The 288,358-nt window shown below is 36.1% G+C and overlaps 2 protein-coding genes and 1 pseudogene across 14 annotated transcripts; 2 read left to right on the top strand and 1 right to left on the bottom strand.

The window, feature by feature from the left end:
- The first annotated feature begins 15,020 nt into the window (after positions 1–15,020).
- ERBIN (erbb2 interacting protein) lies at positions 15,021–194,497 on the top strand. 8 transcript variants are annotated; one of them, XM_072605104.1, is made up of 28 exons: positions 15,021–15,159; positions 56,718–56,849; positions 94,127–94,183; positions 99,124–99,321; positions 102,459–102,576; positions 113,150–113,228; positions 120,292–120,381; positions 126,713–126,769; positions 134,273–134,336; positions 136,784–136,858; positions 139,261–139,405; positions 141,249–141,321; positions 149,251–149,380; positions 149,847–149,962; positions 151,388–151,457; positions 157,872–157,971; positions 159,726–159,847; positions 160,604–160,777; positions 162,254–162,436; positions 163,679–163,793; positions 167,540–167,720; positions 169,591–171,160; positions 179,621–179,764; positions 181,883–182,005; positions 186,406–186,615; positions 187,843–187,935; positions 192,507–192,581; positions 193,718–194,497. In XM_072605104.1, exons 4-28 carry the CDS (start codon positions 99,133–99,135, stop codon positions 193,823–193,825), a joined length of 4,404 nt encoding a protein of 1,467 aa, XP_072461205.1. In that variant the 5' UTR covers positions 15,021–15,159; positions 56,718–56,849; positions 94,127–94,183; positions 99,124–99,132; the 3' UTR covers positions 193,826–194,497. The 8 variants fall into 8 exon arrangements, with proteins under 8 accessions (XP_072461205.1, XP_072461208.1, XP_072461206.1 ...); XM_072605107.1 differs by lacking the exon at positions 186,406–186,615; XM_072605105.1 differs by lacking the exon at positions 181,883–182,005.
- LOC140502543 (zinc finger CCHC domain-containing protein 9-like) lies at positions 42,874–43,418 on the bottom strand (annotated as a pseudogene).
- Positions 194,498–230,494: 35,997 nt separating the features above from the next.
- On the top strand, positions 230,495–277,439 carry SREK1 (splicing regulatory glutamic acid and lysine rich protein 1). 6 transcript variants are annotated; one of them, XM_072605116.1, is made up of 13 exons: positions 230,565–230,916; positions 239,620–239,753; positions 245,078–245,201; positions 245,487–245,602; positions 251,937–252,101; positions 252,248–252,426; positions 255,921–256,051; positions 256,906–257,020; positions 262,233–262,352; positions 263,531–263,857; positions 272,479–272,574; positions 275,377–275,518; positions 276,764–277,439. In XM_072605116.1, the coding sequence occupies exons 4-13, from the start codon at positions 245,540–245,542 to the stop codon at positions 276,914–276,916; spliced, it is 1,491 nt and encodes a 496-aa protein (XP_072461217.1). In that variant the 5' UTR covers positions 230,565–230,916; positions 239,620–239,753; positions 245,078–245,201; positions 245,487–245,539; the 3' UTR covers positions 276,917–277,439. The 6 variants fall into 6 exon arrangements, with proteins under 6 accessions (XP_072461213.1, XP_072461216.1, XP_072461217.1 ...); XM_072605117.1 differs by lacking the exon at positions 230,565–230,916 and adding an exon at positions 231,005–231,139; XM_072605112.1 differs by lacking the exon at positions 245,078–245,201 and having other exon boundaries at positions 230,495–230,916.
- The last annotated feature ends 10,919 nt before the right edge of the window (positions 277,440–288,358 follow it).

Genomic DNA, 288,358 nt, shown 5'->3' on the forward strand with positions numbered 1-288,358 from the left:
ATTATTACTATAAAAATGTATCACAAGAATGCAAAAGGGTCTTTATCATACAGGGAAGCATGATGATAAAATTTATGTGCAGTGCCCCTGGAACTGGACATGTGGTAAAAGGAATGGATTAAAGAAAGAATAGCAACTATCTGAAAAGAAACGTAAGCTCTAAGGAAAATATGAAAAGGACGTTGTAAATGAAAATAAAGGGAGACAAAAAATTTGTGAGAGAGGAAAGAAAAGCTGGGTATAATCTGACATGTATCCTAGAACATATTTCAAAGGGTTTAAGAGATAGGAAAGGGGCACCATGAACTAAAATTCTATGGGGGAGGTCAATTCATGAGAGCTGGGAAGGGGTTCTGAAGACACGAAGAGAAATAATTTTGATGAAGAGAAAAAAGAGGGAATTTACTAACAATTCATATGATTGCAAGAGAATGTATTATTATTACTGGTGATAATAATAATAATAGATAACATTTACATATTCCGGGCAATGTGCTAAGTGCTTTAAAATTGTTATTTCATTTCAGACTCAAAATAGCTCTAGGAGGTAGATGCTGTTATTATTTCTATTTTACATATGAGGAAACTGAGGCAAACAGAATTGAGATGATTTTCCTAGGTTCATTCAGATTGTAAGTGTCTGAAGCCAAATTTGAACTCAGATCTTCCTGACTCTAAGTCCAGTGTTCTATCCACTTTGACACCTAGCTGCCCCCATCTTATTTCAACCAACTTAGATTTCAAAAACATATGCAAAGAAAGTGAAAGCAGAGCTAGGTAGTGATGGACAAATATGAAAATGTGACATGGTTTTGTAATAATAGTTTCATGATCCATAAATGAATGAGCTGAGACTAGCAAAGAATGCTAATGAATAACCAAACAAGAAGAAAAGAAAAAGAATCAGAGAATGAGTAGCACTGCTACTCAGAGTGGATGTAATGTTGGGAAGAAACAATGGAGTCAAAGTTCACCTCTCTTTTTGTTCGTCTTTCCTCTGCCAAGGTGAATAATTTAAAAAAATTTATTCATTTTGTTAAATATTTACTAATCACATGTAAAAAATCTTAAGAATAACTTTAAAAAAAATTTGAGTTCAAAATTCTTTCCACCTTTCTCCACCTCACCTTAAGAAAACAAACAATTTAATATCAACTATACATATGAAGTCATATAAAACATATTTTCATATTAGTCATACTGTAAAAGAAAACAGGCAAAAAGAAAAATAAAGTTGTAAAAGTACATCTCAATCTGCATTCGGAATTCAACAGTTCTCTCTCTGGAGGTGGATACCATTTTTTATCATGCAAGGCAAGTAATTTTTTATCTGTATAGTACAGACAGAGTTAATGGAGAGCTGAAACACAAAACAGTTTGGCAGATAGGAAATGAGCACCTACCTGCTTTTAAAGAGTTCAAGTCACTTTACTCAGATAAACTTCATTTTGGGGAACTTAAAGAACTCACGTGTGGGTTTGCTGAGCCACATTCCATGATATTTGAAAGATCAAGGGAACAGTAGACACACAGGCAGGACAGAAGGCTACTTATCCTTCTTTAAAAAAAAAGTGTGAAATCTGCAGACTATGGGACAGTGAGCTTGATTTTGATGCCTGACAAAATTCTAGAATGTGTTTGTATTGCATATCGGTTCTGGGGCTATAAACCCTTAGTGCACTGGCAGGTTGGGTTCCTAGAAAGTGGCTACATTCTCCTGTTAGGTCTCCAGGGGTAATCTAGAGGGACTGAGACTGTTTTCTAATACTGTCACTCACAAGCCCTTATCCAGTATGTTCCCCAGTATCCCTCACCAGTTAATATTTTCCCCATTAGCAGTTTGCCAGTTAAGATCAATTAGCTTTTACGAAGAGATATTTTTTGGAAAGATACAGCAAGAAATGAAGTACCTTTAAACAGATACCTTTAAGACCAAGTACTCTCTTCTACTACTTTGGTCCCTGGGGAGAGTGGACTGAAACTTATAGGGGTGACTATCAGTATTCTCCCCATCTACTTCACTTCTGAATGTGTGGCAGTTATTGGACTAATTCCTTGGCTTTCAGGGGTGGCATCTCAGCTGTGATAATTCAACAGCATAGACTTGGTCAAAAATATCGCTTCTCAGATCTAGTTCCTTAGATGCTGTCGCTATCAGAAGACTCTTCTATGGACTTAGTTGCTGCATGTCTGATAGCTCTTTTGATAATTCAAATGCTCACAAGGCTGTAATCTGGTCCATTTAGTCTCTAGAACTTGTTGACCTGTCATCAGGAAAAAATAAACATGACAGAGATTAAAAACAGAAACAAACACCAGCCCCATATCTTCATAGTTAATAGAGCTGGTGAGAGAGAGAGAGAGAGAGAGAGAGAGAGAGAGAGAGAGAGAGAGAGAGAGAGAGAGAGAGAGAGAGAGAGAGTGTGAGACCTTTCCCCTACCCAGAGCTCCATAGCAGTTCTTTATTTTCACCTGACAGCTTCCAGAGAAGAGAGATTCCTATTTGAGTCTTTTGTATGCTTACTAGGTTCTGCTTCAGCAGTCAGTTAAAAGGCTTTTTTGTCTTCCAGCAGTAAGCACAGGAAACAATCAGGATACTTGTACATCCTCTGAGTTGGAGAAAGGGTCTCTCCAATATATATCCCTGTGGCAGGCTCACCAGGTAAAGCATATTGTTCATGTTCTCAGAACTGCGCCCTCGTTGGCCAGTCCCCCAGTATATACTATTAAAGGTAAGGACTATCTAGAAAAGGGAGTGTTGATCATAAAAGGCCAGTTAGGCTTCACCTGATCAAGCCAGACTAAGAATGTTCCAGTTTTTACAGGTTTAATAGATAGGCAGATTAGTCCAAGGAATGATATAGTTTACCTAGATTTTAGCAAAGCATTTGACAGAATCTTTCATGCTATTCCTTTGGATAAGATGGAGAATTGAGGGCTTAAAAATAGTATTGTTGAATTGTTTCAGAGTATTTGGACTGAAAGTCAATAATGTTTGCGAGTCATCAATATAGCTCAATATCACAGGGAGGATTCTAGTGGAGTGCTCTGGGATCTGTCCTTGGACTTGTGCTATTTAACATTCTTAGTAGATTTGGATAAAGGTACAGGTGGCAATGTTTATCAAATTTGTAAATAACCCATATCTGAGAGGAGTGTGTAAAATGGTGGTTCACAGAGTCAGTCTAGACTATTAGGCTGAATCTAATAAGATACAATGTAATAGAAATAAATAAATTTATAGGAATAAATAAAGTTCAAAATATCAACTTCACAAATAACATATGAAGGAAGTTTGGCCAGACAGCCATTTTGTCTGGAAAAAATTGGGGGATTTAGTGGACTTCAAGTTTAATATGATAATATCAGAGAATGAGTAGCACTGCTACTCAGAGTGGATGTAATGTTGGGAAGAAACAATGGAGTCAAAGTTCACCTCTCTTTTTGCTCGTCTTTCTTCTGCCAAGGTGAATAATTTAAAAAAATTTATTCATTTTGTTAAATATTGTGATATGTGATATGAACCACAGAAGTTTAAAAAAGCTTAAGTAATTTTAGACAGCATTAAGAGAGGCCTGGTGGTCAATGTTGGGGAATGTGTTACTCTTTCATACTCTACACTGGTTATCTCACATCTGTGACAACATTTTCAGTTCTGTGTTTATTGATAAGCTGGAGAGTATCCAAAGAGAGAGCAACCAGTATGGTGAAAGAGCCTTATAAAGATTGTTGGAAACAACTGATGATGTTCAGCCTTTAGAAGAGAAAAATGGGAGTGGGGGGAGGGGTGCATGACAACTGTCTTTAAACATCTGAGGGGCTGTCATATGGAAGATAGATTCAACTTGTTCCATTTGACCTTAGAGGGCAGAACTGGGAGTGAGGGGTGGAAGTTGTACAAAGGCAGATTTTGATCTAAAGACGAAAAATTTTTTTCTAACAATTAGAAATATTCAAAAGTGGAATGGGTTATCCTAGGAATTAGTGCATTCTGCAAGCAGTCCTCAGTTCAAGTGGATTCTCATTCAGATTTTGATTGGACTCGATGACCTTTCAGATTCTGTGCTTCTTTCACTCTGAAATTTGTACTTTTCTTTCTGACCTTTTTCCCAAGCTAGACTCACACATTTATGTGCCGGTAGTACATTTTTACCTGAATCTCCTACTAGCATTTCAAATTCAACTTGTCTCAAACATGTTTATTGCTTTTCCCCCAAGTCCTAATACTATTTCTGGTCTACTTCTGTCAGTGGTACCACCATTCACCCAATCTGTCATTTTTCAAAATATTGGTGTAATTTTTATCATATAATTAATTAATTAATTTTTACTTTTCAATATTCACTTTCACAAGATTTTGAGTTTTAAATGTTCTCCCTCTCCTTCTCTTCCCCCTTCCCCATGCAATCTGATATAGGCTTTACTTATAGGTTTATAATAAATATATTTGCACATTATGATGTCATGAAGAATTAGAAGTAATGGGAGGAACCATGAGAAAGAAGAAGCAAAACAAAATAACAAACGAAAAGGAGAGCAAATAGTATAGTTCCATCTGCATTAAGACTCCAAAGTTCTTTCTCTGGATGTGGATAGCATTTTCCATTGTGAGTCTTTTGGAGTTGTCTTAGATCCTTGCATTGCTGAAAAGAGCTAGCTCTATTAAAGTCAGTCACCACACAGTGTGGCTGTTAACTGAGTACAATGTTCTCCTGGTTCTGCTGGTTCTCTGGTTCACTCAGCATCAGTTCATATAAGTCTTTCCAGGTTTTTCTGAAGTCTGCCTGCTCATCATTTCTTATAGCAAAATAGAATTCCATTACATTCTTATACCACAACTTGTTCAGTTATTCTCTAACTGATATACATTCCCTCAACTTCCATTTCTTTGCCACCACAAAAAAAAAAACAAACCCCAACCTATAAATATTTTTACACATGTGGGTCCTTTTCCTGTTTTTATGATTTCTTTGGGATACAGACCTAGAAGTGCTATTGCTGGGTCAAAGGGTGTGCACAGTTGTATAACCTTTTGGATGAAGTTCCAAATTGCTCTCCAGAATGGTTGGATCAGTTCACAACTCCACGAACAATGAATGTGTTCCAATTTTCCCACATCTTCTCCAACATTTATCATTTTCCAGTTTTTGTCATGTTAACCAATCTGATAGATGTGATATGGTATCTCAGAGTTGTTTTGATTTGCATTTCTCTAATCAATAGTGATTTAGAGCATTTTTTCATATTCAGTAGATAGCTTTAATTTCTTCCTCTGAAAACTGCCTGTTCATATCCTTTGAACATTTATCAATTAGGGAATGACTTGTATTCTCATAAATTTAACTCAGTTCTCTATATATTTTAGAAATGAAGTCTTTATCAGAGACACTAGTTGTAAAAATTGTTTCCCAGCTTTCTGTTTCCTTTCTCATTTTGGTTGGATTGACTTTGTGCAGAAACTTTTCAATTTAATGTAATCAAAATTACCCATTTTGCATTTCATAATGTTATCTATCTCTTGTTTGGTCATAAATTCTTCCCTTCTCTATAGATCTGACAGGTAAACTACTCCTTGCTCTCCTAGTTTGCTTACTGAATCAGCCTTTATATCTAAATCATATATGCACTTTAACTTTATCTTGGTATAGGGTATGAAATGTTGGTCTATGCCTAGTTTCTGTCATACTGTGTTGGGGTTGGAAGCTCAATTCCATGTGGACAGTCTCGGGCGGGTAAAGGTGGGAACTTCTAAATCTTAGAGTTCTCACGAGACCCCCCAGGAAACGGCTGGGAATCGAGGTGAACCGAGCTATCTCGTGTATTTCCACCTCTTCCCGTGAGAAACGTGATGGGAGAGAGCTCTCCCCGCCCTCGAGATTGTCCCGGATCTGGGCACACTATTGTTATCTAACAGCACGGTATTCAGATGCAAACTATGCTGCTGGAGAGTTTAAGTAGGATCAGGAAAGCCTGAAAGCTCTCTTGGGCGGAGGGGCGCGGAGCAGACAGGACAACAAGGCTCCGCTTTTCCTCTCTCTTCTCTCCCCTCCCCCTCTCTCCCCACTTATACTTCTACTTCCAATCTCTTATTGTAAGATCTTTGCCTCCTTGGGAGATCCTTCTCTTTCCCTCCTAAGGAAGAATTCCCCTGCACTTGTAACTAGACCCTGAAATAAAGCTCAACCCTTGTTCGACTCTGGAACGTCCTTTCTCTCATACGAGCATCCGGTTTGGCCAACTGAAGACCTCGGGATAGAGGTAAGAAGACTCGGGTAGCCCTCAGGCCTCTAGGTCTGGCAATACTGTTTTCCAGTTTTCCCAGCAGTTTTTGTTAAATAGTGAGATCTAATCCTAGAAGCTGGAGTCTTTGGATTTTTCAAATAGTAGATTACTATGATCATCACCTATTGTGTCTTGCATCTTCTTGCCTAACCTTTTCCACTCATCCACCACTCTATTTCTTATCCAGTATCAAATAGTTTTTATGATTGCTGGTTTATAAGACATTTTAAGATCTGGTACAGCTAGGCCACCTTCCTTTGTATTTCCATTCATTAATTCTCTTGATATTCTGGACCTTTTCTTCTTCCAGAAGAATTTTGTTATTGTTTTTTCTACCTCTATAAAATAATTTTTTGGTTGTTTGACTGGTATGGTACTGAAGAAGTAAATTAATTTAGGCAGAATTGTCATTTTTATTTTATTAGCTCAGTTTACCCATTAGCAACTGATACTTTTCCAATTATTTACATCTGACTTTATTTGTGTGAAGTGTTTTGTAATTGTGTTCATATGAACTATATAGTTCCTGGGTTTGTTTTGGCAGACTCTCAAATATTTTATAATGTCTACAGTAACTTTGAATGGAATTTCTCTTTCTATCTCTTGCTGTTGGGCTTTGTTAGTAATATATAGAAATACCAATGATTTATATGGGTTTATTTTATATACTGCAAGTCTGCTAAATTTGTTTATTATTTCAAGTAACTTTTTACTTGATTCTCTAGGATTCTCTAAGTTTACCATAATATTACCTGCAAAGAGTGATAGCTTTGTTTCTTCTCTGCGCATTCTAATTTCTTCAATTTCTTTTTCTTCTCTTATTGGTAAAACTAACATTTCTAGTATAATATTGAATAACAGTGGAGATAATAGACAACCTTGTTTCCATTCATGCTGTTTTTGACTCTTCTCTCTCTTCTCTTATATGGTCATAAATGATTCTGCCTTTACACTGTCTCTAGTGTACACCTTCTTTTCCCTATTCACATTCTTGTTACCTTTATACAATCCTTCTCACCAACTGCATGGATTATTGTCACAGTCTCTTAAAAAGTCTTTAATTTTCTCCTTTCCTCCTCCTCCCCCAATCTATGCATCATATTTTTACCAGGGTAATATTCTTAATGAACAGATCTGTTCACATCATTCCTTTTTCTTTTCTGTTTTCTTTTTTCTAGGCTAAACATACCTAGCTCCTTCAACTGATCCTTATATGACATGGACTCAAGGACTATGCCCATTCTAGTTGCTTTTTGGTATATGATCTCCATTCAGGTAGCCAATGTCCATGCTAAAACATGGTACCTTAACTAGACACTATTTCAGATGTGGTCTGATCAATGGAGTATAGACCAATGCTTCTTTAACTGTGGGTCACAACCCCATATGGGCAACAGTAAAAGGTTTCTGAATGTACAACAACCAAAAATTAATGAAAAATCAAACTCATAATGAATCTGAGGTGTTTCTGACAGCATCTGTGCTGTTACAGAGCAACTTCAGCTGCAGCCTTAGTTCTGAGCACAGGACATTCCACACTTTGTACTGTGAATGCCCTCAGGCCACGAAATGGCAACAAAAGCTGCCAAAAGGGATTTCAAATAGAAAAAGTTTAAGAAACCCTGGTGTAGACGATCACTTTCTTATTCCTGGAAGTCATGCTTCTCTTAATCATCCCATGAGATTTTTTCACTGCCAAAATCATACTGTTGACTCTTTTTGAGCTTGCATTCCATTAAAACTCCCAGATCTTTTTCAAACATTACTTTATTAGGGATTATTATGATTCAGTCAATCATTATAATACATCTGTATAGTATCAATTTTTATAGTATTTGGATTTCTAGTTAGAGGATTGAGTTTTAGTTCTTCTGGTCGTAATGTAAAAGTGAAATACATTGTAGTTTAAAGTCTTGGAGAAACACAAAATAACCCAGTATCTCTAAAATATGATCATGTAAGGTTGAGATCTGATTTATTATTTTGCTGTTCCTATGAGTTAGAAACAAGTAGCTAATCTTAGTAATTAATAAGTAAGATAAATCAAATATTTTTAATTCATTATATTTATAACTTTGCTATCAGGCTGTAAAATTCCCACTTGTGATATGTGTTCATTTTCTTGAAAGTGTGTAGACTCTAAATTTCAATCAATATAAAGTTCTATCAGAATTGATGTCTTTTAATGTAGGGTGAGACTAATAAGGCAATATAACAACTGACCAAGAAATTGAAGGCTTTAGGTAAATGGATCTTATCTCTCAACTTCTAAAGGTCAGTCTAGTTTGGGAATTATTCTTGGAATGTAGAAAAGAGCAAACCCTGATCAAAATTGCAAAGTAAGTGCAATGTGTCTTTGGTATCCCTCAGCCTTCTCTTTTTACACTCCTGGCAGATACTTAATACCATATTCCTAGGGCCTAGAATCATCTCTGAATCTGTTTCTTTATCTGTTAGTGGCATTGTGAGGAGGTAGCTCTCAATAAAACTTATTTTTAGGGAAGGATCTGACAAGTTAATTCAAGTTAAAAAGTATAATATAACTGATAAGACTTCTCCAAGGCTATTTGCATTTTTGTTGTTGTTCAGTCATTTCAGTCCCGTCCAATTCTTCATGACCTCACTTGGGGTTTTCTTGAGAAAGATACTGGAGTGGTTTGCCATTTTACAGATGAGGAAACTGAGGCAAAAGGGCTAAATTACTTGCCTAGGGTCACACAGCTAATAAGTATCTAAGGTTGGATTTTAAAAGAAGACAAAAAAATTAAATAATGAAGTAAAATTTTAGGTATCACCTAGCATAGATCTAACAGGTGGGAGAGGTATTGGAGGGGCATATTAATTTTTTTAGTCTCTGAAATTATGTTGTGCAGGAAGACACTTGGGCAAGCCCTAAATATAGTTCCAAAAATGAAGAGGCTCATGATGGATAGGGAAGGAGAAGGGTTTTGGCCTGGATGATTTAGCTGGATCTCTTCATTCAGACTAGTAAAGGGTTTTTCACATTTGGGTTGATTCATTCATTCAACAAGCATTTAATACGAATCTATTATGTATCAGATATAGTTCTAGGTGCTGGGTGGGGTTGACAAGATGAAATTGAAAGTTCCTGCCATTAAGGAACTTGTGTGTGTGTGTGTGTGTGTGTGTATGCGTATGTGCGTATAGGAGGGTGTTAAGAGGGGGGGAAGTAAACAACAAGCAGACATAAAAGAAAATTTCAAAGTAAACACAAAGTAATTTCAGGGTAGAAGTCTCTAGCAAGAGGGATGGGAATGGGAAAAGATCAGAATTGACCTTATATAGGAGGTAGCATTTGAGGTGAATCTTGAAAGAAGCTGGGAATACTGAACTGGAGGAATGTATTATAGATAAGAAGGACAGCTTGTGCAAATACAGGAGATGGAATGTCTCCTTCCAGGGAATCATAAATGGGCAAGTTCAGTTGGGACCAAGCAGTCTGGAAAACAAAAACCCTTCCCACCTTCTCTCTGTTCTTCCCTTGGGAAAGTTTAGAATCCAGATAAGGAAGATTCCCTTTCCTCAGGCATTTATGTCACCACCTCCCCACTGTTTTCTGGAAGTTGTGGATTTACGTAAGTCTTCATATCTCTCAAGAAAACAGTCAGTTGTTACTCCAGTACCAATATCTCTAGGATCTGTTCCTTTGTGGAGTTCTCTGGCCTCAGTCACTGATGACATAGAGTTGACTCAGAGCCTCATGGGGCCCTGACATTTCTGGGTACTGAAACAATTTGGAGCAGAAATCCTCTAAGTCAAGTGTCTTTCCTCCAAGGGTGTTTTCTTGATCCCTAGGCAATCCAATTTCTTTTCCTTTAAAATTTAAAAATTTTTTTAATTAACAAAAATCTTCCTTTTCTTCCTGACTCCAACCTACTGAAGAAAACAAAATCCTTCTAACTAATCTGCAAAACAATTCCTTCATTGGCCAGCTTCCCAAAATGTGTTTTAATCTGCTTACTGAGTATATCATCACATCCACTTTTAAGAACTTGTCCTTTTCATGCAAAATGAGAATTGAGACACTCAAGGAAATGGACTTCATCTCTACAGGTGTCATTACTCTGGGGATTAAATCTCCATCCCCAGCAGGAAGTCAGTTCTTTCTACCTCAGGTTAAGGCACTGCACTCCACTTTGTGGTAAAGGACACTGGAGTCAAAATACTTGGTTTTTAAGTTCCAGTCTTCCCACTTATGGGCTTCTGAGTTCTTGAACATGTTGATTTTCCTCTCTAGACTTGTTTCAAGAATTGCAACCACAGGACCCTCATACTTTCCATAGGTGCAGCCACAGGAACATTCTGAAAGGTGGTACTACTGGGTGTAAGATAAATGAGATTTTTAGGTCTACTTAATCCAAAGTTTAGAGATTCTAAATCAGGTTGTTCTCCTTTGGAAAGATTAAAGCCTTTGAAATGGGGATGATGTAGAGTAGAACAGGATCCCATATGAACCATTATAATTCTAATCACAATTATTAAGTATGGGTCAGAATTTCATCAGCCTTTAGAGATCCAGGATGAGCTAAAGCTTAATTAAGTAAATATTTACCATCCCAGGAAATATTTTAACCATCAAGGTGGACTTGGAGAATCAGGACAGTTTTAGGTTCAAATCTTGGGTCTCAAACATGCATGATTTTGGGTATGCCATTTTATCTGAATTTGTTTTCCCATATGTAAAGAGGGGATAATATTTACACTACTTTGTAGGGGTGAAGAGAGGAATGCCTTTTGCAAACCTTAAAGCACTTCATAAATATTATTATGCAGCCTTTATATTATGTCTCTTGACATAATCATGATATACTTGGGAACCTAGCCTTGGGTTAATGGTATGCATCAGCTGCTTCCTGGACTTGAAAGCTTCTCTTTAAAAAAAGATACAGATGGTGGAATACTACTGTGCTATTGGAAATAATGAGCAGGATGGTTTCAGAAAAACCTTCGAAGCTCTTAACTCATGCAAAGTGAAGTAAGCAGAACCAGAAGATTTACACAGTAACAGCAATACTATAAGGAGGATCAACAGTGAAAGACAACTTATACTGATCAAGATAATGATCAAACAGCAAAGGACCCATGATGAAAAGCACTATCCACCCCCAGAGAGACAATGTACTCTGGATGTAGATTGAAGCACAATTCTTTTTACTATTTTAATTTTTTTTAAATTTTGTTTGTGTTTCCTTTTTGCAACATGGCTCATATGAAAATGTGTATTCATCCTTCATTGTAGAAGAAGACCATGCCATCAGAGAAATAATGACATGACTTGCACTTGACTTTTTTTTTTTTGAGTGAGGGAGGGCTGTGCAGGTCACCAGCCTCATTTCTGCTCCAGAGCCATATGAATCCAGTGACCAGTTATTCATCAGGATGACTGGAGATGACCCAGGATGAAGCAATTGGGGGTTAAGTGACTTGCCCAAGGTCACACAGCTAGTGAGTGTCAAGCCTCTAAGGTGAGATTTGACTCCTGCACTAGAGAACCATCTAGCTGCCCCTCATATGGAAATATGTTTTGAATAACCTATAATCACGTATAATCAAAATTAAATTGCTTGCTTTCTCAAGGAGGGGGAAGGATTAGGAGGAAGAGTGAGAATTTGGAACTTAAAATTAAAAAAACTGTTAAATCTTTTTTACATGTAACTGGAAGACATTTAATGAAATAAAAATAAATTTAAAAAGAGATACCAGTTCTAGTTCCTGGTATGCTATAATAATTCACATTAATGTAACAGCTTTCAAAATGTTTTTCTTAATATCCCTTATAAAGCAAGTAGTGCAAATGTTACTATCTCCATTTTATAGAAGCAGAAGCTGAAATTCAGGACTTGTCCATGGTCACATGGATAGTAAATGCCAGAGAAACATGTAAAACCTGGATCTCTGACTTGCAAGGTCGATGTTCCCTATGTGACCTTAAATGATAAAGTATATTGTGGGGGGAAAGGCTGGATTTGCAATGAGGGGACCAGGGATTTTTCTGGTCCTGAAAATGTATTATCTGAAATTGAGCAAATCCTCTCAGGTCTCGGTTTCCCCATCTGTATAATGAGGAAGTTGGATAAGTTGACATCTAAGATGCCATTTAGTAGTAAAGCTTTTTTTTTTAAGTTGTAACCCTTAAAAAAAAGAAACACTCCCCAGGGACCAGAGATTTACCAAGTTTTTCTTTAAACCCCTCTAAAATCAGTTCTAGATCAGTGAAATAATCTGTTAATCCTGGTAGTTTTCCAGAAATTATAACGGCCCCCACTCTAATGTTTTGGACACATAGAAGATAAATTTAATCGAGGGTGTTTTTATATCGTAAACATTCACTTTGGTAAATAAGCTGTTGGGGACAATTTATGTGTACTTTCTGGATAAAAGTTTAAAGCCATCTATTCGATAATACAGTGTATAGGACTTTTTATTCATACTCTTTAATAAATAATTCCCTGTCATATGCAACGTTTGGTTAGACAAGTGACTTCAGGGGCCCGGAAATTAGAGGATAGAAAGGAGGCAGCTTCGTTGAAGGCTGGGGATAAAATGTGCCCCATATATCCTTTTTCTGTTCCTTTTCAGTAGTGAAACAAGATCATCTCTTAGTCTGTTAACATATCAAAAGCAAGAGGCAAACAATGCAAGAAGCTACACAATCCACTGCTACGGTGGAGGCTTTCTCGCTTTTTCCAGATGCAATGACACTGAATGCTTTAGTATCTCCCTTAATAATAAATGCAGATGTTTTGTGTGACTGCATACAGCTGAGACATAATCCAGCAGCTGCAGCACAGAAAGCAGCTGTTTGCAGTGCGCCAAATCCTCCTTCTCACCAAGGCACAGGGTAACAACAAAAGCAGTTTTGGAGCCGCCTTCCCCCATCCCGGCTTCGGTCTGGTCTGGCGGGCGGTCGGAGCCGGAGGCCCGGAGGCGCCTCCGCTGAACTGCTCTCGGGGCAGCCGAGCAGCAAAGCGGGGCCCGCTCCGGAAAGGACCCAGAGCTGCTGCTTCCGTGCAGCCCGAGTGTGGCATTCACGGCAGGCAGTCAGGACTGCTCCAGCTGAAAGGAATACTGCCGGCTGGAAGGAAGCCTTCCCTGCCCCTTCACACCTTGCAGATGCACGCCTCCACCACTCGAGGCTGGAGGGCCGGCGGGGCGCGTGGTCGAGACCCGGGGCCTGCAGCTTGCGGCCCAGGAGAAGACCCGGGGAAAATACAAGCACTTGGCTCGGCTCCCAGAGGAGCCGGTCGGGCGCCCCCGGGGCCCTTTCACTACTTGGCTCTTTGGATGCTCGTTGCAACTGGGGGCCTGGAGGAGCCCTCCGAGGGGAGCTGGGTTTATGCAAAAAAAAAGTTATCCTTGCGAGGATCGCCGCGAGGCTCCGGAGGGCCCAGCGGAGGCGCACGCTGGTCTGTTGCCATTTCGCGGCTCTCCCTCAGCACACTTCTCCCTCGAACCGGCCGCGGGCGGCCCCTCCCTCACCCCCCCTCCTTCCCCGAGGGAGGCTTCTTTCATTCCTTTCCTCTCCCCAGAGGCCGAGATGAGCCACTGGGTCGTCACGCCGGCCTCCGGCCGCTCCGTTGTGGCTGGCAGTTGGGGTGAGAGTCCGCTGGAGGCCGCTGGCACCCGCCCCCTTCCCCTCCCCCTCCGCTGCTCGAGTTCGCTGTGCGCAGTGTCTTCTCGTTCGTCCTGGTTGGGGGGCGCTGTTGCCGCCAGGTCCCCGCCAGCCTCAGCCGGAGAGGCCCCGCTCCCCTCCTGCTTCAGCCCCAGCCCGGTCCCTCCCCCCTCCTCCGCCGACTTCCCCTCCCCTCCGGTCGGTGTCTAGTGAATGTGGCGGGGCTGCCGCGGCAGCTTCGGCTCCGGTGTTAAACTCGGCGTCGTCGCCCGAGTCGCTCCCTCCCACCCCGCCCGCGGTCGCGGAGCCTCCTCCTCCGCCACAGCAGTCCGGGGCTCCGGGAGTGGGGCACGGGCGGGAAACCGCAAGCTCTAGGCGAGGGCAGGGGGGTGGAGAGGAGGAGGAGACGGAGAACCCGAGCCGGGAGGACTGACGGCCGGGGCCGGGGGCCGGCCCTCGTGCCTGCCCCCTCCCTCTTCTCCCTGGACTCGGGACCCCGGGGGCGGCCGCGGCAGCGCGGGCGAAGGGCGCGGCGGGCGCGATCGAGACAATAACCCGGCGGCAGCGGCGGCTGCAGGAGGTGGCCTAGCGAGGGCCGCGGCGGCGGCGGCAGCAGGAGGAAGGGGCGCAGTGCAGCCTCGCTCGCCGGGCCTGGGAGGGGTCTGGAGGGGGCGCGTCGTCGGCTCCCGCCCGCCTGGGAGCCCAGCGAGCGCACGGGTAGCTTTGCAGGATTGCCTTTGGATCGTCCATCTCTGCAGCCGGAGCTCGGACGGTCCTCGGCGGCAGCGGGGCTGACAGACAGACACCCCTCCCCCCTGCCGCCTGCCTCCTGCTCCCCACTTAGGTCGAGCCTGTTTTCCGGGTTCCCCTGAGTGGACCTGGATTCAGCTTCTCCGCCCGGGCAGGAAGTGAGTTTCACGCAGTAATTCCGGGCGGTGTCACGAGAGAAAACTTTTTTTTTGCCTTCCCCTTCTCCTCGGGGGATCCTGGTTGGGGAGGCTGGGAAACTCGTGTCAAAACTTGAGACCAGGAAACCGGCCTGCAACGCCCCGCTTGTGCCCCCAGAGCCGAAACCAGCCTCCTCTTCCTCTTGAGAGAGGCCGCCCGGCATCCCCATTCACCTCCTCCTTCCCCGAGAGAAAAGACCCCGCGGAGGATGGAGGGTTAGCGGCGTCTTGGGGAGCCAGGGACCCCCACCATGTCTCCGCTGGGAGCCTGAAGAAGAGGCCGAGAACTCTGGAGAGGTAAATGGGGGCGAACGTGGGGCGGGGAGCAGGGGCTGCATCTCTCTGTCCTTGTTCCCATCGGAAGCCCGGCAGCCCTGGATCGGTGAGATATCGGGGCTGCCTCTGCAGTCCACCCTCCGGTCTGGCATTATCGGGGGGAAAAGGGGAAGTGGGGAACCCAAAGTTGTTTTTTTAGGCTCTTGAGGACATAGAGTTCCTTTGTTCTCCCCTAGGTCCCGAAGTAGGTAAGCACTTGGCCGCTCCCAAAATGCATTCTCCTAAAATTTTTGTTTTAAGTGAACCGAATCTAGCAACTTTGGATTTGCCAGTCCGTCGGGAAGACGTCGCTGTGGGGTGGTGTGCCGTGGACTGCCCGCCACGTTTGTTTACACTGCTAACTAGTAGAGGGCGTTGAAGTGAAGTTCTCGGGGAGGTGAAGGCTGCTGGCTGTGTAACGCAGTGACAAACCCCAAAACTCCTTGGTTCTTGTTGGGGGAGCGATGGGGTGGAAGGCGATTTCAGGAAGATTGAGCCTGTGTTTTCCTGTCCTCCAGAAAGGGTGTTTATTTTGGCCCTTTGCAGAACCGTATGATAAAGTCTTTATTTCACAAATTTATTAAAAAGACAATTACCTTAATCTGATTTTTCCTGTTAGTGCCCAGTTTAGAAAGGAACGGAAATAAGGGATATGATTCCTTGTTCTGAGTAAAGAGGAACTTGTAAGTTTTGAAAAACACCTGCAACTATGTTGATAAGACTTTGATACTATTTATCTGCATGACAGCCACCGTACACATTTATACACAACTTTCTGGTATTTGTTCTTGACTTTTTGAGGATTATCGTTTTGACACAAATACTTATTATATAATGGATTTCTATTTAGTAAGTGTTGTGATCAAATTTAATTTGGAGGCTGAACTTAAAAAGCATGGCAAAAATTAATTGTAAACTGATTTAAAGAGTCACAAAATCTGAAGGGATATCAGAGGCCACCTAGTTCAGTCTAAGTGTTAAAAACAATTAGTAGACTTCACAGATTCTATCAGTTGGTTCTTGTATTTCAGCATATCTGAATTTGTTAGTGTGAAAGGATAGTTAAACTTTTGTCTGTAGTACTTAGGGTGCTAACGAACAAAAAGTTGTCTTTTTGAGTGCAAGGAAAATTCTGGAGGTAATTTCCCATTATAATATCAGTTGATGTTTAGTTTATCAGATCTCAAATAATTAGTGGCAGTTGAAAAAGATGGTAGCTTCCTTAGGGAAAGAAGAAAGTCCAAGTTTAAACTATCTCTATCAAATTATTACTTCTTCCTAACAGCTTTGATCTGTATTAAATGCAAAAAGACAGATAGTAAAAACTTAACTACTACATGTTAAGTTGGCCTTTGTCAGAGTCTTTTTTCTCCAGGTAGTTATTTTCTTGCTATTTAGTTCTGCAAGTAAGTACTAAATCAAACCAGCTTGCTCAAGGAATATAAAATGCACAACTGTATTATTAGCTAGCTGAAGAGGTTATTCCTGGACATCTGAAAAAAACTAAGCAAAATGAATGACATTGAACTTGAGGTTCCTTATATGGCACTTCCTTGGCATAAGAGCAACAAAGCCTAAATAGAGCAGCAGGCCTCTTACAAAGAAAGAGTACATTTCAAAGTTTTGTTTCTCTGTCTTAGTGACTTACAGAAGACAATCGTTACATCAAGCAATAAGTCTGTGAACCAGTTTTCGTTTTTTAATGTAATTTTTGTTTATCTCCTCTCAGGGGAGCCACAAATAAAGACTCAAGATTTTGAGTCAAGAAAATTTTAAACTAGATGTTATTAGTGTTATTTGAATAAATGTCGCTTATCTCTTTCCCCTTCCCCTCCCCCCCTTTCTGTTAGGAGACTCTGTGTACCATTGCAGAACCTCCATTATTTTGCGTTTATAGTCTGTAGAATTTCCTGGACCACTGACGATTTTTTCCAAGTCACTTAGCCAAGTGTGTGTCCAAGGCTTGCCTTGAATTACAGGTCTTACCTTGAGACTAGCTCCTTAGTCATGTTGCCTATTTTCCTTTATTTCTTTAATAAAAACATAATTCCCTCAATAAGTATAGATCTTAGAACTCCATAGGTCCATTAAGCTTGTTGGATACTAGTTTGATCAATTTATGAGACTGTTTTCTTCTGACAGCCTAGAAATAGAGAGTAGACACAATCCCAATTCACTTAACTTTCCTAGACTTTTTTCCATACTTGTAAAAATGAAGGAGCCTGACTGGATCATTTCTAAGTCTCCTTTCATCTTTACATTTTAGCGTTTTGTGATTCTTGCTTGTTTTGTGTGAATGTATTTATAAAAATTACATTTCTTCTAAATACTGTTATCAGTTGTCTGCAGTGGGTCAAATGTGTGTGTATATAAATAAATACTTAGATCTCTTTTGCAGTATTTGATCAGTGACATACATCCCTGAAAATTTTGCTTATAGTGCATGAAATACAGTTGGTGATTTTTATTTGGTTTGTTGAAAATAGAAAATTTAAATGTTTTCTTCCACTTGCTAGTTATGTGATTTGAGTGTTAAGTAATAAAGAACAGTTTGCAGTTTTAGATGATGTCATCTTAACATCTGAGTGCATGAAAAAGCTTATGCCAAAGTGTGGAAGCCAAATTTTGATTTTGTGGTTTTAGTTGTCTTGGGTTTAGTAATGAAGGTGGAAGCAGCATACTGTGGTGGAATAAGTGCTGTATTTGGAGTAGAAGGACTTAGGCTCTGCCACTTTACAACTTGTATGATTGTTGGCAAATTTTCCAAACTCTCTGGTCCTCAGTTTCCTCATCTTTAAAATGAGGAGGGGTTTGGACTAGAAGACTGTTAAGGTCCTCTGCAGCTCTGAATCTGTGATCTTAATTGTTTCATTTAACTCCTTGTAATAAGTTTGAGCTATGTATGTTTCTCCTATGCAAGAATGAAAAGGTTTAAACAAAAATTATTAACCCAATTTGAAACTGAAATGATTTTTTTAATGAACTGCAATGCATTTCTACCTTTTTGCTGCTTTATTTATTTTCCTTGCCCTTTAACCCTTCTCTGCCACTTTGTGTCTTTCTCCTAGAACACCCCTTAATACACATAAACCTCTAGAATGCTTACTCTTTCAAATGCATTTTTTAAAATTTTCTTAATATGCTTGACAATTTTTTGGTACTTTCAATTGTGGCATGTGATTTCTTGTTCTTGAACATAATTTAATTATTTAATGCTTATAATATGCTAGGTGCCAGAAGGAGAGTATAATTGATATACATTTTGCCTTTTTTAAAGGTTTTTATAAGTTCACATTCCAAGCTTATTCCAAGAGAATTTCATTTTTCCTCTTAGACATTTCCTCTTTCAAGGCTTATGCCAGGTATATCTTCCTTCCTAGGTTGCTATCAAAAGGGTCATGTATCAGGTCCACTTTCCTTCTGTCATTCAGATTGATCATTTGACTTTTTTTCCCCCTTTCTGTAACATAAGAAACTTCAGTTGTTGTTACCTTACCTAATTCCTTTCCTTCTTCTTCCTCTGATTGCTTTATTTGACAGTCATTTTCATTTCCCTTTCTCTATTCAGTGCTTTGGATGTCACCGAGCTTGCTTTCTCTCTGGACTGTCTTGTTTCTACACTTGAACCATTGCTTACTTACCTCTTCTTCATTGTTCCATGTCCCATGTCCCTTGCTGTGTTGAAAAATTCTTCCAGGAAGGTTTTGCTTCCTAAACCAATCTGATTTTGTATCTTTTCTTCATTTAAATATACCTACTTTATGATTTAACATAGTAACTTACCATCATTTTTGCATGTGTTTTGTTTTCCTATCTAGATTGTAAACTCTTGGAAGTCAGAAATCATGTGACATCAGCTCATCTTATATTTTGATCTCTCTTTCCTCTGGTCTTTTAAAAATATCTTTTAAAAAGTGTTATTACTTTCTTGATAACATTCTTTGTCCCTATATCAAATCATTATTACTCTCACTTTAAGAATTTTAAATACTAGGGTAGCCCTGGGCAAGTTATTTAATTTCACTGAGTTTCAGTTTCCTCCCCTGTGAAATGAAGGAATTTGACTAGATTGGAGGTTTTCAACCTTTTTTGTATGGTGGACCCGTTTGGCACTTTGATGAAGCCTAGAGGACCATTTCTCTGAGTAATGTTTTTAAATGCATACAATAACAGACAAAGGATTGTAAAAGAAACCAATTAGTCAAAATGCACATTAAAATACTAAAAAAACAAACAAGTTCAGTTACCTTAGGCTAAGTGCCCCTCACCTAGAAGGTCTCAAAACATTGTATTAGGCATTATTTCAAGATGGGGGATCAGGAATATAACAGATGGTTCAGGCCACTTCATGTCTTATAATTTGAAATAGGTGCTATAAACAGTTTGGGTCTGGGACTGAAACTATAATTTCATTGATCTAGGTAACTCCAGGATGAGGAAATTCTATATACCAATGTGGTTTGGCACTTCTTTAATTTAAGAGTCTTAGAGAATTATCTAGACTGTATATATAGAGAGATATTGATGATAAATAAGCGCAGTAATTTTATATTTGTCCAGCTATCACTTATTCAATTATTTGAATTATCCAGGAGAATTATCCAGTTATCTAGGAGATAAGTTAAAAAAAGACTTGAGCAGCTTTTAAAATAGTAGACACACAGTTATGGTAAAATAAAAATTATTCTTTATAAGAGAACTTTTAAAACTCAATATTTAAAGTCAATATTTAATTTTGACTTTACAAAAAATTCTAATAAGCTGGCTTTTCTGATTTCCTAGGGTCATATCAGATTAGAAGTAGCAAATTAAAAGGGAAATTGAGGTGTTTAAGAGAAGCAAACATAGACTTCTGCAAGAAATGACAGGAGATGATAGAAGAGAGAAAAATTACAAAAAAGTAGACAAATGAAAAAACATTGTTGACTTTGTCCACTTAGTTATTGGGCTAAAGACTCCCTGGGGCCATCATTTCATACAGCTCAATATAATAGTTAATTTTATGACCTATGGTCATTAAGAAAAACTGAAAAGTATATTCACTGTATTCTCTTTAAGAAGGCATGGGAATACATAGTGCTTTTTTGTTTTTTAACAAAGTTTTACCTTAAACAGTAAGCCTTAGTTATTTGAAAGATTTGATTCAAGTTGTGAAATACCTTCTTCACCAACAGTAAAGTCTTTTGGTATAATATTCAATTGGGAGTCTTGAAACCTTGGTTTTTGTTATAGGCTGTCTACGAATGAGATGTGTGTGACTTTGCATAGGTTATTTAGTTTTCTGGGACCTCAGTTTTCTCATTTTTAAGGTTTGGACTAGATGATCTCAGGTTCTTTCTAATTTGATGATTTACTGAATCATAGTGAAATAAAAATATTCTTTAAAAATATATTAAAAAACCAACTTCTCTTGCCTATTATGGGTTTGCATATTGGAGAAGATAGCGTTTGGGTTCTGGTTTTATGTGAGTGAGAACGTCTTTGATAGTTAGCTTTGTTCTTCCTCTGTTGGAAGCAAGTTTAAGGGAATGATACTTTTCATAATGGAGTTTTTGATTTCTGTCTACTACTGAAAACTCTTTGGCAGATCACTGGTAATTCATATTAGTATGAAGATCAGATAAGAAGCCTGAAACCCCTAAAGAGATCTCTCTATGGACTTGTCCTAGTCCCAGCCTCCAGCATCCTGGAAGCAAATTTTCTTTTTTGGTCCTTCCCTATGACTTCTGAGTCACTAAAGGAGACACTTTAGATACGCCCACTTGCAAGGGAGTCTCCCAGAATATTCGTGACTAGCTCATGTTGGCAAAAGTTTCTATGAGGCAGCATGTTTGGAAGTGGATCCTTTTGGGGCCCTTAATTTTTTTAATTAAATTTTCTTTTTAGATCCATATTCTCTCTCTCTCCCACATTTCCTGTCTCTTACTCCCCTTTGCTAAAACAAGAAAAATAAAAACATCCTTACAAACTTGTGTAGTCATGTAAAACAAATTCTTATATTGGCGATGTCTAAAGATAAGTTTTAATCAGTACTCTATCAACTCTGTTAGGAGATGGGTAGAATGTTTTATTTCATGAGTCCTGTGGAATTGCTTACTATATTGAGCAGCATTCCTGAGTCTTTCAAAGTTGTCTCTAATTGTTCTCTTGGTTCAGTTCACTTCATTTGGTATCAGTTTATAGACATCTTCCCAGGTTTCTCTGAAACTGTCACCTTCTTTACCACTTATAGTACAGCAGTATTCTATTGTATTCATAGGCTGTAATTTGTTTAGCCATTTCTCAATTGAGGGGTACCCCATCAGTTTCCAGTTCTTTGCCACTACAAAACAAGAGCTACTTTACTTTTTTTTTAAGATATAGGATGTTTTCCTATCCTTTGATCTCTCTGGAATATAGGCCCAGCAATGGTATCTCAAGTTAAAGAGTTTGTACAGTTTTGTAATTTGGGGAGCGTAATTTTTAAAAAATTCATTTTCAGGTCCAAAATTGCTTCCTCCCACCTTCCCTCCTCCACCCCCAATTGAGAAAGCAGGAAAAACAAAACCTATTAGAAGCATGTATTGTTGAGCAAAACAGATTCCTGCTTTGGCCAAAACCAAACAAAACTCTAAAACAATAAGCCTCAGTCTGAGTCTATAAGCTATTTTATGTGGAGGTGAATGGTAGAATTGTGGTTGGTCATTGTATTGATTAAAATTTTTATGTTTTTCAAAGTTGTCTTTACAGTGTTTGTATTTGTGAATTGTTCTACTTATAGGACCATACCATTTATTATTTCTTACAGCATGAAAATATTCCACCAGATTCTTAAGCCATAACTTTTTCAAGCCATTTCTTAATTCCTCCCTGCATTACATGTACCTGTTTTTCTATAGTCCCTCTAGCATCTGTCATTTTCCTTTTTTTTTTGCCAATTTAGCCAATCTGATAGGCATGAAGGAGGAACTCGAGTTGTTTTAGTTTGCTTTTCTCTAACCATTAAGTTATTTGGAGCATTTTTTGGTATTGTTTTTCCTCTGAATTTTCCTCTGAAAACTGCCTTTGACCATTTATTATTGTTGTTGTTGCCTGGCCTTTGTTTTGAAAGAGGACTAATGACATTACAGGGTAGAGTCTTGACCCCAGCATGAATTGGATTTAAGTGAGGCAGAGTTGCACAAATTTGTCAGCCACACTCTTTTTTTTTTTTTAATTTTGTAATGTTTAACAATCACTGCCATACAATTGCGATTTTATCCCTCCCCACCTACTCCCCACTACCCCCCTCCCTCCCCACGACTGCATACAATTCTGTATAGATTCTACATATACTTTCCTATTGAGTATATTTTCACTATAGTCATGCTATGTAGTCAGACTAAGATAAATGAAAGAAATTGTATAACAAATCAGAACATGATACACAAACACATACACATACACAAACATGATCTGCTACAATATGTGAGTGACTTCCATATTTCTCTCTCTGAGTGTGGCAGGCATTTTGCCTTGAGATCCTCCATTGGGATTTTTTTTTTTTATTTTGTAATGTTTAACAATCACTGCCATACAATTGTGATTTTATCCCCCCCACCTGCCCCCCACTCCCCCCCTCCCTCCCCACGACTGCATACAATTCTGTATAGATTCTACATATACTTTCCTATTGAGTATATTTTCACTATAGTCATGCTATGTAGTCAGACTAAGATAAATGAAAGAAATCGTATAACAAATCAGAACATGATACACAAATACATACACATACACAAACATGATCTGCTACAATATGTGAGTGACTTCCATATTTCTCTCTCTGAGTGTGGCAGGCATTTTGCCTTGAGATCCTCCATTGGGATTTTTTTTTTTTTTTTGGTAAGAAGTTCTTGTGTTATTACACAAATCTAAGTCTACCAGAAAAAACTCTCACACACTGTGGTTGTTGCTGTGCATAAAGTTCTCCTGGTTCTGCTCCTTTCACTCAGCATCAGGTCATATAAGTCCTTCCAGGCCTCTCTGAAGTCTTCTTGTTCATCATTTCTTATGGCACAATAGTACTCCATTACATTCATATACCATAATTTATTCAGCCATTCCCCAATTGATGGACATCCCCTTGACTTCCAGTTTTTGGCAACTACATAGAGTGTTGCTATAAATATTTTTGTACATGTGGGACCCTTTCCCATTTTTATGATCTCTTGGGGATATAGTCCTAGTAGCGATATTGCTGGGTCAAAGGGTATGCACATTTTTGTAGCCCTTTGGGCATAGTTCCAAATTGCTCTCCAGAATGGTTGGATGCGCTCGCAGCTCCACCAACAATGAATTAGTGTTCCAACTTTCCCACATCCTCTCCAGCATTTATCATTTTCTTGTTCTGTCATGTTTGCCAATCTTATAGGTGTGATGTGGTACCTCAGAGTTGTTTTGATTTGCATCTCTCTAACCAATAGTGATTTAGAGCATTTTTTCATATGATTATAGATAGCTTTAATTTCTTCCTCTGAAAATTGCCTGTTCATATCCTTTGACCATTTATCAATTGGGGAATGACTTGTATGATTATACATTTGGATCAGTTCTCTATATATTCTAGAAATGAGGCCTTTATCCCCGAGCTTAGCTGTAAAAATTCTTTCCCAATTTACTACATCCCTCCGGGTTTTGGTTGCATTGGGTTTGGTTGTGCAAAAACTTCTCAGTTTAATGTAATCAAAGTTATCCATTTTGCATTTCATAATGCATTCTATCTCTCCTTTAGTAAAGAATTCTTCCCTTCTCCATAGGTCTGATAAATACACTATTCCTTGCTTCTCCAGTTTATTCATGGTATCAATCTTTATACCTAAATCATGTACCCATTTGGACTTTATTCTTGTGTACGGTGTCAGGTATGGGTCTATGCCTAATTTCCGCCACACTGTTATCCAGTTTTCCCAGCAATTTTTGTCAAACAATGAGTTCTTATCCCAGAAGCTGGGGTCCTTGGGTTTATCAAACAGAAGGTTGCTATATTCCTTGCCTACTGCATCTTGAGTGCCAAGTCTATTCCACTTGTCTACCTCTCTGTTTCTTAGCCAATACCAAGTGGTTTTGATAATTGCTGCTTTATAGTACAGTTTGAGGTCTGGTAGCGCTAGGCCACCTTCCCAAGCATTTCTTTTCATTAGTCCCTTTGATATTCTGGACCTTTTGTTTTTCCCAGCCACACTCTTTTCCAGAGTCATTGGAGTCTAGTGGCAGGACAGAGTCAAGATGATTGGTGATGGTCTGGGATGAAGTGGATAACTTTAGCACCTTCGGTGTCCTACCAAGCTCTGAGTGTTCCACAGCGTCTGCTTCAGCCACCTTCATGGCCATTGGAATAAACTGTTCTCATCTACCCATTCTGCTGGGAGGAAGTCTTCCTATGCTTGGGGTAGATATTCCCAAGTTTGAGTTTGAGGCCTGTCAGTTACCCTTGGGGTGTAACTGCTGAACATGAGACAGCTTTTTGGAGCTACAGATGAGAGTTGAGTGCCAGGTGGGCACCAAAGATGAGCAGCACTGAAAAGGTTCAGCAAGCCCTCACACCAGCGGTTCTTGTCCTCCCCGAACACCTTGTATATCCCCTGTGAAAGAGGGTTGAGAGACAAAGGGGAGAAATAGTTGCTGGCCTGAAGGATCTTAGAAGGCAATAGGGGAGATAATAGAAGCATGACATCATTGGTGAACTGAATTTGGTGTTGGAAAGGAAAAACAATCTATTCCACATCTGGATACCAAGAAAAAAGAACCAAGTAACTAAGATATTTAATACTTAGTGATTTTCTGCTAACAAATGTACAAATCAGAACAAGATTGTGGAAGAAATGCCTGGCCAGTAAGATGGTACCTATACTTACCAAATATAACTAGTTCATCTGTTGTGATGGTTAAGGGTTACCTCCATTTAAGTTCATATCTTTTCAACCAAAATGTTGTCTTAGTAACCTCTTTTTTTTTTATAGGCTAAAATAAGAATCATGAAATCTCTATTTTAACCCCTGTTCTTGTTATGTGATTCCTCACATTTTCTTCTTATTTTTATCTCTTTTTAGCCATTTAAATTTGTTGTAATATTTCTGGTTGTCTCATGAAATCATTAGCTTCTCTTTTGTCCATTCTAATTTTCAAGGAGTTTGTTGCTTGGACAAGATTTTGTAGGGTCTGTACTAATCTGTTAATTTCCATCTGAGTTCTTCCTCTTTTCATAATTCTCATTTATTTTCCAGTTTTTCCCTCAGACACTTTCAGTTCCGTTTGCTTTTTTGTTTGCTTGTTCTAGCCTACTTCCTGACCTTGGAATTGGTCTCTATGCTCTTCAAGAAGGAAGGTCTTGGATAGTTCTGTTACTTCTTGAGTTATTGAGTGTTGTGTTATTCCAGGATCTCACTGACATGTTGGAGACCTGCAAGCTCTAATTTGTTCCACTGATTGACCTCTTTTTCTTAACCAGTACCAAATTGTTTTGATGATTACTGCTTTTTAGTATATAGTTTGAAGTCTAGTACTTCTAGGCTTCCTTCCTTCCCAGTTTTTTTATTATTTCCCTTTAGATTCTTGATGTTTTATATCTCCATATTTATTTTGTTACTTTAGTAGCTTTTTAAAATAATATTTTGGTAGTTTGGTATGGTACCCAATAAGTAAATTAATTTGTTGTCATTTTAATTTTGGTAAATTTAATTATTTGGCAATAAGTAATAATTAATTTGTGTTGTCATTTTAATTTAGGTAAATTTAATTATTTGGTAATAAGTAATAATTTGTGTTATTTTTATTTCTTACTGTTGGTAATATACAAAAATGCTGATGATTTATATGGGTTTTTACTTTATATCTTGTAACTTTGCTGAAGTTTTTGTTTCAATTTTTTACTTGGCTCTATATGTTAGCCTCTTAATTTTTGTAGATGAAGAAATAGCAGAGCTTGTGAATTGTCCAGTGGTTCTACAGATAGTAGCAGCAAGTATTCTTTGTGGGCTTTGACCTCAGGTCCTCTGACTCTAGAGCTTTTTGTACTGTACCACACTGCAAGTGAGAGGGAAGAGACCAAGTTTTACCTCATGGTTTTGAATCATGTGTGAAATTGTATAGGAATTATAAAGGAAGAATGTTTTGGGTGGGCAGAATATGAACTTCTTTTTGGGACTTGTTGACTTTCAGGTCCTGGTGGAACATTCTTGATTGGAAATTCCTGTAGTTCTGAAGTGTGTAACTCATGGAGTTACATGTATGTAAAGTGTATGGCTTTGAAGTGTGGGAAGGCCAGAGGTATAGAAATCTTAGAAGTTAGGTTATTCTTAATCATTGCCTTCCTAATAACTGCTCTACTTTCTCAGCCAAAGGAAAGAGAAGGGCACCAGAGATCTAAGGAAATAAAAGCAGTATGTATGTCCAACATTATGCAGGTACCTCTTTTCTTAGTGTTACCCTTGTAGAATTGATGAAGTTGGTGGATTCAGATTTCATGTGTCATATGCTGTAGCAGACAGGGACAAAAGGGATTGGATTTGCTCACTAATAGCTTCCTTTGGAAATTTATTTGGATTTACTCTTGTTTTTGAATTGCAAACACCCTGGGATGATTAAGCCTTATTTACAATTTACTTTAAATTACTCTAATTATCTAATATCCTAATACCTAAGTGAAGAAGGGGATGAAGAATCTGAAATATTTAGCCCAGAGAAATAGATATTTAGATTTTATAACTACCTTTTTCATATTTAAAAGTAGTTAAGTGGGAGAGGAACAAGACTTAGCTTGTGTGGTTCCATGTGATAGAATTAGTACTAATAGGTCCAGGATAGGAGGAGACAGATTTCATGGCAATGCAGGGGAAGAAATTCATTTAAATTAGAACTGTCCAAAATGGAATGAACTACCTTGCAAAATAATTACTTCACTATTTATAATTATTCAGGTAGAAGCATAACATTGCAGGAGAAGGCCTCTCTCTTTGGATGAGAGGTTTAGCTCCAGACATGCCCCAGCTTTTTGTCCATCAGTAGTTTCTTGCAGTCTTAAGATATAAACTTCTTATATCCTGGCATTTAAAAATCCCACCACAGTCTAGCTTGCCTCACTTTCTAGCCTATTTCACATTACTGCCCTTTATGAAATCTGTGTCCTGAACTATTAACTCCCTTTGTAAGTCATTTACCAAGTCTAGATTGTACTTCATTTTTTCATTTTTGCCTGTTAGAATCCTTCACTTCCTTTAGGCCTCAACTTAACTCCACATCCACATATTGAGTGTTTTCTGTCTTCAATTTTCCTTGTAGCATACACATATGTGTTTGACTTGCAACATTTTTTCTTCAGTAGAATATAGTCTTCTTGAGGTTAGAGAATTTTAAAAAATTGCACCTACATTTCCTTGCATTAGGTAGGCACTTAATAAATTAAGTTTCTAGATTTTCCGTCTTCTAGATTAAGAAATGGTAGAAACCATGGTCAGCAATAGATGGTATTATTGAAAATAGGAGACAGGTCATTTCTGGGGCCTGAAGAGAGAAAGAAAAGAGTAACTGAGAAGTACTCTCAGGGATTGACACTGGCAGAGGGTCATGGGCTCTTCTTATTTCTGATTAAGAGCTTTTTGGTCTACTTTTTCCTTTCTATTTTTAGTTGAAGCTCCTGCTTCAGATAATGGGAGCCACCGCCAGTGAGTTGGACTTTGTAAAGTCCTGTTCCAGTTACTCAGAAAGGAAACAGTAGTCCCATACTAGAGAAACATTAAGTGCATGTTTATGTGCATTCCACTTGGCTGAGAGCTGGGGGTACTCAGAAGGTCTACTCTCAAGGAGTTGACATTGTACTGAATAGATAGACCTCACTTGTTCAGTAGATGAGGTGAGGAAGGCTATGCCTTAGATTAATTTTGGGTTTCTATTAAGACTCTTTTTGGGATTTGCCTAAGAATCTAATCACTATGTATGACATTGATTTTTAGAAAAATTTATTCCCCCTTTAAATTCCAAATAACTTTGGTATAAAATTATTTTTAAATTGGGGATTACTTGTAGTGAATTTCATTTTTCTATAATTGTCATTTCAGTTACAGAGCTGGATTGTGCTCATGGAGGGCAATGATCTTGACTACCTATTTTGTGTTCCCCATGTCATTCTAGTATAGTATTGGGTACATAGTACTTAATAAACATTTAACTTTTTTTTTAGTTCTGTAGACTTAATTTATGTTTAGAATCAAAATAACTGATAACCCATCTTCCTTTTCCAGATGTCCTATACCTTCTTGCACACCCCCCCTAGCCCCTCACCCCCCTCACACACTTTGAATTATACAATACAGCCTGTAGTAGAAATTTTCTTCAGTTGCTTGCCACTGAACTACTTGCCACCTCAAAACAGAAGGCAAATTGAAGAGTTCGCAGTGTGTAGTTTATTGAAGGGTTTATCCTCTCCTTATATTTCCTTTGCAGTCTGTGTCCTTCAGTATCCGAAGGCATCTTTCTGGATTATCCAGAATTTCCTATGGATTATGTTTTGTATTTGAACTCTAGTGGTAATCCAGAATTTGACTTTGCTGGATTGACTTTCTGTCATTACCTCCCACCTCTTCAGCTGCTCAGTTGTTCATGTTTTTATTGATGTCTTTTATTTTTTAAATCTCCATATTCCCCCAGGATCTCTGTTTCTCAGAGAACCATCTCATATAACAGACAATATTTTTTGAAAATAAGAAAAAAGGAGAAAAAAATCAGCATAACTGATCAATATATTGAAAAAGTCTGTAAATATGTGCAGTGTTCAACACTTAATAGACTTCCTACTTCTCAGAGGTGTGGGTTGGGAGTGTCTTCTCATGTGTCTTCTTTCTAGAGATGCTAGTTCTTTATAATTTTGCAGCATTCACTTTGAATTTTTTTTGCTTGCTATGTGATCATTCTTAACTTTTATGTTGTTGTAGTCACTGTATAGATTGTTTTCTTGGCTCTGCTTATTTCACTATGCTGTTTCACTATGTTCATGTAGATCCTTCCATCACTTTTGTCATTTCTTTCAGCATACTTAATATTCCATTATGTTCTTGTGCCACAATTAGCTTATCCATTCCCCAAATGCTGGGCTTTGTCTCCAATTGTTTGCTCTCACAAAAAGTGCTGCTATAAATATTTTGGTGTATATGAGGACTTTCTTTTTGTCAGTGACCTCCTTGGGGCATAAGCCCAGTATTGGGACCTTTGGTAAAAGGTATGGATGGACATTTTAGTCACTGTATTTGCATAATTCTAAAATCACCATTTCATTATAACTTAAAAGTAAATTAAAAAGTCTAAATTACATTCTTCTACTCAACATGCATTTGAAATAGACTCCTCCCCTGCTGCTAAGTTGTACTGGGGATGGGACCCTGTTTTAAATAACTTTGTATTTATCCAGTGTCTACCTACCCCAGTGCACTTAGATGCTCAGTAAATGCCTGTGGAATGAATGAATGTTGTTTAACTTGTGTTTCTTAATCTTGTTCAAAATTGTTGGGCAAAAATAGTAATCTGAAAACTCCCCCTCCCCCCAATTATTTTTAATTACAATTTGCATATGTACGAAAATTGGACAACTTTTATAGATTTCTCAGAATTTGATTAGTGAAATTAGCAATTAGCCAACGATGGAAGTGTTAAAATGGAACTGGAAATAGGTTCAGCGGGAAAGTCATACGTACACACTCAACTAAATATGAAATTAATGCAATCAGAAGAGACTCCAGCAATACATAGTTTCTCCAGTACAAATAATTCCTAATTGAAGTTTGAATAAAGGTGCAAAGTAGAGTTAACAGTGCAAGCGAAAGGAATAATTATATAAAAAAGAGAAAGCGTTTAGGAACTTTACTTCTGTCAAGCCCTTGCAGAGCTAGAAATGTTAAACGTTATTACTCTGCCTGGTTCTACGTTTGCCTTTGTTTTCAAAGAAATATAATTCAAATGGTGACAGTCTTTGGAAATGATTTTTCCTGAGAGAATTAGTGTAGCCTCTAAGTTTATTTTGTTTGGCCAGGTTTTTCTTAGAACTCACTGATTAAAGGAATAATGATACTGTGCTTTGTAGAAGAGGAGTTACTGTCTTTTGGGGTAGTGTTATTATTAAGATTGTACCTCTGTGTCTAAGTTTCCAAGCTATGATTTATTGTTAATAACTGTTTGAGTAGTTCTGTCAGTCCTCATAGTGTGAGTTTTGTCTGTCTCATATGCACCTCCATATCTCTCTCATCATTGTCTATATACATCTAATATCTCTATCTGTCTAATCGGTCTCTCAGTTACTAGCTATCCGTAACTGAAGCATTCAAAGAGTCTTTTTCTAGTGCTTGATGACTCTTGAAATGTGTTAACATTGATTATTTTATCATTTAATTGCTGAACTCTTGGAAGAATTCATGGAAAGCAAGAGAAAGGTTGGTGGGAAAGAGGGGGCAGGGAGTGCATTCATATCTTTTACTATAGAAAAGATAATATATCCAGGAGCTATTATTTATGATAACAATCAGTTGATTGTATCGATTTTGATTGCATTTTGAAGAAGCAAAGTTAATTAAATAAACAAGGCTCTTGGCTGAAGGAGAGAAAGGGATCATCTAATATCATCATCTGGTAGCTTTCTGGTTGGTCTCCTTGCCTTAAGTATTTGTCCACTGTTTAATTCCAGTAGCTCCCTATCACCTCGAGGACAAAATATAAAATCCTCTTTGGCTTTTAAAGCCACCCATCTAACCTAGCCCTTTCCTACCTTTCATACTTACAGCTTCCTCTTCTCAGGTATTCTTCTATCCAGTGATCACTGACTTCATTACTGTTGTATAAGAAACGCCATCTCCCTACTTTCAGATGTTTTTTCCTGACTGGCCACCATGCCTGGAACTCCCCCTCTCTCCTCATGTCTCTTTCCTGGCTTCTGTGACTTCTTTTAGATCTCAGATAAAATCCTACCTTATACTAGAAGCTTTTGCTGATTCCCTTTAATGGTTGTATCTTCCCTGATGATTATTTCCTACTTGTGCTGTGTATATTTGTTTGTACATAGCTATCCCTTCCATATCACCTGTGGTAGGGCTGCAGAGGCCCTGTGATCTGGAAAATCTGCATAAAATTTTTTTGGCCCTTTCTTTGTATCAGATAAGAAGTTTGATTTTTCTTCTTTTGTGGGATGTTTATAATACTTTATTGTAAAATTTGGGTTATTTGGTCATAGGCTATATTATATAATACTATACATATATTTTGTGCATTTTTATGAGTTCAAACTTTTTCTGTGCCATCTGCTGGTCTTCTTGTTTCTGTCTGTCACTTCCACAAAACTCTTCAAAAATTCCCATTTAATTTCTTATGCCAGCCTGTGATATGTTGAAACTGCAGTGGGGAAAATTGAGTTGTGAAAGCGATAACTAGTTGTTTGCATGCTATCTCTAAAATGAGGTCTTTATCAGAGATCCTTGCTGTAAAAATTTTCTCCCAGTTTTCTGCCTTCTTTCTAATATTGGTTGCGTTGGTTCTGTAATCAAAATTACCCATTTTGCATCTTGTAAAGCTCTCTAATCTTTTTTTTAATGTACTATTTTATTTTTCCCCAGTGATAGGTAAAAATAATTTTTAACATTCCTTTTTAAATCTCTGAGTTCTAAACTCTCTCCCTTCCTCCATACTTCACCCCTCATTAAGAAGGTATTAAATTTGATATATGTTTTACACATGTAGTCATGCAAAACATTTCCACATTAGTCATGTTGTGAAAGAAAACAGACAAAAAAACTCAAGAAAAAATAAAGTAAAAAAGGATGCTTCAACCTATATTCAGACACCATCAGTTCTTTCTCTAGGGATGGGCAGTATTTTTCATCATGATGTTCTGTATTTTTTGTTTGGTCCTAAATTCTTCACTTCTCCATAGATCTAACAAGTAACTGTTCTGTGCTCTCCTGATTTGCCAGTGGCATCACTCTTTATGTGTAAATCACCCATTTTGACTTTATCTTGGCATATGTTGTGAGGTGTTGGTCTATACCTAGTTTCTGCCATACTGTTTTCCATTTTTCCCAGCAATTTTTGTCCCAGAAGCTTGGATCTTTTTGTATATCGAATAGTGGTTACTTTGGTCGTTTACTATAGTATATAGTACAGTGCTTTGCCTTTATGGTTTATAGTTGTTTATATATTTGCATTTTTATAAATATAAAGCATTTTTATATTTATATAGTTGTTCATGTAATTTTTACATAGTTATGATTTATAGTTATGGCTTTGCCTGATAGTTTTTTGCCTTTCTTTGTATCCCAGATACTTAGCACAATACTGGTAAGTAGTATTTACTTAACAGAAACTTATTGATTTATCTTATCTCCCCATACAATGCAGCCCTTCCAGGAATTCACTGATTCCTGGAATAAGCATTGTATTAATAAAAGAAGAACTTTGTATTTCTCCATAGATTAGAATAATAAAATGACTCACTACCTTTACCCTTGGGACCTGTATAGACTAAGTTTAATCCTTCTTCCACATTCTAGTCCTTCAGATATGTGAAGATAGCTATCATATTCCTTCCTATGCTGTTCTTTTTAAGGCTTAATATTCCTTTAATATATCATCAATTGTTTTTCCATCTGGTAACACAGAAAGATACAAAGGAATTGGTTATAAGAAATAGCAAGTACTTCTCTTGTAGGCCTGAAATTTTTAAAGTCATTTTTTGCAGAGAATTAGATTTGCACATAGTGAATTTTAGCCTTTTAGTAGCTATTTTAATATTTTTTGTGTGTATTTTTTCCGTTCTCTATTTTCCACCATATAAGCCCAATAGCTTTAATTGGTTCAGTGGTCACAGAACTCATATACTGACCAGTGCTCTTAGAAATGTATATCTTTGGTTAAAAGGAAAATCACTCAAGAGATGACTCAAAGTATACAAATCTATTTCTCCTACTATGAAGAGCAACTCTAGGTTATGTATTTTGATGGTGGCATAGCAGCATTTAGTTTACACGACATAGAGGAGGTTAAGAACCCCTGTCCTAGATTCAGAGTTCAAACTTGACTCTGAAGTTGATTTTGTGATCTATATGATTCTATGCCAAAGAAGACTGTTACAATTTTTATCACTTCCATTTGACTTGTGAGGAAAAAGTGATACATGCTGGTAGGTTTAAGAGCCAGGGGATTCAATTCAGTTCCAGATCTTCTGACCCCCAACTCCTTCACCCTTGCTACTACACCATGTTACTCTTTGTGCTATACCATATTGAATCATGTTATAACAGTATACATAATCATCTCAAAGCTTGTACTTTATAGTTACCACCCTATAGAGCCAACACAATAGTCACAGTGCCTATAGTGGCCATGAATATCCCGGTGCATCTGAATTGCGAAATACCACAGACTCTCCTCATGGAAGACAGAACCAAAACATTTATTCAGACACCAGAAAGTCATCATATTAACAGAAATCTATACACAATAACAATGCAGAGGATAGCACCATCCCTAAGCCATCCCCATGGTAGGGCCTTCCCACAAACAGATACTCAGGAGACTAGCAGTCTACCTCCTTGCTTTCCCTCAGTTCTGATTGCTGTGACTAATTCCCTCTCAGCTGTATTCTGGCTTTGCCTCTTCCTGTTGCACCCTTCCTACTCCACCTCATCAGCAAATTCCTCCCTCCACAGACTCATGTGACTCAGGCTTCCAAGGGCCTATTAATGAATGGGAAAGATCTTCCCATTTAAATTACCATTACATACCCTTACTTCACTGATCTTAAGGCTAGAGATAATTCTTCAGTACTTCAGGGATCTATAGTTTCATATTTATGGAGGTTTCTTCTTTTAGCATAGATCACATTCCTTTGACTGACCTTAGAGTCTTAGAATTGCTATGGATAAAAAAATTACTGAAAAAAATAATTACCCCATAGCCACTCTAAGTAGGTCCTTTGATATAATATCCATTTTTCATTCATTACTTTGTCCTATGTTTGAAGCCTTCCTAGCTTGGTATGACCAGCTATGATGTATAGTCATTGTATATTATAGAAATTTGTGTTAATTGGCTAGTTGTCTTAGTGACAGATTGGATGGCCAAGAACAGTTCCATTTATCTGTCTCAAAAAGATTCTTGAATAATACTGAATAGTACTTCAGGGAATCTGAGTTGACATTATTGTGGGTATCGCTTGCAAAGGTATAGATTGCAACTTTATTGATGTCTTATCATGTGACTCTTGTCATGTCCTCCACAGGTAGTGTACCTCTGTGATATATTAGGAACCATTCTTTAGATCTTTTTATACTTCAATGTAGTGCTTATACACAAGTGCTTATCTGTTATCTTTCATTTTCTGTCTGACTGGCCCACCATTTTTTCTGGTCATATATTTCTCATTTTTTAATGCTGCTTTGTGTGTGCAAATCATTGTCAGTTATATGTTGGAGGTTTTTTATGTCTGCCATATACCTTATTATTACCTTTTGGTGACATGCAGTCTTGTTTCCTTGGAGACTAGTATGTAATGATCTGGAGACTTACATCATCGTTGAAAGAATATTCACCTTAAAAAATGGGATTTTGTTTTAGGGAGAAGCTTATTAGCACTGAAGGTGCTGATCATTTCCCCAAAATGCAATAAAAGCCATTTTTCCTCTTATTCAGTTCTAGTTCTAGTTTGTTAATCCATCTTCAGTGCCTCTCCCAAAACATATGTGTTGATGGACCAATATTATGCATTCTTTGCCCAAGTGGATATCATAGATTGACTAATAGACATGTCACCTCGATTTGGTTTTTACTCTGTGGATAGGTGGGCCAAAATCTTGGTTTCTTCTTTAAAAATGGACTAGAACTCTTAAGTTCTTTCTAGTTCTTCTATATGTCTGTAAATGATTATGAACCTCATTTAATAGGCTCCTGCAGTATTCTGAGGGCTTGATGTAGTCATTTAAATATTACTTTTAAACAGGTACATCTAGAAGACTTCATTAGATAGCTAAATTCTCTTCCATTTGTATTCTTTATTGGATATCCTCTATTAGGATGACAGATATGCTTTGACATTAGTAATCAAAAGAGAAGCTCATTTAACAGGGTTTTCTGTTCTTTATATCAAATAATTTTTTAAATTATTACCCATTTCTGAAGTTATCTGTGAATGGCCCTTAGTAGGTACTGTGGATACACTTATATAAACAAATAATTTCTTGCCCTCAAGCACGTTATATTCTACTGGGAAAGTATAACATATATAAAATGGCAGTTTTAGGGGAGAGAACACTAACAATTGACCAAAGCAGAAAAGGTTTCAGACGAGTCTTGAAGAAAGCTAAGATTGTTTTTCTTTAATATATTTTTCTCAAATTACATACCCAAATAATTTTTTAACATTTAAAAAAAAAGTTTTGAATTCCAAATTCTGTCCTTCCCTTCCCGAGATGGTAAGTAATCTGATATAGGTTATACATGTGCAATCATGTAAAACATTTCCATATTAGTCATTTTGTACAAGAAGGCTCAAAAGGAAAAGAAAGAAATTGAATAGTGGCATGCTTCCATCTATATTCAAACAATACCATATAGTATATATAGTATAGGAGGCTAGGGATTCTTAAAGAAGATTGTACTCTTAGGGAGTACATCTGGTTTATGAGGTAGCAAGTATGAAGGCACAAAGGCTAGAAATAGGATGTTGAGACCTCAGAGGGCATTTAGTCCAGTCCCTTCATTTTACAAATGAGAAAAGAGACTCTGAAATGGTTAAATGACTTGACCCTTCCTACTTCTTCTTTTCACTGATGGGGGGAGGGTACTAAGTGGTGCAGAAAGGTTTTGGGACCCAAATTCTTTCACTCTAGAGTCAACACACTTTCAACTGCCCCATTGGAAACAGCTAAAAGGACTATTTTGGCTAAAATCCAGAACATATGAAAAGTATGAAAGAATTCTGGAGAGGTAAATTTTGGAGGGACATAAATGACAGGCAGAGATGTAGGTATTTTACCTTAAACTACTGAAAATTCTTAATCCAGCAAGTGATGTGGTCAGATCTGTGGTTTAGAAATATCAATTTGCCAGCTTCGTGGAGAATTGCTTGGAGGGGAAGAGAGACTGGAACAGTTAGGATGCTGTGTCTAGGAGCAAGATGTGATGAGGGTAGGTTAGTTGATGGCAGTGTGAGTGGGGAGAAGAGGATGGATGGTAAATACATTGTGGATGAAGAATTAATGTAACCTAGAAAATGATTGAATTTGGAATGAGAGGGGAAGAATTGAAGATGACTCTAAGATTGTGAACCTGGGTGACTGGAAAAATAGTGAATAGAACATTATTGAATGAAATGTTTTTGTTGATTTTGTATTTTATTTTTCACCATTTACATGTAAAAGCAACTTTTCACATTCATTTTTAAAACCTAGAGTTCCAATTTCTCTTCCTTGTTCCCCGTACCTCCCCTCATTGTGAAGGCAAGCAATTTGATATGGGTTATACATCTGTAGTCATGCAAAAAAAATTTCCATAATAGTTATGTTGTGAAAGAAAACAGATTAAAGACAAATTCAAGAAAAATAAAGTAAAAAAAAGTATGCTTTTTATCTGTGTTCAGATATCATCAGTTCTTTCTCTGGGGATAAATAGCATTTTTCATCGTAAGTCCTTCAGAGTTGTCTCAGATCATTGTATTGCTGAGAATAATTAAGCCATTCATAGCTGATCATTTTATAGTATTGCTGTTACTTTGTACACAGTATATGAAATAATGAAATTTGGACGAGAGAGTTGTTTTTTGGGGGTGGGGAAGAATAGATTTCATTGCATTTAAGACATTGAATTTGAATTGTTGATAAGACATGTAGTGAGCAACTTGTTAGCAATATGGAACTGGGCTTAGGGAGTGTGTGGGGGAGGGGGGTGGGGGGGTGGAGAAGAGAGACCTGAGATTTTGTGGTTATCTAGGAACTAGATGCCTCATTATTGGTCTTAGAGTCAGGAAAACCTGAGTTCAAATGTGGCCTCAGAAACTTAGTAGCTGTGTGATCCTGGGCAAGTCACTGAACCCTGTTTGCCCCTCATCTGTAAAATGAGCTAGAGAACGAATGGCAAATCACTCTGGGATCTTAGGCAAGAAAACCCTTGGACCACAACATTAATGCTTAGGAGATTAGAGGTAGATGATTGATTCAGCCAGAGAAACTGAGAAATCTTTTAGTAGAATTGGAGACTAGGCTATTTTGTGGAAGCCCTGAGAGAAGAGTGTGGTTGTCAGTATTAAAAGCTGTTTTAAATTCTAAGAAGTTGAGGACTGAATCTCAGTGAACTTTTTTGATCATTGGATTTGGCAATTAAGATATGTTTTGTAACCTTGAAAAGAGTTGATTCTATTGTTTGGTGGGGTGGGAAAGTTCAAATGTTGAGGGTGACAAAGTGAACAAGAAGTGAGAGTGTAAGAAAACCATTTAGAGGATTGTTTTTTTAGGAACTGGAGTGGAAATTCATTTTGTTGTGGTCAAAGATTTTGTTTTCTTGCTCCGCATATTTCACTTCACTCTGCATTCATTCATGTCTTCCCATGCTTCTATGAAGTCTTCATGTTCCTTCATTATTTCTTACATTATATTCCATTGATTACCTTCTTTTACCACTATTTATCACCTTTCCCTAATTGATGCATACCTAATTTTGTATTAAATTCTTTATTACCCAAAAAGTGATGAATGAATATTTTGAAATATATAGGAACCTTATTTTTATGCTTTTGACTTCCTTGGGGTATGTGTCTTAAAGTAGGATCTTTGAGTATAGACATTTTAGTTAAAAAAATTTTTTTTAAAGCATAATTCCAAATTGTTTTCTAAAATAATTGACCAGTTCACACCTCCACTAACAATATATTATTGTAGCCTCTTCAACCCTGGTCATTTCCATTTTTTTGTCATCTTTACCAACTTGCTAGGTGATATTTCAGAGTTGCTTTTGTTGTATTTTTCTTATTAGTGATTTGGACCAATTTCATTTAGTTGTTAAGTAATAGTTCCTTTTTTTTTTTTTTATTTAACTTTTAACATTTATTTTCACAAAATTTGGGGTTACAAATTTTTTCCCTTTTTATCCCCTCCCCCCCCAAACCGCAGCATTCTAATTGCCCCTGTGACCAATCTGCTCTCTCTTCTATCTTCCCTCTCTGCCCTTGTCTCCGTCTTCTCTTTTGTCCTGTAGGGCCAGATAGCTTTCTTGACCCCTTAACCTGTATTTCTTATTTCCTAGTGGTAAGAACATTACAGTTGATCCTAACACTTTGAGTTCCAACTTCTTTAGCTCCCTCCCTCTCCACCCCTTCTCTTTGGAAGACAAGCAATTCAATATAGGCCAAATCTGTGTAGTTTTGCAAATGATTTCCATACTAGTTGTGTTGTATAGGACTAACTATATTTCCCTCCATCCTATCCTGTCCCCCATTACTTCTATTCTCTTATGATCCTTTCCCTCCCCATGAGTGTCGACCTCGGATTGCATTCTCCTCCCCATGCCCTCCCCTCTATCCTCCCCCCCACCCTGCTTGTGCCCTTGTCCCCCACTCTCCTGTATTGTGAGATAGGTTTTCCTATCAAAATGAGTGTGCATTTTATTCTTTCCTTTAGTGGAATGTGATGAGAGTAGACCTCATGTTTTTCTCTCGCCTCCCCTCTTTATCCCTCCACTAATAAGTCTTTTGCTTGCCTCTTTTATGAGAGATAATTTGCCCCATTCCATTTCTCCCTTTCTCCTCCCAATATTTCTCTCTCACTGCTTGATTTCATTTTTTTTTTTAAGATATGATCCCATCCTCTTCAATTCACTCTGTGCACTCTGTCTCTATGTATGTGTGCGTGTGTGCATGTGTGTGTGTGTACTCCCACCCAGTACCCAGATACTGAAATGTTTCAAGAGTTACAAATATTGTCTTTCCATATAGGAATGTAAACAGTTCAACTTTAGTAAGTCCCTTATGACTTCTCTTTGCTGTTCACCTTTTCATGGTTCTCTTCATTCTTGTGTTAGAAAGTCAAATTTTCTTTTCAGCTCTGGTCTTTTCATCAAGAAAATTTGAAAATCCTCTATTTCATTGAAAGACCATTTTTTCTCCTGAAGTATTATACTCAGTTTTGCTGGGTAGGTGATTCTTGGTTTTTGTCCTAGTTCCTTTGACTTCTGGACTATCCTATTCCATTCCCTTCGATCCCTTAATGTAGAGGGTGCTAGATCTTGTGTTATCCTGATTGTATTTCCACAATACTTGATTTGTTTCTTTCTAGTTGCTTGCAATATTTTCTTTCACCTGGGAATTCTGGAATTTGGCCACAATGTTCCTAGGAGTTTCTCTTTTTGGATCTCTTTCATGCGGTGTTCTGCGGATTCCTTGAATATTTATTTTGCCCTCTGGTTCTAGAATCTCAGGGCAGTTTTCCTTGATAATTTCATGGAAGATGATGTCTAGGCTCTTCTTTTGATCATGGTTTTCAGGTAGTCCCAGAATTTTTACATTGTCTCTCCTGATTCTATTTTCCAGGTCAGTTGTTTTTCCAATAAGATATTTCACGTTATCTTCCATTTTTCGAATCTTCTCGCTATGTTCTGTGATATCTGTCTTTCTCACAAAGTCCTTAGCGTCCATCTGTGCCATTCTAGTTTTGAAAGAACTATTTTCTTCAGTGAGCTTTTGAATCTTCTTTTCCATTTGGCTAATTCTGCTTTTGAAAGCATTCTTCTCCTCATTGGCTTTTTGAACCTCTTTTGCCAATTGAGTTAGGCTAGTTTTCAAGGTGTTAATTTCTTCAACATTTTTTAGGTTCTCCTTTAGCAGGGAGCTGATCTGCTTTTCATGCTTCTCTTTCATCCCTCTCATTTCTCTTCCCAGTTTTTCCTCCACCTCTCTAACTTGATTTTCAAAATTCTTTTTGAGCTCTTCCGTGGCCTGAGCCCATTGGGTGGGCTGGGACACAGAATCCTTGATTTCTGTGTCTTTGCCTGATGGTAAGCATTGTTCTTCCTCATCAGAAAGGAAGGGAGGAAATGTCTGTTCTCCAAGAAAGTAGCCTTCAATAGTTTTATTTCTTTTCCCTTTTCTGGGCATTCTCCCCAGGCAGTGACTTGACCTCTGAATATTCTCCTCACTCCCACCTTGCCTCCTGGTCCTCCCAGCCAGCGTTTGGGGACTGAGATTCAAATGCTGCTTCCCGCCTTAGGGCTTTTGGCGGGGGCAGGGCTGCTATTCAGTGTGAGAATTAAGTTCAGGTGGTCAGGCCGAGGCAGGGACGCCTCTCAGGCTCAGTTCCCTCAGGGGGTTTATGTACAGACCTTCCACAATGGATCCAGGCTCCCGTCCGCTTGGGGCACCCCTGTCTGCAGCCGCCTCTCAGCTTCTATCTCCCGGGGCGGGGAGGCCGAGCCATGGGGGCACCCCACTCCCCTCTCGACCCGCCAAAGAGACTCTCTCACTGACCCCCGTCACCTGTGGGTGGAGGGGCTTGTGCCGCCGCTGGAGATCCCGTCCCTGAAGCCTGCTCGGATCTGTACCTCTCGGAGCCGCGGCCGCCGCAGGTCTGGGCTGGGCTCCGCATCTGCAGCGCGACCGACCTTTTGCGAGAGGTTTGCAGGTCCCTCTGTGGGTGGAGGGACCTGCGTGGCCACTGGAGATCCCGTCCCTGTAGCCCGCTTGGATCTTTTCCTCACGGTGTCGTGGCCGCTGCAGGGATGCCCTCTGCTCCCAGTCTCGGTGCCCAGTCCGCAGCGCGAAGGACCCCCCGCGAGAGGTTTGCAGGTCTCTCCGGAACAGAAATCTCCCTCGCTCCAATATTCTGTGGCCTCTGGGTGCAGAATTCACCATGAGTTGGTCCCCTCTAGCCGTTCTGTGGGTTGTGGGTCTGGAGCTATGTGTATGTACGTCTTTCTACTCCGCCATCTTGGCTCCTCCCCCGTAATAGTTCTTTTTTGAACAGTGTATTTGTAATGTTTGATCATTTACACATCAGGAAATGATTCTTGATCTTTTGTATTTGTGCTAGTTGTCTAGATGTCTTAGATCTTTCCTTTTTATCCTTAACTACATTAATTTTGTTCTTGTTAAAGCTTTTCAATGTCATGTAATCAAAATTTTACCTTTTATGATCTCATATAAAAATTATTTCTCTAGTCATAGGCTGTGAAAAGTATCTCTTCTCATTTTCTTCCAATTTTTTAATGATGTGATCATTTATATTCAGGTCTCATATTTGTTTTGAGTTTATTGTGATACGTAGTAGTGTTTGACCTAAACCTGATTTCTGCCTGCTTTCTAGTTTTTTTTTCAGCACATTCCAAATAGAGAACTCTTCCCTAAGTAGTCTGTATCAACCAATTTATCAAACACTGGGTTATTTAATTTAATTGTTTCAGATTCATACTTACAGTAAATCTCATTTCCTATCTGAATGTTGCATTACTGATGTACTTTAAGTACTGCCAAGCAGTTTTGATTATTGCTTTATAATGTAAAGTCTAGAAGCACCATTTCCCCTTTTCTGCTTTTAAAAATTATTTTACTTGAGGTTATAGACTTTTTGGTGTTCCTTCAAATTAATTTATTTTTATTTTGTTAGCTCTATAAAGTAGCTTGGTATGCCACCATATGCCACTGTGTTAATGATTAAAGTATAAATTTTCAATTGTCATTTTTAAAAAGCAATTTGTAATTTTATTTATTGAGGTTTTGAATGTTTCTTTGTAGATTAACTCCCAGGTATTAATGTATATTGTAATTATTTTTAATAGTACTTCCCTGCTATTATAACTTATATATGACTTTTGTCACTTCTTTGCCCTTGTTTATTAATGCTATCTTATTTCTAGAACTATGCCAGATAACGGGGGGAGAAGGATCATTCTTGCTTTATGCCTGTTTTTATTTGGAGAGCTCATAGTGCTTTCTCATTGTAGACAGTGACTTGAGTTTTGTTTTTAGGTAGATTCTTTTTATTATATTAATAATGACCTCTCTATGACTCTACTATTTAAGCTTTTTTTTAAAAAGTATTTTAGTTGTACTTTATCATACAGGAGCCTTTTCTACATTTGTTGATATAATCGTGTTTTTGTGGGTTCCTTTTTTATTTGTAGGTGAGATCATTTTTATTAAATTCAAAAGGAGAATAAATTTCTAGGTGCTGGAAAATCTTGACCTTTTAAAATGCCATTATATTGAAATAAATTACATAAAGAAATGAAACTTTCAGAAGCACTCATCTTAATACATAGGTCTTGCTTTTTGAATTGTTCAAATTATTGCAACAAGATTGTTATCAATTAGTTTCATTTGTGCTTTGCAGGTCCTTTTAAGAACTACACCTTCCCAGAAATTCCAATTTCCGCATGTGGTGCTTGTATTTCATGGTTTCATGCTGTATTTCATGGTAGCATTAGAAAATGCATTTTGGCAGCATTCTGGTTGCTTGCAATACTGTACTTTAAGTTTTCTCTCAGAGTAGATGTTCAGTGGCTCTATCCTTATTTGTTCAGCCCAGTTCTAACCCTTTGAAGAAGTCCTAGTTTGGACTATATAACTCAGTATAAGGTGGTAACAAAAAAGATAGCTCTTCTATTAAAAAATGAACAATCCTGGCTACTAATATTAAGGGTTTTTATAGTTGGTTAGCAACCCAAATTTCTTTATAATCTACTCTCATCTCCCCATTCAAGAGATGGATCACTTGTGACTATTTTGTCTGAATTCTGATTTTTAGGGTATTCTTAAAATATGCACTCAAGCTACCAAATCTACAAAAATCACCTTTGGGATTATTGGGACAAAATCTAAATAGGTACTTCTCTTCACAAAAAGAACATTTTGTAAAAAAAAAAAATTCTCTGTGCCTGGATCTACTTTGTAAATGTAAATTCATTTGGTGATTTCATATTCATTGGACTCAAACTGATATTTCAAACTGAGGTTTCAGGGCCCATATTCTCACTCTCAAGGATAGCTGAGCAGTCTGTATTTCTGTGGCCTTGTTTTTTGCAGTGATAACAAACTTTTGATTTTTATTTATTTTTTGTCTTTTCAACCTTCTTTCTCAATGACTATCTTTTAAAAAAGCAGTTGCTATTCCTTTTCATGTTTCTGTCTAATCTGCTGCTGTTATCTTCCTGTTTTGAGCCACCAGTGAGTTCTGTTCTAGGTATTCCATGAACCCCTGCACATCTTGATTCAAATAAGAAGTTTATTCTTTTTAAGCAGAGCACCCTTAGGTGAAGAGAAGAAGGAAAGGGAGAGGGAGAGAAGGAGAGGAAGAGGCCTATTCACTGAAGAATGGGTGTTACCTCATTCAAAGTGAGAACCTCCCTTTCCCTTTCCTTCTCCCTCTACCCTCTCTCCTTTCCTGTCTCCCTTCTTCCCCCTCCCCTCTCCCAGACTTAGCCTAAAAGGGCCAGGGTCTCTTGTTGCATTCTGGGCCATCTCCAGTCAGATATCAGGCCACTGGACCCATATGGCTTTGGAGGAGAAAGTGAGGCTGGTGACCTTGCACAACCCTACCTCACTCAAATCCAAGTCCCTGATGTCATGGTCCTTTTTGAGAAAGGACAAACACAGCCTGTTTGGGAGGAGTAAAATGATTGTCTGGCTTTAAGTGAGACTCTGGTGAGATTAGATTTAGATTAGATTAGATCAGAGAACACAAGTTTGTAGTAGATTCAATCAGCATGACTTCTAGCACTGTTTAATAGCACATAGGAGAAAATGAATGAGACAGATAGGGAGCAATATAAAATCTGGGTTTGGTAAGGCATGGTTTGTGACAGAAGGGAAAAAGGGATTCAGGAGTAGAGAATTTATTCACTATGGAGTCCAGCTGGGATGGGGGAGGGAGAGTGCAAGTCCAACAGTGATGGTCTAGGAAAGAATTGAGGGAGTAATTGATTGGATAGAATGGAGAAAGATGGAATGCTAATAATCCCAAGGACATGGAAGTAGAACATTTGTGGGTGGATAGCAAGATCAAGGGTATAATGATCTCTGTGCAGAGCTGAAGGGTGGAGTGAGGCAGTAGGTCATGAGAATTGAGTATTTGAAGTAGCATCAATCTGTGTTTGAAGAGCCTTATTTTGAGAGTAGGAATTGGAGGTGAGGGGAAGAGAAAGAGAAAGAAGGATTTTCATATCTGTATTTATATCTATATCCATTCATCCATCCATCCATCCATCCATCCACACAGCTTGAGCTCCTTTGCTTTTTGAAGTATCCCATTCTTTTTGTTCCCCTAATTTCTGATGACTGCAAGGTAGTCCGAGGTTATTTAGGTCTTTTCTCTTGGCTGTTTGCAAAATTTCTTGTTACTTAAATTGTGGGTTTTAACTACTATGCTTTAGAATTTGAAATATGGGTTCTGTTTTTGTTTTGTTTTGCTGGTGGCAATCCTATCAGTATGATCAATCAGTACTTGGTTTGTATTCGGAAGTTCTGAACAATTTTCCTGTATTATTTCCTTCAATGTAGTATTTTCTCCCTTGTCATCATTGCCTTTAATGGCCCTTGCTTTGTCTTGTCTTTAATTCTTATATTTTTAATATTGTAGCGTTTTGTTTCTCCTCAGCCAAATTTCTTCCACATTTGTTTTATCTTTTTGTCTTCTGCTGCTTTAGAAAGAATGTCATTGTGTATTCCAAGATTTGTATTCTTTTATTGGGTTTTTTTTATGCAGGTTTTTTTTTTTTTGTTAGGAACAGATTTCTGACCTAATTTGATTTCTGACATTTTTTCCTACAGTTGTATTTCTCTTCTGGAATTTACTATTTAGTAATCTTTAAGCAGTACACTGAATTTTTTTCTTCATTGAAGATTTTTGGCTCCTTTTCCTTTGTGATATAGTATTTGTTTATAGTGTTCTGGTCCTCTTTCTAAGTTTTCCTCATCCTTCCTTTTGTCTTTTACCCTCTGTTTGATCTGCTTATGAGCTGGCTTATTACTAAAGCTTTGTTCCTTGGCCTTTTGGTTTTTCCTCCTCTCTTATATACCTACTTAGATTTTCTTTCTACTCTTTGGGCCCTTTGTCTTCAGGCTTCATAGATCCCCTATCAGGGTGTCCTTAGCCTACTTACTGGAGTGTAGAGTATCCCTACTTAGAACAAACTTGTAGGAAAGAATACTAAGTTCAGGACTTCTGTCCCTTCAGTCTCTTTTCCCTTTAGAAGTCAGAAGTTCTTTTTCTCTAGTATTCATTTATCCACTAAGCTACCTATTTCATATATGCCTACCTACATCTTTAGCTCCTTCACCTCACTGTCTTTCCTTCATGTGTATAGGCAGAATGACTATCTCCTGGGGCATTTTCACTGAGTCAGAGACCCTCTCTCTTATCCATTATATCCTGTTGCCTCTCTGAGGTAAAATATTATTCCTTAAAACATCACTATATAGATTCAATTCATGATATAGTTAATATATAACAGTTATTACGTTCAAAAGTTTCATAAATTTTTTATTTGTATTTTTAGTTTCCTATTTTTTTTACCTAGTAAGTTAATTTTACCCATTAAAAAACAATTTTTCTCTCAGTAGTAAAAATCATTCTTTTTCTTGTTGTAAATGCATACTTTGCACTTCCTTAGAATGGGTATCTTTCAGTTAGTCAAACCACATCCTGTAGTACCTTTTCACACTTCTTTTCCTAAACTTGAGAAAGAACATGAACCAAAGTCTAGAAAGTTTTTTTCTCTTTGACTCAAATTAATATCTATAAAATGTATTAATTTTCTAATTATTGTAGAGGCAGCATAAGTCTTCATGGGGTAGATTGAAAATACTTGCTCTCTTCTTAGGGGTACTCTGAAAATAAGTTATCCAATAATTAAAAATAAATAAATAAAAACATAATCACTCTCAAATTCTACTCCAAAGGGAAAATCGGGGCAAATTACTCATGATAAGAGGCAAGACATCAGTAAAGGTTAAGCTAGCATACTTGGAAGTACTTTTCTGAATAAAGAATTCTATGGACAAGTGGCCCACTTATGAGATGGATGATATACTATATTATGGCCTTTACCTATTCCCTGTACCATGGGTGACTGATTGATTCATCTCTAACCCATGGCAAGTCCAACGCTTGGACAGGATTGAAGGCATGTTATAATCTTACTTTCTTCTCTTTCCAGTGGAGCTGTCCCATTTAGCCCCAAATTTTATGTCCTCAAAGAGCATCTCTCATAAATTATATGGTTATAGGTCCCCCAGTATTGTTAAGGGAAGGGGTGATTCCTTAATTATCCAATAGAAATAGTTAACCACCTTTGAAGAAACACTTTGAAGCATTTACTTTAAAAGATATTTAGTTTAATATGAAATATTTTAAACAAGGTCATTATATTGGAAGTAAAATAATTCCTATCAGTGTTCCAAAAATCTAACTGAACCAGTGATAGAAGAAAACATGACATTCTAATTTATCATGTGAAATTACACAATTAAGTATAACTTTAGGCAGCATAAAATCACATTATCTTGCATGAAGATGCTTATTCAAGTTGCTGCAGATACTAAAGTACCCTTCAAAACTTTTTGGCTTCCTTAAGTTTGATATTGAGAGTATATCTAAAACACAAAGCAAAGTTAATGTCACAGACTAGTGTTTCAGAGGACATTGCTCCTTTTTGTGATCATTGAGATATCCCACAGAGTTTGTAGTATTATGCTCACTGGCATAAAGCAAGATGCATGGTGCATCAGATACTCATTTGAGTTGTTCCATGTCTGATGTCATTTCAGCATCAGCTTCATCTCCTGGGTTTGACATAGTTGACTTTGAGGAGGGGAGACTGCTTACTTTGGCAACAACTCCTCTGCAGGATCTGGAGGGAAGGATTAGACTTGGATAAGTGACTTCTAGGTATTGACCATGACAATGCCAGTTTTTATTATCTTGATATCTTGTGTCTAGCTGTCTTAGATTTAATTTTCTGTTCTATCCTGCATCATCATTTCTTCTGGAGTTTACCACTTAACTTTGAAGTTATGGGAAAACTATCCTAACTTATATGGGACCTAGCCCAGTCTGCCACACCTAACCTTATTCCCTAACCAGCACCTCTCCCATCCCCCCAATCCCTTCACTGTATGAATTCCTGATCTCATCAAAGCCACTGCTGGGTATGCTCACAGCAGTAGTTGTGTAGTGCCCTACTGTCTTCCAAATTACCTACCCACAGTCCCCTAGATTTCCCTGTGAATGAAGCAAACTACCCTTAGAGGGCAGACTCTGGCTTTGGCTCAATGACTGGTAAGATCCTTATTCCCCCATTTTCATTTTGGGTGGGACAGAATGACTCACTCAGGATGAATTAGTGTGGATGGGCTTGCAGCATATATGGGAGACCTTACTATATTCTTTCCCTTCAAATCTACTCTACTTTTGTTTAGGGCATCCTTCCAGTCACTCTGGTTTAGAACTTTGAGATGATCTTTAGGTTCTCAGTTTTCCTTACCCTACATATCCAACCAGTTTCCAGATCTTGTTTCTGCTTCCACAGCATTGATTGTTATCTTTTGCCTTCTCTCTACTTACACACAAGTCAGCACCTAAACTCAGGCCCTCATTACTTTACCAGAATAATAGCCTCCTAATTGGGTTTTTTTTTGTCTCTGTCTTCAACATCACTGCCAAAGTGATTTTCCTAAAGCATATATCTAATCATGGCACCCCTCCACTCAATAAATTTCGGTGCCTTCTTGTATAGAGATCCTGCAGTGATGATTATTTTTAAGAAGCATTTGACTTGGTAAACCAAAATATAGCTTCTAAAGTTCTCCTCTCACAAAATGTCTCCTATTCTATATTTATATCATACAAACATCCTTGATAAGGACAACTCCAGAGATAACTTGGTTTACTGATACTATTTACTAACATCAGCAAGATATTAAAAAAAGTGAGACATATGCTTGCCAGAAGTGTTTGTCACTTGTGAATGTAATGCACAGAGTCCAGAGTGAAGAGGAATGCCTTGTAAATGCTGAGCCCCACAGGTTTCCCAGTATGTGGACAACATTGTGTTGTGTCATTACCACAATTCATTTTAATTCAAGTGACCATTTATGAAGTGCATATTATATACCAGTCAATTTGTTAGGCAGATATAAAAATAAAAACAAAAGACCGTTTTCAAGCATGTTATGTTGTATTTTGAGGATATAATACGTATACAAATAATTAAATGCAAATATTTTGGGGTAGTTGGAAAGCATTAACAAAAAGGCAAATGAGTAAAGAAATAAACCAAATAGTCTCCATAGGAAAATACTCAGCTAAATGAAGAGTATCCATTATTTAGAGTGACATGAAGACTGCTTTGATTTATATTACATAGCCTTTTAGTCCACGAACAAGCTGGTTATTTAATCTCTTAGTGGCCTAAGCACATCTCCAAGACTGGTTACAAATAGATTGTTTTATTTTGTTTTTCTTTTGAGCTTCCTAACATGTCAATTTATTGCAGAGTGCAATTGCACAATGAATCAGGACCAGGCCCTCTCAACTTGGACCCCAAATTGGGGCATGGGAGAGGAAGAGAAAATTTTTTATGCATTAAAAGAAAATAACAGGATATAAGATTAAGTAATCTGATTTCTAATTTCTAATTGGAAAAAAGATTAGAGACTTTCTAGGTCTCTAGGTTGGGAGGGGGAGAGTAATCAGGTACAAGACTCTGAAATCAGAAAAAGAGGTGTCCTGCCACTACCCTCCACTGTCTGTATTCAGTCTGGGGAACACCAATAAATTGCTGAAGCACATTGGAGGAAGGTGTTTTCATGTTCCCCAAACCCAAAGCCCAAGCTCAGTGATGACCCTATAGTCAGTTCAGCTTGGCCCTTTTACTTTTGAAATTTGTGCCCCCTTGCCCTGTCTGCTAATTCCTTGCCAAATCTCAACTCTAAATTATTCCCACTATTTGTCACTTCTGCTCTTGTGCTACTGAATGGAATTGGAGGAAGTTAGAACCATGTAGACTAGGTACATTATAAGTTGATATTATTCAACTTCAACTGGTTTCTCATTGCCTGAAGGCAAGTCCTTTTTATTCCTCCTTAGTTCATCCACTATCTCATCCCCCACAGGAGTTTTTCCAAACTTTTTTTCTGTACTTGAGCCTCCTACACTTTCTTCCTCACCACACCCTCCCTGCTGTCTTTGGGACCTAAACTCTTACTTTACTGAGAAAATTGAGGCCATTTGAAATCAACTCTTCTCTCCCTTTTATCTCAACCTCGCCATAATATTATTGTCCCTTCTCTCCTTGATTTTCCTCTGTCTGACCATGACTTGACAAGACCAAGCCCTTTCTCTGCATGTGCCTCTCATCCCATGTGGTCCTTCCCATGTTCTCCTTCATATTGAAGCTTCAACCAGTCATTCGTCTTCTCTCAAATATTCAACCTTCCTTCCCTACTCTTTTCAACCTTCCCCAAGCCTTCTTCTCTTTAGAAGCAATAAAAAACCTTAACTAGATTTTTCTAGCCCCTCAATCTGTCATACAATATCTATTTTAAAATGGCATTAGTGATTCCATTTTGCCTGTGAAGCTAGATTTCATCTACTTTTAAGTCACATGATTTTTTTTTAGAATTCACAAGATTACTTCCTCTCCCAAAGGTCACAACCAGACTTAAGGAATTTCATAAAACTATCTCTCTCTCACCTTAGTGTCTCCCCATCCTCTTCACCAATAAAAAACCAAGTACCTCAATCCTTTTGATTCTGTTTTTGCATTTTTCATGCCTTCAAAATAATTCATTAATTGTATAGAAACTAATGGTCAGGGGTGCTTGGCTACTAAGAGCCTTGGAACTGATTTGCTTCTGTAATCGCATGCCTTGCTAATCCAGCCTACTTCTAAAATCCTCCTGTAATCAGTATTTCTTCTTCCTTTCTTCACTCTTTCCTCCCACCTGTACCTAGTCTTTAACCATATCACACAGTCTAACTATGGATATTCTGCCTAAGGCTCTGTCTTAAACCCCTTATCCTTAACTACACTCTCTTGCTGACCTTATCAAATCCAATAGATTTAATTTTCATTTCTGATAACTCCCACCTCTATAATATCCTGCCCTAGTCTTCCCAATGAGCTTTAGTCCTGCATTACCTCTACATTTCAAACTGGTTGTCCTGGAAATATCTCAAACTCAGTATGTCTAAAATAGAACTCAGTATCTTTTACCCTAAATCCACTCCTTTCTAAAATATGGGTGTATGTGTGAGAGAGAGAGTGAGAGGAAGAGAGAAAGAAAGAAAGAAGGAATGAGGGAAAGAAAAAGAGAAGAGAATAGCTAGAGGGATCAGGAAAGGCTTTTGGAAAATGTGGCCACATAAAGCTGACCTTTAAAGGAGGTTATGGATTCTCATAGAGGGCAGATGGGAAATACATTCCAGGTCCTGGAGACAAATTTGTGAAAGTGGAGATGGAATGCTTTTTAAACTGATAAGTACACTAGGAGAACTGAAATTTAAAAATAGTCCAAAAGAATAATCTTGTCATTTTACACATCTGGCCTGTGGGTAGAACAACATGTTTCTTCTGTCATTATATGAAAAGTCTTAAAAATGCTAAGGTATGCCGATAACAAAGGCAGAAAAAGTCATTAAGTATGAGGTATAGAAATACCTAAGACTTACTGAGTTTCAGGTGTCTAAAAAAATTTTGTGTCAATTGATCTGCTTGATCTTTATATTGTTAAACTTTGTTTCTTTCAGACCACTAGTCACCTTTCTAGCCTTACTTCATATTATTTCCCTTTATTTATTTTGTAGGATTATTGTATTATGTGAAATGAACTTCTAAGCCATTTCATGATCACATTTGTTAACTCCCTTGCTTTTAAAATCATTTTCTTTGATCCCCATTACTAGATTATACTTACTCTCAGTTCCTCCCCTTGAAATCCTTCTTTTAGCTCAGGTACCATATCTTCCATGAAACTTTTCCCAGATTTTCTGCCAAATCAAAGTAATATTTTCTGAAATTTTCTTACAGCTATTTTTTAACCACTCTTTTGACCCTTATAACATGCTATTTTGTATCATGCTTGATTTTCTCTGATTCTTCCTAATAACATTGTAACTTTCTTGGAAGTTAAGGATTGTTACTGTTTTTTTTAATCTTTGTATATCTAGTTGTTTCAAGATTGAAATAGTTGGAAGATAAGAGATTTGGAAGAGAAAGTTACTGTTTGAGTATTTTCATTGCCTTGAACATAGTAAACATTTAGTAAGTAATTGCTTAATATAATTGGATTATTTGTACCTATGTATCTTCTTTGTTTAATCAGAATTAACTATAATGTAATCAGGATTGATTATAATATACTGCTTGCCATTCCCCCCCCCCCCATTTCCAGTCTTCTTGCACTTTATTCCTCTCTAGATCACTCTCTGATCCAGTGATGATGGCCTCAAACACAACATTCCATCTCCTGTTTTTCTTGCTACCTCCCATGCTTGGGACACTCTCCTTCCTATTCTCTACTTCTTGACTTTCCAGTCTTTTTTTAAGTCTTACTTTCTGTCAGAAGCCTCTCCTATTTCTCCTTAATCTTAGTCCCTTCCTTCTAAGATTATATCCATTTCATCGTGTGTGTGTGTGTGTGTGTGTGTGTGTGTGTGTGTGTTGTACACAGTTAATATTTGCATGTTATCTCCCCCATTAAAATGTGAGCTTCTTAAGAGTAGGGATTTTTGGGGAGTGGGGGGTGGTGGGTAAGGCTGGCTTTCTTTTATATTCTTAACTCTTACAACAGTGCCTGGCTTATAGTATATGTTTAATAAATACTTGTTGATGGACTGATTTCATGTCTGGATTTTAATTTTATTCCATTATATCAGGTTAAGCTTTTGGAAACAAGGAAGTAAGTGATTGACAAGAAGCTATTTAATGGAAAGGAGTTCCTAAACATACAGTGTTGTTAGTAATACTACTTCATGTTTCTGTAGTGCTTTAATTTTTGTTTCAGTACTTTCATGTGCTTATTTTATTCTTAGGATATTTCTGTGGGCCATATATCAGGTAGAGAAGGTAGATGTTTTATAGATTAGTATCAGAGACTGACTTGTTCATTGTCTCATGGCTAAACAAAGAGTAGTTAGGACTTTAAACTTATCTCCTGACTTCTCAGACTTCTCCTTATATAATATAAATATCTTTCTGTTTTTCATGTAAACAATATGTTAAACTCTAGCTCATTTTTATCTCCAATGTACTTAGTCCTTAATTCTCTAAATGAAATTCTTAAAAGGAAATCATCCAGCCAGGTTTTAGGGCATGTTTTATCATCGTGCAAAGAGATTCTTAACTTTTAGCTTGATTTCCACTTAAAATTTTAACCTTTTTGAAAAAGATTCTTCATTGACTAGAGACCTAATTTTATAGACATCTACCCTTAATTGGCCTTTACCCAGGATGAGAAGGGTTATTTTGATTATGTTGTACTTCCTGCCAGAGGTTGATGACTCATTTCCACTTTAGGAAGTCATTCTTTGCTTGTATTATGCTTAAAGTCTAAGAAGTAGAAAGACATGCTCTGTATGAAACTTAGCATAGAGATTCTATATTAAGAAACCAGTTAAGGAAAGACTTCAGATAACCTCTTCTAGGGACTAAGTGTGAGTATCATGCTGTTTCCTGGGAGGGAAGTCTTAGATTACTTATAATGGAAATGAGTATCATATTTCATGGCTATAGATTTTATGTTTTAGTAACTTATTTTAGACTTTTTTCCTTTAATCAGGATGGGCAAAGAAAATATCGAGAAGTGCAAATTAAGGATTTGTGATTAATATAATAGTTTTTCACCACTGAAAGTAGAATTAAATTTCCTCAAAAGGAAGAAATACTAGAAAAGTGTTCATTTTAAGTAGAAACATCTCATGGAACACTAATTGAATTTTGGTAAAGAGAAAAAGTATCATTATTCATGGCATAATTTATGGAGGGAAGTTTTTGTAATTGCATTTTAAAAGAGTTTTTCTAATTGTGAATCTGGATTTTAGCAGACTACTTAAGTAGTGAGATATAAACTACTTTCCCTGTGAAACTGCTTTCATGCAAAGCAGCATGAACACAAGGGGAAATTGTTAGATGTTAACACATTGATTTAGGGAGTGGTAGTTGTTATTTGTTGACTCTATGTTGTACTATCATTTAAGTTCTGCCAGTGAGCTGGGAATGAAAGCAGACTGGATGACAAGGTTAGAATTATGGGAAGGGGTGGGAGTTGGAAGAAGAGAGTAGAGGGAACGATGGTAGTTTCTCTGGGAGGAAATACTATCCTGGAAGAAATTTTGGGAACAGCAGACTCTGAAGTGGGAATCAAGGCAAGGGCACACAGTTCTCCTAGGTCCTTGGCCAGGGCATAAGGTAGGGGAAATATAAGTCCTTCATAGACTTGAAGTCCAGGAGAAAGTGAGGGTATTACTTGGTATAAGAATTTTCTTCTTTAGGCCTAGAGACCACATCTTTGTAGTGGGCTTAGGTGAAGGGAAGATAATGAGTTCTCGTCTAAGTTTGAGATGCCTATAAGACATCCAGTTCAAAATGTTCAATAGGCAGCTGATAGTGCAAGATTTGAAGTCCGTAAAAAGGCTGGGGTGAGATATGTGTTGATAGGGGAGACATCTGCAAAGTGGTGAATATCAAAACAATGGTGAGCCAACGAGATCAATAAATGAGAGTGTATGGAGAGAAAAGGCCTTACATGGACTCCTAGGATAAACACACAGGTAGGGGCATGATAGGGATGATATTCCAGGAAAGAGAACTGAGGAGTAGTCAGGTGAGAAGAGACTCAGGAAAGAACAATGTTTAGAAAACTCAGAGAGAACAGTTGGACAGGAAGATGGTAAACAGTGTCATATGGTGTAGAATAGTCAAAGAAGTTTGAGCACAGAAAAGGACTTCAGATTTGGCAATTGAAATTATTGACAGTTTTGGAGAGAGCAATTTCATTTGAGTGATGATTTTGCCAGATTACCAAGGGTAGAAAAATGAGTGAGAGGAGAGAAATTGGAGGCAATGAGCGTAGACAGTTTTTTTCTAGGACTTTGAAAAAAAAAAGAGAGTAGAAAGATAGGATGATAACTTGAAATGATGGAAAGGTCATGAGGATTTGTTTAAGTATGGGGGTGACCTGGACATATATGTCAGTGGTGAGGAAGAAAGCAATAGAAAAGAGAGATTTTGAAAATTAGAGAGAGAAAGGATGGAATTAAAGGGGAGTTGACCCAGTAAGAAGGGTCACATCTTCATGAGGAACTCAATAAAGTAATGTCGAGCTGTTTATAGGGAGAGAAGATCAAGCTCAGGGAGTATTGCCTGTTTTCTTAGTCAAATGAATTTTGTAGCTACCATTATAAAGATCTTCATCTTTGACAATTTTTGTGGTTTCTTCCTGTTCTGCCCTTCTGTGATTCTGATTTGTTGATACATTTTAATCAGTAATACATTTTACTCAGTAATTTAATACATATACATATATGTGTACACACATATCTACTCAGTTATCACAAACAATCTATGTTGATATGTTACATTAGAAAAGAACATTTTTATTAGTGATTTAATATCTTGTATATGGGGAGCTTGAGGGGAAAGGAGTAGAACGTAACATTTAAAATATTTGAAATGGCAATTTTTAGTTGAAAAATCATTTTCTTGGTGTGAATTTATTGCTAGCAATTCACCAAATCATCTTTGGATAGATTTAAGAGAAGTCTATGGATTTGGGTTAAATATTTCCACTAAACCCTAAACTGAAATTTAGCATTTCCTTCAGTTATTTGAAAATATTATTGTGAGAATAGATCTGTAGGTTTCATTGGATTGTCAGAGGTGTCCATGACACAAAGTTAAGAACCTTGAGTGAGACTTTGTTTGAAATGGTTAACTTAACCTGTTGTCTTCACATACATCCTTCTTCCCTTAGCTCTTCTTCCATCCCCTACCCCTGCCTTCCCCCTTTCTGTTTTATGTCCTGCTGTGTCAGAATGAATGAGATAAAGGCAAAAAAAATTTTTTTCTTCACAAAATTAAATATATAAATATAACGTTTTAGTACTTCATTGGGTATAAAGTTCTGAGAGAGATGAAAACTTAGAGGGTGAAGTAGGAAAGGGACTGAAATCACTAGAGTTTGGGGCTTGATTCTGCTTGGTATTATAGAGTTCAATAGATATCTGTATTGGGATCTTGGTGTATGAGTATGAGAGAAAAGATTAATGTGGAACCAACTTACATGTTATATACATGTGATAATTAAATTTTGGTATATAAATACTATTTTAACTTAAATGCTTTTTTGGTATTATATTGCTTAAAACAGATGAGGCATCAGATGTGTTTTTGTTATAAAAGTCTTTGCTTTATTAGAATTTGAAATGTTTGAAGTTTTCACTAAAGGTTCTATGCTGTTGCAACTGAGTATTTTCACCCAGGTCTTCAATAACTCGTGGTTTATATCTGGGAAGTGTACTCATTTTCAACTTGAATTATTTTGAGAATGTAATGAACTGCTACCCCATTTCTCCAATCCCTGTGTTTCCTGTACCATGAGATTTAATTTATTATCTATCAACAAACAGGTATTTTATTAGGAGGCCAGTATGTACCAGGGAATCCAAGTATTAAAAAAAAAACATTCCTTACTCACGATGAACTTACATCCTAACTGGGAAAAAAATACATTAGCATACATACACACACACATACATACATGTACTTATAGCATAAATATAAAGTTAATGTTATACAGATGCACACCTAAACACATATACACAGAGTAGTTAAATAGAGGTAGTTAGGGAGAGAGGGGCATTCATAATTGAAGAGATCAGGCAAAGTTTAATGTAGAAGATGGTACATGAACTGCATCTTAAAGAAAGATGCGTGCTAGAGATGGAAGATGGCAATAGCAGAAATTACACTTGAACACTTGGAGAAAGAATTTTTTAAGTTATTATAAAGAGCGAAAAGGAACTTCAGAGTCTCTCCATGTTTCCTGACCTAAGTTATACCTGGAATGATAAAATATCTAAATTTGCTGTTATGGACCATTCTACCCTCTGCTGCCTCAGCCTGTGAAACAGGCATAAGGAGTTGGGAGTGGGTGAAGCAGGATCCAGGTAGGTAAAAGGAAAAAAAAATTTGTAGGTTCTACAAATCACAGATGTATTGATAGTAAAAATTTGCCAAAATTGGAATACATGTGAAGGAAACTATGTTCCAGAGAACTTAGCTAACTTGTCTAAGATTGTATAACTATTTAGCAGCAAAGCCAGGGCTAAATTTCTGAGGCCTTATGTTGATGCTAATATTCTGATCTCCTGGACATTTGAATTTATATTTTATCACCTATGTTGTTGTTAAACTAAGTTAACTTTGGAATCCCATATCATTCCTTTTTTAGTGATGGAGGGCTGCTAATGTGGTTGTATAATCAGAAGCATTTATGCTTGTTTCTTTTTTTAATGCAGGGACCAGGAACAACTATCAGTGAAAAGTTATATGAACATCTCCAATATTATGATGAATTGGACGTCGGAGATCTAGAATTCCAAATTGACTCTGAATCCTTGGTTGTGAACAAGGGGAAGTGGAGCAATCGGGTAAGACTTGCTTATGTAGTCATTTGAAAATGGTGATAATTTAATCATGCATTTGATGCAATAGATTTGATTTATATATTGTTTCTGCTTTCTTTATAAAAAAATTTGGAAAAGTAGATATCTTTTCCTCACTTACTTTTAGATGGATAATTTGATATCCTAGTGCCAAGTATTCCAGTAGGTGTAGGGTTCAAAGAAATTTTTATTCCCTATTCTTATAATCCAGTGTCCCAGATTATTTTGCAGCCTTAGGAACATGAGTCTATATTGATGAGGAGTCTTCTGTTTCATGATATTCTGCCTACTATGTTCTAAGATTTTTTATTTTTATTCTATTCTGTTTCAGGGTGAGTCTAAGGAGTCTTATTAATCTGAGACGTAAAGGTTCAAAGCCATGTTTTAGTGGATCCAAGGTGCTCTTAAGATAGGATATGGAATTTGAGGCTGAGAACCTGGAAATTTTCAGAAATTTAGAATTCTTCTGGCCTACTATTTACATTATTAATATACAGTAATGCAATATTGTGACACACAACCTAATTTTTTATATAGGGTCAAAAGAATTGGGGCCAGATGTAAACAGAATGTCATAGGATCAGGAATGTATAATAATAACAATATAATCATCCAGAAACATATGGCCAGGAGTCAGAAAGTGAGAGCCTAATAAACTGGAATGGGGGTAGGGTAGTACTGCATCACAGAAATAAAGTGGATGCCAGGGTAGTCAGCAGTAGTAGGAAACTAGGGCAAGGATATTAGGCAAAAAGGGGGCAGAACTAACATTGTCTCTGAATCATAAATGGAAGAGCACGACACCAACAAACTTTTCATAGGCTGCTTGGCTTCAATGTTATAATCAAATAGAACATAAAACACTTAATCTTACTGGGTCACATAGTAACTAGGCATGCATGGTAAGCCTCTCAAGTAAAATTGTGATGACTTTTATTCAGTCAAACTAAAACTGCTTCTTGCATTGTTATGGAGAACAGATAACATAAATGGAAGAGAAAGCTCCTCAGGGGGCCTCTCCAGTTTCTCACCTTTTTTTGTTATCTAGAACAAGGAAGACTTTAAGGAATAGAGAGTCTGCCTCCATTACTGTGGCATTGCACTTCCTTTCTATGATAGGTTTTACGTCTTCAATGAGGAATGAAGAAACGTTTAAAACTGGGGCTTGGACTTCATAGAGGTGGAAATGGCAGATTATTACTACTATGCTTTCCTCTCAAGGAAGGGAGTGAAGAATAGTGAATTATCTTTCTGTTCCTATTCTAGGTTCTCTGCCCAACCCCTGAATTTGTTTATTCAGGAAATTTTAAGAGGAATTTCAGAGCAACTTTTTGCTCTGCTCATTTCTCATCTTATTCTCAAGGTATACATTTTTATAGGCAGAGTAGATTAAGTGGTGGGACTTAAAGGAAGGCCATTTCAGCCTAAAAACTTTGGAAGTTCTTTCAGTTAGAGATTTATTTAGATTAATCAATATACTATATGAGAGACCCTAGATGTGATACAGATGAGTCACATTTTTTGATTGTTCTCTTAATACCTTGCTGAGTTGAATGCAGGAGACCAGAATTATTTATTTTTACAGCATTGAGGGAGGAGGAAAGGAAGATAATTTTAATGATTGATACTGAGTGAAGTATGGTAAAAGGGATTTTGGATGACCAGAGGGAAAGCAGCCTTAGGTCTAGAGTTCCTTACTGATAGACAGGTAAGGCAGAATATTTTCTCTGTGTGTTCCTTCTATATGGAGTAAAGCATACAGAAATTTGGAGGTCCTTTAGGATGGGTCACTATAGCTGATCTCAACAAATACAAAAGTATATGGAAGTCTCTTTTCTGTGGCATTTGTGGACACTGAGGTCAGAGCATGGGCAAGGACTTTGGATAATAAATATAGGACCTCAGCAAGAAAATGGAGATATTACTCCATTCTGGACATAACTTGTTACCTCAGTTCAGGAGCTTTTTTGCATTTCTTACAAAGTTAATAACCAGTTCTCATCCTTCTCTAACATGGGCATTGCTAGTAGAGATGAATGGGACCACTTGACCACAGTTAAGGAGATAGAAGCTGGCAAAAAACTTTTGTAAGTAAATATTGTCTACGTAAAAGAAAAATTATGCTTTTGATTTGTTTTAGGAATGAAGTAATAGTCTTTTGTAAAGTGTTTACTTTATCAGTTCAGATGCTTTTTTATTTTTCCCATTTATTTTGTTCTGAAAATAATCATTTCCATTTACAATTAAGAAGAAAGAGGGTTATACTTGAAACTGTGACTTTCCATTATGTATAGTTTGCTTTTATTTTTAAGTAATTCTTGACAAATGTCAGCATGTTGCTTTCAAAGTTTTTCTCTTTGTGATTCCTTCTGAAATTATCTCCAGTCTATCATATATGTGTCTTGTTTGCATGTAGTTCTTTGTGTTCTACCTCCCCCATTGACTGTGAGCTCCTTGAGAACATAGGGACTTTTTCTTTTGGTATTGCTGCACCTTAGCATAGAGCCTGCACTTTATTGATAAATGCTTTTTGGCTGATTCTGGAATTTTATTTGGTCATTGAAATGATCATAGATCTTAAGTCTTTAAAGTTATTTTTCTTTCGTTGACCTGCCTCCTACACTCACCTTGTTCTGTGACCCAGGATAAGCCACTTGGCGCCCCCCTCCGCTCCCCGCCTCAATTCTTTCATTGGTGAAATGAGAATAACAGCTGTGCTTCTTAGACTGTTATATTCTTACACTGTTACAACGAAAACACTTTGTAAACTCTGGCATTTACAGAGCTATTGTGTTGTGGAGATGCTACGTTTATTTGTGAAAATGTTAAGACAAAGCAAAAATTATGTGGTAGTAAAAATAATTTTCAGTTTCATTTATTTTGTGTGATTTTAAAGGCTTAAGGAATTGAAAGACATAAAAACAGGTCTGAGACTTCCAGAGCTAAAGTCTGAAGGCCGGAGTCTTGAAAGTGTCTGGAATTTCTTACTTTAACAGGAACCTTGGCAAGTTTTTCAGACTATTAGAGCAAAAGAACAGAAGGAGCATTTTTAAAAAAGTCTTGTTAAATTCTAGAATGATCTTAACTATTTCTTTATTAGAAATGAAATTCCTAAGATTCAGGTTTTAAAAATGTGTATGTGTGGTGTGTGTATATGTGTGGGTGTACATACACTTGCATATGTCCATGCACATCCATGTACAAATACATTTGTAGGAAGCATCATTTGAGCTCAGGTCTTATCATCCTTTTCACCATGCTGTGGCTCCCTTCCTATTATCTTAGCGCATTTGTTAATATATTCATTATTAATATATATCTTGTTTTGTGAAATTTTGTATTTTGGTTTGTTGAAAACCTTCAATTTTACTTGGCTTTGGGGATAAGGTTTAGTGAGTTGATTTTACTACTCTTATGCCCAGATCTATTAGCTATAAAATAGGGAAAATAATACCTCTCCCACCTACCTGGCAGAACTGATGTGAATAACTTACTAGATACTTTGAAATAAACCTTTTAAGCTTTTTGAAATATTTTGCTTCTCAAGCACAAGATACACATAGATTGCCTTATTTTTTTCCTTCTTCATTTATGGTACTTCAGTGGATGATTGACAGCAAAAAAATGCCATGGCCATTTCAGTACTTCAAGGGTATTCCCTTGGATGTGTAGATTGTAATCCACCTGCACGTTCTCATCTTGTATAATTTTTGTTCATGTTCTCCTATAATCTTACCCACAATATTCACCCATCAAGTTTGGAAACCTTTCCCTATGAAAGAACAAAAAGACAAAGGATAAATACAGTGGTGAGATGATTAAATAAGCTGACATTGGGGAAAGAAGGTGATGAAACAAGCAAGATTAATATGAGGAAAAGAAAAACTATACATCTCTTTATTTTGCTTCAACTTTCTCTGCCATGGAGACTGATCTTTAGACTGGTAAAGACAAAAAAAAAAGTTTATCATAAGTAAAGAGAACTTAAGCCAGTGTTTATGATCTCAAGTCTTCAGTCTTGTACCAACTACATTTCAGAGTACTGAAATAACAGGTAGAGGTAACTGCTGAGCTGTTATTAATAACATTTGAAAGGTTATTGAGAAGGGGAAAAGTTCCACAGGCCTGGAGAGCAGAGTAAATATCCTCATCTCTGTACCTCACTCTCCACTAGTAGAAGAGAATGGACCCTACAAACTACTGATTTTGATTCCTGACAAAATTCTAGGGCCTATTGTTAGAGGTGGTGGTTTGTGACCATTTAAAAGGGAAGAAATGGTAACTAAGGGTTGGTGTTCAGATTAAGCTTCATTTCTTTTTAGATAAACTTCTTAGATATGGGGAATTGTGTAAATATAGATTGCCTAGATTTTAGAATGTATTTAAAATCTCATTCTAACCTTATGGAAAGTTAAAGAGCTATAGAGTAGGTTAGAGTTAATTATATGGATTCAGTACTGATTGAATGACTCCAGAGTAGTCATTAATGAATCCTTGTCAACTTAGAGGACTCTGGTGGAGTTCCCTAGGAATATATTCTTGGCTCTTTACTATATAAAATTTATATCAATATCTTGATAAAGGCATGCTTGTCATTTACATATGACACAAATCTGGAAAGGATACTACCATGTGAGGTGATTAACTTAGGATTCAAAAATATCTTGACAGGCTAGAACAATAGACTGAATCTAATAAGATGAAATTTAATAGGAATAAATGTGGTTTTAAATTGGGTTTTTTTAAACATAACAACTCATGCCAGAAATCCAAATGAACATTGTGTCATTCACCAATTTAGGAGGTTTTATACTTTATGAAACTTGCATTTGTTCAAAATATTTTCAGATTTTTTTTTTGTAAGAAATTACCTTTAAGTATGATATAATCTCAGTGATGGCAAATAATGGAGAGTGACCTTGGGAAGTGGCTAAAAGTAATTTGGATGAAAATTTAATGATTAAGGTGGGTGATGAAGACAGCTAACATTTTGGGGGAGGTAAAAAAAAAAAAGGAAAAAAAATAAATAAAAGTGATATTATCAGAGGAAATTCACCTTCAAGTTAGAGAGTTCTGCTGAATAACTTGATTAAGAATGTGAAGAAATTTCTTGATAATGTGAAACATAATAGATTGTAAGACATTATTAATCAATAATTTAAAGAAGGTTATCAGTCCCTTTAAAGGGATTATCAGGTGGTGACCATTGGAGGAAGGCTGAAGCACAGGGTATTTCTAATTTTGACTAGAAGAAATAGTCCTGTTCTTAGATAAAAAGCAAACTGATCTCACTCCAAGTGAGTTCACAATAGGACTCAACCTTTTCCTCTCTGCCTTTTAACTCCAAATCTTGTTCTTTATCTGTGCTATGACTTTCAATCCCTTGACCCCTTCAGTTCTTTCCAGACTGTCATCCTTATATTAGTTATATTTTCCTCTTTTCCCCATCTTGGCCCTTTGGTCAACCAGTTCAGTTCTACACAGTCTTCTACTCTTGAGTTTCTTGCCAGTCCCTTACAGTATTGATGAACTTTCCCTGCCAGATCTTAGCCTTGAATCACTTCCATTATCAACTGCTTTTGCTTCTGCACACGTGCTGCTAAATAAAGGTGGAGAAAATCATACTAAACAGGTCCACTTCATATTTATGTTACATAACCCCTTTCTGGGTCCTTATTGCGTCAAGACAGAATTTTTTTTTACACCTCCCTGATTGTCCCTTTAACCATAGCTGCCTTTTTCAAACCTTTTCCTCAAATCTACTATGGCTCCCATTCCTTCCACCCTCTCAACTGAGAAGTTTGCCTCATATTTTACTAAAAACAATGAAGGCCATTTGCTGAGAGCTCTCTCTTTTCATCTCACTTCAAATGATGCTTTTTGCCACTGTCTTTTCCTTTACCCTTGTATCACACTGAAAAGGTGGCTGTTCTTTCTTGCCAAAACAAATCCTTGTACCTGCATATTGATTCTCCTCCATTCTTGCTTCTTCAGCAGATTGCCGCTTCTTGTCATCTCTATTCTCACTTCTCTTCAGTCTGTCTGTCTGCTGGATCAAAAGGTGGTAAGCAGCTTTATAGCCCTTTGGGCATAATTCCAAATTGTTCTCCAGAGTGGTTCAATCACTTCATAGCTCCACCAATATTAGTCACATCCCGTCCAATATTTGTCATTTTCTTTTTCTGTCGTATTAACCAATCTGAGAGGTGTGAGGTAGTACCTCAGAGTTGTTTTTATTTACATTTTTTCTAATCAATAGTACTTTTCATACAAAAAGAGTCCCTTTTCATATACATAGCTTTGATTTCTTCATCTGAAAACTGACTGTTCATATCCTTTGATCATTTGTCAGTTGGGGAATGGCTTATGTCCTTATAAATTTGACTCAATTCTCTATGTATTTGAGGAATGAGGCCTTTATCAGAGACACTTGTTATAAAAATTGTTTCCCAGCTTTCTGCTTTCCTTCTAATTTTGGTTGCATTTGTTTTGATGGTGCAAAAACCTTTTAAATTTAATATAATCAAAATTATCCATTTTATATCTTGTAATGCTGTCTTTCTCTTGTTTGGTTATAACTTCTTCCCTTTTCTATAGATCTGACAGATAAACTATTCCATGGTAATTTTTTTATGGTTATTTTTTATGGTACCACCTTTTATGTCTAAACCATGTCTCATTTTGACCTGATCTTGGTACACAGTGTTGGAACTCAAAACTTAAAAAAAATGATTGTTAAAAATTGTTTTTACATGTAATTGGGGGGAAAATAAAATAATTTTTATTATTTTATTTTATTTTATTTTTTATTTTTTAAAATTTATTTATTTAAGTTTTCAACATTCATTTCCAAAAAATTTTTGGCTTCCAAATTTTCTCCCCATTTCTCCCCTCCCCCCACCCTAAAATGCCAAGCATTCTAATTACCCCTATCACCAATCTGCCCTCCCTTCTAACATCCCTCCCTTCCTTTATCCCCATCTTCTCTTTTGTCCTGTAGGGCAAGATAACTTTCTATACCCCATTACTTGTATTTCTTATTTCCTAGTTGCAAGAACAATACTCAACAGTTGTTCCTAAAACTTTGAGTTCCAGCTTCTCTTCATCCCTCCCTCCCCACCCATTCCATTTGGGAAGGCAAGCCATTCAATATAGGCCATATCTGTGAAGTTTTGCAAATGACTTCCGTAATAGTCATGTTGTGTAAGACTAACTATATTTCCCTCCATCCTATCCTGTCCCCCATTTATTCTGTTCTCTCTTTTGATCCTATCTCTCCCCAAGAGTGTTGACTTCTAATTGCTCCCTCCTCCCATTGCCCTGTCTTCCATCATCCCCCCCACCCTGCTTATCCCCTTCTCCCCCACTTTCCTGTATTGTAAGATAGGTTTTCATAGCAAAATGAGTGGGCATTTTAATCCTTCCTTTAGTCGAATGTGATGAGAGTAAGCTTCATGGTTTTTCTCTCATCTCCCTACTTTGTCCCTCCTCTGAAAAGTCATTTACTTGCCTCTTTTATGAGAGATAATTTGCCCCTTTCCATTTCTCCCTTTCTCCTCCCAATATATTTCTCTCTCACTGCTTAATGTCATTTGTTTTTAAGATATGATCCCATCCTCTTCAATTCACTCTGTGCTCTGTGTGTGTGTGTGTGTGTGTGTGTGTGTGTGTGTGTGTGTAATCCCACCCATTGCCCAGATACTGCAAAGTTTCAAGAGTTACAAATACTGTCTTTCCATGTAGGAATGTAAACAGTTCAGCTTTAGTAAGTCCCTTATGACTTCTCTTTGCTGTTTACCTTTCATGCTTCTCTTCATTCCTGTGTTTGAAAGTCAAATTTTCTTTTCAGCTCTGGTCTTTTCATCAAGAATGCTTGAAAGTCCTCTATTTCATTGAAAGACTATTTTTTTTCCCTGAAGTATCATACTCAGTTTTGCTGAGTAGGTGATTCTTGGTTTTAGTCCTAGTTCCTTTGACTTCTGAAATATCATATTCCACACCCTTTGATCCCTTAATGTAGAAGCTGCTAGATCTTGTGTTATTCTGATTGTATTTCCACAATACTTGAATTGTTTCTTTCTAGCTGCTTGCAATATTTTCTCCTTGACCAGAGAACTCTGGAATTTGGCCACAATGTTCATAGGAGTTTCTCTTTTTGGATCTCTTTCAGGAGGGGATCTGTGGATTCTTTCAATATTTATTTTGCCCCCTGGTTCTAGAATATCAGGGCAGTTTTCCTTGATAATTTCATGAAAGATGATGTCTAGGCTCTTTTTTTGATCATGGCTTTCAGGTAGTCCCATAATGTTTAAATTGTCTCTCCTGGATCTATTTTCCAGGTCTGTTGTTTTTCCAATGAGATATTTCACAGTATCTTCCATTTTTTCATTCTTTTGGTTTTGTTTTGTGATTTCCTGGTTTCTCATAAAGTCATTAGCCTCCATCTGTTCCATTCTAATTTTGAAAGAACTATTTTCTCCAGTGAGCTTTTGAACCTCCTTTTCCATTTGGCTAATTCTGCTTTTGAAAGCATTCTTCTCCTCATTGGCTTTTTGAACCTCTTTTGCCAATTGAGTTAGCCTATTTTTCAAGGTGTTATTTTCTTCAGCATTTTTTTGGGTCTCCTTTAGCAAGGTGTTGACCTGCTGTTCATGCTTTGACTGCATATCTCTCATTTCTCTTCCCAGCTTTTCCTCCACCTCTCTGAGTTGATTTTCAAAATCCTTTTTGAGCTCTTCCATGGCCTGAGCCCATGGTATATTTATTTTGGATGTGTGGGATACAGAAGCCTGGACTTCTGTGTCTTTCCCTGATGGTAAGCATTGTTCTTCCTCATCTGAAAGGAAGGGAGGAATTATCTGTTCACCAAGAAAGTAACCTTCTATAGTCTTATTTTTTTTCCCTTTTCTGGGCATTTTCCCAGCCAGTGACTTGAATTCTGAGTTTTCTTTCCACACCCACCACGCCTCCAGATCCGCCCAGCCAGCACTTGGGGTCTGAGATTCAAATGCTGCTTCCCGGCCTCAGGGCTTTGGGCGGGGGCAGGGCTGCTATTCAGTGTGAGATTAAGTTCAGGTGCTCAGGTGGGGGCAGGGCTGCCACATGGGACTTGCTTCCCTCAGGGGGTTATGTGGAGACCTTCAACAATGGGTCCAGGCTCCTGCCTGCTTGGGGAGCCCCTGTCCGCTGCCGTCCCCGCTGCTGACTCCCTAGGGGGCCTGAGTTATGGGGATACCCCACTCCCCTCTTAGCCCCTCAAAAAGACTCTCTCACCGACCCTTGTCACCTGTGGGTGGAGGGACCTGCGTGGCTGCTGGAGATTCTGTCCCTGAAGCCCGCTAAGATCTGCTCCTGTTGGTGCAGTGCTGCCAAGGCCGGGCTGGGCTCCGCACTGGGTCCGGTGCGCACGATGGACCTTTCGCGTCAGGTTTTCAGATCTCTCTGGAACAGAAATCTCGTCTGCTCCATTGTTTTGTGGCTTCTCTGCTCCCAAATTTGTTGGGAGTTCTTGTCTACAGATATTTTATGGGCTGTGGGTTCGGAGCTAGCATATGTGTGTCTTTCTACTCTGCCATCTTGGCTCCTCCCCCTCAGGGTAGAGGTTTTTAATGTACCAGCCAGCCCTCCAATCAGATGGAACAGAAACAACTGTGTTGACTGTTTTATATCCTTTCTCCCTGCTTGTCTGGGCTCTTAACTTCTTGTTGGTATTGACCTACACTAGTGCCTCTCTTGAGTCTTGAGGCTTGGGGTGGTACTGCAGGGACAAGACTGAAGAATTTTCATTGTGTTTGAGGAATAAGAAAAATGTTCTGACTTGGCTCAAATGAAGAATCTTGCCCTGCTTAATCTTCTGGCTCATATTAATCCTTAAAGCCTGTTTAGTCTCCAGAATTAGTAGAATGGGCTGCCATAGAGAAAGTAATGGATTTCTTCTGATTGGAGATCCTCATGGAGTTTCTCTTAACATTTATTGCATGCTATGAGAGGAGGAAGTCAGCTACTGCCTTTATAGCAGAAAGGCAAAAAATATTTGATCTTGATTTTCAAATATGAATGACAGTAAAAGCAGGGCTACATGATCTTAGGTCCTTTCCAATCATGAAAAAAATTACATAATTTAGTTAAATATTATTGTTCTCATGGGCTCAAATATTTTCTTTCTTCTAGGTTCAGCTCAGGTGCTACCACCTAAATTTCATCCCCATCCCCCAATGTGAGTGTTTTCTCCCTCCTCAGACTACTTTGTTTTTTGTGTGTAAATGTCTCAAACACTTTTTAGGTACTGCAAGTTTAATTTCTGTGAGCCTTCATTCCTTCATCTGTAAAATGGGCATGATAATAGTACACAGTCTCATGTTTTGAGAATTAGTTAAAATAAGGTATGTAAAGCACCTTGCAAACTATAAATGATTCTTTTGTTATTGCATCTTCTCTTTTTCTAATGTATATAGATAGAAACAAATTGCTATTTTATTTTATATTTAATGTTCATTGAACTTTTGTGCTGATGGATAACATAACTGCTTTTTGTAGTTGAATACAAGTAGTACAATGTCACCTTATCCTCTGTAGGCTCGTTGAAGTCCTTCTTAGTATTGCTCTAATAGTAGACATAACAATAGGGATCACATATCTCATCCTTTTATTCCATGATTTTGATTTCTTCTGCTAGGTCTCTGTATTTCATATTGTTTTATGGGAAATTGGTATGTCACCATTTATTTAAATCATTATTCTTGAAAGTTTTGTAGATTGGCTATGTCTAGGAAGTTTTGGCCTACAGTTTCAGTGTACAGTAATGGTACTGTTCCTGTCTAATTCCAGGACATTTTGAAATTTGCATTTGTATCATGGGGATTTGGCATTTGTCAGTCTATGACTGATAGCAAACCTCTGATGTATACTTCTACCCAGTAGGTCACATCTTGCTAGATATTTGGCAGATGCTACATTTTTACAGCCTGCAGTGGTGTGCTAAGCAGTTTTCATTGTTTCCGTGCACAATCTATAATTCCAAGGGTTCTTTAAGGGTAACTAATATTTATATAACTTCTGGTGGCAGTGTTGTTATCTAGAATTGTCATATAAACCCTCTCGTTCGCCACAAACAAGTCCTCATGATCCAGCCATTTGCTGAATGCTTCTTTGTTGACATATTCTTGGCTGCGTTTATGTGGATGTTGCCCTTGGAGGTCCTTTGGGTTTTGTTATTGCATCTTAGCTATTTCACAGTCTCCATCTAGAGGTATCATTTGTATCACACAATCCAGTTACATGTCCCAGTTTATCAACCTTTACTATTTCTTGGTGAAATGAGTCTGCTTATTTTAAAAATGTTGCTGTTTATCATATACTTGTAGAAGTCTTATCAATTCTTTTTTCTTTTTTGGTGAGGAAGTGTTATTTATTGTTTCTGTTGCTGCCTTAGCATGATAAGCCCTCAGTTTTGTTGATAATGAATGGATTGTTGTTAATTTTTGCTGTATTAATAATGTCCATTTTAGAGTCGCTTCAGATTTTATTGATGTTAATTGCTTTAAACCTGTTCTTCCATTCAATTTTGGCCAGTGAGTCTGCTAATGGATTCATTCCCAGACTACTCTTTCATACTGCGTTCTGATGTCTTGACTAGAGGAGACCAAGGCATTTGTAGGCATTACCTTTATTGATTAGTTCAGTCTTTTCTTTATGTAGGTTCCAAATTTCTTACTGAGTCCAAATGATATTTTGATATCATTGGAGGAATATTCTTTGAGACGAAGGAGCTATTTAATATGTTTGTGGAGCCATTTAACTTGATGTTATCCACCTAAAAATCAAGTGATTAATGAAGTGTTTTGATTTGGCTTCCTCTTTAATTTGGAAGCCACTGCTTAGTTCTATTTAGAAGAGATGATCATGGACTTAAGGCACAATACAACCATAATGGCTTCACGTGGTCTTCCTAAAAAATTGAATTGTTCATGACATTATGTATTGATGCCACGTTTTAAATAGAGAAAAGTTTTTCAAGCAGACATCAAACTCTTGTCTTTTTAAAAAATGTATTTGCAGTACTCGAATAAGCCATGAGATGGAATTGAGTCAAAAGTTGGAGAGCTTGTTCATTAATTACTGAATAGGTGATAAGTTGCCCTTACTACACTTTTGACTTATGGGGCAGACCCCTTTTGCTCTGTATTTCATATTGTTTTATGGGAAATTGGTATGTCACCATTTATTTAAATCATTATTCTTGAAAGCTTTGTAGATTGGCTATGTCTAGGAAGTTTTGGCCTACAGTTTCAGTGTACAGTAATGGTACTGTAATCCAACAGATCATTTTCTTTTAAGCATTTTTATACTTAGTTCTACAAGATGTGAATGTTATGTATGAAGTATATATGTATGAAGTACAAAATTGGCCTATCACATATCTGTAACATTGCTATATTATAGATAGGTAATGTTGTCTCTTATCATTTTTGCTTTCAATTTTTGATTAAGGGTAACTAAGATTTTCTGATATGCTTTTGGTGTCCAGATCTTTCTGTATGCTTCTTACTTTGTTTTTTATTGGAGAGTATGGCCTTCACATTATCTACTGTTGCATATACTAGCCAAGTATTGATGTAATCTTCCAATTCCTTTTGGTAGGTTTTTGAAGTCTCTTTTGCTCTGGTGGTGTTTTATGTCTGCCCTTGGAGTATTCCTTAATAACTCTGCCTTTGCAGAGTTATTTGTTTTTACTGGGCACTTTTTTACTGGGGTAGCAACTGATTCATATGCTGTTATGTTCAGGTTCTTGAATGCTTTTATGCTCAAGTCAAATACTGTGAGAAAATATATTTGTTCATTATGTTTATTGTAGTTGATAACTTTTAAAGATTAGTAGTCTTGGGGATAATTGACCTGGTAGTTTAATTCATACCATGAAACTTAAAATGGACCTTTCTGAACCTCAATCACAGTTTCCTCTTTTCTTTTTCAAGATCATTTGGGACATCAGTGATGTTTTTATTTTGTCATTAGATATAATTTTTAGAGTTTTCATTAAGTGAAGATTTTCAGTGATTTCAGCTTTTTACTCTCTTAAGGTTTTTAGTAGTAGTTTCTCAATTTCTTTTCAGACTTAGGAATACTTAAAATATGATTGCCTTGCATTTATCAGCAATACATTGTGTGACTTCTACCTGAGGGCATGTATCATGGACAAAAAAACAACATGAAGCCTTTCCCTATACTTAGATCTGTTTTCAGTTTAGTTATAGTACTGACACATAATGAAAGAATTCATGTCTTCAATCCTTTGTGGTTTGCCTGTTTAATTTGTCAGCACCATTTACACTATAGCATTTTCCAGTAGGTGGGGTTATTTCTGTTTTGGTCTACTGTATTTTTGCCTTCTTGAGATACTATAACACAAAGTGCCACTCATACTTTTGGTCTAAGTTGATCATCAGGACGATTTCTAATAGGACTATTCCCCAAATTCCTACTCTTTCTCTCTCTCTCAAAGATTTATAAGAACAGCGTCATCTCACTGGGCAAGGTGTTAACCTAGTCAGTGGTATGAACAGAGCTCAACTGAGTTCCTTCTTGTCCTTCACAGACACTGTAGCAGGCTCAAGGTACACAGAGTTCTTTTTGTGCATTGCTGGCATCATTCCTTTACTTAGGCTGTTGTGAGTTCTCATTTCCCCACACCATGTCCTATAGTTTGCCCTTTGAGGGATTATTAGTTGTTAATTACCTGCTAGAGTGACCACCTGTGTTTAAGTCCTACCTCTGACACACACTTGCTGATCAACCTTGTACTCAGTGCAACTTAGAGAAGATGCTAATGTACATTTGTAGGAGTTCCCTTTACTAGCAAACCCACAAGTGTCTAGTCCTCATCTCTATTAGCATATATGTTATATATCCTCATAGTAGAAAGTAAAGTCTTTGAAGAAAGAGAATGGGTGTTTTTTATTTTATTTTGGTCTGTATGTTCCTAGCACCTAGCTTCATATATGACTAGCACTTAATAGATGTTTGTTGAATAGAATTGGGTATTGCCTGTATTTTCTTCAATTTTGGTTATTTATTAAAGTATCACATTCTGTTTCTTGTGGGCAATGATGAAATTATTTTTAAAAAATAACATTTCCTGATTTTTACTTAACTACATATAAAAAACAATTTTTAACATTTGTTTTTTTAAAGTTTGAGTTCCAAATTCTTTTCCTCACCCTTCCCTGAGATGGTAAACAATTTGATATAGGTTAGACATGTTTAACCATGCAAAGCATAGTTCCATATTAGTCATGTTGTGAAAGAAAACACAGAACACCCCCCAGAAACCCATAAAAAATAAAGTGCATTTATAAATCTAAATCTGCATTCAGACTATCAGTTCTTTCTCTGGAGGGGGAGGGAACATTTTTCATTATGAGTCCTTTGGAATTGTTTTGGATCTTTCTATTACTGAGAATAATGAAGTCATTCACATTTGATCACTGTTCAGTATTATGTACAATGGTCTCCTGGTCTTGCTCATTTCACTTTACAACAGTTAATATAAGGCTTTCTAGGTGTTTTGGAAATCATCCTGCTTGTCATTTCTTATAGCGCAATAGTGTTCCTTCACAATTGTGTACCACAACTTGTTCAGCCATTCCCCAATTGATGGGTGTCCCCTCAGTTTCCAATTCATTGCCACCACAAAAAGAGTGCTATAGATATTTTTGTACATAGAGGTTCTTTACTCTTTAAAAAACTCTTCAGGATACAGATCTAGATCGAAGGGTATGCAGTTTTGTAATGCTTTTACCATAGTTTCAAGTTACTCTCCAGAATGGTTGCATCAGTTCACAATTCTACCAGCAATGTTCTAATTTTCCCACATCCCATTAAATATCTATCATCTTTCTTTTCTGTCATATTTCCATTCTGATAGGTGTATGGTACCTCATGACCATTTTAATTTACATTTCTATAGTCAACAGTGATTTAGAGCATTTTTTCATATGACTATCAATAGTTTGATTTCTTCATCTGAAAATTGCCTTTTCATATCCTTTGACCATTTACCAATTGGGGAATGACTTGTAGTCTTATAAATTTAATTCACTTATCTATCTCTGGGAAATGAACCCTTTATCAGAGTCACATACTGTAAAAAAATCTTCTTTTCAGCTTTCTGTTTTCTTTTAATCTTGGTTGCACTGATTTTGTTTGTACATTTTGTTTGTGCAAAACCTTTTTAGTTTAATATAATCAAACTTAATCATTTTACATCTTGCAACGCTCTCTAATTCTTATGTGGTCACAAATTCTTCTCTTACAATGATAAAATTCTTAAGAAGGTAAATTATCCACATTTTGCTGAATCAACTAACAATTTTTACATGTAGGATGGGGACGGGGGAATATTCTGTTTTCTTATAGTAATGCTAAATGTCTTAATATAACATTTTACATTTATTGATAACCTTCCATCTATGTCGTGTTTATCTTGTACATACTGATTTATATATGTTATCACCTCCATTAGAATGTAAGGCCCTTGAGGAAAGAGACTGTCTTTGTTTTCTCTTTATACTCCCATCATTTAATATAGTGCTTGGCAGTTAAATGCTTAATAAAGCTTGATTGGTTACTGCTGTCTTAACCTGTGATGATTATGCCATTAAATGTTCTTCCTGGAAAATAATTACCATTTGAAAATAAAATAGTACTCTAGTAGCCTTACAGTAAATTGTTAAACATAGTATCCTGTGACTTCAAATTTCTTTTTTTTTAAATTGCTGTAAGTTTTGAAGTGTTTAAAATTTTAAAAATATTTCAACCATCACACAATAATGGAATCAGGACTCAAGGCCAACCTTATTCTGTCATGATTCTAGAGAGCTTGTTATTGCCATAAAGATCTATGGTTAGACAAAGTTAGTGGTTCTCAGAGTGTGATTCAGTTACCCTTGGGGCTTCCAAAGACCATTTCAGGGAATCTGCATGATCAAAACTATTTTCATAATACTATTAAAGTGTTTTAATTCCTAATACAATAAATACCAGTAAATATAACCCATTAAACAAAAGCTCATTGCTGGGGTGGGTTGGGGTAGGGCAAGGGTGGAGGGAGAATCCTCAATAACATTTAAACTGTAAATGGAGACCAAAAGGTTGGGAAATGGACATATTAATCTTGCCTGAAGAAGCTAAGGGAAACCTTTTTGCTTAGAGGTACATAGATGGTGGTGTGGATAGAGCACTGGACCTAAATTTAAATATGGACTCAGACAGTTACTGGTTACCCGACTGTAGTCATGTCATTTGTCTTTTTTGTCTCAGTTTCTTCAGCTGTTAAATGGAGGTAATAATAACACATATCTCCAAGAGTTGTTTGTGTGAGGATCATATGAGGTAATAAAGTGATTAGAATAGTACTTGGCATGTAGATGCTTAATACATTCTCTCTCTTCCCCTAAGAATAGTGAAAGCCTTATTCTGCTTGCTTGTACAATTTTGATAATCCACTATCTGTTAATGCTGTTTCTTTCTTTGAAAATTTTGTATTAAAACTGTAAGTTCTTGTCTTGCTTCCTTAAAATTTACCCTACTGCTTGGTACATCGTAGGTGCTTAATACAGTATTTTTTAATTTCATGAACAGTTCTGTAGATTCATTAATATTGCCAACATCTTGCTCTGGTTATTTCTGTATCAGATCTCCTATTGTTTTGTTTATGAGTCTTTCATCCTTTGATTTTGTTTCCCCAAGATTATAGAAAGTTTAGCCTTGTTCCCCTAATTGAGATGTCACCCTTTGGATATTGGAAGTGTCTTGCTCTCCAGATCAGGTTTACAGTCTGGGGAAGTACAGGGGTGGTCTGTCCCATGCAGCTTATAGAAATTAGCTTTAGCTATAGTGTTAGCAGAATATTTATGGTTTATTTCTTGGACAATTTAACATCCTTGGTTTAATTTATATTTTGATACAAGTTGATTGAAAGTCAATATGTTTCTTTGTATCAGTGCCTATTATAAACAGCTGTTTTCTATATTTGAATGTAACTCATGAAATAAGCAAGACTTTGCAGAATTTACTTTGTAAAAATTCAGGGTCATAGGATTTATTTATGTTGATCATTAATTATTTTCACACACTGTTTTTAAAAAATGGAACTTTCTATCTTGATTGAATATTATTATTATTCCACTCTAGAATTGCAGGAAATTGTGCAGTGAAAGACAGCTATTTCATTCATTGGATTATTTATGGGTCACATAACTAGGAATTTTGGAGCAGAGCCAAGGATTGATGTTTGTAAATTGGCTATAGTAATGAGATTAAACTGTAGCATTATTCTTCTCAAGCAAACGAGATGATTCCACATAGAAGATCATACAGGATAATTCCACAGTAGCAGATGGTGCATGTTTGTGTGAAACACAGTGGTAGGAAAAGTATTTTCTTGACTGTTATTGTATATAAAAAATTAAGACCTGTATCTGTCAAGTTAAAGATGAAAATATCAGGTAGTTTTTACCCCAAAGACCACATGATGATGCACTCAGATCAACTTAAAAGTTATTTCATAGATAGTTAATGGTATTAATAATTATCATGGTAATATAGAATATTGGAACTCTAAAAACTTCTTAGGGATCATCATTTTAACATTATTTTAAATAAATTTAATATTTAACATTAGTAGTTAAATTTTGCAACTATTCAGAATCATTTTCATTGCACAATGTATCATTGTTCTTCAGCCACTCTTTTTCTCTCCTTTATGATTCCGCCTCCATTCATTCTTATTATTTTCTTCTTATATGATTGTGCTTAATGTGTACTCTTTTCTTTTGATTCTACTTTTTTTCACTTTGTATTATTTCATGAAGTTCTCTCTAGACTTTTTTTTTATTCCTTATACTTTTATATCTTAATTGCATTATAATGTTCCATTATGTTAATGGAGAAATCATTAACTATTTTGCTGTTGTTAGATACTCAGGTAATTTCCTCTCTTTCGTAATTACAAATAATGTTGCTGTGGAAATTTTTTAACTTTTTGTTTTGTTTTAATTTTGTTTGATGTTTCTTTCAGGTTTTTTACTAGCAGTGAAACTATTATTAGGCTAAAAGATATGGTTATTTTTGAAATTTTTACTGCAGAGTGCCAAATTACAATATTCCTCCAAATTATACTGGCTTTGTAATTCCCTTATCATGGAATTTTTAAGTATTTGTCCACAGTCTCATGGTCATTGAAATCCATTGCTTTTAATTATTTTTTTTAACAAATTAAGAAACAGAATGTGTTGTCTCAGTTATTTTTATTTGTATTCTATTATTGGTTGCTTTTTTCAAGTGATTATTATTTATTTTATTTTCTCTTTTGAGAATTATCTTCATATTCTTTAAATTGGTCTTATTTTTATTGAGAATTCATTTTGTAAAAATGAAACAATTGTTTACATATTTTAGATGTCAGGTTTTTAAGTCATTTATTGTAGATACTTTTGTAAAAATGTTTTACTAATACCTTTTTATTTTTACATTACAATCAGTTCCTGATGTTACGTCACCGTGGTCCATCACTCCCTTCCTAAACCCCCAATTACATACTTCCTTGAAATAAAGAAAAAAATTATATAAACTTTCTGACAAAGCATCTGAGTTCAGTGACCCATATATTTTATTCCTAACTTATTAGCCTCTCTATCTACCATGAGAAAGGATATGCATTTCATTCTCTGGGACTAAGATTGTTAATGGAAATTAATTTGAGTTCAGTTACCTCTTTTTTTGTTTTATTTATACTGTTATAGTGTCTCATGCATATGTCCATAGGTTCTCCTGTTTTATTTTGTTTTGCTTTGTCATTTTATACAAATGATTCCATGTCATAAATTTTTTTTAACAGAACAAAAATATTCTATTATGTTCATAAACCAAAGATTAGCTGTTCCCAATCACTGAGCACTTATTTTGTTTTCAACTTTTTGCTACCACAAACAGTATGACTTCAAATATTTTTTTGATATGTGGAATCTTTCTGGCATTGTTAACTCCTGGGATAGATGCTCAGTAGTGGGCTTGTGAGGGCAAAGGTTATCAATTTTTCTTGAATAATTCCAAGTTTTTTCAGAAGGTGGAGTATCACAGCTTTTCTAACAGTGCATTAGTGTAATTATCATCCCATAGCTTCTCCAATATTGACCTTTTTTTAGCATCTTTGTTGATTTGATGTGTATGTATATTCTCACAAATCTTACTCTTCCTTTAATTTGTATTAATGTTTTTATATAGGCAAGCCCATCATCATTGTCCTAATTTTTCTAATTTTGTATTTTAAAAAGTCATTTTTCTTCCAGGGTTGAGATGAATCTTTAATATTTTCATTATTTCTTATTTAAATCTGCTGTTAAGCTAGAATCCCCCCCCTGCTTGCTTTCATTTTTTCAGTTTAGGAAACTTTAAGCCCAGAGTAGGACTTTTAAGAAGTAGAGGTACAGAGGGAACCTAATCCAGACTTTGGAAGTCTTTAAATGCTAGTTGAAGCAGTTTATGTTTTACCTTGTATAAAATAGGGAGTCTCTAAAGCTTCTTGAATTACAGGATTTGTGTGGTTAAACTTGAGAAAAATTATTTTGGCAGCTGGGTAGAAAGGAAAAAGGAGATACTAGAATGAGAAATACTAATTAGGAGGCCCCAGTAGAGGGATACTGGTGAAATGATGAGAACCTGAGCAAGGGTAATTGCATTGGGAATGCCAAGAAGGAAGCAGGTATGAGATTTTGTGTAGTCAGAATAGACAAGATTGGCAACTTTTTGCATATGGGGAGTGAAGGAGAAAGAAGAATCGAGTTTGAGTAAAAGGTTGTAAAGAAGAATGACCAAAATATCCTGGTGCTATAAACAGAAATTTAGAAACTAAGACACATGGATGGAGAAGGGAGAAAGATAATGACTTCTGTTTCTCAAAGGTGTCAAATTTAAGATAGTGATGGGAAGTCCAATTGGAGATGTTCAACAAGTATGTGATAATGCAGGACTAGAGCTGAGGAGAGATTATAGTTGAATATATAGGTTTAGAAGTTAACTGCCTAGAGATATTTTGAACCCTTGTAGTGGATGACATCTTTAAGGTAGAGAAAAGAATGCCTGACACAAAACTTTAGAGACCTATCTCTTCAGACCATTTTATACAGAATTAACTTCTCTCTTGCTCTCCAGTCTTACATCTCCAACTGCCTGTTGGACATCTTGAACTGGATGTCTGGTAGACATCTTGCACTCATTGTGTCCAACATAGAACTCATTATCTTTCCCCCCTTTTATTTACCTCATTATGTCAGTATTGATTATATCGTGATTGTTTGTATGTTGTCTTCCTCTTTTGAACATGAGCTTCTTAAGGGCAGGAAATATTTTAGCCTTTCTTCCTATCCCAGGATATAATATAATATAATCTCAACACATAGTTAGCACTTTGTTGAAGGTTGCCTATTATACCCAGTTAGGGGGTAAGAAAAAAAAATGAGGAGACAGAAGAGATAGGAGTATCACAGAATTTCAGGGAGAAGAAAGTATGGAGGAGGTGAAAGTGGTTTTGATGCCTGTTGGGGACTCAGGTAGGATCATAAAAGGCTATTGAATAGTTAAAGAATTCCTTATTTATCATTGAAAGAACAGATTCAGTAGAGTTGGTCAGAAACCTGAATTACAAGGCGTTTAAGTGAGTTGAAGTACAAACTGCAATTAGAGGGGGCTCTTAAATAAGTTGACTGTGGAGGGGTGAAAAGGCAATAGCTTAAAAAGTTTGTAGGGTCAGATGCAGAGGATTTTTGTTCTTTTCTAGCCTTTAGACATCTCCTGTACTGTGTACTCCTTATTTCTGTACTTAAAACTCTCTATGTGTTGTCCTTCATCATTTCCCAAGACATATTTCTAACTCATTCTGTTTCCCTTGTCCCTTTCAATCAGTCAACAAGCATGTATTAAGAACCTATTGTGTACCAGGCACTTTGTTAGGCACTGAAGGATATAAGAACAAAAATACCTGCACAGAACATAAAGAAAATAAAATAAAAGATAATTTTGTGGAGGAGGAAACTTGGTGATTGGGAAAAACTTCATGTAGAAAGTAGTGCTTGAGACACAGTCCATAAAATACCTATAGAGATGGACTCTCCAATAAATTTTGGAGCAGCAAAAGTGGAGAACAACAGAGTGAAGAAGATTTCCAACCTAGGGTGACCTGAAAGGCCCACGGGAAACGTCTGTTGCACCAGACACGAAACTCGGAGCCCAGCCCAGCCTTGGCCGCATGGTACACGGCTTGTGAACAGCCATTGAGGGCAGAATCTCCAGTCCCAGAATCCCCAGTCCCAGCAGCAGCGGGTTCAAAGATTCCTCAACCCATAGGCACCAAAGGTCAGTGATGGGGTTTTCCAGCTGGCCAGGAAGGGAGAAGGAAGGGTCTTCCTATACCTCCAGCAGCAGGCAACCACCGCAGAGGCCGCGTTAGCAGGCTCAGCAGCCGCATACATTTTTGGAGCGTAAAACCCCTGGGGCATTGAAGAGCTGATTCTTGCCTCCTCCCTGTGTGGAGGCCCTGGGTGAGCTGGTCTTTGTCTCACACTGAATGATGGCCCTGCCCATCCAGCTTACCTGAAAATCAGCCCCCAGTGCTGACTTGGGAACTGGAGGCCAGGTGGCTGTGGAGAGGAACCTCTGCTAAGATTCTGGGCACAAAAATCCCTCTCTACATCCAGACCAGTACATGCTTGATCGTGCCACATTGGAGGAACTGAGATCTGACAGATTCCCAGAGTATACCCTACTCTTGACAAAGGACCCAAAAGTCAGGTAACTGGTTGAGAAAAATGCCCAAAAAAGGGGAAAAAAATAAGACTATAGAAGGTACTTTCTTGGTAAACAGATATCTTCTCCCATCCTTTCAGATGAGGAAGAACAATGCTTACCATCAGGGAAAGACACAGAAGTCCAGGCTTCTGTATCCCACACATTCAAAATAAATATACCATGGGCTCAGGTTATGGAAGAGCTCAAAAAGGATTTTGAAAATCAAGTAAGAGAGGTGGAAGAAAAAACTGGAAAGAGAAATGAGAGAGATGAAAGAAAATTATGAAAAGCAGGTCAACACCTTGCTAAAGGAGACCCCAAAAAATGCTGAAGAAAATAACACCTTGAAAAATAGGCTAACTTAATTGGCAGAAGAGGTTCAAAAAGCCAATGAGGAGAAGAATGCTTTAAAAAGCCAAATGGAAAAGGAGGTTCAAAAGCTCACTGAAGAAAATAGTTCTTTCAAAATTAGAATGGAACAGATGGAGGCTAATGACTTTATGAGAAACCAAGAAATCATAAAAGAAAACCAAAAGAATGAAAAAATGGAAGAGAATGTGAAATGTCTCATTGGAAAAACAACTGACCTGGAAAATAGATCCAGGAGAGACAATTTAAACATTATGGGACTACCTGAAAGCCATGATCAAAAAAAGAGCCTAGACATCATCTTTCATGAAATTATCAAGGAAAACTGCCCTAATATTCTAGAACCAGGGGGCAAAATAAATATTGAAAGAATCCACAGATCCCCTCCTGAAAGAGATCCAAAAAAGAGAAACTCCTATGAACATTGTGGCCAAATTCCAGAGTTCCCTGGTCAAGGAGAAAATATTGCAAGCAGCTAGAAAGAAACAATTCAAGTATTGTGGAAATACAATCAGGATAACACAAGATCTAGCAGCTTCTACATTAAGGGATCAAAGGGTGTGGAATATGATATTCCAGAAGTCAAAGGAACTAGGACTAAAACCAAGAATCACCTACTCAGCAAAACTGAGTATGATACTTCAGGGAAAAAAATAGTCTTTCAATGAAATAGAGGACTTTCAAGCATTCTTGATGAAAAGACCAGAGCTGAAAAGAAAATTTGACTTTCAAACACAGGAATGAAAAGAAGCATGAAAAGGTGAACAGCAAAGAGAAGTCATAAGGGACTTACTAAAGTTGAACTGTTTACATTCCTACATGGAAAGACAATATTTGTAACTCTTGAAAACTTTTTTCAGTATCTGGGTAGTTGGTGGGATTACACACACACACACACACACACACACACACACACACACACAGAGCACAGAGTGAATTGAAGAGGATGGGATCATATCTTAAAAAAAATGAAATTAAGCAGTGAGAGAGAAATATTTTGGGAGGAGAAAGGGAGAAATGGAAGAGGGCAAGTTATCTCTCATAAAAGAGGCAAGTAAATGACTTTTCAGAGGAGGGACAAAGTAGGGAGATGAGAGAAAAACCATGAAGCTTACTCTCATCACATTTGACTAAAGGAAGGAATGAAATGCACACTCATTTTGGTATGAAAATCTATCTTACAATACAGGAAAGTGGGGGAGAAGAGGAGAAGCAGGGTGGGGGGGAATAATGGAAGGGAGGGCAGTGGGAGGAGGGAGCAATCTTGGGGAGGGATAGGATCAAAAGAAAGAATAGAAGCAATGAGGGGCAGGATAGGATGGAAGGAAATATAGTTAGTCTTACACAACACGACTATTATGGAAGCCATTTGCAAAACTACACAGATAAGGCCTATATTGAATGGCTTGCCTTCCCAAATGGAATGGGTGGGGAGGGAGGGATGAAGAGAAGCTGGAACTCAAAGTTTTAGGAACAACTATTGAGTATTGTTCTTGCAACTAGGAAATAAGAAATACAGGTAATGGGGTATAGATATTTATCTTGCCCTACAGGACAAAAGAGAAGATGGGGATAAGGGAAGGGAGGGATGTTAGAAGGGAGGACAGATTGGTGATAGGGTAATTAGAATGCTTGGCGTTTTGGGGTGGGAGAGGGGAGAAATGAGGAGAAAATTTGGAACCCAAAATTTTTTGGAAATGAATGTTGAAAATGTAAATAAATAAATTTAAATAAAAAAAAAAGACAGTAGTGCTTGAGATGATTTTTGAAGTATATTAAGCACATGAGAAGAGGCAGAATGGAGGAGAAGTAAGGCATTCCACATTGGGGATTGTCAGTGCATTGAGTGGCCTGGAAATGGGAAGTGGAGAGTCCTATGTGAAGAACAGCAGGAAGACCATTATGGTATAGATATGTCTGAAGGTACAAGGGAAAGTGAGTAGATAAAAGTGTGAGAGAGTGTGAGAGACAGGAGCAGGGTTCTGGTGAAAGTGAGTGAAACAATGGACAATAGTGGACAACATTTTCTACTCTTCTGCACGTAGATCCATATCTTTTTCATAGCACAAATGTTCCACTGGGACTCTGTGAAGGTAAAAACCTTAGAGGGAAGATGCTAGCATCTATTGGGTTGTAGATTGTCTTTGGACAAAGGAAGGAGCTGTCATAAGATGCTGATTATTACTTGGTCTCCTCGGGTGATAGTAATCGTATTTATATAGTGCTTTAGATTTTGCAGAGTGCTTTACAGATATTTTCTCCTTTTATCCTCACAACAACCCTGGAAGTAGGTATTATTATTATTATTCCCATTTTATAATTAGGGAAACTGAGGCAGATAACAGTTAAGTGATTTTCTCAGAGCCACACAGCTAGTGTCAGAGGCAGAATTTGCTCTGAGGTCTTCCTGTTACTTCTGGCACCAGAGACTGAGTGACTGTGACTCTGCTGATAGAAATAAATGGCTAAATATTTTTAAATGAGCCACTTTTCTGGTCATATCTTGTGACTATGAGGCTTAGAAATGTGTATTGTGCACGGAAGAAGATTTGGTACTTGGACAGTTTGTTTTATTTTCAATAAAAACAGATAAGGAAAAATAAATAAGAAGTTAAGTAGTTGCTATTACTTTTTTTCTTATCTGTTTAAAACAATGTTTTAATAGATGTTTGATTGTTTAAGAGTGTATGTGACCAGCAAGTAATTGTCAGGTAGCGAAATGCCTTCTTTTTCATTTAACATTTGCCAGGCCTAGAGGCCTGAGGGCTACCCGAGTCTTACCTTACCTATCGCAGGTCTTCGGCTGGCCAAACCGGATAAACGTATGAGAGAAGAGACTTTCCGGAGTCGAACAAGGGTTAGGCTTTGTTCAGGGTCCTGGTTACATGTGCAGGGGGAACTCTTCCTTAGGAGAGAGAGAGAAATCTCCCAAGGAGGCAAAGATCTTACAGTAAGAGAATGGAAGCAGAAGTGGAAGTGGGGAGAGAGGGGAAGAGCGAAGAGAGGAAAAGGGGCCTTCTGTCCTGAAAGGGCCCCTCAGCGCTAAGAGCGCCTTCGGGCTTTCCTGACCCTACTTAAGCTCTCCTGCCATATCGTTTGCACCTGAATACCATGCCTGTTAGATAACAATAGGTGTGCCCGGATCCGGGCCAATCTCACAATAGGTATGCTCAGACCTGGGCCAATCTTGAGGGCAGGGAAGCTCTCTCCCATCACGTTTCTCACGGGAAGAGGCGGAAATGCACGAGATCTCACTCCTCAATTCCCTGCTGTTTCCTGGGGGGCCTCATGAGAACTCTAAGGTTTAGAAGCTCTCAACTTTACCCGCCCGAGACTGTCCACATGGAACTGAGCTTACACCCCCAACAAACATTCAAAATAGTATTTGTTTCATGTCATAGACAATAATCAGATCTTACAACAATTTAAAGTAGAAAGCGTAAAACAAATAGTAATGTATTACAAAAGAGAACTTGTTTTGTACCTAGACTTAAGATTATTTAAAAAAACAAACTCAGGTTTCTGAAATAATTTTCTGGGCACTATACAATATGGTGCACTCTACAGGGCATTTCTTTGTGATTGTTGCTGTTATAGAGGAATTTTTGCTAATACTTTTGGGATAAAAGATTTTGACATTAAAAACTATCATAGAGGTAATTGACAGATCTGTTAACAAATATAAAGTGTCCATGTAGGGCACTGTACTAGGTTATCTAGTACAGTCTTTTATTTGTAGCTTAGAAGACTGAGACTTGAGAGGTTAAATTACTTGCCCAAGGTCATAAGAAATGCTAAGTAGCAGAGCCAGGATTCAAACCTCTGCTTTCCACTATACCATGTGACATCTCTGGAAATCAACTTCCTGCTTTATGAAACAAGGTAACTAATACCCAATTTGTCTGGAAATTAGCAAAGTGAAAATAAATATGGGCACTTAAAATTATGAAGAGTTTACCTGTGAATGTGTTTTACCTATTACAAGGCTGATTTTCCCTTGTACCCAAATTTTTCATTGTCTCTCAAACCCCTCCTAAAAACTGTCAAAATTAAAAGCCCAGTTGTTCTTGTATAGACCCATCTTGTGGCCAGAGCAGTGAACTATTTGACACACTTTTCTCTCACCATCCATATCGCTTAATTCCATCTCTTTTTCTTAGTTCTTTGTATCTATCCTTCCTTCCACTCTCAGCTCTTCCTGGTTAATTCAGAAAAATCTGTATTCCTATTATGACTTCCCCCTGGTATTTGTGAGCCAGTCGTGGCTAAGAAACAGATTCATAGCCTATATTAATCTATCATCATGAGGTGCTTTCCATATTTTACTAACTTCCATCTCATTCAATCCTGCCAATAAGTTGAGGAAATTTGTTCTCATAGAGAGGTTAATAGATTTGAGTCAGGTTTTGAATCTCTGGCTTTTTGACTCATAATCTGACTCAGCCATGACACTGTTCACCTGAATCAGGAGGAAAAGGAAAGCCATAAGACTTAAACTAAAATTAGCCATTGGTAAAAAAACAAACAACTAGCCATAGGGTTTAGTAGTAAGCCCAGGGAAATTCTCCAGAAGCACCATTTCAGACATCTTTAAGGTTCCTAGCCTTCCTATTCTAGCTAGTTAAACCTGTTTATCTTATAACATGCAAGTGATTCTTAAAGTCATCCATTAATTTTTAATTTATTTTTCTAATTTTTTTATAAGTATTGTTTATTTCTGTATTATTATTTTTATAATGTATTTTAGCTTGTTATTTTTAATTAATATTATAACTTTGGTAATTTTTGTTACAATTGTGTAAAATATTTCAAGGATTCAGGTATTAAAGATTTTTTCGTATTGGCTTGTGCGGTTTACCATTTAGATAATTATTTTCCTGGGAAAATTTGTTCAGATGATCTTTAAGGACCCTTTCATTTCATCCTATGGGCCCCTTCCTTCCCCTTCCTATTGCGTATTGGATTGGATCCCTTTATCCTCCCTCCGTCCTCTTTGGGTTGAACATAAATACACATGTCACTTGAATGGGCAGGGAGTTATCATCTCTTTCTGGGTAAGAGAGAGGATCACTGGGCCTTATCATCTGTCTCCCTTTATTTGCTATACCCTCATTATTTCTCTTCCTTCCCTAGATGGTTCATTGTCATGTGAGCTGACAAGTTTTCCTGGGCCTTTCTCTTTGCCCTTTCATGGCACTCCAAAGACCATCTGTCCTTTTTTTTTCTGCCCTGAAGCTGAAGTCTACTTTTTATGTACTTTCCCCTAATTAAAATGGGATCTCCTTGAGAAAAAAGATTGTTTCAGTTTTCTGTTTATATTCTTACCTCTTAACACAATGCGTGGCACAAATTAAGGGCTTAATAAATGCTTTTCTGATTGTTTATTTCATTTATTCCCCCTTTCATTTTGGAAATGCAGGTTAGTAACTGCTGAACTCAGTGCTTGGAAGTGAAAAGGATTATATACAAAGCACTTTTTAAAAATTTCCTGATTCTCTTTTTTGTATTTTTCTGTATATGTGAGTTTGTTTTTTCCTGATTCTTATTAAATGATAATTGTCAAGTAGAGTTAGGAAAATTTTGTGGCAGAATCGTTGTATATTATTACATCCACAAAAATCTAGATTTCTTCTTTTTTTCTAACCTGTAATAAAAATAACCTTTATCATTTATGTTTGTTAGAGAATATGACTGTTCAGGAGTTAAGATCAAAAGAAATTATTTGCTATGTAAGATTATTCATTATACAAAACCATTTTTATAATCAGATCAAGAGAACCTTGAAACTTTTAGTGATACCTGGAAATATACTGACTATGTAGGGGTAATAATATTCATTGCAATACAGTTTTACCTCTATTAGCTCAACAGTCTTGGACTTGTGAAGGAGGAATTTACAATTTATGGCTTAAGAAGACAATATTCCATCTAAGGTAACTAAAGATTAAAATCTGTTGACCTATTTGATTGCAGTCATTCTGTATTCTGGTGACTTTATTATGATGCTGTGGATGTCTCAATCAGCAAGCAGTTCTTATGTGTTTACCTTTTGCCAAGTATTACACCGCCTTCTAGAAATATAAAGACAAAATGTACAGCAATCAGTGTTCTCATGGAGCTTAAATTCTGTCAAGGAAGAAATGTACGTATTTAATTATTGAGCAAATTATATGAAATAAGTTCAAAATAAAAACAAGAAAGTAAGAGAGATCACTAGCATTTTGGGGGTTATCAGGAAAGGCATTAAGTCGGACACTGTATTTCAGTTAAATTTTGAAAAAAGTTAGGGATTCTACAAGATAAAAAATGAGGAAGAGTTATAAAGCAAAGACATGAAGATGAGAGATTGAGTGTTGTACTGTGTATGAAACAGAGAGAAGGAGAAGGCCAGTGGCTGAACTATAGAATTTGTGAAGGGTAGTATGTGACTCATTTTTGAGAATAGATTTGTCTATTTCTTTGCTACACTGGTTATTGCATTGCTAAAATATTTCTCTTCAACTAAAATATGGCAATATTGTTGAGTCAAAAATCATTTTTGCTAAGATTTGAAGAAGCTAGGGATGTTGGGAAATGAGAATGCCAAACATTTGAGGCATGGGAGACAGGCACTGAAAATGTATGGAATCTGGAATTATGGAGTGTTTTGTTCAAGGAACTTCAGGGGGGCCCCATCAATAGATTGCAGAATACATTGATAGGGGAAGTAAAGTGTGAGAAGACTGGAATAGTAGGAGGGGGCCAGGTTATGAAGAGCTCTATGTACAAAATAGAGGATTTTATATTTGATACTGAAAGTGATAGAGAATCACTGGAGTTTAATTGAAAGGATGATTATTTTTGGCAGGACAGACTGGAATGAAGTAGACTTAACTAAGAAGAGTGTTGCAAATTTTCTAGTCATGAGGTGACTATAGCTGTATGATCTTGGCCTAGTTTTTTGATCCCAGTTTTTCTCATTTACAAAATGGGGATAATAGCATCAACCTCACAGGGTTGTCTTGAATCAAATGAGATAATGTTTGGAAAGCACTTTGGAAACTTTAAAGTCTTATATATACATGCTACCTATTTGTTTCACTAGCCATATTTGAGAAAGCTCTCTCCTTCTAATTTCCTCCAATTTTTATATTGTTTTTTAGTATTTATCACATATCTTTGGAGCTTATTATGCCATATGGTGTAAATTGTTGACCTAAGCAAGAGTTCTTAACTTAGCATCCACATATTTAAAAAATATATGCTGACTATACACAAGAATAAAATCCAAATGGGTACATGATCCAGGTATAAAGATTGATATTATAAACAAAGTAGTGGAACAAGGAATAGTGTATTTATCAGATTTATGGAGAATGGAGAAATTTTTGACTAAACAAGAGATAGAAAGCATTATGAAGTGCAAAATGGATAATTTTGATTACATTAAATTGAAAAGTTTTTGCACAAACCCAATGCAACCAAGATTAGGAGGGAAGCAGAAAACTGGGAAAGAATTCTTCCAACTTGTGCCTGTGATAAAGGCCTCATTTCTAAAATATATAGAGAACTAAGTCAAATGTACAAGAATACAAGTCATTACTCAATTGATAAATGATCAAAGGATATGGACAGGCACTTTTCAGAGGAAGAAATTAAAGTTATCTATAGTCATATGAAAAAATGCTCCAAATCTCTATTGATTAGAGAGATACAAATCAAAACAACTCTGAGGTACCACATCACACCTATCAGATTGGCTAATATGACAAAACAGGAAGATGATAAATGTTGGAGAAGATGGGGGCAAGTTGGAACATTGTTGGTGGAGCTATGAGCTGATCCAACCATTCTGGAGAGCAATTTGGAACTATGTCCAAAGGCCTACAAAAATGTGCATACCCTTTGACCCAAAAATAGTGCTTCTAGGACTGTACCCCCAAGAGATCATAAAAATGGGAAAGGGTCCTACATGCACGAAAATATTTATAGCAGCTCTCTTTGTGGTGGCCAAAAACTAGAAATCAAGGGGATGCCCATCAATTGAGGAATGATTGAACAAGTTGTGGTATATGAATGTAATGGAATACTATTGTGCTATAAGAAATGATGAACAGGAAGATTTGAGAGAATTTGAGCCTAGAAAGACTTATATGAACCGATGCTGAGTGAAATGAGCAGAATCAGGAGTACTTTGTACACAGCAACAACCACAGTGTGCAAGGAATTTTTTTGGTAGACTTAGTACTTCATTGCAATGCAAGGACTTAAAAAATTCCCAATAGATTCTTGAGGCAAAATGCCTTATACATTCAGAGAAAGAACTATGGAATTTGATCACAGAATGAAGCAGATCATTTTCTTTTGTATTATGTTTTGTTTTATGATTTTTCCCATTCATTTTAATTCTTTTATGCAACATGACTAAGGTGAAAATGTATTTAATAGGAATGTATGTGTAGAACCTATATAAAATTGTATGCCATCCTTAGGGAGGGAGTGAGAAAGAAGGGAGAGGGAGGGGAAAAAAATCTAAGATATATGGAAGTGATTGTGTAACATTGAAAATAAATAAAGCAAAGTGAAAAGAAAAAAAAATGTACTGATAACTATGCATTTAAAAACATTATTCCAGGCTGAGTCTGTGACACAAACAACCTTAAGAAGCCCTTTGATTGTCTTTTGTTGAATAAGGAATCTTTACTGTAGTAGACATTATCCCTGTTTTAAATTTCTTTGATTGTCTTTTGTTGAATAAGGAATCTTTACTGTAGTAGACGTTATCCCTGTTTTTAATTTCTTTGATTGTCTTATCCCTGTTTTTAACTACTGTATTTTGTGTATGAGTTTGTTTTATTGAACACATTTTTCTATTTTCAAACGGTGCCAAATATTTTAATAATTACTACTTTATAGTGTTTACATTCTGTAAGTCTGTAATTCTATGCTGTATGCATTCCTGCTTTTAAAAATTATTTACTGGTGTGTGTGTATGTGTGTGTGTGTTTGTGAGAGAGACAGAGACAGAGAGACAGAGAAAGGAATAAATACTCTTGGTATTTTGGGGTTTTTTTGAGAATAGGTCTCCCTAGCTCACCTAGGCTTCTCAATGCCTAATTTAATCATCTGCATTTGACCTACTTGGTTTCCAACCTGGGCTGGGCCATCCTTCCTTATGCAGACTGGTGTCTCCTGCTCACAAGACGCTAACCATATTGGTTCTGGACTTTGTGGTGGTGCCCCCAGTTGTCTCAATTCACTGTAGTGCAGAACTCCTTCATTCATGTCCATCTACCAGCCTTAGCATCCCTTTTTATTAGGGGTTAACATGCATATGCTACCATGACTGGCTTTTTTGTATACTTGACATTTATGTTGGACTATACATTAATATTTTATATGCTAACAATTAATTTTTTTAACACCCCTCACCCCACAAAGTCTCCCTTTTCTGAGACTTCACTGATTCTCTGGAGGATAAGTAGCACCATCCTTCTGGATACCAAGGTATTCACAGCCTTAGAACCATCTTTGACTTTTTATTCACTTTCAATCCATGTCACCATTCAGTCACCAATCTTGGTAATCTTGCCTGAACAACATGCATCACATCTGTCTCACTACTCACCTAGTGTAGTTTACAGTCTCATCACCTCTCACCTAAACTATTGTAGTAGCCACCTAATTGGTTTTGCTTCTCCATATTCTTCTTCATTCTGATGCCAAGGTGACATTCCTAAAGCTCAGGTCTGACCATGTTACTTCCCTACTAATTACAGTGGTTCATTATTACCTTTTTGTTTTCCTTCTTGAATCCATCCCATGTCTGTAAGGAGGTAGGTAACACATTATCAGCCATCCTTTGGAATCATAATTGGGGATTTCATTGGTGAAAACCCTTAAGTCTATCAAAATTTCCATTAATTCATATATTATAATATATTCAGCCATTCCTCAATTAATTGGCATTCCCTTTTTTTTCAGTTCTTTGTCACTACAAAAAGAACTACTCTAAGTATTTTTTTAATATATGGGTAGATCTTTGATGGGGCCTTTGTTCTCTTTGAGGTACAGGCCATATAGTGATATCACTTGGTCAAAGAGTACTGTTTAGAGCAAGCCTTTACATCATATGATCCAGGGCCACTTGTGGCCTGTCATAGCGGCTTGTTGCTGGTATGTTGTACAGGCATGTATTTACATCCTCTACATTTTTTGCAGGCCACCAAAAATCCTTTGGTGGGCTGCATATTGTGCAGTTCTGGTCTAGAGACTTTCTGGCCTAATTCTGAATTGCTTTTCAGAATGACATTATCATTTTCATAAGTTAACCAATAGTGTATCAGTGTACCTGTTTTCCCATAATCCTTCCAGAATTTTTAATTTTCTTTGTCATCTTTGCCAGTTTAATAAACAAGCATTTATTTAGTGCTTACTGTATCCCAGTCACTGTGCTAAGTGCTGGGGATACAAAGAAAGGAAAAACACAAAACAAAAAATCTTCTGCACTCAAGGAGCTCACAGAAAAATGGGGGCAGACAACTATTCACCACCAAAATATGTTTGAGTAAATTGGAGATGATCTTAGTGGGAAGGAACTAACATTAGGTGGGACTAAGAAAGCCTTTTTGCAGAAGATTGGATTTTATATAGGACTTGAAGGAATCAAGGGAAGCCAGGAGTTAGAGATGAGGGAGGGAGAGCATTCTAGGTGTGGGGGACAGCCAGTGAAATGGAGTCTGGAAATGAAATGTCTAGTGTAAATAGCAAGGAAGCCAACATCATTGGATCACAAAGAACATGGGGTAATAAGGTACAGAAAAGATAGGAAGGATCCAGGTTATAAGGGGCTTTAAAAGCCAAATGAAAAGTTTATATTTGATCCTGCATGTAATAGGGATCCACCAGAGTTTATTGAAGAGGGAGTGGAGTGTGACATGAATGGACTTGCATTTTGGGAAGATCACTTTCTTAGCTGAGAGGAAGATAGACTGGAGGGGGAAAGGCTTGGGATAAGTACAGCGGTCCAGGTGTAACGTGTTGGCCTGTACCAGAGTGGTGACCGGGTTGGAGTAGATGAGATAGGAAGTGGGAGAGATGTTTCAACAGTGGAATCAACAGACTTGACCAACAGACCAGTTGTCAAGGATGATCTAGGTTGTAAACCTTGTTGAGGATAATGGTATCCTCAGTTGTAATGGGGAAGATAGGAAGATGGTTTTGGGGAAAAGATAGTAAGTTCAGTTTTTGGGCATGCTGAGTTTAAGATGTCTGTGGGGGATATGTAGTTTGAGATGTTCATTTTGTAGTTGGATATGTAATGGGGGTCAGGAGATGTTTAAATAGATCTGAGAATCATCTACATAGAAATGATAATTGAATCTAGGGGAGCTGATAAGATCATCAAATAAAATAGTATAAATAGAGGGAGAGGAGCTCAGGACAGCCTTAGGGGTCACCTTGTATGACCAGCAAAAAAGACTGAGATGGAACAGACAGGTAGGAAGTAAACCAGGAGAAATTATTGTCACAAAAACCTAGAAGACGGGGGCGGAGCCAAGATGACAGAGTAGAAAGACGCACATACACATAGCTCCGAACCCACAACCCATAGAACATCGGTAAAAAGGAACTCATGGCGAATTCTGGAGTAGTAGAGGCCACAGCACAGTGGAGCAAAGGAGATTTCTGTTCCAGAGGGACCTGCAAACCTCTCGCAAAAGGTCCGTCATGCTGTGGACGCGGAGCCCAGCCCAGCCCTGCCGCAGCCACGGCACGGAGAGGAGCAGATCTGAGTGGGCTTCAGGGACGGGATCTCCAGCGGCCGCGCGGGTCCCTCCACCCACAGGTGACGGGGGTCAGTGAGAGGGTCTTCTTGGCAGGTCGAGAGGGGAGTGGGGTGCCCCCATAACTCAGGCCCCCTCGGGAGGCAGTAGCTGATGCAGCGGCAGACCAGGGCTCCCCAAGCAGGCAGGAGCCTGGACCCATTGTTGAAGGTCTCTGCATAAACCCCCTGAGGGAACTGAGCCCAAGAGGTGGCCCTGCCCTGACCTGAGTACCTGAACTTAATCTCACACTGCATAGCAGCCCCACCCCTGCGGAAACCATGAGTCTGGGAAGCAGCATTTGAATCTCAGACCCCAAGCTCTGGCTGGGAGGATCAGGAGGCGAGGTGGGTATGAAGAGAATATTCAGAGGTCAAGTCGCTGGCTGGGAAAATGCCCAGAAAAGGGAAAAGAAATAAGACTATAGAAGGTTACTTTCTTGGTGAACAGGCATCTCCTCCCTTCCCTTCTGATGAGGAAGAACAATGCTTACCATCAGGCAAAGACATAGAAGTCAAGGCCTCTGTATCCCAAACATCCAGACTAAATATTCTGTGGGCTCAGGCCATGGAAGAGCTCAAAAAGGATTTTGAAAATCAACTTAGAGAGGTGGAGGAAAAGCTGGGAAGAGAAATGAGAGATATGCAGTCAAAGCATGAACAGCAGGTCAGCACCCTGCTAAAGGAGACCCAAAAAAATGCTGAAGAAAATAACACCTTGAAAAACAGGCTAACTCAATTGGCAAAAGAGGTGCAAAAAGCCAATGAGGAGAAGAATGCTTTCAAAAGCAGAATTAGCCAAATGGAAAAGGAGGTCCAAAAGCTCATTGAAGAAAATAGTTCTTTCAAAATTAGAATGGAACAGATGGAGGCTAATGACTTTATGAGAAACCAAGAAATCACAAAACAAAACCAAAAGAATGAAAAAATGGAAGATACTGTGAAATATCTCATTGGAAAAACAACTGACCTGGACAATAGATCCAGGAGAGACAATTTAAACATTATGGGACTACCTGAAAGCCATGATCAAAAAAAGAGCCTAGACATCATCTTTCATGAAATTATCAAGGAAAACTGCCCTGAGATTCTAGAACCAGAGGGCAAAATAAATATTCAAGGAATTCACAGAACACCGCCTGAAAGAGAGCCAAAAAGAGAAACTCCTATGAACATTGTGGCCAAATTCCAGAGTTCCCTGGTCAAGGAGAAAATATTGCAAGCAGCTAGAAAGAAACAATTCAAGTATTATGGAAATATAATCAGGATAACACAAGATCTAGCAGCTTCTACATTAAGGGATCGAAGGGCATGGAATAGGATATTCCAGAAGTCAAAGGAACTAGGACTAAAACCAAGAATCACCTACCCAGCAAAACTGAGTATAGTACTTCAGGGGAAAAAATGGTCTTTCAATGAAATTGAGGACTTTCAAGCATTCTTGATGAAAAGACCAGAGCTGAAAAGAAAATTTGACTTTCAAACACAAGAATGAAGAGAAGCATGAAAAGGTGAACAGCAAAGAGAAGTCATAAAGGACTTACTAAAGTTGAACTGTTTACATTCCTACATGGAAAGACAATATTTGTAACTCTTGAAACTTTTCAGTATCTGTGTACTGGGTGGGATCACACATGCACACATGCACACACACACACACACACACACACACACGTAGAGACAGAGTGCACAGAGTGAATTGAAGAGGATGGGATCATATCTTAAAAAAAATGAAATCAAGCAGTGAGAGAGAAATATATTGGGAGGAGAAAGGGAGAAATGGAATGGGGCAAATTATCTCTCATAAAAGAGGCAAGCAAAAGACTTATTAGTGGAGGGATAAAGAGGGGAGGTGAGAGAAAAACATGAAGTTTACTGTCATCACATCCCACTAAAGGAAGGAATAAAATGCACGCTCATTTTGGTATGAAAACCTATCTTACAATACAGGAAAGTGGGGGATAAGGGGATAAGCAGGATGGGGGGGATGATGGAAGGGAGGGCATGGGGAGGAGGGAGCAATTTGAGGTCGACACTCATGGGGAGGGACAGGATCAAAAGAGAATAGAAGTACTGGGGGACAGGATAGGATGGAGGGAAATATAGTCAGTCTTATACAACACAACTATTATGGAAGTCATTTGCAAAACTACACAGATTTGGCCTATATTGAATTGCTTGCCTTCCAAAGGGAAGGGGTGGGGAGGGAGGGAGCTAAAGAAGTTGGAACTCAAAGTGTTAGGATCAACTGTAATGTTCTTACCACTAGGAAATAAGAAATACAGGTAAAGGGGTATAGAAAGCTATCTGGCCCTACAGGACAAAAGAGAAGTTGGAGACAAGGGCAGAGGGGGATGATAGAAGAAGGAGCAGATCGGTGATAGGGGCAATTAGAATGCTCGGTGTTTGGGGGGGGAGGGGACAAAAGGGGAGAAAATTTGGAACCCAAAATTTTGTTAAAATGAATGTCAAATAAATAAATTTAAAAAATAAAATAAAATTAAGAAAAAGTATAAAAACAAAAACCTAGAAGAGAGTGTGAAAGAGAACATGGTGGTGGTGATTGTATTAAAGACTGAAGAGAGGTCAGGAAAGAAGAAGGTGAAGTGGGATTTCAAGAGTTTTAATTTGTATTTCTCTTGTGATTTTCTTAATGTTATTGATTGTTTTGATTTCTTCCCTTAGCAACTGCCTATTCATAACGTTTGACCATTTATCTGTTAGGAGTTAGCAGTCATTCTTTTTGTGAGGCCTTTATCAGAGAAACTTCTGCAAAGATTTTTTCCCCAAGTTAAATTTTTCTCTTCTAATTTTAACTACATTGACTGTTTCTAAAAACATTTTTAATTTTATATAATAAATTTTCACTTTTTGAATTTTTCCCCTCTGTTGGTTAATGAACTTTTCATTTATCCATATTTGTAAAGCATATTACTTTACTTCTTCCTAATATCTTTATGATGTGACCTTTTGTATCCAAGTTATATAACTGTTTGAAACCTACACATCATGTGAATGGTATACATCCTTCCTGCTTTCTAGTGAGTTCTTGTCCTAGTAGCTGGGATCTTTGTGTATATTGAACCAAATGCCACTTTGTTTGCTTTTGTTTGTTGTACATCTGAAATGCTCCACTGATAACCTCTCTAGTTTTTAATGAATATCAAATAGCTTTGATGATTATTGCTTTGTAGTATAGTTTCAGATTTGATACTGCTGAGCTAAACTTACCTTTCTTTGTTTTTTATAGAATGTTGGCTTTTAGAGCTCAGGAAAGTAACATCAGGGAGATAACTGCAATCCAGTGGTGAGTAACTTGATTTTCACTTGACTGAAACATCATAGCCAATTGTAATAAATATGTAAATTTAAAAGAACATTTTATATTTTGTAGATGTATGGGCTCATAACAACTAGTATGGTAAACAATCTTTATGCACCTGTTGATACTCAGACTTCAGTAATTTAGCTATCGTAGTTCTTCATCTGAGTAGCTCAGTGCCTTAAGAATTTTTACTTTTTTCCCATTGTTGTTTCTGTATAACATTTTCCCTTAAAGATTTTGAAGTTAAATACTGAGTATTTTTACAAGTAGTAGATGAATGTTGACAAATTGGATTTTGCTTTTTTACTTGAGAAAATATACAGTAGAAAGAAGTCTTTATTGTAGAAGTTAACTTTAGAAAAACTAATATAAAGTATAACAGATGACCTATGTCAAAAATTTTTCCTGAAGGAAAATTAAAATTCCATAATGTTCAGCTTTAGGAGTAAGCAAATAAGGTCCCTTAAGCACAATTAATGGAAACTTTTGAAAAATCAGTAAATCTAGCATATTTCTTTCCTTGCCACCCCTCCCTCCAGAATTTATGAATTGTAAGTGTTTTAGCATCCTTATTCCTAGAGTTGGAGTAAGGCATAAAAGGAGTCAGACTGGTTCAGTGCTAAGGTGGAGCTATAGCTTCAAGACTCTGAAGAGCCTTCTACCAGCTACGTAATTTTTATAGTGAAAATGACCTCAGAGGTTACAAGAATGTTAGATAATATCCAAAGTCTATTCTAGTTTTATTTCCACCTCTTAATTTTACTGAGGGTCTTAAATAATTTACTGATGTTCAAATCCATTTAATGATAGTTGACTGTAGTACCCCCCCAATCATGTGATTTTTCATGACCCCAAGCTGCAATTTTTAGATTGCTAGGTAGTTTTTAGGTGTTTGTATATTTCTTCATAATACATTATTCTAACTCTTCCATTTGGTAGCTATATGTGATTTTCATAAAAGTTATCCTATTTGATCCATTTTTGTGTGTCATCTGTAAAATGAGGGTAGTAATTATGATTTCACTACTTTCCTTACAGAATTGTTATTAGAAAAGGGTTTTGTGAACCTGTTTTCTTATAGGAATGTAAATTATTAAAAAAATAATAGACAATCTACTATGATTTAATTGAACAATAAGGGGAAGCACAGCATTACTAATGAGGTGGTTCTCATTGGTGACTAATCTGCCAAGTGAGAACCAGTGTTCATCTGAAAATATGTTTTCCCTGGGCTAAACCTGCATATGAAATGAGCTGCAAGCTCACTTAGTACTTTTATTTGCTGAGCATAAATGGAACAAATACAGTTAGAATTAAGACAGTGAAATTCTTAGAAGTACAACTTCAGGTAAAATTGTATAACCAAATATATTGCTTTTAAGATATCTAGTAGACAAGAATGAGGAATGAGGCACTTCTCTGTAATGAGAAAAGGTTATTTCACCACATCTCATTTTCTTCAGCCATGCATACACAGACTAAAGAAAATGTCTGACATTCTCTTCAACTTAGGCAACTGATAAAATGCTTCTATTGGAGCAAGGTGATTGTTATTTTTTTTTAAGGAAATACAATTTGCAATCCCATATACCTTAAAGCTTGACTCCCGCTTAATGTTGCCCCATCTAGCTCTTTGCTGCCACTGGGGAGAAGTAAAAACCAGATTTTTCCTTTAAAGAAATATTTTCAGGTTTATAGCTTTTTTTTTTCTGGTGTTATCACACATCTCCTATGTTTATGTTTGTAATAATGTTTAGGTATATAATCTTTACTAAATTATGAAAGTATCTCAGAGTACAAACTATACATTGTAAACTGTAAGTACACTAGTTCTACAAATATACAAAGAAGCTGTTGTAGGGACCAAATTGAATGAGACAAGGGATACGAAGGTGCTTTGAAAACTGTTCAGTGCTGGATTATAATAACAACTGACTTTACATAAGGTCCTAAACTTTTCTAAACCGTGTGTGTGTGTGTGTGTGTGTGTGTGTGTGTGTGTGTGTGTGTGTGTGTGTGTATTAGTGTTTAGGCACATAGCTATTATAGATATTATTTTACAGCTTGGTGGCATAGTAAGTAGAGTGCTAAGTCTAGAGTCAGGAAAACCTGAACTGGAATCCAGCCTCAGATATTTACTAGCTATGTGATCCTGGTGAAGTCAGTTAACCCTATTTGCCTCAGTTTCTTCATCTGTAAAATGAGCTGGAAAAAGAAAGGGCAAGCTATTCTCTTTGCCAAGAAAGCCCAAAAGGGGATTACAAAGAATCTAATATGACTGAAACAACTGAACAATAAAAATAATTTAGAGATGGGCTAACTGGAGCTTCTAGAGGCTTTTAGAAGTGACTTGCCCACATTCTGACAGCAAGTGTCAAAGTCAGGATTTGAATCTCATCCTTATTGACCTCAAATCTTATATTCTACTTACAATGTGCTTGTAAAAGTAAGATATAATATTAGTTCCTGGATATGAAAAATGACTTATTTTTCCTTGCCTTTATAATATCCATTCATATAAACTTTTTAAAATGAGAAAATGTCATTTTTAATAAAAACAGTTTTAACCCAACCTATTTAAACATACTGTTGGTGCCAAAAAAAAAAACCCAGACATCAACAAACATAATTACCATTTCTTAAGAAAGTTGAATTAATATAAATCAGTCTGTGTAATGAAGAAGTCAAAAGCCAGACACTTAGAGGTCAGATGAGGAAAAGAGTTGGACTTATCCATCTGTGGACAGAGGAAGACAGTTGGGGACACACAGAGTCAATTTTTAGGAAGAGGAAAATAGTAGGAAATTTATAGGAAATCACTGATTTTGCTCTACTGCCAGAAGGTGACCAAAAAAAGCAGTTAGTACGAATTTATTTTCCTGCTTTCCTGTCTACAGAAGCTTTAAGATAATAATCTACATATAGCTTGAGGGCATTTTTGATGCAAGTATAAGAAGGCAGCTGTCAGTCTTTCACTTGTGACAGGAAACCATATTTTTTTAGTCAGGCGAATGACTTAAAAGAATATTTGTGCTTTTCCATTATTGATTATAAGGAAGAATTTTATTTAATGGAGAGGAGAAGGGGGTACCAGCTTGGATGTTGTTGTAATCTTGAACTCTAGTCCTGCAGTATGGGCTGCTCACAGGACATGTCCATCTGGATATCATGTAGGAATCTCAAAAGAGAACTTACAGTAACCCCAAAATCTTATTTTTCCCCAGATTTTGCTATTTCTGTTGAAGTTTGCAGCCTTTGAATCACCTTGCAGTCTTCTGTCTCCCATCTCTTCAGTATTTAATCAGTTGCCTACTATTTATTCCATTTCCATGTCTCACATCCATCCCATCTGTCCATTCATATAGTCACTACTCTAGTAGTGACTGTACAAAATCTCTTTTCCGAATTACTATAATAACCTCCTAATAGTCTCCCTACATTCAGTCATTACCTCTTTTTTAATATAATTTTTATTTTACTTTTTGTTAGAGACCATTAATTTTATCTTCCACTTCCTTCATTAAAAACAACAAAACATTTGTGATACAAATACATAGTCTAGCCAAATACACTCTCACATTGGTTGTATTTTTTTTAAGTATGCCATTTTGCACCAAGTCTATCTACTCATATAAATTTGTAAAGTTTTTTTTATTACATCTCCTCACCTGTGATCTTTTTTCAGTATCATAGTATAGAAACTTTTCACACATTGGTGCCAATTGGCAAATCATACATAACTTATAGGCATAGACAATTATCAGAAGCACTGAGGGGTTGTGACTAGCTAGGCCTGTGATCATATAGCTAACATGTATCAGAGGCAGGTTTTTGAACCCAGGTCCTCGAAATTCAAAGCCCATTTTCCCTCTCCACAATGCCTCTCCTTCATGTAAAATGCCATTTTGTAGTAAATCTTAATTATACCTAAAATAAGACACAGTCATAACCCCATTCTTTAAGTCACTATGATGATTAACCATTTCAAAAATATGGATGTTTCAGAATGTGCCTTTTTTTTGTTTGCTTATTTTTGTGTATGTGGTTTTTTTTTTATCTCTTAACACCAAACATTCTGTAATACTGATATTTGCTATGAAAATGAATAAGTGCTTGAATTTTATTTGAGATTCAGTACAAAGGAATTCAATCAGAAAAGTAATTTGCATTTCCCTTTGTTGAATTTTGGTGTAATAATTTATTGGTAATTCTTTAATTTTTAATTCTAAGTAATAATTTGTTTTCCATTTACCTCAGTATTTCCAAAGACCTCTGTTTTCATCAATGCAGTTAATTTCCCCTCTGACAAAGATTGCAACCTTAGTAGATGGCCTTCCTGAGTTGCTATTGTCCATGGGTTCTTAACTTGGAGTCTTACATCATCTAAGGGGTCCACAAAATGATTTCAAGAAGTCTCTGTACATATAAATTTTTATTTTAAAAAGTTTAGATAACTCTATTGATATAACTGATTCCTTTGTAATCCTGTTCATTTTATTTTTAGTTAAAAATATTCTTCAAAAGAATCCATAGACTTCACCAGACTGATAAAGGGATCCATGATGCATAAAAAAGTTAAGAACCTTGCCTGGAAATTCTTTTCAACTTGACTTGATTTGATGAACCCCTTTGGTAGTAGCCAGATTAAAAAAAAAAAAAGCTTCATTTGAGACCCAACCTTTGATTATCTTCTCTGAATTTAGTAATGCCTGTTCTCTGACAAGGGATACATAGTATGTAGGCTCGACCCAAGCTTTGCAGTTATTTTCAGTTTGTTTGTAGGATCTACCACAGCTTGCCACCCATTGTGTGGCCTTTGAAAATCGATTAATATTTTGCCCTAATGAGACACTGATATAAGGTTTTGGTAGAAGATATTTTCAGTCTTATTTTAAAATTTATTTTTGTTTTGGATTTTGCAGTGCCTGAAAATGACTACAAAGCGAAATTTGTTTGTGCGGTTGGTACCATGTCGTTGTCTTCGAGGAGAAGAAGAACCAGTCACCACCCTCGATTACTCTCATTGCAGTTTGGAACAAGTGCCCAAGGAAATTTTCACTTTTGAAAAAACCTTGGAAGAACTTTATTTAGATGCTAATCAGATTGAAGAGCTTCCTAAGGTATGTTTTTCTTTTGTTTCCTGGTTTAACTCTGGTTACTTTATGCCTTCTTGAGAATAACGGTGCAATAATGCCCATATGCAATAATTAATTACCATTTCAGTCTAGAGTTTACTTTCTTTCTTTATTATGTCTTAGAATACACTAAGAGGCTTTAGAAAAACCATTTATTTTTGTTGTTTTGGAGACATTTAGGTTACCTTGCAAATGACCTAGAAATCTGCAATTTTGTATCTTTCATGTGGTCATTATAGAAATATATAATTTCTGGATGCAGTTGAATAGTCAGCATGATGGATATAATTTAATATTGATAGGATGCTGCTGTTACACTTCTTTTGCTGCAAAATTGTCTCATACTTGCTTTCTTATAATTTGATTCCTTTCTTCCTCATTTCCACTCATTATTTCATTGCTAAAATCTGTGACCTTTTCTTACTCAACCCTTTTGACCTCTAAGTAGCTTTCAACACTATTGAGCAACCAGTGCTCCTTTCTCCCTGCTCCCACCCCAACATCTTTGACACCACTCTCTCTTGATTTTCTTTTTTTTAAATTTATTTATTTTTTAGTTTTCAACATTCATTTCCTCAAGATTTTGAGTTCCAAATTTTTCCCGTCTCCCCTCCCACCACCCAAAACATCGTGCATTCTGATTACCCCTTCCCCCAATCTGCCCTCCCTTCTATCACACTCTTCCCTTCTCTTATCCCCATCTTCTCTCTTTGCTAGTAGAGCAAGATAGATTTCTATACCCCATTACCGGTATTTTTTTTTTTTAAATTTTTTTCAGTGTTCTACAATCATTACCTGTATTTCTTGTTTCCAAGTTGCATGAAAAAATAATTCTCAGCATTTGTTCCTAAAACTTTGAGTTCCAGCTTCTCACCCTTCCTCCCTTCTCTCCCATTCCCACTGAGAAGGAATGCAATTCAATATAGGCTAAAGACTTCCATAATAGTCATGTTGTGAAAGACTAACTATATTTCCCTCCTACCCCACATTTATTCTATTTTTTTCTTTTGGTGTGGCTGTGACAATTTCTTAAAATAAGACAATGAAGTTTTTCCCATTGATTGAGTCTTCCTTTCACTTGAACACTTAGAGACCATTGTAGGGTTATAACTTGGCCTAATTTCAATATTATTGTGTCTCAGGGTGTAGGGAGGCTGGAGGAGAGAGAGAGAGATAGAACAGGTGGTCAGTGGAGCAGTCAGCAATACAACACTTACTGAGTTTGCTGCCTTATATGGGTGTGGTTTGTGGTACCCCAGAACAATACCATAGGAACATCAGAGATCACAGATCACTATAACAGACATTACCAAAATGTGACAAAGACACCATGTGAGCATGTGCTGTTGGAAAAATGGCACCAGTAGACTTGCTTGATATTAGATTGCCACAAACCTTCAATTTGTAAAAAACATTGTATCTATGAAGTATAACAAAGCAGAGCACAGTAATATGAAGGATGCCTGTACTCTTAAATGACTTCCATGTGTAATGTTATGTAGAAGCCAATGTAGTTAATAGATTATTCAGCCAGATTAATAGAAAAATGACATTTTGTAGTAAATCTTAATTATACCTAAAATAAGACACAGTCAGAAGTCACCATGATAATCAACCATTTTAAAGATATGGATGTTTCAGAACATGCCTTTGGGGGGCAGTGTTTGCTTATTTTTGTGTGTTTTATGATTTTAAGAAAATAAGGCCTAGGAGTTTAAGTGACTTGTGCTAGAATCTAGATCATACAGACTGTAAAAGACAGGATTTGAATTCAGGTGTTCTGACTCTTTCCAATGTACAGTGCTATAACTATTCCTTTTCTTAACATTTAATACAAAACATAATCTGCTTCCTTTCCTTTATTTTGAATTAGCGTATCTAGCCTTATTTCATATTACTTCCCTTACCATATATTCTAAGTTGTTCCCCAAATTTGACATGGATTATAATTGGTTCTTACAAATTAATTTGTTTCACAAACTGTTCATTTGAAAGGAAAGACTTAAAGTTTAATGCATAAAGCTACTCCCTTATTATAATTATCCATATTATTTTATTTCTATATGTGCCCATTTATGTTATGGAAAGGATAATTATTCCTGATTTTCTACCTTAGAATAGTGAAAGGAAGTTAGAAAGCCTGTAACTAGTGGGAACAGAGTATACAGCAGGGATCATCAGCAAACTACTTCAGAATCTTGATCCAGTGCCTGCTTTTCTTTGGCCTGCAAACTAAATAATTTTTGTGCATTTTAAAATGAAGTTTTTTTGTATTTATAAATGTATAAATCACTCCTAACTTATGTGTTATACATAAAAAGACAGGTTGGTGCTGGCCATAGGTTGCTGATCCTTAATAGAGAATTACAGTGAAGTTAATAAAAAAGCAACTATATTCAGCAGCTATTCTGTGCCATACATTAGATTGTCATCACTCTAAGGGAGCTCACATTCTAATTGGGGGAGACAGCATATAAAAGAGAGTTAACATTTATGTTCAGTTCCTGGCAGATGAAAAACCCAGGTGGGTAGAGGAAGTATCAGGGCAGATGGCAAGACCTTGAGGATCTTGGGGCATGATGTATCACTACCAAGAATATAGTGGGTTTAAAGGTTAGAGGGACTCTGGTTTCTTTCTAGTAGGGTTCATGGAATCAGCATCCAACTGTGAAAGTAGGCTCCTGCACCTGGTAGGAACTTGGCTGGTCTCTCTGCCACCCTTTGAGTTGGGAATGGAAAGTCCTCGGCTTCCTTCTGTTGCAGGTGATTGGTCCCAAATCAGCATAGAAGAAATAAGCTGTATAATGAAGTTTCCTTAAAATTTTTGGTAAGATGGACTATGCAAGTGGCGTTCCATAGAATCACATTTTAGGGAGAGTTAAAGGAATTTAGAGGCTTCAGCTCCAAGGCTCCAAGTTTGCCAACACAGGAAGTGGCAGGGGATACAAAAACCCAGATCATAACATTTGTTTGATCTATGGTGTGCTCTCTTTCTCTCAATGAGACTTAATATTCACTATGTGGGAGGGTAGAAGAGATTTGTTTTTGATTTTTTAAGGACTGCATATGTGTATTTCATTTTGGAAGAAAATATAATAATTTTCTTTCCTTTTTTTCATCAGCAACTTTTTAACTGTCAGTCTCTACACAAACTGAGTTTGCCAGACAATGATTTAACAACATTGCCAGCATCCATTGCAAATCTCATAAATCTCAGGGAACTAGATGTCAGCAAAAATGGTAAGTTACTTAATTTTTTATAGTTGAATATGTTAAAAAATGAAAAGCTCCTCAAGGGCTATTAAACAGCATATGAAATATTTTAATTTTTGCTTTTTTACATAAGATTAGTGGTTAAAATATTGTGGAAACAAAACAAAATTTAAAATAGCCCTGATATTTAACATATTGGCATTCTGTCTGCTAAATAGTATTTAAAGCTCTATATTTCTGTAACCTTTTGAGAAAACATTAAAGGCATGTCATTGACTTGCTTTAATGTGCATTTCATCCTACAAAATTGAAAGAACCAACAAGCAAAATTTTATTCTTCATCTAATCCTTAGGAAGTCAGGAAGAGCTGGGTTCAAATCCTTCCTCAGACACTTCCTGGCTATGTGACTCTGTAAAGAGTCATGAACATGAAGATTTCTGAGCAGTTTTTTTTTTTTAGCTCTAACTCTGGTACTTTTTCCAAAAATGGATCTCATTATGTTTTGTCCAAAACCCAGCCTTCCACCAAACTTATTGAAAGTAGTCATTACCTTTCAAATCAGCCTGATTCACACCTTGGAGTCAATTTTTACTGTCTTTCCTCTCATTCATCCCATTTTCTAATTTGCTAGCAAGTCTAATTATTTATACATTTCAACTCTTTCCCCTCTTCTCTTCACTAACCCAGCCTTTTTCCCAGTTCATTTCTTTTATCACCTTTTGACTAGATCATTGTAAGAACTCCTATAGTCAGTCTTCTAGCTTTCTGTCCCCTCTCCAGTCACCCTTCCACACAACTGATGGTTATATTCCTGAGACATATCCAACTGACTTCTCCTCTCTCCCAAATGAAAAATCTTTAATGCATCCCTACTGCTACTCAAATAAAATACTCCATAATTTGGTACCCACTGACTTTTCCCCCATTATAATCTCTCCTCTAGACAAACAAGGATGTTAAATGTTGACCATGATTCCCATATACACTGTTCTATCTGCTGCCTCCTTGTTTTTGTCCCTTTTCACGTTTATTGCAGAATTCCTACCTTCTATAGGAAGCTGCTCTGGTGGACCTTTACATGATACTTTTCTAGATCTCTCCCTCCTCCTACCCTTTTTTTTTTTGCCCTCTTGAAATTATATTAATTTTTTATTTGCTTCTTTATTTACATGAACACACCTTTCCCTCATCGCCCACCCCCATAGAAAATAAATTTCTTGAGAGCAGGGATGATCTTTGTGGTTTTTAAAAAACTTATTAATTTGTATATATTTTAACGTTTATTTTTAAAAAATTTTAGTTACAAATTATCTCCCTCCGTCCAGTCCATCCCTCACCCATTGAGAAGGCAAGCAATATGGTACCCCATTATTCATGTGAAGTCATGCAAAAACATTTCTATATTTATATGTTGCCACCAGTACCTCTCCTCAGGCAAGAAAAATAAAGTAAAAAATTCGTGCTTCAATCTCTACTCAAGAGTTCATCAGTTCTCTCTTTGGAGGTTGACAGCATTTTTCATCACAGTTCCTTTGTAATTGTCTTGGATCTTTGTATTGATCAGAGTAGCCAAGTCTTTCACAATTGGTCATCAGTAGAATATTGCTGTTACCATGTGCAGTGTTTTCCTGCTTGTGGTCCATTTGTTGGATCAGTTTACATAGGTCTTGCGCTGGAAAACTGTTTCACCCTTTGCTGACTATACCACTCCAGAGTTTGAATTGAGGCAATATTTTAAAGTTGTTTGGAGGGGAATGTTGAAAGAGCCTGGGTATAAAGAGCTTCTTTTACTCCTTCATCTTAGCTCCATCCTCTATCATGTATTTTTTTCCATTAGATCATTATTTTTGCATACAAAGGATAAATATGATGCTGACCTTGCCCTCAAGTACTTGGCAGTCTTGTGTATTAAGGTTAAAAGAATAATATGTAGTTCCCAGCTGTTTCTGCCTACTTGGAGTAGTATGAGAGATTCTTTTTCACTTCTTTTTATTTCTACCTAGCTTCTCCTTTACCTTTATTCTCTCTCTTATCTGAGTTGTATGATAGTTGAAGAAAATCGAAATCTTCATAGCAGTAACATCAGGGTCTGCGACTGAAGGTGCAATGTTTGGTCAAATTTTCTTATGTACCTCTAACTGTATGGAAGAATGTTGGACCTGCAGCACCTGCCCAGTTTTTGTTTACTAGTAGAAATAGGACATATAGTTGAAATTTATCTAAGCTAATTTATATCTGTATGGAGAAAGTTTTAAACGGAGGAATATCTTATGTCAAAATTTGTAGGTCATTTTATATTTTCTTTTTCATTTCTTTCAAATATGCCAGCGTGTAAAAGATCAAAAGTTGGCTATGCATCATATTTCCTTTCTTCTCTAATGTGTCTAGTTCTGTTACTGATTGTCACTGTGTCATTCAGTTAACTTTGCTTGGCCATAGTTTTCTCATGTATAAAATGCTAAGTTAGATAAGATAGTCCCTAAGGTACTTTTCTGATTTTTAATTCTGTAATTATATTATGTTTTCCTTCTAAATCACACTTTGCAGAAATATAGTTCCTGTATTAAGCACCTAGCATGGTTCCTTGTATGGTATATATTTAGTAAATGTTAGATGAACTATTTATTGATTGCAGCAGTTTGTAACTGGATTCAAATTAATCAAAGATGATCTACCAAAACACACTTCAGTTTTTGTTGTTATGATTCATTTTTCTATAGCATAAATTTATCACCATTATCTGTGAAGTGGAGAATATAAACTACTGATTTTACAAGTGTTAACTAGGTGACCTTCATAAAATATTGGTATGCCAGCAAAGAAAAGGACTTCATAAATAGACTGTTTGCCATAAGGTTCAAGAAAAACTCTTCACTAAAATCTTTCAAATTATAGGATGAACTTACAAGAATTTATGGCCTAAATAAAATTTTTTTCTACCAACTTTTTAAAATAATATTTTATTTTTTCCCCAATTGTATGTTAAACTATGTCTAACATTTGGGGTTTTTTTTAAGTTTTGAGTACCAGATTCTGTTCTTCCCTCCTTTCCTCTGTCCCTGAGATGAAAAGCAATCTCATATAGGTTATATATATTCAACATGTGAAACATTTCCATATTAGTCATTTTGTATAAGAAGACTTAAAGCAAGAAAGAAAGGAAAAAAGAAAGAGAAAAGTAGTATGCTTCAGTCTCTTCAGATAATATCAGTACATTCTCTAGAGGACAGATAGCATGTTTCATCATTAGTTCTTTGGGATTGTCTTGGATCACTATTGCTGAGAATAACTAAGACACTCATAGTTCTTCATCTTGCAATATTGCTGTTACTGTGTATAATGTTCTCATATTCACACAGTGAATATGTGTCAGAGGTCAGATTTAATCTCAGAATTTCCTCACTGTGAGACTAGTTGTTCACTGTATCATGTTGCTTCTTGCCTCTTTGGGTTATAAAATAAATTAACTGGTAAATACATGGCTTTTGTAAAGCTTAATAGAGATATGAGTAGATTATACTCTATATCTCTGTATAAATAGAGAACTGTTTGAAAATCATTACATCTGAAAAGGCATGGGCAAAAATTAATCAAAACTTCAACAAATTATGCAGTATTTTTCCCTAGAATATAAGCTTTCCCTGAAATGGATTAAATATTATTGAATGACGACAGACCTATCGATTTTAGTGAAATAATACATTGTAAATGCTTGCTTCAAATTGATACAGGAAAATGTATTAATGACTAATACCATCTAATTCTTGCCAACTATAATAGCTTAGGTGCTGGTGAAATGTACTAGGTTGTTTTTTTTTTTAATAGAGACTGGATTGAAAAACAGATAGAATGATATATAGCTTTCAAGAAACTTCGCTTCAGAATTACATTCACTTAGTAGCCTAAGCGAAAAAGATATGTAAGAGAACTGACTTTTTATCTGATAAAAAAAGTTTTTAAAAAGACTTAGCACAGATGATTAAAGTCTACAGCATTATTCACTTATCTCTTTCTAACAAAATTTCTACTTTTTCTGTGTCCAAACTCCTATTTTCTATCAGTGGGAGCACTCTGTTAAACAACTTACTAAGAAGTAACAGGTTCTGTGTCCATGGGTTTTTCCAATGTCTCTCTGGTTCTAGCTTGAATGAGAAAACACAAAATAGAAAGTAGCAGTCATTGGCAAGCCAAAGTCATGTTCGTATCTTCTCTTGAAATTTAGAATGCATAAAGGTAGAATATGTAATTCCGGATTCCCAGTAGCTAAGGTTTCATCTTCATTCTTTTCAGGTGTTGTGACTATAATTACAAGTAAAATCACTAAATGGGAGTTCTTTTAATTTAGTGTAAGACTTGTGGATTGAGGCAACTTTAGTATTTGAATGTATTGTTTTTCCTTACTTTTTATTTAAGAATATTTTTTTTCTTCCATCTCCTCTGATGCAGCTTGCAACACTTTCATTAGTCCCAGATAACCACATTGCTGCCCTGACCTTTAATGTTTTCCTGTCCATGTAAGGCTAACCCTTAACATAGCTAATACATACATAGCCTTGCCATTCTTGGTCACCAATATAAGCATTTGTCTCATATCTCTTTCACATCTAACAGACAAGTAAATGTAGTCTGACATACTTTTAAACAGCCTGTTATTTGTCTAGTTATAATTATTTTTTCAATATTATGCCAGAACAATCTTGTTTTTGTTTGTTTGTTTTGATTTCTTTAGAGGGAGATTACATATAGCTGAGATTTTAAGCTCTTTTCATTTTTTAAAAATTTACTATTTAGTTTCAGGTAAACTTGGTTTAAGAAGTTATTGGACCATCCTATTACAAGGTATAATTTCCAAGGAAGACAAAAATAGAAACAAATTCCAATATATGCACAAAACTATTCATAGCAATACTCTCTGTAGTAGCAAAACACTGGAAACAAAGTTTTACCTATTCTTTGGGAAATGAACAAAAAATCTGTGTTATGAAAATTTAGTGGAATATAAATGTAATTGGTAAAATTGATAAATATTAGTGATTCAAAGAAACATAGGAAGATTTTTATGAGCTTGGGCAGAATGATACGGACAAAAAAAGCAAGAGACTGATATGCAAAATGACTACAAAAATGTAAATGAAAACCTTATTAAAAGAAGTGAAAATCAGCTAAATGGAAAACCAGTCAAGGTCCTGGAGGACAGATGAGGAAACTTATCTCCATCTTCAAAATCAGAATATTTTTTAGAAGAGAATAGCAATCAGTCAGTATTTATTAAGTGTTATAGTGTTATATTAAGTGTTAAGGGTTATAAAATACAAAGAATATAATGCAGTATATTGTATACATTGTCAGATTAAGTTAATCTGTCAGATAGTTTTTCTTAATTGTTTTTTTTCTTAATCACAAAGGAGGGTTGTCTGTAAGTAAGGAGCAACTGAAATGACCATGATATAAAGACAAAGGGCATCAATAATCTTTTTTTTTTTAAAGAAACTGAGTAAGTTTAGGAAACTTGAAAACAATTTGGTAAAAAAAAAATTGGTTTAGACAAGCATGTTATACCATATGTGTCAATAAAATGATAAGATAGAAAGAAGCCTAAATGTAAAAAAGTCACTTCATTTAAAAAACAAAAGAGATAGATATAGCTTTCTCAGTTAGTGGCTAGCAGAATAGTTCTTGGCCATACAGGGGATAAAGGTCACAAAATCTAAGAGAAAAGCTTTATTCCATGAAACTTAAAAAAAAGAAAAACTAAAACTGTATTTTTGTAGAAACAAAATTCAGATAACAAAAAAAAATCTCAGGGAAAAATCTTTAGAATCCATGAAATCAGTCTGATATACTAAATAATGTAGATATTGAATAAAATATATTCCTTGAGCTATTCCCTTTTAGATAAGTGGTCAAAGAACATAAAGAAACAGTTCTCAAAAAATTGCAAATTATTTTTAAAATTATTTTTTATTTATATATTTTGTTTATTACATCACCAGAATTTCTCCTACAGCCTTTTCCCCGTCCTAGAGAGCCATCTTATATAACAAATACCATTTTTTAAATGAAAAGAGAGAACAACAAAACTAATCACTATATTGCAAGGCCCTTAAAATATGCAATATGCCACACATATGACTACAAAGAACAGATGAAAATATCTTCTCATTTCTTTGTTGGGGCCATGCTTGTTCTTTGTAATTGTGTAACATTTACTTTGCCTTGTTTTTTTGCTTGTTCTTTCCACTCACGTTGTTGTAGTCATCATATATAATATTTTCTTTCCTTTGCTTATTTTCCTCTGTCTGAAATCATATAAATCTTTTCATACTTCTGTATTCATCAGTTACAAACAACAATACTCCATTATTTTCACATACCATAATTCATTTAGTGATTCTCCAGTTCTTTGCTACTACAAAAAAGTGTCGCTGTAAATATTTTGATGTATATTGGGACTTGTTACTAGTGACCTTCTAGAGTAGTAGACTCTCTGAATCACAGGGTATATGCATTTTAGTTGATTTATATGCATAATTCTAAATTGCTTTCCAAATGGATTATGCTGATTCTCACCTCCACAAACAATCTCAAGTGTCTTCCCATAACCCTTCTAAGATGGGGTTCTTCTTCCAGTGTGGAGAGTGCACTGTTACAAGCTTCAAGGTTTTTGTGCAGCTGTTTTCAGAGACACTTCAGGTCTTCCAAGGTGGTGTGATCTAAGAAGAAGTGTGTTACTAATTTCCTTCCTTGTGAATGACCACAAGCGCTCTTTTCTGCCCTAGAACTGAGACTAAGGTCCCTGCTGCACTGAGGCCTCAAGCTCTGATGTGTTAGTGCTCCTCCTCACTTTGGAACTGCCACCTAGTACTGCAACCCAGATCTGAGTATGGACAAAGCAACAGAGTCTTGCCCCCAGTTCCAGCAAAGAGGCCCCTGTAACTTCGCCCCCTTTACCATGTATAGGGTGAGAGCTCCAGAAGCAGTGGATTCACTCCCAAGTCTTGCTCCTCGTTTGCTGAGGTCCAGTCTATGCTATGTTGTTGTGGCCCTGAACTAGGCTGGACTTGGTCTTTTTGTGCATTCTGCTGCTGTAGGAATTGTTTTATGACATTATTTAAAGGTGTTCAGAGGACTTTTTGGGAGAGCTCATATAAGACACCGTCTTTTCTACCTCATCTTGGCTCTTCCTCCTGTAACAATTAAATTTAACTGTTCCGCTGACAAGCAACAAATCTCAAAGTTATCAGGGGAAAGAACTTAAAATATAAATTAAAGGAATTTCGAGTATCACAAGTCTACTTTGCGCCACCAGAATTGTAGAGGGGAATAGAATAATGTGTTAATATAATAATAATAAAGGAATAATAATAAATAATAAAAGAAGTATTCCCTGCAGTACTGAACCTAATTGTCAATGAAAAATTCAACTGAAGAGAGGGATTTGTAAGCATTCTTATCCCTCAAACACCATATTTGAACAGATTGATTGCTTTGCAAATTCCCTAGAAAACAGAGCAGCCAAGAAATACATAAGAAATGTAATAAATTACCCTAGGGGTAAAAAAGGAAAAATATACTAGAAAAAGAAAGATACCTATGGGCTTTAAAAAATACAATAAAGTAGTAATACACATTTTGGTCATTCTGAAAATGTCTGATTTTATACTGTAAGTCCATCATCTGCTATCAGAGAGTGGGGGCAGGGGGATAATGGTGAAACATTTTATCATCATGTTTCATCATCATTCCTTTGGAATAATGGTCAGTCTTTGCATTGTTTAGAGTTCTTAAATTCTTCTTAGTTGTTTTTTCTTAACAGAATTGTTGATACTGCATAAAGTATTCTTTTGCTTCTGCTCATTTTACTTTTTATCAGTTCATATAAATCTTCCTAACTTTCTTTGAAACTTGTCATTTCTTACAATGAAATAATAATTCATTACATTCAAAGACCATAATTTGTTTTCAACTTGATCATCACCCTTTAATTTACATTTTCTTTGCCACTACAGAAAGTGGTTACAAATGTTTTGTATGTATGTACCATTTCACTCTTTCTTTGATCTCTTTGAAAGTGTAGGCCTAATATTGCTATTTAGTATGCTTGCTTTAGTGATTTGTGTGCTATAGTTCTAAGTTACTTTGTAACAAACTAGACTAGTTCACTAGTCTTCTTGCAATACAATTGTGTTCCTATCTTTCGAAGGGCCCTCCAGAAATTATCATTTTCCTTGTCATCTTTGCCAATCTGTTGCATGAGGTAGGACTTCAGAGTTGTTTTAATTTATATTTCTCCAGTTATTAATTATTTAAATTATTTCTGTGGTTATTATTTGAATTTTTTACTTTGAGAACTACCTGTTCATATTCTACTCTCATTTATCTGAGGAATGACAACTTCATTATACATATAGTCATATACATATAATAGAATACATATTATCTCTAAAGTCAGTAAGAAGTATAGTTAACTATTCCATTTAAGGTTGTGAACCCTTCAGCTTGAAATGGGCCTTAGAAACACAGACAACTTCCCATTTCATGATAAATTCTTATACTCTGCTTTAGATCGACAGACCTTTTTGTGTGTGTATACACTCACGTGTGTTCAGAGTAGGATGTTATGACTGTCCTTTAAGATAACTGGACTTTGTATCAGGAAACCTAATTTTGAGTCTTCACTCTTTCATTTGGCTAGCTGTTTACCTTAAAACAAGCAATGATGTCACTCCCTTACCTTATTTAAATAATAAACTCCCTCCCTTATTTAAATTGTGAATGACAGTCCTTGTGCAACATGCCTAACTGAGATACTGTCTTAAACTGCAAAATGTTATGTAAATGTAAGCGTTTAAGAATAAGAGTGATCACATAGTAAGAACATGCCACCCAAACATTTCTTCCCCAGTAAACCATCGTTACCTGTATAGTTTTGTTTCCTTTTAGTTCTTGTAGGGAAAGAGTATCTACAGTAGATACCTTCCACATCGGCACACATCTTTGGCTTTCCTTTAACTTGTGTGTGTATTCTAAGCTTAAATTTTAAAAAGTCTACATTCACCGCAGGATGCAAAAATAGAATTCTATGTGAAACTCTGTATCTTAGTATTTCATACTACTTGCTTCTTTAAAAAAAATTATATAATAATTTCACACCTTACTTTTAAATTGGCCTGTGTTAAAGGCTTTCTGTTTTTAATCACTTTTTCTATTTCTCTTTTCTTCTTTAGCCTCTACCTCCAATTTAAAGTAGAGATAAGGAAAAACAAGTACTTATAAGTGAGTGTATTGATATCTAGAAATATGTTTATCATATAAATAATTTATAAATATATTTTTATCATGCTTATAAGTGGTTTTTTTTCCTTCCAGTAACTGGAGTCTGTCATCTTTCTCTCAGGAGGTAGATGACATGTTTCATCATGGCTCCTCTGGGAAAGTTTTCATTGGCCTCTTAATTTACCTCTGTACGTCAAAACTATAACCACTCAAATGATCCTCTGCATAGCTGCTAAAGAGATTTTCAAACACTGGACTGCCCAACACTCTCTTTCTCCAACTCCAAGGGTTTTCTGCTGCCTTTAAGATCAAATATATTATGGTTTGGCTTTTAAAGCCCTTCACAACCTGTCCCTAATTTGCCTTTTCAACTTTCCTACACTCCTTAGTCAAGTTGAACTGGCCTTTTTGCTGTTATTCCTCATATGTTCTACCCTATCTCCCATCGTTGTGCCTTTGTTCAGTGGCTTTTCTCCATGCCTAGAATGTCAGAAATTGCTGCCTTACAAAGTTAACTTTGATGCTTAAATGAGATAATACATATTAACAAAGTACCATGTAAACCTTCAAGTACCATATAGCCTTAGTTGTGATGTTGATTTTTAAGTGTCCTTAACAGGGTTCTTTTCATGAGTACTGGGCCTGTGATTTTGTTTGTATAGTGAACTTCCTCTAAAAGAATTTCTTCTACCAAAGCAGATCTATACCTCCTCTGCACCTTAGAGTCTTAGAACGTCCCCTAGACCAATGGTGTTGAATAGAAATGGATCCCTTTGCTGTGTTATATTTTTATTTATTTTGTTAAACATTCGTCAGTTACCTTTTAATCTAGTTCCACTGCAGTTAAGAGTTTTGGTGGGCCTGTGAGTTTGGCACCTTTGACCTAGACCACTGGGAAGTTCGGTGAAGGATCACACAATAAGTATGTGTCTGCAGTGAGACTTGACTCTGGTTATTCCTGGTTCCAAGGCCAGTTTTCTATCCACTAGTCCTTGCTCTATCTTTCTTTTCCCTTTTGCATTATTTAATAGAGTTTTTTCCTTGATTTCCTTGTGGTTTTTTTATAATGCCTCTTAGTTTCATTACATTACTAAAATTTATTTAACTCATCCCTCTTTATTGGTCATTAAGGTTGTTTACTTGAAGTAAATACGTATAATGCTGCAAATATTTGTACAGATAGCCTTTTTTGTTCTTAATAACATTTTCAGAGTATCATTGTAGCAATGGAATAATTGGGGTAAAGGGTATGATTTTCCATGTAAATTTAGTTTTTGGTTTGTTGTTTTTGTTGTTTTTTTTTTTTTTTGGTTCATTTTCTAGGAATTCAGGAGTTTCCAGAAAATATAAAGAACTGTAAGGTTCTGACGATTGTTGAGGCCAGCGTAAATCCCATTTCAAAGTAAGTTTTCTTTTTTCTTTATTTTTTCATCTTAGTATAGGAAATTAAATTTAATTCACAGTAAATTTTAAAATGTATGTTATAACTTGATTTGCTGATGAAGTTATCTTTATTTTAAAATGTTACCAATTCATTATTTTTCCATAAAATGTTTTTCCCTTCCATTTTTATTACAAATTGACTTCCAAGCTGGAAACTTCAAGACATATAGCATCTCTTAATTTTTGCCATTCTATAAAAATCAGGTCTACGTAGTCTATAAAAATCATAAGAATAAAAACATTGCTATGGTCATACTTAACATTTTTATGATTTACATAGTTAGCCATTTGATTCAGTCTGTCAGTAGGAGGAAGAAGCAGCACTGGTTTTCATTTGAAACTTAAAAGGTCTGCAAGGATAAGGCTGCTGAGTTACCCTCAGCCACTCTGACACCTCAGCATCTTTTCAACCTTCAGCCTTGCTGTTGTTATATAGCTACAAGTAGTGAATTTTCAATATCTTTGAATATTTTGATAATTACAGGTGACCCAAAGGGCAGTAAATAGAAATCCATGGTGGGCATAAATAACTGGTAGCCTATTACCAGTTATGACTAATGCACAGGAGGGGGCATAAAAAATGTGACCAGAAAAGGGAGTAGGCTAGTCAAATTGCAAAAACAAGGGATAATAGATACTTGCATCTTATATTGCCAGCCCCAAAATCATTCAAGAAGATACTGAGCTCATTGGATAGATCTTTCTCAAGATAGGTTCTGTGGACAAAAATCACAGTAATAGAAAGCTCATAGACTGTAACCTCCACCAACATCAAGAGTTATTCATTTCTGTGGAATCACAGCACAGAGTCTTAGTGCTGCAAGGACTCCAGAGGTCAGCCACTGTAAACTTTGAATGATTTTGTGTAGCACCGAAACAATAGAGACAATCAATTGAATTTGTATTATCAAATATATCTCCTCTAAAGTATACTTTTATAATATCTCTCAGATGTAGTCATTCAGTCCTAGATTGAAGATGTCCTGAGTAGGTGTTCCTATTCCACTTTTGGATAGTGCCAAGTGTTAAGAAATTTTTTTCTAACTAAATTGGTTAAATTGACTCCTGCAACTTTTCTCAGTTGTTTCTAGTTCTGCCTTCTAGGGTTAAGCAGATGGGTAATTGAGCCCTCTTTTACATGGCAATTTTTCATGTACTTAAAGTTACTGCTCAAATTCTAAGTCATTCTTCTCTCTGCTCCCCCATCCTCCCCCACCATCATCCATTCGCCTGGATATATACTACAGTCAGTCTATACATCCCTTTGGTACATAAGTTTCACTATGTCCAAAACTGAATTCATCTTGTTATCTCTCAAAGCTTCCCTATCCTTGTAACATCACAATTTCTATTGGTGGATCTTCTGTCTATTTCTGTTACTCACTCTGCATAAACATTTTAATGCTATGGCCAACCACATCACTCTCCTGCTATACCTTTCATGCCTTCTTTTTTGCCTGCTGAGAAAATTCCAGATTCCAAAACCCTTAATGATTTGTCTCCAGCCTGTCAAGCATTTTTTCATACTCTTACCATTTGTGCCTCTACATTCTAGCCGACCTTATTTTCCTTTGTTCTTTTGCCATTATAACATGTTGGTGCTTCTGCTCATATTCTCAGCCTACCTAGAAAGAATGACTCCCCTTTCCTGCTGTTTGGAATATTTCCCGTCCTTTAAGGCACAATCTAGGTTTCATTTTTCTCTGTAAAGTCATCTTGAAGTATTCCCAACTTGAAATGTGAGTTGTTCCTCCTCAGATTTCTTCTAGCATTTTTGTATGAATCTCGGCTTTGTACACTTTACTAATTTTTATTGTACTTAATTTGCATATATGTTTCACATCACAAAATTTCAGTGGGAAGGGGCCTCAGTGGCTAGCTAGTCTAAATTATACCCAAGAATGTATGCACCTCAACGTAAGTGGTTATCTAGTGCCTGCTTGATGACCTACATTGAGGTGGGGAGCCTGTTACATCTTCCCACAACCCATTTTGGTTTTGGATAGATAATTGTTAAGAGAATTTCCCCTAAAATCAAGCCTAAGTTTACCCCTTTCCAGCTTTTAACATTGTTCCTGGACTTATGTTCTGGACCAAACCAAATAAATATGATCCATTTCCCCATTCCTTTCTGCATTGTTAGATTCTTGAATTCAGAGACTGTGTCTAAGGTTAACTGTGTGTGTGAGTTTTAGTTCTAGACTAGGAAGTCCAGAAAAATGAAGTTCAAATGCTACCTCAGAAAAATAGCAGCTGTGGGACACTGGTCAACTCACTTAACGTCTCCCATTCTCAGCTTGCTCTTGTAAATGGAGATAACAGTAACAACTGTTTACAGGTTTGTTTTGAGGAGCAAATGAGATGATACTAATATAAACATAAAATAATGTGAAGACCTTTAGAAACCTTGAAATGTTATTTGTTAGTGGTGGTACTAGTTATAGTAGTTGTTGTAGTAGTAGTATTTTTTGTTGTTGTATACCTACTATGGTTCCCTTTTACATTGTGTAATTGTTTTATAAATGTTTAGATGAAATGGAATTGCATTTAATTGAAATAGTGAAAATCTTAACTCATTGGCCTGTGGTCTAGCCCTTTTTCTCTCCCTCTTCTATAATCTTCTTTAGTTTTCCACTTCATGAGGAGAATAGATTGCCTCACCTTTCCAAATGATATAAAAGAGTCGCAGAACTATACACTTTGTTTATAAACATAGAGCTTTTTATCTTCAGAATTGTTTTCACTTATAAGTTCTTCTATTACTTCTACTGGGTTAGAAAATGGAAAATGATTTTTTTTTGTCACTAAATAATTGTGAGTATAAGTGAAAGTGTCAGTAAAATTGTGCAATGAAAACAATGCTCATTTACTCTAATGAGTTTTAATAATCAAATACTTATCTATCAGGATCAAAATTGAATGTAATCCCCATCCCAATTCCATTTTAAACACTTTATCAAATTCCACAGCAGCTGTGCAGTCATTCTGGTTCATTTACTATATAGTCAGAAGTATTATAAATGTTTATCTATGTGTATACATACACAGAGGGATATTTGTATGTGCATGAACATGCATTTATTAAATGCTCACTATGTGCCAGATACTGTGCTAGGGCAGAGGGGGTACAAACACAGAAGTGAAATTGACCTTGCTCTCAAGAAGCTGACATTCTATAGGAATAGACAACATGTACATAAAAATACAGCAGTGGTAGTAACATCTACAAGAGATCAGGGAGAGAGCTTCATATGGAAGTGGTACTTGATCTCAGTTGTGAAAGCAACAAGGGCTTTAAAGAGGCAGAGATTAGCTAGGACTGCATTCTAGACAGAGAAAAGACACTGAGCAAAGGCACAGTGGTGGGAGATAGGGTAGAACATATGAGGAATAATAGCAAAAAGGCTGGTCTAACTTGCCTATGAAGTTTAGGAAAGTTGAAAAGGCAGATTAGGGCCAGGTTGTGAAGGGCTTTAAAAGCCAAACCGTAATTTATATTTGATCTTAAAGGCAGCAGAGAACCCTTGGAGTTTAAGAAGGAGAATGATGTGGGTGGTCCAGCACTTGAAAATCTCCTTAGCAGCTATGTGGAGAATCAGTTGAGTGGGTATAGACTTAAGATATAGAGGTAAATTAGAGGCTATTGAAATTGTTTAGGTTAAAGATAATGAAAGCTTGAAAATTAGATTTGTAGCCTTGTTAGTAGAGAAGAAGAGACAGATATAGCAGTCATAGAATGCTAGCAATCACTGTGAGGTGAAGAAACATGAGGAGTTACAGAGTGATGGCAAGATTATGAACCTGAGTGACTGGAAAGCTGGTGGTAGCAGAAATAGGGAAGGTCAATAGAGGGTATAGGTTTATGGGGAAAGGTCATTAGTTCTTTTTTGGCCATGCTGAGTTTGAGATATCTACAGGACTTTGACATTTCATGTTAGGTTAGAAATACTCATATTTCAAATTTAAGAATCATGACACAACTTAGAATTTTTTACACGGGACTCTATCTTACTCTTAACAATAGTTTTTGAGTATTTGTACTGATAAAATTACTTAGTATTCATCTCATCTTTATCAGATGAGAAGATTTCTCCATCTGCAGAACTTTTAATTAACTAACTACTTAGCTATTATATAATTGTTACCTTGTCTTAGTAAACTTATAGGCTACAAGCACTGGCATTTTTATTTGCTGGACTAGACTTGATATTTCATTGGTAGAGGGGAATTCTGAAGAAGAAGCTTCCATCTGCCATTGTACTTCGCTTATTTTTGCAATGTACTCTTAGTACATTGCCTCTGGACATACTGAAAAGGTTAAACCATTTGCCCAGTGTCAGAACTTGCCTACAGTAGAGCCACTTGTTTTCTATTTATATTCCAAGTACTTAGTACAGTGATTTTTGAACGTAGTATTTAGTGATTGCTTTTTCATTTATTTTCATTCATGAAACTGACTCTCTAGTCTCTGCACCATCCTGCCTCTCTGGTTTTTATATATGATCAAAATAATTATTGGAATCCAATAAAATTTGTGCTCCTAAGTCCAATTAAATTTAATTTTAAATGTTACAACAAAAGTTTACTTTGTAGTATGGTTTATCAGTTTTTTTACTAGTACCAGTCAATTTTACATTAAAATTAGTTGCTAAATCTGTTTAATTTTTCCCATCTACTTACATCTTTCTAGTCATTGTGTACTGAGTATGTTTCTTAGTAATCTTTCTTTGTACTTGGGACATACTACAAAGTGACAACACTTTAGGGAAGGAATTAGGGGGCAATCCAAATATGTAGTAATTCCTCAGTGTGAGGAATTCTGAGTAAACTTCTACCCATACACATGGGCAATTTATTTAGATCTTGTCTTCTTCATTGATTTCCTCTGAAGTTGTTCTCCCCACATACATCCTCCACCCTTAATTTTCAACCATCTATCTATTGATTCTTTCCCAACTGCCTTCAGATACTTCCAAATTTTATCCTTAGACCCTATCATCTCCTTAAGCTATCACTGTAAATAGTTTATCCTTTCTTTTCTAAACTCTTCAAAATTGTCTGTACTTATAGCCTCTACCTTCTCTCTTATCTGGCTCTGACCCATTACCCATCTGAAATTCTTTTCTCCAAGGTTATCAATGATCTTTTAGTTATCAAATCTGGTTGTCTTTTCTCAGTCCTCATTTTTTTTGACTGCTTTAGCCCATTTAACAGTATTGATCACCTTCTCCTAGATGCTTACTCCTTTCTGGGTTTTTGGCACTGCTATCTTTTGATTTTCTTTCTCCCTGTATAACTGTTCAGTATCCTTTGCTGGCTTATCATTTATGTCATGCCCTCTGACTATAGATATTACCCTCTTCTGTCCCTGCACACACATTCTTGTTGACCTCATCATCTTTTATGGTTTAATTGCTATCTCCAAACAAGTAAAGATCAACTAAAAGATCTATATATCCAATTCCAGTCTCTCCCCTAAACTTTAGTCCTTAGTCATCAACTACTTACTGGCTATTTCAGAGTGGATGTCCTAGAGACTTCTCAGGGGTAACATATCCAAAACAAAATTCCTTTCCCCTGAAATGTACCTCTCTCTCTCTCTCTCTCTCTCTCTCTCTCTCTCTCTCTCTCTCTCTCTCTCTCTCTCTCTCTCTCTCTCTCCCTCCCTCCCTCCCTCCCTCTCCCTCCCTCCCTCTCTCTCTCTCTCTCCCTCTCTCTCTCTCTCTTCCTTTTTCCCTCCCTCCCCCCCCCCCCCTCTCTCTCTCTCTGTCTCTCTCTCTGTCTCTCTGTCTCTCTCTCTCCACCTGCCTCTCATCTGCCCCTTTTTACTCACACACCCTCTACCCTACTTCAGGTCCTCATCACCTCATGCCTAGGTTACTGCAATGACTTTTATATTGATTTCCCTCCTGCAAATCCCTCTACTTCAATATTTCTTCCATACTTCTTCTAAAATTATTTTTCTTAAGAGCAGATCTTAAATCGTATCACTCTCCTATTTAACATTCTATTATTTCTGGGTTAAAAGAACTCTGTCTTTTTATGTCATTCATAATGTGGCTTAAGCCTATTATATCTTTCCAATTCCATTGTACACTATTCTCCTTTCTGTACTCTTATGATCCAGCCATATTGGCCTTATCTCTATTCTTCTCACATAGAACTTCATATCCTTTCCCCTTTTGTTTGGAAGGTTCTCCCTCCCCACCTCCACCTTATTGAATTCTTCTCTTTCTTTAGGACATAGCCCAAGTAACCCCTCCTACTAATGAACTGTTTATTTGTTGTCTGTAAGTTTTGCATGCATTTTTCTCCTTGGCTCCTTCACCAAATCATAAGCTTCCAGTAAGCAGGAATTCTTTCATTTGTATCACTAGCATCTAATATATCTTTAGCACCTGGTGTATAATAGAGGCTTAATAAATGCATATTGTTCAATTGATATGAAGGGACGCTGAAATGTTACAAAAAATTACTAGGTGACATGACTAGTATGTGTCAGTTGGAGGACTTTGAATGCAGTTCTTCCTTACTCCAGGAAGGCCTGCCCTTTATCTGTTATGCCACACTGCTTTTCAGCTAAGTTGTATTTGCCCTACCCAGGTCATTATTTTAGTTTAAACTCCTGTCAAATTACAGAATGATTCTCATTTGTATTGCTAGGAGTTACCTATACCAATGAAGTAAGTCATTGATCCTTGAAAGAAGTGAGAATTTTAGAGATTATTTGTGAGATTTGTCTTAAATTTGCCCTGAATTGCCACAAATGGCTCTTGGTATAATTTTTAGTATCATAAAGACCAACAAGAAGGTTTTTCATAAACTTTCAGATGTTTAAATGTATGTATTTTATTATTAAATTAGAACATAAATCTCAACTGGAGAAAGCACAGATAGAAGAGTTAAAGAGATACATACCAGTATCATGTGTTCTTAAAAAATCTTGATGACTTTAATACCCCAAAAAATTCTCATTAAAATACTGCATATGAATTAAATAGAAAATAATGTTTTTCATACAGACTTCCTGATGGATTTTCTCAACTATTGAACCTAACTCAGCTGTATCTGAATGATGCTTTCCTTGAGTTCTTGCCAGCCAATTTTGGCAGGTAAGTTGTATTTATATATGCATTTTATTTTTTCAAAGTATATATAATAATACAAGTACCTTTGTAATTCTTTTAGTTAACTTTTCAAAGGTTTTAGTTTATGAAAATTGTTGGTTTTTTTCAGTTATATTTTTGACAGTTTTTTCATGTAGTTTGCCTGCATTGTTATTCTTTTGTCTGTTTTCCTAAGTAAATTGTAATGGGGGGGAAAACCCCAGTTGAGTGGTTACTTTTAATATGTATACTGTTGTAATGTATACTCTGAATAGTTAGATTGTAGAATTTTAGAGTTGAAAAGGGACTTCATAGATTATAAGATCCAGCTACGTCATCCTTTCACAAATGGACAAACTGAGGCCCTTAGGATGGAAATGACTTATCCAAGCCCATAAACTTTTAGGTGGGCAGCAGGACCTGGATTTGAAGATGTCTCTTACTCCAGTTTCAGTGCTCTTTTTCACTGTGTCATCTTGCTTTTCTGATTGTAGTAATAAAGTAAAAAAAAATACATGGTAAATTTCATTTCATGTCTACACCAAAGGTGTAGACTTCCCCACAAAGTGTTTTTCTCAAATAGCAAATACGGTATTTTTCTAATCATTTCTTTACACGTTGTTCTTCACCTCCCCAACAGTCATCCTAACATAGCTTTTGTTAGCGATTCTTACTGGTTCCTATTTCATTATAATCATTACAATTTGCCATTTAATCTCTTTTTATTCTCTTGTTCTTATTTCACAGATAGGGAAATGGAGGCTCAATTAGACAATGAGGCTTATTTATTGAATCAGAATCAAGTTGCTTCTAGAAAAGAGGAGTCTCTACTAAACCATATTGCTTAAGTGACAAGAAACATGAATGTCTTTCTTTTTACTTTACCTACCCTTCTTCTGCAGCAAAATGAAACTACCAAAACCCCCACAACCAAGAAATGGAAAAAAGAGAGCTCCCCTGGTCTGACCTCGGTTAAATTTGTAATTGAATGTAAAGTAAAAAGTGATCATTAGTGGAAAATGTTCTCTTCTTCCTATTGCAGAAGTTTGAGTGTTCCTTAACTTTTCTGCTCAAAGCTTTTCAGTGTCTCCACAATGTTTTAGGTGCAAATGCAATGCTTCAGCCTTTTGTTTAAAGGATATTACAGTCTGATTTATACCTCTGCATTCTTATTTCTTCATGCTATCCAAACTAGACAATTCAATATTTCTTAAACTTAATTCACTATCTCTTACTTCTGTATATTTACACAGACCTTATTGCTTAGTTTTGCTAGGCTCTTTCTCAGGACTTTCTACAGAAACTGGTCCTTGCAGCCATCCTCCAGGCAAGATTCCTCCTTAAGTTTGCTCTGCCCTAGAGTCTCTTCAGGTTGACTCCTGAGATCTTGTCTCAGAGAAGACCCAATTACCGACTTCTATCCACTTAACCATGGATAATAAACCCCTTCCATTCTTACTTCTTGTGAGGCAGGCTTCCTGGTGGACTCAGCCATTACCACCTACCATGAAATTAAATCTTGAGGAAGGTCTTATGTTGCAGTCGATGGACTTCTCTTCAACCACCAGTATTCTGCCTGGATTCATTCCTTGGTGTTTAGCCTAATTTCTACGAGACTGGCGTTGTTCTTCCTCAGCACCATGACTTCATTTCCTTCCAGCCTATAGTTCTTTTTTAGGCCATCTCTCAAACATTATCTTTTCATTATCCTGGACATTTGGTCAACCAGTTCAGTTCTACAGCACCATCCCTTGTTTTCTTGTCTTATCACTATGCACACCTTGCCAAAAATCTAGCTCTGGATTTCTTCAGCTATCTTCCTCCTTCAATCCTATTCATATTCTAAATGGACCTGGAAGAAATGAAACCATGTTCATTGATTCCACCACAAATTTATGTTATTTAATCATAGCTGGACCCTCAATAGAGCAGGTCACTCATTCAACTTCTCCATAATTGAGTCCTTGTTCTACTCTCCAAAGCTATTATACCAAACTTCTGTCCCCAAGGTTCCAACATCACTGCTCCCTTTAGTGTCTTTGCTGAGGACTTTGCCTCATACAAAATTAAGGCTATTTGCTAAGGGCTTCCTCTTCTGTCTTTATCATCTTACATCACTCAGACATTTTCCCCCTGCTATCTCTCCTTTCTTTCTGGTCTTAGACCAGTCTCCTTGCAAAGGCCCACCCCTGTACATGCATTATTGATTGAAACCTTTCCCCTCTTTTTCCACTTATTGCCCCCTCTGAATTCTCTCTTTTTTCTCTTTAGTCTCTTCCCAATTGTGACTTATTCCCAGATGCCTGCAAACATTTCTATGTCTACCCTATCTTTAAGAAATCCTTATATGATCATACTATTCTTCCTTCTTGCCTAAACTCCTTGAGAAAGATGGCTCCCTGTATCTCCACTTCCTCTCACTCTTTTAAACACCCTGTAATTGAGCTTCTGCCCTCCTCTTTCAGCTGAACCTATTGTCTCCAAATTTATTAATCAACTTTTAATTATTATATCTCATGGCTTTTCCTCAGTTCTCACACTTCTTCTGTTCAGCATGTGACACTGATGATAATTTATCCAGTATACTCTCTCTTCTTGAGGTTCTTGTGACACTACTCTTCCAGATACACTTTCCTAATATATTTTGTTCTTCAGGTCAGCCCCACTAACTTTAGGTGTGTGTCATTCAAGCCTCTTTATTGGGACCTCTTCTGTTTTTGTACTATATACATTAGCCCCTGTGGGTTTAGTTATCTCTTTGCAGATGTTTCCGAGATCTAAAATCAGGCTTCTAATTTCTTTCCTTAGTTCCACCCTCCATTAACAACTGCCTTTTGTACATCTCAAGTTAGATAGCTTGTCAGCATTTTATAATTAAAATAGCTAAAACAGTACTCATCATCTCTTCACTAACCCCCAACTTTCCTGTTTCCATCAAAAGTCCTCCAATCACCCAGGCTTGCATTCAGTGTCTTTTGTCAACTCTTGTTATGTATACACCATAACTTATCTATAACTCCTTTTTTCTTCTTAACATAGTTAGCATGCTAGTTCAGGCCCTCATTACTTCTGTCCTGGATGATAATCTTTCAGTCAATTTCTAATTGGTCTCTGTGCCTCAGGTCTCTTCCTTTTCTAATCCATCTTCCACACAACTGCCAACACATTCTTTATAAAGCGTGACTCTAACCATGTTACTCCTTCCTTTTTAATAACTCTGTTGACTCTCTGTTAACTCCAGGATCAAATATAGATTCCTATCTTTGGCATTTAAAGCTCTCCATTACCTGGCCTCTTCTTGCCTCCCCATTGTTTCCTTGGTGTTCCATCCATATTGACCTGCTTCATGTTCCTCAAACAAAACCCTCCATCTCCTCTTTCACTTCCCTTGCACTGGCTGCCCCTCCATTCCTGGAGTGCTGTACTACCTCTGCCAACTTGTAGTTTCCTCAACTTCCTTTAAGACTCGACTCAAATTCCACCTTCAGGAGGCTTTTCCCAGGCCCCAACTAGTACCTTCCTTTCTGAGATTATCTTCCATCTACTCTGTGTATCTTTCATATACCTAGTTATTTTCATATTGTTTCCCCCCATTAGAATGTTGACCAGTTGACTTCAACGCCTTTCCAACTCTTCTCTGCCTCTCAGAGTTTGTGTCTTCCTTTACTATTTAGTTCAAATGATTAAGTTTTCTCTGAAAACTTATCCCCAACCCACCAAATTGTCAGTGATCTTTCTCTTCAGTTTGCCTTATTTTATACCTGTGTATGAAAAGAAAAGTTGGATATTTTCTCGGTTGTTTTTTTGGTGGTGGTGGTTATAAGATCTATATTTTTTCTGCAAGAATTTGAAATCCTTCCCTCTTTCATATGTCTTATTTGCCATGTAATTGGTGCTTAATAAATGATTAGTTAATTGATTTCCCAGCAACCTCAAAATTGTCCTTCATCATGGAATTCTTTTTTGTATTGGTTCTCTTGGAACTTCTCTTACTCTCTTCATGCTTGAATGAATTTCTGCTTCCTCTTCCTTCAAATGTGTTGACTCCACCATCACTGATTCAGAATATTGTTACGTAAATATTGACAGATTTTCTTTTGTTTTTCATTTGCTGGTTTTGAATGTTCATGAGCTGGCTTAATTGGATATCCTACTCAGCTTTCTTTGTGTACACTTATTTATTGCCTTCACTATTTCTTGCTGTTTTGTAAGATACTGTTCTTTGTAACATTTTACAAAGGTATTTAAATTCATGTTTCTCTGCTTGATAATGACATAAAACTGTTTCCTGACTAAGGTATTTTTATAGATTTTTAAATTGTCCTCATTGTTTTCATTGACTTATTATATAAGTTAAATTTCCTAAACACATTATAATAGCAAGTGTCAATGTGTAGAGCCAATGCAACATTCATAGCGTCTTTGGTGGCCATGAATATCCTGGCGCAGTTCTGAATCATGAAATACAACAGACTCTCCACATGGAAGACAGAACCAAAACATTTATTCAGACACCAGAAAGCCAAATCCATTGTAGAATCAAAGGCATCCATACACAATAACAATGCAGAGTGCAACATCAGCCCCAAGCCTTCCCCACTTGGCTTCCCACAAACCAATTCCCTTAAACAGATCACAAGCAGGTCTCCCTTAAACAAATCGCAAACAGGGTCCCTAAAACAAAATGCCTTTCTCTCACAGCCAGTTCCTGTTTGTCTGCATCCTTGGGTTCTGACTGCTCTCTGACCAACTTCCTCCCAGCTCTGCTCTAGCTCTGCCTCCTCCTGTTTCACCCTTCCTGCTCCACTCCTTCACCAAATTCCTCCCACCACAGGCTTCATGTGACTCAAATTCATGTGACTTAAGCAGGTCACACGATCCTGTTAATGAATGGGAAAGATCTTCCCATTTAAATTACCATTACACAATGTCTGTTCTTTTTTCTGTTTTCCATTTTTAGTACATTTTGTTTAAATAGTTCAGTTTGGAGTTTCCTCAATTGCACATATCCTATATTTATCTCATTTTTTATTATTTTAATTTGGTATTGATTTTGCTTTTGCTTTAGTAAGTTGGGTGTACAAAGATTTGGAAATGACTTCCACATTATTAATCAGTTATTCCCAGTCAGCATATTTTTAAGTATTTTAGTTACCTTTTGTTTTTATACTAGTCATTTTTCTTTAACCCTTCCTTGTAAATTTATGAATTACTTTGTAATAGCAAACATATTCTTCTTAAGACAAACCAACCCATATGGAGATTTGGTCTAACAATTTGTACTTTATTCTACTTACATAGATTCTTACTCCTCTACTGAAAGGAAGAAGCTGTTGGTTTGAGATTGTTACTTACAGTTGATTAGAGTAGAATTCTTAGATCTTGAGTTAAAAGGAATTTCAGAGGATTATCTCTGGTTCAGTGGTCTCATTTCCAAAGAGGAGACTTATCTCTAAACCCAAATCATCAATCCATGAAGCAATAGAAAATATTAAAGTAAAAAGGCTGAAAATAGAAGGAAATAGATTTCATAGCAAAAACAACTGACCTGGAAAATAGGTTGAGGAGAAAAAAAATCAAGAATCGTTGGACTGTGTGATTGTCATGAACAACAACAACAAAAAGAGCCTAGGAATCATATTTCAAGAAATCTTTTAAAACCAGTGGTAACCAGTGGTAACATGGAAATAGAATCCAAGTCACCTCCTGAAAGACATTTCCAAATGAAAAGTCCCAGAACATTGTAGTTCCAATCCATAGCATTCTGTTCAGAAAAAAATACAGCAAACAGTCAGAAAAAAACAATTCAAGTACTAACAAGCCACAATCAAGACCATATAGAATTTAGCAGCCACCACTTTAAAGGAACAGAAAACTTAATGACCAAAAATAGCTTACCTATCAAAATCGAGTGTAATGCTCCAGGAGGAAAAAATGGACGTTTGATGAGATGGAAGACTTCCTAGCATTGCTAATGAAAAGACCAGAAGGATGTAGAAACTTTGAAGTTCAAACAAAGGAGTGAAAGAAACATATAATGTTAAACATGAATAAACAGTGAGAAAAGGAGGCCCTCAAAAAGATAGCTTTGAAAGTATTCTTAATTACATTAAGTATATTTTTGCTCCTCAAGCTTTTAAGGGTTATAAGTTTCTGTCGCTGTATTGTATGTGTAGCTGCCTGATTGTAGTTACACAATAAAAATTTTTTACTTAGCAATTGTATGGCATTCAGTGAACACATAATAAATCCTTTATATCTATTTATATTATAGTACTGCCTCAGTTCTAAAAAAACAGGTTTTGGTTTTAACCTCTTTCTTTTTTTAATTGAACAGGTTAACAAAACTTCAGATTTTGGAACTTAGAGAAAACCAGTTAAAAATGTTGCCAAAGTAAGTGAAGATATACTATTAAGTTTATGTGGTTTCTTTTCTTAATTAATTTTTTTTTAATTATAAAACTTTTTATTTTCATTCCATTCCCCCCATCCCCTATTACAGTGTGGGCAAAGCAAAGTAAAACAGAACCTTTGTAACAAACAAACATTGTCAAGCAAAACAATTCTTACTGGCCATATCCCAAAATGTATTACATTCTGAATATTGAGCTTCATTTTTTATTTCTTTGGAATCGTGATTAATTGTTTCATTGGTCTGAGTTCTTAAATCTCTCAGAATTGTTCTTTTTTATGTTACAATATAAATATTTTCCGTACTTATACTCACTTCGTAATGCATCAGTTTATACAAATCTTCCCAGGTCTCTCTCAAACAGTTTCTCCATTTCTTCCAGCATATTAGTATTCCATCACATTCTTGCAGTTTATACTGTAATTCCCTAATTAATGAGCATTCTCTTAATTTCCACATATTTCCTAATATATAAAGAACAACTGTTAAAATTTTTGTAAACAATTTTTATACAAGATTTTGTAGAATTTTCCCCTCTTTCTTTGATGTTTGACAGGCATTGTTAGTTGTATCTCTGCATCAAAGAGTATGCATATGTTAGTAACTTTGGTAGCATAGTTTCAAATTGCTTTTCAAAATGGTTGGACCAATTTGCATCTCCACCAGGAATGCCTTTCTCGACTTTTTTTATTTTCCTTTTTTGTCAACTTTGTTAATCTTATGAGTTTAATTAGAACCTCATAGTTGTTTAATGTGTTTAATTATTAGTAGTTTGAAACATTTTTCTAAACAGCTGTAAATAGCTTTGATAATGTTTTTCCTTAAGAACTTCATATTCTTTAGTCATTTATCAATTGACAAATGGTTTTTGTTTTCATAAATTTGAATCAGTTCCTTATATTTTTAAAATGAGACATTTTTTTCAGAGATTTTTTGACTCAAAAGATTTTTCCCTTTTACTTTTCTCTCAGCTGCATTGCATGTCCATGCAAATATTTTTAAATTTTATATAATCAAAATTGTCTGTTTTATATTCTGTTACCCTCTATTATTTATTTGGTTATGAACTCTTCTCCTATCCATACATCCAAAAGGTAAACCCATCCCTGTTCTTTTAATTTTTTTATTAGTGTGACCTCTCATATCTAGGTCATTTGGAGATTATCTTTCTATATGGTGTGAGGTATTATTCTAAATCTAATATTTTTCCAAGATATCTAGTTTTTTCAGCAGTTTTTGTCAAATACTATATCTTTGCCCCAGTAGCTGGGTCTTCAAGTTTGTCAAGCACTAGCCTATTAGATTTGTTTGTTTCTGTGATTGTGTACTTAATCTGTTAGGTTGGTTGAACTCTCTTATTTTTTAGCCAGTACCAAATTGTTTTGCTTCCTGCTGTTTGTAGTTTATTTGCCATCTGGTTCTGCTAGATCCCTTTCCTTCCCACTCTTTTCCCCCATTATTTCTCTTAAAAGTCTTGTCTTTTTCCTTTAGATGAATTTAGTTATTATTTTTTTCTACTTCTATAAAGTAATCCTTTGCTAATTTGATACTTAATGTGTGATTCCCTTAAAAATTCTTAAATTAAGATTGTGGTTATATTTGGTCATTTTATAAGATTATGGTTTTTTTATCCAAGTGGAAATATAAATCATTTAAGGGAAAAATCTGCATTTCAGAGGATTTTAGTTTATTTGTTGTTTGTGGTCACTAGTGATGTTATAATTTAAACTTTCATGCTTCAGTATGAATCACATATATTACATTATGTATATTCTATTATTTGTAGTTCAACCACTAGAAACCTGATGGATCCATAGCAGCCGTGAACCAGGAAGGAAGCAAAAAAGATTTCCAAGCAACTTAGGGTTACAGATTTCATGCCCAAATCTTTTGTACCTTTTCCTAATCAACTTCATTTATTAGTCACTCTTTTACGTACACCATTTTTAAAAGAATTTAACTGTTTGATTGCCAGGCCTACAGCAGGTCAGAAGCAAAAAGTTAGAAGGGAGGAATGGCACCAATGCACAGATGTAATTGAATCATAGAATTACAGAGTACATCAAAAATTATATAATCTAGCCCTTAACCAAAGAATCACTACTTACTCCAACAGTACCATCCATCCTCTCCTTGAAGACCTTTGCTTGAACCTTGTTTTAAGCAATAGGAAACTGATCTTCCCTGCCCCCAACTTCTACTGCAGCTCCCCTCCCAAATTACCTTAGATTTAAATTCTGTGCACATGTATGATATGTGTATATATTGTCACAGATGTTGAAATGGAAGCTTCTTGCAAGTTGGATTATTTCATCCTTTATATTCTTATTTCCTTACCTCTGTATCCACACTTCCATGTCTCTTTAGTTATTTTGGTTTAAACTCTTGTAAGGAAAGCCTACTTCCATTATCTCTCTTCCCCCTCACCCTCAAGTCTCTCATCCTCTCCCACTTGTTAAATCTTTACCTAGTTTTTCAGTTTTGCTTTCTAGTTCCTTTTTCTTTCTTGATTTCATGTAATTTAATTTTTCCTCTTTTTTTCCCCTCTGAGTTAAATAGTCAAATAAAATCTTCATTTCTTCTCCTTCCCTTCAAGTTGTTTTGTTAGCTTTTAAATTTTAATTTTCTGCTCCTTTTTGTAAAATGCATTTCCTTCTTTTCTCTTCATAATTTTACTTCCCTTTCTAAACTCTTATTTTTTGATGCGTGGCATTTATATTTATTTAGTCCTTCAATCTCTGTATTCTTCATGTAATTAAAACTTCTAAGATGCCCATTTTGAATTTTTTCTTTTTAACAGTTTCTGTGTTTTTACCTTGTAGATCTTGTCTCTAGGCCTTGCCTTTTAGAAAAGCCAATTCTTCAGGTGACAGAATGAATTGATTGTGCAGTTGCCTTCTTCTTAGTCGTTTTTCTCCATTTGCCATACAGTCTCTTCCCTGCATGCATGTCCTCCCACCCTTCTGTGCATATGCACGTAGAGTGTGTATACACACATACACCACAGAGCTCTGATTCCTCCTTTCCTGAGATAGAATGAAAGATCTCTTTAAGCACCAAATCCTATAGATTATAGCTCACTTTGTAGAATATCTCCCATGGGAGCATTTATCACTCACTACTGAAGCAAGAGACCACCCTATTTCTTCCCCTTTTTTTATCCCTTTCTTTGTCTCTTCACAAATGTCTCTTTGTCCTGAGAGACTGCAGGGATTATTTTTCCTTTATCATTAGTTTTTTCCTTGATTAGAGTTACTCTCATATTTTCTTCTATCATCTCACTCCTGTCCCTCCTTTTATGTACCTCCCCAACCCCCATGCTGTAATTTATTCCCACCAAAAGTTATCGATTTCACTTGTAGGCAGAAAGGTTTATCCGTAATGTTTCAGGCCTGTTTCTCTATTCTCTCTTCTATTTGATTCTTTTCATCCTTGTCTCCTGGTGTGCATTTAAAAGAAAGTTGTTGTTTTTATTTATCTTTCTTGTGCTTCTTTTTTCTCAGGTGTCTTTGAAGCAAATAATTTCAGGTCTGATTTTCTTCTAGAAGTGTTTCAAATACCTCACTTCCTGATGAATGTCCATCTGTTTTCATTAATGGTTATGCAGAGTAGGTAACCTTGGATTACATTTTGAGCTCCTTTCTTCCTTGGAGCACATTCCACTCCCTCATATAGTTTCTGCTGGGGACAGAATAGTTTCGTGTCATTTAAATTTTCTTTCCTTTTTATTTGAAAGTCTTTCTCCTGGTTGCTTGCTGAATTTTTTTGCTCCTCACTGGAATTATTAAATTTAACCATTAGATATGTTGGCATTTGCAGCATAGGAATTTTTCCTGGAGGCGACCTGTGTATTCTTTTGGTTGGTACTTTGTTTATTTTGTTTAGAAGTTTGGGGCAGTTTCCTTTGTTGTATTATAGGTTCAGGTTTTTTGATTTGTTATGTTCTTCTGGGAGTTTTGTAACGCTTAAGTTGTCCCTACACATCCTGTCTTCAGGGTCAATATGTTTAGCTTATATGGAGATCATATTATCTTTTAACATTATTGCTTTTTGCTTCTCTAATTCCAGATTTTCTTTCACTTCAGTGTATTTACATCCCCAATTGTCTGCAATCTATACTTCTACTTCTCAGTACCTACTCTTTTTTAACCGGGATAGCGCTTAATTTTCATTCATTCTTCACATTTTTTAGTGCTTATTTTGCACGTGGATTTAAAGACATAAAGCCCTTACTCTAAAGGAGTTTACTCTGTAGTCCAGAGGTAAGGTCCACTGTATATATAATTGTATTACAGAGCAGTAAATTGTAAGTTTCATATAAGAATTATTTTTGGTTGCTCTGATTATTGCAATTATCTGTTATCTCACCTTTGATTTTTGTTGCGCTTGCTATATTTTTATCTTTTGCCTCTATGGTCAATAAATATTTCATTGATTTATTGATGTCAGTTTGCACAATGAAATGATGATGTAACTGTAATAAGTTCTTAATAATGATCTCCAGATTTTGTATAACATGAGATTGGGATGGAGGCCATAATTGTCAGCTAACCTTTATTAAGGACCTACCATATGCCAGGCACTATGCTGCACACTAATTGATCCTAACGACAACCCTGTGAGAGTAGGTGCTGTTACTATCACTATTTTACAGTTGAGGGAACTGAGGCAGATAGGGGTTCATTGACTTGCCCAGGGTTATAGTTGGTTAAGAGTCTGAGGCCAGATTTGAATTCAGATCTTTCTTTAGGCCTAGTACACTTATATAATGCATTATCTCATTTACTGTAGGGTAGTAGAGGAGTGAGTGACATCATCAGACCTTTGGAAAATCATCTTGGTAGCTGGGTGGAGGATATCTTAGACTGGATAGAGATGAGCCAAGTAGAACATTTGGAAAGATTAATTTAGTAATCCAGGTTATTAGTGTTGAGAGCTTAAGTTTAGAGTAATTGCTATGCAAATAGGAAGAAAGGAACACATGAAAGATGTTGTAGAGATAAAATTTGACAACTGATTGGATATGTGGGGTGAGTGTGAATTAGGAGTTGAGAATGAAACCAGACTCAGGGTTGCAAACCTGAATGATTAGAAACATTGTAGTGCCTGCAAAAGAAATTGAGAAGTTTGGAAATGGGGTAGGTTTGAGGGAAGCTAAGTTCTGTATTTTAGCAAGTTATTTTTTTTAAAATACTTATGAGACATAAATTCATATTACAGGATGGAGTTTTATCTGCATCCAGATAGCAATTGAACCCTGGAGAATATAAATGCTGAAAGGAAGGGTGAGGATTAAGACAAGACCATTAAATTTGGCAGTTAGAAGAGGACTGGTAACTTTGGAGACAGGAGTTTTAGTTGAGGGAATGAGCTTGGAAGCTATATTGCTACATTTTAGAAGATAATGAGGAACATGACTAAGCTGGAAGCACCAATGGCAAAGGACTTTTTGAAGGAGTATAGGTGAGGAACTTCTGGTTTGCTGCTTCATTTGTCTTCTACCTCCAGAGAGCAGAATAGAAGTAGTAATATACCTACTTATTTTTCCTCATTCTACCAAGTACTACTTTCTTCTCCTTCATCCCTGGAAAGACTTGCATGAAATCATGTCTGTCCTATTTGGTCAACACCTTTTGATAATTCACATGTATAAGGTGCATTAGGGTTTACAAAAACACTAAAATCTGACAATATGATCCCTGGTTTTCTTCAAGACTCAGATAATACACTATCTTTATGAGGTCTTTGCTAATGCCATTCTTCTCTAATGTTAACTTGTATCTACTTTGTATGTATCATATATACATATATGTACCTATTGTCTTTCCCCTTAGAATGGAAGTTCCTTGAGAGCAGGGAATATTTTGCATGTTGTTGTATCGCTAGCACACATGATAGGTGCTTTGGGAATGCTTATTTACAAATTGCCCTCAATTGAGTTGGTATTTCTGACTTTCCCATTTCAGTTACTAATATCAGTATTCTTCTGATCATCTTGTCATTTGCTATAGAAAGAAAATAGAAAAAGTATTCAGTACAAGAATGATGAGGAAATTTAAGTTGGAAAAGGATGATAAAATGGTATGGATGAAAGTAAAAGATTAGGGAGGAAAGTAGGATTATTTGCATCTACGAGGTTATAACATACTTTCTTACAGTTTATTTTCTTATACTTTTCCCCTCAAAATGCTAAACTGATTTTTAGTGAGTCTTTTAGTTATTCCAATTCATAAACTTTGTCTACATGGCAACTCAGTGAATCAAGTCTCATTGATATTTTTATGTTATTTGTGTTAGTGTGATATTGCTGCCAAGTATTTATATTTCCTTTGAAGTTTCAGTTTGATACATCCTAGAAAACAGAGGGGAAAATTTTTTTTAAAAAAATAACCTTTCCTATTGGCAAGTGGTTTTTAGTATAGTCAGTATGTTATATAATAAAATTTTCACATAAAGTAATATTTCAGTAGCATAAACAGACAGCTTATTTAAGTGAGTGTAGATGAAATAGATGCATTCAGAGTAAGGAGACATTAAAGTACAACTCTTGAATTATTCTATTATGAAACCATTTGGATATTTTTGCATTATTCCAATTCAGGTAGTTACAGAGAAAATGTGAGTGTTAAGTTGGGAGAAAAGAGAGATGTTCTTATTATAGTTTTAAATTAGTTAGACCTTATTGTCAGCTAAACATACTTGATTTTTACAAGTTTTCTTTTGAATAACTTGAAAAATTATTGGATAATGCTTTAAAATTTCAGAGCATTGTGGATTTAGAACTTAGAAGAATTATAGAAAGTACCTAGTTCTTCATTTTTTGCCAATGAGAAAACTGAAGCTAGACAGATGAAATATTTTACCCAGGTATAAAGGAATAGTGAGCGAAAGAGATAGGATTCAGTTCCAAATTCTTTGTCAACATATCCTATGCATTGTACCACACTGCCTCTAATATTTAGGGAAGGAATCACTTCTTTTTCTTGAGATTATATATTTTCAGAGGAATTTGCATAACTAAAAGATAATTAACAATGTATTAGCCACCTTGAAAAGGACTAGTATTTACCCCAAAATTTTGAGCATCTATTGGCTGGACTGTGGAATGAAAATAATTCATTTTTGGAAAAGTTTCATTCTGATTTTCTTTAAGTATAATGGCTGTGACTGGTTTTTCTTATTGATAACTTGATTTCATTTGAGAGAAATTTTAAAAGACCAAAGTTAGAGACAATAGCACTAAGTTTATTTTAACTCAGTTTTTGAAAGATTTTGAACCAATTTTATATAAACTAAATATCCCATTTATTCTTGGTGAAATGCCTGGGGAATTGACAAGTAAAGTGATTTGCCCATTAAATGTTAGTCTTGAACCCAGGTTCTCTGGCTCTTAAATTAACTGTTCATTACAGAACACTGCTAACTTTAATAATCCTTTAGAATGTTGAATATTTAAAATAATTCCTTTTCAATCTGTTCACACAGAACCATGAATAGACTGACTCAGCTGGAGAGATTGGATTTGGGAAGTAATGAATTCACAGAAGTGGTAAGTTAAACCAAGTAGTACCTAAGAAATATTTATAATAAAAAATAAGATATTAAAATCACCCTACAAGCAAATACTTTTGACTAAATAAATGTTGTTTGTAAAGTTTTTCTCCATGTCTTTAAAATAATTACATTGTTTTCTTTGTTCCCCCTTTTCCCTGTTGTAAGCTTTTAGCCTTAATAGGACTTGGAAATTTAGATAAATGTATTTATAGATTTATCAAAGGACCAAAGATAAAGTATCTTAGGGAAAATGCAAAACTATGAACAAGGATCTAGGATCTAAAAATTAGCATAAAAAGAAAGTTCCATTTAAGGAATGACCAGGAACTGAACTTCCTTATTTAGAAATTAAAAGAAGGAAGATTTGAGAAAAGATTGTAGAAATTAAAGCATTCAAATTTATGTCTAATTTCATGTGTTGAGACAACACAATTACAAACCTAAATTACTCCTTCTTCACCCTCCCTCCCCCTTTATTTCATTCATTGATAAGAAGGTACGCATTCCTCAGTAATCTGAGAAGATAGATAAAGAGTGGGTCAATAATGAAAGCAGCTCTGTTTGGGTTATGGATGAGACTTCAACCAAGCATGTTGCAGTATTTGGCCAGAGAATGGCAGAAAAAATTGGACACTGGGTACTGTGAAAATCAGCTTAACATTATTTGGAAAAAGAAATCTTCAAGAACAAGTAGCTATAATTAAAAAAGGAAAATTCTTAAGTGTGGTACAAAATCTGATTTTATGCATTTGACATTTTTGTTGAAAAAATAACGCTTAAATACCTACTCAGTGAGAATGTCTATTGCAAATTTAAAATTCTAGACTGGTTTCTCTGCCATATAGCAGGCCATTGTTTCATAAATTCTACAGCAATTACATTAAATTTGATGTTATCTTAAGCAAAATGATTGCATATACATCAGTTTTTTAGAATCCACCTTCTGACCATAGGTTTTCTCCAATGATCTATTGTCCATATATGATTCTTCTGTCACACCTTTTCTGATGTACCAGATCTGCTTTTAGCAAGAGAACAACATACACGTTATTTCCCACAATGTGAATAAAGTCACGATTGAAAGGCATCAAAATTGTGATCAAATATAAGCCCATTTCCCTACCATATTCCAGTGGAAATAAGGCCAGGTTTAGAAGCAGAGGACCTGGATTCAGATTCTGGCTACTCTAAAATTTAACATTTGTGTTTATGTTATACTCCATTTACTACATTTATGATCTTAGGCAAGTCTCTCAACCTCAAGACATCTGTTACCTCATCTGTTAAGTGATGAATTGGGCTACAGGGCCTGTGCCTTCAAGTTCTAAATCTGTGATCTTATAATCTACAAGTATGTCCATTTTGTAAATCAGTTAATATGTACAAAATTGATTTCATTTTTATCCCTCAATCAGCTGATTCTCCTGACCTCTAATTTTGTCAATGATGTCACCATCCTTCAAATCACTAAGGCTTAAAATCTCAGAATTCCTTGCTGCCTCTCCCTTGATTCTTACATCCAATCATTTGCCAAATCCTTTCAGTTCTAATTCATCAGTGGCTTTCATATCCAGTCATCCTTTATAAGATCATAGTTTAGAGACATAATCCTGGTATAGCACATTCATTTCACAGATGAGGAAATCAAGGCCTTCAGGGATTAAATTACTTCTGCATGGTCTTATCAGTAAGTAGTAGGGCTGGTATTTGAACTCAGATCCCCTGATTGCTTATCCAGTGTTCCTTCATTCCTACTACCCTAATTGAACATTTCCTCATACTTGACTGGCAGTAATCTTCTAACTGATATTACTTCCTCTGGTGTCTGCCCCCTCCAACCTTTCCTTGATGCTGTTGTCAGAATAATTTCCTAAAGGATGGCTCTATTCCTGTCATCATGCATTAATGGTTCTCAATTGCCTAGAGCAGTAGGGTCAAACTCAGAAAAGGGGGTCACTAAACTGACTTCAGAAGCCACACATTTAAGAGTATCTGTGTTCTGTTGTGTTTTCATTTTTTTGTTTTTAGATATTGTCATATTATATTTTATTCTACATCCTTCCTGCTTAGGAGTATTTTGGGCATGTTTGATTCCTCTGGGATGGATATTAAAATGTAAACTCCTTTGTTTAACATGATTTACAATCCGATCCCAACCTACTATTCTAGCCTTATCAACCATTTCCCCTTATATACTTCATATTGAGCCAAATTGAACATGACATATGCTTGCACCCTGTGCCCAAATTTTGATATACATTATTCCCTCTTGGGAATTCCCTCCTATCCATCTCTGCCAATAAAGGGCCAATATTGCTGGCTACAATGCTGGTTCTCTATCCACTGTGCCACATTGCCCATGAAATGTTCTAAACAAGGTTTTCTCAATATTTCTCATGTTTATTTGGCTATATTGTTACTTATACTTTTCTTTCCATACAGCCTGAAGTACTTGAACAACTTAATGGGTTAAAAGAATTTTGGATGGATGGTAATAGACTGACTTTTATTCCCGGGGTATGTATCTGAAGTTATCAGTGTCCTATTTTACACTACTTATTTTTACCAGTTATATGGGCTGTATATCAAAAGCAGATTATTCCCAAGTTAGGAGATATGCTTCCATCTATATAACCCAGGACAGTGATTCTCATTTCATTGTTAAACATTGATCCGCTTGCTCTCATTTTTGTCATTACCTTACCTTTCCAGGTACATTACCTTGCATTTGTCTTTAATTAATTATTTGAATAGAAAATTGCTCATTTAAAGGATGCCTGTCGGTTGGGGAATGGCTGAACAAGTTGTTGTATATGATTGTGATGGTATACTATTGTGCTGTAAGAAATGATGAGAAGGATGGTTTCAGATAAACTTGGAAAGACTTATATGAAATGATACAAAGTGAAGTAAGCAGAACCAGAAGAACATTGTATACAGTAACAGCAATGTTGTAATGATAATCAGCTGTGAAAGTTGTAAACTATTCTGATCAAGACAAAAATCCAAGACTCATATAGAAAACTGATGAACTCAGTGCAAATTGAAGATACTTTTTTCATGCATTATTTTTCACCTTTGTGTTGGGCAGGAGAGAGGTGTGATTTGTTGACCAGTATGGAAATATATTTTGTATGACTTTACATGTATAATTAGTATATTACTTACCTTCTCAATGGATGGGGGTGGAGTAACAGGTAGGGAGAAAATTTGGAACTCAAGATTTTGAATATTAAAAATAAATGAATAAAAAAATGTTAAAGACATAAAAAGGCAAGCTATAAAATAGTAAATTAAAATAAGTTCAACTACTTTAAACTTGTACTAATCTTATCAATCAGCTTTTTGTTTTATCTTTCTCAACTTGTTTCTAAATGTTCTTCCTCTACTCTTTTGTGGTTATTATCATTATACTTTAAGTGATTGTGATTGCCTTGGCAATCTTCTGATAACACTGATGACAGTTCTTCTAGACTTTCTTATCCTGTGTGGTCATGAATTACTATAAATTTTTCTTAGGAAATGTCTCTAATACATTGGGAATTTTTCCTTCACATGATTAGAAATTTTTAGTTAATTTTCAGTTACTTTATCTGTTGGAAAATAATTCCACTTTGTAAAGTAATAATAAAATTTTAAAGTGCCCAAAATAAACCTTATAAAGACATGGTAGTTTTTAGTGCTGATCTTTTTTTATAGTAATAGCCATAAGTCCTATTGATTTTTTAAATTCACATTGTGTATGTATAGTTTAAGAATTAATAATTTTGTCATAGAATCTTAGAGCTGGAAAAGATCTCTGGCATCATCTAGTACTACCTTTTTGTTTTACAAATCAGTTAATTGAAACCTAGAAAATTTAAATGACTTGCTTTAAGTGACTATGTTTCTGCCCAATTGGAACTAGAATTCAGATTTCTTTCCTTCCAGTCCTTTCCATATAAATCATTACTGGTTTGATGTGTAATTAATAACACTTGCATTATTTTTCCTAGTTTTGTCATTCATGGGGTGTTTCAAATAATTCTTCTAGTTTCCAAATATTTAAGCTAGCCTAGACAGAGTGCACTGACCATACCAAGTCCCCTTTCACCATATCCATTTTCTAGGGAATAAGATGGGTACTATCAATATCAGTAACCTGAGTCTCACTGTTGTCCTAACTGCTTAAAGGATGCACTCAAGATGACTCAAACCTAGCCCTAAAGATATTTGCTGTGGACTGGTTAGGTTTGTACTTTTCTCATTGTGCTGCCTCTCAAATGAGAGGCTAATAAATTCATAGAGCCCAAAAGGCCACATATATATTTTTTCCAAGTATGCAGCAGCCTGCCTGCCCAAAGCCTAATTTTTGCAGAAGGTTCAAAAGAGTACATTCTTTGTCCACAAATAGACTGACAGTAACAGATATTCTTAGCCTAATTTCTGGACAAACATTTATCTGCATTACATTGGCTAAAATTCTGAGTCTTCTTACTGTTCCTTGAAATGTTAATAGTAGACACTTATTTTTCACAAGGAAGGACTTTGTTGGAGTGACAGAAAGGAGGGGGGAAATTTGCGGGGGAAGATTTTGGGATAGTGATGCAGGAAAAAAAAACACCATCAATGAAATATTAAAAAATACACAGAAAAGAGTAGGAAAATGAAAAGGATACAGATAAGAGGATATGTGTGTTTGTATCTAAATACAAGCTAAATATTGATATACAGTCCTTTTTGTCCTTTGTATATTATTTTGGCTGTTTTATAAAAATGCCTATAGTCCTCATGGTTGTAAGTTTAAAAATTATTTAAATTTCTTTTTTGAATTTAATTTTGGATTTTAAGTTAGTGTTCATTTTGATACCTAAACTTTTCTCACTATTTTTGTTGTGGATCAAGTTATTTGAAGTTAATCAATTCTTTTTCACTCATAGTTGATGGGTAATTTGAAGCAGTTAACTTACTTGGATGTTTCAAAGAATAACATTGAAATGGTTGAAGAAGGAATTTCAGGATGTGAAAGTCTTGAAGACCTGCTACTGTCTAGCAATTCACTTCAACAACTGCCAGAGTCTATTGGTTTGTATTGTCTACTAATTATCCTTTACTAAAATAAAGACATATAAATTTAACTTCCATACCTGTATTAATTCTAAAGTTTCATTGTTTTTTAAGATAAATTATTTATATTTTCACAAACAGGAAATTTTACTTTAATTGTTTTGCATGACATTTTCACTTCCATTCATTATTTATCTCCTGTGTTGATATTACCATCACTGGTTTCCTCTACTTTCCTTCGTAGTTTTACTCTCTGTGGTAATATCATTCCTTCAAGAACTGGGGAGTGGGGAGAGGTGAGGAGTCATCTAGGCCATGTTTCCTCACTGTCCTTGTGTAGTTACCATGAAAATGACTGAAAATCAGATCGCATAGTGGCCTTTCCCATTCCTAAGGAAAGGAGTTTACTGGACAAGCCAGAGGAAAAAAATCACAATCTAAGAGAATGGTGTGGTATTAATAATAATAGTAATTATTAGTGTTCATACAGAGCTTTAAATTTTGAAAATTACTTTGCACATTATCTCCATTGATCTTTTTTAGTATTCATTGGTTTGCTATCTCTCTTTAGAGATCTGTCTCTTTTTCCCCAAAATGGAAATAAAAATGATGATGATGATGATGAAGTTTGGTACATTCCTACTTCTTCAGATCTTAACAGCATCATTTAATTATTTCAAAGTGTTGTTGATTCTTAGAATATAAAGTATATCCATATAAAAATCTAAACACAAGATATATTTAAGATATAATCTGATTTTATTATCTTTTATCTTTTTGTTACCTTATTTTGAATTATATTAGTACAAGTTCCCATTGCTGTACATTCTAAAGTTTAAAACTTAGTGTACTGAATTAAATTGTGCTCCTTGATGCTACTGCCTGTTTAAGTAAAATCCATTTTCTCCAGTTTTTCTTGAAATAAAGTGTTTTTACACTAATCAAAGCAAAGCATCCTATATAAGTAAATTGTTTTTATCCCTTGAGTTATAGTAAATATAATTTTCCCCTATAGAAAGTGATTTCTGAGGACTTTGATATAAAGTCTTAATTCCCTTTTATTTCATAGCTCACTTTTAAAGCCTTAACTTAGCAAAGGATTTTGTTAAAAGAACATAACCCAATCTGGTAACTTATAAATCTGGCAGTTGGAAAATTTATCTTGGATACAACAGTTGTTCTTATAATGTATTTGAATTAAATTTAATTCTTGGACTGAATTATGTCATTGAAATGGTCAATATCTAAAGCATAATCAATTTCATCTTTCTTTTACAAAAGCAAAAATTATTTAGGAATTTCTCATTTGAATTTCATAATTTAAGTCATTTCCTCTTTCCTGATAGCCTACAAGTACAGTTTTATTGAGAATTTTCTTCTAACCCAATCTAATCAACACTTCTCTTTTTTAAAATTTTCATTTTTGGTCTACATGGAGTTCACAGTAAGAGTTTGATAGTATCAGTTTTAATTTTCTTTGGAGATGTCACTATTTACCATTCTTAACACCTGACCTTTTCATTCTCTCTGAATTAGAATTCATTCCTTCACACATAGAAAACTTTTATTTTAAGTTTACTGCCTAATTCTTATTGCTCATTGGCAAAGAAAATGCTAATAGCTTCTCACACACTTTGTCTATAAATTGCTCTACTTTCTTTAGAAATGTACAACAGAGATTTTTTATTTTAATGTTGCATATTAGAATTTAATACTAGTAGAATATTTTTAGTACTGCCTGTTTTGACTAAGTTATAGAAATCCAATATAAAATAATTATTGCTTTTTTGAAGGTGCATTTTATGTGAAGAAAGCACATTTAGCTTTATTTTATATAGTATTCTTTGTCTTTTTTCAACAGGATCATTAAAGAAATTAACAACACTTAAAATAGATGAAAATCAGTTAATGTATTTACCAGACTCAATAGGAGGGTAAGTTTTTCATGAAATACCAAGGTTAAAAAGAACTTTCATTCAATTCTGCAGGCCCTAAATATTTTTAGATCAATACTTATTTGTTTTTATAATGAATCATCGAAGAAGATTCCTTATATATTAAAATGATTGATTGATATCACCTTGAATGCCAGAGAGACTTATTCATATATAGTTCATTGGACAAAGACATTGGTTCTAATTCTCTTATGAAAATAAATTAGTATAAAAGAGCCAATGGGTATTTTCCATTTCATGTCTGTTTTTCATATGTTTTCATTTGCAGATGACCTCAGGGTGAGCTGATTGAGCTGTATTCTTTAGCTCTTTTCAGGCTTATTTTCTTCCCAATTGCTTTTCAGTGTTTCATGAGAAGTTTTCATGTTCGTAGTCTAACACCCTCATCTCATATACATTTTGCATATAAACAAACATATACTCTAAAGCAGTATTACCCTTTATTTGCCATGCTCTTCTTGCATTTAGACAATAGAGAGCTGACTCAATTTGGTTTTTTGGTTTGTTTGGGTTTTTTTTAACACTTTAAGCCTTATTTTATTGGATGAAGTTTTGCATTTCCTAATCTGACCTTACAATGATGATAGTCAGTATTAGCTTTCATGACATTCAACGCTGAAATAATTTCTGATGCTTTATGTAAGGTAGTAAAAGCAACACTTAAAAAGATATAATCAAGAATAATAGTTCAACTTGACAATCTGTGCTGAAGGAGACACAAATTAAAAGGTCCTTAGAGATTAATTTTCAGGGCATTTTGAAGTGAAGGACTTCAAAAGAATGGAGAAGTTGACAGCTGAAGTTGCCACTGGGAGGAAAAAGGAGACATCAGCAATTGCTGATCCCATATTCTTGTTTTCTCATATCTAAAATCTTTGAGAACTGTATAGGCCTACTATATAAATATGCTTGATGAAAACATGAGAAGGGAACAGGCAGGTTTTGGTAGTGATTTTCTACAGCAAACCACATCATTCTGGGCACATGACGGAATTAATGGAAAAAGATATGATCCCATTGTGTCTGTTAACTGTTGCACTGGTTCTTAAAGCATGTCCATATACTCCTGGAAGTACCCCAGGAGCTTTTTAAGAGGGTTCAAGATAACAAAACAAACTTCATAAAACAACAACAGATTATTGTTACAACAGATTGAGTGCAGATTGCTAGAAATATGTAGAGCAATGCCATTGTTCTCACTATTTTTTAAAGTATGTATAATTATGTGTTTTGAAAATATATTTTAAAATGTTACTTATGTTTGAGAGTAATGAATTTTTAGTTATTATTTTTAAATGAATTGAATAAAAGAGTTCTTGAGGGAAACAGTTCAAGAATTGTTGGTCTGTTAATTTTTGAGACAGTCAGTGTAATGAATAGAGCATTTGACTTTGAACTCAATTAAGACCTGTTTGAATCTCAACTCTGACACTTAACTAGCTATGTGATCCTGGGCAGTCACTTCTCTAAGCCTCAGTTTCCTCATCTGTAAAATAGGGATGATAATACTGCCTGCTTATTAAGGTGTTGTGAAGGTAAAGTGAGATAATCTAGATAAAGAGCTTTGCAAAATTTGAAATGCTATATAAATATTAATTGTTGTTTAAAAAAGCATTTGATTCAGTACAGCAAAATGCAACCTTTTGAAGTCTTTCATTAAAAAAACAACTTCAGGGTGGAGCCAAGATGGCTGCAGAATAGAAAGACGCACATATGCTAGCTAGCTCTTCCCCCACAGCCCATAAAATGCCTGTAAAGACAGACTCTCAACAAATTGTAGAGTAGCAGAAGCCACAGAACAACAGAGTGGAGGAGATTTCCAGCCCAGGGTGACCTGAAAGGCCAACGGAAACATCTGTCACACAGGATGCAGAGGCCAGCCCAGCCTTGGCCACTGTGAGGCTTGGAATCCCCAGTCACAGTAGCAGCAGTTTGCAGATCCCTCAACCCATAGTCGCTAAAGGTCAGTGAGAGGGTTTTCTCAGCTGGCCGGGAAGGGAGAAGGGCCTTCCCATAGCTCTGGCCTCATGCTGCGGCTGTCAGAGGCCACATCAGGCAGGCAGCAGCAGTTCTCACAGCAGCCCCTACAGCAGCCTGTGTCCATTGTTGGATTGTAAAACCCCTGGGGGCACTGAGCAGCTGATTCTTACCTCAGCCCTGTGTAGAGGCCCTGCCCCCACCTAATACTCCTTAGGGATTTGAGCAGCTGATCTTTATCTCACGCTGAATAGTGGCCCTGCCCCTGCAGCTTATCTGAATCTCAGCACTCAGTGCTGGTTTGGCTGAACTGGAGGTGAGGTGGTTGTGATTCAGATTCTGGGCACAAAAATTTCTTCTTGCTCCCAGACCAGTGTATACTCTTGATTGTACCACCTTGGAGGAACTGAGATCTTACAGACCCCCAGAGTATACCCTACTCTTCACAAAGGACCCAAAAGTCAAGTAACTGATTGGGAAAAATGCCCAAAAAAGGGGGAAAAAATAAGATTATAGAAGGTTACTTTCTTGGTGAACAGATATCTTCTCCCATTCTTTCTGATGAGGAAGAACAATCAGGAAACATCAGGGAAAGACATAAAAGTCAAGGCTTCTGTATCCCAAACATCCAAAATAAATATACAATGGTCTCAGGCCATGGAAGAGCTCAAAAAGGATTTTGAAAATCAAGTAAGAGAGGTGAAGGAAAAATTGGGAAGAGAAATGAGAGAGATGCAAGAAAATCATGAAAAGCAAGTAAACAACTTGCTAAAGGAGACCCAAAAGAATGCTGAAGGAAATAACACCTTTAAAAATAGGCTAACTCAATTGGCAAAAGAGGTTCAAAAAGCCAGTGAGGAGAAGAATGCTTTAAAAGGCAGAAGTAGCCAAATAGAAAAGGAGGTTCAAAAGTTCACTGAAGAAAAGAGTTCTTTAAAAATTAGAATGGAACAGATGGAGGCTAATGACTTTATGAGAAACCAAGAAATCATAAAACAAAACCAAAAGAATGAAAAAATGGAAGATAATGTGAAATATCTCATTGGAAAAACAACTGACCTGGAGAATAGATCCAGGAGAGACAATTTAAACATTATGAGACTACCTGAAAGCCATGATCAAAAAAAAGAGCCTAGACATCATCTTTCATGAAATTATCAAGGAAAACTGCCCTGATATTCTAGAACCAGGGGACAAAATAAATATTCAAAGAATCCACAGATCACCTCCTGAAAGAGATCCAAAAGGAAAAACTCTTAGGAACATTATAGCCAAATTCCAGAGTTCCCAGGTCAAGTAGAAAATATTACAGGCAGCTAGAAAGCAACAATTTAAATATTGTGGAAATACAATCAGGATAATACAAGATCTAGCAGCTGCTACATTGAGGGATCGAAGGGTGTGGAATATATTCCAGAAGTCAAAGGAACTAGGACTAAAACCAGGAGTCACTACCCAGCAAAACTGAGTATAATACTTCAGGGGAAAAAAATAGTCTTTCAATGAAATTGAGGACTTTCAAGCATTCTTGATGAAAAGACCAGAGCTGAAAAGAAAATTTGACTTTCAAACACAGGAATGAAGAGAAGCATGAAAAGGTAAACAGCAAAGAGAAATCATAAGGGACTTACTAAAGTTGAACTGTTAACATTCCTACACGGAAAGACAGTATTTGTAACTCTTAAAACTTTTTTCAGTATCTGGGTAGTTGGTGGGATTACACACACACACACACACACACACACACACACACACACACAGAGCATAGGGTGAGTTGAGTAGGATGGGATCAAGTCTTAAAAAAATGAAATTAAGGGGTGAGAGAGGAATATATTGGGAGGAGAAAGGGACAAATGGAATGGGGCAAATTATTTCATAAAAGAGGCAAGTAAAAGACTTCAGTGGAGGGAAAAAGGGGGGAGGTGAGAGAAAAAATATGAAGCTTACTGTCATCACATTCGACTAAAGGAAGGAATAAAATGCACACTCATTTTGGTATGGAAACCTATCTTACAATACAGGAAAGTGGGGGAGAAGGGTGGGGGGGATGATGGAAGGGAGAACAATGGGAGGAGGGGGCAATTAGAAGTCAACACTCTTGGGGAGGGACAAGGTCCAAAGAGGGAATAGAGGAAATGGGGGGCAGGATAGGATGGAGGGAAATATAGTTAGTCTTACACAACACGACTATTATGGAAGTCATTTGCAAAACTCCACAGATATAGCCTATATTGAATTGCTTGCCTTCCCAGTGGGGATGGAGAGGGAGGAAGAGAAGTTGGAACTCAAAGTTTTAGAAACAGCTATTGAGTATTGTTCTTGCATACAACTAGGAAATAAGAAATACAGGTAATGGGGCATAGAAATTTGTCTTGCCCTACAGGACAGAAGAGAAGATGGGGATAAGGGAAGGGAGGGATGTTAGAAGGGAGGGCAGATTGGTGATAGGGGTAATTAGAATGCTTGACTTTTTGGGGTGGGGAGAGGGGAGAAATGGGGAGAAAATTTGGAACTCAAAATTTTGTGGAAATGAATGTTGAAAACAAATTAATTTTTTTAAAAAGCGACTTCATATGTATATAAAAATTACACAAGATTCTAATAAATTTGATGCTGGAAATCTCTTTAAGTATAAAAATATGAAAGTAGAATATAAATTCCAGAAGGAGAGGGAGGGCTTCATTTTTGTCATCCTAGACCACCTGAGATGGTCATAGGTGATTAATTAAGGTTTATTGAATTGAGTTGAACTGTGCACCTTTTCCCATTAATTTAATATTGTAACATTAGCAAATTTCATATCTGTGGATTATGACTAAATACGTGGCAGAGGGGATCACATAAAATAAAATAGACACTTTGGTTATTGTTTTATAATAATTTATAAGTTTTTGCACAAAGAAATTTAATGTAGTTAAAATTACAAGAGAAAGAGGTAATTGAGGAAAAATATCTTTATAGCTGGTTTCATACCTCTACATCACCTATTCAAGATATATGAGTTAGTGATTGAAATTCATAAGACTAATAGCCATTCCCCAATAGATAAAATCATCAAAGGCTGTGAATAGGCAGTTTTCAAGGGAAGAAATCCAAGCTATCAACAACCTTATGCAAAAATGCTTTAAATAATAAATGCAAATTCAAAGAATTTTGATATTCTACCTCACTCCCATCAGCTTAGCAAAGAAGAGAAAAGACAAAAATGATGAAACATTGGATGGGCACAAATCTGGTCCAGTAATTTTGTAAAACAGTTTGGAATACCCAGCTTATATGTCTATTTAGACCTATGCTACAAAGAGAGGAAAAGGACTTATATGCACAAAGATACTTTTAGCAGCTATTTTCATTTTAGCCAAAAATTGAAGACTGAGATGGTGTCCTCTATTGAGAATGGCCAAAAATACTTAAGGCATGTCAGTGTAATGGAATATTATTGTACCATAAGAAATGGCAACCTGAAGTTTAAGAAGGAACCAAAGATTTCTGAACTGATTAGAGTTAAGTGAGCAGAAATGGGAGATTACTATATACAATGAGAACACCATTTTGGAGAAAACTTGAGAATACGATCAGTGCAGTGGTAAACCATGAATTCAAAGGAATGAAGATGACAACATCACCTCCTGCGAAAGAGGTGACAGATTTAAAATGCAGAAAGACATGTTTTCGCACATGGTCAATGTGGGAATTTATTTTGTGATAATACACATCTACACACACACACACATATAGTACTTTATTTTTTGTTTTGTTTTCCAGTTTACTAAGTGGGAGAAATTTAAAATTGCTTTCTACAAAGTAATTTCATACTGTACAAATTTCATTAAGTACAAAATAGATAACATGATGTTTTTCTGGGGAGGGAGGAAAGGAGTCAGCTAGGTGGCACAGTGGATAGAAAGTCAATCTAAGAGTCAGGAGGATTCAACTTCTCACATGACATTGCCTCAGTTTCTTTTTCCATTCCATTGGACTGAATTCCTGAAGAGACTTTAGTGAAGCTGCTAATTAATAGGCACATTGAGTGTGGATTTGGATATTCCGATCCTCTTCTAAGTCATACCATCAATGTAATTTTTTTCATATGAGCATATTCCAACTCTTTATCTCACTTTGTAATTGGTGATTCGAGAATAGAATAATTGGTAGGATCTGATACTGTCCTGAAGTTACTAATGGGCAACCTGGTTAGAAATCCTGTTAGAATATGAACAATCCTGTCAGAAATTGAATGAGGAAGGAACAGGAGGAAGAAGGAACATCTTAGTTAGAACTTCATAGGAGTACAGCATCCCTTTACTCCCTCTTTTTTAAAAATAATTTCTTATATTATGAGATATAAGATCTCATATTTCTTACCTGGATACCTTGGGACTACCTTCTTTGGATAAAACTTGCTTCCTTCTTAGCAACAGTGTGTTGGAGAATTCTTTTTTCTACAGCAGAGAACTTCCTTGGAACCCAGATGGTGGTGTGCAAAATCAGCTGTGCCAAGATGAGTCCACAGCAATTATTTGACCCTTCACTCCAACACAAAGCTCTGTGATCTACAGCAGCGGCATCAAACTCAGCATTGTAGCCTCATAGTCATTTAGAAAACCACAAATTGATATTATCCATGTATTGTATTTTTAGTTATTTTTTTTTGAACATTCCCCAGTTACATTTTAATCTGATTCAGGCTACATGTGAATTGATTCCTCTACTCTGTAGGGATACATGTTGTCTGGAGTCTATCCTAGGGCTCTTTTTCTCATCACGAGACATTATGAGTCTTTGTCTGTGGGCCATCTAGCATTAAATGCAAAAAAGATCTATTTCCAAGAGCCTTTCTTCCCTCATGCATCATCCTTATCTTGGAACTCCATTGTTTGTTAAGTTTGTTTGGTACCGTCATTCTAGCTTGGAATTTGGAATTATACAAGAAGAGTGACTGAACTCTCTTTACCTTTTGCCTTAGCTATTCCACTGACCCAAGGAAGTCAAATATAGAAAAGGGGTGTGTAGATATGCATGTGCGTGCATGCACACACACACATGCTATTGCAGCATTCTTTTTGATAGCAAAGAATTGGAAATAAAGTGCCCTTTAGTGTGGGAATGACTGAAAAAAAAAACTATGGTAGATGAATAATAGAATACTATTGTGTTTTATGAAATGACAAATATATTCAAGAGTGATGCAGAACATAATGAATAAAGCAAAAAAATATATATACTCCAATTAAACAATGTAACTATAATATTATTAAAAAAGAAGTTTAACTTTGAGTAATTAAAAACCAAAGAAGTATTGGAGAAGAGATAATGTAATGCTCCTCATTCACAGCAGAAAGGTGGAAGACTACTAGAAGATAGTACTTTATAGACAGTTACACAAAGGTTTCTGTATCAGTCTTTTGCTTCCTTTTCCTTTGTCTCAAAGAGACTTCAGTCTGTCAGTTATGTTTGGATGTGACCGTGATATAAAGGCAAAACACCAATAGCATATATTTAAATAAAACAGATTTGCTTGGGAAACATTGAAGAAACTAGAAAACAGGAATCATACATTCATACTATGGAAATAAGAGGTCCATGGTATGAGGTAAATTCTGTATGGAGGATTCATGGAAAATCAGGAAAAGAAATTGCACAGGATAAGATGGAATGGAGAGGTTATAGTCTGAATCTGATGGACTGATGAAATTGCAGAGCCATTGAAGTATAGGAAGTATCAAGATAAATAGATGTGTGTAGTAAAGTCAGTGAGGCTTTGCTATTATTTGTCAATATTGGGTCAACCTACAATTTGAAAATACAGACTTGATACGTTTGGTTAAGAACAAGATAAAGAATTAAGGGATTCTTATATGTGTAAGAATATTATAACATTTTGAATTATGCATGTTTGAAAATTTTAAACTTTAAATTTTCTTATTGCAGACTCATATCAGTAGAAGAATTGGACTGTAGTTTCAATGAAATAGAAGCTTTGCCCTCCTCCATTGGGCAACTTTCTAACATAAGAACTTTTGCTGCAGATCATAATTATTTACAGCAGTTACCACCAGAGGTACTATAAACATTTCTTAAAGTAGATTTATGTATTTTAGAGCTTATTCACCTTTTTCTAAAATCTTGTGTTTAATATTTAACTACAAAAATACAATTTTCATCAGCTTGTAATTTTTATTTCACTGTTTGTCTAGAGAAATTACTTCTTTAGCTGCTTATCTCCAAATACATATCTACATTGAAATCTGAATGATTTTTAAATATTTTTGATAAACCTTTATTAGTTTGTCTTCTAAACTAATTAACCATGAGTTATTTAGTAGAAAGATATTTTTTCATAAACAAAATAAAAGTTGAAAAGAAAACATGGTTTTTTCATGAAACTAGATACTACTCTTTTAATTTAAAAATCATTAAATTCTCATTAATTAAAATATTATTGAATATAAAATGTAAATTTTCTTTTCAAATATTCTAAATTCTTAATCTCTACCTTTGAAAAACTCATCATTTTGCTATTTCAGATTGGCAGCTGGAAGCATGTTACTGTGCTTTTTCTCCATTCTAATAAACTTGAGACTCTTCCAGAAGAAATGGGTGATATGCAAAAATTAAAAGTCATCAATTTGAGTGACAACAGGTTTGTGGTTCTGTATGCCTTATGGTATAGATGCTGAATAGAAATAAATGTTACTATTTTAATTTGTTTTTAAACTTTATTATAACATAAATGAAATGAAATATAATCCTTCTACTGTCCTGAATAGCATTTTTACTTTGCTTGGCAGATTTGCTTTTCGTATGAAGGAACTATCCTGGTTTATCTGATTGTCATCTTTTCCTGGAACATATTTTAGAAGTTTTGTTGTCTCTATGAAGTTACTTTTGTGACACATTATGGCAGAAAATGTCATAGTCTTGCTCTATTGAATAGTACTGCTTTTGAATGCAACATATTTCTGGCTATAGATGACATTTGGCATTTCCCTGTGTAGTAGTGACAACAAATTTAGCAGATGGAGTGATAGAGATTAGTAAAAGTAATTAATAAAAATACTGTCTGTCCCATACCTCTAATAGTCATTATGTTTCATTTCTATCCAGCTTTAATCGAGATTTCCTGTGTAAGAACTAGAACTTTGAATTAATCTCACACTCACTAGATAAGAATATTTCAAAGAATGCTTAGGTGTTGACATTTTAACTTAGGAGATTTTATTGAACCTTTCCATTTTACTTCAGTTTCAGTATCAGTCTGAAAATAGTCATAAGTATAAAATATCTATTCATGTAAACAATGCTACCTTTGTACAATTCTATGATGTAAAGAAATGTAAATAGCTGTTGGCAGTGGTCGGCAGCAAGTATGGACATCTCTAAGCAAAAAAAAGATTTAATTTTTTAAAAAATCTTCCATTGCACTTTTTATGTTACTATACATAATATTTTGTTTGGCTTCACTCTACATCATTGACTAACTTGATAAAACACCACCATAGCTTTCTTAGCTATACTTGAATTAGTTCAACAGGAAAAAATAATAGCCTTTTAAACCATAAAAAGAGACTCTTAGAGATTGGACAGTGTTTTATCTAGACACTATCCATAGTTCTGTTATGAGCTGGCTGTTCATGGTTCACATGTCTGTTAAACATTCTAGTGTAATTTGTGCCTTAAAATGTTGGTGTAATGAAAAATTCCTAAATTTGGAGTCAGAAGAAATATGGGTTTTAATCATCTTCCTTACCCTTATTAGTGGTGTGATTGTTGTCAAATCACTTAACCTCACTGAGCCACTGTTCTCTTGTTTGCAAAAGGAAGATAGTAATGCCTGTTGAATTTATCTCACAAGGCTGTAAATATGCTCAAATGAGAAAATCTATGTAAAGTGCTTTACACACCTTTAAAGCAGTAGAGAGATGTCAGCTATTATTATAAGATCCTATGCTCTTTAAATGTTTTCCAAGCTTTTTACATACAGCAAGTGAGCATTGTTGTGTTTTAGAATATTGAAGAACATTCCCACATTTGTGTTCAATTTTCTTCTTTTTTTTTTCTTTGACAGGATGAAGAATTTGCCCTTTAGTTTTACAAAGCTACAGCAGCTGACTGCTATGTGGCTCTCAGATAACCAGGTAGGAAAACCAGTTTTGCTACCCCACTGGTATATTATTATCCTAATTATTTTATAAAGAAGGTATTTAAGAGTAGTTCCCCCATAGCGTAAATTAAAGGGGTATAGGATTTTATGAAAGGCATATCATATTAGACTAGCCTAAGTCTTTTCTTTAGAAGTTGTCTGATACATGGATTGTGAGGGAAACGCTAAGCTTGGTATACGCCTTTACTGAGGTTCTAATTGTGTTCTTCCTTCCCTTCAAGAAACTAAGAATGGGTGGTTTAAACTATTTTATCATTGGGTAGGTGCAGAACTTTGAAGAACTATCTGTTCTTCCTGCAAGAGAATTAAGATGAGGATTTTTTGTAGTATACTTTTAGTCTGAACCTATGTTTTTGAGCAGTCTGGCTCCTGACTGTGAAGGACAGGAGAGAGCAGGAGAGAATAAGCATTAAATGACTGCTCTGTGCCAGGCATTCTGCTAAATGCTTTACAAATGGTATCTCAAGTTGCCATGCAGATATACAATAAGCTTGCTTGTGATGTCATGTAACAGATTTCACATCTTTTTAAGCTATCCATAGTAGACTAAGTACCATTTTGGCCCTATGATTCTTTGGTAATTGATATCCACATTGGTCTAAAATAGGCTGTTACTGTAATGTGAAGTCTCTTGAATAGATAAAAAGAACCCCCAAATATATATGAAACATTATTACTTTCCACAGCTCTCTGGTTTTTGAGACAGTACTTGGACCTCCGAACTTGAAATTTTTTCAACCAAGACCAAACACAGATGGGTCCTTCCCACATGCCTTCTTCTCGCAGTAGTCTCAGGATATTTCATTACTCAAATAAATTATGATAGAGTGGAATGATCAAAGTATATGGAGTTCAGAATATTTGGGTTTGCATCCCTGCTCTATTACTCCAATCCTGTGTGGCTTTGGACAAGCCATGTAACTTCCCTAGGCTTCAGTTTCCTCTTCTTTAAAATGAGTTGTATTAGCTATTAGATCCATTTTATTCTGTGGGATCTACTCCTCTTTCTACTTTTCCACTTTCACACAGAACTCCATGGAGCCATCTTTGCATCATCAAGTAGAAGTTCTGAAGTTATTTATTGGGGAGTGGTAGTAAAGCACAAAATGTAAACCCTTTGGGAAGGGAATGATTCTAGTAATCTATTCTTAGCAGTCCTCTAGCCTTAGGGATGTGAAAAGGAAGAGTTATGCTGATGAATGACACTTATCTTTAAGGAACTTGGATCAGAGATACAGGTTGGAGTTGGTAAGTGGGAAAGACCTTGTAGCTCCATCAAGGGGGACATTTGACAAAGGCACTTATGTATGCAGTTCATTTGGGAAGCTTCGGAAACAAAAGAGAGGCTTTAAGCTGTATCTTGTCCTTAGAACATTATTCTTACCTATACTTAGGTTTCATACAAGCCATATTGCAAGAGGGAAAGATCTCGGAAGTGCAGGCCAATATACTATTATTCACTTTATTCCATTTGAATAATACTTAAAGTTTTTCAAAAGTGAACTATATTTTTATATAACTTATAATTTAAGCAGGGAAAGTCTTTCAGGTGATAGCAGATTTAGGGCCATCTTATCTTGAGATTTAAACCCAGAAGAGAAACCTTATGTATCACCCAGTCCAAATCCTCATTTTACAAATGAGGAAACTGAGGGTCATAGAGACAAAATTGACAGAAATAATAAGTGACAGATTTTCATACTGAAAAGTGACGTCAATGATTGCCAGTATCAGTGTTATTTTTGAGGCAAAATTAAGTTAGATTTTGTCAGAATGTTGGAATACAGTATACTATTCTGGCAACCAACCTTGGCAGGAGAATTCAGTCTCTTAAAGTTCCATCATAGTTTTCCTAAAGCTAAAACTACCTATGCTATTTTAGCTAGATTTTAATTTATATAAGTACATATTTTCATTCTGTTCATTTCTTTAGAGGTGTCATTTTTGGTAAATTAAAGTTTGTTTGTTTTTTTACCTTGTGAGAAGCCTCATATATTTTGACCAAATATAATCTTAGAAGTCATCTTTAAATTTGTTTTCACCTTTCTGATTCATTCTATGCCTTAGGCACATCAGTTAAACATAGTATATTTAGATTTCTCAACTCAAGAATGAAATTGATCTCCAGGATTTTTTGTGGAGCCTGATAATCATATGTATAATTTTAATAAGATGATTCAATTATCTGAGTTAATGATAATATCAACATTTATATATTTAAGGTGGATTACAAACATTAAGATTTTCTTATAATTCATACCACAGTTATTCCCAGTTTACTTATCAACATGGAGGATAAAAAAAAGGTAAACTACACAATAGGATATTTATCTTTGGTAAATGTTGATGCATTTTTTTTCATTTTGCTAGCATATTAAATTTGGTACTGCAAAATTTCTGGAATATATGCTTTCCCAATCATGAAACTGGAAAGTAATTTTCTTGTAGTTATTCCTGTTTTGTTTGTCATTCAGTCATTTTCAGTTGTTTCCCACTCTTTGTGGCCCCGTTTGGAATTTTCTTGGCAAAGATACTGGAGTGGTTTACCATTTCCTTCTCCAGCTCATTTTACAGATAAGGAAACTGAGGCAAACAGGGTTAAGTTTCTTGCCCAGGGTCACACAGCTAGTAAGTGTCTGAAGCTGAATTTGAACTCAAGAAGATGGATCTTCCTTATTCTAAGCCTTGTACTCTTTCCACTACACCACCTAGCTGCTGTCCACATTATTCATGTTGTACATCTATAAAATCCAATTTAGTAATTTGATTGTAAATGTGTATTACAAGTAACCTGTACTAAAGGTTTACTCAGATGTTTCACCAAGATAATGGGTGTTCAAGTGAGATAATGTATGTATGTTAAGGTTTTTTTAATCTTTAAAGCTATATATAAATTTACTAGTATATTCTGGTGTGGATATAACCCACAGCTCTTGAAGACTCAGAGTGTAAACATCAGATACTGGCATGGCAATGAACTTGATCCAAAAGCCACCTTTTGGAAATGCTTATCATTAAAAGATTAGCCACTGGGTGAAGAACTTTTTTAGCCACAGCAGCTCAATTACTGGTTTACTGTGCCATATAGGAGATGGAATAGAGCATGGATCTACACCTATGACATCATAGGTCCATGGTACCGAAGTCCATATTATATGCATATTCATTCTACAGAATTTTGTAATTTGTATTCCTTCAATTTTCAAAATCTTTCTGAATTAATTTATTATAGTAAATACAGATTTTTCTTAATAGGAGAAAAGAATATACTGGGACAGCTCATTGCCACTTAGTAAACAGTGCATTCATAGTCATGAAAAGTTCAGTTACTCTGTGTTCTCCACAATTAACATATTTGAATATGTTTGCCTTGAAAAATGTTGAAAATGTTACCTGCATATTTACTATTTTTAAATTTTGTTTTCATTATGGCATTCATATAACAAAATTTTCTATTGCAGGTGAAAATTGGAGAAGATAATGAAACATTTTCTTTCATGTTGTCATTCATTTGTTAACGTAGCTACTGTTCCTTCCATTAATTTTAAGAAAATTGGGGTTTTTTTTCACTTTTCTATCCTGTTTTCTCCTTGAATTGTAGTATTAATTGTCTTTACTCACAATTCTGAAGGCTTGGTTTGAACCACTGAAGAGATATAGGTATAGTTACTTCAGGCAAAAGCAAAAATGTTAACTGTGGTTCCTTGCTGTGATTAAGTCTTTTTAGGAGCAGGCAGGAGTATCAGAGTAAGAATCGAGAGAGGAAAAAGATGGTAATTATTTTCCTAGCAGCTATCAACTCAAGGATCTCCCTAAGCAATGAAACATTCAGTAATATTTTCCATGTAAAAGTTGTCTTTTGTCTTCTCTTTTTTCTTACCATTTTATTAGAAAACTGTTTGCTTTAAAAAGGGAAGAATGAATATTTACTAACTGCCATTTTTTGAATTATGTTATCAAGCATCAGTATAAGCATATTATAAATTTTAAGCAAATAGCATCGTTTTCATTTTCTAGTTCTTTAACAAAAATTATAATTTGTTCTTTTTTGTTAATTTCTAAGTTAGGAGTGGGTTTGTGATAAATGGATTTAATTTTGGCCTGAAATGGGACACCGAAAATCTTATTCTTTTGAGGACTCTAAAGTTTTATTATGAGAGGGCTTTAAGATGAGTAGCCAGGGTTACCAGTTGCCACTACTGTTCAGGTTTGTTGATTAGATTGGGGAAGATAGGCCAAAAAAGAAAACTTCTACAAGTTAAGAATAACTAGTTTAAAGGTAAAGCTCTTATGCTTCCCTTTGGCCATGTTGAGTTTGAGTTTTCATTAGGACATCAAGGAAGTATTTAAATAATTGGAAATGCATGTTTGGTACTTAAGTCTTGGATGGGGAAAGAGATTTTGGAGTTATTTATGTGGAAATAATACTTGAAGCTGTGGAGTGAACGAGACTATCAAGAGAGGAAATATAAGGAAAGAAAAGAGAAGAAAATTTGACTGCAGTGATACCACTTTTTAGTTCTTCTCCTTTTTTTATCCAGTCCTTGATCTCTTTTTCCAAGAGAAAAGCATATCCAGGAAGAAGTAGTGAACTATGTCAAATGCTGATGGTAGAGTGGTGAAGCATAAAGGGCACTGGATCTAAAAAGACCTTTGAAACCTAGCTTTGAAATTTACTGATCATTACACTGGGAAGATTACTAACTTTCTCTGAGCCTTACTCTCCTCATCTGTGAAATGGGGATGATAATATATTACCTATCTCCACAGGATTTTTATGAGGAAAGTTCTTTGTAAATCCTCAAAAGTTTTTATATCTTTTTCAACATTTTATCTGTAAATTTATTAATAATTTTAAATCTTTATAAGCATGAACTTATTCACTAGTAAAAAAGAGCTCATTTTGAATTTGGTCATTAGTAGTCATTAATGATCTGTATGGAGCCATTTCCATATAATGGTGGTGGAAGAACTGCAAGGAGTTGAGGAGAGGGGAGATGGTAAAAAGTTATGATCAAGTGTTGAAAATTTTTCATAGTATTTTGGAAAGGGAGGAGAAAGGAGGATGGTAGACCTTAGCATCTTTTTAGAGGATGTGTGTGTATGTGTGAAGATGCAAGGAAAAGATAATGCTGAAGCAAGATCTTACAGGAGTAGAGGTGAGTGGGTATCAAAGATATAAATTAGAGGGATTAGCCTTATCAAGAAGTAGGGGAATCACCTCCTCTGAAAGAATAGGTGATGTAACTGAGAAATTCTGAATATTGGAGGGAGAGTTAGAAGGGTTTGCTTCAGATGTTTTAAGACTTGTCAGTCAATAAAGAAGCTCATCTTTTCTCATGGGTTGGGGGCAGAGGGGAAGGATAGTTTCAAGTTTGAGAAGAAAGACTTGCAGTGGTTGTATGGGGATTTATATGAATAAAGGCATCTGTTATTGAGCCATATTCAGATGAAGAGGAACCTAACTTTATCTAGCAATGGTCAGTAGCCCTAGAGTAGAAGTAGAGAAATCCCATAGTGGGAGTTGCCCGGGATGTGCATTTTAATCACTTATTGGGAATATTCAGGTTTAAAATTCCATAGAAGTTTTCAGTGAAATGCCCACATGGTGGCCTAGGCAGATGAAGCCTGGGCATGGGAGTGAAGGAAGACTGGGGAGATGGATCAAGGTAATAAGGAAGAACAGTGATTTTGACATCCTGGTGAGGAAAAAAAGCAGTTTCAGTATTAATAAGAAAGTAAGGCAAAAAGTAGAAGAGATTTGAGTTTGGATTGTAAAATTTAGATCTTGGAGATGGTGTAATTTTCTGTGTGTGAATTGGTAAGATGACCTCCCACTCATTGTCATTGATAGGTCATAGAATTCATAATTAAAGAGACTTGAGAGATTGCAGAGTGTATTAACTTTTGAGCCTCAAGTTCCTCATTTATAAAATAAGGATAATGCACTATGTTTCTAACAGGCTTGTTTTGTATCACAGATGATACAGTATATCAGAAAGTGCTTTGAACCTAAAGCTCCTTTTATTTTTCTTACCATTAGATATCCCCCTATTAGGTTACAAGCTATACGAATAGAGGAATCATGTCTTAATCTAAACCTTTTTATCTTCCCCAAGGTTTAGTAATAATGTTATATGTTTAATATTTGCTGAATGAATATTAGATATAAATATATTATTACTTCATTGAAAATGATATAATAATGTGAGCTTGTCTTTTTAGAAAACTAGGTGTTCATAGATTTTGCTAAAAAAAAAAGTTACTAAAAAGTGGTCTGTGTGGGCACTTTGAGAGAAATGGATTGTAGTTAGTTAGTTATTTGGAAAAATATGGATTAGAACATTATTGGAAACTTAATATTTAATCACTTGTTTTCTTTTTCTAGTCCAAACCCCTAATACCTCTTCAAAAAGAGACTGATCCAGAAACACAGAAAATGGTGCTTACAAACTACATGTTCCCTCAGCAGCCAAGGACTGAAGATGGTAGGAGTTTAATTTTTTTACATGCTTGACGATTTAAAAGCAAGCTTTTTAAAAAAAATTTTTTTTCCCCAATCTAAGACCTAAGATCTTTTAAAGGGAATTTGGGGAGTTCATCAGAAATGCCTGGCTAAATAATGGGAAAGTAACTTTACAGAGACATTAAATAGTTCATTAATAGGTTATTAGAAACCTTTTTAACTCAATTTTTGTTCCCTTTTACACACAATTAGAAAATGTCAAGAAATGGAAAACAAAATCCATTAGAGGTTCCCTACTTGGACACAAATACTCATTCACTTTAGTGGAATAAAGGACTCTTCAGTGGTGTACACAGAACAAGGACACATTTCTTTGCTTTTTGCCATCTGTTTGTGTCTGTCACCGTTGTAGCCACACCCTAGTTTCAGGTTTAAGATACAGAGGAACTAGAGAGGATTAAATATGGATAAAATTCCATTCTAAACAAAGGTATCTAAATAACAAAACTATTTTTCTATCCCTGTGGATATAAAAGTCTTGTTGATGTGCTTGCAATAATTTTATAATGCCTTTTGTACTAAGAGGAAGTGATGTTAATTAATCCTTAGGAATTCTTTTTCCCTTTTTTCTTTCCAAATTTTTAGCATGTCTTTTTGTTTTACTTTTATCAAGAAAATCCCCTTACTTAGCTCTGTGCTGCTTCTATGTCATGTTAAATAGCAAAACCTATACTTGTTTACATTTTGTATTGATTTTTATTTTTTACTTGAATTTTTTAATGGGTATGCTAATATGAAACTTACTTCAACTGTGAGTCTGGTGACAGGCGATATAGCTACCATCCATGGGCAAATTTCACTTAAGTTCAAAGAATTATATCCCCAGGTTGGCTTCAGACTAATGAATTCTTAGGACACAACAAATCTAAAAGATATTCGAATTAAATTATAAATGGAAAGCTGTAAAAAGTCTGCATTAATTGAAACCTTCTTTATTATATATATATATTATATATATGATTTCAAGATATAATCTGTTTATATTTATGTTAGCATGTACTTTAACAAAAGCGCTAGACAACATGACCTTTGAGAGTCATAGGTTTATAATGAGAAAGTGCCGTGATGGTCATCCAATCCTTTTTTATACAATTGAGGAAACAGAGGTTTGCCCAAGGTCACAAAGTAGTAGGTGGTAAAGTCAGGAATCCATTCCAGATCATCTGACCCTAAATGCTACCCTTTTTCATTTCTCAAGACTCCTACTTCTAAACCCATGATACTGTGATCTCTGAGGTCATTTCCAAATCCAGATCCTGTGATTGCATGATCCTATGACTTCTCATCTTCATAAAACTTTCCTACCTATTATATGGCATATTTTATATTCTCTGTGTATCATATAATATATATTTAGGATTTGCAAAGTCCAAAAACCTGAGTGAAATAACTTAAGTGCTGTCATATGTGTCTTTAGTAAGCTATAGTATGAAAGCAGCATATGTAATTTGTTAGTTGACCATCTCCATTTAGGAGTATGATGATGGAGCACTGAGACAAGTACAGCTTTAGGAAAAATTTTCTCTCAGTCAGAATTTGTGTCTACATTATTATGAGAGTGTACTGTGTAGGTGCTGATGAACTATGGCTTCTAGCCTGGCTTAGCCTAGATGTCTTAGACATATATTTACATGAACTACTCAAAATAATGAGTAAGAAATGGTTTCCTATAATCATAGTAAATAATAATTACTGTTTTCCCCCTTTTCTCTTTAGTTATGTTCATATCAGATAACGAAAGTTTTAATCCTTCTTTGTGGGAGGAACAAAGGAAGCAGCGTGCTCAAGTGGCATTTGAATGTGATGAAGACAAAGATGAAAGGGAGGCACCTCCCAGGGTTAGTATTTCCTCTTCTCTTTCCAAATGTGAAGTCAAATTGGTAAGTATTTATTCAATACTGTGTGTCTAACACTGTCCTGAGGAGTCAGGGTATTGAAAAAGAGAATCCCTCCAGGAACTTCTTTGCACAACTAGAATCCGTGAAAAGAAACTGCGTGGTATAGATAGCTATTATGAGTTGTAAGAAGAGAGAAATTAGTATGATCTAGAATTGTAATTTTTACCCTGAATTTTCTTTTTCTGTACTCTTCTGTTTTAGTTTTTGAGCAACAGAATAGAATAGAATATGAGTAACAAAAGTGATATTTTATATGTGCATTCCCAAAAACCATTGTTGATATGCTTAAAAATTTTACAGGCAAATCTTAATTTTTTTTCCCATCATGAACTAACCCAGATCTCAGGCAATGATGATAAAAACTAAGCCAGAAAGTATTTGGGCACTGGCACAAAGAAAGTATGCATATTAATCTTTGAAGTTGTCTATGTAACTTGGAGTCAGATCTAATTTCATTGACTTTCCTCCTGAAAGAAAGGGACAATTGAAAGTCAGTTATGCTTTTTTTAAAAGAAATTATGAAGTTACATTTTAATGCCTTGTGAAATGATATACTATTTTGTGATAAGAGTAATTTTTGAGTACTCGCTAATTGAACTTTAACATTTTGAAGTATACCTTTTTTTTGTTTTATCACAGTAGAACTGTTGATATTTTTACTCTCAATGGTTTCATTTTATTTCCTTATACATGTAGGAGGGAAATCTGAAGAGATATCCAACACCATATCCAGATGAACTTAAAAATATGGTCAAAACAGTTCAAACGATTGTCCATAGATTAAAAGAGGAAGAAATGACGGAGAATGCTGGGAAAGATTCACAGCCACAGGACGATCAGCAAAATGCCATAAGAGATGTCAGTATAAAGGTTAGAGAAATAAGTCACCTTGGAATTCTGAAAGAGAAACAAAAACGTCTGCTCCTACAACTGCTCATCTGAGAGGAGGGCATGAGCAGAGAGGGAGAATGTGTTGGGGTGGGACTTGTAGGGAAGGGTACTGTAGCAGCAACCTACAGAAATACAATATTTCAGAAATTAATAACTTTTGAAAAGAAATACGCCAAAGTTGTGCCAACTGGTATGCCTCAGTAAAGCAACTCACTCTGATAGTAGGATGGGTGGTCAGCAAAAGTTGTCATAAATAATAGTGAGTGTTGGGGTGAAGAAGAGGGAAAGTTAGTAGTTAAAAGCTCTTATTCCATTGATTAGCAATGCCTTCTGTGGTTGCTTTTTTGTAACATTGCTATCTGCTTATCCTGAAATACCCATGTCAAGCATATATATTCCAGGTGTGCCCCTGTGCTCAGTTTCAGTAACTGAATTTGCTAATATTTTAATGATGTCATCCTCAAGTAAAGAACTCCCTGATATGGTATAGGTTGCTATTTAAGATCTCTTATAAGACCTGTGGAAACCCAGCTTTCTTTGTATTCTTTCTTTGATTCTGCCTTGATGTAGTTGCGTTTACTTGCACTAGTATTTAAATCTCCCGCTCACCCAACCATATGTACCTTTCCCCTCTTCTGGACATAGGTGCTGTACAACTCCTTGTTTAACTATTTGTTTTGAGCAGCTTAAAAAGTAAAAACACATCTAATGATTTGATATGTAGTTTCATGTTTGTAGGAAGTTAGTTGTAGAATTTTATTTCATGATAGTAAATTTTGTTACTCACTTTAAGCAAACTTGATATCTGTTTTTAAATTCAAATTAAAGAACAACTTTTCATTCTCTAGGTTTCCTTTTAAAATTGTTAATTCATTTAATATACTTAAATTAGACCTAAAAAAGAAAAATATTTATACTTTTGTTTTCAGAAACATGGGGTATAAGTTTTTAACAAAAAGCTAGTTATTTAGCCCTAATTCTTACTAATCAGCCATGTCAAATAGAGTCTTAATGGAACATTCTTGATCAGAAGTCAGGGCAGTTCTACACACTCAGAGCCCTTTGATTATATAATGAGATTAACAGATCCCTTATCAGCTTTGCCAACAAGGATTATACAACTAAATAATTTACCTGAAAAGAATATACATTGCAGAAAGAAAAAGTTGTTTGGTTTCAGGATAACCAATAACTCAAAAGATCAAGAGGTAATGCTACATATAGCCTTTTTTACATCCTGGAGGAAAGCATGGGCTAATGAGCATCATGCATGACACATAACTTAGGACCACTAATTTTTTAGTTTTCATATAATATATTTTTACTCATTGAAGCATAAAGAAATCCATTTTAATATTGATGACATTTTCCTCCCAGAATAAGATAGTAAATTAATTTTGAAATTCTTAATTGAATTTTGAACCAAAATTATTTGTTTTTGTTTTCTTTTATTAGACTTCAGAAACTACTCCAATAAAAAGCAAAGAAGAAGATAGAGAAAAGTATATAATGGGAAATTGTGTACAAAAGATCAGTGAGTCTGAAGTTGAGAACAGTGCTGGAAGTCCACAAGTGATCCCCCAAGGTAAAACTTCTGAGAACACAAAGAAAATTGTCAACCAAGAGGACTTGCTTGAGGTATGATACTGTCTGTGCTGACTTTTCTGCCATAGTGATAAGGGGAGTCCCTTTAATTTCATATTGCATTTGTTGCCATTAAGGACAGAAGTGTTGATAATATAGAGCCAACAGTGTATGAGAGTTAACATGACTGCTAACAGATCATTGTATTGCTTTAAATTTAGTTGTTTTCAACTTGGATTTTATCCTTGTACTTGAGTGTAAAGAAGATAAGCAATTTGACAGAAGTTTAATAGTCTAACTTTCTAAAATACTAAACAACCAGTATAGTTTTTATTTCACCTATTTAAACTGAAAGCAAGGAAAAAGCAGTATCAGTATGATGCAATATATTTCTCAGTTAAGTGCCCTTCCTTGCAATCACCATAATATGGGGTTCATTTTTCTTGAATATTTCCCCAGTTTATTTAAAAGGGAATTTTTCCTAAAAGACTAGCATAAGCCATTATGCTTTTTTCCATTTTGGGGTCTTTGAGCATATTTTTATTTACTGTAATGCTGTGGATTTACAAGTGTACCTGTGTTCCTGTGAACGTGTAAGTTTCAGAGTGCTTTCAGAAATTTTATTTATCTTCATAGTATCTGAGAGCCTGGGGAGAGGGAAAGTAGAGAGAGCAGAGAAAGGAGACTTTTAGTTTAATTGGTATGGGGACTTTGAGTGTAGAAGATCTCTGTACATATGCTGCCTGACTTCCTTTCTGCAATTTGCGATTTTTAAAGTTGCCCTGAACTGAAAAATTACGTCTTGCCTCTGCTCACACTACTAGTCTATGTCTGAGACTAGAACTGAACTCACATCTTTCTTGTGTCAGGCTGCCACTGATTTGTGAGATAGGAAGTGATATTTATAGATCTCTATTAAAATGGTCTTTGTTACATGGATTTTGTCAGTGTGGTGGATCAGATCCCATGCACATGAACCCAGACACCCCCTCACTAAGGTCAGGTATAGAAGTAGTAAGAAAGCACCAAAGACAGATTTCACTGACCACCTAATTTGACTTAGAACCTATTATCACCAGCTGTTTAGTGTGTAATGAAAAGTAGACGGTGTGCCTTTTGCCATGTGTGCTATAGGTTAGTTGTATCATTGTATATCCCAGTAACTCAAATCATGACATAAGCATTCTTCCTTTCTATTTTTGTGGTTCTTTTACTTTGATTACTATACATTTAATTTGAAAAATTCCTAAGAAAGTCTAGTAGAAGTTTAAGTAAATAGTTTTCCTTTTTAAACAGGAGTCTGAAGAACTTTCTTCTGATGAAGAGATGAAAATGGCAGAGATGCGACCACCATTAATTGAAACTTCCATTAATCAGCCAAAAGTGGTGGCACTTAGCAATAACAAAAAAGGTTAGATGTTGAAACAAAATACCAAGAATAAATGGTTGGGATTATATACCACTGAGATATGAGTATAATGTAATTTAAAGTGACATTACTTTAAAAACTTGATTTAGTTGGGATTTAATATTTCCTAATTTGCTCCTCTAAAAGTTTTGATTCCTTGACTTCCTCACTTTAAAGAAAGGTTATGGAAATTTATTCATTTATCTAAGTTTTTCCTAATTTTCTATCCTTTCTCTTACATGATTCATTGGATATGTAAAAAAGAAAATTTTATAAAGCGATGTCTAGTAATTTTCCTTGTATAACTTTTGCAAGTTAATGTTGTAACTATTAATAGTATCACATCCTCTTAGAAAGATATTTGAAAGACCTATAATTTAGTCAGTGTTAAGAAACTCCAAAAATAATGTCTTAGTAAATGATTCCTAGAGAGTTGCCTGTGGCACATAGGGAGTTTTAATGACTTGATCTAGAGCTAGAAAGCTATGGCATAAATAGCTAGAAAGTTTCCTGTCTTATTAGGTATCTTACCAGGAGTAAGTTATCCTGACTTAAACTTCTAATTACATTAAGAGAAAAATTACTTCAATTATTGCAAACCCTTACCTGTGAACGTGGAAGTTTCAGAGTGCTTTCAGAAACTTTTCATTTATCTTCATAGTATCTGAGAGACTGGGGAGAGGGAAAGTAGAGAGAGCAGAAAAAGGAGACTTTTAGTTTAATTGGTATAGGGACTTTGAGTGTAGAAGATCTCTGTACATATGCTGCCTGACTTCCTGGTAGACATTTTTCAGTTAAGTTTTTTTCTTTTTCTTCCCAGATAGTTGAGGATTTAGTCTTTTAAATCCCAAGGCTTTTATTTTTACAGTTTTACATGGAAACTTTTATAAAAGATTTATACACAGTTCCCCAGCATCTTAAATTGCTTACAATTTAACCCTTCCTAGATAAATTGAGAGCAATTATTTTAAATATCAGTTGAGCTCTTTAGTACAGTTATTATTATCTCAGGAGGTTTATCACCTAGGCTTGAAGTCTTGGTTTCCGTTCAGCTCCTCACATTTATCCCACATAAGATCTATTGTTAGATCTTCCCCTTTACCACTTCTGCAACATCCTTTGTCTGTGGTCCTTTTCCCCCACTTACAGCTGCTGCCTGAGGTGATGCCCTCCTCACCCCACACTTATAGCTGAGATAGCAACTGTAAGCATCTATCTTGATGAAAGCTAATACGCAGATAAAAGGAAAGTGAAATAGGCCAATATATTGAGAATATATACTCCATTGTAGAAATCCATGAGCCAGAGAGGGGGAACATAGCTGAGATTATTTGTGGGAGGGAAAAAAGCAATACTGTGACCTACAGATTGCCTAATAAAAAGGATTATAAATTTATAAACCAGATTACAAAGCATGCATGGAGAACTGATATAATTTAATTATAGACCTAAACTATCTGAATGTGTTCTGGTCCTAACCCTGCTCCTCCCCCATTTCTATCTCTGTCTCTCTGCCGAAAGCAGAAATGCTGATAGAGTCTTGTCTTGATTTAATTCTGTTTTAAAATATGTGTTATTGATAATTTTTGTCTTTACAACCAAAGTCATTCCCCATTCCTAATCAGTAAACTAGACTGAATTGTACCTTGTAACAAAATGAATTAGAAAAAAACTTTCAGTACTGAGATGATATAATCCCTGTACCTTTCTTCTGTGTTGAGAGTATGTTTCATTACCTTTTCTGTGAATGTACTTGTGTCAAAGACATTCTTGATGAAAGTATCAGAAGAAAACAGTACAAGTTAATTATAAGTAATTAACATAGCAGGCCACATGTTTACAACCATGGTGTTGATAGAAAGGTACAGAAAACACAGAAATTTCACAAAGATCCTATAAATCTTTACTTCGTCTATCCAGAGTATAACCAAGAATAAAGAAAAAAACAAAGAGAAAAACTACTTTTTAGAAATCAAAATAGATGTCACCAGGTTCATACATTAAAACCCTTATGATTTACTCTTTAAAGAGGACTTCATAGCCTCCTCCTGCTATTTACATATAGTTGTAACAAGCTTGGTATTCTGTTTTCCCAGAACAGAATGGGTTTTTTAAAAAGAATAAAATAAAAACCAGACCTGTAAAGATCTCCTGGTATAGAAATTGCTGATACAATGCAGATTGTCCTTGCTCTGCAACTTTTATTCTTAGAGAGTTGCCTTGGCCACTTAGAGGTTCAGTGATCTGCCCTGGCCGTACTCCATGTGACCAGGTCACTTACAGATCAGAAACAGTAAAACAGAAAAGGGAAATGGGAATGCTATTAACCCTAAGAGCAATGAGAAAGGTTGCTGGTAGTCCAACAAGAAGATAGAAAATCTAAAAGAGAGATATGTGCTCAAAAAGCACAGTAATCTTTCATTATTAGAGCACTGGCATTAGCAATTCCTATTAAAGTCAACAAGCAGTTATTAAGCATTTACTGTTTACCAGGCACTGTGCTAAGCAATTTGGGTACAGAGAAATGCAAAGACATATAAATAACCATGTACATAAAAGACATGTACAGTGCAAATGAAAGATAATCTCAGAGGGTCAGGGAGGCAGGCAGGGGCATGGAGAGTATCAGGAAAGGCCTTCTTGCTAAATCTTGAAGGAAGCCACAAAAAAACAGATGAGGAGGACATTGGAAGTATGGGAGGAAGGGCAGAGATATATGAGAGAGAGAGAGAAAGAAAGAGAGAGAGAGTGTACATACTATCAGGTAGGCTGTATAGCTACATCAGAGCATATGTATAAGAAGATTGGAAAGGTAGAAAGGGGACAAGTAAAGTTGGGAAGGGCTTCAGAAGTCAGAGGATTTATATTTGATCCTAGCGGTAAGAAGGAATCAGTTGAGTCTAGTGAGTAAGTGTGGTCAGCATGAGATGATTTGGTTAGATCCATACTCTAGGAAAATTAGTAGGCACAGACTTGAAGTAGGGAAACCAATAGGAAGGCTATTGGAATATTCCAGGTGAGAGGTGATGAGGGCCTGACCCTGGGTAGTAGTTATGATTAGGAAAATGGGGCTATATAATAGACATAAAAATAGCCATGATAATATTTGACAACAGATTTGGGTGTGTAGGGATGAATATGAGTGAAGAGTTGTCTGATACTAAGGTTGTGAACCTGGGTGACTAGGAGAATGGTATTATACATATTCGTTTGAGAGCTCAGTGAAATTAAAGTCTATTTAATCTCCTTGAGTTAAGCTCTGTATTTCACATTACTATTATTATCATAGGCTTCATTTGTGTATGATAGCATAGGCCATGAGTGCCCCAGTTCTCAGTATTGTATCATGTGACTTACGGATCATCTCCATTGTTATTCTTAACTGCCATACAGGATATCCTCTGTATTCGTTGTATGTTAACAGTTTTCTCTTTACCCCAATGTGATTTACAAGCATAATTAGAAAGAATATATGATAGATGTTATAATGTATTTAGTGACATTTTGGAAATGTACATACTATAGCTTTATTATTTGATTAGTAACAGTTAGAATTTGCTATTTCTTAGTCTTTGTATGAATAAGATATAATTTTTAAGATTTCCTTTTATAAACTGCTTGCCCTTATCTTTGAAGATTCTTCCCCCCAAAAATAAGAGAATATGAATGTAATTGTATTTTTATGTGAAATGCACTGCCTAAAATCACATGGTAGTATGTTGTATTGATCTGATAAATTTTTCTTCCAGATGATAAGGATACTGATTCTTTATCAGATGAAGTCACACACAACAGCAACCAAAATAACAGCAATTGTTCCTCTCCATCTCGAATGTCAGATTCAGTTTCTCTTAATACTGACAGCAGCCAAGACATTTCATTGTGCTCTCCACTGAAAGAAACACATATTGCTGTTATTTCCAAAATAAGGTCTGTGAAATCTTCAGAATAAATTGGCTTATATGTCATAAGATAGTAAATAAGGGCCCACTAGTGCTAAATGCTATAAAGTTTTTTAAACAATTCCTTGTATGATTTCTTTATTTCATCACTAACTGTACATATAAGTTTTTACTCTTCTTAGTGCCTTTTATCTGACTAAAGACTAAAAGCAGATTTTTGGCCTGTGACACATTGCTCTTAAACTACGTATAGATAGCCAAAGTGGAACAGACAGTTAAATAGCCAGTGCAGCTGCCTGGTGTGCTATTAATAGCCAGTCTGACAAATTCTGACCAAAAAAAATTTTTTTTAATTTTCAAATTTAAAAGGATTTGTGGGAAAGGGAAGTATCATGGATTATTAAATCAAATTCATATCATGATTGACCATCATGACTTGTTGAGCTTTGTAATCAATGTAATTAAGGGGAAAAAAATTTGTTAGTCATACTCCTCCTTTAAAATGATTAATATGTGATTAATAGTTCCTTTATGTTGGTGTTTATTAAATATGACTTTTTAAAAACAAACTAAAGTGTAGAGGAAATTAGTAATTTTTACCTAGTAACAATAAATAATGATAATAATTTTAAGGCCTCACTAATTAATGTACCAGTTAAGCACTCTGAAGCAAGGGAGAAATAACTGTTTAAACACCAGTCTGATCACTATTGAATTAAAGTTTACATTGAGTTAATATTACACAGTATTACATTACTAAATTATATTCTTATTTTTTCAGGCATTCTGAAGGAAAGCTATTTTGAATCCTTTGATTTGAATAGTTTTAAAACAGACATTAGCAGTAAATGAAAATAAAGATGTAATATTTTCCAATCCATAGGGATAGAGGACCCCCAAAACAGCCCCTTTTGTATATGGGAACTAGGTTGAAAACCCTGTCTAGGGAAAGTATATCTGTATACATTTCACATATTGACTCATGTTGCACTGTTATTTAATAAGCAAAGATGAAAATTGTTCCATTTCATTTGCCACAAAATAGTGATTTTAATTCAGCAACAGTGTGACTGATCTATGAATTTTTCTGTTAAATTTATTGACATGCAAATGTTTATACTCCTTTATGAATCATGTCGCTCATATAATGAACTAAAAGCTAAGAAAGCTTACTACTATATTTCTATGGAGCTAATTCCCTGGTGGCTTATTAGTAAAGAATATTTGTTTTATTCTATGATGCCTAAGGGGAAGATAAACTACCAAAGAAGGTTTTGGAGATCAATAATGTGAATGTTCGTGTTAAGACTGTAAAGGTATTTTATTTGTTTGATTATGTAAGCATATATCTTATATAATTTTTGGAGCAACATTTGTGTGATTAAGTACAGCATAGTAATATGGAATTAAAAGACTTAAGTTCCCTTGTATTCTCTATTATAGGTCTTTAGAAAATTATTTAGACTATTCATTGCTAATTTCATCATCCACATATTGGCATAACTAAAAACTATTTGATATGAATAATTTGAGGATCCAGCAATTTTCCATGATTTTTTTTCTCCTTAATATTATAAAAGTATGAGATGGAAGTCTCTTAACCTTATGAAGGCATCTACCCCTTTTCTCCCTACTTTAAACTATCTCATTTTATAGCATTTCATGACTTTAGTTTATTCACCAATATAAAAACAGGAAAGTAAGTCCTTTTTTTCTTATTTCACACAGATCTTTGTGACCGAAGCTTATTGTTAATAGCCTTTAGATTTATACTGTTGTTTTAATCTGACTCTATACTTTTGATTTTTAAAAACTGAAGACAAATGACTAATTAGATCTTAATTGCCAACATTTATAAAAGCTGTTTTGTCATTTCAAAGAATTGTTCTTTGTTTTAGGCAAGAAGATGAAAACTTTAATAACCTTTTGCAAAATGGTAGTGATTTAAGCAACTCAACAGAAGAAAAATGCAGAGTCCATGAGAAAAAAATTTTCAGTTTGACCGATTATGATTTGAAAATTGAAGCCAGATTGGCTCTATTAGAGAAGGATGTTGATATAAAAACCACTACTGAAGATTCTCAAAAACTAGACCAGATCAACAGAAATCTTAATAAAGTCACAATTAATAATACATTTCAGTCAGATACAATGGAAAGATCAAAGATAACGCAAGAACTAGGATCAGGAAAAGGCCTTTTAATTAATAATGCCAAAGAGAAACCTGAGCTCTTGGAAAATGGAAATAAGTATCCAAATTTAGATACTATAAATAAACTTAATGGACATTCTGTAGACCTTGCAGAACTTCCTCAGAGTACTGAACCACTAAAGGACCCTGCCCTTGATTCTGAGCCTTCTGTGGATATGTGTGTTTCCAAAAGTACTGAAGATTTGTCCCCCCCACGAAGTGGACCAGTAGGAGCTGTTATAAAATCTCATAGTATAACAAATATGGAGACTGGAGGACTGAAAATATATGAAATTTTGAGTGATAATGATCCACAGCAACCAAACTCAGCAGTTAAAGCAGTCTCATCTGGCATTGATGGAAAAAACATAGTTCGGAGCAAGTCAGCTACCCTTCTCTACGATCTGCCTTTGCAAGTATTTGCTGGCTCCTCCTCATCTTCTGACTTAATGTCATGTACAAAAGCCATATATAAGTTTGATTCAAATCACAACCCAGAAGATGTTCATATAGGAAGAAGTTCTGGGACATCTGGTACACAGTTTGCACCTCAGATGTATGGTCCCCCACAATATAATGTCCAGTACAGTAGCAGTGCTGCCGTCAAGGATACTTTGTGGCATTCCAGACAGAATGCCCAAGCTGATCAAGACAATTTACCTCCTTCACATCTTCTTAGATCAGAAAGCACAGAAAACCCTAATTATGCCAAACATTCTGCAAATATGAATTTCTCTAACCATAACAATGTTCGAGCTAATGCTTCATATAACTTATATCCAAGAATGGGACCAGCAAGGCACATGGAAATGTGGGCAGTCCCACCAAATGACAGACTTGTTCCTGGAGCAGGCCGAAATACACTTCAGAGACAAAGTAGCATCTCCTCTACAGGTTCTGTAAATCTTGGTGACCCAGGCCCCTCCAGGAGACCCCAGATTCCTGAGGGAGATTATTTAACGTATCGAGAATTGCATTCAGTGGGAAGAGCTCCCCTGATGATGTCAGGATCACAGAGACCCCTTTCTGCAAGAGCCTATAGCATAGATGGTCCAAATGTACCTCGACCTCAGAGTGCTCGACCCTCTGTTAATGAAATACCAGAAAGAACTATGTCGATTAGTGATTTTAATTATTCACGAACTAGTCCTTCAAAAAGACCAAATCCAAGAGTCAGTTCTGAGCATTCTTTATTAGAACCTCCAGGAAAAAGTAAAGTCCCTCATGACTGGAGAGAACAAGTACTGCGACACATTGAGGCTAAAAAACTAGAAAAGGTAACTCAATTATCCATTTTCTACGTGAAAAATGTTGTTTTGTTTTCTTCTAATCAAAATGATTTTGCACTGTGTGTGCACAGGTTTGTCTGTGTTAAGACAAAGTAAAATGGTAGTTAAACTTATTTATTCTGTATTGAGATATAACATTGGGGATTCCTTTTGTGTGTGGATTGACCCCAGTGCTTACTTTCAACTTTCAAATTCTATGATTCCATCAGAATGGGATTGCCCACTCTTCCCCATTTGACCACTGAGGCACATTCATGTGGGTTACATCTGTCAAGGCAGACTCAGAGCCCTGGTCCTTTCTTCCCTCATGTTTCTTAGCACATGCTAATAGGTTAGGGAGTTGTGAATTTTCTGTTTTGCATTAACATTTGATGACTATTTTTCCATCAAAATGAATATAAAGGGAAGTTGATCACTATATCACATTATAAGATTATGTAAGATTTTACTGCTTAAAGCTAGAAATACCAGTTAACAAAACAAAACAAAAAAATAGTGCAAATAGCTTTTATAATTGTTTTCATGTTGCCTCATGTTATACAAACTAACCCTCTTCCTGACACCTCATTGGTTTTGTGCCCATTAAAAACTTGTAGGGACCTATTCATTAGACTGTAATCCTAGCTTATTTTATTTCACTTAACTTTATGGCCAATGAGATGTTTGTAAACACTATATCTATGAATTTGTGAGTTTAATCTTTAAAAGACATTTATTCACTTCCTAGAAAACAACCCTAGAAATGCAACTCTGCTATGCTGCCATCATCACATGGAGGGAATGCCTCAAAAGTGCAGGGTGCCATATATTTGCCTATAATTGATTCAAATACTTACTGATTTAAAATTGTTTATTTTCTAATCCATTAAAAATAAAACTATGAAATATCTGAATATTTTAAGTAACCTTAACCAATCATGCATAAAATTCTATCTTAGCTAAACTCTATAAAAGCCTATATTACAACTGAATATTTTTCTCACTAACCTTAGTTTTTCCTTTACCAGTTTAAACCTTGTCTTAAAAACAAAAATTTCACATCAGCAAGGCTTTAGCTTTGGAGTTAGCTCAATTTCAAAGCATTTTTGATCCTTCATCATGAGCCAGTTTCTTTCTCTCTCTTAGTCAGAAATAATCAATATACATTATGCAGGTTATTTGAGTTAGGACAAGGGATGTTGTTAAAGCTTTTCAGCCTCCGTAGAAACCTTGTCTCTTTTCCCTACTCTAAAAGAAAAGAGAGCTAGGGATTTGCTGCTAATAAAAGTATGAAAGCTCTTTTACATACTTTTCCTCATTCAAAAGTGTATTACCATTTTAATAGACCAATCAAACTACACCTTCCCTCTTTCCATCTTTGACCAGAGTACTTCCAGTAAATGTGAGTTTCATTGAGACAGGGACTCTTTAGGTGATGGAGTTAGGAAATTGAACTATAAGATAAGACATCTGGAATAGCCACTGTGCTGAATGAGATAAGGAATCTACAAGACCAAGCAGTGGTGGCCCAGTTGGGGTTGGAAGCAATGCATTTGTATTCAGCCTGATGATCATGTTATCTTGACATCCTCCAGCACTACCCAGTCACTTATGAGTAGCAGTACAAGTTGGGGAGGATTACATAGGGTTAACCATTAACAGAATGGAAGTTATTGAAGGTCGAAGGGAGATGGCATTGTTGATATATACTTAATGAGGAAAGAGAGGACATTGTGAAGTGGGTCATCACTAAGTCAAAACAGTGTGTAGCAGTTGAAAAATGAAACCACAGCAGCAATGATCCTGTCCCTTCTCAGAAGGGGAAGCACAGCTTGTTCTTCACATAGCATCTGCCACATTTAGTGCTTCCAGTTTAACAAACATTTACTAATTGCAAATTGACAATCATTTAATTATTCAGAGTTGAAATAAAGGACAATACCTGTCCAATAATAACTGTTATACAGATTATATAGTGTTAAAGCGCATGGGACAGACCCAGACATAGTGAGAACATCAAGAAAAGAGAAATCACTTTGGGGGAACAGTGAAGATTTCATGGAAGGGATGGCACCCAAGTTTGGCATTGTGAGAAAGGAAGAATTTCAAGAGGAAAGATGTGCAAAGAATGAGTAATGTCTTGAACACAGACACAAGTTCAGGATGGGGCAGGTTGAGATCAAGGGCATAGCATGCAGTCATGTTTGACTGGGAAGTAGAGTATGGAAGATGGAGCCAAATTTTTTTGAGAGGTGTGGAGGATAAGTGGCCCTTGTCATGTGAAAAGTTTGTGATTCTTTTTGATAAAAAAACTAAACAACTGTTGAAGGTTTTTGAGGAAAGAAAGGATATGGTAAGACCTTCTTGTTAGAAAAATTACCCTGTCAGTTGTATGTAGAATAAATTGGAAAGATTGAAAAATCAGAGGGAAGGAGATCAATTAAGAGGCTTATTACAGTACTTGAGGTAAGAGTTACCTCAAGGAGTAACTTGAGGACCTGAACTAGAGTGGCAGCAATGGGATGTGTAAAGGAGAGGAGGAAAGGAAAGGAAGAAGTGAAAGATATTATAAAGGTAAAAATGATGGGGCTTAGCAACACAATGGGTATGGAGGTTGAGGGAGAAGAAAGAATCAAAAGCTGTCCACGCAAAAGTCAGGTTAAGAGGTCGATAGAGTTAAGGAGGCAAGATGATTTCAGTTTTGTATATGTTGAGTTGACAGAAAGATATTCAACAAACAGTTGGAGATATAGATTTGGTAATCATCTGAATAGATGTGATGATTAAAGCTATGACTGAATTGGTTTCTAAATAAAAGAATTTAGAGAAAGGAGAATTTGAGGGGTTGGGGATGGATATAGAGAATGCCCACATTTACAAAACAAGAGAAAGAAAAATTGTCAGCTAAGAAACACACCATGGAATCCTAGAAAGGATAGCCCAAGCAGAGGGAGTGGTCCAAAGAGAGGTTATCATATTTGATGATAAGGTCATTCTTAGAGCAGTTTCATTAGAGGTAGAGAAAAAAAGTATGATTGCAAGATGCGAAGGAATGATTGGGGTTTGGCAATGAAGGGGGATGAAAGAGAAAGAATATGAAATTTTGAAGATACATGATAAAGTATGAAGTGGAGGCTTTTCTTTTAAAGATAGGGCAAAGGATAGATAAGGGAAGGAGCCAGTAGAGAGACTGAAGATGAAAAAAGAGAGGATAGGGAGAGTAACTGAAGGAATATGATCCTCGATGAAACTTTAGATTATGAATGGCATCAAGGGCACAGATTAGCTTTGACACAGAAGAGGACCACATCACTTGCCTCAATAGGAAAGAAAAAGAAAAAAGTTAATCACATAACTTTTTATGTGTAGATCTTTTCAATCAAATAAGAGGCAAACTCATGCTGACAGATTGGTTTATAAATTTGAGTAAAATAGAGAGAACTTGGAGTGATTGTGAGGAATGCAGTTGTGAAACTTTAAAAGATGAAGCTTTGAAGAGCTAGTTGAGGGGAAAGAATAAGTTCTGTAACTGACCTAGTCAACTGCATGACATCCTCCGGTATTAATAGGCAGGTTGGCAGGTCATGATAACAGTATACATGAGTGTGGGCTATGCAGGGTTGAAACAGAGTGGCAGTGGTAGAAGATTAAAGGTTTATGATTCAAGGACAGAAGTTTGTTCATTGTTGAAATGGTCCATCTTTTGGTGGGTGATACCAGTGTTCATCATTAATGAACTGGGGAAAAGGGAAGGAATCAAAAGACCACCAGCAGTCACAATAAAACTGAAGGGCATATGTAGAGGCGGAGTGGGAAAAAAGAGATTATAATCAGAGAGAAAGTTCTGAGTTCAGGATTTTTATAATAAGAAGTCCAAGAGAAGTTGAAGGTGTGACCACCCTTGGCAGAGTGAGAGTAGAGGTGAAAGTTTTAAGAATTACGGGGAAGGGACTGTTTGGAAGGAGCAAAGGTTACCAAAATGTTAAAAAAAGAAAAAAAGTAGGTCATCAAAGCATTTCAGAAGCATAGAAGAGAGGACAAAATGAAGGTAAGTCAAAAACTCAGCTAAGCAGGACAGCTTTGAAAATAACTTATTAAGTATATTATATACTTTCAGATTGCCCTCATATATTGTCTATACATCTTGGTGTATACCTAAATATTTACATATTGTCTCCCCCTTTAGAATGTAAATAGAGTACTGTGAGGAAAACAAAAGAAATAAGTTTTCTTCCTGTCTTGTCCGGAAGACAAGATTTATATATATGAAACAATTCAGAAGAGTACCTTAATCCTTTGAAGATCTGTGATTTTTTTCAGCATAGTTATATCATTGATATTTCAAAATTGTTATAGCGGAACAGTATGACAGACTTCTTTGCACTTAACTAGTCAAATGTCTAGACAACAAACATAGAATGCACCACCAGACATGTATCTAAATGATTTCTAGTTTAGTAGGATTTAGTAGGATACTACTGCCATGTTGTTGTTGAGTTGTTTCAATCATGTCCAACTCTCCATGACCCCATATGGGGTTTTCTTGGCAAAGATACTAGAGTGATTTGCCATTCCCTTCTCCAGCTCATTTTACAGATGAAGAAACTGAGACAAACAGAGTGAAGTGACTTGCCCAGGGTCACATATCTAGTAAGTATCTGAGGCCAGATTTGAACTCAGATCTCTGAACTCCAGGCCTAGAGCTCTAACCATTCTACCACCTAGCTGACCCTGTTATAACTGTGCTATTAAACAGCCTTCACGAATTGAGGATCACTTTCGTGTCACAGTGAAGCATTAAAGGAGAACTACAGAGGAAGTAGAGAAATAGTACAATACAGACAATTGTCATAAACCATATTTTATGTTATTCCCATATATTCCATTGTTATGCTGCTGCTAACATATGAGACTATGGGGGGGGGGGGGGGCGTCTACAACCATGAGCCTAAAAGGTATATCACCATCTGAACCCAACACTAGAAGGCTACTGCTGTCCCTCCAGCATGCATAGCTTCAGTTCCTGGGAGTGTGATAGAAGGAGCAGGGAAAATAACCCAAGGTAGTTACTTATGTAGCCTTCCTTCCAGGGAACATTGTGAAAAGTTCAAAAGAAGTTCATGTATAAACTCACAACATTTATGTACTGATTTTATCTGTAAATAACTGACAACTTCTTGAACAATGTTTTAAATGGGTTTTTTTGATATTTTAATGTAGTTGACATAATAATTACATATGAGCATTTAGGTGATAGTAACAGCACTTTCTGGTCTACATTTACTTGTGCATAGTATTTGAAAAGTACATAATGTTTAGTGTTGCTTTTAGTTCTGTTAGTCTGATAAGTAATTTTCCTAAAATAGGCCAAGAAATCTAAATGGATTATGTTAGATATGCTTTCCATTTTTACAGTGTTTACAAAATGAATTTAGATTACACATTGTCACATGCAGTTCAGTCTCAATTAGAATTTGACATTACATTTCTAGACCTAAATTTGGTCCATCAGTATATGAAATATTCATCAGAGTATGTATTGTGGTAAGAAAAAAACCATAATTCCATAATCAGATTACTTGAAGAATGCACAGGATTTCCCCAGCACCACCTTTCCTATTGTCCCAAATTTTCTTCACCAAATTCAGCAAATATATGTTAACTGCTAATTTGTAAGACTTCTCCTTATTTTACATTTGTTCTGTGTAATGGGATAAGAAGCAATACCGGTTTATTTTCATGGAGACTACTCAAAATCTCATTTAGTTCACTTAAGGAGTAATTTATCCTTTTTTGCATAAGGTACAATGTATACATTATTTACCTTATGTGTTATAGACAAAGCCCATGCCTTTTCTTGGTGAAGAGATTAACTCCTAAAAGATTTTTTTAAACCTCATGTTTTTAAATGGGAAATCCATAAACACTGATGTTTTCCTTTTGGGGGCCATTCAAGTTTCCATCTTGTTTTGCTGATGGTGACGGTACACTTGGGTCAAAGAAAAATGTTCTTGAACGTCAGTCAGTCCACAAGCATTTATTAATCACCAGCTGTGTACCAGGGATTGGAGATATTAAGGCAAAAACCTCTGCCCACAGTTTGCTTGAATTTTATCAGGGGTTTTAGTAAATAAGATGCCAACAGCAATCTTGTTACTGTTTATGGGCAGTGTTTTTCTACTTATTTTTATCCCAGTGACATATTTATGGAGTTTTAAAATTTGTCATGTCAGGTATGGGGAACAATCACTTTCAGCCCCACAGAAGTGGGGGACGTAGTAGCATTGTGTGAGACTAGAAGGATAGAATCAGGCCGGATTATTAAGTGATTTAAATGCCAGATAGTCGGATTGATATTTGAGGAATTGCTTGACATGATCAGACCTTTGTTTTAGGAAAATGACTTTGATAGTTGTGTGAAATAAATATTAGAGTGGGGAGACACTTGAAGCAAATAGACCAAAACTGAGGCTATTTCAAATGGCCAGACAAGATGTGATTAGAATTGTCTTCAGCATCCTGCTGATAAATATTGGTGATTTGGAGGTAGCATGTAGAAACTTGGAGAGAAGAAAAACTGAATGTGCACGCTATAGACTGCAAGGTTGAGAGTTTGTCTAACTACAGCCTTCCTAGCTTGTGAAAGCAGGCAGCATGTGAATTTCAAGGGGTCGCTTAGTCTTAGCAATCAATGTTAATATTAGGTCTGTTAATATATGGCCAAAACTCCATTTCTTCTTCATGACTGCTAGAAAGTAGGAGATCCTCATAGATTCAAAATACTCTAATCTGGCTCCTTGCTTCAGTAAGGCTTTCCAAGAACTACAGTCTCCACTTCTGTTCTTTTAATTTTTCTTTTGTACACACACACACCCTATTTTTCAACTCTTATGCTACACTGCATTATACACTATTATATATTTTGAAAGGCCTTAAAATTTGAAACTTCTCTATAGTAGTGAAAATGGCTATCCATATCCATCCATTTACATACATACATACACATTGTCTAAAATACTTGATCATAATGCGTGTGTCTTCCTAAATTTCTCAGTTGTAAAAAGCTCAACATTTTAAACTTGTGTTAAAAGGATTGTAAAAGTATACAAATTTTGTAAAAAGAATATCAAGGTGTAATATTTGTTTATTTTTTTCTTGCTTAATGCTTCTGTTTTTAGACAGTTATAGTTTTAAGGGGAACACTGACCCCAGAGTAAAATTTCACAAGCTTAAGTAACAACATAAATCTACTCAGTGATTGTAGACGTTCTATTGACTGTAGAATAACAATTCTGGGGACTAGTTGCCTGTTTTTTCTTGATATGTTTTCTTCTTTTTAATTTTTGATTCATGTGGAACTTATAAAATGTTGTGATCCTTGGTTAATTGCTTTAAATTTTTCTCAGTGTTAACAATAATAGAAATTTTAAGTCAATTCACATTTTTCTCTGTATCTTTATACTTTTTAATATTTGCTTCCTGAGGTAAAATTTAGGAAAAAGAATTATAGATAGGTTAACTGCAGTCAGAAATTTTACTGTCTCTAAAACTACACAGATAAACTTTTAATTTTGTCAAAATTTAAGATCTATCATTTGGCAAAATTCTTGTTTATTAGTTAGCCTGGGCATTGCTGTCATTTGTACTTATTAATTGATTCAAAATAATATGTTAAAAGGTGAGAATTTATAAGTAGATTTACTGTATTATATCTATCTAATTATTCAGTTTTCATTAATGGCCAATTAAAATGAAATACTAAATGGATATTTAGACATTAAATGTTCAGAGAAGGGAGTGATTGCCAGTAGGAGCTACTCGGAGATAGGTTTATTTCATTCAGGATATGGAACTTGAACAGGGCCTGTAAGAATAAGTAGAATGTGGATAGATGGAGATTAAAAAGAGAATTCCAGGCCAAGGGAACACAAATGTACACAAGTGTACACAAGTGGCAAGCATGGCTGAAGCCAGAGGCCTTTAGGGGCTGAGAAGAAGGTTAGGGCATATGCTTTTGAGAAAAGCAGGTATGTGCTTTAGGATTAACAGCAATTCATAATTGTGTCTCAGTTTATAATATTGATAGATTGGGATAGGATAAGATAACAGGTTCTTTGGTACTCATGTGATGGGCAGTGGTTTCTGCTTCCTAACACTTTGTATAAGACATATTGGGAATAAATAAATTATTATTATTAAGTATGTAAGCACTGTTTTATGTACTGTGTCCTTTAATGCTCAAATATGTAAATGATTTTACTTACATGTAATTTCTATGTACTTTGAAAGTCTTAATTTGTAATAGGCACCAAAATAACATGCACAATGGCATCAACACTTGACTTGTTTGCATGGTATAACTTCTGCATGACATTGAGTGTACTTGTATATAAGTCTATGTATATAACATGTCCTGTGGTTTTTGCATGCTGCACTAATCTCTGTTAAATCTGTCCCCTTTTTATTCAGAGCATGCTGTCTAGGTCCTTTAATTCCAATTTTGCTGCAGTAAGCAGCTTTCACTATGGCAGCTCTAGGGATCTGCACGGCAGCCAAGGCAGTGTTGCCTTGAGTGTTGCAGATGGAAGAGGTTCTGGTGGGCACCTTTCTCGTGTGAGTACTTATAGTAGATTAGTCTTTTCTGTACATAGAAGACAAAGAAGTTTAAAGTGTTCTGTTCATCAATAATAAAGTGACTTTTCTTTTAGTTAGGAATCCTGATGTCCTACCAGTTATGCTGCTGCTTAGCACTGAACAGTCAAGCTTTATTTAAACTCCTTAGCTTTCAGTTTCAGTTATAAGAGAGTAATATGATCAACTGTCATTTATTCACACTGGTATATGCAAAGAGTAGTAAAGTTTCTTTAAAAATTCTTTTTAACTTGGAAATTTTTTTTATTTTGGCAATATTTCTCTGTCTTTTAATTTTAAAATTTGTTTTCATTCCGTCTCTACTTTCCAGGAATGTATTTAGCAGTGAAGAAAAACCTGTCTAGGATTTAAAGTAGAGGTCACATATAATCCAAGAAGAGAATGATGAGTCACACTTAGATAATTAAGAATTAATTAATTAAAAGTATGACCTAGCACCCAGAGTTTTTGAGAATTAATAAATGAATGTCAAAAATTCTCAGAAGTTTCTAAATATGGTTAAATATGAGACTGAATAAGATAAATCTTACATACTGTGGAAAGATCACAGCTCACGATGCCCATCCTCATTATCTCTAGCCCTTAATTCGTGGCTGTCCTGAGTTAGAGGAAAGTCAGAGGCACATAAACCAAGGTCCATTTTAATACTGTCTCTATATCAACCTTCAAACAGCTTAGTGGCAAACAAGTTTCTCAGTGAACTTCTCTCCAGTCTGATATGACCTTTTCTTAATCTATCCTGCAATGAGACTTTGTGATCTCACCTTTATCCCACTTTAAGGGATTGACCTACCCGACCTCTGTGCTAGGATAACTCCAGCATTTCCTTTTTGATTTTCTCTTCCTGTTGGCTTCCTCTGTCCACCCTCCACAGTATTAACTCTTGGTTCTTGGGTTCATTCTATCTTGGATAGAACTCACTCTTTCAAATTGCCTTGACCCCAAACATCTGCCTGAGGTTAAAACTTTCAAATATGGGAAAAAAGACAGAGGGGGAAATGAAAATCCTAAGACAGCTGGTTTTGATTACTGAACCTTTGCCACCACAGACTAAGACCTGCCATCAGCCATGTTTATCCATTTTTAACTCTGGGGCTTTGAGCCCAATTTCTTGCTTTGCTTTTAGTGAACAAATACATGGTCTCTTTGCCTCTTGAAGGGTAAGAAAATAGTTACAAGTTTGAACATAACAAATTTATGCTGGTGATTTAAATTAATTAGTAAGGTTTGTCATAAAAGCACTCTCGGGACAGGGAAGAGCATTGTTAACAAAGACTGTCAAAATTGGTTGAAACTTCAATTTGAACATTATTGCCAGAGTTTAAGCTAGCAGCCACACTGGACAGGGCTAGTACATAGTTTCTGAGTCAAACCAAATACCTAAGGGTTTATAAATAACCTGTCAGATTTTAGGTTGAAGTAGATTTCCTAAAACTTTAACTGTAATATTGAATTATACAAAGTTGGTTTTATACTTTTCTTGAAAGAATATCAGAATCTGCTCACTTATCTAAGACAACATATATGCATGTCTTTTGTAGCTACATATCTTCAGAACTACCTAGGTCATAATTTTTAAAAAATTCTGTTATCACCCAGGTTTTGTTGTTATTGTTGTGTTGTATGGAAATAATTAGATAGTTAAATAATAAACTATTGTGGGATACCTCCTCCCCTCAGAAAAAAAGTTTATAAGACTACTTACTTTTAATAGGATATAAGCTTTTTTCAAATCTTTGAACCATTTGAACCAAATCATTCAACCAACCAATCAAACCAAAAATAATATTATAAAGAAATATGTTTTAATCCATATGTGTATATACCTGTTCATTGTACAGGTATGCTTTGTTAGAATAAAATTTGCCATGTAATTTTAGAAGTATCGTAATAACTTTATCAGTATAGAAGTGATTAAGTACTTGATTTGGATCCATACCATATTTACTAATTAAGTAATACCCACCATTATTACTAATACCCACCATTTTGCTTACTTTTTCTTCAGAATCATCTTATTGCTTTAACATTTTAAAGGCATGTTTATTTAATTTTTTTTATTTTCCCCCTCATTTCAAGCATCCCCAGACATGCGATAGTCCTGGAGATCCATGCCAAGATGATGTATTCCTTTCAGGACAGCAGAACTACTCATCTGCTACACATAGTCACAAAGATGTTTCTCCAGACAGCTTGAAGAAAGTAGGTGTTCAGGAAATAAACAGTATAGTATCTGTAAGCTTATACTTTTTAGGTTATAAGCTATAAAAATAATGTAGAATTTGACATTGAAATTTGATTATTTGAGATTTTCTAAATAGTGGACACATCTTTCATAATTGAGAAGTTAAATTTTTATTTTACTACAGTACTTCCCAGGGTCTTCAAAGACTTTTTGTGTTAATATGATAGACACAAGTAATGTCCTTTTTGGAACCTGTGTCCTGGGTATTGCCAGAGTCCTCTTGATGAAATATTTTTCCTACTTAAGTAGCTAAAATTCCCTTGAATAGAGTCCTACTTTACATTCCTAATTAGATTAGTGTTCCTGAAGCTACATGATACAAGGAAAGACTGCTTCAATTTAATCAAAGGAGGTAGGTTTGAATCTTAGCTCTTACTAGATTTGTTACCTTGAACAAATCACTTTATCTCTCTGGGATGCAGTCCCAATCTATGTAATGAGAGGGCTGGAGTAGATGAATCTGATCCTGTGAAATTGGGTTTGGGATATTTCTGTATTTTAAGTTACCTTAATTTATAAACTGTTTGTAAATTTGAATAAATTTAAGATATTTTGTAAATTTAGGACAGTGAATTTGAGGTTTTCCACCTCAAAGATCTGGATTAATTTGATTTTTCTTTTAGTAGTATAGATGGTAGTATTTCTAGGGTAAATCTTGTTCAGAGATTTTTTAAAAATCCATATGCATTTAAACATCCTAACATAGTCTCCTTGTCATTCACTTATTCTCCTTTTTCCTCTGTCATTCAATAAAAAAATATTTATTAAATACCTACCCTCTGTGAAACCCTGGAGATGAAAAATGACCAACTCCTTGCCTCCAAGGAGCTCACAATCAAATAAGAGAGAAAGAAAGATAAACAAATAGATTTGGATATGAGATAGGAAGGTCTTGGAGTTTGCATTTTATTCTTTAGATATTTCAGGAACCCCTGAAGGATCTTGTGCATAGAATGTATGTGGTTAGGTTGTTTTTCCTTAACTGTGTTCCAAAAGAATATTTAATATTCAGCATTTCTGAAATTCTAGTATACACATAATAATTTCTAGGGTATTTTAATGTGAAACTAGTAGCATTCATTTTGAGAATAGTTCCCTAGCCAACTGAGTATAAATGTTTAAGTGTATTTTTCTGTCTGCTTTTTTTGCCCCTTAACTTCCATCATTCTTGCTTAATGGTTGAATTCTATCATCCATCTTCTTTCACATCTTAATTTTTCATTTAAAATTTTATTTATTTTCTTTTTGGTTACATTTTGATTTCCGAGTTATTTCCCTCCCACCCTTACATTGGAGAAGGTCAACATTCATATAAATACATAAAATACATACTTCCATACATCAGTTATTTCTCTGGAGATGGATAGCATTTTCCTTCATAAGTCCTTCATAGTTGACATGAATGATCCTATTAATCCGAATAGCTTAGTTATTCACAGATACATACCACTCTTACTGTATATGATATTCTTTTGATTCTGCTCATTTCACTCTGCATTATTTCATGCAAGCCTTAACATTTCCAAAACCAACCTGCTTGTCATTTCTTACAGCACAATAGTATTCCATCACAGTCTTATACCACAGCTTATTCAGCCATTCCCAATTGATAACCATCCCTCAATTTCGAATTCTTTGCCACCACAAAGTGAGATATTTTATCAATATTTATCAGTATTTTAGAAGATAGAGGTTCTTTTCCTTTTTCCCTGTTTACCATGGGTGAATAGTGGTTTTGCTGAGTCAAAAGGTATACACACTTTTATAACATTTTACCCATAACACCAAATTGTTCTCCAAATTGGTTGGATCATTTCACAATTCCACCAACAGTGTATTAGTGTCCCAATTTTTTCATATCCCCTCCAGCATTTGTCATTTCCCTTTACATCATTTTAGCCAATCTGGTAGGTGTGAGGTAGTAGCTCTGAGTTGTTTTAATTTGCATCTCTAATCAATAGTTATGCATTCAGGGCACTTGATCACTGAGTGGGGAGATCAGGCAGCCAGCATTGGAACCTGGAGGAAAGGGGGTAGCAATCAACTTGGAGTGGCAGGGTAGGGCTTAGCAATTGTTGCCTCTTTTGCCCCGTAGAGAATGTTCTCATCTCAAAACAGTAAGCTACCAAGAAATAGAATCTACACATAGGAGGGAAAGGTGCCCTCTACCACTCATTTCTGAAAGCCAGTTCACCAAGTCTTCATGTGAATCGGCAGTAGACAGAGAATATTAAGCATACTCTTAAGGACAAATCTTTCTTTGGCCAATCTGCTTCATTACACTGAAATTTAGGCAAACTCTATCTATTGGATTCCCCCATATACCAGTATAATGACCCTGTCAAGAGAAAATGAACTTAAGTCATGAACTGTTTTTGATGAACCTATGCTCTTCTTAATGATCATAGCTTCCTTTTCTAAGTGTTCATCAACCATTCTTTTCATCATGTTGTAGAATATTTCCTTGAACTGAAATTAACTTCCCTCTACAGACTCTGTTAGTCTGTTCTCCACAGTCTATTCTTCATATTCTCCATGATCACTTCCATTACTGACAGAGGTATCCCCAGGCATATCTTCCACTGCTGTCTGTCCTTTATCACTTCAGGGTTCCCTTCCTTACTCCTATGAGCTCCTCTGATTCTAGGTCACTTATTTAGTGATTACCTATGCTCTCTCTTACAGGGTGAGTTTTCTCTTCCTGTGTGAACATAATGTCTCTCCTATGTGGTACAGTGGACAGAACCCAGAATTCGTAGTCCCAGGTTTAAGAGTATAAGTTCTGTGTCCCTCAGCTTCTCTGAGCACCAATTGCTTCATCTTTTGAAAAAAGGAATAATCATTTTACCATCTACTTCATAGAAATTTAGTGAGGATCAAATGAGTTCATATAAATATATATATTTTATAATTTTTTTCCAAAAAAAATAGGAAATATAGGGTATATCTAATATATATATGATCAATATAGGAGATATAGTATCAATATCTAATATTTACAGGAAGAATCTTGGCTAGAAAGTAATCTTCATCTACTGAAAATTTTTGATAAATAGGATAGCTCAAAGTTGTACCAGTACAGATAAATTAAATTAAATCTATAGTAAGCATATTGGAACCAGCCAATACAGTTTTATCTCATAGACATAAGAAAGATCCCCTATATCATCACTTATAGAGTAGAAATCAAGAAAGGGGTATTATTCTTTCTATGCCCTTTTTACAGAATAGCAGTTTTTCTTTCATAACCCTAGTCTTGATTATAGCTGAAGTATAGTACAATAAATAACAGCTTTATAGAAAAAATACCTTTAGAAAGGGCTCCTTTACATTAGTTGACAGCTGGCCTTTCACAATGTATGAACCTTCACAATCCCTCTCAATTAACTTTTGCCCTTTAAATGAGAAGGAAATTCACTTGGAAGGAACATGCTGCTCTGATAAATTTTGCCTACCTCTACTCAATTAAGGGGAAGGGGATTATTATATTATCATCAGTTTTTATTCTGGCTTTGTTTTCAAATGGAAAAGGAATTGCTGTTGTTCATGATCATTAAGAAAATCTTAAAACTCTAAGAATACCCAAGCCATTTTGTTTCCTCTCATATAGAAAAGGCTAGTTATAGTTAACAAAGCTGATATGAAGTTTCCAACTTAAGACTTTCTCTCACTTGCCTATATAAATTATTAGTCACATCTTACAAAGGCAGTTTTTAGTCATCATTTCTAAAAACTGAGTACAGAATTCATTTAGTCCACAGAGTAGGGATTGCTATATGGTAAGGTAAAATAAATTGATCTCCTGAAAGTTTCACCAAATTAAAGTGTTGCTACACTCTTTGAGATTATTGTCTGTTAAGACTTAGGGAATTTAGAGTCACTTATTAATCATGTTTGAGAAAAGTAAACAATTTTGAATTTCCTGGTTGACTGAATCAAAGGCTTCTCTGTGATGGGGAAATAGAGGTGTTTCCAAGATATTAATTTAATTGGAAAATACAATGATTCTAAGACAAACCTGTGTTAAAAAAAAATTAATCATTGTTAGTAGGACACTAAGAGAAGTTACATATAGGGAGAAATTTTATCTTTCTACAGTCACTCAAGTATTTATTGAGTGCTTGTTTGAAGCTAAGGTAGGGGGAGATATTTTTGCGTTAAAACACTAGAGAAAAGAATTTAGCTTTTTTTTTTTAATAGTTTAATGCTCAAAATTATACTAAAAGTGTTACTAAATTTCATCCTTTGTTTGTGTAATGATAAACACAAATATTTTCATTATTCTAAGAAGAAACTCCAGCAAATGTGTTAAAACATCATTATTGGTCATTTGAAGACATTTCCATGTTTTCCTTAGATGCCTTTGAGTAATGGACAGATGTGCCAGTCTCCCAGGCCTCAGGCAAATTATAGTCAAGTCCATCACTCCCCTCCTCAGGCATCTGTGGCAAGGCATCCCTCTAGAGAACAACTAATTGATTACTTGATGCTGAAAGTGGCCCACCAGCCTCCATATTTACAGTCCCAATGTTCTCCTAGACAAGTCCATGAACTGGCAAAACAAGAGGTAAGAACAGTAAAAAAAAATTTCAAATATTAGAATGAGCCTTTAATGTATTTCACCTAGAAATTATAGACATTGATGAGTTATTATTGTTATTGTAAGTAAATCCATATAGGATTCTCATTAGCATAGTTACTGTAATTTTGTCTGAATGCTCAAGATGTTTTCATGTGTTAAATTTTGTACATGAGTCCACAGGCTTCTCGCAAAGATGAGTTTTCCTCTATTTTCCCTTTGTTATATTCTGATTTACTTAGGGAATTTAGAATCTTAGGCATCGCTGTATCTTAGAAGGCAGGTGTTTTCTCAGGTTCTACCTGGCTTATAACAGTAATTTGACCTGCTAAATACAAACTAAATAGCAGAATATTGAGCATTATGGGCTATTTTTTTAATTGATATTAGAACTTAGTTTCTTAGATTTTGGCATTTCATTATATTTTCTACACCCTCCCTGAGAATGAAATTTTTAAAAATATTCTCAGTCATTCTGTTATATCCTGGAATGGTGGTGAGCTATCACTATGACTGGAAATTCAGAGGGGGAAAAGTGCTATTGGCTTCTTGATTGATTCTTCTCCAACAACATAAAAGTTCAGTTCATCATCTTATTAATTTAGCTAGTTAATTTATAGGGATAATTATCAGCTTATTAAGTTTAAAATACCCAACTCTTTGAAAACACATATTCAAACCCCCCCAAAAAAATGAACTCTTCAAAAACTACCTAGGGATTTTTAAGCAGACATTTTACAAAACGGTAAACAGAGTAGGACACATTAGTCTCATAATAAGTAATGGCCATGTGCATGTAGACTTCCATGTTCTAGATCTGATACCCTGAATGTTTGTTTAATGAAAGTCTACTACTTTTCATCTAAGTCCATTAAATGTAAAAAATATCATAGGGCTACTATTAACTGAGAGCATATTTTCATGAACTCGAAGCAACAGACAAATTTAGAAGCCAGGCTTTGTAATCTCAGCAATGCTTACCAACTTACCAACTAATTAACAGCATATCATTTAATTTATTGTAGATCTTAGTTTCACATTGTCAGTGACATAATTATTTAATTTAAAAGAATCTTAGATGCTGTCATTTTCAGACAGATTTTAAATTTGGAATTTAGAGAAGTGATGCGTATATTAGATGGTAAGTATTCAGTTTGCTGTGAGTCTTTGAAACAAAATAATTAATAAGAGCTCATTTTATTTTTATGAACTCAGATTCGAGTAAGAGTCGAAAAGGATCCTGAGCTTGGATTTAGCATATCAGGAGGTGTTGGGGGAAGAGGAAATCCTTTCAGACCTGATGATGATGTAAGTTTTGTGTGTATTTGTTTTCAAAATATCCTGTTAATTTTCACCAGCTCCGTACATGTCTTTTTAAAAAATGACTTAATTATCTCTAAAAGTTTATAACAGCTTTATGAGTTGTTATACAGTATTATTATTATCATTGTACAATGGAATGATTTCTGAATTTGGAGTCAGAAAACTTAAAATCATATCCTGGTTCTGCTGATTACTGTGTATGTGACCTAGGGCAAGTCATTTAACATCTTTGAGTCTCAGTTTCCTCATTTGTAAAATGAGGAAGTTATATACTGAATGACCACTTCTAGATTAGTTGTCTCTTCCATTCACAAATATGTGATCTGTGATTCTTTTTTTACAGAAAAGGAACTTAGAACTCAGGTTAAGTAACTTGTTTGCAAGAACACATTTAATAAATAACAGAGCTAGCACTTGAACTCAGGTCTTATGTTATTAAATCTAGTGAGCTTTCCACTACACCATCATGCCTCTAAAGTATGAACTTATTCATAAGGTAAGGAAATAGTTTACCCTTTAGATTCTATCAGTGTTATGCATGGTTTTATTTAAATAATTGATTTCAAATCAAATCTTGATTTTATAAAGAATATTTTCAGTTTAACACCACCAATGTAATAATAATAATCATTGTTATTAGTGGTAATATTTTGGTGGGAAGTTAATTTTAAGGGAGTAAGAATTTTAAAATATTGAAAATCTTAATTTTAAAAGTATTTCTAAAAATTTGCCCAAATTTACATATATCAGGTACTGAATTATATTAAGTTCTTTTGATACCATGGACTACAAGCATTGTATATTAGAATCACAAAGTCTTAGATTAAAGGGTTTATAAATTGAAGGCTAGTAGGGACCTTCAAGGGCATCCATTTTAACTATCTTAGTTTCTAGATGAATAAACTGAAGTCTTAAAGAAGGAAAGTGATTTTCTGAAGGTCAGGTTCAAAGGAGCCTTAAGGCTTAGAATCCTGTCTCTTATAGCATATCTGACAGGTAGTCTAGCCTTTGCTGTGACGATGAGCTTCATTACCTCTTTAAGATAGCCCTTTATGTTGTTTCAGTTTTTAAAGTTATTGAATGTTTGTTATGTGCCAAAGGATTATATTGTTTTAGACTGTGTGGAAGAGAGAAAGAGGACCAAAAAGCTTAAATTAGAGAAGAGATATGTATGTATGTAATAACTGTAATGATATATGAATTGTAATATGTACAATGAAAGGAACAACTCAGGTTCATTGAGAAAGGAGAGACTATCCCTGACTCATTGACTCAGGAAAGGTTTTGTCTGTAAAGGTACAAATAAGCTATGCCTTAAAATAATAGGAAGAATTTTGATAGATAAGATCATTCCAGGCAAAAAAATACAAGTATGGGAAAATGTGAGGTGTGTTTGAGAAATATTGAGTTGTCATGTATCATTGGACTACTGGGTAAATAGTGGAAGAGTAGTGAAAGATTAGGTTAAAAAAAGGTGCATACCAAATAATGGAAGACCTTGAATAATATACCATTATTCTGTAGGCAATGAAAAAGACATTGAAGATCATTAGAACAAGGGAGTAACATGATAAAGCTTAATTTTACAAGATGGTTCACACAGTTAGGTAGGGAAGAGATTAAAGTCAGAGAGACAAATTAGGAAGGAATTGCAGTAGGTAAAAGGTAGTAAGCACCTGGACTAGGGCAATGGGAATAGAAAAGAAGAATTATATGTAAAAGACTTGCAGAGCAGAATTGGCAGGATTTGGTGACTGGATTTGGGGCGGGCATTGTTTAAAGAAGAAGGAATAATGATTGGATTCTGAGACTGAGCATTGATTGAATGTATAATAATTAAGTCCATGTAAAATTATAGGAAGTGCAAGAGGTGAACAGATTTGGGGGAAAGGATAAGAAGTTCAGTATTGAACATGTTCAGATTCAGATGCTGATGTGACATCCAGGAAGGATTTTAACTCAAATCTAGAATTTGGGATGATGGTTGGGCTAATGTAAATGTGAATTATCTGGATAGTTGAAGCCAATGGGACCACCACAGGAGAGAGTATGAAGAAGAGAAGGAAAGTCAGGATAATTCATAGAATCCTAGAAATTTTGAGTTGGAGAAGATCTAAGAAATTATCTCTTCCATCATCCTGTCTTAAGTCATTAATTACTTGCAGAATCAAGAATAGGCCTTAGGGGTACAGGACTCTTTTTGTTACGGTGTGAGAAATGACAGAGTAGTTCCAGAGGGTGCAGAGAAGCCCAGAAAGATGTGGAGGTAAGGCCAATTCCAACTGGATGTGCTGGAGAAGTCCCAAACTCAGCATGTGCAAAACTAAGCTTATTCTTCTACCACACGCCTCACACCCACTTCTCTCCCTGACTGCCTCATCTTTTTCAGAAGCCCCACCATTATGTCAGTCTCCCAGGTTCCCAACCTCAGAATTTTCCTTGACTCTCCTTCCTCACCCCACACATCTAGTCATCTTATCTCTCCAGACATCTCTCTGGAATCTGACCCCTTCTCTCCACTTTAGTTCAGGCGTGATTTTCCTTATGCATTCATTCCCTGCTCATTCGACTTCAGTGGCTCCCTGTGGCCTCTAATATCAAATATAACCTCATCTTTGTAGTTTTCAAAACCCTTTATAACCTGGCATCAATCAGTCTGTCCATCCCCATGCATATTATTCCTACATTCTGGAGTCCATCCCCACTGACTTTCTCTTGGTACTTCACTACAGCTGTCCTTCTCCCATCTTTTTGCCTTTGCACTTGTCATTCCCTCTGCCTGTGGTGCCCTCCCTTCTCACTCACCCACCCCACCCCCCTTCAGTCTGCACCATCACATGAAGCTTTCCTGATTTACCAGATTGCTAGTGTCTTCCTTCCCAGAGTACTTCTCTTTTTTCTTCATATTTTTCTATATTTACCTGTCTTTGCTGACAGCATATAAGCTCCTTTCATAGGGAGATGATTTCATTCTTTGTATCCCTAGCACCTCCCTGAAGTAGGAACTTAATAAATGCTTATGGATTGACTGAATAGAGGCTACTTTTATTAGAAGTTTGGCAATAAAAGGGGTTTTAAATGGAGTAGTTTTGAACATGAACAGGCGTAAGCAGAATTGTCAGCCTTGGGGAAAAGGAAGGATATGCCTCAAAAGGGAAGGAAGAAAGGAAAATCTTTATCAAGATGTAGTGAGTTGTTGAGGGAACTTATGTTAGAACGCCTTGATCTTCTCAGTAAATTAGGAGTTAAAAGATACCTGCAGATAGGAAAGAAAACTAAGGAGAACTAAGGAAAAAGTTGCCATGGATAACTTTAATAAGGAACTAATTTGAATTTAATCAAAGAACTCTGAATAACCTTGAGGCTCTTCAGCCTCACTTATAATTTCTACCCTTTGGTAGTTCTGCCTTCTGGGATAGATAAAATCAGATCTGTTCTCTCTTATTTGTAACATTCGCTCAAAAATGGTGAAATGGTACCCAAAGACCTTGGTTCTGGTGATAATTAGGTACATGACTTTGGCAAGTCATCCCTACTTTCACAAGACAAGGAGGTGTTCAGCCTTTCAGAAGTCCCCCTGCTTCTGATGCTGTTCAGACCTGAAATTTGTAGGCAGCTGCTGAGACCTCCTCCAAGGCTTCTCAGCTCAGAAACCCCAGTTCCTTCAGTTCAGCCCTACAAGTATTTAAGGAGCAGCTGTGAGTACAAGGTTCCCTGTAAGGTATCATGATGTATGAGGTATACCCCCGTTCTAAAGAGACATCTGTTCTAGTTAGATAAACAATACAAGCTCTCACTCTCTTTTTATCTACAATGATTTAATTTGTATGGGGAATTCCTAGTAGGGAAACTCCCTCCATTTATACAGGTTAAAATTAATCTAAAACTTGTATTCTTTGAAACTTTCCTAAAACACAGAAAGATTAAGTGACTTGGTCCATGACAGTACACAGATCTAGTGTGTGTTACAAGCAGGTCTTAAAACTCAGTTCTTGCCACTTCAGGCCAGTCTTCTCTTCACTACATCATTCTACCACTCTGCTTACAATCATTATTATGATAGGGGTGGAGGAGTAGCCCATCTGTTATGAGGACTTGCTTAGCCCTTTTCAGAGCTGCTCATCCACTTTTGGTGTCCACATGTCACCCAACTCTCATCTGTGGCTCCATGATGGCCGGTATTCTGGAATACTTAAAGCTTAGTCAGACGTTGAAGCCACCAACATCATCCATTTCATCCTGGGCCATCACTAGTCGTCTTGACTTTTGTCTTACCACTAGACTGATGACTCAGGAAGAGAGACTAAGGCTAATGACTTTGTGCAATTCTGTCTCCCCTAAATCTAATTCATGTATGAGTCAAGACATCACCCCATGATGTCATTGGACCTCTAAAGAAGGGTGAATAGCAACTATAGTGATAAGAGATAGGATGTTAACGTAGAAATAGAAAAGTTATTAAATATTATGTTAAGAGAAAGAAAAGAGTGCTCCTCACTACTTTGTTATTTATGTTTTCAGTTAAATTTTCTGTTTCTTTTTTTCTTTGGTTAAAGGGCATATTTGTTACCAGGGTACAGCCTGAAGGACCAGCATCAAAACTATTGCAACCTGGAGATAAAATTATTCAGGTAATTATTATACATATTTTTATAATTTTTTTCATGTTTCTATCCTAAAATTCTTATTTATTTATAATATACTTATATAATATTGAGATATTACGTAAAAGCTTGAAAAGTCATTTAATATAGTTAATAAATAGAGTCAGGAAAGAAGTATTTTCTGTATTTACTGGCATTTTAGCTGATTGATTTAATATTTTCAACTTTAAAATTCTTTCCCTTACCTTGGAAAATTATTTATAACAAGTCGTATAACAAACAGGTGCTTGGAATTTTTTCCTAGAATTTTGCTAAGGCTAAAGATTGAACACTATCTGAAGGAAATGATGATTAGGATTCAAGTAGGGCTGGTCCATATTGTCTGTTCACAGGTAAGCAAAGTAAGAAAAGGGGGGTGCAGAGCCTCATATACCTTGGAAAGTTCTGCATCCCTTTCCAGCTGTAGAAAGGCATTTTCCTCCCCTCTGGGTGGTTGAAAATGAAATGGGGCTCACAATTAGGCAGGAGTAGAAGATTACAAATGGGTTTCCTCAAATCCATTGCTTCTTCTAATGACTTTAAGGTAAGTAAAGCCAAAAGGAATGAAAAAAACCCTACGAAATCCTTCTGTTGCTCCCAGGTGTCCTTGGCACCAGAGGTAAGGCTTAAGTTTAACCACTATTGCCGGGACACTTTGCACAGTTTCACTGGGGGGGGGGGGGGGGGGGGGGGGGGGAGAATAAACAGAGAAAAAAATATACAACCTGGATAACACAATTTTGCTGGGGAAAAAGCAAGCGATCTACTTCTTATATTTCCCATCCCTGTCCCAAGAACAGGTATTCTAAGTCTAGGCTAAGTTGTAATCTTCTGAATGAAACATGGATGGAACCAGATAAGAACTACACATCTTTATAAAAAGATAACTGGGAATATTGTAGTGAATCCTGATAATAGATGATTCCTTAGAAAATCAGTGTTGTGTCAAAATGACCACGTAGTTAGTTTTCTACCTTGTCATTCATTATTTCTCCTCATGTGATAAACCATCTAGAAGTATGTTATCAAGAGAAGCCATCTGGAAGTATTTATTGGCAGAAGAATATATGCAAATAAGTTACTTTGGGAGTGTTTTTCTAAAAAAATTTTTTTTTTCATTTTAGGCTAATGGGTACAGTTTTATCAATATTGATCATGGACAAGCAGTATCCTTGCTAAAAACTTTCCAGAACACAGTTGAACTCATCATTATACGAGATGTTTCTTCATAAGCACTGTGGACTAAAGGAAAAGTCAGCAAGATTCATTACAAGACATCTGTGGGGGAACTGAATAGACTATTTTTATATATGAAAAGGACTTGAAAGATTATGTGAAAAATTTGTACATCAGTGAAATTCTGAACTTGTGGTTAGAGGGCAAGAACCACTGTATGAAACATACAGGAAACTGTTTGGAGAATCATCTGGTGAATAAATCTCATTAGATTTTTAAACATTATAACAATCAAGGTTACAAGAACAAACCTGTGTTGTTCTTTTATAGATTGTAGATTTATTTTTTATTTTTTGATAACGCATACACATTACTAAACTGTGTGCAAGGCTTTGGACTGATGGCAGGGCTGTCTGTCCTGTAGCTGTTTATGCCTTTATTTTTATTCACCTCACCTGGTATTAATATTTTCTGCTGAAACCACTTGTGTAAATGTGGGCAAGAGATTTGAAATGTTGGATTTTGCTACGTGCACATTGTATAGATGAATGGGTAGAGGAAGGTGGTGCTGGTTGGGCTCATTTCCAAGGCTAGATAAAACTTATTTCCTATCACAGTCTGGAAGCAAAGAGAGTGAAAAAAAAAATGCTTGTCTACCAAAAGAATAATGCAATAAAACATGTAATGTCTTTTTTAAAAAAAAATAAAAAGGCTGTAATTACATTTTATGAGCTCTACAGGATCTATTCTTGCTGTAGCCATGGACTATTCATCTGCTATTGGTGATTGAAGTTTTATTTTTCTAGTCACATAAAATTTTTTACCTCTTAATGTCTATATTCCCATACATTTTTTTTTTGCCATGAAAATCCCCTGATTTTATGCAAATGGTGGTACTTTTTAATCTGATCTGTAATCAGTACTCCATTTTAAGCTTATTTATAGATGTTTGTTTCTTTGTTTTGTTTTTGTTTTTAAATGAAACTGAAATGGCCAGTTTTTAAGATGTGTTACCTGTAACATTCACAGAATACATGATGCAGAAAGGGTTAGGAAAGCCATCTTGGTTTTGTTTGGCCTTGCATTGCCTTGTTAAATTAAAAAGAAACAATACGCATGGAGCTAGGTAACCAAAGCAAGTTTGTGAAACAGTGGCACAGTGATGGAGAATTGCTGTGGAAAGTTATTTCGCAAAGGGATGGGTCCCTTAGACCTACCAGTTTGTAATGATCTTCAATTAAGGGCTGTTCCTACAGGTAACATTAAATGTGAACTAGACACTTCAGAGTCATTAAAGGGTTTCTAACTATTAATGTAATTGTTATTTACCACCGGCTGCCTTTGTTCCTTATTACTGTATGAAATATTTGATGGTATGTTTATTAATTTTGTTCACCAGAACTTTTTATTTTATCATTTCTCCTTTGTAATTGAATAGAGATTGAATAATGTGCAGTGGTAAGAATTAATGCATGGTTGTTTGGACCAGGGAAAAGTGCCATAGAAGACCAATAACTGTTTTTAATCTAGGCTAATCATTAGCCTTTCATGAGAGCAATATTCAGTTATTGCAATTCATTTTTAATTATTAAAAAATGTAAGTTGATGATTTTAAACTGATACACACTGTTCTTCAACCCACATGTAATGAAGACTTTTTATATAGGGCTAGTGAAAAAAATACCAACCTACTTTGTTTTTTTGGGGAAAGTGAGTTGGAAAGAAATGTTCCTTCTTTGCTAGTTAAAATAAAGTAAACAGGCAGTACTTTTTAAATACATGAACTCAAATATTATTGCACTTCTTTCAAGTTGTTATGGCTTATTGTGCTGTATAGTTTTAAAAATTTTAATTGAAACCCTTTAACAACTCTTTGTATATTTTAACTCATTTTAGTTGATTTTCAATAATATTTACATAGGAATTGATTTTTTTGGATATATTAGAAGAAATGTGTTGTATTTTGATAAAATTCACTTATTGTATGTGTGTTGTAATCTCTAAAGAAAAGAATGACAGAGCTTCTATATAACAAGCCTCGGTGTTCACTTTATTCTCGGATTTCTGACTTTTCTTTATTTTAGCATTTGCAAAATCTTCACATTTCATTACTTTAAATCACATTCTGCCTTTGAAAATGGAATACACAGAATATGTGTGGTTTTTTTCTGTATCTGCTATTTTAATTTGATCATCTACGCAGCCTTAGAGAGTGAAAGTCCAAAAGAACTGATTTTTTACTGAGCTGGCCTTGTTAATTTTTCATATACCATATAACTGATTTAAATACCATAAGTGCAACAAGTTATACATTATTATTCTGTACTAAATTAATGGTTTCTAAACCTTTTATTTCAACTAAACCAGTAATTCATAGAGTACCCCAGGTTTTATTACCAAGAATGTGCAATGAGTTGAAAAACTGCACAGGTTCCACATTATTGATTGTTCAAGCCTGCACTCCTTCCAAGAATATTAAAAACCTTAACATCAGATGTCATTTGCTTAGCAAGCAAAGATTTTTATATAATTATGGTGTTCTGATAATTGTTTCCATTTGGAAAGAAAAAGGATACCTATAGGTATAAGTAGTTTAAGAAAGTTTTAAAGTCATTCCTAGTTTAAAATCCAGATCATTTAAGGACCGTCACCCCCAAAATTACTTATTTTCATTTTATTGAATATATGATAGAAAATATCAAACCAGAATGAATATTTTTCAGTAGCCAGTGGTTCATATTTCTTATCTGGGATTTTTTAAACTAATACAAGTGAAACTAGAATAAGTTTTTCGGTGTAAAGTTGCTTTCGCAAACCCAAGATATCTTCATATTTTGTGACAGCTCATGAAGAATTGGTTGGAAGGATATATAGAGAAATTTTGGAATTTCCCTCGTATTTATTTTGTAAATATTTCTCTCACCTTTTTGGACTGGAGTTTTGAAAAGCGTAGGTGTGGATGTGAATGCGTATGAGTGGGGATGTGTTTGTGTGTGTGTGTGTGTGTGTGTGCATATATGTTATATACTTGAAAGCATCTTCTGAACACAATCATAGCAATAAGTAACACAGAATTGAGCCTTTAATATTAATTTGCCATAATTTTTTCCCAAAATTTTCCCATGTCAGCAGCTATGTAATGTTTTTATCGATCAGCATTTATTCAACATTCCAAATTTTTGTATATAACTAGATTGTTTCTGAGGTAACACTTGAAGAATAGATAATAAACTAATGATCTTTAAAGCTGTGTCGTTTATTTTTTTAAGTTTTGTATATCCTCCTGATTCAATATCCTAGTACTGAGTCAGCTGAATCAACTTAGCAGAATTCTTAAGAAAGGAAATATGAAACTTTTTATTTCTTACATTCAGAACCCTTAATTTCAAAATATATCTTCCTCATGACAAAGAAAAGGGCAATTGGCTGAGTAACAAATTGGTGTGTGGTGTTGTTTTTTTTCAAGCAACTAAGAGAAGAAAGTTAAATTTAGAAATTTAGGAAATAAATTCCTTGTTCTCATGTTGCTGGCATTTAAATACTCAATTCTTTCCCTACATGTCTTCAGTGAAATATATCAAAATGTAAGGGGGAAAAAAGATTGAAGAGTAAGTTTCCACAGATTATTGAGATGCTTAATAATGTGGAGGGAAATAGCCATAAGAAATAAGGAAGGTGAAAAGGATGGAAAAACAAGAAAGGAGAAGCCTGTGTACAGCATAAACTATAGGTATCATGCTTTTGTCCTGTACACGTAGCACAGAGCTACAAGTGAAATCTCTTGGCAAAATGCGGCGACACCGTCTGCAGCCTAGGAGAAGAGGGGCAGAGCAGCAGCACTATCTTAATAAATTCTTGACATGACATTTCTAGGATGTGTGGCTGGAACATAATATTTTTTTTAACTTAAAGGTAGTGTTTCATTAAAGCATCTTAACTAAAAGCAGCTTTATTAGGCCTTACTATGGGGAAACATAATATTAATGTGTGAATTAACCAAAAAAAAAAATAACCTTTATGTTGAAGGCAAAGATTCCCTTATTTGTTGCCCACAGATTTGCTCTCAGCTTTGGTTTTGGAGAAATGGACACAGACAAAGGAAAATCAAAAATCATTTGAATCCTTGATCGTATAAAAGGGTTGAAGATATTTTGGGAGTAAGTAACATATGTGATCCACCACTATTTAAAAAAATAACATCCTCCAAGAGGGAAAGGGAGTCTTGAACTTGAGAAATCTAGACCTAGAAGACTAGTTGAGTAAGGTGGTGTTTCTGCATCATAGGGAAGAGAACTAGAGAGGTCTTCTACATAAAGACTTTAGTGTTTTAAAGAGGTGATTGGATGTGTGGATGGATGGATGGATGGATGAAAGGATGGAAGGTAATTCTTCCTTTGTGCTAAGTGCTGAGCATACAAATAGAAAAGTGAGTTAGTCCCTGCTCTCAAGGAACACACAGTCTAATAGTCTAATTGTTTAATGGATACAAGTTTCAGCTTCAAGTCTGGTTGAAAGGCTCTTCGTTCTTGGGATGCAGCACCCAGGCACATGATAATGCATCTTCAGTTTTATTCCCATTAAGAGATCCATAACCATTTCTAATGTTGAACCATTTGACAGTACCAAAGACTGCAGTGGTAAGAAATTTTTCTGGATCTGTAGAAACTGGCTGCTGAGAAGGGGGTAGGGTGGGACTGCAGCACCTGCAGTAAGCAATGCCAGTTCCAGTCTTCACCAAGGTTGCTACCTTTCACAATGGCCAAAGCTGGTGGTCTGGAGGAGTCCTGGACTGCTTCCATCAGGAGTCTGAATCAAAGTGATTGATGTACATACAAGGTGGTTATGGTGTCACATGCAGCCTCCTGTCTCTCCTTTAAGATGTATTGCTACTTTGGATAGGTGGGTTTTCCTAGAAGTCAATGTTTATTTTTCGCATTTACAAAGGGTTTTTCCTTGCAACAATCCCTTCTAATGTTACCAAGACACCATATACAGTGTGTTTATAGACATTTCACCACACTAGCTGATAGATAGTTCTTTCTTTTTTACCTAACCATAGCTAAGAACTTTTTTTAAAAAGAAAAGGTTTTTCTTGCTTTTCATGTTTGTTTTTGCAGCATGGGTAATAAGGAATTGATTTGCATGACTCGTATAATTGATACTGTATGCTTGCCTTCTCAATGGATGAGGGAAGAGCTGGAGGGAGAGAGAATTTGGAACTTAAAATTTTTTTAAATGAATGCAAAAAGTAATCTTAAAAAGAAAAGGAGGAAGTGACATACAATGAAGCATATGAGAGGGCCACCAACAGTTGCCTCTCTAAATTAGAAGGTAGATCAAGCCTGGTGGTCCTGTTGTGATGCTATGTAGAGCAGAATACAAGAACTAGCTTTTACAATTTTTTAAAAAATGTTTTATGCTGCACCTTGATCAATCTAATGAGGTAGCTATGTGACTGGAAACAATAAAGCTTTCAGTTTGATATTTCCTAACCTAGGATCAAGTCATTGTATATTATTTTTTTGTGACAAAAATAATATTGTACAGATTGTGAATAAGCCACTAATTTTCCAGAGTATCTAGTACAATTCCAAAACTACTATGTTGGTTTTTAATATCTAGCTATGAGGTATTGAGGTCACAGCACTTTGCATGTTTTAAATTTGATATTAGTTCAGTGGGAGAAATGCTGAGCTTGGAATAATGGGACGAGTTTGAATTTTGGCTGTTCTTCATCTGTGTCATTCTACCTCACTGGGCTTCAAGTATAAAATGAGGGAGTTAGACTATCTGATCTCAAGGCTTTCCATACCTAGCCTCCAGTTAACTTGGGGTTTACTGACTAGATTTCTTCCTTTCTTTTCTTCCCTTCCTTCCCTCCTTTCTCTCCTTCTCTCCTTTCTCCCCTTCTCTCCTTTCTTCCTTCCCTCCCTCCCTTCCTTTCTTTCCTTTCTTCTTTCACAAAACCTGAAACCCAGTTCACTCTGAAGTTCATAGACTGGACCACAATACCTTCCATTCTTTCATCCACAACTGGACCACAATTGGGTCCCTGCCCAAGCTCCACTTAATGGCTGTATTTTGGGCCCTCCTGGCTTTGAGTGAATGCCAGTGATAACTGTTTCTCTTTGGAACGGCAATCCTGAGGGTCTTCCCCTCTCAGCTTGATTTTTTTTCTAATTAAAGGGGCTACCTTCTGACTCACTTCTTAAAGAGGCCTATTCATTGAATGGGTGGTTACCTCACTCTCAGTGAGTACCTGAAAAGGCCTGAGCCTAAAAGGATCAAGGTCGCCCGTTGCATCCTAGGCTGTCTCCGGTCACTGGACCCAGATGGCTCTGGAGGAGAAAGTAAGACTGGTGACCTTGCACAGCCCTCCCTCCCTCAAATCAAAGTCAATTGCAAGTCATGTCATCATTTCCCTCATGTCATGGTTCTCTTCAAAACAAACAACACACACAAGATCATATAGTATTTTATTTATTATTTACTACTCTGACTACTATTTCACTTCATCTCAGAAGAAAAAGCTAGCTTTTTTGAGTCATATCAGTACAGTCTCCTGTGAGGACTCTACAAATGTTTTGCCTACATAGACTCTGACAATCTATTTTAAAGACTATTACTTAGAGTCATGGAACTGATAGTCCCTATAAAATAGTTTTAGAGTGTCCTGTGACACTGAGAGGTTAAGTCACATAAGTCCCATGTTTTCAAGTTTGAACTGTCTTAAGTTTCTTGCAGGTATTGACCATGTCTTTTTAGCCAATTGGTGTTAAGGGATTTGTCATTTTTCAAGAATATGGAGAGCTCACCTTGCAGACAGTCGGACTAGGCTTTAAGTACTGCTTCTGAAATGACTAATTGGCTTCTGGAAAAAACTACATGAGGCATTCTGGATGATATAAAAGAAAGACATGGTCAATGCTCTTAAGAAACTTGAAACAAAGCAATCAGCGATCGTAGCTTAAAAGAAAATGAATTTTAAGTTGTTTCCTTTTTCATTGTCATTATAGCTAAGACATATTCAGAATACAATGAATAGATAATACTGCACAGCCTCTTACCCTAACTTTGAATCTCTCCTTTCTCTTCCCTCACACCTCCTTGCCATATGAGTTGGCACATAATTATATCCTTGTATTGCTCACTGATGTTCTATTTTGATGCCTCATGGTATTGACTTGGATAGTCAATAGAGGCAGTTCCGAGTCCAAGTTCTGGCTAGGTCTAGCCAGTTGGAGAGACTTCAGGTATGGACCTGGTGACAGATGGTATGTCTGTCATCTAAGGTCAGAGAGGTTTCACACAAGGAGGTTAGCCACCATGATTTTTATTTTTGGCCACAGAAACTCATGAAACTCGAAAGTGTAGAAAGGCTGCAATCTATATCAACAGAGGGAGTGCCTACTCCAATCAAATTATGGGTCTTTTGAAGTACTGAAGATGTGTTGTTCACTATTTCATGTGTGTTAGTCTTTACTCTGACACTGGATGGCAAGATCTAGGAAGGAAATTTTGGGTGGGACTTCTCATGATGCCTAGCACTGTGCTAAGCACATAGTAAGCACAGAAGAATTATAGTTACTGACTGAATGCTCTGCTCAGTGTGGCAAAGAGTTATTTGTTCCTACAATTTTCTTTTCAGCCACAGACAAGCCTGGAGATCATAATCACTATCAATATTACCATCTTTGTATTGTGTGTGTTCTATGAGCCCAGACATAATAGTACAGAAAACAGCAACATCTCACATTAGCAAAAATTTCAGATAAGAACACTCTTTAGACATCAGAAACTGACATCAGAAAATTGTCAGAATTGATATTTGGCGACATGGCTGACTTGGCTGGTTACATTTTTTTTAATGTGGTTAAGATATCTCCAGACTGGCAATGACTAAGCGGCACTTCCTTTAACTGAATGAAATATTATCAGCACCATATGCCATGGCATCAGCCCAACCCATGCTGCCAGCTGTCAGACTCCCCACTCATTTGCCAAAAATCCCATCTGTTCTCTTCCCTGAGTTTCTGCACAGTTCCACTATATGTTCATTATCTTTTTACAACAAGAGCAAACATCTTTATTTTGGGTCCCTCTAGTTTAAGACCTTAAAATAAACTTAATTTTGCTAGTTTAGCAAGGAACATTAGCTACTTCTACCAAACTTATATGTATGCAATCAGAGGCATATAGAAAACCTTTTCTATAGAAATTATTTTAGAAAAGATTTTGTAAAAAAAATAACACCATCTTGTTTTTTATTTTGTTTTGTTTTTTTAAAATCAAAAGCCTGTGCTGCTGCTTTGGGTAATCTGTTAAAAAAAATTTCAAAGAAATTACCCCCAAAAAATATGCATAGGGTTAAATAATGAAGTCATCCGGTTGGGCTCAAAACTTGGTCAAGCATATCAGAGCTTTTTCTTCATTAGCACAAGAGCCAACAGCCCAGGGTCAACTATATGTAACACTAAGTCATCAAAGAAGGACTTCTTTAGAGAATTGCAAGGCTAAAGAAAATACACGTGCATTTGGATTTAACAACTAGTGAGCCAAACACTTCATTTTGGTGGGGTACAAAACTGGCCAATGAATTTCTCTATCTCTGGAAAGCTCTGGAAAGGGGTTTAATGAAAAATAATCTCAGTGGAAAAAATTGATGCAAAAAACATTTGTGTTACATTCTTTTCAAAAATGCTACGTTAAAAGATATGGTAATTTGGAATAGTGAGTCCAAAATTAATCAGCAAACAAACTATTCCTGTTTAATAAGGTTAATCAAGCAAGATGGTATAATGAAAAGAGGGCTTAATTTGGAGTCAGGAAATCTGAATTCATTTTCTGATCCCACCACTTAATTAATTGAATGTGAAAGTCATCTACTTCTCTGGGTCTCAGTTTCCTCATCTGTAACATAGAGAATATGAATATGCCCAAGAAACAACAAACAAAGGAAATTTAGAGAAAGGAAAATGGAGTGAAAAATAACAACAACAAACCACCAAAATGACAATGTACACAATGACTACAACTGTAAATGCAAGCAACATTGGAAGACAACTAAACTGATTACCTACAGCCCTCTTGGTGCTAGAGAACAGAGGATGGAATGAATGCATCCCTCCTCTCTGCAGAGAGGCAGGAGACCATCAGAGCTGTCATTTGCTGTGAGTACAATGCCTGGCTCACATACAAAACCACCAGAGGAATACTGGTGTTAGGAAGGTGGCCCTTTGCTTAAGGGAGCAAGCTGTGATCTGTATTCTCTGAAGCTAAAATTTTTGAGACTATAGAGATAATGTTTTGCTAATAAAAATTTGCCTATTCCCTTCTTATATTTTCCGCAAAATAACCTTGACATGTGTATAGCTAATTTTCCTAAAGATTTTACAAAGTTAAGCTAGAAGCCTTCCCAGTAAGATCAGGGGTGAAACAAGGATGCATATTATCACTAATATTATTCAATGTTGTACTAGAAATGTTGACATTAGCAATAGGAGAAGAAAAAGAACCTGAAGAAATTTAGAATAGTCAATGCGAAAATAAAACTATCACTCTTTGCAGATGATTTGATGGTATACTTAGAGAATCCTAGAGAATCAACTGAAAAAAAATAATACTTGAAATAATTAACAACTTTAACAAAGCCTCAGGATATAAAATAAACCAACATAAATCATCAGCATTTCTATATATCACCCACAAAGCCCAGCAGCAGGAGACAGAAAAAATCCATTTAAATAACTGTAAACAATATAAAATATTTGGGATTCAGCCTGCCAGGACAAACCACAGGAACTATATGAATACAATTACAAAATTTTCCACACAAATTAAATCAGATATAAACAATTGAAAAAATATCATTTGCTCATGACTAGGTCAAGCTAAAATACTAAAAATGACAATTGCACTAAATTAATTTACTTAATTCAGTGCCATACCAATCAGACTACCAAAAATTATTATATAGAGCTAGAAAAAATATAACAAAATTCATCTGTTAGAGCAAAAGGTCAAGAATATCAAGGGAGTTAATGGGGGGAAAATGACAAGGAAAGTGGCCTAGCTGTACCATATCTAAAACTATATCATAAAGCAGCAATCATCAAAACTATTTGGCACTGGCTAAGAAAGAGAGTGGTGAAATGGATTAGGTTAGGTATACAAGACACAGCAGTAAATGACTATAGTTATCTACTGTTTGATAAATTCAAAGATTCCAACTTCTGGGATAAGAACTCCCTATTTATTTGACAAAAACTTCTGGGAAAACTGGAAAATACTTTGACAGAAACTAAACAGAGACCAACATCTCACACCCTAAACCAAGGTAAGGTCAAAATGGGTACATGATTTAGACATAAGGGATGATACCATAAGCAAATTAGAAGAGCAAGGAATAGTTTACTTATCAGATAGAGAACATTATGAAATACAAAGTGGGGAATTTTGATTACAAATTTAAAAGGTTTTGCATGAACAAAAACAATGCAACCAAGATTAGAAGGAAAGCAGAAAGCTGAGAAACAATTTTTACAGCTAGTATTTCTGATAAAGGCCTCACTTCTCAAATAAATAGAGAACGGAGTCAAATTTATAAGAATGCGATTGATAAATGGTCAAAGGATATGAATGGGCAGTTTTCAGAGGAAGAAATTAAAACTGTCTATAGTCATGTAAAAATGTTCTAAATTACTATTGATTAGAGAAATGTACATCAAAACAACTCTGAGGTACTACCTCACACTTATAATATTGGTTGATATGACAGAAAAGGAAATGATAAATATTGGAGATATGGAAAAATTGGAACACTTGTTGGTGGAGTTATAAACTGATTCAACCATTCTGGAATGCAATTTGGAACTATACCCAAAGGCAATCAAACTGTGCATACCCTTTGATCCAGCAATACTACTACTAGATCTGTATCCTAAAGATATCATAAAAAAGGAAAAGGACCCACATGTACAAAAATATTTATAGCAGGTTTTTTTTTTTTGTGGTGGCAGAGAATTGGAAATTGAGGGGATGCTCATCAATTGGGAAATGGCTGAACAAGTTGTGGTATATGAATGCAGTGAAATACTATTGTGATATAAAAAATGATAAGCAAGTGGGTTTCAGAAAAACCTGGAAAGGCTTACATGAACTGAGCTGAGTTGAGCAGAATCAAGAGAACATTGTATGCAGTAACAGCAACATTGTGTGATGATTAGCTATGATAGACTTAGTTCTTCTCAAAAATACAATGATCTGAGATAATTCCAAAAGATTCATGATGGAAATTGCTAGCCACATCCACAGAAAGAACTATGGAGTCTGAATGCAGATTGAAGCATACAATTTTCATTTTTTTATTTTTTCTTCCCATGGTTTTCCCCCTTTTGTTCTATTTCTTTTACAACATGAGTATTGTGGAAATATGTTAACATGATTGCACATGTATAACCTGAATAAGGAAGGAAAGAAAAAAATTTGGAACTTATAAAAAAATCTTACAAAAATGAATGTTGAAATGTAATTGGAAAAAATACTATTAAAGAAAAAAAGATTTTCCAAAGTTAAAAAAGGAGGTACTTTAAAAAGTAAACATTATAGATCAGTAGTTATTGAGAATCTCTCAAATGACTTTTTTCAGAACAGTCAACTACCATTTATTAAACTCCTACCATATGCAAGGCACTATGCTGAATCCTGGGGATACAAAAAAAGGGGCAAAATTCTCAGTTTTATAGAGAACTGAATCAAATTTATAGAAAAAAGAGCCATTTCTCTATTTATAAATGGCCAAAGGATAAGAAAGGCAATTTTCAGAAGAAAAAAAAATCAAAGCTATCTATCGTCATGTAAAAATGTTCTAAGTTACTATTGATTAGAGAAATGCAAATTAAAACAACTCTGAAGTAAAACTTCACACCTATCGAATTGGCTAATATGACCAAAAAGGAAAAAAATAAATGCTGGAGGGGTATGGAGAAATTTAAGACACTAATGCAGTATGTGTGGAGTTGTGAACTGGTCCAATCATCTTGGAGAACAATTTAGAACAATGCTCTATGAAACCGTGTATGCTTTTTGACTCTACTCACACTACTAGGCCTGTATCCCAAAGAGATCAAAGAAAAAGGAAATATGTACCAAAAAAAATCTATACTGTCTCATTTTGTGGTGGCAAAGAATTGGAAATTGAGGGGATGGGCCATAATTGGGGAATGGTTGAACAAGTTATGGTACATGGTGTGTGATTATGATGGAGTACCATTGTGCTATTATATATGATGAACAGGGTGGTTTCAGAAAAGACCTGAAATTACATGAACTGATGCTGAGTGAAATTTTGGTTTTGCCCAAATTTTATTAGATATTTACAATTATTCATATTTATCCCACTCTGTTGCTTCCAAGTTGCTCTCTTGGTACTCTTGTCTAAATCCTACACAGTGTAAACACTGCAGCCTGTACAGGAGGAAGCCATACCTCCTTTCCTGCTCACATTCCCCTACCGAATGACCTAATAAATTCTTTCTAAAACTACTTCAGATTTTGGGGTTTGTTCTCATGAATAGTACTTTATATCCTCAGCACCTAGTCCAGAGTCTAGAACACAGCAGATGATTAATGAATACTTATTGACTGATTGATTGGCTCCAGTTCTGGTACCTTCCTCAATGAAGGTGAAAGTGTGCCAGCAATGCAGCATAGTGTAGTAATTTTTCTTCGTAATGATTATGAAATTATAGATCCAAACTAATGATAACTGAACTACCAGAAAAAAACAACTAAATTATGTTTACTATAGAGGCACATTATTCCTAATGTCATTGATTGGCTTGATTTAGACATTTATTAAGTATTCGCTACATACAAAACACTGTACTAGAGCCTGGGGGTATAGGGTATGTTCAGGGAAGACCAGTACCTTTGATGTGATGGCTGCCCAGTCCTTTTTGGGGCTCTTTCCACCTTTGGTGTCCATCTGTTCCACCCAACTCTCATCTGTGGCTCCAAGAAGCTGCACCATGCCCAGCAGCCACACCCTGGTAAACCATTTCAGCAGATGGGCCAAACCAGGTAGAGAGTAACCAAGGGGTCTCAAATCCCTGATCATACACTTATCCTTTCCAAGTTAAATATTTGCATTCATCAAAAGTGCCGCCCCCAAGGCAAAATGACTACAAGAAGAATTAGTGTCAACAAATTAGAGCTCATCTCTGAGTGTGAACAGTTTGTTGCTGACTTAGAGGAAAAGTTGAGCCAACACCCAGTTGGCAACGGTGGAGCAGAAAAGGAGTGGGCTGCTTTCAGCAATTTGGTGTACAGCACTGCATTTGCTCATTTGGGTCAGAACACTCACAAACACCAAGACTGGTTTGATGAAAATGATGAGGAAATCCAGAAGCTGCTAAATGAAAAATGAGAACCTCACAGGATTTACCAGCAGGATAATTCATCCACCTCTAAGAAGGCAGCATTTAATTCCATCAAAAGTATACAAGCAAAGCTTAGAGAGATACAGGAAGGCAGATGAAATTGAGTTTTATGCTGACAGTAACAATCCAAAGCACTTTTATGATACCCTGAAAGCTGTTTATGGCCCAAAAACTTATGGTGCATCACAACTACTCAGTGCTGATGGAGCTGACCTCATTGTTGTATGCCTGCGAAACATGGACAATCTACCAGCGCCACGCCAGGAAACTGAATTGCTTTCATTTGAACTGTCTTAGGAAGATTCTGAAGATCACCTGGCAGGATAGGGTACCAGACACTGAGGTCCTTGATCAAACTAAAATGCCAAGTATTCAAACTGTGCTTCAGAGAGCGCAACTCCAATGGACCAGTCATGTTGTTTGAATGCCAAATGTACGCTTGCCAAAAAGACTATTTTATGGAGAACTCACATGGGGCAGGCGATCACATGGTGGTCAGAAGAAGTGATACAAGGACACTCTCAAGGTCTCTCTCAAGAACTTTGGATTTGATTGTGCAACATGGGAGACACTGGCACAGGACCATTCAGCATAGCATGGCCACATCAGAAAGGATGTTGTGCTCTATGAGCAAAGCCGAATTGAGACAGCACAAAGTAAATGTAGGATGCACAGATTTGGAGTAACCACCCCAAATGTTCACGTGAACTAACTGTGCCCAATCTGTGGTAGAGCATTCTGAGCTCATATTGGTCTGATCAGCCACATTCAGACACACTGAAACTTCACTTTGTCATGGTGATGTCATTTTGGTTTTCTTTGAAATGAAGGACAACAACCAACCAACTAGGGCCTGAGGGAAATAAAACATAGTCTTTGCCTGACTGGAATTCATAGCATAGAAGGAGAGAGAGGACTTGGAGGGGAAGGGAAATGAAGCAGAGCAAATAAATATTCATGCAGCATGTACAATGTGCCAAGAACTCTGCTAAGCACTTTAAAAACAAACAAATATTATCTCATTCCGTCCTCACAACTCTAGAAGTAGATGCTGTTATTTTATGGTTGAGGAAACAGAGGTTCACACAGTTAGTATGACTCAGCTTGCTATCCACTACACCACCTAGCGGCCTCAGAGGGTAAGGCATTTACAGATGACAATAATACAAAATAATGCACGATAAATTGTTGCTGTTGCTTGTCCTTCGTTCTTGAAGAGGATCAATGATGTCACAAGAATGATGTCTTGACTGGTGTGTGAATTGCATTGAAGAGATACAACACAGTGTGCAATGTGAAACCCAAGGGTAATGGTAACTGTGGATTGTAGCTTTCAAGAAAAGTCCTAACTTAAAGGCAAACTAGGTGGCTGAGTGGAAGAATTCCAGACCTAGAGTCAGGAAGACCTGAGTTCAAATTTGATCTCAGATACCTACTAGCTTTGTGACCTTGGGCAAGTCACTTGACCTCTATTTGACTTACTTTTCTACCTTCCAGGATCAAATTGTAAAGTGCTTGGCACATAGTAAGCACTATATAAATATTAGCTATTATTATCATATGACTGTAGGCAAGTCATTCAAACTCTCTCAGTCACAGTTTCCTCATACACTTAACCCACATTGTAAACCTTGAAGTGCTATACAAATGCTATTCATTACTATTACCCATACAGAGCAAAAAGTCTTCACAAGACGGTAGTTTGAGTTAGTTTTAGAAAAGCATAGCATTATACAGCACAGTCAGTAACATATGAACAATGTTCTAAATGGTACATGACTTCCTGGGAAGCCAAAATGTGAACTATATGAAAGCTTAAAATAAGGGGACAGTGCAGAGATAAAATTGGACTATATAAGACTGGAAACATTTTTCTTTTCACCCTGTAAGGAAAAGATGGAAGTTCCTTTTGAGCTTTGCACAGGAATTATTTTCTGATTCAGTAAATCCCACCAATCAGAGGTTAGAGGGACTTGTTTTGTATTGCTGAATGAGAAAGTTACCATCCAAAGGGACTTTGTAGGAAGATGCCGTGCAAAATTACTGAAGGATATAGTCACAATCCATCAACTTCATTGCTGCAAAATAATGTTGACTCAAGTACATAGTGTGGAGCACATGTGGAGTATGCTTGAATTCTGTTGAAGAAGGCAAGGAAGTAGGTAATATATTTTGGAGGGTTTTCTATCAAGAGTAATGAAGGCAATGCTACTTTGCATGTATGGCCCTGCTCCGTTTCAACTCCATAGAACAGGATCGATCCCCCACACCAGTCCCTTGCCAATGACTGCTGAACTACTGAAAACTAAGAGAAACGTTGACTTTTCTCATGTAGGAAAATTATTTAGTCCAAAAGTTTTGGGAAGACTCTCACCCTGCTTTCTTCTCCTGCCTCCATGAATAAAATCAGACAGGTACATGGCACATGGGCCTGAAAGATTTCCACCTCTGAAAAAAATAGGACTCTTTCCAGAAAACGAATCAATAATTCTCATGTCTGCAGCTCTTGGCCCCCATCCAAATAATCATTCTAGCCAAATACTGCATTCTCAAATCTTTTTCTTTCTTATCCTAGGTACTCCCTTGTGGCCACTCTCCATTTCAGGTGAGCAATGACATAGATAGTTTTATAACACTACAGTTAACCACATCTATCATAGTGCCACCTTAAAAGACAAAAGGAACAGAGGCTTCAATAAGTCAGGATGTTGGGGGCAGCTAGGTGGTATGATGAATATAGCACCAGTCCTGGAGTCAGGAAGACCTGAGTTCAAATCTGGCCCCAGACACTGAATAGCTGCGTGACCCTGGACAAGTCACTTAACCCAGATTGCCTAAAAACAAAATAAATCAGGATTTGTCTAATTATGTTGTGTAGCTCCAGAATCCAGTGCTGAAACTCTCATCACTGCAGCTCCTTTTCTCCTTCTGTGACTGCTTTCCACAGTTCTATCCTTGTAGTTTCTCCTGTTTTCAACTTTTCTACCTCTCTTGAAGCTGCTGCCCTCTGCCTTTCCTGCTACTCTCCTCCTTAGTGTTACTGCTCTTTCGCCATTTGGCTTCCACTCTCCCAAACTCTTAGGATGGGAACAGCTATCATGTCAGTTAAGACTCAACCCTGTAAATCTCAGGGTCATGCATCTCCCTAGGAGATCTGCTAAGTGGAAGGATGACTATCAGGCACCTGAACATGCACATCAATACTATGAAGGAAAATAAACTGAAGGAGAGTCTACAGACTGACTCCCTGGAGATCATGGAATAGCATCTTGAAACTCCCTAATGGCTGAAAAGAGAGAAGCAGATTCATCCACAAGGAGAATAGAGAGACTCAGAAGAGGAACAGGTGACTCACAAAGCATACTGATCCCCAAGATCCCCCACTGGCTCCCAAGCCTTCATTCCAGAATTCTGAGTTGCCCCAGGCATGCGGGTTTGCTTACATACATGCCTCACTGTTGAGAGAGTGTAATTCAGGATTATGTATACACTGCTATATTTTTATTATTCCTACTTTTTTTTCCCTGTTGAGTGAATTGTTGTTGTTCAGTCATTTCAGTCATGTCTGACTCTTTGTGACCCCATTTGGAGTTTTCTAGACAAAGTTACTGGAATGCTTTGCCATTTCTTTCTCTATTGAATAAATATGCTATTGTTATTATTGATTTTGACTTCTCATTTAATAAATGTCTGATGTTTAAAAGTCAGTGGTATCACCTGCAGCTGAATTTTTGTAATAAGGAAGTGTGCAAGTAGGGGCTTGGGAGTGAGAGTGGTAAGGAGTAAAAGTATATCCCTCCACATCAGGGTTTCTCTAGTTGTTCAGTTGTGCCTGACTCCCCTGATCCCATGAATAAGTCTTGCAGTTTTCTTCGCAAATATACTAGAGTGGTTTACCATTTCCTTCTCCAGTTTTTCTCCATTTTACAGTTGAGAAACTGAGAAAAATAGGGGTTCATTGACATGCCCAGGATGACACAACTAGCAAGTTTTTCAGGTCAAATCTGAACTCAGATCTTACCAACTCTGGGCCACCATTCTGTACACTGAGCCCCCTAGCTGCCTGTTATTTTCAGTACTCTGAATGTATTTAGCTGTATGTCTGCCCCTCTAGTGACACCATCCTGACCAGCAGGTAAAGGTGGAATAAATGAATTAGCTCCAGGCCAGGAATGGAGAGAACCTGAGGAGAGTTGGCAGTTAATGTCATGCCTTTACATATGCTACTCTGTCAGTATCAGTGAGTTGGCACCATACCAGGGTTACATCTACAATTCTAAAAATCTACCTTTTTTGTTGCCTTGACTGACAACACTCCCTCAGTCTTCTCTCCCCTCTTACTGGAGGGATGGAGAGTGGAGTACCAAATTCCTCCTAATATCTTCTATTACAGAGGGCAAAAACTAGACTTTATGGACTCACTCTACTCTTATCTGCTGTTCTGCCTGTTTCTACTCTACAAAACAAGATATCCCTCTCAGGTTAAGCTGCACTTCCAGTCTCACAAGGCTGATAACTCAAAGCTCCACTGATACTATCTCCCTCAGCCTCCTCTGTATAGTTCAGACTTAGTACAGACTAACATCTCACATTATATACTAATATAAGGTCAAAATGGATACATAATTTAGACATAAAGGATGATAATATAAAAAAAGTAGGAGAACATGAAATAGAAAGAATTTAGGAGCAAACAAGACAGAGAACATTACAAGATGTAAAATGGATAATTTTGATTATTTTAAAAAGATCTTGCACAAACAAAGTCAAAGCAACTAAGCTTAGTAGGAAAGCAGAAAGCTGAGAAATAAGTTTTACAGCAAGTGTCTCTGATAGATGAAGAAATCAAAGCTATCTATAATCATATAAATAAATGCTCTAAATCACTATTGATTAGAGAAATGCTGATGAAAATAACTCTGAGAAACTACCTCATATCTATCAGATTAGGAAAGGGAAAAGGGAAGAAAGGAAGGACAGGATTTGGAATTCTAAACATTTTTAATAGTATTTAATTTTTTCTAATTATAACTAAAGATAATTTTAAGATAATTTTAAAAATTTTGAGTTCCAAATTTTTTCCCTCACTCTTCCAAAAATGGTAAGCAATTTGAAATAGATTATATATGTGCAATCATATAAAACATATTTCCAAATTACTCATGTCATAAAAGAAGAAATAAAACAAAAGGAAAAAAACATGCAAAAAAAAGTGAAAATAGTACACCTTGATTTGCATTCAGACTCTATCATAGGCCTGCACAATATATGGCCTGTGGACTGCTTGTGGCCTGCCAAAGGATTTCAGGCAGTCCGCAAAAAAAGCAGACGCTGTAAAAGAAAGCATAGATATAATGAGTACTGTGCCTGTGCCCTGTTTAACCCGCCTTCCTCTAGTCACAATAGTGTCCGACACGTAACTTGATGTGTGGGTTGCCACCCTATTTGTCACATGATCTTGGAGTAACTATCATTAGTCTGTCTCTAGTCTGAGAGTAGAGGTTTCATGATAAATAAAAATCTTAAGTAATGAGTGTAATTAATTTATATTAATTGAAATTTCCCTTTTAATACTGTTTATTTGCAAAATCATTTAATCATTAATTATACATTTACTTGGAAAATAAGCCCCTAAAAATCTATCTGTGGTCTGAAGAAGTTTAGCCTATTTTAATTTTGGCCCCTACTTACTGCCAAGTTGTACAGGTCTGCTCAGTTACTAGTTCTTTCCCTGGAAGTGTATAGCGTGCTCCACATTGCATTGCTGAGAAGAGATAAGTCATTTACAGTTGATGGTTGCAAAATGTTGCAAAATGTTACTCTGTAACATGATCTCCTGATTCTGCTAATTTTACTTTTTATCAGTTCATGTAAGTCTTTCCAGGTTTTTTGGGAATCTGCCTATCCATCATATCTTATAGCACACAAAGTCAAATGCAAATCATGCCCTCATTTCTCTGATGTAATGGTCTTCTTTGAAAATGAAGAACAAACACAACAACCTGTGTGCACAATAATATTCCCTTACATTTATATATCATAACTTGTTCAGCCATTCCTCAGCTGGATATCCCCTCAATTTCCAATTTTTTGCTACCACTAAAAGAGCTGCTATAAATATTTGTGTACAAATAGGTTCTTTTCCCTTTAAAAAAAATCTTTTTGGGATATAGACCTAGAGTGGTATTGTTGGATCAAAGATATGCACAGTTTGATAGGTCATGATTCCAAATTGCTCTCCAGAATGGTTCAATCAGTTCACAACTCCATCAACAATGCATTAATGTCCCAGTTTTCCCACATCCTCTCCAACATTTGTCATTTTCCTTTTCTGTCATATTAGCCAATCTGATAGATGTGAAGTGGTACCTCAGAGTTGTTTTAATTTGCATTTCTCTAATCAATAGTGATTGAAAGTATTTATTCATATAATTATAGATAGCATTAATTTTATCTGAAAACTGCTTGTTTATATCCTTTGATCATTTGTCAGTTGGAGAACGCCTTGAATCCTTATAAATTTGGCTCAGTTCTCTATGTGTTTCTTAAAAATGAGGCCTTGGTCAGAGACACTTGCTGTAAAAAATGTTTCCCAGCTTTCTTCTTTCCTTCTAATTTTGGTTGCATTGGTTTTGATTGTGCAAAACCTTTTAAATTTAATATAATCAAAATTATCCATTTTACATCTTGCAATGCTTTCTATCTCTTGTTTGGTCACAAATTCTTCCTTTCTCCATAGATCTGACAGGTGAACTATTCTTTGCTCTCCTTATTTCCTTATGATATCATCCCTTATGTCTAAATTATGCATGCATTTTGACCTTACCTTGGTGTACAGGTTGGAACTCAAAATTTAAAAAAAACAATGAATGTTCAAAATTGTTTTTACATGTAATTAGGGGGGAAATAGACTATTATTTTAAATTATTTTTAAAAAATAAAGGTCAGCTAGATGAGTAGAATTTGTAATCATGATGTCTGATTATTAAGCCTTCCTCAAGATGAAAAGGGTAATGGGAAATGGCTTCCTTGCCACTGGAATAGATAGCCCTGAGAGCCTGCCATGATCAGTAATATATGTTACAGAACAGAACACAGCATTAAAAAACAGTATGCTATGGTACCCTATTTGTGTGTGTTCATCCTTCGTTGCTGAAGAAGACCATGCCATCAGAGAAATGATGACATGACTTGCACTTGATTTTGTTTTGAGTGAGGGAGGGCTGGGTACCCTATATAAGGTGCAGCTAGGTAGCAAAGTGAATAGGGTTTGGGCCTGGAGTCAGGAAGACTCATCTTTCTGAGGTCAAATCTGGCCTCATACCCTGGACAAGTCATTTAATCCTGTTTGCCTCAGTTCCACATCTCAAAAATGAGTTGCAGAAGGAAATTGCAAACCACAGTGGTATCTCTGCCAAAAAAACCTCCAAATGGGGTCATAAAAAGTAGGATACAACTGAATAACAAGAATAACAACCTTACATGGGAACCACTGCCTTGTTCAGGGTAAGCTTTCACAGATTGGTCAACACATTCTAGACTAAGCCTCTCTTGGACTTTGTTTGGGATTTGATTGCTCAGAGTAAGTGTAAATAGCAATTGTTTCTGTTTTGTACAGAAACTCTGAGGGTCTTCCTCTCCTAGATTGTTATTTTTTTTGACTAGGTAAAAGAGGTCATTCTCTGCCTCATTTCCTACCTAGTCTTAAGATTCTTTGCCTCATTTCTTTATTAAGCTTAATCACTGAATAGTCTTTGCCTCAGTCAAACCAAGACCTGAGCTTGAAAGGGCCAAGGTTCTCCACTACATCCTGGAACAAATCCAGTTGTCCTGATCTATGTCTTGCCACTGGACCTAGATGGGTCCAGAGATAAAAGTGGGGCTGGTGACTTTGAACAGCCCTTCCTCACTTAAATCCAGTTCACTTGCATGTCATGGCATTACCTTCCCTGATGTCATGGTTCTCTTAGGACAAACATCAAGCAACCTAGTCTTAATCACCGAATGGGCATTGCCTCAGACAAACTGAGGCCTGGGAAAGACCTTAGCTTGAAAAAGCCAAGGCTCCTCTCCCTTCGCTCTCTCTCTCTCTCAGTGCAGTTCTCTTTTTCACCACTTCATTTTTTTTTGAGATCATCTCAACATAATTGACTCACACTCATGCCCCCTTTCTGTGTAGATTCCTTCTATCTACCCTCATAATGATAAAGTTCTGAGGAGTTATATGTTCCATCTTCTCATATAGGAATGTAAGCTGTTAAACTTTATTGAATTCCTTATGATTACTCTTTCATGTTTACATTTTTATTCCTCTCTTGAGTCTTGTATTGGAAAGTCAAATATTCTATTTATCATTGGAAAGCACGAAAATCCTCTATTTCAATCCATTTTTCAGAAGGATTACACTCATTTTTACTGGGTAGGTTATTTTTGGTTGTGATCCTTGTTCCTTTGCCCTCCAGAATATCATTTTCCAAGTTCTCTGATCCTTTAACATGGAAGCTGCTAAATCTTATGTGATCTTGACTATGGCTCCACAATATTTGAATTGTTTCTTGGTGGCTTGCAGTATTTTCTTCTTGACCTAGGAGCTCTGGAATTTGCCTATAATATTTTTGGGAGTTTTCATTTGGGAATCTCTTTTAGGAAGTGATTGGTAGATTCTTTAGATTTCTATTTTATCCTCTGGATCTAGACATAAGGGAGTTTTCCATGATAATTTCCTGAAAGATGATGTTTATGCTGTTTTATAAAAATCATGGCTTTCAGGTAGTACAATAATCCTTAAATTATCTTTCCTCAAAATATGTTCCGGGTCAGTTGTATTTCTGATGAGATATTTCACATTTTCTTCTATTTTCTTTCATTCTTTTAGCTTTGTTTTATTGTTTCTTGATGTCTCATGAAGTCAATAATTTCCACTTGTCCAATTCTAATTTTTAAGGAATTATTTTCCTCAGTTTGTACCTCTTTTCCATTTGGCCAATTCTACTTTTTAAGGAGTTACTTTTCTTTTTTCAATGAATTTTTGTATTTCTTTAATCATTATGCCAGTTCTGCTTTTAAGGTGTTATTTTCTTCAGCATTTTTGTGCTTCTTTTACCAACGTGTTAATTCTCTTTTCATAATTTTCTTGCATCATTCTCATTTCTTTCCTAGATTTTCCCTCTACCCTTATCTCTTTCTCTAAGTCTTGCAGGAATTCTTGTTGAGCTTGGACCCAATTAGCATTTTTCTTTCAGGTTTTGCTTGTATTTGTTTTCACATTGTTGTCTTCTTCTGAGTTTATGTTTTGGTTTTCCCTGACACCATAACAGCTTTTTATGGTCAAGTTTTTTTTTGTTGTTGTTGTTTGTTTGCTTGCTTATCTTCCTAGTCTATTTCTTGACTTTGAACTTTATGTTCAAGTTGGGCTCTGCTATTCTTGGGGTGGGGAGGCACTGTCCAAAGTTTCAGGTTTTTTCATGCTACTGTTTTCAGAGCTAGTTCTGGAGGTCTGCGAGTTTTTGGTGCCTCCAAGATGGTATGATACAGGAAGAGGTGAGGTTACTGCTCTCCTGGTCTTTACCCAAGTAGGGCTCCTGGTCCTCTGTAGCCACAAGTGCTAGCACTCCTCTTAGCCCTGGAACTGTGACCAGGCCCCCTATTCTACAGAAGCCACAACCACAAGAACTCCTCCCTGCCTCTGAGACTGAGAACTTTTTATGAACAGTTTGATACTTCTGATCTACAGTCATTGCTTAGTGGTATCATCAACTTTTATTGATTCCATAATCATGTCTATTTAGGGGGATAGCAGAAAGAGCACTGGGTTTAGAGTCAAAAGACTTTTAATCTCAGCTCTTCCATTTACTACCTATGTGACCTTAGACAAATTACCTCTCTGAGTCTCAGTTCCTCATTTGTGCAATTTGGGGGTTTAACTAGATGGTTTTGAAGGTCTCTTTCAGCTCTAAGACTAGGAACCTATTATGTTCAAATCTGTAGCTCTAACCCTAACCTTTCTTTTGAACTTTAATTCTGCATGCTTAACTACTTACTAGATATATGGATGTCCTATCAGCATCTCAAACTCATCATGTCCCAAATGGAACACGTTATCTTACCCTCTAAAAATCTCTTTTTCTCCCAATTTTCTAATTTCTGTTAAGGGCATCACCATTTTCTCACAGTTACCAAGTTTATAACTTTGAAGTCATTCTTGACTTTTCTCTTTCATGTCTTTTTAAAAAATTAATTTTACAATTTTCCCCCAGTTAACAAGTATTTATTTTCTCTTCCTAATCCCCTCAATGAATGATTCCCCTCCCACCCAGAAAACTCTCATAACAAATGTGTATTGACAAGCAAAACACTCATTGATCATATCCAAAAATGTACGACTCATTCTGTATTTTAAGTCCATCATCTCTTTGTGAGGAGGTGGCTGTAGTGCTTCATTTTCAAATTCCTTTGGAAGAATAGTATGTCATTCCATTCATCAGAATTCTTAAATTTTCCAAAGTTGTTTTTCTTTATAATTGCTATCATTCTATAAATTGTTCTCCAAGTTCTGCTCACTTCACCATGTATTGCTTTATAAGAGGTCTTTCTAGTTCCCTCTGAAACTATAATTTCTTATGCATCAGTGGTATTCTACTATATTAATATGCCACATTAACGATGTATTTTCCAGTTTTTGTTACTATATATGTATATGTGTATACACACATATAATATATACATGTATACTAATATAAATATTTTTTGCGCATATTAGTACTTTTTCTCTCTCTTTGATATCTTTTGGGTACATACCTTACAAAGGTATCACTGGGTACCAAAATGGTATCAAAGTGTTATTAAAGGGAATGAACAACTCAGTGTCTTTTGGGGGCATCATTTCAAATTGGTTTCCAGAATGACTGCACCAATTCACTGCTCCAGTACATTAGTGTTACCTGTTTTCCAACAGCCCCTCCATCGTTGACCATTTCCTTTTTGGTCATCTCTGCCAGTCTGATAAATATGATGTAGAATCTCAAGGTTGCTTTCATTTGAATTTCCCTATTAACTATTTGGAGCCCCTTTTCATATGATTATTAGCTTAGATTTTTTTCCTTGGAGAACTGTCTATCTGTAATCTTTGACCATTTATATTTTGTCTCTCATTTCTGATCAGTAATAGTGCCTGGCATATTAAATGCCAGTATTTAATAGGTCTATCTATTAAGTAGGAGCTTAATAAATGTTTGTTGATCAGTTGCTAAATCTTATTGATTATTGCAGTCTCTTTTGAATCTGTCTTTACTCACATTGCAGCAAACCTAGTTCAGACTCTATTCATCTTCCAATGGGGTGACCATATTTTCCAAATACAAGAACAATTCTTGTTTCTTCTAATCCTCACCCTTTTTGATCCATCCTACACATAGATGCCAAATTAAGATCCTTAAAATACAAGTCTAATCACATCTCTTCTGTGCTCCATAATCTCTAGGTTAGGGTTCTTAACCTTTTATTTTTGTCCAATGGGTCTCTTTGGCAATCCAGTGAACTCTAGATTTCTCTTTCTTAGCTTAATGTTTTTAAAGTCATAAAATTTTAAAAAATAACAGTATAAAGGAAATTATTTACATTATAATGAAATTATAGACATATATATTTTTTAATTTATTTATTTGACATCCATTTTAACAAAATTTTGGGTTCCAAATTTTCTCCCCTTTTGTCCCCTCACCCCCCAAACACCGAGCATTCTAATTGCCCCTATCACCAATCTGCTCTCTCTTCTATCATCCCTCTCTGCCCTTGTCTCCATCTTCTCTTTTGTCCTGTAGGGCCAGATAACTTTCTATACCCCTTTACCTGTATTTCTTATTTCCTAGTGGCAAGAACATTACTCTACAGTTGTTCCTAACACTTTGAGTTCCAACTTCTTTACCTCCTTCCCTCCCCACCCCTTCCCTTTGGAAGGCAAGCAATTCAATATAGGCCAAATCTGTGTAGTTTTGCAAATGACTTCCATAATAGTTGTGTTGTATAAGACTATATTTCCCTCCATCCTATCCTGCCCCCCAGTACTTCTATTCTCTCTTTTGATCCTGTCCCTCCCCATGAGTGTTGACCTCAAATTGCTCCCTCCTCCCCATGCCCTCCCTTCCATCATCCCCCCCACCCTGCTTATCCCCTTATCCCCCACTTTCCTGTATTGTAAGATAGGTTTTCATACCAAAATGAGCGTGCATTTTATTTCTTCCTTTAGTGGGATGTGATGAGAGTAAACTTCATGTTTTTCTTTCACCTCCCCTCTTTATCCCTCCACTAATAAGTCTTTTGCTTGCCTCTTTTATGAGAGATAATTTGCCCCATTCCATTTCTCCCTTTCTCTTCCCAATATATTTCTCTCTCACTGCTTGATTTCATTTTTTTAAGATATGATCCCATCCTATTCAATTCACTCTGTGCACTCTGTCTCTATGTGTGTGTGTGTGTGCATGTGTGCGTGTGTAATCCCACCCAGTACCCAGATACTGAAAAGTTTCAAGAGTTACAGATATTGTCTTTCCATGTAGGAATGTAAACAGTTCAACTTTAGTAAGTCCTTTATGACTTCTCTTTGCTGTTCACCTTTTCATGCTTCTCTTCATTCTTGTGTTTGAAAGTCAAATTTTCTTTTCAGCTCTGGTCTTTTCATCAAGAATGCTTGAAAGTCCTCAATTTCATTGAAAGACCATTTTTTCCCCTGAAGTACTATACTCAGTTTTGCTGGGTAGGTGATTCTTGGTTTTAGTCCTAGCTCCTTTGACTTCTGGAATATCCTATTTCATGCCCTTCGATCCCTTAATGTAGAAGCTGCTAGATCTTGTGTTATCCTGATTGTATTTCCATAATACTTGAATTGTTTCTTTCTAGCTGCTTGCAATATTTTCTCCTTGACCTGAGAACTCTGGAATTTGGCCACAATGTTCCTAGGAGTTTCTCTTTTTGGATCTCTTTCAGGCAGTGTTCTGTGGATTCCTTGAATATTTATTTTGCCCTCTGGTTCTAGAATCTCAGGGCAGTTTTCCTTGATAATTTCATGAAAGATGATGTCTAGGCTCTTTTTTTGATCATGGCTTTCAGGTAGGCCCATAATGTTTAAATTGTCTCTCCTGGATCTATTGTCCAGGTCAGTTGTTTTTCCAGTGAGATATTTCATATTATCTTCCATTTTTTCATTCTTTTGGTTTTGTTTTGTGATTTATTGGTTTCTCATAAAGTCATTAGCCTCCATCTGTTCCATTCTAATTTTGAAAGAACTATTTTCTTCAGTGAGCTTTTGAATCTCCTTTTCCATTTGGCTAATTCTGCTTTTGAAAGCATTCTTCTCCTCATTGGCTTTTTGAACCTCTTTTGCCAATTGAGTTAGCCTGTTTTTCAAGGTGTTATTTTCTTCAGCATTTTTTTGGGTCTCCTTTAGCAGGGTGCTGACCTGCTGTTCATGCTTTGACTGCATATCTCTCATTTCTCTTCCCAGCTTTTCCTCCACCTCTCTAAGTTGATTTTCAAAATCCTTTTTGAGCTCTTCCATGGCCTGAGCCCACAGAATATTTAGTCTGGATGTTTGGGATACAGAGGCCTTGACTTCTATGTCTTTGCCTGATGGTAAGCATTGTTCTTCCTCATCAGAAGGGAAGGGAGGAGATGCCTGTTCACCAAGAAAGTAACCTTCTATAGTCTTATTTCTTTTCCCTTTTCTGGGCATTTTCCCAGCCAGCGACTTGACCTCTGAATATTCTCCTCACACCCACCTCGCCTCCTGATCCTCCCAGCCAGAGCTTGGGGTCTGAGATTCAAATGCTGCTTCCCAGACTCATGGTTTCCGCAGGGGTGGGGCTGCTATGCAGTGTGAGATTAAGTTCAGGTACTCAGGTCAGGGCAGGGCCACCTCTTGGGCTCAGTTCCCTCAGGGGGTTTATGCAGAGACCTTCAACAATGGGTCCAGGCTCCTGCCTGCTTGGGGAGCCCTGGTCTGCCGCTGCATCAGCTACTGCCTCCCGAGGGGGCCTGAGTTATGGGGGCACCCCACTCCCCTCTCAACCTGCCAAGAAGACCCTCTCACTGACCCCCGTCACCTGTGGGTGGAGGGACCCACGCGGCCGCTGGAGATCCCGTCCCTGAAGCCCGCTCAGATCTGCTCCTCTCCGTGCCGCGGCTGCGGCAGGGCTGGGCTGGGCTCCACGTCCACAGCATGACGGACCTTTTGCGAGAGGTTTGCAGGTCCCTCTGGAACAGAAATCTCCTTTGCTCCACTGTGCTGTGGCCTCTACTACTCCAGAATTCGCCGTGAGTTCCTTTTTACCGATGTTCTGTGGGTTGTGGGTTCGGAGCTATGTGTAGATGCGTCTTTCTACTCTGCCATCTTGGCTCTGCCCCCTAAACTCTAGACATATATTTTTAAAGCATCAAAAAACTAAAACAAATTCACAGATCCCAGATTAAGAACTCCACAAATACAAATATAAACAAATAAAATGTAACCTTTTCAATCTGACATTTAAGGCTTTCCACAATCTTGCTGAAATCTTCCCTTCCAGTTTTATATTTATATTATGTATTTTATTATTTATATAGCATTGTAGGACCAAGGTGATACCCACAGCAGTCACTATGGATATGCAGGCATATTTCTAGGGTAAATTCACAAAATATAAACTCCCTTCCTCAAAAATGAAACCAAAATATTTATTTTCAGATACCAGAAAGTCAGTTTCATCATGGTAACAAGGAAGTTTGTACACGTTACCAATAGAGGGAGGACTGCCATTCCCTAGCCTTCCCTCCATCAGATCTCCCCACAAAAAAGCTCCCTTCAGCAAAATGACCCTCTCTGACCCAGGCTAGCTCCTCTGCTCTGCCTGCGGCCTCTGTTTCTGCTCCATCTCACTCTCTTCCTGCTCCACCCATTTAGCAAACTCCTCACACCATCTGCTCCATGTGACTCAAACTGTGGGCTGAGCCAAAGCTCAAAGTAGGTCACATGGGCCTATTAAGGGTCAGGGAAGATCTTCAAATTCCTAACATTGCAAGCATATTATTATATGTTCACGTATTTATTATATACTTATATGTAGTGCATGATATATTATGCTACAAATGTGTTTATATATATTTTGTATATATATTTATATATGTATTTGGGGCAGCTAGGTGGTGCAGTGGATAGAGCACCAGCGCAGGAGTCAGGAGGACCTGAGTTCAAATCTCACCTCAGACACTTGACACTCACTAGCTGTGTGACCTTGGGCAAGTCACTTAACCGCAATTGCATCATCCTGGGTCATCTCTAGTCATCCTGATGAATATCTGGTCACTGGATTCAGATGGCTCTGGAGCAGAAGTGAGGCTGGTGACCAGCACAGCCCTCCCTCACTCAAAACAAAGTCAAGCGCAAGTCATGTCATTATTTCTCTGATGGCATGGTCTTCTTCGACAACGAAGGACACACACATATATGTATTTATGTATACACACACACACACACACACATAATTGCCAAAGTTTTATTCTGAAAAACTCTTACTTTGGAATCTCATATCACAAAAAGACATGTTTTTAATTATTATAAACTGATATTTTTTTTAAAAAAACTTCTATTGTAAAGTAAAATTGTAGAAACTGTTCCAAACCATTTTCAAAAATGCAGACCCTAACTTTTCCGTATATAAACTGTACTGTAATAGTACAAATCTCCTAGGCTTATTGTAAGGATAAAATGAGATCTGTGTAAAGCTTTTTGTGAAATTTCAAGTATTATATAGATGCTAGTTATTATTATTGTTATCAAAGAAAGAACTTTGTAACAATTGTACCTACCTGAAAATGGAATGAGAACTGGTTCATCAATGGATGGATTATTTGCTGGGAATGCTGGGAAGGGGATATGCAGGTAGGGGACTGAACTGTATGACTTAGTTCAACTCTAATGTTCTATAATTCTTCATTTCAAAAGCACATCCTGGTATTTACACATTGCTGAAAAACACTTTTCTTGTTTTTGAAATAAATTCTGTTATGAATCTATAAGAAATCATTTTAAAATGAACATATCAATACATAAAAATAAAAAAGGAGATTGTGAATGACATTGTGAATTTTTTTTTACTGTTTTTTGAAAGTGCTTATTAAAGATAACATGATAACAAAACTGCTCTGATTGTGTTTCCTTTTGAACTTTTAGTTTTCTTCTTTATATTTTAAATGTTTCATTGATGGCTTTTTCTTTCTTCCGTGTTGCATTTCTATCACTACCCACTAACTATCTGAAATAGATGTCTCACTTTGTAACAAATATAATCAGACAAAAAAAGAAAAAGTCAACATATTGGTTATAAGAGCCAGAATTCCCCTGACTAGGGAACTCTGTATCTCCCTCATAAGGTGAGTTTGATACCAAAGGAAGAGACCAAGAGGCTCTAGATTGATGATAGGAGTTTAATCAATCATTTCAAATACTTACAAACAGGGCAGTCTGGGGCTGCTGCCAGACAATTCAGTGGATTCCTGAAAAGACTCCCCGCCAATATCTCTGTGTTAATTATAGAAATTAGACAAAGGAAGGGATAGCCACAGAGTGCTTCATTGTGGATTGGCAGGTATTTCAGGTTTTTGTGTTTAGTTAATATCTTGGCTAATATTTTAGTTTATACTTAGTACTGAACCTGGTTCCCAGACATCCAGGCATTTACCCAGCTTGGTTGGGTAAATGCCCAGGCACTCAAGTTTGGATACTGGTCATGTATCAGTTATATACCAGTCATCGTATCTAAGTTATTACAGTGTCTGAATTATGATTTTTGTATCTGTTATAATTTTTAACAGGTCACCATATCTGGGCTTCTACTTTTCACAGAGTTTAAGTTAATAGCTTTCACTTCATGTTTTTCCCCAATATGGACTCCACATTGGGTCTTGTCTGAAAATGTCTCATTCAGTACTACTCTACTGCTAGTCCCTTTTCTCTGAAAGAGAGTAGGTAGTATGCTTCATCCCTTACCTTCTTAAGTTATGGTTGGTCATCATATTGAATGGTATCATAATCTTTTTGTAACTATTTTTCTTTATATTATTGTGGTCATCATGTAAATTGTTCTCCTAGTCCTACTATGTCATTAAAAGTTAAATATAATTACCTATAACTGCATAGAAGTGATTTTCAAATAAACCTCATTTTAACTCCACATGAAAAACTTAGTATTTAAAGGAATCCTAAAGGAGAGTGAAACATTCTGTTATAATATGAAAATTGTTCTTATCTGTTTGGTAAATTAGGATTTTTGTATGTTGAGTTCTCTTAAAGACAGACTCCCATATTTGCTAAACTAATCTAATAAACATACCATATATTTTTGTACGAACTTAAATACCCAGCATTAAGAAAGAGTGCTTACTTTTTTTGGCTCTTTCTGTAGTAGCTGCTACTTACCAGCTTCCTAAAGCTTCAGGTGAAAAACAAACCGCTGTCTAAATTTGCCATCCCTTCTCCCTACTCTCTAATTAAGTGGAGAACAGTTTGTATAGTCTAAAAACTCTCTTTCCCTTGTTCTTTAAAGTACAACCTACAGCTCTTTAATTTTGCTTAATTAGAGTCACAGAATCACAGCAGTTAAGAGTTTGAAGCTTTTGGTAGTGAGAGGGATGGAAAAGATCAAATGTAAATCTTTATCAACATAGATACCTGTCTTTGAAAGTAAAGGGGAAAGTGTCAATGGAGGCAGAGACTGAAGTTAACAGAAGGGATAGCTGAGATATGACTGGTAGCAAGTGCTGGGACCGCTGGATGTTTGGTTTCATACAGCACTCAGCCTCACCAGGGTCATTCACACCAGCTAGCACCACAGGGTCCTCTAGAGGTAGACTTTCTCAGGCTATCAGAAAGAACAGCTGCTGATTACCCTTTGCTTCTTCCACTCTGTGCCTAATGTGTATGTTCTTACATTAGCCTCGACAACATGTCTGGACTATGCAATGCAATAGCATGACTCAGCCACCATACTGCTTGGGAAAATAGCCCCCTTTTGCCTTGTACTCACTTTGTTTCAATTAACAACTCATCAGAACTTTAATCCAAATGACAGCAATAAATTAAAACAGGTTGTTATCAGCACAACCAAGTGCGTTTCCCCAACATGTGACCTGTCCAGTTCTTGCATTAATTTTATAGTGGCAGGCAGAAAAAAGCTCCAGAAGGGTAGCCCCTATTACTAAAGTTTCAAGAGTGCTCTGCAGCTCTCTCCTTAAACCTTGGCTTCACTCACAAGTGACTGTATAGCCACATCCCATTTTTTCATCTTGTATGGCCAAGTATATACATTTAATTGCATCGCTCTCCTTTTAATACTGGGCAAATGAGTTTCCTCCACTACAAGATGTCAGCTGCCTAAATTGCAATCCTGCCAGGACAGCAGGAAAGAGGAAATGGAATGGCTCCTGAAAACAGAGTAGTATTTCTCCAATCCCATTCCCCATGTTCATTAGTCCCTTTTCATATTTCTTATCTTCTGCTTTTTTTCTCTTGTGTCTGTGCATGGGTTCTTTCCTGGCTCTGCTTGTCCCAGGAGCTATAATGCATGAATGCTCACAGATTATTAGAAATTATCTGTGGAATTTGAAGCTGAGAACTGGGAATCAAGTGTTGTAGTCAAAAACAACAGCCACAAGGGAGTGTCATTTGGAACATCGCTTATCTTCCTTCCTGTACCACCCACCAAGCAAGACAGACGCTTGAGTTATCTTATTTAGTTAAGTGTTAGATAAAGAGTTGTCACTTTACTTTTTTTGACGCAGCCTTGTACCTGGGAATATAGTTATTTTAAATGTTATTTGATACGGACTGGTTAGTGAACATTTTCCAAAAAGTTCATTTTTAAATTGGTTGTTTGTACCTCAAAAACATCCCCACAAAAATGCTATAAATAGTGGCTGGACTGCTAGACCAGCCAATAGAAGTCTATACAACCCATAATGTGAATCTGGTGACCTGGGAATTCTTCCTTGTGGGAAGAAAAAATGTTTCCTCCTTTTCTGATCTAGAGTTGGCATCTTCCTTTCTGTGCTTCTTTGCTTATTCTTAAGAGTATTTTTATACCAGCTTCAGCCTTACCATCCACTTACCCTTGCTTTTCCTTACAAGATCCCTCTTTCTCTTCATGGATTTGTACTAGTATTTCCCTCCTGCCTGGAATGCACTCTCCCTTCATCTCCACCTCTTAATATTGCAGGCTACTAAATAGAGTGCTGTTGACTGGAAGTTAGGCAGACATTTATTGTCTATGTGACAATGAGCATCTCTTAGCCTCAATTTCCTTACAGGTAAAATGGGGATAATAATAGCACCTACCTCACAAGGTTGTTTTGAGGATGAAATAACATAAATTCCTTGACAAATGTTAGTCATTATTTTTATTGTTCCCTTAAAAATTCTACTTTAGTACTTTCTATATAAGGAATTTGTGACCTTTTGTGTGTGTGTGACCTGCACCCTTTTGGCAGTCTAATGAAGCCTACTGGATTCTGATTCAAAATGATGTTTTTAAATCCCTAAGACTTAAATCACAGTCTGTTACTCATGCCTGGAATTCTCTTCCTTTTCATCTCCAACTCTTGTCTTTCTTAAATTCTTAGCTAAAATCCCATCTACTGCAAGAGGACTTCCCCATTCCTGAATACTAGTGCCTTCTCCTCAGAGATGATCTCCAATTTATCCTGCATATAGCTTGTTTTTACAATGTTGTTTGCATGTTGTCTCCCCTATTAGACTGTAGGCTTCTTGAGGACAGGCAGGCAGTTTTTGCTTTTCTTTGTATCCCCAGAGGCTGAGTATAGTGCTTAGAAGTCAGCCAAAAAGCATTTATTAAGCACCTATTAGGGCAGCTGCCAGATGGCTCTGGAGGACAGAGTGAGGCTAGTGACTTTGCATAGCCTTCCTTCACTTAAATCCAATTCACTTGCAAGTCATGGCATCACCTTCCTGATGTCATGGTTCTCTTGCAGAACAAAGAACAAATAATCACCTCAGGGTAGCTAGGTGGTGCAGTGGATAGAGCACCAGGGCAGGAGTCAGGAAGACCTGAGCTCAAATCTCACCTCAGACACTTGACACTCACTAGCCGTGTGACCTTGGGCAAGTCACTTAACCCCAATTGCCTCATCCTGGTCATCTCTAGTCATCCTGATGAATATCTGGTCACTGGATTCAGATGGCTGTTGAGGAGAAGTGAGGCTGGTGACCTGCACAGCCCTCTTTCACTCAAAACTAAGTGAAGTGCAAATGATGTCATTATTTCTCTGATGGCATAGTCTTCTTCGGCAACGAAAGACGAATACACATACGCTTTTGAGTAGTAGGAGCTGCCGTTCTGGGTACCCAACGGGCCAGTTGCAGTTGGGCAATGCAGCTCCTTTTTTCCTTCATCAATCTTTCCCTCTCTACTCTCCCTGTCCACATAGGGTATCATAACGTTACCGGCGAGTGCTCTGCCCAAAGGAATGTAAATTTTAATCACTCAAAACTTCTAAGATATCTTGAGGTTTATAGGCCAGATTTCTTTCTAAAGGATCATCCTTAAACCCAAATCACTCTGACTCTCATTGACTGGTCAACAACAGGTCCCAACCCAAGCCTCACTTGGTCATTGTTTGGCCCTGGTGGCTGTTTTGGCAAGAAACACTGAGGGTTTTCATCCCAGATTGATTTTTTTTTTGACTAGGTAAAAGAAGACATTTTTTTGCTTCATTTCTTACCTAGCCTTAATCATTGAATGGGCATTGCCTCAGTCAAACTGAAACCTGGGAGAGACCTTAGTTTAACAAGGCCAAGGTCTCCATGTCCTGATCTATATCTTGTGGACCTAGATGACTCCAGAGGAGACAGTGAAGCTAGTAACTTTGCACAGCCCTGCCTCACTTAAATCCAATTCACTTGCAAGTCACGGCATCACCTTTTTGATGTCCATGGTCCTCTTCACAAAGGACAAACAACAACAACTAGGGCAGCTAGGCAGTCATGTGGTTTGAGTCAGGAAGACTCACCTTACTGAGTTCAAATCTGGTTTCAGACACATTAGTCATTATGTTACCCTGGGCAAGTCACTTCACTCTGTTTGCCTCAGCTTTCTCATCTGTGAAATGAGTTGGAAAAGGAAACGGTAAACCACTCCAGTGTCTTTGCCAAGAAAATCCCAAATAAGGTCATGAAGTTGGACGGGATTGAAAAACAACAAGGGCTTACTATGCTAAACTCTGGGGATATAAAGAAAGGCAAAAGTCCACCCTGCTGTGCAGGAGCCCATGTTCATTTAATGGAAGAGACAACATGCATACAACTAAGTACAAACAAGTTATATACAAAAGTAAATGGAAATGTCAACACAAATGATGCGGATAGAAACAGTGCCCTAAAGGTTAAAATTAATATTAAGGGTTGCTTTTCCAGTACTTTGTGAAGCCCCTGGTTTATTTCCTAATCTGAAGGCACCCTAAAATTGGCAGACATCTTAAAACACCATAAAACTTCCCCCTTATCCTAGACCATATAATTCCTTGTCTCCCCTCTTCCTGGGTTATACAGTTTCCACTGTCTCCCATATCTGTGTCATCCATCTTCCTCATCCTGTCCCTAAATCTCCAACCCCCATTAGAAACCCTAAAAACTACATCATTATCCTATTGGCTGTGTAGGCTAAATCTCTGCCCCCATCAATAAAGTTCCCAATGGCTACAGAGGTCTAAGTGTATTCATTCCTCTCTGAACCAACTCTTCCATCTCTCTCTCTTCAACAAAAACTGCTGAATTAGGGGGAAAGGCTTTCCATAGAAAGTCAGTAACCTTTTATTAAGGGTCTACTCTGTCATGGGGATATACAAAGAAAGGCCAGATTGTCCCTATCTTCCAGCAGCTCATAATTTGGGAAGAAAACATAAAAAGAAGCAGAAAAGGGATGGGAGGCTGATGGGGAGTAAGGTGGAGGGAGGGCATCAGGCTCAGCCCTTACAACAGGTGGGATATGATGAAGTGTCCATCTCGGGCCCCTCCGTAAAGAGTATCTAGGATCCCTCGGAAATCCAGCCTCCAAGCAGAGGGAGCAAGGGTTCCAAGGAAGGGGCCCTGGTTTTGAGGGCTGGGCCCACAGTCGTTGGTAGGCCTTACCTTTCCTCCCCAGAAGTCTCAAGTTTTCTTTAAAGTTGTATGCTTTAGCGTGGTCAGTGGGATACGGTCCATGTTCCTGTCCTCCAGAATGGGGCTAGGGCCTCCCACTAGGGAGAAAGTGCGAATTTGTGGGATGACTGGATGGGGCAAGATTAGGAGAAAGGGGGATTTGAGGTGGGACTGAATAAAAGGGGGAGATGAAGAGAGCGTCAGGGTTGGGAGACGGAGTCGTGTGTGAGGAGAGAAGGAAGGTGTGTGTGTGTGTGTCTGTGTGTGTGTGTGTCTGTCTCTCTCGTCTGTGTGTCTGTGTGTGTGTGTCTGTGTCTCTCGTCTGTGTGTCTGTGTGTGTGTGTGTCTGTGTGTGTGTCTGTCTCTCTCGTCTGTGTGTCTGTGTGTGTGTGTCTGTGTGTGTGTGTCTGTCTCTCTCGTCTGTGTGTCTGTGTGTGTGTGTCTGTCTCTCTCGTCTGTGTGTCTGTGTGTGTGTGTGTCTGTCTCTCTCGTCTGTGTGTGTGTCTGTGTCTCTCTCGTCTGTGTGTCTGTGTGTGTGTGTGTCTCTCTCGTCTGTGTGTCTGTGTGTGTGTGTCTGTGTGTGTGTCTGTCTCTCTCGTCTGTGTGTCTGTGTGTGTCTGTGTGTGTGTGTGTCTGTCTCTCTCGTCTGTGTGTCTGTGTGTGTGTGTCTGTGTCTCTCTCGTCTGTGTGTCTGTGTGTGTGTGTCTGTGTCTCTCTCGTCTGTGTGTCTGTGTGTGTGTGTGTCTCTCTCGTCTGTGTGTGTGTGTGTCTGTGTGTGTGTGTGTCTGTCTCTCTCGTCTGTGTGTCTGTGTGTGTGTGTGTCTGTCTCTCTCGTCTGTGTGTCCGTCTCTCTCGTCTGTGTGTCTGTGTCTGTGTGTCTGGATGACTTCAAATACGTAGGCTTAGCCAGGAGCCCAAGCACATCAACATTCAGAGATTTTCTTCGTTACAAAGTCCGGGACCCGGCGGTCCGGCCAGGCCGGCCCACCCCCACACCACCCCGCGGGGTCGCTCTACCAGCATTACAGCCCCGCTCCAGGGCCCGGGCCGGGGCAGGCCAGGCGCACGCGGCCGTGACGCACTTCTCCGGCTCGCGGGGGAGGTGCGCCCCAGGTGAGGGCCCCTCCGTCGGGTTGCCGGGGCGACGCTTCCGCACGCGCGGAAGGGGCGGCGAGCCCAGGGCGCGCGCAGCCCGGAGGAGCAGGGGAGTTGTGAGCAGGGCGCCTAGAGCTGCCGGGCGCCGCCACGCCGCGGTCGGGAGCGCGCTCACTGCCGCGCCTCCTCTCCGCTCCTCTTCGCCTCTCGGCGGCGGCGACGACGCGGCGTAGTAGACGTTGGGGCTGCGGAGAAGCGACGAGCACCGGCTCGGGATGAATAGCGGCGGCGGTTTCACTTTAGGCCTGGGCTTCGGCCTGACCAACACGGCTGTGATCCAGGTGACTAACCTGTCGTCGGCGGTGACGAGCGAGCAGATGCGGACCTTGTTCACTTTCCTGGGAGAAATCGAAGAGCTGCGGCTCTACCCCCCGGAGTAAGTGCCTGGGCTCAGCTGGGGGGAGGGGCGCGGGCGCCATAGAGACCGCGGACTGCGGGGGGGGGGGGGGGGGGGGGGCGCGCGCGCGCTGGGCCACGTGACCTCCGGGCTCCTGCCGCGGCCATGTTGGATCTGGGCACGGGGACTCTCGGCGGTCGGCGGCTTTCTCTCACTCCCCGACCCCGTGCTCTCGCCTTCTGGTCATGCGAGTTGAGGCATTGTAGGGGAATTGGGGGTGTCGTGACGTTAGTCGGGCTAGAAACGTTTCGCAATAGTGCCCGGAGAAGGGCTTTGCCCTCAAGCTTACGTTCCTTCCCTTCCGGGGGGATGGTAGTGGGGGGGTCGGGGGGGTTCGCCTGAACCCAAGATGGCCGCGGACGGGCCTCGGCCGAGCACTCTCGGCGAGGGCCGGGGTTTAGCTTTCCCGCGGAGGTGGCCTTGGGACCAGTGGCAGGCGTGGGAGCTCACCCGGGCCAGGCTGCCCTCAGGCCCGCCTCGGCTTAAGCTCGCCGGCCGCCTGCACCCAGGAGCTGGGCCCGTCGTCTCGAACTCCGCCTCGCCACTCCTGTCTGGCCCACGTCCCCACGGGATGCGCCGGCCCCACGTGCCTTGTCCTGTGCCCTCACAAATGGGGTGGGGGCTGTTTTCTTCTTTTCTTCCTCCTAGGGAAATTTTAATTTCCTTACAAACCTTTCCCCGATCAGTAAGGTATTCCCTGTGTCAAGGGGGGAGGGGGAGGAAGTAGTTAAAACAAAACACTGACCTGACTGTCGTCCGACAGCGTGTCGTACAAAACAGCCGAGTCTACTTAGACATGGTAAAACTTTCCCATTTATTTATTTTTAACATTAAACATTTTTTTTCAGTCCCAAATTGTCCCCCTCCCTCCGTCCCCACTTCCCCACCTTGGAAAAGGCAAGCCCCATGATGCCATGTTATTTTGTGACGCTAGAGGCTTTGGAGGGTGTCTTAGGTGCTGCATCAAATCGGCTCAAGTAATTCATCGTTTTTACCTACGTATTTTTAAATTGGGAAGAGTTCTTGTGGACCTGGGTTTAAATCCCATCGCTCTCTTTGTGACCCTAGGCAGTTTACTTAACCTCTCTGTGCTTTTGGCTGCTCCCTAGGCATTGACTCTGTGGAAGGAGACTTATTTTTTCACTGGTAGAAAGCTGCCTGGAGAAAGGGGAAAACACCCAACACTTTGTTTTAAGCGTAGGGATTATGGCAGTAGACTTGTAACTCATGTCCGTGTTTGTGCTTTGCCCCTTCCTGACCAAGAGGCAAACGTGTTTGCCATGATAACCCTAGATAGACCAGAAAAAGAGAAAAAGAAACGATGCTTGTCCTCAAGGACGTGGGAGGAAGATACCAAAACGCAGAAAAGTGTAACAAAGTCACTTACTATCCCTTTGTATTGACACCATTGGTGGTGATGGAGATGGCAGGACTTTAAATGTAGAATTGTACAGGACCTTCCAAGGCATCTTGTCCAGCACTCTTTATTTTACGGGTGAGGAAACTGAGACCCAGGGAAGTGACGTGATTAGCCCAGGCAATAAGTGGTGAAAGACATAGAATTCATCATCCTACTACCTCTCTTGAAAAGTTTACTGTTGAAGGTGGCATTTGAATTGTGTTTGGAAGGAAACTAAGGATTAGAGGGAGTGCATTTCAGATGTGTGTGAAAGCACAGAGCTAGAAGTTGGAATGTTGTGTGTGAGGAACAATTAGCAGGTCAGTTTGACCAGAATTCTGAGTGCTTAAATATTATTAAATAATACTTGAAGAAAGGTAGAAGCCTTATTGCGATAGACTTTAAATGTCAAGCTGAGGGCTTTGTATTTTTCTTCTTAGCCACAGTAGGATGTCCCTTCTTAACATTACTGCCAAAGTACTTTTTCTAAGAATACATAATTAGGATAGATACACCCCTACTTAAATACTAAGACAAGTTTACACTGTGCCTCAGCTTGACTGGTGATTTCCTGATCTTGTATTCCCTTCTGTGCCTTAGTATGTTTATATAGACTATCATTTGGAATGAGTTCCTATCATATTTATAGCAGTTGAAACCCTTCAAGACAAATGGCACAGTCTCTGTGATGCTTTCCCAGACAGATCCCTTTATACTTGAATATTTCATACTTACTGTTTTGTCTTTTATACACTTTTAATATTTCCAAATTACCTGATGTTCTGTACAAATACTTTATTCATGCTTACATCTAATATTTGTCACTAATATAATCTAACACTACAGAATTGCACAAATTGTACAATGAAGGAAGAAGTTGACCTGGGAGCTCATAATAGCCTTCCAGTGGGGGCAGAAATGACCATATTAGAAAAAACTTATATATTGAAAAATTTGTCTTTCAATGGACACAGTTGTACTGTAAGATGTACAACTTAATACATATTAACATGTTTTTGCTTTTTTTTTACACATACAACAGCATTTTGATACCCCTAAAATATGCATTAGTAGAAAAAATTCCATATTTACTTCTGAAGAGTTCATAAAATGGAAACCATTTAGGCCTCCTGCTTATAAATTAATTACATGAAAATTAATAGCCATCTAGTACATAAATTAATTCTTAGAAAACTCTCAATACTGTCTTAAAACCAGTTTCTTTTATATACTTAACCCATTGTAACATGTTGCAATAGTCATCTATTTACTTATGTTCCTGTTTGATTAAAAACTCCTTGAAGAAACTATTAAATCATTTTTTTAGCCACGACTTTCCAGCCCCCTTCTTATGGGGAGAGTATGAGAAAGGGAATAAGCATTTATATAATATGCATTTATCATATGCCAAGCACAATACTAAACACTTTTTTTTACAAATACTAATTCATTTGCTCCTCAAAATAACTGTGGAATAGATGCTATTATCATCATCCCAATTTTATACTTGAAGAAACAGGCAAACGGGTTAAGCCTAGGGTCCCTCAGCTAATCAGTGTCTGAGGCTGAATTTGAAGTCAGTTCTTACTGACTCTAGGTCCAAGTTCTATCCTCTGTGCCACCAGTTGTCTAGATGCATATAAATATATATGGTATTTACAAACTATGCACACATATGTACATGTGGTATACTAAGAATAAGAGGTACTTGATAAATACTTAAATTAAATTAGATGAAACATGGGCTGGGGTGAGGAATGGGGTGTCATGGAGAACATAGGTATCTAGAAATAAAGCTTTCTTATTGTAAATATTAAGCCAATTTATTAGTGCTTATGGTTTCACACTAAAAGGGGTAATGAGCACATTCCAGCAAAAATCTGTTCTACTAAAAAGTACATCTTCTGTAAAAACATAAAGAATAAAATTAACATAACTCCATGGAAGCAAAAGCTGAAATTCCCTCTCTCATTAAAAATAAACCATTAAAATAAAAACAAATCCTTGTGAAGCTTAAAGTTTGAAATTTTTTGTTTCATGTAAAACATTTCCATATTAGTCGTTTTGTACAAGAACATTCAAATAAAAAAATGAAAGTGGAAAAATAGCATTCGTCAGTCTGTATTCAAACAATATCAGTTCTTTCTTTGGAGACGGATAGTATGTTTCATCATTAGTCCTTTGGGATCGCCTTGGATCATTGTATTGCTGAGAATAGCTAAGTCATTCACAGTTCTTTATCAAACTGTGTTGCTGTTAATGTGTACAATGTTCTCCTGATTGTGTTCACTATGCATTAGTTCATGTAAGTCTTTCCAAGTTTTTCTGAGATCATCCTGTAGGTCATTTCTTATAGCACAGTGATGATATTCCATTTTAATCAAATACCACAGCTTGTTTAACCATTCCCCAATTGAAGGGCATCGCTTTGATTTCCAATTTTTAGCCACCATAAAAAGAACTGCTATAAATACATCTGTACAAGTAGATCCTTTTCCCCTTTTTTGGATCTCTTTAGGGTATAGACCTAGCAATGTTATTGCTGGATCAAAGGGTATGCACAGTTGTATAGCCCTTAGGCCATAGTACCAAGAATGGTTGGATCTGTTCACTAATATTTGAAATACTTTGTCCAAATTGAAGTAGACCCTGGTTTTGGCAGGGGTGAGGTTTGTGCTTTTTGGAAAAATGTGCTTCAGTGTTTTCCATTCTTAGATAAAATATACAAGCTAGACTTTGTAAAAGAATTTAGCAACCAGTTGTTGTTTTTGGTAAATTGGGGTTTTGCCTGCTGGGATAGATAAACATTTTCATAGTGATACTTTAAACATTATATTGAGGACCTAGAGCCTCTGATTTAGAACATCAGTAAACTATATTTTCTGATTATATATGACTTGATGGAACTATTAATTCAGTTCTGAGTTTAGAAATATATTTTTTAAATAAAGTTGAAAATAGCAGCATGTATTTTCTTTCAGCAGTATAAAAAGCCCGATTTTTCTCATAACATAGGTCAAGAGATTCAGGTTTTTGTTTTGTTTGTTTTTTAAGAAAGTTTAAAGGAATTTCTAATACTCTATTTTGTTATTTTAATTATCCCTTACAAAAGGTCTCAGGCCTTATTGAACAGGATATTTCTATTTTTATTTTTAAAGAATAATTTGCATGACATGTTAAATCTAACAAAAAAGTATATTAAAAACTCAAATGGCTTAGTTGTATTTGTTTTTAACCTGCTGGTTCTTTTTCCTTGTTCAAGTAATACAAGAAGTGAAACCAGTATTATGTTGAATTCCAAAAATTATTATTAATCTTTGCTTTATAGCTCCTTAACATTTTTAACCATATTTTAATTTTGTTTAAATGTGGAAAAAACTTTAACATTCTGTTAAAATAAATTTTTTCATAGTATGCAGAAGTTGATGTTGGTACTCATTGAATTGGTCCTGTGATTTTAAGCTGTTATGCTTTTAAAGTAAAATTTTGATCCTTTTGAAAATTTTGGTTGTCATACAAAATTGGAAATTTCATATTTTATATTATGAGTTTTCCCTGATCACTTCAGCAATTCCAGATAATATCTTAATTTAAGTTCCAGGAGAGTGTATGGTTATTTTTCATTTCTAATTGTTGTCACTCATTTATATCTTTATGTAATTTCTGCACCAATTTTTTTCTTTTGCCTTGAATATCTTTATTGAAAGAGACATCTAGGTGTTAAAAAAAATTCTATTCTAATAAATTTTCTTCTAGGGAGCCCATGGTACTTCTTTTGAAACCAAATTATTGCCAAATGCTGTTTAAGATTTAAGGTTAACTTTAAAAAGGAGCTGTATTCCTTATTGTTTGAAATACACTTGAAAATTATAGTTCTTTTAGGTTATGAGAATAAATATACTGAGCAGTTCAGATACATTTGGAAAGAAAAGAAATTTGGATGTTTTTCATAGACTAATTATTTAAAATTACAGTGTATATTTATATAATTTTTTTGTCCTCTGTTGGCACTTAAAATGTTTTTTCTAAATGTTAAAAGTTAGATTTATATTCTTCTCTGAAAATTTCTTTTACTTTCACGTATACTTTTACCTAATAACCTTATGAAACAAATAGGAGATGAAGATTATGTGACAAACCTTTGGGAGATTGGCAAAGCAGCATCCAAACCAATACTATTAAACTAATAATTTTCACTATATGTGGTTGTAATACATAAGTTTATTTCAATGATGTGCCATGATGGTAAGCCCCTGGTGTGCCAAATCTTTTGCCCTAAGAATTGACAAATTTGTAATTTAAACAGAGGACGCTTGGGTTGACATCACCTCTGTATTCTGAATACTTCATTGAAAAGCTTCTTAGCAACAGAGTATAGCAGCAGCAAAGGCATCTTGACTATTTTGTCTATTACCCATTTAGGGAGTAGGACTAAAGTTGGAATAGATGCCTGAATCATTTTAATAGGGTTGGAAAGGTAGGGGGATTCAGGGACCTCTCAAGGACTGGAGTACAGGGGAGGGTCATCTGGAATGAATTCACAGACTTAGGCATTCTTAAAGGCAAGGTGGCAAAGATTTTATTGTTATGCTTTTCAGCCGGTGAGAGTTTTTAGGGAATCTGTGATTTAAAAGATGGTACAAGTGAAGTTTATATAGGTTAAGTTATAGTAAAACATGTGCCAAATAATGCTAACTCCGTGATTCAGGGAGAGATTAGGGAGTGGTTCTTAAAGGAACATGCACATTTAGTATCTCCTGTACAGGTGTTTTACCCAGAGTTCACTGGGAAATAGCCCAAGGTAAGGCTGCATGGAGGTGTGTGGTTTTAGGTCTGAAATGTCAGTAAGTCAACTAATAGGGCAGGCTGAGAAATAATATGTCTAAGTGTAGGATGCATATAATGAGGTAGGGAGATGGTATAGATAGTTCAGTGGCTAGTAAATATCTTTATGAGCCAGTACACTGCCAGTTTGGCTAGTACACAGTTCAAACTAATAAATTCTGTAGGTGCAGCTGACTACTGTATCAGGAGGAGAGATAAGTGTTTTGTTAGGGCACACTCTCCTGCTTTGCTGGAGCATACTGCCCTTGGGCTGGAGAGAAACTGCCTGAGACAACGTTTTGAGGATAGGGAAAGATGTGATTTTGGAATTGGGGTCCAAGTACAAGTACCTGAGCACCCCATTGATTTGATGGGTTGGGCAAAGGGGGAGGGGAGTAAAATGATGATGGATGCTAAGGTGGAGTCTTAGGGAGGGATGTCCCTAGGAAGAGTTGATTTGGGGTTGGATTGGATGGGAGAGATATGCAGTTGTAGGATGGTGGTGTTAAATCAAAATGGATCCTTGCTGGCTGCATATTGACTTAGAAAACTACAAGTTAATATTATGTTGTATTTTTATTTATTTTATTTATTTTTATACATTTCCCAGTTACATTTTAATCTGATTCTTTCCCCACTTGGGAATTTTGTGGTGGGCCCTGTTTATTATTCCTCTGTTCTAAAGGACTGTTATTTTGCTACTAGTAATTTTGATCTTAGTAAAAATAATTTAGCTTTCTGATATCTTCCATTTTTCTTTTTTTGTTTTATTTGTTTTCAGTGTTCTACAGTCACTTCCAGGTATCTTAGATTTTTCCCCTCCCTATCCTCCTTCTCACCTACCTTCTCACCCCTCTTCCCCCCTACCTCCCTACTTCCTCCCTGAGACAACATACAGTTTTATATAGGTTCTACACATATATTCCTATTATAAGTACATTTTCACCTTAGTCATGTTGCATAGAAGATTTAAAATGAATGGGAGAAATCATAAAACCAAAACATAATACAAAGGAAAATGATCTGCTTCATTCTGTGATCTAATTCCATAGTTCTTTCCCTGGATGTGGAAGGCATTTTACCTTAAGAGACCATTGGGAATTATTTAAGTCCTTGCATTGCAATGAAGTACTAAGTGTACCAGAAAAATTCCTTGCAACACTGCAGTTGTTGCTGTGTACAAAAGTTCTCCTGGTTCTTCTCATTTCACTCAGTATCGGTTCATATAAATCTTTTCAGGCTCAAATTCTCTCAGATCTTCCTGTTCCATCATTTCTTATAGCACAATAGTATTCCGTTACATTCATGTGCCACAACTTGTTCAGTCATTCCCCAATTGATGGGCATCCCCTTGATTTCCAGTTTTTGGCCACCACAAAGAGAGCTGCTAGAAATATTTTTGTGTATGTGGGACCCTTTCCCATTTTTATGATCTCTTGGGGGTACAGTCCTAGAAGCACTATTTTTGGGTCAAAGGGTATGCACATTTTTGTAGCCCTATGGGCATAGTTCCAAATTGCTCTCCAGAATGGTTGGATCAGCTCACAGCTCCACCAATGATGAATTAGTGTTTCAACTCTCCCACATCTTCTCCAGTATTTATCATCTTCCTGTGTTGTTATGTTAGCCAATCAGATAGGTGTGATGTGATATCTCAGAGTTGTTTTGATTTATATCTCTCTAATCAATAGTGATTTAGAACATTTTTTCATGTGACTATAGATATCTTTAATTTCTTCCTCTGAAAAGTGCCTGTTCATATCCTTTGACCATTTATCAATTGGGGAATGACGTTTGTTCTTGCACATTTGACTCAGTTCTCTATATGTTTTAGAAATGAGACCTTTATCACAGACACTAGTTGCAAAAATTCTTTCCCAGCTTTCTGCTTCCCTCCTAATATTGGTTGCATTGGGTTTGGTTGTGCAAAAACTTTTCAGTTTAATGTAATCAAAATTATCCATTTTGTACTTCATAATGCTTTCTATCTCTTCTTAATCAAAAATTCTTCCCTTCTCCATAAATCTGATAAATATACTATTCCTTGCTCCACTAATTTGTTTATAGTATCAATCTTTATACCTAGATCATGTACCTATTTCAACTTTATTCTTGTGTACAGTGTTGGGCATTGGTCTATGCTTAGTTTCCGCCACACTGTTTAACTACCCAGCTCTACTACTAGATCAAATATTTGTTTTTAGACATCATTCTGATCAAGAATTGGGTAGTGTCCATAGCAAACTAATTAGTTGATTTGGTCATTAACACATTAAAATAAGTGTATGTGTATTGAACAGACTGCAAATAGACAGTTTGGTCAAGCATGTTGTAATAACTTAAGTGGGGGAAAATTTCATTGACTTATTCAAGATTTTATAATTTTCCTTTTCAAAGGAGAAACAATGAAAGATCTAAATATGTTTATAAGACTGATTGTTTTTCTTTTTATCTTGCAGCAACGCACCTCTTGCTTTTTCCTCCAAAGTATGTTATGTTAAGTTTCGTGACCCATCGAGTGTTGGTGTGGCCCAGCATCTAACTAACACGGTTTTTATTGACAGAGCTCTGATAGTTGTACCCTGTGCAGAAGGTTGGTATTTTAGATGTTTTTCTGTAATGTCAGTCTGTCCTTTTTGTTTATGGCCTTTAATTTTCCCAGAAATTGGCAAGTAGCTGGTACTCTGTTTTGTGTGTTTTTGAAAAGCAAAAACAAAATTTGGAAATAGAAAAAAAAAAGTTTTCACTTTATTAGTAAAATACATATTTAAATCATTGGTTTGTCTGCTTTTTGTTATAGATCTAAATATTGATTTTTAAAATTTGTACTAATTACAGATTACACAGCGTATCCTAAAAGGATTATGATCTTAACAAGGGATGTATTCATTTAAATATTTCAGTGTGTAGGAGTTTGTACTCCAGAACATCCAGTTCTAATAGTTTTTTCATTGAGACAAAACAGAGTGGGCACAGTTTGCCAATTTGGGATTATCTAAGTAATGGTGTCTGTGTTAATGATAAAAATATAAATTAATTTCATTAAAGTTATTGATCTTAATTTCACATTCTTGATACTGATTTCATATAAAACAAATTTATTTTTTACTTTCACAGGCTTTTTTTGAAGTTAAAAAATATTTTCTAAGAAATCCATCAGAAAGAGGCCAAAGGCCTTAAGGTTACTATTCATTAAGGTTAAGTGCCTTATATTATTTTTAAGAATACGTAATTATCAGTATTGATTTTTAAGTAATAGTATATTTTGGTCTCTTTAAATCAGTTATGATAGGCCGTGTTGGTGTATACACAAGAACTTAAGGATTAAGCTATTAATATTTACGTAAAAGCTATACCTATCACTTTAAAATAATTTCTTGATGGAAGATTTTGCCTTATAGTATCTAGGAATAATTGAAAATTTCAAATTAAATTCCTAAAATACTTAATGTTAATTTAATTTAATTAAGTTAGTTTAATTTAACTTGCTAAAAAGAAAGTTACTTGTAAGATAATGACTAGATTACACTTTTAGATTTTTGTGTATGATTCAGGATGCATTATTTCTGGATGTTTTAAACATTAAAAGTCCAATGCAGTGAGGACAGTTCTGGTGTAGTTGATGTCCCAGGTTAGAACATTCTGAATTTTTTTCAAATGAGTTTAAAAATGGGTGTTCTCCACAAAGAGGAGAATGCAATTCTCACAAATAATTATTTGTGTAATACCTTTTTGAGTCTGATCAGTGAGGGGTATTCAGTCTATAATAGTTGGGGAAGGGATAACTCTTTGTTTTTGCAAGGCTGGGAGTGAGATAGCAAATGCACTGTACCAAGTAGAAACTGCTTGGTGAAGAATTCCCATGGAAGATACCTCTCACTGGAATTTGGCCAACAAGCAACTAAGATTAAATGTGCAGACCTAACCCACAACTGCACTCTTGAAAGACTACCACTGGTAGCAGAGGGTCTTACATTAATTCATTGCTGAATCAGAGGCAAATATTTCACCTATTGCATTACCAGTCTTACTTTGGTACATTGTATATATCTTCCTTGGAGAGCTTATAACTTAATAGCTGAGCAGCCTTAGCTTTGAGTTGTCTAATTCCTTTTTTTGGGGAGGAGGGGATGATATTCAGTAAAGACTATAAGTAAAATTTTAATTAAAGTTGAGTACTTTTTACCATTTTGAGATAAAAGCTTTCACAGGATGTGAATGTAAAACCTGCATTTTTATTGCCTTTTAGTTACAAGTAAGTATGAATTTTAAGATAGTAAACTGCCCTATGGATAGTTGAAACATTAAAAAAAATCAGATACATTTTTTATTTCAAAGAGTAATTAAACTAAAGGCTTAATATGCAAGAGATTGGTTTACATATAGAACAATTAGAAGTTTGCAGTGGACATTATGTACCAGATTTTGCACTGCAAACTGAGGAATATGTTATTATTTTGTCAGAAATAGCATGTTACTTCAGAATAAATCAAAAGGAAAGAATTCTAGTTGAATACTGTAAAATGAGAGATTCCATACATGGTTAAGCAACAGTCATTTGTTTTTATATACTTGTGACAGAAAAGAGAGAAATTTATGGAAAGTGTTTTTCAGTTTATTTTAGCTTACTGCTTAGGAATCTCAGTTGTGGAAATAATGTTCATTGTGTAACATTACACATTAACCATTAGCTATTACTAGTCATAAAATGCCACTTTAAAATATAGCTTCATGATGTCCAGATGTGATTTTTTTTCTCCTTGCGTGCATCCCCAGATTTCTCTCTAAATGTTACACTTAGAAAAAGAAAGTTGAAACATAAAGGTGCCACATTACCATCAGTCATAACTTTATGTCCACATTTTTTGGTAGATGGATTTTGACTATTAATTTGGTTTTGTATGTTTTCTCTATGTGATATTTGTGCATTATTAGATGACTAGACTGGCCAAGGCAGACCTGTTTACACTTGCCTGAGTTAGGCATTGTTTGCCATGCCACTAAACCTGCCGTCAAGTGAAACCTTCATGGGGGAAATGAGATCGGAGTCTGACCCGCTGAAGATGGACGCCCTGTCTCTGTTTTTTTATTGTTTTGCTTTAATTTAATTTCTTTTTTCTTTATTTTGTCCCTTTTTGTTTTTGTTTTTGTTTTGTTAAATCTCTTTCACTTTAACTTGTGAACTGGTATTCCAGTTCTTTGTAAATGGTATTCCATTAAGAATTCATAACATTTTGTTTCAAAGTTGTATATGAAAGGAAGGTAGCATATTTGTAGTTTTCAACTTAAAATACAGAATTAAGGCCAAATAAATTTTGTGTCAAAAACTCAGTTTTAGTGTTGTGAAACTTAGCTTAGATCTTAATTGGTGTTTACAAACTGTTTTAGTAAATTCTGAACTGAGACAGTGATAAATAATATCCTTTTGAATACTTTCTAATCTCAGTGAAACTTTTTTCTCCAGACTACTTTCTGAGACTAATAACCACATCTTTCAGAAAAAAGCTAATTTGTAGTTTCTTTGCTTTCATTTTTCTGGAATTTTAGGCATATCAGAATCATCAAGGATATAGCAACCCATTTTTTATAATATAGAACATTTTTATAATATAGCACATATATTATATATGAAGGCTGAGTTGAAAAGACTTTCACTTTTGATTCTTAACCATTACAGGAAAATTCTTATTTTCTTTAACTAGGAAGGCTTTTAGCTATCCACTTGGGGAATGCTTCTTGGAGGGGGGAAACCTGTTGGCTTTTTTGGGGTGGGTGGGTGTGTGTATGTGTATGTATGTGTATGTGTATGTGTGTATGTGCGTGTGTGTGTGCGTGCACGGGTTCGATTCTTTTGTTGAAAATTCTGTTGAAAATTCAGATCTTTATTGTTTCAGTTTGTGTAACTGGATGCTGAGGTATAGGAAGAGGAATATATATACATTGTCTTTCCTAACTGTTGTCTTTAATATACACAGATGAAGAGAGATGTCCATTTATGTTGAACTCTTACACACCTAAGAATTTTGAAGATAAATTTAGTAGGACAATAATTTAGGAATTAAGCAATGAAACTTAAAACTTTCAAGTATTGTCAATGGCAGAATAAGAAAAATACTTCCAAGTATACAATTTGGCTTCTGTGTATTCTGATTTATTACTGAGAGGCAGCATTCAAAGTACAAATGTAAGATTTTCTAAAATTTAACTGATTCACTTTTTGATATGTACTGAGGTATTGCCTCCCCCCCAAAACTTAAGCATACATTCTTCTACAGACCTCTCCTTATTAAATGACAGTGTCATATTTGAGGCACTAAACAGACAACATAGGAATTGCAATTTTTCTTTATTGTAACTACCATAGCAATGAGAGGATGTTAACAATATGTTCTGAATTCAAGGATAAAGATTAACTCTTCAGGAGCTGTTCAGATTTTATGACTTTTAAAAATCATGCTGTTTTATAAAATGTGTAATCCGCAGTCAGATGGTACAGAAGGAATATAGTTATTTGGCATAGATAAATTTGCTAACATTAGTGGCCAATAAATGTAGACTGAACTATAAAAATTGAAGTCATCCGTAAGGCCACCTTTTATTTTAATTTTGTGCATGTTAAAACTGCATGTGTATGAGCTTATATTCAAATAATGTAACATTAGGTGTAATTTTTGTTAAATTAAGTCAAATTAAGTAGTATAATTTGCTTCAAAATTTAGGAAACTAATGCTTTATTGTTGACTGTAACTCCACAAATCTAAATCTGGTGGGCTGTAATTTCTGTTTAATTCCTATAAATTAGACAACAATTTTTTTAATTGAACTTTACATCTTGATTCTCAACTGAGGTTAGAGAAAGTATCTGGGTCCTGGTGATATTACTCAGATTTTCCTTGTACATTTGATTATTTTGAATACCTATTAAAACCCAGCATGGTGCTTTTGAAAATTTGCTATGCCAGTTACATTTCAACCTGGGATGGTTTTATATGCCCTGAATTAAGAGTCTCTCAATTAGAAAGCTTATAATGGGGTTAAGTACATGTACACTCTGTGCCACACAGGTATGAATAATACCTATAAAATGTTTACAGACTTTTAAGCCTTAGATTCAGACTTTTAAAGTGAAATAATATTTAGGTTAGCAGTTTAATTCAGTAAAGTGAATAATATTGAATTAGATGGAATACAAGTAACAAATGAATCATTGTGCTTAAATTGTGATTTGTTGTAGACATTTGCTGGATATTGATTAAAAGGCACTTTGGAATTTTAAAATCAAGTCATTGAGGTTTTTTTCCTTCCCTCTAAATTTGTAGGAAATTAGTTGTTACTTCTGTTATTGTTAGTAGTTGTTGAGACCATATGTAGCAAGACACAACTGTCCCTTTTCAAGCAGATATAATTTTAAATTAGTTTTAAATTAATGGATTTCTTGAAGGCCAGATACATTTTTTTTGTTTATTCCACTTCCATAATTTTTAGCAAAATTATTCAAGGGGAACATCTAGAAACTGATTCTCTGAGGCAACTCAATATGTCACAAAAGTCATGTTTGTATTAGTAAGTGTATGAGGACATCTCCCTCCCATTTCTCCCTTCCATTTAAATTAAAGTTGACAAAAATACTATGTATGGAACACTTTTTCCTCTTCCTAACTACTTGAAATAAACAGGGAGTCTGTCTGGGCACCATCAGTATTGTTGGCATCACAGGTAGTTTCTCAGTGATAGGAGAAGGGCATTGGTTTAGGAACAGATTTCAATTCGCACATTTGTTTTTTTCTTTTTTCTTTTCTTTTTTTCTTTTTTTTCTTTTTTTTTCTTTTTTTACTAATTTGGTTATTTGCCATTTCTGGGGATTAAACTTTAAAAAATGTTCTTCTTTTCTGTATCTGATGTTCTGTGTGCTATTAGTGATGCAGCCAACACGAACGGTTGTCATGTGTAACACAACTTTCGATCACCGCGAAAACACCGTCCTGGGAAAGCGTCCATGCTTGATATCGTTTGGTTCATGAACATTAAGTTTCCAGTACAGGTGACCCATAGCTCAAAGTGTTAAATAATTGTCTACATTATTCAGTTTTTAAAATAATATTCCATTAATGAGATTGCTAGTCTTTGAAGTTTTGATCACTTTTATTTTTCCTAGTAGAGCAGGGTAAAGGAAAGACTTAAGTTCTTGTTTATTTCTTTTTAAGGATCTGATAGATAGATTCATTTATTATTATTATTTTTTAAGTGCAAGGGTAATTGTAAAATCATAGACTAAAGTTCATGTGGTGTTTCTGCTCTCTGTAATGTGTGGAACTTGCCTCTCCAGGTAAAATTCCAGAAGAATCCAAAGCCCTTTCCTTATTGGCTCCTGCTCCAACTATGACAAGTCTGATGCCTGGTGCAGGGTTGCTTCCTATACCAACTCCAAATCCCTTGACTACAGTAAGTAGTATTAATTCTTTTAGGATTTTGAGCTGATAAAACTATTTATAAATGATTTAATGACTCAAATATGTAAATAGCCAAATCTGACTTTATTAAAAAAAATTAAGTTAAAATTTTTTAAAAATGCAAATTTGAAGGATATACCATCAATAAATTCTCCTATTGAACTTTTCTTTTCCTCTATCTTAATATCTGAGCAGAATTCTATCAGGATTATCCATTATTGAAGCTTCTAAATAATATTGAAAAATATTACTTTAAGTGTTCATTTATTAGAAAATCAAGATATAGTTTATGAAACTTTAGATTATAGAAACAACTTAAATTTCATTGTGTGGAGTGGAAGTTCTGGTTGGTTGAATTTTCTAGTTAAATTGAATCTCTGCTTTTCTTCCCCTCTCCCCTTTTTCTTTAAACCAGTTAACTAGAAGACATCTCAATTTATTTAAATTCTCCCCTCCCCCCAAAGGCAAAAAGTTGGAAATGGTTAAAAACCCCATAGCTTAGGGATACTTTTTCCCAAAAAAGCTACAGAATGAAATCATTTAGGACTTTTTCTAGATCAGAGATTTTTCTGATTTAAGCTTGGGGGGTGGAGTATGATGTGATTTCTTCTTTGTCTTTGCTGCTTAATCCTTTTACCCAGCACCTTCTGGTTTTGAAAGGAGCAGAGTTTTTGCATAGTTAGATCCCAGGCACACATATTTGTTTTGACTTCTGACCTAGCAATCTGGGTCGGTTCTTCTTTCTCTTTGGACCTGTAACCCAGGCTTTTTATAAGTGGTTCCAATCCCCTTTGGTTACCAGGCATGATAACTGAAGCAAACTGTTCTCTTTCCTTCTATTTTAACCTCATTCGTTGTCTGGTTACCTCATCCAGCTCTTTTCTTCCCCATATAGCATGGTCCAAGTTCTCTGTTTTAATTACAACTCAGAGATGCAGTATATACCTATCTTCATGTTATTGGCACTCCTATCTTGTCCAGGAATTCTTTGTAGACTTTCACTTCTGAATTTTGTAATAAAATTTAGTTTTGGTAATGAAGATCTTAGTTTACAAAGTAGGCTTAGGCCCTGTTGGATGATCTCCATAATCATATTGGGATGATTGGGAACTGGATTGTATTTTGCTATAATGGAATTTCAGGTCTGAGAAAATTACCAAGGTTTAGGAACTTTTGTATATCCTATGTGAGATTGATTTCTCAAAATACTTTTATCTCCTTAAATCACTGGATTTATTATATTAAGAAGAAATAGTTAGACCATATCTGAAGTAATGTGTTCAGGGCTGCTGGATATTGGAGAACATCCAAAGGAGGGCAATCCAGTATAGTGAAGCATCTTACATACCATGTGAGCATTAGTTGAAGAAATTAGGGGAGTCAGCATAGTACAGTGGATAGCCTTGGCTCTGGTTTCAGAGGATCTGGGTTCAAATTCTGATTTAGGTGCTTTATATGTTTTGGAACTGTGGACTTAGCCCAAATTTAGTAATCTGTAAAATGAGGGGATTGAGCAAAATGATCTCTGAGGTACCTGTTGATTTAAATTTTGAATTTTGAGTGTTTGGCCTGGAAAGTACTGAGAATGTGGTAGCCATCTTCCAGGTATTTGAAGGGCTGTTATAAATTGTTCTAGGTACTTGTTCTGTGTGGTCTCACAGAATAGAATCAGGAATAATAGATAGAAAATGCAAAGGGAGGGGAGGTTAGGCTTTTTGTGTTAGGAAAAGCTAAATGGTGCTCTCTAAAAGTGGGACCTGTTGCCTTTAGACGTAGTTTCCCTCTCGTTGGAAGTCTTTAAAGAGAGGCTGTGTATGTTATAGTAGGTGTTGGATTTTCTTTTGGGTGTGGGTTGAGATATAATTCCATATTGACTATAATGAAGTCCTTTACAACTCTGTAATTGTCACACGTGTTCATATCTTGGATCTGCTTCTTAATAAGTCACGTAATACCTCTGAGCCTGTTTTCTCCTCAGTAAAATGAGTGATTGAGTTGGATTAAATAATCACCAAGAAATGTTCCAACTCAAGTCCTATGATCTTACTTAAAAAAAACTTCACAATTTCCTTGGAAATTGAGGAGATGTCCGTCACTTGGGGAATGGCTAAACAAGTTGTGGTATATGAATGTGGTATATGAATGAATGAATGCTATTGTGCTATAAAAAGTAATGAGCAGGAGGATTTCAGAAAAACCCGGAAAGACTTATATAAACTGATGCTAAATGAAATGAGCAGAACCAGGAGAATATTGTACATAGTTACAGCCACATTGTGAGATGACTGACTTTGATAGACTTGGCTATTTTCAGCAGTGTTCTAAGACAGCTCCAAAAGGGATGGAAAATGCTGTCCACATCCAGAGAAAGAATTATGGAGTCTGAATGCAAATCGAAGCATTCTATTTGTTCTCTGTCTTTTTTGTTTTGTTTCTTCTTTCTTTATAACTGTTCCATTGGTTATAATTCTTTACAACATGACTAATGTGAAAATATGAAGGTATATGTAGAACCTGTAAGAGATTTCTTGCCATCTTGGGGAAGGAGAGGGAGTTAACTCAAAAGCTTGTGGAATTGAATGTTGTAGACTAAAAATAAATAAATCTCTTTTAAAAGCAAATGAAAAAAGCTAAAACAAAACAAAACAAAACAAACCCGAACTTCCCAATTCTTAAAGGTCACTTTCTTTCTTAAAATTCATCCATTTATCTATCTATTTATTTTTGGTTTTCAGCATTCACTTTTATAACATTTTGAGTTCCAAAATTCTTTCCCTTTTCCTCCTCCCCCCAAGATGGCATGCAATCTGATATAGGCTATACATATACTGTCATATTAAACATTTTCACATTAGTCATTTTTGAAAAAAGAATCAAAAGATAAGGGAAAAATCAATAGAAAGAAGTTGAGTCATTCTCCAGTTGATGGGCATCCCCTCAGTTTCCAGTTTTTTGCCACCATAAAAGAACTACTATAAATATTTTCTACATGTGGCTCCTTTTCCCTTTTTTATGATCTCTTTGGGTTATAGACCTAGTAATGCTATTGCTGGGTCAAAGGATATGCACAGTTTTAAAGCCCTTTGGATATAGTTCCAGATTGCTCTCCAGAATGGTTGGATCAGTTCACAACTCCGCCACCAATGTATTGGTGTTTCAGTTTTCTCACATCTTCTCCAACATTTATCATTTTCCTGTTTTGTTATGTTAGTCAGTCTGATAGGTGTGACTGAGGTGATATCTCAGACTTGTTTTAATTTGCATTTCTCTAGTCACTAGTGATTTAGAGCATTTTTTCATATTGCCTGTTTATATCATGTGATTAAAGGTCACTATGAATTTGAATCACATTTTGCTTATCATATATAATATTAAAGATGGTGTGAGTACTGCAGGGTGGAGGTTGAGTTGAAATGGCTTATATTGGGTTGAGGTTGAAGCAAGTGTAATGACCTGAGAAAGTACTGACGGGTAGAGGGATTGGAGGTCTCTTCCAGTCCCACTCAGGAGCTGCTGAATGAAGCTAGAGAAGTTCCCACAATGGTGTTGACTACATATTCGTGTTATCCAACCACACCTGGACCCTTTTTGGATCCAAGAAATGACATTTTTTAGGAAAGTAAGAGGCAATTTCCTTAGCTAAAAGAGGGAGAAGGGGAAGAACAAAAGGAAGGTTTGGAATAGTTTCTGAGAAAGTGAGACAGGGAATGAATCAAGGAAGAATTAAATCCTGTAATATCTTCTCTCTCTCTCCTCTTTTCTCCCAATCTCTGACAAAAGAATAGCCCTTTTCTTTACCAGGGAAAACCCTTCTTTGTATACATACACTTTATCCCAGGCATACTTGTCTTCTCTAGCAAGTTGCAGCCTCACTTTTCCCTCTCCTTCAATATTCAGCCTTTCCCTTTTAGCTGCTTCCTTTCCTTATCAAATGTACTTTTCCCCTCCATTTCTTAAAAAACCTTCCCTTTTCCCAGCCTTCCCCTCAAGCTATTGTCCTATATCTTTCCTTCCTTTCTCAGCCTAACTCTTTGGAAAAAATTGTCTGTACTCATTGTCCCACTTTCTTTCCTCTTAACTCATTCCTTATCCTTTTGCAGTCTGACTTTCATCCTCATCACTTCACTCAAAGTGCTGTCTCCCAAGTTACCAGTGACCTCTTACTTGTCAAGTCCAATGTCCTTTGACAGTGCTGACCGCTCTCTCCTCCTAGGTAGTCTTTCCTCTCTTGGTTTTCATGATACTGTTTTCTCCTGGTTCACTCCCTACCTGTCTGACCATTCCTTAGAGTCTCCTTTGCTGGCTCATTTGTCCACATCACACTCCTTATACCTTATGCCCTGTAGGGATAGGTATTCCCTGAGGTTTGAGTCCTGGGACTTATACAGTTAATCCTACTGTACTCTTTAGCTGCCATGTCTATGCAGATGACTAGATCCTACATCTCCTAGATCTACATATCCAGCTCCTGTCTTTCCCTTGATGTCTTTCCCCCTTATCACAGACTACCTGTTGGACCTTTTAAGCTTGATGTTCTTAAACTCAACATGTCTAAAACTCAATTCATTATTCCTCTAAACCCTTCCCTCTTCCAAATTTCTCTATTTCTCTCAGAGTTCCATTGTTCTTTCTAGTATCTCAGGTTTGTAATCTTGGCATCTTGTTTTCCTTATTTTCCCTTACTGTATGTAAATCAGTTACTAGTTCTAGTTCTACAGCATCTTTTTGAATCTGATGCACACAGCTGTTAACTTAGTCCAGGCCTTCATTACCTCTTGACTTCAGTAGCCTCCTAATTGGTTTCCTTGGCCTAAGTTTCTTCCCATTCCATTTCATTCTACATATAGCTGCCAAAGTGATTTTCCTGAACTTGTCACTTCCCTATTCAGTCAACTCCATTGGCTTCCTTTTTGCCCTAGGGTTAAATATAAACTCTCTTTTTTTTTTTTTTTTTTAGTTTTTAAAGCATAACATACCCTGTTCTCAAAGTACTTTTCCTGCTTCATTGGCCATTATTCCTCCTCTTGCAATCTGCATTCCCACTAACCTGGTCTTCTTTCTATTCCTTCCTGTTTGCCATGTCCCATGAGCATACCTTTGTACTCTCCATACCACATGGCCTAAATACGCCCTCCCTCCTTACTTCTGCCTCATGGATTCTCTCATGATTATTCTAATGAAGCCTTCCCTGATCCCCCCTCACTGACAGTACTCTCCCCACTAAATTGCCTTGTATTTAACCACTTTGTATAGTCTTATTTATGCTGTACATTTTTTCATAATGTATTTGTTTTCTTCCAATTAGAATGTGTTTATTGCATAGGGACAGTTTCATTCTTTGTATTTGTGTCCCCAGTGTCTAGCGCAGTGCCTGTTGCACACAGTAGGTGTTTTTATAAATAATTGTGGGTTGATAGGTTTTTAGAAGTGTTTTGAAGTCCTAATAAGCTTTCAGTAATGAGAAAAATAGTAAATAATAGAAATTTTCACCTTTTAAAAACACTAATATATTGTGAACAGGTTCAGTGATAGATTCTGTCTGAGGACCAGAAAGACTTAGATTGAGTGATGAATTTTTCTGCTGAATTCTTGATAGAGAGGCCAAGAGGCAGAAACTCTACTAAGGCAGCTCTCAAAAATAATATATTAAGTAGGAGATAATTTTTGATTTTCTTTGATGGAGGGAATATACACACCAACAAAATCACAGGTAATTATTTTACTGGAGAAATCTCTATTGTGATTCTCCTATTGACCATAAGTGTTTATTCAGCAGTGTATGTGGACTAAAGTTAAGATTTCTTGGTGTTGCTCACTTTTTTCTGGCATAAGGAAATATTCTAAGAACAAATATAAAATCTTCACTTTGACGTTTAAAATACGGCCTTTTTCAGGCTTTTTACTCTTCACAGCTCTACATGTATTCTGTGGTTCAATTAAATTGGCCTACAGTTCTTCATATAGCACTCTGTCTTTGTTCTACGTTCCCTGTGCCTCTACTACTCTCCTCTCTTGCCTCTCTGCTGCCTAGTTTCCCTGGCTTCTTTCAGAATCAGCTCAAGAGTTCACTAGAAAGTCTTTTCTCTCATCGCTTCTTATGCCATTGCTCTGAGTTTACCTTCCATTTATACTATATATATCTTTTATATATGCTATTTGCACATAGTCTCCTCTACTAGAATATGAGCAACTTGAAGACAAAACCTTTTTTGTATCCTTAGCACAAAGTAAAATGCCTCCCCCATAGTAAGTACTTAATAAATGCTTGTTGACTGACATTTAATAGTAAAAACATATGTACTTTTCTTTCTTTTTTTTTAAAATAGCTTAGTGTCTCACTTAGCAGCTTGGGAGCTATACCAGCCGCAGCACTAGACCCTAACCTTGCAACTCTTGGAGAGATACCACAGCCACCACTTATGGGAAATGTGGATCCTTCCAAAATTGATGAAATTAGGAGGACTGTCTATGTTGGAAACTTGAATTCTCAGGTAAGAAATCAAAGAAGAAACTGAAAAGCAATAGTAACTCCTCTTCCTTTTTTTACTTAAAGACCATTTTTTCTAATTGCCACTGGTTGACATCTATCTGATTCTTTAGATCACAGATTTATTAAGATGTATTTGTGTCTTTTTAGACTACCACAGCTGATCAGCTACTTGAATTTTTTAAACAAGTTGGAGAAGTGAAGTTTGTTCGTATGGCAGGTGATGAGACTCAGCCAACTCGATTTGCTTTTGTGGAATTTGCAGATCAGAATTCTGTACCACGAGCTCTTGCTTTTAATGGAGTAATGTTTGGAGACAGGCCACTGAAGTAAGAAATTCTGAAAAAAAGAAATTGTAATGGTCTTGGAAAAATTAATACTCTTGGTTTTGTTATATGTGTGCCTTTTTCTAGCAATTGGCATTTAAGGGGGGATGAAGCTTATGTTTACCTGTTACATACTCCTGCTAACTTCTCTGTTTCTGTCAAAAGCACCATACCCTTTCAGTCATCCAGATTCTCAAAATAGGGATCATCCTAGACTTTGATGTCCAGTCAGTTGCCAAGTCTACATTGTTATTGTTTATATTACAAACCTTATTTAGTGTTAATTTAATATGAAAATATTGAACATAGACTGCATTTTTATCACATTTTGCATGTATTCTTTGTGTTGTACTTTAAAGAAAGCATATGGGCCATTTGGGGGGTCATTTGAGATTATTTCTAGGACCTTTGCTAAATTCAGTTGCTATGAGTGCATAAAGAGGTGTGATATCAAGTAATTGTTGTTCAGTTGTTTTGGTAGCGTCTGGCTCTTTGTGACCCTATTTGGAGTTTTCTTGGCAAAGATACTGGAATGATTTGCCTATTCCTTCTCCAGCTCATTTTATAGATGAGGAAACTGAGACAAACAGGGTTTGTCTTATATGACTTGCCCAGAGTCACATATCTAGTAAGTGTTTGAGGCCAGATTTGAACTCAGGAAGGTGAGGCTTGCTTCCTCCAGACCTAGCATTCTCACTGCTTTGCTTCCTGGTTGCACATCAAGTAATTAAAAGAGTTTTTTAGGTCAAATTCAACAGTTTGTATGACAAGCAATAGCTGCCTCATTGAAAACAGTCATTTAGGTTATTCAGACCAAAAGTTATTACATATTATTGAATTGCTTAGGTGCTTCCTTGATTATCCATTTGTCCAGGTTCTTGCTAGATTAACAGCTAAATAGTTGGTACTAGTGAATCTGTTCGATCAAGGTACTGTGCCAGGTGCTGGGGTTATAAATATAAAAGTGAGACAGTACCTGCCCTTGAAGAATTTACATTCTAATAGGGGGTGCAACATGTTCACAGATAAATCCAAACAGTGAATGAAAAAAATTTATCAAATGTTTGTCATGTACCAGATTCTCCCCTCTACAAATACAAAAAGACACTTCCTGCCCTGAAGGACAACACATATTGGAAGAAAGAATATTTTGGATTGGCAAGTCATGGTGAATGGAACCATCCTTAACAGAAATAAGTGTCCTTTTGATTATTGATCTGTGAGGTAGATGTGGAAAGGGAGAGCAAGGCAGAGTCATCAGGTGCATGAAGATGGCTAGAGAGCAGCATTCAGTATGGTGACTCTGGGTGTAGTTATGAAGAATTCTTATGAGTCAGGAGCAAGTAGGACCCTAGAGTAAGGGCTGAAGAACCTGGCCCAGAGGAGGGGAACTTACAGCCTTGAGTATGATCCTTTGACTGAATCCAAACTTAACAGAACAAATCCATAGGTTCCCCACTCCTGGCCTTGTGAAATGCAAGGAAGCAGGGCTTGAAGATGGCTGGAAGCAGCAGGCTCAGTAGTTTAAGGAAGGAGGGCAAGTTAGGGGAAATCTGGAAAGGCATTAGTGGTAGTACTTGAACTGTAATTTAAAGGGACCTAAGGATTATTAGTCAAAAGTAAAAGGGGAGTGCATTCCAAGCTTGGAAGATGTCCTGTGAAAAGGCACGGAGGTGGTAGATGGAGTGATGCATACATAGGAAAAGCAAATGGGTAGCAAGTTTAATTGGAATGTAGAGTTTATGACTGGAGGATTGTATAGTCAGCCAACAAAGATGGGCTGGAGATTGATTGTGAAGGGCTTTAAATACCAAATGGGAGTTTGTGTTTTATCTTAAAGGCATTGGGGAAGTACCAAAGCTTTTTGGGTAGGTATATGATAGTATGTAGGTGTCCTCAACTTTAGAAGCTTGACAGCTTATGTGAAAGGATAGATAGTAGAAGGGAGAGACTTAAAAAAGGGATTAGAGGCTGTGATGTTAGGTCAGATGAGATGGATGAGGGCCTAGACTAGGATGCTTATGTTGATGTGAGAGAAAAGAGAAGGCAGAAGTGAGAGACATTGGCAAGGTAGATTTGGCACCTGATTGGACATCGTATGGATGGCCCGTATTTTGAGAACCTGGATGACTGGAAGGGTGGTAGTGCCCTTGACAGAAACAGAGGAGTTAAAAAGAGCAGTGTTTAGAGGAAAAGACAATGACCTGATTTGAACGTACTGGGTTTGAGATTCTTATGGGACATCCAGGTGGAGATGTCTGTAGGCAGTTGAAAACTCAGGTGTAGAGATGTGTCTTGGGTATGTAGATTTGGAAGTTCTGGATAGAGAAGATATTTGAATCTGTGAGACCTAATGAGCTCAATCAAATGACCATTTATTAAGCAACTTCTGTGTGCCAAGGCTGCACACTAAGAGAAGATGGAGAAAGAATAGGGCTCAGGGAAGAGCCCGGGAATATGTCTAAGCATAGAGTGTGGGACATGGAAGATGAACCTGTAGAAGAGACTGAGAAGATTAGTCGGACAATTCTGAGGAGTATAACCAATGAATGTAGAATATTTGAAGGCAAGTAGTGTGAAATAAGATTAGAAGATTTGAGGCAGATTTTCAGAGTATTACCAATGTTAGTGATAGGTTTTTGTTGTTTATTCTCCTGACGAGGTACTGCTGATATTTTTGAACAAGGGTGTGATGTGTTTTGAACTCAGCACTAGAAAGGTTAGTTTGATGGCTTTGTGGAGGATGGATTGGGGGAGATGACAGGTAGAGAAATGAGTGAGGGGATTATTTTAATATTGATGAGCAGTAATGAGGGTTTATACTATGGGTGGTGGCACTGTGACTGGAAAGGAGGGCTGGATATGAGAGACTGAAAGGGTAGAACCAAGAGGAGCTGGTAATGGATTGGATTTGGGAATGGGTAGAGGGACAAGATAACTGCCAGATAAGATAACTGAAGTTTGTGAATATGGTTGACTGGGGGGATGGTGGTTTAACAGATAGAGAGGGAAGTTGGGAGGAGAGGGGCAGATTTGAGAAGTTAAAATGCTGTTTTAGGCATACCAATTCTTTCAACCATACCCTTGTGTAGGCACTAAGTAGATGCTATGATATGACCTCTTAGGAAGAATTCTAACTGAAAGTCTGTTTATTAGGTATTTTGACCTTTCAAAGTTTTTCAGTGTTGATAAGAGGGTGTAAGGAAAAAGCCAAATCTTAAACTCTACAATCAAAAATAGTTTATCTTTATATTGACTTAAAGTTTGTGGTTCACTCTTTTCATCCTTTAAGACTAAACTGTGTAGATCTTTTCACCATTTTGACTTCATCAGCAACAAGTGACTGAGCAAAGAAGACTTATTAGTTGGGTGTTATATTGGCTTGGTTGTATTATTTGTTGGACTTCTTAAGTATTTTTTGTTGAGTATGTGTGCCACGTAAAAAGTAGTTTGTTTTGTGTTTTTAAGTGTATATATTCTGATATTTTTAAATTTAGAATAAATCATTCCAACAATGCAATAGTAAAGCCCCCTGAGATGACTCCTCAGGCTGCTGCTAAAGAGCTAGAAGAAGTTATGAAGAGAGTACGAGAAGCCCAGTCATTTATCTCAGCAGCTATTGAACCAGGTAGGTTGATTGAGTGGTTGCTTAGATTATATATCAGAAGCAGTAGAATCTTAGAGCTGAAAGGGACCTTAGAAGTCAAAAACTTTCATGTGTAGGTGAGGAAATTGATACTCAGTAATACAGTTTTCAAGATCAGTTACTTTTAATGAATGTTATTTTTTCTCTTCAGCATTAAGGAATATGAAACTAAAGTAATCAGCTCTATATTTTAATAGTAAAGTTAGTGCTCACTAAATAGTTGGTTTAAAATAATATTTAAAGAAGTTATTTTGAAGTTACAAAAGGTAAATGCTTTTATACTTGTTTGTCATTAAGTAGATTAATGTTCTTTCAAATTTGAACTGAAAATATACAGCATAATAGTCAATGATCCTAACAGACTCAGGTATTTAATATTATTAAGAAAAATGCTACCCATATTAAAACCTGTGCTCTACTAGCTGGGGAGGGGGGAAGAAGCATTCTGAAAATGTTCAGTTTGAACATATTTTCAAATGCTCTGCAAATTGTGTCTCCTACTGTAGCAAAAGAAAAAAATCAGAAAAGACTTCAGAATTCCTTTTGAAATAGTGAAATTGACATGTTGTAATCGTGCATTATGGCAGCATCACATCATTCCTTATGCCTAGCTGTTTATAATCATCTGGTTTATATGTACTGCTGCAGGATGGCTGCACTCAACGAGTATATGCAATGACTTTCTTGGATGTTTCTGAAGGATAATTGCAAAGAAGGAGGATGTACAGAGAGTAGGCCCCTTGCATTATGTGTGGTACATTCCACTTGTGCCTGAGTGTTAACTGGGATCTTTAATTGTTCTGAGCTTACACTGCAAAGTGGTTTTTTCCTCTCAGAGTCTGGAAAGAGCAATGAAAGAAAAGGCGGCAGATCTCGTTCCCATACTCGTTCAAAATCCAGGTCTAGTTCAAAATCACATTCTAGAAGGAAAAGGTCACCATCAAAACACAGGTGAGAAGAGTTTCAGTTCTAAATTTAAAACTTGGGTTATTTTGGTCCAAGTTTCAAAGTTGAACAGCCTAAATACTCATATTGATGTTTAAAATGCCATTTAATTATTGTAGCCATTACTGTGATTAACAGATAAAATTGTACCTGTATATATTTTACTCTAATTTTGAAAAAAATATTACTTTTAAAGCTTTAAATAAAAATGGGTAATTTTAAAAATTAATTTTATTTATTTTCAGTGTTCTACAGTAACTACCATATAACTTAGATTATTATTTTCCCCTTCCTCCCCTCTCCCTCCCTGAGACGGCATACAATTTTGTATACGTTCTACACATACATTCCTATTAAATACATTTTCACTATAGTCATGCTGTGTTGAAGAATTAAAATGAGTAGGAGAAATCATCTAACAAATCAAAATGCAATACACACACACAAAAAATGATCTGCTACCTTCTGTAATTGAATTCCATAGTTCTTTCTCTGGATGTGGAAGGCATTTTGCCTTAGAAGACCATTGGGAATTTTTTTTAAGTCCTTGCATTGCAATGAAGTGCCAAGTCTACCAGAAAAAACTCTCACACACTGTGGTTGTTGCTGTGCACAAAATTCTCCTGGTTCTGCTCCTTTCTATTTTATTTTATATTATTAAATTTATTTATTTAACTTTTAACATTCATTTTCACAAAATTTTGGGTTACAAATTTTCTCCCCTTTTATCCCCTCCCCCCCCAAACACCAAGCATTCTAATTGCCCCTATGACCAATTTGCTCTCTCTTCTATCATCCCTCACTGCCCTTGTCTCCATCTTCTCTTTTGTCCTGTAGGGGCAGATAGCTTTCTATACCCCTTTACCTGTTTTTCTTATTTCCTAGTGGCAAGAACATTACTCGACAGTTGATCCTAACACTTTGAGTTCCAACTTCTCTTCCTCCCTCCCTCCCCACCCCTCCCCTTTGGAAGGCAAGCAATTCAATATAGGCCATATCTGTGTAGTTTTGCAAATGACTTCCATAATAGTTGTGTTGTATAGGACTAACTATATTTCCCTCCATCCTATCCTGTCCCCCATTACTCCTATTCTCTTTTGATCCTATCCCTCCCCATGAGTGTCGACCTCGAATTGCACTCTCCTCCTCATGCCCTCCCTTCTATCATCCCCCCCACCCTGCTTGTCCCCTTATCCCCCACTTTCCTGTATTGTGAGATAGGTTTTCCTACCAAAATGAGTGTGCACTTTATTCTTTTCTTTAGTGGAATGTGATGAGAGTAGACTTCATGTTTTTCTCTCACCTCCCCTCTTTATCCCTCCACTAATGAGTCTTTTGATTGCCTCTTTTATGAGAGATAACCTGCCCCATTCAATTTCTCCCTTTCTCCTCCCAATATATTTCTCTCTCACTGCTTGATTTCATTTTGTTTTAAAGATATGATCCCATCCTATTCAATTCACTCTGTGCACTCTGTCTCTATGTATGTGAGCGTGTGTGCATGTGTAATCCCACCCAGTACCCAGATACTGAAATGTTTCAAGAGTTACAAATATTGTCTTTCCATGTAGGAATGTAAACAGTTCAGCTTTAGTAAGTCCCTTATGACTTCACTTTGCTGTTCACCTTTTCATGGTTCTCTTCATTCTTGTGTTTGAAAGTCAAATTTTCTTTTCAGCTCTGGTCTTTTCATCAAGAATACTTGAAAATCCTCTATTTCATTGAAAGACCATTTTTTCCCCTGAAGTATTATAGTCAGTTTTGCTGGGTAGGTGATTCTTGGTTTTAGTCCTAGTTCCTTTGACTTCTGGAATATACTGTTCCATGCCCTTCGATCCCTTAATGTAGAGAGTGCTAGATCTTGTGTTATCCTGATTGTATTTCCACAATACTTGAATTGTTTCTTTCTAGCTGCCTGCAGTATTGCTCCTTTCACTCAACATCAGATCATATAAGTTTTGCCAGGCCTCTCTGAAGTCTTCCTGTTCATCATTTCTTATAGCATAACAGTATTTCATTCCATTCATATACCATAATTTATTCAGCCATTCCCCAGTTGAAGGGCATCCCCTTGATTTCCAGTTTTTGGCCACCACAAAGAGTGCTGCTGTAAATGTTTTTGTACATGTGGGACCCTTTCCCCAAAAATGGGTAGTTTTAAAGCACAATTTTTCTTGTGAGAGATAATGGTGGTTTCTTTTAATTTCAGTCAGCCACGTAAATCTATTTACTTTTGAAACTGGAGTCACATTAAGTAAAGAAGTGTGAAAAGGCAGCCCTGAGGTTGCTTTTGGGAGTGTAAATAAATGACTCATTTTCAAAAACTGCCTTCTTTGTTCTGAATGAGAAATAATTTAAAGTGAATGATGTGGTTTAAATTGTTTGATCTAAACCTAGCCCAAGAGATCAGTACTGTTGTTTTATTTCTTGAGATGGGTCATGTCATAGAAATTAAAAGAACATAGCTATTATGCAATAAAAGGGAAAAAATTGTGAGAACCACTTATATAAAGTTCAATAGCTCAATTTTTTGTCAAGGAAGGAGATAGGGAATGAGTTCCTTTTGGAATTTCTACTGCCTTCCCATCTTGTGCCCCACACCACTTTTTTTTTTTTAAGTTTTGAGTTCCAAATTCTATCCTTTTCTTCCTCCTGTCTCCTGCCCCTGAAAAGAATAAGCAATCTGATATAGATTATATATGTGCCGTTGTGTGACATATTATTTCCACATTAATCATTTTGTGGAAGAAAACTCAACCAGAAAAAAAAAAGTGAAAAATAGTATGCTTTGGTCTGTATTCAGACTCCATCAGTTTTCTCTTTGGAGGTGGGATAGCATTTTTTTATCATGAGTTCTTTGGGATTTTCTTGGGTCATTGTATTGCTGAGAATAGCTAAGTCATTCACAGTTGTTCATCCTACAGTATTGCTTTTACTGTGTACATTGTTTTCCTGGTTCTGCTCACTTTACTCTGTATCAGTTCATGCACTTTCTTTTCTTTTGAAGTCCTTTTTATTTTGTTTTTATTTTTGCCTTTGTTCCCATTGCCTTGCACATAGCATACATTTCTGAATTGCTTACTGGATTGGGTAGGAGTTGTTCATACTATTTTCTCCATTTAACAGAAAAATTTCTGTTCCTCCTTTTCTCCCCTCACTACTACCAATTGGGGGGAAAAATAAAATCCCTGTGAGAAATATGCAGTTAGGCAAAACAAATACTACATTGTCCATTTCCAAGAAGTATTTGTCTCAGTTCTATACTGAGTCCATTTGTCCTTAATATTTTATTTTATACTGTTATTACATTAAGAAACCATGGTTTCTTTTGGCTACCACCTGCTGGGAAATACATAGGTCTTTTGAGGTTTTCTGAGTTTTTCTTACTAGAACAGAATGCTCCCCTTTCCCATTTTTTTCCCCTTAGACTCTTAAAGGAATGATGATGATCGCAGTGGTAGTAGTAGTAGTAGGATGAAATGGGTCAATGTACTCTTCCCCAAAACTACCATAATTGATGCTATTCTGGATCAGTGCTGTGGGGATGAGATGGGATATTAGGACCTAATAATAAGCAGAGTTGGTTACAACCTGTTAAGTTATGAACTTGTCTTTATTTAAATGCTAATTTCAGTAATATTTAGAAGGGTTACTTTTAAAATATGTTTAAATCTCACTATAATTTTCTTTTATTGTCACTAGATAAAATTATTCTTGATTTTAGCTTTTTTGAAGCTAATCAGAAAATCAGTAATATTGCATATTCATTGCTAAGTAGAGAGACGTTAAAAAGATTTCTTTCTAACCAGAAAATGCAGCTGCTATTCTTTAAAAAAAAAAAGACACGTTAGAGAATTTTTGTGTTAAAAATAAAAAGCTCATTAAAATCAAAGATAACTTAAGGGGATCTTTCCTCTTTGAAATTAGTTATCTTTTAAATTTTATTGATGTCTTTCATTTTATTAATATCACATTCATTTGAGGAGGACTTTAAGTTAGAACCAATTAGTCAAATTTAAGACATAGTAAAAACACTTTAAAAGATTAATTGTCTTTGAGGTTTTCAGAAATAGGTTTAACATTCAGTGTCTTTTAATTATAAATTGAATGAAATATACATATCTAGTCTGCTTCCTTGTGATTTTCAAGGATAATTACAAACTAACCAAAAGCTATAGCTTTGTCTTAATGCCTGTTACAAAACTATTAGTGGTTACTGGTAGCTGAACTTCAAAAGAAATCAGCATCATGAATAGTTGTTAGTAATAATATGAAAATGAGCCTTGGAATAATTTAAGTTTTGAATTTTAAATATTGAGGATGAAGAGATATGAAGACACTCAAAGATTGACTAATTGGAAAATTTGCACAAATTTATTTTTTTTTTTAACTAATTTACCATTATTCAGGATTCAATTTCAAATTCACTCAGACGACATAAATTAAACATGAGTTTTTGTAATTGTAGATCACTGAATATCAATATGTTTCTGAAAGCATCAATATGTAATATATGTAATAGCTGATAGTAGTCATCATTTACATAATGATTTAAGGTTTGCAAAGCACTTCACATTCTTACCTTATTTTATATGTACATCTGTGGAACTCTAGTTTGAAATTTTAAATATCTTCAAAATCATTAATTTTATATAAGATTGAGTGGTCAGTTAAACACTGAGATACTGTAGTAAATTTGAGAAAGTTTAAACTTTATTGTTAGCACCATAAAATTGCCTTATGCAATCATAGCTTGATGTTTTTCTCTACTTAAATTCTTCTTCTTTTAAAAATTATTTTATTTATTTATTTTAAGTTTTCAACATTCATTTCCACAAAATTTTGAGTTCCAAATTTTCTCCTCATCTCTCCCCTCCTCCCCACTCCAAAATGCCAAGCATTCTGATTACCCCTTCACCAATCTGCCTTCACTTATTTTAATTCTTAATTGTGAAACTTAAGAAAAAAAATTTTAAGTCCAAGTTCTATTTAAATTTTTAGCTTGATTTTAAAAGAACTTTTAAGCCAGTTTTTATATTTGTTAAACCAAAGCAGAATTAATAAATGTTTTGTCTATGAGTAGAAAATTTGGTGAGATTTCATTTCTTGAGAGTAAATATTTTTTAGGAATTAGAGGAGGCAAAAGAAACTTCCTTTCTCAATTTCTTGAGATGCCATGAATTGGGTCCAAGTATCTTCTGTTATTTTTTCACTATAGGAGCAGATCCCAAAACAGGTCATGTTCGAGACAAAAAGATAGGCGTAGATCCAAGAGTCCCTATAAAAAACGTTCTAAGTCTAAGGAGAGACGGAAGTCAAGGACTCGTTCACGTTCACGGTGAGTAAAGAGGTAGTTGTGTGTCATATTTTTTTTTCCAGAAAAAGTATGAGAGCCTTAACAAATATTTTGAAAAAACTCAATTTACTTAAACTTTTGTAAGGTTACTTTAGGCAGACTTTGAGTAATAAAAAATTAGATGGAATCCTTTTCTTACATTTTTAAGTAATAAAGTTTTTTTTAAAGTTTTTATTGATGTCTTGATTTTTTGCATCGTTATAGTTTCTCTCAGAATTCATCCCAGTCCTCCTCCCAGAGAAAGATCTCATAAAACAAACTAATAGACTCTTGACTGAAATTAGTCTTCTGTTTGTTTTCCACAAGTGAAAGTTGAAATAATGGTTCGACACTAAAATTGCATTTACCTTTTCTGCCACCAACATGAATATATATTCTCTGGCTTATAAGTGGGTTTGCACTGATGGCATTAGGCTCCTAATTAGTTTTCTTGTCCTTTCTGAAGTGAAACATAAGTATGCATTTTGTTAAGTTTGGATACCTAGGGTTTGTTACAGATTGCAATGATTGATTTGGCCTTGATTATTTTGTTAGGTCTGTCTGCTTTCACCCACAAAATAGCCCGCAGGTCACAGAACCACTTTTTGATGTAAGCACCTGTTATAGCCAGTCATCCTTCTTGAGATCACTGCCCCAAGCACACATGCTCATCCTCTTTCCCTCCTGTTTTTGTTTGTCCTGGCCAGATGTCATTTCCTCACCAGGATCTTAGGGTCAAGTGCTTTTAAGTAAAATGATAGTCTTTAGATTGATCTTCTGCAAATAGATAGTTTCCACTCAGCACATGCTGTTTGCTCATCTGTTGTCTTTCTTCAGCTTGATAATTAATTTACATAGAAAATCCCTATTTCTCCCCAAGGTTTGAGATTCTATTCCAAAAAATACCCCCTGTCCAAAAGTCCTTATCCTATTTTATTTCAGTGTCGTTCAAGAGACTGCCAAAATTGTCTCCTACCAAACTTAGCTGTTGTTCAGTAACTTTCTAGACTCATGGATTATGTTGCATTTTAATGATTATTGCATATTCAGTTATGTAATGTTGTAGGTTAATTATTGACTTTTTAAAGTATTAGTCTGGTTAAAGAAGGGAGAACCAACTACCTTTTTGTTAGACATTTCTGTGGTGATTTTTTTTCCTTTTCTGCTTTTTTTTATAACAGGGACAAGAAAAAAGAAAAAGAAAATCGAGACAAGATCAAGGAAAAAGAAAGACTGAGAGAAAAAGAAAGGGATAGAGACAGAGAAAGGGAAAAAGAACGCAGTAAAAATAAAGAAAGAGATCGAGAAAAGGACAGAGAGAGAGATCGGGAAAAAGATCAAGAAAAAGAACAGGAAAAGGAGCGAGACAAAGAAAAGGAGCAGGACAGAGAGAGAGAACGAGAAAAGGACAGAGTCAGAGAGATAGATGAAAAAAGAAAGAAGGATAAGAAATCCAGAACACCTCCCAGAAGTTATAATGCATCAAGAAGATCTCGTAGTTCCAGCAGGTTTGCTAACATTTAAAATTTTTGCTGGGATTTTTCTCAGTTGTATTGATGAACAATTGAAACATAATTTTTACCTCAGGAGAATGGAGGTAATTCTGCACAAGTAGAAAACAGTATAAATTTAATTCCAGGAAAGAATCTCAGAAAGGTGACCTCCTTTACTGCTTATTATTTGATGAGATCTATAATAGCAGATAATTCCATCCCTATGGTATATTTAGACCAATGAAGAAAGAGGTAATTTAGACAGATTAGTTTTAGAGACCTAACAGTTCTATGAAAATTTGTTCTTATTACTTATTTTTATTAGACATAGAATGCAGAGTGGATTTGGTGAATGAGAATATTTTTGCTTAGATTGCTTTTTCCCCTAAAAAAATTAACTGGTGTTTGCTTTTCAAAATGGTTTCAGGCATAGATCAAAATGGAATAGAGAATCCTGGTCCATTTTCCTCATAAATTTCATAACATTGTAAAATACTAGTGGTAGAAGGAATGTCAGAAGTTCATCTAGTGAAGCCCTGTCATTTTATAGTTGATGCCCTTAGAAGTCAATTGAATTTTCCACAGATGTCTTTTTAGCACCACAGATAGGATTTTTGAAACTTACCTGGTTCTTCAGAACTTCTTTGGGAGGAACCACCTGTTATTTCATTCTGCCACTTTTGCCCTTTGAGCATGAAGGCATCGTACACTTAAAATTTTTTTCCGGTTGCATGTAAAAGCAATATTGATCATGTATTTTTAAAAATTAAGTTCCAAAATCTTTCCCCCCGTTTCCTTTCCTCCTCCCTGAAAAGGTAAGCAATTTGATATAAGACTATACCTGTGCAGTCATGCAAAACATATTTCCATATTAGCCATGTTGCAAAAGAAAACAGACTAAAAAAAATTTCCTCAAAACCAAGAAAAAGTTTTTAAAAAAGTATGCTTCAATCTGTATTCAGACTGTCATTTCTTGTTTGGAGTTGGAAAGCATTTTTCATCATAAATTCTTCAGAGTTGTCTTGGGTCATTATATTGCTGAGAATAGCTAAGTCATTCACAGTTGGTCTTCGAATGGTATTTCTGTTACTGTGTACAATATTCTTCTGCTTCTGCTCATTTCACTTTATATCAGTTCATTTAAGTCTTTCCAGGTTTTTCTGAGAGCATCCTGTTTGTTATTTCTTAAAGCACAATAGTATTCCTATTTGTTCACCCATTCCCCAATTGCTGGACGTTCCCCTCAATTTCCAATTCTTTGCCACCACAAGAAGAGCTGCTTTATATATTTTTGCACATATAGGTTCTTTTCCTTTGATCTCATTGGTATACAGATCTAGTAGTGTTGCAGGGTCAAAGGGTGACTTCATTTCCTTATTGAGAATTGCTACTGTTTAGGTTTGCTGCCACTAGGTGGCAGCACAGTGCCACAATCATAGATGTGAGCTAGAAAGGAGTCAAGATAAAGGGTAATATTTTATGTGACAGTTCCTTTATTTAGTTAAACTCTGTATTGAAAAATGACAAGTTTTACTAATGCCTTTTTTACTCAGTAATTTCCTGATATTTGATTTCCTTCTTCCCCCCAGTAACAAAGAAAAAACAGTTCAAAGGGATGTCTGTGTCATCTGACTGTTTATGCAGCTTTTTGTACTCTAAAATACTGAGAAGAGCAAAGGATGTTTGATCATCTGCTTGTACTAGTATTAATCAATGCATTTAATTTGATTTTGGCAAGTGTTTTGCTTATAGTGGAGAATTTTCTTAAAAGTAACAATCATTTCCTAAGGAAAGGCAACGTTGTATAATAGATATGAGGAAGACCAAGATACTTTGTAAACTGTAAAACACTTAAGTGTAAATTAAGGTCTATTCTGATAAAGTGTTATAATGATTGGTACTAATATTAGAACTCTTAAATTTAATTCCATAACCATCTATTTGTTTGCTCTTTAAGTTTGTTTGAAACCTAGGTTTGTTTTTTTTTAATGGGCATGTGTGTACCATCTTTTTTCCTCCTTTCTCTTAGTTCTACCTAATTCGGTCTTGGAGACCACAATGTGGAACTGCTTAGGAGTAGGGTCAGAAAAGATTTGGAAAGAAAATGTTCTGGTCTTATTGTTTCCTTTCTACCCCATGACACTTTTTTTTTCTAAGCAAAAAGAAGTATTTTTCTGTCTACTTTCAAGTGAAGAGGAAAAGCTCCTACACTTCTTATTTGACTTATCTCTACGTAATTTTAAGGTTAATTAATATGCCTCCATTCAGATTTCCATAGCAATTCTTAGCGCTTCACTTTTAAAAATTCTTTCAGATACAGAGAATTTTAAGTGACAGGGTCAGGATCCCTTAATACAGAAAGGAGGGGATTGCAGTGTCCTCTGATTTCATTGGTATAGAACAGTTCCTTTTCTAGAGGGTTGTAGAGAGCTGCCTAGGGCACAGAGAAGTTAAGTGTCCCACCTAGAACCACAATATCTTTTTGGCTTCACTTCTAGTTCTCTATCCATTGTGCCAACCTGCCTCTTTTAAAGTGATGTTTTCTTAGAACAGGAAATCAAGCAAAACATTTTTTCCCTTCTTAATATTTTATTTTTACTTTTTAAAAATTAATTAATTAGTTTTCAGTTTTCTACAATCACTTCCATATATCTTAGATTTTTTTCACCCTCCCTTCCCCCCCTTCCTCCTCGCTGCCTCCCTGAGACAGTGTGCAATCTTATATAGGTTCTACGCATACATTCTTATTAAATACATTTTCACCTTAGTCATGTTGCAGAGAAGAATTAAAATGAATAGGAGAAACCATGAAAACAAAACGTAATACAAGAGAAAATGATCTGCTTCATTCTGAGATCCAGTTCCATGGTTCTTTCTCTAGATGTGTAAGACATTTTACCTCAAGAGTCCTTTGGGAATTTTTTAGGTCCTTGCATTGCTGTGATGGGCTAAGTCTACCAGAAAAATTCCTCACACACTGTGGTTGCTGTGTACAGAATTCTTCTGGTTCTGCCCCTTTCATTCATAGATCCTCCCAGGCCTCTCTGAAGTCTAAGCAAAACATTTTTATACTTGTCCCAGGGTCTTCATCCTTCTTAACCTAATTTTAATATGGTTTTTGTTTCTATCTACTACTGAAGAGGCTGTCTTAAATATCAGTAGTGATCTCCTAATAAAAAAGTATAATGGGAGAAATAGAGCCAAGATGGCTGAGTAAAGTCTTAGACTCGTCTGAGCTCTCCCCTGAACCCCTTCAAATACCTCTAAATAATGACTCTAAACAAATTCTAGGGCTGCAGAATCCACAAAAAGATGGAGTAAAACAATTTTCCAGCCCAAGACAACATAGAAGATTGTCAGGAAAGGTCTTTTATGCTAGGGTGAGGGAGGAGCGCAGTACAGTACAGGCTGCACCAGCTCAGACCAGGCTCCAGCAAACCAGGATCAGGCCTCGGGGTGACTGTTTCCAGACCTCTTGGCCCACAGATGGTAAGGGGATCAGACAATGGGTCAGATGGGAGATGTTTAGGGTTCCTTTTACTGTCAGCAGGGGCAGGACTCTGTTTAATTGTCTATTCTTGGATCTGGTCTGCGTCTAAGTGTGAGGAGGAGCACTAACAGCAGAATTTGTGACTGCAGGGCCCCTGGTCACAGTTCCAGGGTTGAAAAGGGTGCTTGTGGTTGCTCACAAACTAGTTCCCAGTACAAGAGAGTAGTAAACACACCTCTCCCTAGATCTTGTCACATTGGAAGAGCTAAAAACTTACAAGTCCTCAGAATTACTTCTAAAAACAGCTGCACAAGAAAACCTAAAGCTTGAAATAGTGTCCCTTCCACTTGGGAAGCAGAGCTGCACTTTTTAGCATAGAGTTAAAAGTCAAGAAATAGGCTGTAGAATGAGCAAACAATAAAACTTCTGACCACAGAAAGTTACTATGGTGACAGGGAAGATAATCAAAGTAGACAACAGAAGTAGACTCAGAAGTAGACAACAAAGTCAAAATTCCTGCATCCAAAGCCCCCAGGAAAAATATGAATTGCTCTCAGCCACCGAAGAGCTCAAAAAGGATTTTTAAAATCAGATAAGAGAGGTAGAGGAAAAATTGGGAAGAGAAGTGCAAGAAAATGCATTGATGCAAGAAAATTATGAAAAAAAAATCAACAACTTGGTAAAGGAAACACCAAAAATCCTGAAGAAAATAACACCTTAAAAAACAAGAATAGGTCAAATGATAAGAGGCACAAAATTCCCATGAAGAGAATACCTTGGAAAGCAGAATTGGCCAAAGGGAAAAAGATACAAAAAATTAACTGAAGAGAAGAATTCTTTTAAAAGTAGAATTGGCTAAATGGAGAAGGAGGTACAAAAGCTTACTGAAGAAAATAATGCCTTAAAAGTTAGAATTGGGCAAGTGGAAGCTAATAACTTTATGAGAGATCAAAAAATAATCAAAATCGAAAGCTTGGAAAAAATAGAAGAAAAAAATGAACTATCTCATTGGAAAAATAACTGATCTGGAAAATAGATCCAGGAGAGATAAAATTAAGAATTATTGGACTCCCTATCTGAAAGTCAGGATCAAAAGAAGAGCCTAGCCATCATCTTTCAAGAAATTATCAAACTGCCCTGATATTCTAAGATGAGGATAAAATAGAAATTGAAAGAATTCACTAATCACTTCGTGAAAGAGATCCCAAAATGAAAACTCCTAGGAACATTATAGCCAAATTCCAGAACTCCCAGATGAAAGAGAAAGTACTGCAAGTAGCCAAAAAGAAACAATTTGGATATTGAGAAGCCATAGTCAGAATAACATAAGATTTAGCAGCTTCTACATTAAAGAAATGGAGGCCTTGATATATGATAATCTGGAGGGCAAAAGGTTATTACAGCTAAGAATCACCCAGCAAAACTGAGTATAATCTTCAGGGGGAACAATGGATGATGTTCAATGAAATAGAGGACTTTGAAGCATTCTTGTTGAAAAGATCAGAGTTGAATAGAAAATCTTACTTTCAAATGCAAGATGCAAAAGGATCATACAAAAGGTAAATGGAAAGAGATATCAGAAGGATAGGGATTTGATAAGGTTTAGCTTTATATTCCTACGTGGGAAAATATTTGCAGCTCCTAAAAACTTTCTCATTATTAGGGCAGTTAGAAGGAGTTTATGTATAGACAGAAAGCAGAGATGTGAATTGAATGTGATGGTATGATTATCTAAAAAAATGAAGAGATAAAGGCACTGGAGAGGGAAAAAGGGAGAGGTAGAATAGAATGAATTATCTGACATAAAAGGGGTTAAAAGAGATTTTACAGTGGAGGAGGAAAATGGGGAAAGCATGGAGTAGAGCCTATGAACCTTACTCATAGTTAGCTCAGAGAGGGTATAGAGTTCTATATTACAAGAAAATAGGAAGGAGGGGATAAAAGAAAGTGGGTGGGAGCTGATAGAAGGCAGGGCAGTTGGGGGGAGGTAAAAGTTAGAAGCAAAACACTTGAGAGTGGACAAGGTGAAAGGATTAGGCAAAGTAGGATAAATGGGGAAAATAGAAGGGAGGGAAATAAATAGTTGGTAATCATTACTATTCTTCTTTGCTGGTCATTGTTTATTCCGCTTTCCTTTTGAAATACTTTTTTCCCTTGCCTTCTGTGACATTGCTTAATCCTTAATCTTTTTTCTTGCTGTTGTTTCTTTGTTTACTTTTTCTTCCTAGAAACGTAAAAATTAATCAAGGCCCTGTCTCTAACAGTCTGCTGGTTTCATTCTATTCTCTCCAACAACCTTCAACACCTCTCACATATACTTTCTATATAGATAACTCCCTAGTCATCCTTATGTGTTTAGTTCAAATGGCCCCTGACAATGAGCCTGACATTGCTAACTGACCAATGGGTAGTTATATTTGGTCATATCCCCTTGACACCTCAGATCTCAAACTTAGCTTCCTTATACTAAAATCCATATTTTTCTGATGTCATTTTTGTTTATATCATCAGTAATTTCCAGTCACTGGGCTCAAAACTTTTGAAGCATCTTTGACTTCTTTCTTTTCCTGTAAACCATTAATTATCAAGCCTTGCTGGTTCTAGTTCTAAAGAATACCTCAGAAGTCTTAGGCCTAACCACTACTCTTTATGTCTCTTTTGCTCAGTTGTCTCTGCTCTTATATTTCTCTTCATTTCAAATACATTATAAGATAGTCTTAATTTTGAGGAAATTTCATCTTCTTAAAGCAAAACTCAGTTCACTGTTATGTTCAGAAACCTCCTCTGATTCCTCATTGCCTACGTAATAAATTTAAAATTTCTTACTTTAACATTGAAGGTTCTCTAGTTTTTGATTCCAGCCTACTTTCCAGCTTTACTTTCTAATACTTGCTATATTTCTAGAATCCATTTGAAAGTGCTTTTTAAATAAAGTCTTGTGTTTTTCTAACTCTTTGCCTTTTTATTTATGTTCTGACTAGAGGATCCTTCACCCCTCACTGCCTCTTCTGTCCCCTTTGAAATTCTCACTAGCTTTCCGTGGTCAAGGATAAGTAGACCACCTATTTTATGAAACCTTTCCTGATTTTTTTTCCTTGAATGTTCCTATTAACCAAGTTATCTTTTTTTTCTTCTGACTCTTCTCTTTCCTTCCTTTATTGATTAGACATCAGAGAAGATGTAAACATAATTAAGTTGTGGTCCCTTTTCTCATAGAACTTGGTTTAGTTTTATATTGCTCTTATTTCTCAGATTTTAATATTAAGAGTGGCAAGAATGTCTTCTATCTATTTTTGAATGAAATATATTACTTAAGATTCTCAGGTCTCAGAAAACTACTAGGACTAAAAAAAATGTTAGCCACATCAGTTCTTGATGACTTAGTACTTTAGAATTTTCAATTCCTTTTTCTCTTCTACATAGTTTTAAACATGCTCATAAAAATCTTCAATTTCTTACTGTCTTTCAATGTACTTCACTTCCCTAATGCTCTGATGCATTTAGTATACAGGAAAAATTTTAAACTCTTAAAATCTTAAAATTTGAATATTTTTGACTGCAACTCTTCAAATGCTACTCAATTTACTAATTCATAAGATTGCCATTGGAATGTCTCCTGTAAATTATTTGATATGTAATTCACTGACATTAAAGGGGCAGCAAAGGAAGTGTAATTGATAGCAATAAGACTCATCAACTCCATTGAGTATAAATAATTTTGTTTACTACCATCAACAAATAATATCTGTTCATTCTTATGTGCGTGATTCCACATATGCAGTTGTATCAGACATGTTTCTTGTCCTATGAACCAGTGTATTTCCTACTGACCTGAGTAAAGCAGAACTAGAAAACAAATTTAAAATTTGGGTCTGCAGTGACATTTTATGAATACTCATGCTGTTAAAATAGCACTCTTGCTTCTGTGCTGAGGATGGCATTAGATATGGGCAAAAATTATCATTTTTACCAAGGGAATTCTTCAGAGAGGAAGTGTATGGTATTAGAAAAGCTTTTTAAAAAGAGTTAAAGAAAGTAGAGTCTGCAGTGAAATTAGAAGTGATCTCTCCTCATCTTTTGAAATTATTGGTGTGTGATTTAACATTCTTAGAGTACTTGATTGTTATGTTTTATTCTTTTTATTTATTTATTTATTTTATTCCTGTTATTTATAAGTGAAAGACATTATTGCTAGTTTTAGAGCTTAGTGTGATCAAAAGCTACTATTCGCATTTGTCATTTGAGTTCTACTCTTGTATGTCAATCTATCAGACTTTTAAAATATGTTCTTTAGAGTCTATCTTAAGGTGTATTCCACAATTTCATAAATGTTCAGAAGTTCACTGCTATTCATATTAATAACTCCTGCAGTTCGTTTGGATTACACAATTTTTTTTCCTTTATATAGTCCCACTAAAATTATTTGGATTCTTTTTGCTTTAGTTTTTGAAGGTCTTCATTATGCTATTGATTGTTGATTTTTCAAACAGTAGTACACATTGCTACTCCAAAATGTTGTTTTGAGTTTGTCACAATTCAAAGTTAAGATTTTACCATGTTTTAGTAACAACTATGCTATTAAAAATAATTAACTTTAGATTATTACTAGAATAATTGTAAGGAGGGACAAAGATGCAGATATGTCTCTTTGGGTGAAAAGGGGAAATTTTTCTGGAAAACAAAAAAGAAACAGAATTTTCATTCTTCTGGTTAAGAAAAGTTTTCAAGTTCAACTTATAATTTTTTCCCCAATGAGCTTAGGTTCGTTAAAGCTTATACCTTGTTATTCCACAGTGGGGGACAGCAAGAAACTAAGAGTATATATGAGATAATTTAATAGCAACACATTCTAGGCAAGAAATTATTATGAGGGAATCTAAAAATAGCTGCTATTATTTTTTCTTTCTTCAGTATCCCAAATGGAAACCAAGAAAAAAAGACAATTTTTCTTCTCTTCCTAACATAAACTTAGAAATTTGGTTTTCTTATTTCCATTGTTCTTATTGTGGCATAAATATATTTAGTTTATTACATATGTAACAAATTAGAGACCACATAACATCCTCAGATCAAGTTTTTTTATTTGGTATATTAAATGGTGTTTGTTGTCTCTATTTTTAAAATATCCAAATCTTTGAATTTTCAGAGAAAGACGTAGGAGGAAGAGCAGAAGTCTGTCCAAATCACCAAAAACATCAAAAACCCTAAAAAGAAAATCATCTCGGTCTCCATCACCCCGGAGGTAAGTTTAAATAATATCATATACTTAGACTTCTAAGGGGGAAATCTGTAGATTTAATTGGGTTAAAAAAAATAAATTTTATTGAAAGCATTGTTAAAACTGTAACAGTAGTCACTTCTAGATGTTTCCTCCACCCCCAGTTTGAATGCTCTCTGGTAACAGGCAAAAACAGTTAAGCACAAATAGCCTGTTGTAACCGTGTCTGACATTGTAAACAACATTCTGCCATAGTATTACCTTGCTTCTTTGCCAAGGAGGAGGGAAATGTGTTTAATTTTCTGTTCTCTAGATGATTTTTTTTGAGTCCAAAGGAGAGTTTTGACTTGCGTCAGACTCAAAGTTTGGCTTCTTTACATTGTTGTGATCATGGTATACATAACTCTACTGGTTCTCATTATTTCACTTTGCAACAAGTAATACTAGTTCTTTTAGAACTTCTGTGTTTCTCTGAATATAGGGCATATAGGATTGTATCATTGATACAGATTAGCAACTCATTTCTAACTTGGGTACTTAGAGTTGCTTGGGACATTGACAGGTTTAATGACTTGCCATAGTCATACAGTTAATATGTGTCAGAGGCAGAAATTGAACCCAGACCCCTTGACTTCAAAACTGTGCTTCTGTGTTACTTCTCTATCATTTCTTGCTACACATTCCATTCCATTCCATTCATATTCCAAGTTCAGCCCTTCTTCAATGTGTACCTACTTTGTTTTCCAGTTCTTTGCTGCGATTTGTGACTTTTGGGACTTTGTTTCTGTCTCTCTATCCCTGGGGGGATAACCCAGTACTGAGTCAGAGGTTATTAGCAGTTCAGTCTCTTTTCTTGCCTAATTTTAAATTGTTATACAGGAAAGATGGACCAATTCACAGCTTTCTCTACCAGTAGTGTTTTACTGTGCCTTTTTTTTCCCCACAGCTCTTCTAGCATTGACTTAAATTTTTGAGGGCCATTTTTGTTAGTCAGTGAGTAGTCAACACATATTTATTAAGTGTTTACTGTCTTCCTGGTACTGTGCTAAGCTCTGGAAATAGAAAAGAAAGGTAAAAACCAATAAACAACCAGTCCTTGCTCTCAAAAAATTCAGTCTAATAGAGAACTATAGGCAACTAGGTAGAAACAAGATATGTTGCTGTGTCCTTGTATATGCATGTGTATATCTACATCTGTGTGTGTGTGCGCACGTGTGCATGTGTATGCGTGCGTGTGTGTGTGCTTGCGCACACAGAGAATAAATTGGAGATAACCACAGAGGAAAGGCACTAGCATTAAAGGGAAATGAGAAACACTCATTGAAGTTGGGATTTTAACTTGGACTTGAAGGAAATTAAGGAGAATAGAATAGAATTCTTTCTTTGATGAGGGAATTCACTGACCCAGCAACAACATTAAGAGTCACTTTTTTCTCTGTAATGAAATCATTGTATATCTATCTTGGTGCTTTCATAATCTTTCCTATTTTAGTCTAATGATGTCATTACAAAGTTAATAAATAGACTGATAGAATATGAATTCAGAGGCATTGGTAACAGGTTCAGGAATAGCATTCCAGCCTGACTCACAATATTGTACTTACAGCTTTAAAATGTTTTATTGCTGCTTTCTTGTTTTCATGTTATCACTTCACAGTGACCTTACCACCAAAGTCACTTATAACTGAGGAAGTATTTTTAAGCAAAATAAACCAACTAATTGGCCATGTCTGATGATGTATATTCCTCTGTCCACATGGATAGTCTATGCACCTCCTTTGAGAGAAGGGGAGGCATATTTTTCATCTCCCAGTGTCTTAGGATCAAGATAGGTCATTACATTGATTGGAGTATAAACAATGCTGCAGATAATGTATTTACTATTCTTCAAGTAGTCCATTTTGTTTTGAACTCTGGACTGTTTGAAAATACTTCGCATGTTTTGGTTAAGTTTTTATTGGTATGTAGGAAGTCCTTGTTTATTTTGGTTTCTACTTGTACTTTAATTCACAAGGAGCATTCTCAAATATATGGATTCCTCTTTTGAGGTGCTGTTTCTTATTTTACCCTGTTATTTTACTTAGATTTGTTAACTATATGCTGTATGAATTAAGCTATGAAAATTAGGATATTATTTCTAAAAGATTATTATTCCTAAAGAAAGACAGGATATTAATTTTAAAAACTTTTTTTGTTTAGAGTCAAGTGAATGAAAACATTAGAACCAATAGTAATTACAAACCCTTTAGAAAAGGAACAGTGTTTCTGAAGCATGTGGTTATGTTTAAAGATCTCATGCAAGTAGATTAGTTTTTAATACATTCTCATTATTATTGATTAGTAACCAATTATTTAGAAGCATGTCTGGCTTCTGTCCATTCTTATGATGTGATGAGGTTTTTCTTTGCTAAATGGGAGGGAGGTGACTTTTGGGCCTATTCTTTTTGAAGTTTCAGGATTATGATGATAATGCTTGAATCCTGAAAGCTGCTTTCATAGCTTCTGCCTGATATATTATTGTTTCTCTCTTATCTGAGCATTTCTCCCCCAGGGGAACAAAGAGTACTAGTGTATTCCTTTATCACAAATCCAGAAAAGTGATTATCTAATTTTTTAGACTTGCTGAAATTAATAATAAAATTTAAACAGTGTATGACCTACAGAAAGTAAGACTTTTAAAATGGTTTTTAAAACATAATGACCATATGGGAGTAGTTGCTATTATTTTGTTTCAGTATTTGATACTATTGAGTAAAAATAAGTGTGACAAAAATATCATTTCAGCATTTTTAGAACTTAATGTTTTTGATCAATGTTCTTACGCAGAAATAAGAAGGATAAAAAAAAGGAAAAAGAAAAGGACCAAAACATAGAAAGAAAAGAGAGAGAACGTTCAACATCTAAGAAAAAGAGCTTTAAAGACAAAGATGTGAAAGACAAATTGGAAAAGAACACAAGTACCTTGAAGGTAAACATAGTCATCTAATACTTAGAGTTAAATTAATGATGGCCAATAACGTCCCTATGACTTAGTCCACAAAAATGTTTTCTTGTCAGTTTTAAAATAGACTTTTGAAAAGAGCAGATAAAATGAACTTTTGCACACTGTAGTTCCTTAATAAGTGTTTGTTGAATGACATCTGAAGTGAAATTTGCAAACTGTATTTTAAACAGATTGTTGTTTATTCATTTTCAGGAATGTCCAACTCTTCATGACTCCTTTTTGGGTTTTCTTGGCAGATTCTGGAATGGTTTGCCATTTCCTTCCCCAGCTTGTTTTACAGATGAGGAAACTGAGGCAAACAGGGTTAAGTGACTTGCCCAACAGCACATAGCTAGTAAGTGTCTGAGGCCAAATTGGAGTCTTCCTGACTCCAGGCCTGGCACTGTTATCAATTGAGCCACTTAGCTGCCTCGTTTTAAAGAAGATAGATACAAAAATAAAACATTTTTGGAGCACATAACAAAATGAGAAAAAATTTTTGATCTTGAGTCTATGTTATTTCTACTCAGTTCTGTTTTAAAAATATATTTACTTCAGGAAACTTTTGTGAAAAATCATGACATTATTGATTTAATGATGCAAAGTGAAAACCCAGTTAGTTGAATTAGAAATGTTATTTAGTGTTAGGTCATGTTCTGCCAATTGATTGAGCTTTCCCCAGGTTTGTAAGGTAGGTATTTTGGAAATACATTAACTCTGAAAATATTGGTAAAATATGATTATATTTTAAAATCATGTCAGTGATAAGGTTTTTTTATTTTATAGGCTCATGCTGATAGGAAACAAATACTTGGAGTAGTTCTGTGTACATGTAATTTACGGCATCCCATTTCTTTACTTTTTCATTTCTTTCTCTCCCCTTTTGCCCAGAGCAGGCTTCATCATGGGAAATACTGGTTCCCTTTCCAAATATATTAGTTTCTTTCCTTTGGTTTCTGGATTGCAAATTCTCTCTGGATTCCTTGAAACAGTTGAAAACTGACTTACCCTGTTCTTCCAGTCAATCAGCAGCACTTACTGAATTTTTCTATTCCAATAATAACCATTTCTCCCCACTGCCTGATTTGCTTGTCCAGCAACTTTTAAAATGTGTCATAAGTTTTTTGAAATTGGTTGAAAAATCTGTTTTTAATTTGAGAAATTTAATGTATGTGTAAAATGATAAAGATAAATAATCTTGAAAATACATGTGTGTCTTTAACATCCTAGGAGAAAGAACACAGTAAGGAAGTACCAGATATAGGAAGTGAAAAAATAGAAGATGACAAAGAAACTCCAAAGACTGATGAAAACAAAGTACAGCAGAATGGGAATTGCCAACCAAATGAAGAAAACCTTACAGCCAAGGTAGAAACGGTGTAGGGCCAATAGATATGTCCCACTACACTCAGCTGTAGAGTGGAATCCAAAGGTTTTAATTCTCTCATTAAGAAGCCAACAGTAAAATAGTCCAGTCGAATATCGATACGTATGAACAACTCTTACAGTTGTCAGATGACTTTATGATCATCCTGTTATAGAGAAAGGAAACCAAGCATGGACATTATGAAAACAAGGGAGGTTCACCAAACTGACTCATCTAAAAACCATGCATTTCCATGATGGCTGACCTACTTTTGAAATGATTTGTTAAATGTTTGCCAAGGACCGTTACAAAGATCTGAATCTGCAATGCTCAGAAAAATGCAAGATAATGAATTGGAGGTTGTTCAAATACTGCTGGTTAATTGAATTTTGTATTTTGCTTTTTTGTTTTAATTTCCATATATATTGTTTGATGATGTGCTTGAAAATGGTGCAAAATATATAAATACACCCTTGTAAATGAAATAAGACATTACTTCACGGTTTTACGGTGATCGTATTAAACCCCTACTAATAGGTTTTCATTTGCTCACGGTTTGGGACACCAGTTCTTTATCTAAAATATTTTTTCAGGTTAAAATTGCCTAAATGTGTGGATTTTTTAAAACGTAGTTTAGTGGTGCATGCTAACTGTTTCATTCCAAAAAAGGAAATGCAACCATGTTGAATACTAATACTAATACTTAATTTTTTTTCCTCCCAAAGTGAGCATATCTTTTAACCTTTGTTAATATTTTGAAGTTTATTTTTGTGTCTGGTCAGCTGCAAATGGCATAGGTGTTCTTAAAAGGAAACCTGATTTTCAAAACAGGCTATGGGAGCACAAGCTGAAGCTTTAGTGCCTTCTAGTGTTTTCTAGTATTTTATATGTGCTAGTCATTCTCAGTTCATACTGAACCTAGATAGCTATTCCACCCACCCCCATAGAGAAATGTGGAAGTAGTATGAAAGAACAGCTTCTTAGTTCACCTAATACAAGAAAGAGGTTAGGTCTTTAAGGATGGGTTTATAGCATGAAGCAAAAATGCAGTTTAGGGACCATTGGTTTTATACTGTTATAGCTGAAAGTGAAGCATGTTCTTATTTTGCCTAAATCAAAGGAAGCCCTTTAATTCTCTACATTGGATGGCCTTAATCATTACCTCGCAATCATCTTCTCTTAATGCTGGTTATATGATGTGCAAAAACTGTACCTGGAAGGGGTGAAGGTATATAATGGCTTTTTCTTTTTATTTCCCCAAAGGTTAAATTTACTTGAGTTTAAACTACAAGTCATTAGTCATTCTTGGGGTCAGCTTTTTGTAAGAAAGCACTTATGTAGGAGAATGACATTTATGAAGATTTTTTTCCAAAAAGCTCAACTCATGCTTTCAGAATTCCTTACATCATTGTTAGATTTTTTCCCAAGAAGTCATACCTTTTAATTAGCTCTTAATATTAAATCAAGTATAATTATTTTAATGCAACATAATACAATCAAATTTACTCAGTTGCCTTACCTCATGGGAAGTTACTTCTGTAAATTTAGAAAGCTGAATAGTGTGCTCCTTATCTGCTTTTTGTTTGATTTTCTTTTAATACTTTAATACTATTGAAACTAAAGTTTTGTGGAGAATGGAAAGTTGCCCATATTTCAAGTAATGAATCCTGGTTTGATTATGAAGCTGCTTAATCACTCTTCACATGTTCAGAATTATAGTTTTTTGCCTCTGTGTACATTAAAACTTTGTAAAATGCTTTACTATGTAAAGTATAGATGGTCATTTTTAATGCTTCAGCCACATTCAGTTGGTTGGTAAAACAGCTTATTCTCATAAAAGAGTAACTTGTGTGGATGGAAAGACCAGAGGATTGTGTGTTTTGCAACAACTGTCTTATTTATGATATGTAAGTAGTGTAGAGCAAACATTGTTTTAATCTTTATTATCCTTAATGCCATTTCACTAATAAAGCCCAAGTATTTTAGAGGGAAGTTTTTGTTTATGCATTTCAGAAGAGCATTTTAGTATAATCCTGCCCTAATTCTATTTGGTTTAATAGTGACCTTTCATTTGAAAAGTGCATGCTTATGGACTGTCTGTAAAACAGTCTCTTAAGGCTCTTTTTTTTGGTTGAACTCTGATCTCAATTAAATGAACCTTATGTGAGTTAAAATTAATTTTGTTTCTGCTGCTGCTGGTTTTTCTTGGTATTCACCTTTAAAAATAATCAAAGGTACTGATTTTTTTTTTAAATTGAAAAATGAATAGCAAATGATTTACAAACCTAAACAAAAAGCTCTTGGAAGTTAAATTAAATTGTAATTTTCCTAAATGATGTGAGAAGGTCTGATTGATAGCAATGGTTTACAGATTCAGAGATAGCATTATTGTCCTAAAAAGCACGTGTTTTCCATTTCAGCATTACTACTCTATTACATTTTAATTTACTTTGCTTAAAGACTTGGTTTTACATTTTTATCACCTCATTCTCTTGCTTCCTATTTGACAGGAATATTTTGAATTAAGAGTTTCCTTGTAGCTTAATTAAACAGTTTTTCTTTTCTGGGACCACAAGCAAGTCTTGTTATTCAACAGTGTCACATATTGAGCAGATAAGCAACAAGATAGTCCATCCGTAATTTAGTTTAGTAAATAAATGGAGTTTCTTAACTTAAAAAAATGTGTACCTAGTTTCAACCAGTACAGATTTTTTATCTGATGCAAATTAACTTCATAGTAAATACTTTCTGTGTAGTTTACTTTTCCCTCCATGTTACAGAATTAATTTCTTGGAGAAGCTAAAGTACTTTGCTATTGTTCGGAATATTATAGACTTGGATTTCAACATGTATTTTAAAATAACCAGTAATATAAGATACTTTTTGATATTGAGATTTTCTTATGGTGCTAACCATTTCCAGAACTATCAGTATCTAATATTTTTCTCCGACTGTTACCTATCTTTTTAGATTAGAATAAATAACAGTCATTGACACAAGTCTAGGGTTTAGTTTTCAAATGAAGGAACTTATAAATTAATGAATTATTTCTGTGGAAATCAAATAGCAAGGGTTTTTGTTTGTTTCTTAGTCTATTGAAGTATTTATGTGTACGGATTGATTCTTAGCAGCTGAATCAGTAGTAGAAACTAAGCCGTTTTATGGTGTGTTTTAAAAATTAAAACCATAAATTTAAATAATTTATCTTTCAGAAATTCAGTACCATTCAATATCGTTAACTTAAGATTCTAGTTCTGTGGGATCTCAAGTTGGAGGATTGAGTGTCAAATATTCACTTTCTGTTTCCATAGTTTTGCACTACCCCTCCATTCACTAAATTCTTATATTCTCTTGAGCCAGCTCAAAGTGGCTTATTTTACACCCATTTGCTGATAACATTTGAAAATTTAAAATCAGATTGTTTTCACACTTCAAAAATAATGTAATGCTCTTGAAAGGTGCTGAATTGACAGTTCTGAAGAGAGGTACCTTCAGTATGAATAACTGCAATCTAAGTATCCCTAACATATTCAAAAAATGTTCCTCAACCTGCCTTACAGATCCTTTGCAGGGGCAGAAGTGGGCTGTCTTAATCCTGGGCTGCTCAGTAAATTTTTTTTTCAAAAAATATTTTCATTTGTGAAGTGCCCTTGCTCTGGAATAAAAGTAATTTCCTGAGGCAAAAGCCACTAAACCAGCTACACTTTTTGACCATGTTCAGTTAGGTTGGATTTGTTAACTCATAATAAATCTATTCCCATTTTATCCTAATTCAGTTCTCTGCCCTAGAATTTTGTTTCTATTATCAATTTATTACAGTCTTAAATATGATACTTTTATAACTTAAATTTTAGCTTCTGGTCTCTTCTGATTTTTAAATGTCGCCTTACCTTGATAATTTTCCAAATTAAAAACTGCCAAGTTTTGAATGACCTTGCATGCATTTTCACCTCTGAGGCATTTACACAAGAATGGAAGAACATTTTCTTTATTGTTTTTAGGTCCCTCCAGGCTAGCTCTAAGGCAACTTTAAAGCATAAACAATTACTTCCAGCTTTGGATGTTAATTCAAACTCTTGGAAATCACTTGGAGAATCTAGAACTAATGAAATTGGTTTGTACCAGTTTTAGGCTACCAGTGGATAATGAACTGCTAGGGAATAAAGCAGAGAAAGATCTACTCAAGAACTCCTTAATTTTCATAGTTGTTTATTTTTTATTAGATCTTCCTATGTAGCTTATATGATCAATTCAGTTGTACAGTTAAACAGTATCCCACATTTTGATCTCATTTGGTTTTATTAAATAATGCTTGTTACATGATTCTCTTGGTTATAAAGCAGAGAGTTTAAAATTTAAACATCTAAAGAAATAATGTGCTACATGGGTGGTATATATTTGTGGGTAGAGCCAATATTAAATGGTACTAGTAAAGCTATGTCCAATGATGCTGCTATTATGTTGCTATATTTTTAATAAAATTAAACTCTTAAAAATCTTACAATTTTGTGACATTTATTCATACTTCCCATAGTCCATGGGTCATCTTGTCACATGAAGGGAGCAGCTCTTCTGTGAAATTACTTTTGATGCTGTTGAATGTTGGACCATTTTTATTTCATGACGTGTATATTATAATAGCTCCATTATAGGTGTTGATATTTTGCATGACACTGATTTACCACATAAAATTTTGTTTTTACAAGTAAGAACTACACTCATCCAACTGATTGAACCTTTTTGTTGCTTTGACTAAACTTTACTAAATGGCATATTTTTATGATGAAAAGAGCATTTATTTTTTGCAATGTCTGATGGAATACTTAACCAGTAGTACTCTGATTTTCTGCCTCAGTTATTAATTCAAGTTGCATATTTAATTATGATTTCAGTTTATGGTTTTAAATTTAGACATTTGGGCAGTTGGCCAAGGGACAGCATTCTTCTCACTGTTACATGGTTAGAGGCTGAACCTAAACCCCCCACCTCAGCCCCTCACTCTTTGTCAACCATTTTCAGTTCAACAAGTGTTGTATTTACTATATGGTCAGTGCTGAGAGTATAAAGACAAAAATGAAGAGTTTATGTTGTATTGGGAGGGCAACAACATGTGCAAAGATACTGCTTCCTAAATGAAGCCTTTCTTGATCCTCCTAATTGTCAGTGCTTGAGTTGAACTTTGAAGGCAGAATTAGGGGTTCCCAGGGGCTGAGGTGAGGATGGGGTCCTATTCTACTCTGCAAAAGCATAGAGGAGTCAATATTTTACTAGGGGGACCAGCAAAAAGACCAGTTTGGAATAGAATAGATGAGACTACTATGAAATCATTGGGATAAGCAATAAACACTTAAACTAGGGTGGTGACCATATGTGGGGAGAGAACCAAGTGCAATACTGAGAGATTGTGAAAGTAGAAATTAAATTGATGTGAAGGGTGAAGCAGATTGAAAAACCAAAGGTTATAAACTTGAGAGACAGAGAGAATGATTGATATTGGAAGGAAAAATAATTATCCATTTCTAAGTTCTCTAGCAGCCATTGGGTAATAATGGAAGGAGATTAGATGAGAATAGAGAGAGTTAGGTGTAGATATATGGGGTCCTCTTCATAGATAAACATAATTGAACCCTGAGACTTGAGATGAGGTAAGGCCTTCCGGGATCACAGAACCCTTTTATGTGACTGACGACTGAGTACAGTGACGATACAAGTTCATTACCTCTACTTGCAAAGCCGTTTGAAAGAGGATTAACATTCAGTGTTCTTCCTTTTGGATGCTAGGTAGATTGATCAAAGCTGGCTTTCTCCACTACAAAACGTGCATTCTCTCAATTAAGGTTATTGCTGCGTATTCCTACTAGAGCTTCCAGACAGGGTATCTCAACTTGCATCCTTGTAAAGTTGTATCTTTAAAAGTGTTTATTGACATTTTTTGTTTTTACCTAAGTAACCTCTAAAACTTCCCCCCTTCCTTCCAAGAGAAACATTCCATTTAAAAAAGAATTTTTTTTTAAAGGAGAAGATCAGCCAAAAAAAGATGAAGAGAATCTGAAAATATGGCCAGTCTTCCACATCTGTACCTCTTACCTCTGCAAAAGAGTAAGGGGAGGTGCGAAAGATGATTATTAGTACAATAATGCATAGTTGCCTAAATGATAGGGTTTTTAAAAAAACAAATGACTACTGTGAAGTTAAAAAAATCACTATCATTTTAGAAAAATACTCATTTCTTGAAAAGTGTATGTAAATCTCATCTCTTGAGAAGTGTGTTGCCTTTATATGTTACTGCCTTCTACAGTATGAATGTAAGTTCTAATTATGGTTGCTAACATCACCAGAATAGTGTGCAGTTTTATGCTCATCCAAGATTAACTGTTGCATCAAAGATGTCTCTTTATTCATTTCTCTCCATCATGTTCACTTTTCCCCCCAAATTTAAGTTACAAAAGTATATAGTACTTTGCCTTTCCAGGAAATAACTTTTGTAATAACTAATAACTTAAATGTTTTCTCTTATTAAATGGAAAATCCTACTCCCACTGCAAAAGGGGTTTTGTAATAGGCTTCTCTCATCTCTGTAAATTATACTGTTCAAGTGATATCTAATGAACTATGAGACCTGTGGTGAAATAAATGACCTGTTTTACTCTAAGGAAGTTAAGCAAGCCAAACATAAATAAAGGAAGCCAGAGAAAAGTGAAGTGATTCTGAGGGATTGATCTCCATGAAAATTTGGAGCAGAAATGGCATTGCTTTAACTATTTTCTAGAACTGAGAGAGCTGGAGCATCCTCAATCCCTAACTTACTTAAAAGACTGCTTTATTTGAGTGTCTAAATTACAGCTTTGTTGTTAAATCCTCTATACAATCAACACATTTTTATTTAGCGCAAAATGTCAGGCACTATGTTAAGCACAAGGACCAATGTTGACTTTGGCTTCAGAAATCATCAGGACTTATCTGCTAGAGTCCTACTGTATTCTTAGAAAGGTTCTAAGTGTTGGTAAAAACACAAATCAAAATTTGGTAACTTGTTCTTAAAATCATTCTTCCTTCATAATTCCTTGGTTTATAGAATACTGTGTTAGTATAAGGTCATTTGCTTCAGTCTTGGGAACCTAATTTGCTCCACTAATGAAATCTTTCTATTTTTTAACTAGTACCAGATAGTTTTGAGGATTGCTGCATTATACTATATTTTGAGGTCTTGACTTGTTGGGTCCCTTCCTTCTCACTTTTTTTCATTATTTCTCTGAATCTGTAAATTAATTTGGTTAGCATTGTCATTTTTATTATATTGGCATGACACAACCACAAGTGAGTAATAATTTGTCCAATTATTTAGGACTGTCATTACTGAAAAGAAGGTTTTATGGTTGTATTCATATAATTCCTGTGTTTTTCTTGGTAGCTTGCCTCCCAGATATTTTATATGTTCTGTAATTATCTTGAATGAAATTTCTTTTTCTTCCTTTCGAGTTTTGCTGCTAATATACAGAAAGATCAATATTTTTATGGGATTTAGCTTATATTGTGTTACTTTGTTAAATTTAGTGTTTTGATTTTTTTTGTATAGGTTTCCTTTAACTTTTCTTGAATTTTTCGTTGTCATCTTCAAAAAGCACTAATTTTGTTTTCTCAATTTATTTTTCTTCTTGTTATAGCAAGCATGTCTATGTCAATAATAATGATGACAATGGATATCCTTAGTCTACTTGTTGTATTACTTGAAGTCGTTTAGAATTACTTCATTATAGAAGAATGAACATATACTTCATGTATATACTAGCTCTTATTTTCATATGACCACTGTTTAACAAGTTAAGAAATGACCCATTAATTGCTATGATTTTAAATATTTTTAACCAAAAGGTGCATTTTGTCAAGCTTTTCTGTATCTTGATTTTACTGTTTTGTTAATATAGGTTTTTTTTGTTTGTAGTTTTCCTAATATTAAGCCAATTATGCATTGCTAAAATGCATTTATAATATGTAATCTTTTTAACGTTTTTGGAACCTTCTTGTTAATATTCAGTAATTTTAAAACTGAAATTCATTAGGGATATTGGTATTAGTAATTTTCTTTTTTTTTAAATTTATTTAACTTTTAACATTCATTTTCACAAACTTTTGGGATCCAAATTTTCTCCCCATTTGTCCCCTCCCCCCACCCCTAAACACCAAGCATTCTAATTGCCCCTATCACCAATCTGCCCTCTGTTCTGTCATCCCTCCCTTCCCTTGTCCCTGTCTTCTCTTTTGTCCTGTAGGGCCAGATAACTTTCTATACCCCATTACCTGTATTTCTTATTTCCTAGTAGCAAGAACAGTACTCTACAGTTGTTCCTAAAACTTTGAGTTCCAACTACTCTTCATCCCTCCCTCCCTACCCATTCCCTTTGGGAAGGCAAGCAATTCAATATAGGCCATATCTATAGTTTTGCAAATGACTTCCATAATAGTCGTGTTGTATAAGACTAACTATATTTCCCTCCATCCCATCCTGCCCCCCATTGCTTCTATTCTCTCTTTTGATCCTGTCCCTCCCCAAGAGGGTGGACTTCAAATTGCTCCCTCCTCCCACTGCCCTCCCTTCCATCATCTCCCCCACCCTGCCTATCCCCTTCACCCCCACTTTCCTGTATTGTAAGATAGGTTTTCATACCAAAATGAGTGTGCATTTTATTCCTTCCTTTGGTCGAATGTGATGAGAGTAAACTTGATGTTTTTCTCTCACCTCCCCTCTTTTTCCCTCCACTAAAAAGTCTTTTGTTTGCCTCTTTTATGAGAGATAATTTGCCCCATTCCATTTCTCCCTTTCTCCTCCCAATATATTTCTCTCTCACTGCTTAATTTCATTTTTTTAAGATATGATCCCATCCTATTCAATTCACTCTGTGCACTCTGTCTCTATGTGTGTGTGTGTGTGCATGTGTGCGTGTGTAATCCCACCAACTACCCAGATACTGAAAAGTTTCAAGGGTTACAAATATTGTCTTTTCATGCTTCTCTTCATTCTTGTGTTTGAAAGTCAAATTTTCTTTTCAGCTCTGGTCTTTTCATCAAGAATGTTTGAAAGTACTTGATTTCACTGAAAGACTATTTTTTCCCCTGAAGTATTATACTCGGTTTTGCTGGGTAGGTGATTCTTGGTTTTAGTCCTAGTTCCTTTGACTTCTGGAATATCCTATTCCATGCCCTTCGATCCCTTAATGTAGAAGCCGCTAGATCTTGTGTTATCCTGATTGTATTTCCACAATACTTGAATTGTTTCTTTCTAGCTGCTTGCAATATTTTCTCCTTGACCAGGGAACTCTGGAATTTGGCCACACTGTTCCTAGGAGTTTCTCTTTCAAGAGGTGATTGGTGGATTCCTTGAATACTTATTTTGCCCTCTGGTTCTGGAATCTCAGGGCAGTTTTCCTTGATAATTTCATGAAAGATGATGTCTAGGCTCTTTTTTTGATCATAGCTTTCAGGTATTCCCATAATTTTTAAATTGTGTCTCCTGGATCTATTTTCCAGGTCAGTTGTTTTTCCAGTGAAATATTTCACTTTATCTTCCATTTTTTCATTCTTTTGGTTTTGTTTTGTGATTTCTTGGTTTCTCATAAAGTCATTAGCCTCCATCTGTTCCATTCTAATTTTGAAAGAACTATTTTCTTCAGTGAGCTTTTGGACCTCCTTTTCCATTTGGCTAATTCTGCTTTTGAAAGCATTCTTCTCCTCATTGGCTTTTTGAACCTCTTTTGCCAATTGAGTCGGCCTATTTTTCAAGGTATTATTTTCTTCAGCATTTTTTTGGGTCTCCTTTAGCAAGGTGTTGACCTGTTTTTCATGCTTTTCTTTCATCTCTCTCATTTCTCTTCCCAGTTTTTCCTCCACCTCTCTAACTTGATTTTCAAAATCCTTTTTTAGCTCTTCCATGACCGGAGCCCATTGAATATTTATTCTGGATGTTTGGGATACAGAAGCCTTGACTTCTGTGTCTTTCCCTGATGGTAAGCCTTGTTCTTCCTCATCTGAAAGGATGGAAGGAGATATCTGTTCACCAAGAAAGTGACCTTCTATGGTCTTATTTTTTTTCCCTTTTCTGGGCATTTTCCCAGCCAGTGACTTGACTTCTGAGTGTCCTCTCCATACCCACCTCGCCTCCAGATCCACCCAGCCAGCACTTGGGGTCTGAGATTCAAATGCTGCTTCCCAGCCTCAGGACTTTTGGTGGGGGCAGGGCTGCTGTTCAGTGTGAGATTAAGTTCAGGTGCTCAGGTGGGGGCAGGGCCACCTCACGGGGCTCAGTTCCCTTAGGGGGTTTATGTGGAGACCTTCAATCATGGATCCGAGCTCCTGCCTGCTTTGGGAGCCCTTGTCTGCTGCTGCCTCTGCTGCTGCCTCCCGAGGGGGCCTGAGTTATGGGGAGACCCCACTCCCCTCTCAGCCACCCAAAAAGATTCTCACCGACCTTTGGTGTCTGTGGGTGGAGGGACCTGCTGGGCTGCTAGAGATTCTGTCCCTGAAGCCTGCTCGGATCTGCTCCTCTCAGTGCTGCGGACAAGGCAGGGCTGCGTTCTGCTCCGGGTCCGGTATGCGATGGACCCTTGGCGTCGGTTTTTCAGTGCTCTCTGGAACAGAAATCTCCACTCCGTTGTTCTGTGGCTTCTGCTGCTCCAGAATTTGTTGGGAGTTCTTCTTTACAGGTATTTTATGGGCTGTGTGTTTAGAGCTAGCATATGTGTGTCTTTCTACTCCGCCATCTTGGCTGCTCCCCTGTAATTTTCTTTCTCTGCCTTATTAGCCCCTTGTTTAGGTATCAGTACTATATTTGTCTCATAGAAGGAATCTGGTAGGTTCCCTTTCCCTGTTTTTGTAAACAACTTATATAATATTGGAATTAATTGTTCTTTAAATCTTTAACAGAATTTGGTTGTAAATCTACCTAGTCCTGTTTCCATCCCCCATCCCTACCCCCTTGACAATTCTTTCATGACTTGTTCAATTTCTTTTTCCACGATTGAATTATTTAAAACTCTGTATTTCTTGTTCTGGGCCATCTATGTTTTCTTACATATTTTTCATTTAAGTTGCCTGTATTGGGGAGCATATCATAGTCAAAATAGTTTGTAATTATTGCATTTCCTGTGTTAAAATTTTCATTTTTTGGTTTTGTTATTGACAGTTTGGTTTTCATTTTGTCAGATTAGCTAATGATTTGTCTTTTGTTAGTTTTTTAAAACAGATCCTAGTTTTATTGCCAATTTAAAAAAAATAGTTTTTCAGTTTATTAAGTTCTTTAATTTTCTTGATTTGCTTTTGCTGTTTGGTTGGTGTTTTTGCCCTATTACTTTTCCAGGTTTTTTAGTTACCCAGTTTCTGAATTTGTTCTTTCTCTCATTTGTTGATGAAAGTGTTTAAAGATATACATTTTCTACCTCTTCTAAGACTGTATCCCCAAGAGAGCA

This window comes from Notamacropus eugenii, chromosome 4, assembly GCF_028372415.1.
Source record: "Notamacropus eugenii isolate mMacEug1 chromosome 4, mMacEug1.pri_v2, whole genome shotgun sequence".
NCBI lineage: Eukaryota > Metazoa > Chordata > Mammalia > Diprotodontia > Macropodidae > Notamacropus > Notamacropus eugenii.

What these genes read in the sequence shown, in the direction of transcription:
- ERBIN (XM_072605104.1), top strand. Translation starts at nt 99,133, where the DNA reads ATGACTACAAAGCGAAATTTGTTTGTGCGGTTGGTACCATGTCGTTGT. An exon ending in AGCGTAAATCCCATTTCAAA is followed by an intron (nt 113,229 to 120,291) that starts GTAAGTTTTCTT and finishes TTTTTCATACAG; the next exon opens with ACTTCCTGATGGATTTTCTC. An exon ending in CTGGTGGGCACCTTTCTCGT is followed by an intron (nt 179,765 to 181,882) that starts GTGAGTACTTAT and finishes CCTCATTTCAAG; the next exon opens with CATCCCCAGACATGCGATAG.
- SREK1 (XM_072605112.1), top strand. Translation starts at nt 230,756, where the DNA reads ATGAATAGCGGCGGCGGTTTCACTTTAGGCCTGGGCTTCGGCCTGACC. An exon ending in CTCCAAATCCCTTGACTACA is followed by an intron (nt 245,603 to 251,936) that starts GTAAGTAGTATT and finishes TTTTTAAAATAG; the next exon opens with CTTAGTGTCTCACTTAGCAG. An exon ending in TTTGGAGACAGGCCACTGAA is followed by an intron (nt 252,427 to 255,920) that starts GTAAGAAATTCT and finishes TTTTAAATTTAG; the next exon opens with AATAAATCATTCCAACAATG.